Consider the following 287344-nt stretch of genomic DNA (forward strand, 5'->3'; position numbering starts at 1 on the left):
CCTGGCTCGCTGCCAGTGCTAATCCACGACAGCAGCTGCATCACAGTTCATCTGTGTACATACACAGCACAAGACAACTTTCAATTGTTGTTTCACAAGGGGCTTTACACAGAGCTTCCAGTGTGTTCATTTCATACATGGGCCATAAAGTATTAACAGATCAATGCCAGCGCTGGCTCACGAGTGCTTTCCTCCAGTAATATCTGCTGCAGCCACGCAGATGTTATTGATTTAATTTCTCCAGGTGTGGACATATCTCTCCATTGCTGCTATTGAGCACGAAACAGTGAGTACAGTCTCAGACATATTGTGTACATATACTGTATATATGTATGTATGTATATGCTTATGTGCATATTATAAAATGTCAGTCTGAACTGACTTCAGTCTGAGTCTGAAAACAGGGCATCTGTCTGCCTGCTGTCATCACACTATGCAAATCTCAAAGTGAAATTGATTTATCACATCACATCTGTGTACCTGGATGCCATCAGTTTTCATCAACCATCTGGCTGCCTTCAGGTTACACACACACACACACACACACACACACACACACACTCACACACACGCTCTCTTTGTGGGTGCTCTGTTTTTGTCCCAGGCCCACTCAGTCGACATCTGGTCCTCAGCAAGTTCCAAGCCCCTGCACGTCGGATGCTTCCTGTCAGCTCACCAACAATTCAGGTAACATAGATTGTTTTCCAGCCTGGAACATGGGTAGACAGCCTACACTGTCACGGATTTGAGCCATCTCCTTACCTACCTGGCTGAATTTACCTGTGTCTTGTTTACCTGATCCGCCGCATGTCTTCCCATTGTCACCTCACATCCTGATGACTGGTGCTGACATCCCTCTAATAATGTCTGTGCAGAGTCATCATGACATTTATTCAAATAGAGACTGCCATGAGAAAACAAGTACCTCTGTGAAAACAATACACAGAATAAAATAATAACATCAACAATAATAACAAAAAATGCTAATAATAAAAACAATCTTTATTTGTTTGCCGCCTTTCATACAGGAATAGCAGCTCAAATTGCTTTACAACAAAGAAATCACCTGCACCAGGTGAGAGCTTTACATAGAAAAGACAGAATGAACATAAAAACATGCAGAAAAAAATATGTAAACATAAGATGGAGAATAAAATCCACTTGATAATGATAATGAGGATGAAAATAAAAACGAAGACAGTGTGCTCCTCTAAGTAGCAACCTCGTGACTGACCAAGACCCTCTGTGCTGTTTTTGCCTGCCTGTCTGTCTGCCTGTCTCCGGCCTACACCCTGTGGGTCTGCCTCGTCAGTCGCTGGACCTGGATTCCCTCTCTGACCTGCTCGTCTGCTCTCTTGATTGGACCTCTCAGATTTGACTGCTTAACATTACTGGAGAGATCATTGAACTTCTTAACTTTTCGTTCACTCCCGCCTCTGTGTCTGCGTTTCAAAACTTAACAGGGAGTTAGGAATGTAGCTTGGTCCATGAAGGGCAGTTTTCAGCCTTTTTTATTACTATTATCTATTAATGGCCGTACTTTAGCTGTTTCTAAGGTGGAAAATAAAAATCTCATCACCTTGTTGTGACCTGAAGCCTAGATCTGATTCTAGGATAACACCAAGTTAATTTCCCCACATTATTGAACAGCATAGTAGAGCTTAAACAGTAGCCAATAGTTATTTTGCAATAATTATACTACCTGGAATAGTATAGTAACAATGACTTGTTTAAAAAAAACTTCAAGGCCTTCAGCAACAGCAGATTCCACAGCTGCCGAGTGCACTGATAATTTATCCAGTCTTGTTAATTCGTCGTATCCTCGTTTCATTGACACTCGTGTTCCTTCCATTAAAGATGAGGCTTCTTTATGGAGTGCTGTGCAATCTTTGCTCCCTACACTATGATGTTTGATGCCTGTATGACTCAAAAACACATCATGTTGCTGCATAATTCAGCATCATATAAAGTTAAAGGGGCCCTGTGGAATGTTCTAGTGAGCAAACGCACTGTGTGTGTGTCTTTGCGCTGATAAATATGCTAAATGCATGTCCTCAGAAAACATTTTCAAAGATCATTCTTTGATTGTTCTAAATAATGCATTGTTTACATCCACATTTTCCAGCTTGTCTTCCTCTTCACTGCCTTTGTAGGACCATTACTACGCTTCTTTGTGCGTTACCAACACCAAGTGTCCATCAGTGTGTATGAGAAAAGTGTGTATTTGTGCAACACAAACACAAGGGGCCCACTCCTAAAAACAGCTCTCCTGGCCTCTGCATGTCCGATCACTTAAATGGATCAGAGCGTCACTGATGACTTTAGATGCGCCTGTGCTCAAGATGTCTGATGTGAAAAAGGGTTATTACACACAACTCAAGTATTGTACATAAAAAAAACACAATCGTAGCAGCATTACATCGTGATGTACAGAAAAATAAAGAGATACGTAAAAAACAAAAATGTAACACCAAGTACACCGAGAATAAAACGTTTTAATAAAACGGTATGTACAAGTAACATCAAATCAGCATTCAAATGATAAAGAAAGCATAAACAGAGCAAGCATGTATTTTTAAAGAAATAATTTGACATTTTAGGAAAAAGTTTTTTCTTTCTTGCCAAAAATTAGATGAGAAGATCAATCCCATTCTTAGAATTGTCTGATCAATATACAGTTATCAGCAGGAGGTTAGCTTAGCATAAAGAAACAGGTAGAAACAGCTAGCCTGGCAACACCTGGCAGCACCTCTAAAGCTCATCAATGAAAATGTTTGTTCCATCTGCACAAAATCAAGAAATGTTATTTACTTATGAGCTTTAGGCTCCGTTCAGACTGCAGGGACAAACGGCTCAAATCATGAGTGGTACACTATCATTCTTCTACGCTAATGCTCACAAAGGGAAAAAAAACAGCATTTTTCCCAAAATGCTCCTGTAACCCTTCTCATATTAGCCTTGATATGTGCCTCAAAAATGAAATCAGCCTTTCGCTTCATGTTTTGTCAGACTTTCTGTCAGACACATGGGTCTCTCGCTGCCAGTTTCCCATCACCTGCCAGACTTCCTGTGCTGTATCTGTGCTTTACTGCAGGCAAACCGACTGTGACCAGAAAAACAACCGCGCTTGTTGCTTCCTCAGTTTCCTACAGTGCTTACACTGTGAATCGAACACACAAAGACTGATAAGACTGATGTCTCATAAAGCACGTAACATGTTTGATATAGTTAAAACCAATGCTTAGGTTCTGCTGTAATCAATGAATGGTGATATTACTATTGATGGAGTGATGCACTGTGGGTACTGTGCCCACCCTTCCTGTTCAGAGGTAGCAGCCACCCGCAAAAAAACTGACAGGATGTCAGAAGAGGAAGTTCAGTTGCAGTCCAGCTCCAAGAATTGGCCTACAGTGTGTTTACAGTTTGATTAAAGTTTGATGTGTGTGTCTTTATGCTGCATTTCAGGATGTTTCCTATTAACGAACTGAACTAACTAAAACTGTACAGACACATGCAGACATGGCAGTTGTGACGTGGATGTTCTCTCTTCCTGCCTCTCTCAGCTATACAAACCCATCCCACAAGAGCATAAAACGGACCGGCCCTGCCATTAAATCAAGCCGACCTTTGTGCAGTCTGCTCTCTCTTCTTCTCACCCTCTGCTCAGTCGCTCTACATCTGAAGTGGAACAGGTGACCCACCCTGTGGTGAGACGGGGGAACTACACCACCACGCCCAGTGACCGTGGTGCTAAATGTAGGACAAAATACCAGACTACATAACACAAACTGCAGAGCATCAACCCACTGTCACTGCTTACTGCCTGATGCTGTTGCTTCCCTTCCTCCACCATTCCCTTCACCTCTCTCATCCCATTTCCCCTCTCATTCTCTCTATTTTCTGTCCTATTTTTGCTTCTCTCACTCTCGATACATTGACAGACAGACAAATCAATAGATAGATAGATAGATAGATAGATAGATAGATAGATAGTGTCCATGCTACTAAATGTGCACTCGCACACACACACACACTCACATACACATGCACACGCACATGCACACAAACACTCACACACACACACACACATGCACACACACATACACGCGAACCAAAGGGATATTTATAGTGCTCTAGCACCAGTCCGTCTGTTGCTAGGAAACCAGTCAGCTCAGAGTTCTCAGACATGCAGTTTAACTTTGTTTACAAAAACGAGCATGTTCAGTATGGTTTGTCTGACTCACACACACACACACTCACATAGACACTCACACACGCACACACACACACTCACATAGACACTCACACATGCACATACACACACTGTAGTGTCATGGATCTCACAGCATCATTTTGTCCACTCACAATCAGACAGTAACCATAGTGAGAACAAGAGGGGAACAAATGCTGACAGTATTTTTTTTTCCTCTGGTTGCTATGGCAACTGTCCAGGCATCTCACCAGCATCCCCTCAGTAGCAGAGGAAGGTGGCAGCGGGTGACCCAGAGGCTCCTCGTGGTGAATAAAGCTGCCTTGTCGCCCTCTACTGGTCCACAGTGACTGAGGAAGGAGGGTTTTGTTGTCACACACTAGAGAGAGCGCAGACCTCCTCCTCCACTCAGCAACCAGAACATAGCCTATACCTGTTCATCTACTCCAAAACTATTCTGTCGAAATGTGGTTGTTCTGGCTGAAGCCTCGTCATCTCAGCTGTGCATTTATTGCGTACTTCTACAGTGGAAATATTTCTCATACTAACCAAGAAACACATTATTATCATGTACATATGTGCAAATATCAAATGCTGAGACTGAAATAATGTGAACATGGCCGGGTGTGATTACAGACTGTATACAGTCAATGTTAATGCTCATTCTTGTAGAGAATAAAGTTCAAACTCTTTTTCTTAATGTCTCTGCTGGAGTTTATTGCAGACAGCTCACATTTGGATGTGAGTAAGAGAGTAATTAGATGCATGTGTGTGTGCTTGTGTGTGTGTTATAATTGTATTGGTTCTCCCATGAAACCTCTGTCCCAGAGTGCTCCATAACGACTGCTCTCTGCATGAGGTTTGAGCAGCTACACGTGTCGGCTACCTCACAGGATTACTGGTGCCTGTGTTTATGGTTCATGGTGTTTTCGCCTTTGCTTTGGAGAAATGCAAAACAGTTGAATCTACTTAATAATATAAATTCAGTCTAATTTATTTTAATCCAAATCCCAGCTAATCTGTTAATCTCTTCTCATTTCTTCCTGCAGTCAGTTGGTCAGGAGGAATTATTCTATATGTGTCAACGGGGAAATGGATGTCTTAAACCTCTTCAATGAACAAACATTCATAAATTTGTGTTGCAGGTGCAGTGACTGCAGCTGTAACAGTACACACATGATGCAAAGACGTGCAGGACCTGAAGCAGAGTGTCTGTGAGAAGAAAATGTACAGGATGCCCCACGATCTTTGAAAAACCCAGAGGATTCAATGACTATTTACAAAATCATCAAAGATGCCTTCAAAACCTAAAAAAAAAAAAAAAAAAAAAAAAACATAAAGTCTGCTGCACAATAAAAAACATTTTCAATCTGTCTCCCAAATTGTCCCTCTTTCTCTTTATTCAATCAAAGACGGTGGCAGGAAATGACACATCTCACATCGCAGTGACAAATACGATATGAATATATATTAGCGATTATAATGACATTTTATGAGGCTTCTTTCCAGGATTTTATATTTTCATACAAAGTAATGTGTGAATATTTTGTGTTTAAGAGGAGTTAGGCGATTTGCTGACAACCTTGATTGAGAAATACAGTCACAACTTCAGAAACAGGTTAAGAATTTTTTTTTTTTAAGATGGCAGAATATTTTTTCATCCAGGTGTTTTGAGGAGCATTTAAAGATTCATACAAACACTTAGTAACTAGTGTTGTAAAATGACCTTTTGGGTCTTTCAAAGATTGCTGGGTATTTTCTTTTATTATTTTATGCATTTTGTTGTTGTTTTTTCTTGAGAAAACCTGATGCTTAGCTCTGTGACTCTGTGAAACTGTGGCTGGCACAGCACTTTTACTCCTGTAAGTGTAAAACATGTCAAATGCAAATGCCTCTGAGACAGTGTGACTGTCCAGTCTCCAGCATCTCAGAATACATTCAAATTAAAGCTGATGTTTAAACCTTTCAAACTGCTGCATCAGTCCTCATTCAAAGCCAGGTTGTAGCAATACATCCTGTGATGTGAAAACACCTTTTCTGCTTTCCCACACGGACATGTATCACCTATCAGATGCACCGCTTGTACATCTTTCATTTCAGCCTCACTTCACCAGGTTAAAGCCCCCGTGTGCATAACTTTAATGTGACTATAGCATCTTTCAAAGCTCTGATATTTTCTACTTGTGTCTGTAAAAGAGTGAGAAACTCCCTGTGGAAAGTACTGTAGTCTGTTTCTGCTTTAAGCCCCTTTGTCTATAGCCGTGTCAGTGTCTTTTCTGATTCCCCCACTGGAGGGCAGCAAAGTCAGAAATGTTCAAATTCTACACACAGTGGTTTGAAGTTGACACATCTGGTTCAGTGCACAGAGTATATATGTTGGAGATTTGTTTTCTTTTATATCATTAGGCTTGTTAATCACCAAATACAGCACGGTGTCTGTGGGATGTTAGATGGATGAAACTGTAGCACTGGGACTAAGAGATGTTACACTGGGCATGAAAAGCAAACACCACAGCATTACTGGCTTGTTGTCATTTACATCATGGCTACTTGTGGCTCCATGCTTGTGTGGGGTGTGTTTTTTTGCACTCACGTGGAGCAGGAGACCCCCTCGTCTCTTCGGCGGGCAGACGGTCAGACAGACAGACTGGCTGACCGTAACACTGTAACTGATATACTAAAATACTGGACCATGCGCCATTCCAAATTTGTCTTTCAGCCACGGGATCCCACCGTCTGACCAAGAATAAACACACACATCCAGGCGTCTCCCCGTGCTCTATACTATACTCTGTGTGTGTGTGTGTGTGTGTGTGTGTGTGTGTGTGTTGGGTATCACAGTTAGAGATGCAGGGATGTCTGGGTGAGGAAGGAGGTTGATTCTCAGCCGCTGATGTAACCAGACTGGGAGAGTTGGCTCACAGTGAGCCCACGTGCAGCTCTCTTTGTGGAGCCGCCTGGTAATCCCGTCTGTTGCTAATGGTCATTTAATCCAAAACAGAGTTATTAGCTGTGCGTAGCTGCTGTCTGTGGGCCCACTGAACACCACGGACCCCCTGCTGAACCTTGACTGACCCTCAGCACACACTTTATCTGCCAGGAGAGGCTGATGTGTCTGTTTGCTGCTCCATTAACACTGTATCTTCCAAGTGCTGCCAAACTGGTTGGTTGAGAAAAACAGATTGTATGACAGCGAGAATAAGATATTGTATTGACGGTCTTTTTGAAATATCCTTCCCTCATGCATGATGTATTTGCCCCTTTAGCGCTTTGCAATGAGAGCAGAAATCGTGTAGACAAGTCAGATGGCAGTTCCCAGTCTGGGTTTCTCTGTCAGAGTCACAGACGGTCGAGAAACTTGCAAACATTCAATTTCCGCACTACAGTGTGTTTGAGCATTATTGACGAGGAGGAGATAACCGCCAGGTAGCCGCGCACTGAAGGAGAGGCAGATGACAAGTCACTTGGTTCATATTCTTGCTCAAGTTTCTTTTTGTACACACATCAAGGAGCTGAGTGGAGAACGCCATCTTCAGTCTCCTCCTTTGCACACACACACACACACACACACACACACAGCGATCGTCTCGAGTCAGCTGTGTGTCACTGTAGCATCATTAGCTTTTCTGTGTTCCTGTGTTATTGATGCCTTTTAAATATTTATTAGGCCACTTCCAGCAGCAGCAGCAGCAGCATCTTCTAAACCAGCAAACAAAGCCAAGATATTTCTGCATGTGTCCTTGAATAACAATGAGGAGGAACAACAGGGACGAATCTATGAGATGTGTGAAATAGGACAGCTTTCCTTCTTTTTGTCTGCAAAAGGTTTGATTTCATGTCTCAGGGAACTTTTTTAGCCACTTCATGTACACAGGAGGGTTTGTGTCCTGGGTCAGTCGGTACTTAAACTTTGTCCTTGTTTGCTGATGGTTTGGTGATTTTAGATAAATAGATAGATACTTTATTAATCTCCAGAGAGAAATTTACATGTTTTAGTGTTTAAACCTAACTTGAGGGGTTTAATCAATACAGTGTCCCTTTTCCTTTTGATTTTTCACTAAACTCAATGGTATTTGGTCATAAATCCAATTGGACAAATTGAAATTTAGATTTCATGGTGGTGCTGAACCAAATGTCAGGATCCTGAGGGGAACATAAATATCTGTGCAAAATGTTATTGAAATCAATCCAATATTCCAATACAGCCATTCGTACAGCAACATCATTCATGTAGGTCAAAATACGAGAAAGCTAAAAACACGACTTTCCCCAGCTTCTCAGAGAGGCTGGGTTTTTCACCTGATGGCAACAATATGAAGACTGGAGCTCTTTGACAAAGTGGGTTTTCAGTAGAACTAATGGGCTGTAGATAAGGGGCCACTCAGCCTCTCAGCCCCCGTATGCCAGTGTTGGTCTGAAGTCCCCCGACTGGAAAACATGAGCAGAGGAAATCGTGTGAGCTTTCTGTGCGGTAATCCATCATTGACGTCACTTCAGTTCGTTTAGGAGGCTGCAGCGCTTCACAATTTCAGTAAATTCAGATACAAAAATTCACAAATTCAGGTGCACGTGAGTGAGAGCATGTTAAGTTCAAATGTTTCAGACATGACATCAGCTGTGCACATCCATGAAATACAGAGCAGAGACAGACAGACAGCTAGACGGTTAAAAGATGAAAGCAGGAATTAGATGCTGTGAATATAAAGCACAGAAAGTTGTCAGTTTAGCTTCCCAGAGGACGACCTGCTGCTCTACTCTGACCAAGTGAACAATGTCAAATTCTTTATTTCCATCCGTTCCTCCACAGTAAGTCACACTATACTGCAGCCAGGTTAAACTAGAACAGATAAACAATACAGACCATGAAAGCTGAATAAAAGTGAGCAGTCTAACATGCATATCTATATTTACTGTGACATACTACATTAACAGAGAATGTGTAAATGTCCAGAAGTATTTGTTAATCCAAACAAATCCAGATATTTTGAGTTACACACTGATGCAAAAATGATTTTTTAAAAATTCAACATCACCACAGGGCAATACTGCCAGTAGCTACATGTATGGCAAAATGACAGAATATACAAATGCAGATCATATCAAAGTCTAGATTGTCATAGACCCATAAAGTGAATAAATGCAAACAACCTAAAGATTGAATAAAGCCTAATTTTTAATTTAAGTACTAAAACAATAGTCAGTCTGAACTAAATGAAAGCAAACTTCAGCTCAACTAAACCAGGCCAGACTAAAACAAAGATAAACTAACAAACTAAAAATCCAAATTAAAAAAAAGGAACTAAAAAAGTCTGAACTAGCCTGAACCTCACATTCGACTGGACGGTGAGCGCGTGAGCGGAAGCTTGAAAAGACAACGAAGTGAAGTCAGAAGCCGTGTGAAGACGAGACCAGACTGCGTGTCAGAACTATTCGTGGCCTCGGCACCGACACATTATCTGATTAATTAATGAGCCTTTTACTGCATCACCAGCTTCTGTTGTTAATTACTCACGCGCTGTTTGGCCTGCAGCTAACACACAAATGGCCAATTTGAGGCAGTAAAATAGTGAGCTCTGTGTGTGTGTCTGTGTGTGTGTGTGTGTGTGTGTGTGTGTGTGTGTGTGTGTGTGTCATCCTCAGGCTATCTGAATGGGTTTGGTGGAAATCAACTCCGCTGGTGTCATAAAAAGACTGTTTCTTTTCATAAGGAGGATTCGGAGCATATGCTGTAGCCCGAGGCCTCATTTCCAGCCTAAAACCCTTGTTAAGATGAAAAGCAATGATTAAAACATTGAGCCCTTCAGCCGCACAGGCACACTAAAAGTAGGACAACAACATTTTTAGTTTCGTACAAGAAGAATGCCTCTTATTCTCTGTATTCTTACATGGAAATACTGGATTTCAGAATCCCTGTAATCACACACATGCCTTCTCAGTTTATCTCCGTTATAGTGTGAGTGTGTGTGTGTGTGTGTGTGTGTGCGTGTTATTGTAGGTTATTCCGCTCATCATTGCGTCTTGTATGAAACGTTTGTCCATGCATCTCTAACAGGAGGAAGTGACAGGCACCGGTCTCTATTTATTTACAAAGGCCTCGTGGTAGCATGCTGTCATACATCACTTCCTGATTAAACTGTCTGACCTGTTCAAGTGATTGGCTAATGCTCCAAGACCCGCGTGCAAGTCAATTTAAAACTATGTTTTTAACTGTGTTTTGTTGTTTGTGTCTTTGTTCATTAATCGTTAATTCCTTTTGTTTGTATTTATTCTGTCTTAACTGTTCTCTTGACGTTGTTGGAAATGAGGGCACGCCCTCGATGGGTCTTCGACGGTTAAATACAGGTTGAGTGAACGAAGGAAAAATGAAAGCGTAATTATATGTGTTTCATTTCTCTCTTCTATTCATCTCAGGGGATCTCTGAAACAAACATACATTGCACACACACATACTCATGCACACACACACACACACACACACACACAGCCTAACCAACACCAACAAAACAAACAACAAAACGTGTCATGACAGAGAAACACTGCATGAGAATGTACACACACACACACACACACACATACACACACATACAGAATAAATATGACTATTAGACTCCCGAGGGAGTTTCATAATCACCCACACAGATCTTAATTAAACTATGAACAAGAACCTGCAGGGAAGTGTGCGTGTGTGTGCATGTGTGTGTGCGTGTGTGTGTGTAGGTGTGTTGACTACAAAGAAAGGAGCTGTGCTACATTTCACGGGCGTGTTTATATCCGTCTGTTCGTTGCATAATCAAACATTCATTCCTCATTATGTTGCAAGTGCCAATATGTCTCGGCTGTTGTGCTGTAAATTTTAATTGTCTGTCCCCGAGCCTGTGCGTGCGTGTGTGTGTATGTGTGTGTGTGTGTAAAACACTGCTTCAAATGCAATTTCCCTGAAATGTTCAGACAGACAGTCACACCGTCCTAGTACAATGTGTGAATGTAGTTTCCCTTAGATTCGGGTCTACGCTGTTTTTGGATCTCATAGACATTTTTGCTCGTCATAGCAGGAAAAGCACCGATGCTCAGGTCCATTTAGTGTCCTAGTAAGCTATGCCAGTGAGCCAGCACACAAAAAAAACAGTGCCCTGCTCACCTAAATGGAATGTGGCCATTGTTAATGTTATCAGCAACACCTGTTCTTTTCCTGCTATGACAAGTCAAAATGTTTGCTGCGAAAAAGGACCAATGTCTCGCAATGACAGTGGTGGAACAAGCGCTCAGATCCTTTCCTGAGGCCAAAGCAGGAACAACACGCTGTAGATGCTTCGTTCAATAAGTGAACGTCCTGCATAAAACATCTAACTGACTTATCAGCAGGGTTTAAGATGATATGACAAACTTTGACAAATACCAGACAAATATCTGTCTCTTTATCTGCTGAATGCTCCACTGTGTTCACCAGATAGTGGCTCACTGTGCCTGGCTGCTGTCTGCTGCTGAGCAGGTCGTGTACGGTCGGTTTTTAGAGCTGTTTTACTGAAAAAAGCCTCCTACACTGTGTCAATGTGACCAAAACCAAAACACAGATTTCTGGGTTGGACAGCAAAACATTATAAAGCAACGTGAAGCAGAGGGGAGCTGCAGATTCAGGGGATAATTCTCTCCTCTCACATTGTCGTTTGACACTTTGTTATTATAGAAATATCAATTGTGGGCACTTTGAGTAGAAGAAGAGACATATTATCAGCAAAATGATCTCATTGCAACTGACCAATCACATTGTTGTGGCGTCATAACTTTTCCACTCCAAAAAAAAAACTGCAGCGGATCACTGCAAATATATATATATATATATTTTTAATGGGACATGAACCCCGTCTTCCAGTGTGTGACCCATTCATCCGCCATACCCTGCTCCCTCTGTGGGGTTTGTCACATTTTGGTCGGTTGCAACGAAGGCCCTGCAGCAACATGAGTTATGATGTTATTGGAGCGACATGGTGATATCTGATGAACCAAAGCAGCATCATTCTGACAGCTTTTAACCACTGTTCAGGAGTTCAGTCTATGAAGAGCAACCATAAACTGATCCCATGTTTTGTGTGTAAATATGAATCTTACTTTGTTGTAAGTTTTATAGCTGCCAGATAACTGTAGTGGAATAGAAGCTTAAAAATGCAGAAAAGGATAAAGGTTCACATTTATCCCAGCCTGTCTTCAAACAACACCCAAAACCCTATACTGTCTGTGAAGTGATCCCTTCTGAGAGGGATTTTTATTAAGAGACTAAACATCAATTCAGAGGTTTATCTGAAGCTAAGACACTGAGTTCGACAAATCAGGTATCTTTGTATTTCCATTCCTCCACCACACTCAGACTGTCTGAGGAAAAACAAAGGGACATTGTTCCATTTAACTCTTGATTTGAATAACTCACGCTGCTGAAGTCTGAAGACATGCTTTGAAAAATGTGCATCTATCCTTTAAATGGAAACTCCCAAGTTAAGTCCAAGCACCTCAAAGTTGTTCTAAAGTGCATGTACATGTTTCCATCACTGAATAATAATAATGTGAAGGAGGCAGTGACCTTCATTTGTGTAAACCGAGCACATTCCTTCAAATGTCAGTAACCCTATAATTGACTGATGGGAAACTGTTGAGTTTCTGATGGTTAAAAGCAGGAGCTGAGGGAAACTGCTCCAGAGAGCTTTACCGCTCCGAAACTATCATCAGTACGTTTTTTCATTGGCTACCTCTATTTCACACATGTCCTGATAGACTTTATCCACTTACAACAGACAAAACACTGGCTTGCCCGTTTGTAAGCACTTCAAACATGTCTATAGTAACATAACATCTTTGTCTTTGTCACATGTCGCAGGATTTTAGGATTACTGAAGGACTTATCTTATCAGTGAAACACAAACACTGTCTGTGTCTGCCCCCCTCTCCATGCCCCCACTCTCGTTCACTTCTCACATAAGGATCCTATAAAGTTTCTTCGGTCCACACGCATGCGCAGTGGCAGCCCCGAGTAGCGTGTGTAGTAGTATTATTATTGTGAATGGGGGGGCAGGGGGAGGAGGGGGGCGGTATTTTGGGTGTACAGTCACAAGAGCGACTCGACGGAGCCAGGAAGTAGACTGTTGATGCTTTCAAGTGCTGGCAGAATTGTCGTAATTTTGAAACTTGACAGCTGCGCCAGAACTACCCGCCAAAGTGTTACAAAGAAGAAAAGCTTAAAAGCTTTGTAGCTCCATCAACAACTGATGGAAAGATGAATTATACCATACGGCTACTGTGCTACTATACCTGTGTCGATGCATGCTCCTGATTATTGTGCCATTTTTTTCATTTCTATTTGTTTTAAAGACGAGATTAACGCATTTTATAGGCAACTGCAGCAAGTATTTCTTTTATCTATTTGTTTTGCTGAATCATGCTGTAACAGCTGCCACCCTAATGATGATACATAGATAAAAATGTAAATCAGGCTACATTCCAAGCAAATATTTCCTCCTCTGGCACCAGATCACAAAACAGCCCTTGGCCATATGATTCATGACTTTTAATTAAAGCCGCCTCCATGGTCTATACTCACTTAATCCCTCGTGCTTTGTGCATTATTTGTGTCCCAAAGCTCTTGAATGCGCGAGTAATCGGCAGGTTTAGCCGACTTGGGAGGAGCACTTGAAAGTTGCAGGTAGGCTGGAGACGCAGACAGAGAGCGCTCGGTTGTTGCCACTTGCTTGAGATCACACGCTCGTCAAGAGAGAGAGAGAGAGAGAGAGAGAGGTGGAGAGACACTGGGAGGCAGTGAGGGAGAGAGAGAGAGGGAGGGAGAGAGAGCGCCACACGGTCAAATTGAGCTTTATCTACCGCGCTGGGTCACTTAATAAGAGCCATTTGGAGCCAGAGGCGACGCGGAGCGCGCAGGAGCCGCAGATCATCAGAGTGAGAGCGGCAACCAGGATCACAGAGCACATTGCTCCACACAGGCGAGAGAGAGAAAAAAAAAAAGCCCACACAGACACGGAAGAGAAGTGAGTGAAAGAGAGGCAGAGTGAGGCACGGACGGCCAGACGCACGCAGCTCAACTTTTCTAAAGGGCGACCAAGTGAGTCTCGACAGGCCGGAAAGCGCTGGTGAAGATGCCGAGGGTAGTCCCGGACCAGAGGAGCAAGTTTGACAATGAGGAGTTTTTCCGCAAGTTGGGCAGGGAGTGTGAGGTGAGTGTGAGCCGAGCTCCTCCACACTGGGTCCGTTCTTTTAGACGGCGGAAATAAAGGGAGAGAGAGAGGGGAGGCATGTCGGCTCGCCTCGTCTAAGCCTCAGACAGGTCCCTTCAATTCATTCAGTAACTTCAGAGGGAGAGACTCAAACCCCCGCAAAGCCACACAGTGATAGCCTGCACATTTTCTTTTTTAGACTTTTTCTTCTTTTGCTGTTTTTGTTTGTTTTATGCTTAAATGAATCCAACAAGTAGCTTTTACTTTCTACTCTTTTCCTATTTGAACAGATTTTTTTTAAATGTGTGATTAAGAGCAGAAACCAAGAATGATGCATTTTGCCTTAAATCAAAATTCCTGCTGCTTCTCTTCAAATTACAGCCTGCTGAGGCAAACAGGCATCACCATTCACCGTGAAAGGGCCCTGTTTGGACTGTTTTCCATCCCAAGTCAAACAATGACGTGCACTCAGAGCATAACAGTACACATCAGAGTATAGATGTACATGTTGCTCAGAGTTTGTGTTTTCTTTTCGCTGTAGATTAAATACACTGGGTTCAGGGACCGGCCCCACGAGGAGAGACAAGCTCGCTTCCAGAACGCCTGCAGGGACGGACGGTCAGAAGTAGTGAGTGCAAAACCAAACATTCTCTCTCATCCTCTGTCTTCTGCTTGGAAGAGCAAGCAGGAAATGTGTGAACAAACTTTATGCATGTGACATTTATTTTGTTAAATTAATCAACACACCAGCGCGCACACACACACACATCACAATAATCTCAAGGTTGTCTCCACGTTAAGAGACAAATGAACCCTTATTGTGAGAACGCTGAGTTCACTGTGTGCAGCTCTACAATGCAGAAACACTTGTGTGTGTGTGTATGTGTGCGTGTGTGTGCTGATGTTTTGATGTGTCCCTGTACAAGGAAGTAGACGTGCTATCAGACATGCAGACCCACCAGGTTAACTTCACTCACAGACTTCTTCCCTCTGTATTCTGCAGCTGCAGACTTTTGTCTCAGAAGCTCTCATTAACGCACGTTATCACACAGGCGAGTTGAGGTTACGATAAACACGGTCAGGGCTGTAATTTGGGGCCTAAAATTGGTCACCTGAGTAAATATCACCTGTCATGTCTAATTTTGGTATATACAGTAAACATGTAGTGAATGAAGCAGAGAGACAGCGAGAGAGCAGAAAAATAGAAACACATGACGTCAATAGTGAAATACAGGCCTGCTATAAATATGACCGGCGTCTAAGTGTTTATTTTTTAAAGCTAAAAGAGTAATCTATTAGTTAATTAACAGAAAATCTGTAAAAAAAAATGGCAAACATTCCCAGTTTCAGCCTGTCAGATGTGAGGATTTGCTGCTTTCCTCTGTCTGACGTGATGGTGAACTGAGTATCTTTGGGGTTTTGGACGGTTGGAGGCCTGTCGATGTTTCGGCTTGAGTTGTTTTTGTGTTGATCTCAGTCGTTGGTTGTGCTGTTGTGTTGGATTCCACTGAAAGGTGTTTCTCCTCATTTTCATTTCTGGAGGAGCGGCTGATTATTGCAGCTGGAGGCAGTTTGTGGCAGCAGTGTCACGGTGGAAGAGTGACGGTGCCTCCCTCCGTTTCCAAAGTGCGCTTCTCTCCGGCCACGTCTTCAAATGCATCCCATCAGTTGTCCAGTTTTGACATGGCAAAAGCAAAGGGTCTGGACGTGAACACTTACCGAAGCCAAATGAATCACAGTGTAGAATATAATCCACTACATGTCCTGCATTCAAAATCTGATTTATTACCAGCAACATTTACTGAAAGAATAAAAGTAGAAGTACTCAGTGCATGCAGCCAAAATACTCTATGTCAGAAGAGTGTAATTATATATTTTGCTGCTGGATTATTACTATGATTATAAGGTTATAGGTGGCAGTACATTTGTATTCTGTTGGGTGGTTTAATTCACAGTATAACAAAGCATCGTATGTCATATGTTCATCACAGGTTAGGAAATGTTAACCTGCAGGAGATAAATGTCCTTCAGGAACTCAACACGTCTGCGTGTCTTACTTTTGCTGCTTCTGTTTTCTTTGGAAAATACTGGGTGCAGCGCTGCGGCGAGCAGTTTATAACTTAAAAGCAAGTAAGGGCACATTCATATTGTCATTATGCAATTACTCCACGCTTCGCAGTGTCAGGCCTGTTTGAAGCTATCTGTTAAATGGTGTCCTCGACAAAAGGTGAAGCCGAGTGAAAAGCCCTCAGGCTGTTGGCACGAACGCACACAGACACAACTTGTGCCGTCTTAGTCATCCTTGAGGTATTTTTCACAAACATGTTGTCATCATGACGGGGGGGCTCAGGGCGGGGGCATCTAGTTTTACCATCTTTTAGTGGGACGTGATGCGTCCATCTGTCTGTCTGTCCTCACTGTATTTATAAGCCTCTTCTGCTGTGAAAATTGATGGCCAGGGTTTTAACGGTTTGGTGGCGGGTGTGACATCATGCCGCTGATTTATCTATCGGCCAGACGCCGCTAAAGACCCTCTGCTATTTTCATGGTAGGCGTGCACAACTGTCTGACACGGTGAGGCTCGAACGTGCCGTCGAGGACCACTTTTTTTTTTTTTTTACAGCTGAGGCAGATGAACAGAAAACAAAAACAATTTCTGAGGATAATATTCAGTTCATGTGACTTTTTTAAGTTCCTCTCTGATCAATAATGTGTTTTGATTGTTGTCCGTCACAACAAAAAAATCAGTTGGTTGCAGAGCGTTTGCCACGTTCACGTTTTATGTTGTTTGAACTTTATTCTTCTCTGTGCAGATTTTGACGTTCATCTGCTGGAGAGCGAAAATGTCTCCGTACTTACCTTAAATGCAGAGAGTGTGATTTCTGCCACTCTCAATCAAAACAGTAACAAAAGACGTAGTTTGGTGACGTTGTGAAGTAGTGTGGGATCATGGGAGTTGTTGTCTTCCTTGTTGAAGAATCACCACTGGCGATGATGGGACTCAGGCAGAAATCATCTTCACAGATGAGGAAACGTATTAACGTTTTTTCAGCTAGAGGGGTAGTGGGGACACGACGCCTCTGACAGGCGAATAAATGAAACGCACCGTTACCTTGAATTCCAGATTTCTCTCGGTTTGAACGTTGTTGGAAACATTTGGGATAATGTGAGCCCACAACTCAACACAATTTCTAACGGAGATCTAGTTGTTCTTGGACATTTGAATGCAAAAATGTTTCATATTTTACCTTTAAATGTGAGTTTAAGAGATGTACGTAAAGACATTACAACTAGTTTGGAAGCCAGTCACAGTCCAATATGTAACAAAGTGTGATTTTTGCCATGATTTTTCAGTAAAATAGAAGTTTAGTTTAGCTTTAGATTAGTCAGAAAAGGAGGAGATGTAATTTGAAGACCTTTTGGCAGGGTAATTGATCTTTTATTATGGATAAAGCATGCACAGTTTATCATTTTTGTTTTACATGGAGAGGATCTTTAAACATGTATCCCTTTAAAAACTGTTTTCTCTCCAGACTGACTCTAATAAAGTCTCCTAATAATTTCATAAATGTAGTATTCATTTTACAAGAAAATTCAGAACAAATTGTTATTATAAGAAGAAGCTGGTTAAGTAAATAAATAAAAGGCCTGTTAACGAGGGGCAGAAAGAAAAGAAAAGCCCTCAGTTCTATATGCTGTATATGTGCAGGATGAAATTAATGTTTTCCAGCTGCTGGCTGTATTACTGCCAAAATAGTTTCTTCTCACTTTTATTCCTTTTTATATATTCTGCATGTTATACAGAAAATGACATAATGTCCAATATTTAAACAATAATAAAAAACATCATATAACACATGTCAAAAAGCAATGCATGCAAATGTCTAATTTTACCTTGAATTAAACATTTTTAAAGCTGATTCTCTCCATTATCTTTACAATATACATGCCATTTAAAAATGCAGTTAAGCAGCTGTGTATTTCTAGGAATTCTAAAATGTCACACACACACACACACACACACACACTAAAATGTTCAGGATTGATCTGATAAATGGGACAATAATTCAAAGTAAATTATCTTCAGCTCAGCTCATTAGAGATGAGTCGCTTTCTCAACTACTATTGATTTTCATGCTGTGCTGGTCTCTCCTCCACCTCCTCTCCCATCTCCCTCTTCCTCTGTCTCTTACTTCCTTTGCTCTCTTCTTCTTTGTCTTTCTCCGTCTTCATCTGTTCCTCTCTCTTCCATGTCCTGTCTCTCTGTCCGTCTGACTTTATTTACATTCATCACGCTGTCTTTACCACTGCTGTCCCATTTCCCTCCATTTCTCTTCCACCCTTCTCATTCCCTCCATTTGTCTGTTTCTCCCTCTCTTTTTCGTTTTCCTCCTTTGTCTCTCAGTTTCCCTCCATCTCTCTCCTCTCTGCCTCTCCTTCCCTCTTTTTTCTCCCGCAGTAGTAGGCAGCAAATGAGTATCAGATGGTTGTAATCCAATACTTCAAATACAGCAGAAATGATGACTCTGGGTTCTTTGAGCTCTCGTTTCTGTGAGTGTGTGTGTGTATATACGTGTGTGTGTGTGTGTGTGTATGATAGAGCTTTTTTCTCTTTGTGTGTCCATTTACACACTTAGTCATTTTCAGCTTTCTCCTCGCTTTATTTCCCTCTCTTCCTCTCACCGTTGTTCTCTCCTTCTTCTCTTTCAGCCACTTTTTCTTCCTCGTTCTCTTGCTCGCTGATGAGGGACAGACTTGACAGGGTGCATAATTCATATGCTTCCAGCTCAGTCGCAGCCCTAATGCCCTTAGTATTGATCTGTCTCAGCAAACACAGCACATCACACACACATACACAAATGCAGTTACACATAAAAAAACAGACATTCTCTAACTTGATTTTCTGCCTCTCTCTCATTCATTGCTTTCTGACTGCAACAGAAATGCATTCTATTGATTTTCATTTTATTTGTGTTTCTGTATGCATGCGTGCACAAGTGTGTGTGTGTTTGTGTGTGCGTGTGTGTGTGCATGCGTGTGCACGTACAGCCTTTTTGTGATAGGAATGTCTCCCATTAGAGCAAGAAGCCTTTTTACTGAAATCAAAAATGAGGAAAGCTGCTGTGTGTGTGCGTGTGCGTGTGTGTGTGTTTGTGTGTGTGTGTGTGTGTGTGTGTGTGTGTGTGTGTGTGTGTGAGGAGAGCGAGCCAGTAGTTCACTTTGTGCTTTCGTACTGAGAGGAGAGCGGCTAGACTGAGAAGAAACAGAGAGACGGAGAAAGAGAGCAACTCTGATGCCGTCGATCAAACTGAAACTCCTCCAGGCTTTGACCCAAAATAAGACATTTAAACTTATTCACACATTCAGCCGTTAAATATATGCGCAAACCCTCTGGAAGCATTTCTATGAAACTGTGATATCTGCATGTGAAATGTGTTTGAATCTGCTGTGCCGTAAGTCGTATTTTTGATATTAGAGGGCAACTCCAGAATCTATCACAGCTGCAACAATGAGTTGATTTAATCAAAGTGTTTGATTTTTTTTTTAATTAAATAGAAAATAAAGACAAAAAAACAGGAATAAATTCTCTGCTTTCAAGATGTTTTATCTGCTTGTTAACATTTTTCAGTTTTAAAGCTAAAGTTATAAAGCGTCACCATGGGCTCTGATGTGGACATTTTTCACTATTTACTGGAATATAATAAAGAAAATAGGCAGATAAATTGATAATGAGAATAATTGTTAGATGGTGCCCTAAAAAGAAAGCTCAAATTGATGCTCTTTGATGCACTTAACTCAAAAGCATCCTTGTTCAGATCCTCCCTGCCTGGTGAGCACCCATGTCTTCCGAACTCCACGCCTGCAGCCTGTAACACTTTGTGTTGTTTCTTCTGTAAATGTGTCCTCCCTTGGGCTAACTGCGTGATGTCTCTTGAGAGACTTTCTCAGACTTGTCAAAGCTCCTCCAGAACCAAGACATTAATCAGCTCTTTCTACAGGCTGTTTGATATATCTCCCATAATAGTAAACTGACTTTGACTTGTAGAATCAATGGAGTGCAGTTTTACCATTAATAAATTGTGAAGTGAGGGGCTCGTGGGTCGCGCTGAACCCAATAAATCACACCCCCCTGCGCAGCCGCATTCGCTTCACCGTCTGGGCTCTCCAACCGTACGCTAACTGCATTTGAGTCTCGCAGCTCTCGTCAACAGCCACCACCACCACGTGAAACTGTGAGCAGCAGTTTCCTGTTAACAAGCAACTGTACCCTGAAACAGTAAGAGCCCAAATAAACATGTGGCAGGTGGGGACGCTCAAGAGACACATATTTTCCTCAGGCGTCAGTGGAGACCAAATCACTTAATGCTGCTTTAATTCTTTTTCTTGAAGATTGTCTTTAACTTTATCCTCTCTCTCCCCCTCTCTCTCTATGTCTCTCTCTCTCTGCCCCCCCCCCCTCTCTCCAGGCCTTTGTTGCTACAGGTACCAACCTCTCTCTGCAGTTCTTTCCAGCCAACCTGCACGGAGATCAGAGGCAGGTTCCCACCAGGGAGTATGTCGACTTTGAGAGAGAGACAGGAAAGGTAGGACAAGTGCAAGATATCCTCCCACTTGGTCACACACACACACACACACACACACACACACATTTCTCTCTTTTGCCCTTCACCTGTTGTAAAGGTCACATGGTCTGTGTTGTAGCACAGAGGCTGGAAAACACTTATTAAACACAGTAACTTGGCCTGTGGCACCCAGATCTGAACCAAAACAACCGCTGACGAAATCTCTTCTTTCAACATTTGAAAACATCTTTGCCTCTTATCTCATGCTTTCACATGACTGCGCTTGATTCACCCAGCTTTGTTTTCACATACGACAATGTGAAACTGTTACCAACAAAAAAAAAAACACATGCATCTCTGACGGCTGTTTCGCTTTCTGTTCCTCTTTTATTTTATGGAATCAAAATGTCAGTCCAGACACCCGCGCAAGACAGAAAAGTTCATGTGAATTCACGAATGCAAACGCTGACTCTCATCCTCCTGAACATGTGTGTCTGGATATCAGGGTTGCGCGTGTTGACACCTAACATGTACATTTAGGTCGAGCCATCTGCCCTCGACAGAATCGATTGTTTTATGTGTCAGGTTTTTATCCACAGAGACAAATTAAAGGGATCATTTTGTAATCAGCCCCCTGGTCTGGGAAGACGAGCCTTTAAACCAGTGTGTGCTGGGCGTTTACTGCTCTGTGGTGCTTTTCAGACGAAACCCACCGTCTCAAGCCGTCCACCAAACACACACACTCTGAATCTCGGTGATCCTGGTCACAGAGGGGAAATCACTGCTGGGCTTCCTGTCACACAACAGTAGGCTGATGAAAAACATTATTAGCTCAGTCGTGCTTGTGCTTGATCAAGATCAAAGTTAATCAACTTAAAGAGTTCAGAGGATGCTGGTTTGCTGCTGTCGTCAAGGTGATATCCACTGTGCTGCACAATGCAGAGGTGCTGCTGCTGCTGTGTTTATGTGTATGTTAATTGTCTCCCTTGGCGCAAAGCCTGGACTTTGCATGTGTGTGTGTGTGTGTGTGTGTGTGTGTGTGTGTGTGTGTGTGTGTCAGGTCCTCCACGGACACTGGCTAGCTGAAATGAATGCTTGCTGGCGGCTCATTAAAAATGCATTCTGGGGAATCGATGGACCTCCATGCCCCAAGGCTGACGGACTAATCTCACACTGTTAATTATTTAACACAAGTGCCCTGATGGTTGGGAACAGTGTGTGTGTGTGTGTGTGTGTGTGTGTGTGTGTGAGTGTGTGTGCTTGCGTTGATGGGCGTCAGACATTTTGCAGAAGAAGACTTTCTGATGTGGCGTGTGTGTCTGTCAGACAAAGAGAGAAGAAGACGGTATGCATGTGTATGGCAGCAACAGAGGTTTGTGTGGTTGTGTGTGTGTGTGTGTGTGTGTGTGTGTGTGTGTGTGTGTGAAAGACGATACCTTCTCCTTTGTCACCTCAGCGGTGCTCACAGATCTATGAAGTTTTAATGAGGCTAGGAGTCGTCAATGTAAAGCAGGTTCTGCAGGACTGAAGCGACGCGCTCGCACAACACACACACACACACACACACATACTCACACATGTCAGAGGATCCAGATAAACCTGCTGACAGTCGCCTCTTTTCAACCATATTCATCTTTTAAACTGAGAAACAGAAGTCGCAATATACCAGCACAGCGACTCACGATAAGTCACTCCAGATCGCTGAAATGTTCTTTTCATGCAGCTCCAACAGAAGACACAAGTACAAGCTTTCAGTCTTTACTTTTATGTAATATTCATTTATATTCCACTTGTATAAAAAAGGACAGGCGAGCGCAGAATGTGGTTTCCTGACTACAATGTACAGTAAAAAGAGAGATTGTTTTAAAAGAAAGTGGCTTCCAATGCTGAGCCTTTAATTGTGTAGTGAGTGTACATTTTCTGCTGCGTTGCTCTGCCACGATACCGGCTTTCATTTCTCACACACACGCACACACACACACACACACATACAAACACACACACACCCACCCCGCCCTCGGATTCCTGCCGGACCTCCCTGTGGAATACGACTGTCAGGCCGAGGCAGAGATCTTGTGTACGTTGCAACTTTTTCTCTTAATTACTGTCAAACTACACACACACACACACACACACATGTCTGATGCTTGGTGGGGTTATTTCTCTTGCAGTCATTTTTTTATTCATTGCTTCCAAAATGTTCTGTTGAAAAAAATCCTTTTTTGAATTCTTCATTTTATGCCAAACATATTTCTTTATAAAAACACAGAGTGATTGCAGTAACACTGAAGATAAACGTGAATGAAAATAATAATAAAGTTTGCTGCTGTAAGTCAGGGTGGACTGTGGATGAGACGGTAGCTCACGAGCTATGATCCAGACTGAGGGTCCAGGTTACGGTTTTTGCCCCTCTTCCTTCATTTTTATTTCTTTTCCCTACATATTTTCAGCTTCCCGTCTTCTTCCTGTGTTTGTTATTCTTGTGGCATTTTATATGAACATCCACACTGCTCCTCCTTCCCTCCCCTCTCCCTCCCTCTTTCCGTTCCTTATGTTTTTTTGCGTACATCCCCCCGCTACCCCCTTTTAACCTCCCCGCCTTCACTCGCTCCTGTCCTCCCTCCATCCGCTCTCCTCCTCCGTTCCCTCCCTCTCTCCCGCCTTCGGTTCCAAACACACGCGGTGCCAAACCAAAAGGGTAGCACAGCCAGGTTAAACTTGGCGAAATAATAGAGTGTGTGTGTGTGTGTGTGTGCGCGCGTGTGTGTGCGTGCATGAAGGAGTAGAAGTACAGGCTCTCAGTGTTGTTGCAGGCTAATGGGAGCCAGCTGTGGACGAGGTTAATTTTAGCATTAGCAGCTAACCTCCTAGCAAGCATGAACCCAGACATGAATTGTAGCATCAGCAGCTGCTTCATCAGCAGCCTTTAAGGCTCTAAAATGAGCTTTGGAGCTGGATTTGAAAACAGGATGCAACTGTTCCCGCACTGGCTGATGGTGGCGTGTCGCTCCCATGAGCGAGACTCATGCTAACCCTGCGTCTGTGTGGCACCCAGAGCTGGACTCGTCCATGCGGGCTAACCATGATGCGTTTTGCATTAGAAGTCAGGCATGGGTCTGGTGACCAGTCGAGCAGAATGAAGGCCTTTGTTGGACTAAGAGCATTTTGGCTGCCTGCTTCAAAATGAAAGCACGAGAAACAGGAGGAGGAACGTCGGGTTGTTGTGTCGGGTGCTAGTTAACTTCACTGATTTTTTTTTTTTTTTAAATAGACCTTTTAGGCCCACATGCTGTTTTTTTTTTTTCCTTTTTTGCATTTAATTAGCTTGAAGGCTGGAAGAAGCATCTTATTCCAATCAAAAGGAAACGCTCTAGCTCTGCTGTGCATCATTTGAATCCAGCGGGACATATTTCTGGGGCTCTCCACTAGAATTTAAAATACATTTCTATGTGCTTTAACAATGTGTGACTATACAGCACGAGTTTGGAAGGACCCCCCACCTCCAAGTCAGTGGGCTTTAGTCTTTGAGGTTTTACTTTACTGTCATCCTCCTTATTGAAGAGATGCAGAATTAATGAGGTAAAATGTGGCCAGTTTTGAGAAAAACGAAATGCTACATGACATGTGCACTAAATTCACAGGCAGGCAGTTCACTGTCTGCATTGCACAGTAGGTACATTTGCAATTTCCACACTGTAATAGTCTGACAATATTATCACTAGCTGTTCATATTATCATGTATATTGAAGCACATGTGGAGGTAAGCACATAGAAACTGTATCATCTGTTTTGATATTGAACTTTTGCCTGAAATCCTTACCTTTAGCACAGCCCTTTCACCATCACTTAAACACATTTCCCTTTCAAAGACAGCTGTCTGTGACTTTACCTCAGCTCCCTGCCCCTCCTGGTCTCCTCGACATACATGTCCGTCTTGATGTTAAATGTTTTGAATTTGTTTGTTCTGAATGTTTCCATAGTTTTGTTTGTGGTTTCCTTTGTGTGAAGAAACTGCCATGCTTGTGTCCTTTAGGTAAAACAGATACTGGTCTTTCCTTCCTTCCTGTCCTGCGCTCTATCCCTCCAGCTTGCCTAACGATCTCCACTGTGTGTGTGTGTGTGTGTGTGTGTGCGTGTGTGTGTGTGTGTCTGTAAATGTAATGCCTCAGATTTTAACCAGGGGTGCATGCATTAACCTTTTTAAACATATACGTTTGTGTCTTTTTCAGCACAAGTTATTGCTCGTTTTCATAACACTCCCATTCCATTTTACTCAAGTGTCAGCGTGAAGAGGCCTCAACAGGCCGTTTTTTCTGGCCCCAAACTGCTTTTTCGGTCATGAAATCAATTGGAACTTGAGATTTGGTTCGGAAACTGGAAACTGGCTCCAGTACCAACCGTTTGCTGGTGGAAAAATCATATCTGAGGATGTGACTTTAAATGAGGTTGAAACCACAGGAATTACTGTGCAAGTTTCACTGTTGAAGGTTGTTTCTCTATGTGTGTGTGTGTGTGTGTGTGTGTGTGTGTGTATGTGTGTGTGTGTGTGTGTGTGTGTGTGTGTGTGTGTGTGCGCACTACCCCTGCATGCTGATGAGACGGCGGCGCCAGACTGCGTGCTAAGCCTTACACACACACATCTATACACAAAAAAACACACAAACATATAAACAGTAAACAAAACCCAAAGCAGAGAGAAAAGAGTGAAAAGAGGCAGAAAGAGACAGACAGAGATTGGCGGTTGTTGGGGGGGCTAAATGAGAAGCAGATGAGTATCCGTCAGCTACATGATGGAGGAGGGTGGACTGTCAGGGAGGAGCTCAAACACACTCAGAAACACACATGTGTGAGGCTTCATTCATACTCAAACCATTTCCTGCATATTTTTTTACTTTTAGCGCCTAGACTTTTGGTGCAAACATTTATGTTTTTTTGAGAATTAATTGTAATAAATGTGTGGCGTGGCTTGTATTTTTCTTACAAAATGCTGAACATTGGCCCATTAATGCTACAAGAGGTCACTCCCCAACTTTCCTACTTCATCCCACATTATACCATTATTTTTATACTCTAAAGTGGAAATTTCTTAACTTTTAATTAAAAAATATGGCGCATCCATCTGGCCAGCTGAAAAAAGTTCCCTTATAAAACTTAAAAATTCAAAAAATCTTTTTATCCTTATCTGGTCAGTGAAACAGGATTCACAGGAGTTGTACAGTGCGACTGTAGAAGGTGAGCAGGTCCAAGCCAATCAGTGCTCGAGCCGGATCCTTCAATATAATAGGTCCAAGATGTTCTGGGTTATATACGATAGCATGATTATGATGTGGTGGCTCTTCAGATCCTCCCACATCTGTAGCTCCAGTCCAATCTTTGGAAAGCACCAAATTTATTTATTTTTTTTGGCATGATGCATATATAAAACAAAACAAGCAAGGATGAAATAGTTAAAATAATTACATTAGAAATAAACATCTTGCAGTTACTGTGATTTAAATGAGTGTAATGTGTGGGAGAGAAGAAAATGATAAATAAATACAATAGGTAATGATAAGGAAAGAATGAAAATAACAAACTGTATAAGTAGTTTGTAATTGTTATTGTACAATCAATCAAAGGAACTGGATTACTACCAGAACAGCACCAGCTCCTCAACTCTGACAGCCTGGTGGAAAACCCATAAAATCACTGAATCATCACTGACACCATGTCGATGCATGTGACTGCACAACACCCCTGTCTGCTTTCCTTCATGGCAAGAAAGGAGAATCTCCCACCTCCATCACTTCTTCCAAATCAACCAATTCATTCAGTGCGCTAATGCAGACGTTCGGCTCCACTGCCAACAATTCAAATCCATTAACAGAACCGAAAAAAAAAAAACACATCTCAAACTCAAATTCATCTCAGATACCTCTCTAACACTCACATACACACACACACACACAAAATGACTGGGCTCTTTCTCCCAAACCTGATTTGTGGCTACAAATGAATAAAAACATCTTCCGTATGACCACTAACACAAATGTGCAACTTATACAACATGAAACTGTAGATCTCACATCACACATGGCAAAATGTTTAAATTGGGACTGGCTGACACAGACATTTGTTCACAATGCACTCTGGGTAGCACAGACAATTGTTGTCGTGCCACTTATCTCTGCCAAACACTTCACTGCCTCTGGATTGCAGGAACTGAGAAACTCTTCACTATCTTGGCCTGCAGAATCCCATTGTCCCCATTGCTTTGCTTGCTGGGAGACAAGCTGCCCTCCCAGCTAAACAAAGAAAGCCATCACTCATCTCTCTAACCACGGCCAAGACAGTAATCTTTCAAAACTGGAAATCTAAAAAAATCTCATCATATCACTCACTGGATCGACCTGCTGACAGAACACGTCTCAGTTGAGAGAATAAAAACAATACATCAGGCTTTCATGAGAGCTGGAATACTTAAATCATCTGAACTCAAAACAGAACATAAAGAAATGACCACAGGTATCAGTCATGATAAACATCCAGCCTGTCCACCATCCACAGTAAACACTCACTCCATCATTCACACACACACGTCTGCCATTACACCATGATCCCGACACTTTGTAATGTGACACACACATACACACACCCCACAAACACACACATTCAGACCCCCCCAGTTCTTTCTTTCCTCTTCTTTTTTCTTGGTTAGATTGGTAGTGGTATTATTAATTTTTACTTTTTCTTCTGGATATTTGCAGTGATGTTGTTGTTTATTTATTTTTCTTCTTCTTTTAAAGTGCCCCTCTGTCGCATTACTCACTCTTACATTCACATGTTCCTGTGGCCTTTTTCTTTGTATTCCTTTCGTTGATTTATAGAATTGTTATTACTTTTTGCTAACTAAGGGCGATGGGATGTGGGGCCGGTCTGTGTTGGCTAGAGGGGCGGGGCGGCCGGGTGACTCCCTCTGGCAGCGCGGCCGGGTCTCTGGTGGGGACGGGCTGGGATGGGATTGGCGGGGCCTGCCTCCCTCCCTCCCTCTCAGAGGGTCGGGAAAGAAAAAAAACAAAGAAAGAGAAAAAGAAATAAGAAAAGAAGGGAAAGCACCGCGTTCAGCCAGTGTTTCAAGATGTCAGCTATCAACATGACTGTTACTGGATGTCAGTGAAATAGCTCGAGTCTGTCTGTACGTCCTTTTCTGTTTTTTCAATGTAAACAAACAGCGAAATTCACCGATTTCTTCATCCGTACTGCGTTTCTGTCCTCATGATCCTGACGTTTTCTAACTTTTGTCCTCCAGGCATGTTTTCCATTTACTCACACCCTGCATCCCAGAGAAAATGAAAAAGTTCTTGCAAATGACAGTGATCTCTCTCTCACTCTCTCTCTCTCACACACACACACACGCACACACACACACATGCTTCCCTCTAAAATCATTTCTTGTCTGACACCTCTGTTGCCCTTTAATTTAGTCATCAGCTTTAAGCCTCCAGGATTCTCCTGTCACATGCACATCAACATCACAACATTGTGTGTGTGCATGCGTGCGTGTGTATGTGTGTGCGTGCTTGTTTGTGTGTGTGAGAGTGTGTGTGTATGCGTGCGCGTGTTCTGTGTGGTGTCATGTTTCCCTCTGAACGGAAGCTGTGCCACCAGTGCGTGACTTGTCAGTGACATCATCAAAGCCAGACCACTAATTGGTTCCCTCTGCTACTGCTGCTCTGCATCCGACATTGTGTGTGTGTGTGTGTGTTTGTGTGTGTGTGTGTGTGTGCAGTTGTGTTTTACAACTTGTACATCCTGAGTGATTGTTCAGTATATTTTAATGAAGCTTGTTTCATTTAATTCAGTATAAGAGAACTTTCGTCTCCACAGACAGTCAGAGTCTCCCTGTTTAAGACACTTAAATGCACCACAAAACCTCTTTGGTGTACACACACACACACACACACACACACACCAGTACCATCAACGTCTCCTCCCACAGGGTTTCATATTTCCTGCTCCAGGCCTTAGATCAATGACCACACCCACAACCATAATGCACTGCAGCGCACGCAGAGACAGGGTCCTCTGTTTATATGCTCTTTGTGTGTCCCAGTGTTTTATGTTGGCATCATTTCTTTGTGTTGAAGTCCATTCACAGACACGGTAGAGCGAGATAAAGCGTGCGTGCGTGTGTGTGTGAGCTGAAAAACACAAGGTTCAGATAGAAAACCGTAGAGACAGATGTCAGTCTGGTGTGAAATCCTGCATGTGTGTGTCAGCTCTGTTTCTCTGTTCTTAGTCGTCTTTTCCAGTAACTGTGTGCTGAGCTGGACTGAAGTATGCAACACTGCTCACCTGGACTTCTACGGAGTGGACATTTTTCCTGCTCTACTCTACACATACTGCAGATTAAAATCAGGCCAGGGCCGTGACAACCGTGATCTCTCCCTAACCTTAACCGAGTGTTTCAGCCAGGACAAACTTCAGCCTCCCTGTCATTTCTGTGCAGTGCAAGAATGTCACACCTCCTGGATTTGCAAAGCCGTAGTACGTAAACATATTGAATTACCAAAGCTCTGTGTAATACCTGTCCAGCACCAAACAGCACTGGCTGGTGAATGCAGAGGAACATTTAGAAGCTGAGAAGCCAGATATTTCCCTCAGGGTATGGTGAAGACCAAATCCGAGCTAAAAGGTCAGTTTGTTAGGCACATGACTTTGAGTGAATGATAGTGTTGCTTTGTGCTTGCTGGATATAAAATGGGCAGTTGCTAACACTTTAGCCACTGCAACCTTTTAAAATGATAATATGTCAGTGTTTCCAGCTAGAGCTGCTGCACGCAAGCGGTCAGAAAAAAAAAACAAAAAACGATTAATTCTGCTTTAATCAAAATGAACAGAAGAATGATTGTCAGCTTTTTTGTCCATGGAATTGTGTTTAATTTTGCCAATTTAAAGGCTTTGCGCAATGCTCTGCCTCTCCCTCTTTCTCTGTCTCTGTGTTTGTAACTCTATCTGAAGCCTGTGTGTGGATTTGCATGATATTTCCATGTCTATGAAAGCCATAGGGACAAACAGTGGTTTTTGCCCTCCTGTGTGCACACAGAGGACTTTGCATAGCAATGATGCACATTATGTGTCTACAGGCAGTTAGAGACTCAGACAGGGAAGGGTCCAACTCACTCAACTCACAATGGAAATACAAACTGCCAGTGAACCAGAGAGCAAGTACTTTGCAATAGAAACCGTATGACTTGACAAAGGTTTTGAACTTCTGAACGTGAAACAACTGATGAAAAATGAGATATGAGTTATGATGTTTGGTTGCAGCTATTTTGCTTTGAGTTCATTCAGCGAGGACTGAATGAACCCTGAATAAAGACACACAGGCTTTATGATTTCTTACAGAACGACACACAGAATATAAAGCTGTGGATTTTTTGGTCAGCTTGTGATGTTTGCAGGTCAGCACCTCCCTCTCACAGCTGCCTCCGACTCAATTTAGAAGTAAACAGCATAAAGAACAACATATTTGACATCATCCCTGAGGACCTGGCTGTGTCTTGAGTGTGATCTGTGTGTGTGTGTGTGTGTGTGTGTGTGTGTGTGTGTGTGTGTGTGTGTGTGTGTGTTTGTGTGCGTGTGTGCACATGCATTGCATTCTTTATAATTGCAGGGTGAAGTAGAGAGAGTGATCATGCAGTGGAGAGTACCGTGCTATTATACTGTTGCTTTAGCAGGTGGTGTGTGTGTGTGTGTGTGTGTGTGAGAGAGAGAGAGACAATTGGTCAGTAGACGTTGTATTAGGAACAGAAGGCCAGTAACGTGTTTTATCTCCACCTGCTCACACATGCGCGAGCACACACACCCACACACCCACCCACCTACACACCCACACACACACTGATTACAGCTTCAGATCCTCTCTCTCATTGTCTCTTTCCCTCACTCTCTCTCTTTTGTTGCTCACCTGTCTGTGGCTCTCACCGTATCACTTTCTCCACATGTAGCTGGCTCTGTATCTTCTCTCTGTCTTGTTTAGGGTTTTAAAGGTAAAAAGTAAGAAATTGGTCAAACGTGAATGAGACTACACATTTCATGAAAAAAGAGGATTGTGATATAAACAAGTGTCGGAAATGTGACAACATGCATCAGTCTGCCATTAGAGATCGTGTGTATTCTTCCCATCTCTGGCTCTGGGCCTTTGAGATCATTGCAAATCTGAGAGCAGAACTGCTTTATGGCAATTTTGGATTTTTAGATATATTTTATATATATATAGTCAACGTGTTGTTGTACCTCGTGGAGCTGAAACGAGTGAATTAGAGAATTAACTGATTCGCTGGTTTACAGTAAATGATGATCTATTTTGATCATCGAGTAATCGTTAAAGGTCCCCAGTAGACTCTTTAACCATTAATAGCAAAGGCAGTGCAGAAGGCTTTAAGCTTGGAAACAATTCAGTTACAATTACAACAATTAATTCATGTCACCCCTATTTTCCACCACTGGATTTCACGCTTCCTTAAAAAGTTATCTGTGTGCTGCCATTTATGTTTTAATGGTTATTAATTATCTATCAATAATTATCAATCTAATCTACAAACAGAATTTTCTCTTCCACACTTCTCTTCTGCTGTTGAAACAGCCTCAATCTACCTAGTCTCTCTCTCTGTCTGCTCTCACCTCCGTGATCTCTTCTTTTGTTTTATCTTCTCTTTTATTCCGACTACCAGAAATGACAGCGTGACGTCCATGCTGGAGTTTGGTTCAGTAGAGTCATTATGTGTTTGCTGTTGGCTGTGAAAGAGTCGCTGTGTATGTGTCAGTGTGCTGTGCAGAGGGAGCGTGAGTCAGGAATGATTCATGTCATATAAACTGGACTGCCATATTGTCCTGGCAATTATCCTGAAGCCGTTTTTTTCTCTTTCTTCAAAATCCTCAATTTTCTCGTCTGAGACGTGAGAAGGGGATGATGATGAGCGATGGTATTTAAGCCGAAAGAAAGAAAGAAAAAAGAAAGCATGAGTTGTCTGTGACTGGCTGCTGACTCAGATACACACACACACTCACACACACACACACACACACACGTGTCTATTGTATGAATAACACACATACATACAGATTTGCAGACACTCACTACTGCGCTGATCTTTAATATAAATGGCACACACACACACACACACACACACACACACACACAGTGATGTTGACTCTTTTAATGTAACACGCGCAGCCTCCCAGACGCTCTGGTTGTCAATCATGTCACATTCTTCTGGATAATAACATAATTACTGCACTAAATCAGCTGGTGCCTCCAGTTTAGACAGTTCACACACACACACATACACACACACACACACACACACACACAGTGCAGAACAAGTGGAGTAGAAGAGCACAGACTCTATATGTATATTTAAGACAAAAGAAAGACAGAGCTAGTCGAGCTGACAGAGTTAAAAGAGACATGTCTAAATCTTGTGTTGTTTATTTGTGTGTGTGTGGGTGTGTGTGTGTGTGTGTGTGTGCGTGCGTGCGTGCGTGGGTGCGTGTGTGGGTGCTTGCACGCATGTGTGTGGGCAACACTGCCACAACTCACGAGACTGAAAACACAGATGGCCATTGTCTTCACACACCTCGTGGGCACTGGTCAGTGTGTGCGTGCGTGTGTGTGCGTGCGTGCGTGCGTGCGTGCGTGTGTGTGTGCGTGTGTGTGTGTCTGTGCAGCAGTGGGCAGTTGTGCTGACTAGATGGTTGGCACGAGACTGAATGAGAGGCACTATGCCAACACATCCCTCTACATCTGCGTCACGCACTGTCTGCCAACACTCTCTCTCTCTCACACACACACACACACACACACACACACACACATTCACACACACACTGTGTAGGAAGCACTTACAGTAGCTTGCAGAGGTTCAGATCAAAAGGCGGAGATTTGACTGGCCAGCTGAAGGCTGTATCAGCATGTGTTCTTTGCTCAGCGGTGGTGATGGGTTCAAATGGAAGAAAATAAGATCAGGGAGGCAATTTCAAAGAAGAGTGTGCTCACACGTCACAGAGCTCAGCGTGTGAATGACTGTAAAAATGATGCACAGTGATTCACAGGGCTGCAGCTGGTTGCTGTTGTCATATGAAATCTTGTCAGATGTCAACTTTCTTTTCGGAAACATGCAAAACTGTTTTGCATGTGCAACGCCATCCGCAGAGGACTTCACAAAGGACTTGTGAACGGTGGAATTAGTTGCCAATGTTGACCAGTATCGTTAGCAATAAAATCCATAAGTTGGACTTAAGTTTAGAATGTGATGTTTTGCAATATACCCATCACATCTGCGATGGATGTCATCTCATGTGATGCAGAGGACTGTCCACAAAAATGTGATCCGGCCAGAATCACGGGATCAAATGACGCAAGACTCCGCATTGCACGCATGACTGCTCGGACAACTTAAAGGAAGAACATGAGCGTCTTTGTGAAGTGTCACCTTGAGTGTCTGAACTCCACTGGAGGGACGGACACCCTCATCCAGAAGATATTCCTCAGTGGGTGTTTTGATGACAGTGGTGGGGAAAGGTCCAAAATCTTCAGCTTGATTATCAGAAAAATATATGATTCACATCATACTCATCAAAGGATTCACTCATTTATTCAGGGTTTTCCTTTCATTTGTGGCCACGGCAGCACAAAACAGAGCTACAGAATTCTATTATTAAGACATTCAGGCTACAGTCTGAATGTTATTAGGGCAACGTTAATGTTTAGTAACATACAAAAGCAAAATGTGAAGTTGTCACATATGAAGCTGTATTTCATTTAAAGGTTCCCTTTGTTATTTTTGGCCTCTAGTTGCACTACGGAGCCTTTTTTCCATGAGTGGTTCCACATTTTGTTTATTTCTTCAATGTGCACAAACATACCCACACACACACAGGTGACGCAATACTCCTCCCTGCCAATGGTTTCACACTGTTTCACTGATTGACAGGTGTGTCAGCAAAGGCAGGGAAGAAGAAGACTGCAAGAGAGCAAACACTGACACAAACAAGTCTGGATTTAAAGGTGCAATGGGTACAAAATGGCCAGAATTTAAGATTAAAACTTTCACCAGCAGCAAGTTTGTTATGTTTCACAAGCTCTTTTAGCTTTTCTAGTCCAATGAAGAAATAAAATAAACTCACAAAATGTCAAAAAAGGAAATATACAGTTCTGGTTTGGTTGAAATAAGCCCCCTTGCTGGCCTCAGAGGCTGTGTTTGGTTCCGGTTCAGCCATGTTCACTGGGAGGCCTACAGAAAAGAGGCTCGCGAGCAGCAGTTAGTGGTCACTCCTTCAGAAATTGTTTTTGCAAATGTCTCACGGAGAAGGAGACGTATTCATCACATTTGTTAGATCTCGCGGGTGCACTCAGTGCGCACATAAGAATCTGAACTTCACATGGACTCATTTTGTAAAGACGTTTGACTCTGCATCGTAATATTTGATAAGATGACCATATGTTTTGCATGTACCACGTTTATCTGCAAAGTAACTGTTAGCTACAGCTGTCAAATACATGTAGTGGAGGAGTTTATGTTTGTGTCCAGATGTTTTTAGAAAGCCTTCAGAATACAGCAGAATGACTACCATCCACAGAGCAGCATCTGTAGCATCTGTAGCATGTGTAGCATGTGTAGCATGTGTAGCATGTGTAGCATGTGTAGAACGGGCAGGTGAAAGCAAATCAGTACAGCAACACATTATAAGGTGTTCTCTGTTAAACTTCTGCATTTCCACTGCATTATACCCTGCATCTTTTTCCTATTCACAGCCTGCTGCAGTGTGTGAGAGTTCTTCTGTCTTTGTGTGTGTGTGTGTGTGTGTGTGTGTGTGTGTGTGTGTGTGTGTGTGTGTGTTAGTAAATGGATGTGGGGGTTGACATGGTTCTCTCTCAGAGGAAGTCTGTGGTTGGGCCGTTTCTACATATTTTCCCCTCACACAGACACATGCACACACACATACACACACACACACACACACACACACACACACACACACACACACGTTTTCCCTGTCAAGCCAAATGAAGCTTTCTCTTAAAAGCACTGTGCACCCCCACAGATGTGGAAGCCATCTCTCTCTCTTTCACATCACTCTCTAACACACACACACATACACAGTAAAACATTCACTCAAAAATAAACACAAAAACCCACAGTCTCTTGGAGTGCGGGCTTCCCTGCAGCCCCGGTGCAGTGTGGGTAGCTGTGGTAAAAGAGGTCCCTGTGAGAGGCTGTCCAAAAATAGCCTGAGTAAAAATGCAGGAACGTGGAGCTTGCCCACTGTCACACAGAAAAATCCAGTCATCTGTGTGTTTGTGTCTGTGTGGTGTTTTATTCTGTTAATTTCTTCTTAATAATACTTGTTTACTTGGATAAAAACACCACCCGAAAGCTTTGTACTCTGGGAAAAACACACTGTGTGTTTCACTGCCTCTCACTGTCTGTTGTCTCTTCCTCATGGAAATCAGTGTCGTGGGAAAGAGGAACACTAAAAGACAAAAAGAAGAAAAAGAAAAGGGGCAAATGTGAATTCATCTCGTTCTTTATCAAGTTTTTTTGTCACAGTTTTGGCTGAAAGACAAGTTCATACAGCTGTGTTTAAGTAAGACTGTGTGTGTGTGTGTGTGTGTGTGTGTGTGTGTGTGCATATTTTCTCAGCCTGACAGTGATTAGATAAATCATTTATTTCATAGTCCTGAGGAAAGTAAATGAAGTTGAAGCAAAACTACACACCAACATGATAATTCAGTCTTTATTAGGGCAAATTAATCAAAGAGCCTCCCCTCAGAAGGTGTTTCTGCTGTTTCTTCAGCCAGAAAGATGCTAAAAAGCTCTGTCGGATTTAGGGAAACTACGGAGTTGCGCAATAATTCTTTGTGGGTTTGTCATAATGGGTGACCGCCTTCACATACAAGTCGTCATGTGACCCACTGTTCATAAAAAACCAAAGCAAAAAAAATTGATCATAGCTGCTTTCAAATGAATCAGGTTATGTTTGGTGGCAAAAATGACACAAATTCCTCGCGCACCGCTAGTCAGAGAGGGAAATCTAGGACATAACAAGGCAAATATTGGAGTATTTTGGAAGTGTTCAAAGACAGAGCTCCAGAGACTGGTAAATTCCACAACCTAGCCAGTCTCCCTGGATGTTATCAGGAAAAGGTCATCTCGCCCCTTAACAAGATGGTTTTTATTTTGTGTGAGTGTCGGGAAACAGTTGAGTTTAGTCCCCAGTTCAGCAGCTTGGATTTGCCCACAGCAGCTAAAACAGACTGCCAAATCTAAGCAGAGAAATGGCTCTGTTATCCTACACATATACACATAACACATTCCCTCAGCTCCACACACACACACACACACACACGCAGTGTTTACATTGCTGCCCTCCTGGCATAGAGCCATAGCCATGTAATATAACCAGGAGTTAAGAAAGAGACGCAGTCTGACCCTCCTCTGTCTGGCTGACAGTCTGACGCTGTAGACTGGGCTCACTGTGCTTCTCAGTGTGCGTATGATATAGACTACACGCCTGGTCTACTCATTATCACTGCACGTTCTCCCACTATCCTGCTCTCCCCTTCACAGATAAAGACAGACGAAGGAACATGACTTTTATTTTCGATGGATAAATAAGTAAAACAAGAGCTTTGCAGGCTGAGACCATTATCCCAGGATAAAACACCACAAAGTCGTAGTATTTTAGCTGCCAGTGTGTGAAAAAAGCCCCTGAATAAGTCACAGACCCTGGGCAACAGCCAGAAATATTAACACACACACACAGACACACAAAAAAAAGAGAAGAAAATGTTTTTAAGCATATGATATTTACTTTGGATCACTTTGTCTCCACATAGTCCAATACAAATGCTTACTTTTCCACTAAAACAAGACTGACAGCCAGCAACAGCACACACACACACACACACACACCACACACACACACACACACACACACACACACACATACTTAAATGTACACAGATTTGTACAAATGTATGCTAACACACACTCATGTAGGCCCGCTAAGCTCAAGTGATTGCAAACATGCATATGTAAATGCACGTGTGTGTGTGTGTGTGTTTGTGTGTGTGTGTTTGCATGTGTGTGTTTGCATGTGTGTGTGTGTTTGCATGTGTGTGTGTGATTTACAAGTCCAACACTCAATTGTGCTGGAGAGGTTTTGACGTAGTTGGTGGTTTTGCCTCTTTCACAGCAGTAATAGTGGGGGGAGGGACACAGAGCCTTTTATTATTCTCGACAAACAGCTGACGGATTCTGACTTCAAATAGCATTTTCATGTATAACTCAAGGTGAAATTAGCTGCTTCTTCCTCAGGCTAATGTTCAACTGGCCGATATTTGTTCCAGAGTCATGAGAAACAGAGAATCAGCCTTGTCTGGTTGTGGAAAAGCACCAGCTCTCAGTCTGTTTGTCCTCTGTTTTCATTGATCTGGTTTTCCATATGGCCCAACGCCGTAGACTTTCTAAAGAAGAGTAAACCAGAGAGGTTTAAACAGCACCAGCAGAGCAAACACAGCAACACATGCTCAATGAAATACCAAAATACTGAGCTAATGCTAAGGTTCAGATCTGTTGCTGAACTGGAAATACAGATACAGTGCTGCAGTGATGTTGTGCAAATGAAGAAAAAACTGCAGCTGGCATTAATCTCTCTCTCTCTCTCTCTCTCTCTCTCTCTCTCTCTCTCTCTCTCTCTCTCTCTCTCTCTCTTTCTCTCTCTCTCCTCTCCAGGTCCATCTAAAGGCTCCTATGATCTTGAATGGGGTGTGTGTGATCTGGAGAGGCTGGATCGACCTACAGAGGCTGGATGGGATGGGATACCTGGAGTACGATGAGGAGAGGGCGCAGGTAGCGTGCAGCACGTGCATACAGACAGAGGAATGTATATTAATGTGTGTGCGCACAGAAAAACGCTCCACATCCTCCTCTTGTCTCACCTTCCTCATTTTCACCTGAATTCATATCTTTATTTATGCCATGTTTGAAGGGGAACTACATCAAAATCTGCTGACAGGTCTTTGGGGAAAGTCTGATAAATTGCCTTAAGTCATGTCAGAGTCAGCTAAGTCTGAAGACTACAAGTTTGAAAATGAAAAAAACATGGAGGTGTGGAGAAAAAGGGAGCTTATCAGGGCTCTTTAGCCTGCTGCTCATCTCTGCTTGAGGCTAGCAGCTTGAGGCTATATTAGCTGGTGCTACTATAACATGTCGGAATCTCCGACTGGCTCGTCTGCAGTTAAGTTGCATTCTGGGAAATGTTGGCATTGGGTTTTGACAAGGAAGAAGAATGCGTGCATTAAAAATGATATCTCCACGTCTGTCATTGTTTAAGCAGTGCAATGCTAAATTAATTAGGCAAAAGATAGAAAACTGAAGCCACTCTCACTCTCTACCTGTCCGTGTGTGTGTGTGTGTGTGTGTGTGTGTGTGTGTGTGTGTGTGTGTGTGTGTTTGTGTGCGTGCGTGCAGCATGAGGATGCTTTGGCCCAGGCAGCGTTTGAAGAGGCTCGACGCAGAACCAGAGACTTTGAAGACAGAGATCGGTCACACAGAGAGGATCTAGAGGTGAGAGGGACGTGTACTGCTGTTGTTTGTAGAGGACTGATGCTGGTCTGCCCTCAAAAAGACAAGTGGACTGTTACTGTGCAGCTTCAACTGTCACAGGACAAATCTGCTTCCTCTTTAGACCTATCGCAGCCTCGCAAAGCCAGTCTAAATGTCATAAATTCTGATTTTGCTATATTCTGGGAGTCATTTGCTCCCAACAATCCGAGAACTATGAGTTGTATGTGTACACTGTGGTTTACAGATGAACAATATTGGGACTTTCCAGCCATTGTTTCACTTCAAACCTGTTGTACGTCTGACCACAACCATCTTCACTGTTGGGTGTGGTCAGACGCGTGCACCTGTGAGCACACGAAAGAGTGATGATTCAGTGGTCACACCCTGAGTACACTTCTGCATCACTGGAGGACAGCAAAAGCTTTCAGTTGCTATTGAGTTGCTTTGTAAAGTGAACCGCTGTCCATAAGAAGCAAAGCGCGGCTCAGAAACTGCATGATGTTTTTGGGCTTTATTCAGATTTATTCAGGAACAGATTTCAACAAATCATTTCAGAGAACAGATGCCATGGGTTTTGGTTTTGTTAAGTGTGAAAAGGGGAAGCAAAGACAGTAGACACTCAAGCAGGTTGCACATTCGTTTGTGGGCTGGCTTTGCAAGGCGAGACTTACCCAGCTGGAAATTCGAAAGTAAAATTAAGAGTGAACTTGTAGATACTTTTTTAAACAGACATTAATGGTTAATCTTTTAGCAGATTTGTCCTTAATTTGTCCTACATTAATTACATTATAATATTATTATTATTAAAGAGGACTAAATTTCATTGAAGCCACAGAGTCAAATTTCCAGTCGGACTTTCTTTGCTTAGCGCTCGGGGTGGCTTAGGGTTGTGTGATGTGTGGGTGTGTGCTTTAGTTATTCTTTATTTAAAGAGTATTTTTACAGCTTGAGTCTTAGGTTTAGTGCATGATCAGTTAGACGATGAATCTAAAGTGATAATTGATTTGATTTGATATTACTGAACTATTGAATGACTGATTCAGTTTTGTCAGGTGTCCCGAAAGCCTCAGAGGGGAAAGTAGTTTATTCACTTTGTGCTGCAGATCACAGAAAAAAAAGCTCGATCTGATGAACCGAGATCAGCAATTTTGAAATTCCAATTCCAGAAATGTAAATTGTCCTAAGATTTGTTCTGAAATTGCTTTTTGTTATTTGAATTATCATCGTGTACAAAGTTGTGTTGCCTCTTACACGTACACAAATTCACATTCAGCAATTTGTACGCTGTCGGTTCAAATTTTGAAATCGTCCCAAATGTATTTAATTACTTGAGACAAACTCACTTTCCCAGCAAGGCTTTGGGGAGATCAATGGCATCCTTCCTAAGCTGACGCCCTACGAATGAACCCCAAATTGTTTATTTTTTAGGACCCTGTGGTTTCTAAAATCTGGGACTGATGACACACAGACAGACAGCCAGCAGAAAAGAACAGGGTCTGTGTCCTTCATTTCTCACCATCTATCACACTGTCATGCACTAAACCACCCTGTGTGTGTGCACGTGTGTGGTTGTGTGTGTGTGTCCACCTGTTAAATTTATGTATGTGCATTCTTGTGTTTGTCCATTGTTAATTGTGTGTGTCTGTGACCACAGGCAGCTGTCTGTGTGTTTTTGTTGTCACGTCTGTGTGTGTTTGTCAGTGTGTGTGTTCATGAATATGCATGCACTTCTGAAGGAATGTATGACCGTAATATCTGCTCGTGCTTGTTTAAAGCTTGTGTGGCGTGACAGACAGAAACAGCGAGATGGGACCCTTTCATGGCTAGTTTGCACAATGACACACACACACACACGCACATGGAGACCTACCACAGCTTTGCAGCACATGGTCCCGCGGAAAGAAGATGGCAGGAAGAGAACAGAAGGGGGGTGAGAAACACAGATGAGTAGAACAGCAAGACAGGAAAGAAAGAAGAGGAAGAGAGGCATTTATTGAATGTCGCCTTTCATCTGACTGATCTCATGTTTCTTCCCCGAGGCTCTCCGAGAAAAAGAAAACCTTGTGTCTGCTGCTGAATCAATATAAGTACCAGCACTATCCCCTAAAAAACCCATATACACTGTAAAAAAAAAGATTCGGTTTAGCACTGGAATTAAAAACTAAATTCAGATTTGGCATAAAAAAATGTAAACTGTCCCACTAAAGGTTATATGATGGTCCCAAACATCACATCCATTTCTTCACCACAGCAATCCTCATCTTTTTTCATTGGCAGAGACAGTTTTAAAGATGTGTAGTAGGCCGAACAGTTCTGTTAAGGTGTTTACGAGAAGGTCAAGGCCTGGAATAGTTCAGCCCTTTGAGAAATACATGTGAAATTACACTGTAACATCTGTGTGTTTAGTATGAAGCTGTTATGCTTGCTATAAAGAATGGCAACAGGGGGAAACAGCTAGCCTAGCTCTCTTCAAAGTAAAAGAAAAATATGCTCCTCTAAAGCTCAGTAACTGACATGCTGTGTGCTGTATATGTCAAGTGATTAAACCGCACACAAGCAGAAATGTAAAGCTTCACGGCAATGCCGAGACTCCAGGAAGACGAGAGATTTAACGTTTCAGCGAGCGTCAGAGGTGCCCAGTGGCCGGGATGGCCGTTTCCCTCCGCTTCCAGTTTTTATGCTAAGCTAAGCTAACAGCTGCTATCTCTGACATCACACTTCACCAAAAAGAAGACATCAAAAGGATCGGAAGCATGTGACGGAGTTCAGGCTGAGAGGACAGAGGAACAGGCAGAAAAACAGGGATAATGTGTTGTTGTGTGTCTCTCTGCAGACGTAGATTGAAAACAGTATAAAGTTTAACTACTACAACTACTACTACTACAACTGCCATACATTCTAAAATAACTCACTGGATATCTCAGTGATTAAACAACAAATTGCATAGTTTGTTTCACAATTGAATCTTACCCTCTTCAGGCTTTTCATTTGGCTGATAATTCAGAAACTGAGGACCTGGACGGACTGTGTGTTTCAGACCACAGAGTCTGGTATGACTTCACGTATCTCCGTGGGCAGTGCAGTAGTGACCTCTGCAGAGTGTGAGTAGGGAGCAGATGAAGAGTAATGGGGAAGCAGGCTAATGTTGGATATGGGAGACTTTAGATGGTGTTAGCATTTGAAAAAACTGTCTGTTAATTAGGCAAGCCATTGCAAAATTCATTTCACGGCACAACGTCCATATGAACCAAATGTTACAGATAAGCTAGTTAGAGAGCAGTCACAGTGGGATCCCGCTCCGAGCTGTTTCTTTGGGTGTGACTGACGAGCATTGCTGAATAGCTGCACAGATTCAGCCTCTGCATTTCTGTGGTCTGAGCTCCACCTCTCCTTCTGTCTGTCTTTCTGTCTGAAGCTCTCGATCTCGGTATCTCTCTGACTGCACTGCATGTAAGTCAAAGGCGCAGTCAACGTCTTCCTCTGTCGGTCAGAAGTCACCACGTTCTTTTTGTACTGGTTGCATTGTATAAATTTAAATGAAATGAAGTGAAGTTTTTCCACTTATATTTGCAGTCTATATTTGTGAAGCATGCATTGTGACTTCTTGTGTTGCAAGTCAATAATAGAGGCAGAGAAGGCCGAGAAACAGAAGATGTGAAAGAGAAGGAAATGTGAAGGAGTGAAGTAAAGCAAGGCACGGGATGAAGGGGTGGCATGCAGTTCAGTGTAGGCGTGCAGATTTCATGCTTGCACTGTGTCGCTGCTCAAATATTACTCTGCCAACAAACTGAAATATTTCAAAAATGCTATTTGAAAAACATTTCAGTATAATGTACATGCCTGGAGCATATATGAGGCCTTAACTGATACACAGTGAATGATATTGAGACAAAATCTCAAACATAATTGTCTTATTCAAACCCAGAATAAGGAAGGTTTTGCAGGTTATCAGCAGCTTACAGGTGAGACCGTCACATTTAAAGAATGGGGTCTCTCCAGCTTTGAATCTATTCCTCTTATTCGATTGAGAGCGTTTCATTACAGTAAAGCTCAGCTGAAGAACACTGATGTCTTTTTTTCACCGCTGTGCTCGCTGAATATAAAACTGTTTCCCCTTCACTTCCCGAAGCCTTGTCATTTTGGCAGATACAACATTTTTCATCCAAAAGCAGTGACGTTCCAGTCATTCAAGGTCAGAAGTACCTGTCAGGATGATGGATGGAGAAGCAATAGATCGAGGAGAAATGTGCTTTTTAACTCCACACACACACACACACACACACACACGTTTACACACACTTCTCCAAGTGCTCAGCAGAAAGACATTTGGTGGTGAATGATGAGCTGGCACTGAAAGCATTAATATATCATTAGTATTGATCGCCATCAGACCCCCTGCTTTGACTTACACACACCCAACCACAGACACACACTCGCACAAATACACACACATTCAGAGACATATTCAGATACTGTACAAGCACATATGTGTGCAAACTGGCAGATGCAGCAAATCCGCTCTGACTTCGACACCACACACTCATTCTCACACACAGCCACACACACACTTCTCCAGTATTGAGTTGTGGTTAAGCAGCCTATAGTGGCCGAGCAGGCTTCCATCTGTGTGTGGATCAATACAGAAAGTTCTCCTGCCCGTATGATTAGCAAAGAACACTCCCCTCTGCAAAGACAAACGCTGCACGACGAGCGGCCGTGATGCAGCAGCAGCAGCAGCGGTGATGTGAGCAGCTTAGTTTTTACCTCATCCACTCAGAGCGCCCTGTCTTCATGTTTCTACAGGCTGGCTTTTATAGAATTTGTTGTGGATCCTATTTCAGTCTTGTCCACGTCTGTCATCTGGATGTATTTTAAGTCACTCCAACCTAAAAATGGCACGTAGCTGATGTTGTAAGTTGTAAACAGATAACTGAGTGTTTGCTGAAAGGAATAAGTTCAATAAATAGGAAATCTTCTGGTTTTCATTTGGGTCACTGTTGATGTTATTCGCTCCACCTGTGCCTTTCCTGCTTTGACAAGTCAATCAGATTCGTTTAGGAACAATAAAGAAGGAGTGCTCTGAGGGACGTGTCAAGATACAGATGAACTGATAACTGACTGTTTGGCCGGTTGAGGTGAACAGAATCAAGCTATACACACACTGACCTACTAACACCTTTGAAGCCATTATAGCTAACGTATGAGCAAACAGCTCATTTACACATCCGACAGTTATGGAACAACTCAAGCGTTCCTTTGCAGTTGTGTTTCTGGCCACCTGGATGAGTGTAATTGCAATATTCACTCTCCTTGTAGCTCTGTTTTTGGTCTCCACCAACACCTGAGGCAAATATCTGACTCTTCAGCTGCTGGACTACGTTCACCAGCTAGTCCATAAGTTTTCTGTGTGCTGTTTGGTGCTGGGCACTTAGCGTTTGTGCGCACTGGATTTATCAGAGTGAGAGTGAACTGAAACAGTAACATAAAACAGTGAAGGTGGGAAAGCTAGAACGATGAGCAAAACGTGCTACCAAGTCCTGTGGAGGTGAGAGGAACTGCAGGTTTTCATGGTAGCCACAATACTCAGTTATAAAAGGTCACCATCAGACTAATTGTCAGCCCCATCGCACTACATCTTGCATTGGCACTGAACACTGGCTGTGAACCTGCTGCAGAATCATCCAGTATGAACTGAAGTCCTGGGGAGACCGGGCTGACACAAGCACAGACCTCGCTGTACTGAGCAATTAAGAGTCGACTTCACTGTGACTCCGCTGTGATCCGAAGTCCAGTCGTCCAATTGGGCCCCACATGCGTATTTTGATAATGCAGCAGAAAGCTTTCCAGGGGGGACAGACAGAAACTGGAGTCAGTCTGGCTGTGCCGACTCAAAATGGTAGTATGACATACTGTATGTGTGTGTGCGTGTGACTGTGTGTATGTTGCTATTATGGTGAGTCATTGAGATGACACAAACTGCATTCCTGTTGAACTAAGCAACCCCTTTACTATCTCTGTCTGCATTTCTGTCTGCTCTGCTCTCTGCCTCACCTCTTGCCACACTTTGTCACCCCTCTCTCCTTTCTCCCTCTTCCTCCCTGCTCCCAGTTTCCTTCAGCTATCACTTAAGTGTAAACATATAACCACAAGTATTTTCTACAGCAGGAGCAGGCCATGCCACAGACTCACAAACACACACACTTCACCCAGTCATGAAATATATTTAAAAGTCTTGTCATGCTGATGGCTTTTAATGATGACCTAATGATCTACATGGTGTGTACTCGCGCCTGTGTGTGTGTGTGTGTGTGTGTGTGTGTGTGCGCGCGTGTGCCTGCATGTCTGCCAGTATATCTGTCTGTCTGCCTTTCTGTCTGTCTGTCTGCCATTTTGCCTGTCTGTCTGCCAGCTACCTTGACTAAAATACCAACATCAGTAAAGTGTATAAACAGCAGCACTGAGCCCTGTTATGATGCCGTTCTCTGGCTCCCTCTAGTGTCGGTTTATGGAGCTGCAACTTCTTTTTTGTTGGTCCCACATCAGCCTGGAGTTGTAAAATAAATTCATCCTTCGGGAAGCAAACTGAGCACAGTTGTTCTGACATGTGGGTCCAAAGAAGTAACATTTTATTTTAACTCTCCATTTATGAGTAGTTAATAAACAATAAATAAATGGTTCTTAAGTGTTTGTGTGAGCAGATATTATATTAACGGTGCCTATAAAGGACTCATAACTAGAATACAGACTGTAACAGCCTCATAATACAGTATAATATAGTTGTTATCGTATAGAATTCTGTATCTTCACCTTTTAAACATGCTGTGTTTGTGCACTCACAATTAAGACATTCCTCCTTAAGCTGCGATACTGGCTGTTGCTAATCATTACAATATACAATAGATTTATTCAATAACTGTTACGCAAGCTATGGCTGCTTCATGGCAGATGCTTCTTACACTTCACAATTAGTGTGTTTTTATTTCTTTTCATGAATTGTTTATGTACTGCTTCTAAATGTTGAGATGTTAAAAGTTGAGTGTTTTCCCAGTCAGTAAACAAACCAGCCACCTCCCCTCACTGTCACTGATGTTGAGAATGGTGTTCTGTATCATATAAATCTCAAGGGATTCAACTGTTAGAAAATGTTTCTTCATACCTGTTAATAGTTGGAAAATTGTACTTAATTTGTCTCTCTCTCTTCCTCTCTTCTCACCTGTCTAACCCTCGCTCTCACTTCTCCTTCTCCCTTTTCTCCCCCGCCTTTCATCCTTCCATCCCTCTCTCTCCCCAGTCCAGACGACAGCAGGACCCCAGCCCTGGCTCAAACATGGCCAACGCTGACGTGGAACACAAGATGCGCTGAGGAGGATGTGGATGTAGTGGAAGGAGGAAGAGGAGAAACCCAGTGCTAAATGTCCATTCACTTTCAATGCAATCAGCTGAAACTCAATGTCAACTGAAACTGCAATTGTAGAGCAATTGTTCACCAGTATTTCCTGACAGGTTTGATATGATCATTTTTACACGCCAAACATTTTTGAGATGATTAAATGTAGAAAACAATAAACTTCTTGGAAACTGATTGAATTGAAAGTGAAGCAAGCCCTAGAAAAGAAGGATTAAAAAGAATAAGGACACAACAGACCTGGGCAAAAAGTAGTTGAACATATTTAAATACAGAGGAAGGAACATGAGCAGTTGATTGAGCATTTTATTGCAAATGTGACACATCAGAGTTGAAGTGGTTTCTTGAATCAAATGAGTGCTTTAGGTTTATAAAGTAGATATCAAGTCATTCAAAACCTTTTTTTGTCCAGGTCTTAAGGGATTTGATGGATTTGAGTAGTTTGAAATACCAAAAGTATATTTTCTGTCCATGTTGAAAATAGAGGTGTTATTAAGGAGGGAAAGGGGAGGACAGACAGAAGCTAGAAGGAGCAGATAGAGGAGAGCTTTGTTTGGTTCAGGGTCACGGTCAGGACTCATTGGTCAGGACTTCCAGGAGAGCATGCATAAAAAGTGAGGAGATGACATTTTGTGGGGAAAAAAGAGAGAAAAGATTCTGCATTGTTCAGTGTTGTGCAACACTTCGCATTTGTGAACATGCCTTTGTTAACCCCCACTATGCCCAGCTCACTTCCTGAAACCTGCTGTTTTCTTAGACCAAAGTTCACTTTGCTGGAAAGGGAGGGAGGGGGGAGGGAAGGAGGGAGGGAAATAAACAAAAGGGGAAACTGAGTCACATTTAAAATGTGGGCAGATGGGAGCAGATCATTCAGAGAGAACTGTGCCACGTTGTTGGGGTAAGAAGTGTTTGCTGTACTATGATCCCTTTAAAACATCACGATGATGAGGTGCCCTGACTGTAGAATCACAGGTTATGTAGCAACAACCTCGAGGCGGGACAGTTACCAAAGAAACTACTGCAAACTCTGCTATCTTTGGATCTGGAGGTGCGATCGGGGGGATCAATTCAAACATCCTTTGTCTTCTTAGGGGTTTTGCACTATGTGATACAATCAATCTTGTTCCCCACATGGATTTTCTTTATATGCATGAACCCAAACACAGGCCTACCTATGTTTTTTATTGTTCCCTATGCAGCCTATGTACCGTGAGAGCACTCTGTATGCAGCGCTTTGATTGGGAATAACTTGGTGATTCAAGGCTATTTCATTGTGAAGCCAAATTTAGGTTTTTAGCTCTTGACGTGGAACCAAACAGTAGCATGCTCGACAATGCACACAAGTATCATTTTCATTTAAACAGGATATGTTTGCGTCCTAATGAGACTGTTGAGCAGACAAAACACCTCTCTGCAGAGGCTCACATGCCTCTCTGGTGTGACTGTCGGCTGAACATGAACACCAACATTGTGTATGAAGGGAGTGACCCTTCATTCATTGGCCCCTGTCTCTTAGAATCTGTGCACACCTCTGAACTGAAAATTAACTGCGATGCTTTTTCAGAACCACAGGCTCATCATAACATAGCAGCCCTGTCCAGTGAAAGATTTGATTTGTAATTTTTGTGAAAGAAGGATGAAGTGTAGCTGAATGGGCTGAGGAGACTTTCCTACTTTGTAAGATAAATAAACTTGTTTAAAAAGCCGTTGGATTATCAGAAAAAATGCATTGCATTTTCCCTAGCCGAGAAACATTTTGGAGATTCATGGTTTTCAGTGGACAGTACTGACAGGTAACATGCTACTATTCAAATGCATTTCGGCCAAAACATGCCAGCTGCATATGTCACATTTTACATCTGTCACTTCTACTATAGAAACATTCGATTGCAGTCAATATTAATAATTTATCAGCTCAGATCATGGACTGTTCTGTCTATAAGAGCAATTATCAGTCATTTGATCAATCAATCACCCAGCTATTCCTCATCATTTGTGGACTGTATAAGTCAAAACGCAGTCTAAATACTATTCCCTGTCCTGTTACAGCACTAGTGTAATGAATTGTGTTGTTTGTTTTTTTTTGTTATCTTATTGTTTGTGTGAAAGTCATGATGTTTACTTTTTATATTACTTCTCACCTCTGTATTCATTTTTGTTCATCTTTCAGCTTTGTTATGAACTAGTAGTAGCAGCAGTAGGCTATTTTATGTAAAGTTGAGTTGAAAATTACAAAATGTCTCAAGAAATTTGGGAGTTTTGAGGATTTTTGTTGCTTTTGTTTTTTCATTGTTTCATGTGTTCCTTTTATTAATGTTATTTTTATTTTTCTGTTGTTGTTTTTTAATGAAATCCACTTCCTCAGTTAAATGCATGGGATGTGGATTGACTCAAGTCCTGTGCTTGGGCGATATAAATGTTTTTATATTTTGCAACTAGAAGCTCATTTTAATTTACGGTTTTACATATAGTGCACTCAATGGTTTTAATTTTCATTATTATAACCAAGAAAAGCCTTTTGTTTATTCATGCTTCTCTTTTTTTCTCAGTCTGACTTATTGAGAATTTTAATGAGCTTTACAGAGAAAACTGGTGATTTTTTTATCCATTGATGGCCATGTGTTTGTAACATTTTTCAAGAAGTAAAGAAATGTTCTTGCTAAAAATAGTTGAAATTGAAATAAAAAAGTGAATGAATGCTCCAACAACATGATAAATGTGATGACAGGACCCCCGACCTACGTCATTTTAAAAGACCCCAGGAAGCAAAAGAACTTGCTGCTACCGTAGCAAATTTGTTCCCCAGCCTCATAAACAAAAACTCACAAGGCTAAATTATTGGGTTAATGGTACAACAACAAAGAGTGCAGAAGCTGGATGCATGGGAGGAAACATAGTTTTTTTAATCTGCAGCCTTAGTCCATTTTGTCTCGCAGGGATTTAGAAGACAAATATTTCTATTTTTCTCTGATCATTCTGATCATGTCAGCAGGCCGTGTGACTCTGTGCTCAATCAGTTCAAGAATGTGGCAAACACACTTTCTGTCTAAAGGCACCTTCAGTGTGATTTTTGGTGACCGAGTTTGACGTTGCTATGTTGAAAAGAACAGTGGATGAGGCGCAGTAGTGAGGTGGCATTTAAGACTTTGAATGAGGAGGTGTGGTGGGTGGAGGAACAGGGGAAGGCATTAGAACATGTGGGAGTATAATGGGATGTGGCCCATGATGAGTGCTCAGGTCATGTCGGTGAAAGATTTACATGCAGAGTGGCTGTTATGTTTCCATGGAGCTGAGTAATTCTTCACTTGCATCCAGTGTTGAAAACCCAAGCAGGACTGATCAGGAGGTTATTGATTCTGATTGTGTAGATGATGGTGCAGTTAGGCTAAATTGGTGAGACGTAGGTGGACAGTGAGGGACAGTTTGGGATGATGTAGCCTGTAGAGGTAGAGCTCAGGCTTTAGGTTTTTAGAAAGCTGTAAGTCATGAATTTATAGGTTATATCAGTACTTCAGCTAGATAAAGGCCAATCAAGCTGTTCGCAGATAAATCTGAGAAATAACATCACTTGTGGGTGACCATGGGAAATCCGCCGTCTGTAGGAACTGGCGCAACTCTTGCTCAACCATGAAAATCTAATTTATGGATTTAAACATTGTCCTCAGGTTAAGAAACATCAATGAGGGATTGATTGTAAACGACAAACTACATCAAATTTCTCAGTTGTAGTTAGAAACTGACCACAGTGTACAACCCTGTCCCCACTACACCCACCCAGTGTATCATCATAGCATTATTTAGATGGTTACCCATGTAAACAACATAGTTGATACTCCATCCTTCAATTTTCTTAATGCAGGCATTAAGGTAAAAAAAAATGAACCACAATTATTTTCTTTCTTTCTTTCAGTTTTTTTTTACCTGTTTATCTTCTTATTTGTTTAATTTATTTATACTTTGGTTTTACTTAGAGATCCAAAGAAGAACTCTGTGATATCTAGTGGCTTGTACACACTCCCCAAGGTTCTCCTTTCTGTGTGTGGTCTGTCTTTCCCTCTGTTTTAGGGTTGAGTTTGTCCTCTCGGACGATTCTGAAATATGAGATATTCAATTCTAAATGTTGGATGTTTTTCATAATAAACATGTACGAATTCTTGTAATTGTCTCTGTTCTTTACACTTAGCTGTACTTAAAGAGCACAGCTCTGCGAGAGCCACACTTTGCCTGATTTAATGATGTTTGGTGACATCATGGTTTTTCCAGCATAGTTCTGCCCTCCTTCAATTAAATCAGCCAGAAAAGGTAAAAACACCTCTGTGAGAATGCTGGTCCTTAAACAGGCCTTTTTCACAGCAGACATTTTGCTCTGGGGATAGTCTCCAAATTTGCAACTTCAGAAAAGTAATAATAATAATAAAGATGAAACTAAGATGCACAATATGCCATAGAACTACTGTAAAATAGTCAATTTTTATTTCTTATTCCTGTTATGTGGTTGTAGTGACAAAGTAATAGACAGTGCAGTGTATTCAGTGTTGGAATGAAGACTGGTCATTAATTTCACACAGAGAACACTAACATATAGTATATATACAGTAATGCATCTGAAAAAAAAACCTTGCCAAACTCAAAGAAACTCAAAGATATCTGTCAAGGAATCAGTTTATGTTGTTTTTTGCTTGTTTTCCTGCCAAAACATTATTTTACATTTCACATGGAAAACAATTATGCCATATGAGAAAAGGATTCATGAAACATTTGAAACATCTATCCAGATATATATGAATAAATATCTTGGAGGACTGTAAAAAAAAATAAAAAATTACAAATAATTTAGGCTAAATGCATGTATGCCTCGCTTACATAAAATCAAAACTCTTATGATACTCGAGCACGTTTAGAAACTCCAGCAAATTTGGGGAAATCGACTTCTTGTTCGACCGTGTCAGCTGATCATGATGTCATCACGTAGAACACGTGAACGTGCGTCCGACACAGGAAGTTGAATTATCAGCTGATCCTGCTGGCTGTTGTTGATGCCCGAAGTTGCTGTTGTTTGGACACTGTGTTGCTCTTACCTGCTCCTGACATTGAAGACACATTAAACCTTAGAGAGGGGCACGGTGGGCATTTACCGACTGACGAGCTTATGAGTAATAAGGGAAGCGTCTCGCAACGAGGACTTTGAATTTGCGCACTAGCGGCAGAAGAGCTAGCTCCAAAGCTTGAACCTTCGGTGACAGAAGAAAGAAAAACAGCAAAGACAGCCGACGGCTTGGCGTGCTTTCTTTGTTTATGTCGTGCCAGTCTGAACCGCGGTATTAATTTTCTTTGTCTTTAATTGAGATATTTTCTGCGCATACGGTATTTATATTTGTACTTTATTACCATTACGCGGAGGGCAGATAGCTCGTTAGCTAACGTTAGCCCGTAGCGCAAAGAAACAGTCTTGTTGTCAAGCTTTGATGCTTTCGTAACTGCCCGACAGTGACAGATAACTATAGCTAACAGCGGGAGAAAAGTCGGGTTTGTGGAAATAATTTTCGTGCCTCTGTATTTTTTTATTTGCTGTTTGTCACTGGATCAGGTGCTCTGTTGTACTGTGACACAGGACACAACACTGTAGCCGAACAAGTTGATGTTCACTCGCTAAATCGAAGCCTGTAGGAGACGTTTGTGGCCGTTGAACAAGTTTGACTTGTCCTTGCGTTTATTCCTGATTTTAAATCGAGTGATTCAGGGTTGCTTTTTTTAATCCGTATCGATCTTAAAGCACACAAACAAGTAACAGGTTAACTGACAGCTGGCCTTGTACGTTTTAGGTTGGCTAGCAGGTTGCGTAATTTGTTTGTGAGCAAGCTGTCAGCCTGTGCTGGGTAACTTGTTAAACTGTTATTTAAAACTTGTGTATCTTTGTCAGCCTTAGGTGATCAGTGTGTTCAGCCTTAGGCGGCGTGGTGGATGTCATTTTAAATATTTAACACATTTTATCATTCTTCTTTGGTACCGTTTTAATGTCAAGAACATATGACGTGATCAAGTCGTCACTCCTTACTGTAACTCACAGAGTCGCTGTTGGATGCTCACACTCATGAATCTGGTAGCTTTAGAAAAGTAAGTAGATAGAGTAATGAATTAAAGTCGCCATCTGAAACTATTGTGAGACAGTGCTGTGATCAGGGAGAGACAGGCGTGGAGAAAGGGTCCCTCGGAGGGTCCCATTGTGTCTTGAGGTGAGGTGAGCTGCCCCCCACTACTTGCCAATGCTGGATCTGGAGGTGGTGCCTGAGAGATCACTAGGAAATGAGCAATGGGAATTCGCCTTAGGTGAGTTTTACAACAACTTATTGAAGTTATAAACACACAACACAGAGACGGAGAAAGAGAATGAGACTACAAGCCATTTGTTAATGTTTGAAGCCACATTTCCAATTAATTTCCTACCATGTTAGTGTTGTTGTTAACTTTTAATGACTCATGCTCTGGCAGAAATACTGTCGCCTCACTTCATTCGTGTGTGTGTTCTTACATGTATGAATTTTCAGGGATGCCATTGGCCCAGGCCATCTCTATTCTGCAGAAACACTGCCGCATCATCAAAAATGTCCAGGTGCTATACAGTGAACAGGTAAGATGCCAGATGTGCTCTCTCACACACACGCACACACACATCAATGTTAATCAACTTGTTCAAGAATCCCCTTTTGGGCAGCAGTACAAGTATTGCAGGTTTTCTTTATATTCTTTAAAAAGGATTAAAGGATCTTAATCAAAACATTTTGTATATGTCCGGGTGTACTGTATGTAGAACATTTGTATAGGCTGAAAAATCTGTATCTCATTTTTATTTTAATTTTTTTAACTCAAGTCTCAGCCTCAAAAGTCCAGTATCAGCCAGACTATATTTGATTTATTTCCCCAGGCTCAATAGCTGTGACTCAAATCAGCAAGGGAGGTTGTTTTTAACATGAACGACACGGCCTGTTTTGGGTCATGTGTTGAAATATATTTGCCATCGTCATCTTGGTGTGTGCCTTGTTTCCCTTAAGTTCAAAAGCAGTTGATCCCGACTGCCTATCTGCATATCTGTTCATGAGGGCATATCCTCCCACCACTCTGTTAATTAACTAGTTTGTTTATCTCCCCTCCAGACGCCACTCAGCCATGACCTCATACTGAACTTGACTCAGGATGGGATTAAACTGCTGTTTGATGCCACAAATCAGAGACTCAAGGTGAAAATTGTTGATTTTCAGGGGAGGGGTTGAACTGGTGGGCGATGCGAAAAACTGTCAGGGAGTAGAAGAACCAGTGGTGTGTGGGCACAGAGACTCGAGCTCAAAGAGACTTAAAGAGAGAGACTCAAAGAGAGAGATCCGCAGTGTGGTTCCAGTGCTGTCCCCCCAACAGAGGATTTTAAAGAGATTGCCTCTCAGCAAGGTCGGGGTTTGGCTGTGATAGTATATATTAGTTGATAATAGACAGGACTTTTGACAGGGATTGAATTGAATTTGGAATTGCACACCCATATTAATGAGGGGGCTGTTGTATTTCTCCGCAGTCATTTGACAGCAGCAGCTAACCACAGCTGCAAAACTTCCTCTGATTTCTAGATAACTGGCAAAAGGCTTTAGACTCTTGTTAATAACGTTTAACTGATCATTTGTTTTGTAGCCATTGTGCCCTAACTGTGTTCATTTTCTGAGTGACAGGTGATTGAAGTGTATGACCTGAGCAAAGTCAAGTTGAAATACTGGTGAGTAGAAGTATATCATGCCAAAATGAAGTCAAAGGGGTTTACAAACCTATGTTATGTAGCAAGGATGAAAGCCTTCTTAGACTCTCAGCTATTACTGTTATATAGCCCTTATCTACAGGCACGGATCTATGTAATGATCATTGTGTGTTTACACTGTCCATTTTATGTTGCAGCAGACTTTGTTTTCAGCTACAAGTCATAGCCCCTCACAGACAGGCATACAGCTGCTTAGTGAAAGACGTCAGTAATGGAGTCTGCCTGCCTTAATGTGTTTCTTTAACTCTGTGCGTGATTGTCTTTCAGTGAAATCCATTTCTCTTCTCCTGCAATAGCTCCTCCGCTAATGTAGCACAGCCTGTATGAATGTTAATAGACTAACACTGGCTTTGTGTGTGTATGTGTGTGTGTGCGCGCGCATGCTTGCGTGCGTCTGTGTGTTGTGTTTCAGTGGAGTCCATTTCAACTCTCAGGCCATTGCCCCCACAATAGAGCAAATAGACCAGTCATTTGGAGCTACACACCCAGGAGGTACTTTACAAAACGCAAACAAGCTCTCCCAAATGAGCTTTTGCATTTTCAGCTTGTTTTTGTTTTTGTCTTTCAAGAGATCTTACTCCTCTTCCTCCCCCTCTGTGCAGTCTACAATGCTGCAGAGCAGTTGTTCCATCTCAACTTCCGTGGGCTGTCCTTCTCCTTCCAACTGGACTCATGGAACGAAGCTCCAAAGTACGAGGTGAGAATGTTTCCTCCGATTTTCCTGTCAGCCTTTTAAAGAAGGGCTGAGTGGTCGTTTCTTCACACCCCAGGGGAAGCAGGGCAGCCTTGTGATTGAAGTGATTACCCCTCATATGCACACTTTGAGGTCAAGCCCTATATGTACCTCAAGCATGTGCCTGAATCCCTGTCAGCTTGGTGTTGTGTCATAATAATAAATGATGTGAGAATGAATGAAAATCAAATGAATGTTGAGAATGTGATTGTCTTGCGGCTTGTTTGTACTTGGGCACAAAAGATTTTTTTTTTGTCTTGAATGCCTCTGACAGATCTCAAAATGCACCAAGTATGAATTCCAGTCGTGTACTGTTGATATGTCAAAGACTCCTTTCAGTGTTATGTAAGCAGTAAGAATCTGACTGCAGCAGGGAGTTGAGGGACTGCTCGGGCAGCATGAGTTCATAATTACATTCTCCAAGACAACAGATGCCCAGCAGCTTACAATTCTGATTTCTAAAACAATCTGCAAACTGCACGTTTGTACATACTGTCTGTAATATCAGGTGTTAGGCTTTTGCCTTTGTGGCTTTGTGTCTGGATTGAGGTTTGTATAATTAGTCAGAAGCTCTTTTGGAGGCTTTGCTGTCTGTACTGTGCAGCTGTGGATCTTTCGGGTGATGCATGTCTTAAACCAGCTGCTCTGCCGTCTGCTCCATTCTGCAGTTCGCCACTGTGAAAGCACACGTGTAGTGACGGCTTTACTGCTCCCTCTCAGAAGTTTAGTTCACCTCAGCTGCCTTCATATCCCATCGACAAAGTTTTTGCAGCTCGTCACATCTTTCTGGTTAAGCCGTTTGGCTGCTCCAGCATATCTGTGATAAGATTGTAACGGTGTTGACTATTTCTTAAACCTTCCGGTCTGCCCGGAGATGCGTGTTGAGCTGCTTGAATGCTTTTGCTTGATATACTGAAACAACAGTTCATGCTCACTTGTCATCTGTTAGTTGCAGGTACAAACATGGTAGTTTCAGTTTCTAGTTTGAACTGTGATATTTACATTTATTTATCTAGAGCTCCAGACTCACCTGCAGGTTGTTTCCTGTTTGTCTTGAGCGTCAGATGGCAGATGGATGCGTCTGAGATTCTTTGCGTTGTTCAGAATCTGTCCCACGTTTGTTGTGATTTTTATTCCTGTTAATCTACACAATAATGACAAAAAAGACAAACTTCCATTCCATCCTCTTAAATGTTGGTCACTGTAATGTTGCTGTTCTTTGAAGAATGCTGCCCCCTTTCCATTGATGCTTAATGTCTGGAAACTTTCCTCAGGGCAAATAAACCTTGTAAAACTAAGGATAATTTGTGCAAGTTCATTAAAACCTGCAAAGTTTTGCTTTGATTTAATATGAGAAAGACTCCTCTGCAGCCATTTTGCACCTCTGTTGTTCCGTGGTGACGAATGCAAACAATGAGAAACCAAATGAAGTAACCTCTGCTGAGTCACAGTGAATTGTGATTAAATACTGGAACTCTCATGGATAAAAACTTGCTATCTGACAGAGATCCAAGTTGGATTAAAATGTAGTGTCATTAATCAGTGCAAACATTGTGTTTGAGTTTTTCTGCTCTGGAATGTGAGTATTTAGGTCAGTCAGTGTGTTATGAAATGTTGAACTCCACAGTGCTTTATCATACACTATCACATCTTTCGGTGCTTGGTAAACACGTATTTCTGTTAAAGATCAGTTTGTTGTGCAGTGTCTTCTTAATATGTACAGTCTGTCAATGTGCACACACAAACACAGTATATACCCATCCTGTACTACTCCCAGTTGTTTTGCCTTGGCAGCCTAACTTTGCCATGGGTTTGGCCTCCCTGCAGATTCCACATGGGGCCATGGTCAAGAGGATGCACATTTACACTGGCAACAACCTGCAGGAAACAAGGTAACTGCACACACATGCAGATACACAAACTGGACATCACATAGAGTGGACATATCTCCACCAAAGAGTGCTTAAAGTTTATTGTTTTGATGATAGAAAATCTTTCTGGAGGAATATGCATCAACCACAGTGAACCATCTCCAGACGAGCCGAGAATTAATTGAAATATGTGAACATGCTGTTTTACCATGTATCTTACTACAAAATGAACAAATGGGACCAAAAACAGAACTTAGTTGGCAGTAAATAATGCTACAAGAGGCAGTAAACAGGTATTTTTTTTGAAGGTATTCGATCATCATTGATGAATGTGACAGGCCAGGAACAATGTGAATTTCACAGTTTTGATGGTTATTCTTTGATATAGTTGCCGCTTTATTGTTGTTGTGTATAGATTAATGCTTTTAAGATAATTTAGTGGACCGGTAAGCACAGTTTTGATTATATGCTGCCATATGAACCAAAAGAAGCAAAAATGTTTGATATCCTTAGTTCACATATTAATATGACTTTATGGGGTTTCCTCATTTTAACATGTGACAAACTGAGCAAATGTGTGTAGAGCAAAGACAACAACAAAAAGCCATAAGCCCTCATAAACAAGGAACACACACACACACACACACAGACACACACACACTCTTTTTCTCTCTGTCCTCAGAGCTCCGGTGATGCCATTGGCTTGTTTCCTTGGTAACATCTATGCAGAGTGCGTGGATGTCCTGAGAGACCGGGCAGGGCCTCTGGGGCTCAAACTCCGCCTTCTCACCGCAGGTAACATTTGTCTCAGTGTCTGTGTGTGTCATGAGGACTGCAAACTAAGATTTCTGATTAGATTCGAGATGTCCCCAAAGTGTTTTCCTCTACATATCCTCATATCTCCATTTTGATTCGCAGGATGTTTCTCTTGCCTCCAGTCTCTCCTTGTCATTTCTGCCACAGTTTGTGATTCTGCTGGAAAGCTGCAGCTACACCATTCATTTTTATTGGCATTGAACACAATTTTGAATACTTTTTGTGTTTTTTGTTCATTTTTATTGAAACAGTAGCCATGTTGTTCCACTGCAGACAAATCCTAAAGCATTTAACTTTTTAATTGTGTAACATGGACAAACACACATGTAGCTGCAGGTAGCTGGCTGGATCATGTACATGTATCTGCAGGGTGAATATAAAAACTGCTTTGTCCAACAGTCCCCACTCACAGAGACCACCATTTTCACTGCTATTCTCTGACCTGCTGCTCGAGTGTGTGATTTATTTATATATGTTCTACTGTAATGGGTGAGTGCAGGTTGTGGTCCTGGTGTGATGGCTGATGCTAAAGTGAGGTCCCTTGAAAGGAGCATCTACTTTGGAGATTCCTGTCAGGACGTGCTGGGTGCTCTGGGATCGCCACATAAAGTCTTTTACAAGTCTGAGGACAAGGTAGATAAACTGTCTCCCTTTCAAACACTGAAAAGAACATGCCTTAGAACTAATGGTATTATCTTTTTACTAAGTTCTGCTCATCCTTTCCTGATCCACATCCTGTAATCTATCACAATGACAACTCAATTATCCCCCCTGGGGTCCTAATAGTTTCTTTTAATCTAAAGTAATTGAATCTAATACCCACTAACTAATTTCACATTTTGCATGATGGAAAAAATCATTAGTTCTCAGTAGTTGAGTTTCACTTCTTGAATGTGGCACCACAAGAAATCAGCAATGTGCAGTACTATATATTCATACCTAATTATCTGAAAATAGATCATAAATAGGCAATCTAATGATGACACTGTCAGTTTTACAAATGACTAAAGCTTTACTAACATTTTTCATACTGACAGTGGATGAAGTGAATATGTGTAATCTGAAAGTGGTCAAACTCAAAGATCCATTACTACAGCATCAAACACCTCACAGACAAAGTTATAAACCAGCAGTTATTAAGATCTCTCTCTCAGGAGTTAACTGAAGCCCCAGTCTGAACTAAACAGAGAGTGGATATTGGATTTATTCATCAAAAATCATAAATGACAATGTTTCTCTGTATCTGCTGAACATAACAATCAATCAATTGTAGCAAAAATATTAAGCAATATATATCGTCATTTATCCTCTGTGAATCATTATGTGTTCTTTCTTATTGCAGATGAAGATCCACTCTCCATCACCTCACAAGCAGGTTCCTTCTAAATGTAACGACTACTTCTTCAACTACTTCACCCTCGGAGTGGTACGTGAACTGACCCCAGGCTTATTTGTATGTAGAACTTCAGTGATGTGTTTTTCATGTAGCTGTATTCACACAGTTACACGGGGAAGGAAACAGACTCACTCGGTCATGTTTGAAGGACTTCAGAATTACAGCGATTATGTTGGACACCCAGCTTCTTCATGATAATGGACTTTTTGGGGAGAAATGATAGTACGTTATGTAGTATAGTATCTTACTGCTGATGATTGCTATTGGAGGTGACAAGTATGTGCTAGACCCATGTTGATGGATAATACACACTACAGGCTAATGTATATCAGCCAGAATGTGCAGAGAATTGTTGTTTTTTCTGATAATTCCTGTGAATGTAACAGTAAGTGCACTTCACTCTAAATTGTTTTTTTTGATAAGTTGGTGTAAAGTCTGTTCCTAGTCGTCTTGCACAGAAATGTCCTTTCAGATGATGTTTTTTGTTAGCTTGTGTTTTTGGACCGCTATTCAGATCTCGGTAGCCAACTGGCTGTAGTCCTGCCTCTGTCTGCAGTTACTCGCCCCACTGTTTGCAGTAGATAGGGCTGGAGCTGGAGCTGATCTGGTCAGTCATATGGTGCAAAAGCATAAAGGCATCACTCTCATCCTTATTTTTCAGGATATCCTGTTTGACTCTACAAGTCACCTGGTTAAGAAGTTTGTCCTCCATACCAACTACCCCGGACATTACAACTTCAATATGTAAATACCCTGCTGTGTCGTTACTTGTTTCTGTGTGTCTTTCCTTCTTTACGATTCTTTTACCCTCAGTTTCTCTACCTTTCTGTCTCTCTCCATTCTAGTTGACAATACTTATATCCTCTGTGTGTAATTATCTACACTGTTACGACAAAGAAGGGAGACATACACCAAACTTGGCAATAACAAACTGAAAAGAACTGAGAAAATGTTATTATGTTAGCCCTTTTATCTCCTCTTACACTACAGCATCTCTGTCTGTTTCTTTTGATAATGTTTCCTCTGTCATCACAGATATCATCGATGTGACTTTAAGATTCCTCTTGTCATTAAGAAAGGTGAGACGGTTTCCAGTCATGAGTGAGCCCTGCCTGTCTCAGTGTAGATTGTATGATTTTTAATCTGCCCTTCATCTAATGTCTGTTCTTTGCACTGTAGAAGGAGCTGACTCTCAGACGGAGGACTGCATCTTAACCACCTACAGCAAGGTCAGTTGTAGGCAGTATTTATAGGGCCGTTACATTTTGTCAGAGATCAATTCTTTGTTAGAAATTCACAAGGCAGTGCTATGGTAGGGCTGGCACCATCTGACATGGTCTCTGTCAGTGAGTTTTCTAATTTCAAACTCTACCTCTTCATCGGTCATTACAGAGTTGTGACTTTTCAGTTGTTTTTCTCTTCTAAAACCTGCTCTCCACATCACTAGTAAACCTTTAGTTTCATGCCATAAAAGTTGGATGTGACATCTGTTTTCTACTGTGGCTACAGCTGCCTTCTGATGTTTACAACAGAGGAAAAGTTGTATAAGAGTCTTGTGATATCCACTAAAAATATCCCAGAATTTGCCTCAATTTAGCTCCAAGAAAAGTGTGATGGAGATGATCAGTGGGTTTCCTGAAAACAGGATTCAACATTTGATCTTCAGCAAAAGATCTACAGTCTCTGTCTCCTTTACTACACAGTGTATCTGAATGTGTTCTGCCACTGGAAGCTGCACTATCACCTAGAAGCTAATAGGTCATAGTGCAGCTAACAGGCCTTTATCTTCTGCTAACTGTTTGTTTCTCTGTCAGTGGGATCAGATTCAGGAACTGCTGGGTCATCCGATGGAAAAACCCGTAGTGCTCCACAGGTACATAGACATGCTCTTGCATATAGACAGGCCACACTGTTACAATGCTATTTTAAACGTGTCCCACAGAGGTCTAACGTCATTTTAATGTTGTCGGCTGAGAAACATAATATTCAAGATGCAAGGTTTTCATAGCAAATCCTATCCAAGCGAATGTCCTCTCTGATATCAGATGTTTGTGTTTGACAGGTCCTCATCAGCCAATAACACCAACCCCTTCGGCTCTACCTTCTGCTTTGGACTGCAGAGGATGATCTTTGAGGTGAGACTGTGCATCTCTGTAGCTTTGGTTAGCATTCCAGTGTGTTCAAGAATGAGGAGTCTCCCTCTCTCAAAGGAAATGACCACAATCTGAATTTCTATGTGATCAGTTTTACCTGAGGTGATTTTCAGTGACCTTGCAGGAGATAAAAGAGACCACGTGTTTACTCCTTAAATATTACTGAATGCCAGATTATGACAGGAGTAAAATTAAGGATGTGATTGAAACCGACCTGCCTGCTTTGCCTTAGTTTGCTTGAAACAGTATTTTTAAAACAAAAGCCTTGAGAATGAACATTTAGTTTGAAAATTCTCCAGTCCAAACCTTTTGCATGTGATCCAGTCCTGTCTAACACATACTACTACCTGTTTCCCTCCACCTCAGGTGATGCAGAATAACCACATAGCATCAGTGACCCTCTACGGTGCTCCACGGACCGCCAGTCAAGCCCGACCTGAGTCTAGTAGTAGTTCCCACTGAACAAGTAACCAGATCAACGTCCCATTCTGGCCAGTCCTGAATCTAGTACCTCTACTGACTGCACCTCTAACCCAGAGCCAGATTCTTAACCAAGCAGACGTAACCCAGAACAACAACGTCCTTCTTGCCCAGCTCAGACGCTACAGAACAGAAACACAACCAGAACCCAGAATAACCAAATCAGCTTTTCCTGGTGGGTCCAAAGGCTTACTCTTTCAATCAGACACACCCAGTCAGTACAGTCAACCCAGCCCAGACTACCACAGGAACCAGGATCTAATGGCATGGCTGCAGTGCTGGAGCACTGATGCTTTGAAGTGAAACCAATGAAATGATTTCTTGGTTGTGTGGTGCTGCAAACTGACATGGTGAAGAAATCTGTGCTCCAGAAGAGTTCATCCTGCCCAGACTGCAGTTTGGATGGTTCCACCAGTAAGATGTAATGCAGCCTGTACATGACAACAATCTCCATAACATTGTGGTGGTGAGATGATCAGCATTTAAATATCATCTGCAACAAATCTCTGTCAAGTGTTGAACATCAAACATAGAGTTGTGGACTTAATATGGCCGCCAGTGGAAAACGCTGTGGCCAAAGTCTTGAAACAAACTCTGGCTTGTCCCACTGAATACACATCAACCGACCACACTGCCAGCCCAACCAGTACCGCCTGTCTTCCTGCCACAACATCAGGACCAGACGCGACTGGCTCAAGCAAAGCACGGACACATCTGAACCGCAATGAACCAAACCAGCCCAGCCCAACCATGAGCCATCAGAGCCAAACACACTGGAAGCTGGAGAGGACTGTAACCAAAAACAGGAAACACAAGAATCCGGATTTTTGTCGTACAAGAGAAGAACCAAACGTACTCAGTGGTCGGAGAGTCATGAGGCGCCAGAACACACCCCCAACAGCCGGGTGACCAGATACGAAGCCGAACGATCCAAACATCCAACATCAGCTCGCTTCCCCCCCTTCCTGCTCACTCTTCCTCCACCTTTCTTCAGTGGTGCCCACAAACACACACACACACACACACAAGCACACAGCAGCAAACACGCGACAGCTGTTGTTATTCGCAGCTCTGGACGTTGGCGTGTCTGTTTTTCTCAAGCACACACACACACACACACACCAACAAACACTCACATAAATGAGCATCTGCATGTGTTAGGCTGCTGATTTTTGAATCGACATTTCAATAGACTTTAATTCAAGCACACACAGCATTTCAGTCCCTTCACTACTATTCTCACATGTATTTCTAATACATGAAAGCTGGTTAATCTTTTCAGCCTTTTTAAAGCGCGATGCAACGTGGAGACATGCAGGCATGACACAAGGATTTGCATGAACTTGGCAGATGTTTTTCAATGAGGGGAGACTTACTAGAAGCACAAACTGTCAACCTGTTCTGTTTATTTGATCCTGCATGTTGTGACGGGACTTTGCACACACTTTTTTGCCCTGCTTCACTCATTCACGCCATTTTCATCGTGTTTTTTTTTTTTTAAACCGTTTTACATTTGCACTAATACACACCTTTTTACTTGATTGGTTGATTGTGCCCTATCTCAGAGATTGATTTGTGGAGACATTTGGAGAATAGTGCTGTGTGTGTGTATGTGTGTCTGTTTTTATCCATAGGTTTGGACCGAGGAGAGGTCCTGCTATGGTGCATGGTGTATGCAGTCATGTCTCTGTGTTCCACTCTTCTCCCTCTTTCCTCTGGGCTTACTCCAACTCTCCATCTGATTGATGCATTGCAACTCATCCCTCAGCAATGTCTGCATTCACCTCTTTGTTGAATTGCCAAATGCTATAGCCAAAGACGTTTCAGGATTTCATTTGATCCGCTGACTTTACAGCCGTCTTGTTCTAACTCGTCCTACGGAGAGGTGTGTGTGTTTGCCGTCTCCTTTCCGTCACATCTTTTGTTTCTAATCTGCACATCAAAGTCATTGCTGTGGTAAAGCCTCTAAATTCAGCTCCTGGTTTCTCTAACTGCTGACAGTAATTACATAAGATGTGAAAAGCTGACTTATGTGAGCATTTTGAAACCAACCAGCCTGTCTTTCATCTGGATTGGTGGAGACACATTAACAACAGTAACAACTAGTGTCGCCCCTCTTGTGAGTGTCTCTTGTATAGTGGTTATTAGAGAGCTGTAATTTAAAGAATTACTATTGTTCCTCTGTGGATTCAGTACATTTTAACCCCTTAAGGAAGTGGGGAGAGAACATCAGTCATTCCTTCATCATAACGTGTGTTTGCGTCTCCCTCCCAGTGTATGAATTCAGAATCTTTTTAATGATAAGCATTTGAATAAACTGTGTATTAATTTGAATACACATATTCTCATGTATCGTCCCTTGATACAAATGCCATTTGTTTATTATTTTTCACTATTGCTGAATTTATGATTGTTTGTATCAACATGTGCGAAGGCATGAGGGTTGAAGTCAGGGCCCGTATACATGATGAAATGTTGGAAGCACTGACTGGAAAATTTAGACCATTAAACGCCAAACTGGCTGCTTCCAGATGCTTTGCAAAAATGCAGCATTTTTCTAGAATGGGTGAGATGATTCTGCAAAGTTGAGGTATATCAAGCAGTTTGAAGGGACTTGACATTCAGACTGACTTCACTGTGGTGTTCTTATTACTACGTCCGTGTTCTTTAGCAGCCCCAACGGACTGAATTGATTGATTTAATTGCTTGATTGTATCCTTCACTGAAACCAAATGGCAGCACAGTGCGAGTAGTCCAGAAGCATCCTCAACAGTACCTTAAAGCAGTTTGGCATCATATGATCAGAAGAAAGCAAACACTCATTTTAAGTCTAATCAAATTTATGATCATTGTAAATTCTAGTCAAGGGTCAACTTTTTTTTTTATTCACCATTTATAGCCTTTATTCACAGTACCTTGTTTTTTGGCACAGCGTGGATCTGAACTTCAGGATTGTTAAAACCCACTTCCTGTTGTTTCTTACCGGGCACATGAGCAGGAGAAGACCACATTAAAGAGCAGCTACGAAGTACATTTCTGTGCTGCATGAATCCAGTCAGTTAGGCAGTTGTGAGGTTGTTATGTGTCGGGCCCTGACGCCGAGAGTCGATGTTGATGTACAAATGCTGTAAATAGTTGTGCACTCTTATTCTGCTGTCCTCTTATTACATGATCTCTATGGCTCGGCACAGATACAACCGACTCAGGCACTGGCTGAGTAGCTCAATATTTCCTCCTTGATTCTGATTGGACTAAAAAAAAAAGTCAAGAGGAGGCATCTGCTCACAGCTGACTCATTAACAATCACTGGATTTGTTTTTTTTTTTTTTTATTTCTCTCACTTCCATACCACTCAGTATTGAAACTCATGCAATGCTAAGGCTGCAAGTCCACAGAAGTGTTGGGTGTTAGCAGGTCACCCTGCTTCAGCTCTGCTTGAACTGCTACTGCAAGTTGTCCACGTTTGATCCCCAGAAACAGCATCACATACGAAGGAAAGCACCGATCCTTCACATTTGAACTGGAAGAGAGCTCTGGTGGAGATGTTTTTGTAGAGTGGACAGAATCTGATTTGGAGTCTAGCATTGGCATGTTGCTAGATTATACGTCTACTTGTTTACACTAGAAAAAAAATATCTCTTTGGCTGCAGCTTTCTTGTAGTCAGGCTCCCTCCTTAGTGAGGTGATGTGGTTTCTGGAAACAGGAGAGCTGACTGTTTCACAGTCTAGTTTCTTAAACTGGGATTCCAAAAGTGAGAGTAATGGCTTCCAACAAATAAACTCATTTTCTCATTGGTGTTCCCAGGTTTTAAGATGTTTAAGAGCAAAAATCCAGCAAAGTCTGATGAACTTGGAAACAGAAAGTTCCCTGCTCCTGTTCTGGTTTATCCACATCTCGAGCTGAATGAGGAATCAGGTGTAATATAACATGAAAGCTATATTCAAACATTTTCCTCGGCTTGCTTTTGTGCAAGTAAATATGAGAAAATCGAGAAAAAAGAAAACGCAAAACTGTTGAACATTGTGCCTCATCTCCCACCGAGCCTGTCCTTGACTTCTGTCTCTATCTCCTCTGTAAAAAGGAATCTGCTTGTACATACAACTCGAGAATGCATTTGAACTGCATCATTGTACAGTACGTATGTGTGTGTGAGTCACTGAGCATTAGCAACAAGCTAACATGGTCTAACATATCAGTCATTTTAGTTTTCCTGTTACCTGCAGAAAATGGCAGGTTGGGCTGGGTTTCCCGAAACAAAACAATGTTTAATGTGGTGTGTGTGTGTGTGTTACTAAGTACACCAGACGCCCAGAACAATGAGCAAATGACCATTAACATTTATCATAGTTACCGAGGAATGCATGATTTTAGCAGTGTAATTCTGCAAATAAAGACCTAGTTGTCCAGAAGATGGTATCAGATGTTCATAAAGCAGAGGGGAAACCATTCTGTTGTCTCCCTCTCCACTCTGCTGGATTTGAATAAATTGGTCACCACCCGAAAGATCCCAGAACTAGCTTGAGCTTTGCTCCATTGGAAACAGATGGGTCAAAGATGACATGAAAAAACAGAAACTGTAGAGGCGGCAGCAAATGAAGCAAATCAAGATGCTCCTGTGGGAAAACATACAGAAGTGTAAAGTTTGTTTAAGCGCAGCGCAATGCACACACTAGACGCTGACATTAGAAGAGAGAAAGATTCTAGTCTTCAACCCAGTTTTGGTAAACCCAGCCCAGCACCACAGACGGTCAGTGCTGTGATGATGCATTGTTACTGAGAGACAGGCAGAGGAGCTCTAGGGTGCTGGGTAGTTAATCTCACCCAAACTCAGGTGGACATATCACATCCTTGTTTTTCTAAAATTTTTAAGCCAGAAAAATAAGTGAAAACCTAAATCCAGAGGTCTGTGTGACTTTTAGATTCCACCTTTTTTCTTTTAATTTCATTGAATGCAGGAATGAATGATTGTCATAATCAGATTGTTGTAATTTATAACTGACAGCTTCAGTTCAGTGTAATGATAATCTCATATTAACGCTTTGTATTGTCTGTTCTTGGTACCATATGTTCTGTTGCCCATCTCACATATTCTCCTCCAAATATTTTTTGTGGACATTTTAAGCCCATTTCTGGAAATGGGGCCGTTATACTTAATTAAAACTTGTGAAATTCATTGGAATGTGGCATTTTATATTTTGAATACTATAACTTTGTGTATGAAGAAATACGTAGATTCATTCAGCATGTCCACTGAAAAAAAGGCAATAACAATACCATGTAGTGCAAAGAGAAGGATTAAGTTGACTGAAAGCTTTGCTCCAGCAAATTACTGTTTGATGATGATTGCTGAGATGAGCTACTGCTGTGCGAGCTCTAACAACTAGCAACATTTGGACTTTTATGAAATCAAACGCTCACTGTTCATTGACTTCAGAGTTCATTTTCTGTGTGTGCAACCAGGATATGAAAAAACAATAAAAAATGTAGATGTGAAAAAGATTTTGAGGTTTTGTTTGTTTCTCAGTCTACACAACCTTGAAACTAACTCACAATGTGAAGGACCTGATTGTGTTTGTTCCTGCATATTATTATTATTATTTCTACCACAATGGCTGGAATTGCTGTGAGCTAGAATGAACTACAAACACAAAACTCGGCCCAATAACTGGAAATGATGCAAATGTGCTTTCCAAGAAATGTGAGCCCAATCAGCCAGAAAAAAAGTCCTCCATGATGAATTTTCCACCGTTTTGATTTTTTTTTCTTCTAAAAATCAGTAATATGAATAGAACTTGTTGAATTTTGAATGTATTAACACCAAAAACAGGTAAAGAGCACTGCCAGACTAAGACACACATTTCTATTAAAAACAAAACATGGCCACCATCAACCCAAAAACTTAGGAAAACAGCCATAACTCATCAATCATTATAAATCTGGGTACATATACAGAAATGTGTACTCAAAACCCAGTGGACAGCGTACGTGTTCTGGGGGCAAATATTAACCAAAATCTGAGTGGATATGCTCTATCACATTTGCTTATAACAAAAGAAGTGGAGACCTCCCACCAAACAAGTGTGTGACTGGTCTCACTCCTTTAAACAGAATCAGACTAGCTGAAGTGACTTATCACTAACCACTCACCTTACTGAAGTCTGAAACCCGCTCGTTGCTTCTCGCAGCTTTAATTTTGGCCCAGTGAGCTGCTTCATTCTGTCGAGCGCAACATTATCGTATTCTATCGCAACTACTCGTAATGTTCGGACACAAAACTGTCATTGATTTCTCCTTAAATACCTCCTGAACAAACAGGGAAAATACAGCCTCACAGCTTGGAGCTGATTTGTCCACAGCTGTGTGCAATGGGACATTCAGACAGTAATCACATCCATTGAGCCTGTGTACACTAAAGTATATCAAATATTGGTATACTGAGCATACTAAACTACCTGCATCCAGGCTATTAAATAATGTAATGTGCAAGATCGGAACAACTAATTTTGTACTTTTTACATTATAAGTGAGGATTTAAAGTGGACTACCAATATTTATATATTGTTTGAGCATTTCCTGCTCACTTTAAGTGTAATTTAATAATCTTAAAATGATGTTACTAGTGTATGTTTGCAAGTTTTCTTGAGCATTTTCAACACACTTTAAGTGTACTTTAAAACTACGGATGAAGAGGATGTACTGCACATATATGTCATCAGATACTGTATATCATGTATTCAGTGAACATTAATAAAAAAAAAACACGAGTCAGCTAACAACATTTAATAGTCAGTGACACTCTTGGTTGCAATAGCTAGCTAGCTTGCTGAATATCAGTTGGAAAGCGTGTTAGCTCAGTCGCTCAAAAAAGTTGAACTTCATACAAGAGATGAGTGTGGGTTTACTTTACCACCACTGATTGCATCTGTTCCATTGACATGAAGAGATTTTCCTTCACAATCCTCTCTGTTGTAAACGATGGTGCGACTGGACCTTTGCAAGAAAATCTGACATCATGAACAGAAATCACACGGAGCTCATTTATTGGTATATTATTGGCATATTTTACACTGTTATGTCATCGTCATTATGTTGTTTCGGAGACTTTTCCACCCTGTCGAGAATCGGGAGAATATATTTTTTCCATACAATCTCTGTTTCAGATGATCCTGAGACAGCTGGTGGACGCAGCCATGGACATGAACTCCAATGGTGTCTCCAGTTAGAAAATGTCCTGGTTCGGTTCGGTGTACCATGCGTGCACAGAATTGACTTTGGCTGTAGCAGCTTCTCAATAGAGCTGGCCTACGATTCCCTCTATAGAATGATATGTCTTTACCGCTCCTCACTCATTTGTTAATCTTTTAAGAATGATTTTCAAGTTAAACAAAGCTTCACCTAATTTTTTTGTCCTTCTTTTCTCTCTATCTTTCCATCCATCTCCTTCCATTCCTCTGTTGGTGTGTGTGCGCCTGAATACTTCCCACCATCTGGTATACCCACCACTGAGACAGCTGGGAGCACTCTTCTATTCATTGCTGAGAGGACATGAGCGCATTACCACCCTGGACTCAAAGGGCACAGTCAACAGTGCACTGTCTACAGGTAAGATACCTTCACACACACACACACACAGAAAAGAAAGGCTTTTATTCATATTTCTTTACTATTGGATCACTGCAACCGCCCACTCACACCTTTGATCTCCTGATTTCTCTCTTGTTTTTCAGAGGTCAAGTCTTTGCTGTATATGTGTCTGGCCAGAAACCCTACGGCGTGAGCCGCTCTGGAGCAGCTACAGCTCACCCTCAGCCCTCCACCTACCTGAGGCCACGCTCAGGGAGGGTCCACCCGACAGCCCTCATTCCACCGTCGGAACAGTGTCACAAATAATAAAAGTGCATTGAAGATTTATAACAGCATTCATGATGTGCTCTATAGTGCGCCATTTTCTCTGCCGTGTCCATTCTTTGCTCCGGATCCTGTTAACTTTGCTTCTCATCCCGCTGTGATACTCTAGAGCTCACCTGACTTCTGTCTGCTGTGTGCCCTGCTGGATCCCCTCCCTCACAGTAATCACTGGGAGGAACCTGGACAAATAACAACAACAAATAAAATAAAGGCAATCAATTGGAGTTATGATGAACTCCATCAACACTCAAGCTTTTTCCTCCTTTGAACCTCAAGCTGTCCGTGTGGAGGGGATCTCTCTTTGAATTGTCTCTTCCGAGGTTTCTTCCCAATTTCCTGACACAGGATTTTGGGGAGTTTTTTCTTAGTCTTCTTAGAGAGCTTGGGCTGCATCAGGAACCAATGCCGAGGTCAGATTGAAAACTATAACAGTGTGTCTAATAGTGTACTGTTCCAATAAATTGATCTTCCTTTGCCTTTGTGTGTGTGTGTGTGTCTGTGTGTCTGTGTGCATGCAGTGGTCCCAGCTGGTTCCCACTGTGCAGCTGGTTTCCATTTAGACTTCATCTGTTGTTCCTCCAGGGAACAGATAATGCAACCATCCATTTGTGCTTCTATCCAGCATGAGGAAGTGAGGTACACCTCTGCAAGTGATTCACTATGAGAACACATAAAGTCTCTTCTGTCTTTCCACTCACGCAGTCCACACAGCCATTAGTAGCCCTGGCTGTCCACACAGTCCAACGAAAGCCAGAACATTATCAATACTGTGGTCTCAGACATGCGTACATGGGGTTAAACCAGCTAACCGCATTTTGTTATATCTTCTTTCTTGGACCTCACTGGTCTCTGTGTAAACAATCAGAACACATTACATTCTGTAGAAGACACATGCAAACCTAAATCTGCTTCGTTTCCTTAGTGAAAGATCTGAAGCACAATCGGCCCTTGCCAATTCATTTCCCCAAAGATGATCTGCCAGCTTGGATGAAGGCTCATATGACTCAACTGTGCTCTTGAACACATCACAAGCCTTTCAAGTTGGCCACAAATCCTGCTTCATAACCATTTTGTTCTCACTAGAGCTCCCGCTGATGCCACTCGGCCCAGCAGAGAGTCACTAATGTGTGACGAACACCTGCTTCTCACCATAGTCCGTATCTTCTCCCTCCGGTTCTCCCATCCTCCCCTTCCACTTGAAGGGCCAGGACGTGGGGCTGGTCCTATTGTGGCAGCTCAGCTTGGGGTCGTGCAGGAGGTTCCACATGAGCCAGATCTGAGGAACATTGAGGCTGTGAACAACCATGAGCTCCTTGTAAAAACAGGGGTCAAACGTCTGCAGGTGGGGCGCTGCAGAGGGTCTGGGAATTCCAAAGGTCCGAAAGCCCTGGTGGCGTGACGGTTTGACACCGATCAGCTGGAGGCACATTCCCAGAAAGACATCATCGATGGGGAACAACTCCACCTGGAAGCAAAGGAAAAAAAATGTAGATCAAAGAATTCTAAAACAGACATAATATTAAAACTGTCCAACTTTGACGTACCTGTTGACAGGCAGAGCTTAGCCTCCGAGCCGTATGTCCTGACATGACAAACCCCCCTCCTCCAGCGTAATTGGGGTACAAACCCACACCGTAAACAAACTCTGGCACAAAGTACTTGGAACTGCGGCGGCGAATGGGTTTAGCATTGATAATAATATCACCCACAAACAGATCCTCGTCTGCCTTTTGACCTTGCAGCATCTCTAGTATATTCTCCACGTTAACATACACATCAGCGTCACCCTTGAAGATGAACCTGTGTGAGAAAAGGAAACAGGACAAGCATTAATATGAGTCACATGAGGAGGGAAACAGATCAAGTCTTGATTTACTTTTGGAAATACTGACTTGACGTCGGGACAGGTGCTGTTAACCCATTTCAGAAAGTGTGTTTCCTTCAGCGTCAGGTTGAAGAAGGTGTCTTCAAAGTCCCAGAGCAGGATATCCCTAAAGGTTTGACTCTCGTAGGTCAGGAGCTGATCCCACAGAGGCAGAGCAGTGCGATTCCTGGGAACCCCGAGCAGGAAAACAGTACGGATGGACACGCCATTCCGGAAAAGTCCCTCTTTACCCCATGTCCGACGCACCACCTGAAGATAATTAAGTGGGGAGAGAAAGAGATTATTTTGTTGACCAACAAAGTGAGGGAAATAGTAAAACCTGTATCACTTAATTTTTTGCCTTCTTGGGGGCTGTACGTTAGCAAACAATGACATATATACACATTGAGCAGGCATGGATCAGCATTAGCATTCATGTGTTTATGTCCACTGGACAAATTTAAGTCCAATATTCACACTCTTGTCTGCACTTAGGGGAGGCGAAGGCTACGAATGCCTGCGACTGCCCTAGACATGCGCTGTGGACCACAAGGTGAAGTGTCAATAAACAGTGTGTCCTGCTTTTCACATTAGTCCTCTGGTTTTGGTCTCCATCAACCCCTGAGGACAAACTGTGCTTCTGTTGCTGCTAGATGCTCAGCTGTGTTCATAATCTAGTTGCTAACCTCTGCTGCTCAGTACAGGGCAGGTAGGGTACACTGGGTTTATCAGAACTTTATTATAGAAACTATGACAGAGCAGAGAGGGTGAACCAAGACAGGAAAGTTGCAGGACAGACAATAAAAACAAATGAGCTTCGAGACGCTGAATAGCTCGAGTGTTGAAGTCACTCCTTTCTCATTACATGTAGTCACTGCAGCCACTGTTCATATGAACATATTTCTTACCTGACGTTTATCAAAGTCTGCAGCGACAGATTTCACTGCAATGAGCATGTAGGGAGCAGCAGCAGTCCCTTTACTTCCTCCTCCTCCTCCTTCTTCCTCTGCTCCTCCGATGTGACATTTCTCGGGCTGGTCTATAAGCAGCTTGAAGTCTCTGTTGTCCTTTTCTCTCAGATAGCCCTCAAAGTCAAATGGTGGCATTGTGGGCAGGGGCTTGGCAGCGGTCTTAGTCGGCACGACATTTTTCCGTCGCGACTTGGATTTCCCCTTAGATTTGACCTGAGGTTTGGACTTGGGCTGAGGAGATTTGGACTTGGACTGGGGCTTGCAGGGAGGCAGCTGTGGCTCTGAAGGGCTGGATGGGACCGGCTAATCAGGAGAAATGATGTGAGACAGAAGAAATAGGACATTTATTCTAACAAGTAATAATTTCTACACTGCTTCATGTTTATCTCTTCCTGGTTCATTATAAAATGTGTTGGACCTTCTGTGAATCAGTACAGATGGACACTAACACAACCGCAAACACAAACATACGCTGTGTACATACACCGATGCACTCAACATATGCAGTGGGAATATTAATGCAGCACATAGCGTACAGCAGCAGTAGACAGCATGAGAAAATGAGCGCTCTCTGTGAGCACAGGGAGCATCGCGTGCTCACACTGGAGGTGAACTTCTCTAGTCTTACAAACCATGATCTTCTCATCGCAGCTTCAGGTCATTCCAACAGCAGTCCCCCTCTCCAAATCAGGCTAAAGTTACCTTATTAAGCATCAGAACACATTCGATATAGAATCATCCACTATACAAATATAAATGCAATGACAAGATGAAATAAAAATAGCACAAAACCCATCTCAAGTTACAGATTACAGATACAGATCTGTTGTCTTCACTGTGTACCAGCCGTTTTCTAACTTCTAGGCTGCACTGTGGCTGAATTTTTGAAAAATTGTATACTCGGGGGAATATCTTTCTCTTTAGCTCCAACATGCTCTGCTGGCTAGTCGCTAACTGTGCTGGTGATGACTCTCTGGGAGTTTATCACTACAAGCAACACCTTTCACATTACACATAGTCTTTTGATCCACTGTTAATATAAAATACTGTGCAGCTTCCACCCATACCCATCATACATTACTGGAAGTGAAGATTCTTTGATCCTCACACCTGCATGCACACATTCATAACTTGAATCATACCCCTGGAGGCTCCTGGCCTACTTTGGCCCTGCTGGCACCCAGCAGGGTCCTGCTGGAGCTGGTGGAGCCATGGATTTCGAGCTTCCACACAGGTCTGTCCCACCCAGAGGAGAGCACGACCTGGAAACAAGGGTGGGATTTGATGGGACATGGGAAGAGGAGGTGATTGTGAAGTACTAGGAGAGATTGTATTGTCTAGTTAAGACTAATGCTGTGATTGGTTCCAGCCTTACCTGGCGGGCATAGAGCAGCAGGCAGAATAGCACCAGCAGCAGCATCGTGCACATCACATCACCCTTCACATGGAGGATCCTCCTCATGGTCACCATCTTCCTAAGCATCTTCTGAAGACACATGAGTCGGTTACGTATCGAACAGGAATGCATCGGAAAGGGGCCGCTGTAGTTCACGTTCATGTTGTGCTCTCACCTGTTTCCTGCGGGGCGAAAAAGCTGCACTGGGGGAAAGCGGCTTAGAGTGATTTGGTGCTGTACATATCACTCATATTACTGGATGTATGTCCATCATGTCTGCCTCCATCCTCACCTTCTTCTCAGGCTTCTTCTGAGTGGGGCATCCTGGGCAAAACCAACAATCAGGGATCAAAGTGGGACAGCACAACAGGAAGGAAATAACAGAGAAAGTGGAGTCATTAGAGATGAATTTGAAATGCTGTTTAATAAATTTCAATTTACCTTGACGCTGCCTGTTGTAAATAGGAAACTGTTGCTTGTCCCTGCCTCCATTCTTTTGCTTTCCTAAGGAGGGTAGAATGTGCTGCAGGTCTGAGCTCTGATTGGGAAACCCTCTCATCTTGTCTAATGCAATAAAAAATCTCCCTTTGTGGCACGCTGCACTGATAATAAGCTGGAGGGTGGGGGAGATACTCATGGATTTCCGGGAACGTGCACCTTCACATCCCCCACTACTCATTAACACAGCTGTAAAGGTGGTGCAGTCTGTTAAGTTTCTGGGCACCATAATCACCTTCAGCGACCTGAAATGAGAGACACACTCATCTCCCGCCCACCAAGCTCCTGCTCTGGAACATGAACGCCCCTCTATTTGCACCCAGTTCAGCAGAGGGAGCGTCCTCACCTCCTCCATCGCCCTGTCCTACCCCACATCCTCTGCCCACACCAAACACGGACTGGAGCGCATCATGCGAACAGCCAGGCGGCCCACAGGACAGGATCAAATGCCTGTGAGACCCATCACACATCATCTCACTGCCTCTTCACAAAGCTTCCATCCAGCCGCAGGTTGAGCTCCATCAGCACCAGGACCACCAGACATCTTTGCTCCCTCCCTCATCCTTCGACCGCCCACCAGGCATGGCAGCCAATGCGCCCCACGCCCCCACCCTCCCTCATTAACATGAAGCCTAAGACAAAACCAGTACTTCCAAACAAGCATACAAATTCTATACAGTGCATGTAACATATCTTACCACATTGTATTATTGTCGACTGTATATAATCCCTGTACTTAACTTTGTTTAATGAAGGTTTTTGTTCCACTGCGCTCACGTTGCTGTGTACATTGCACATTTGGCGACTGAGGTTCTGATTCTGAAATTTCCCATCGATTCAGCGCTCAGGAGTGGGAGGGTTTTGTGGCTTATGTAAGTGAACATGAGGGTACCAACTATTTCAAAGAACATTGTGTCCCAGCGATCAGCATACATCCCCGAATACTGCTGCCACGGACAATCCCCTGAGCCCTAATCACCGCTATTCGTCTCTGTCAAAGAGCGCACATTCCAGACAAGCGTGACCAACGCCGCCGCAAACTTGTCGCGCAGTTTACGCAGAAAGTAGGCCTGGCAGCTTTTTGTCAGTTTCAGTGTTTTACAGCAGAAAAACAAGCCTGCCTGCTTTCATAACCCTCATACGTATGAAATGTTCCCATTTCTCATGAATGCAACTCATTCAAACTTACCAGGCGAGACGGTGGAGGAGGTCAAACTGGAAACATCTGTGCCGCGGATGTGTGAAAGTGCATCACAGGCTCAACTCCGCACACTTTTTCTCGACTTTTCTAAAGTTTCCAAAGTTTCCAAAGACAGGCATCCACTGAGAGCAGATGGAGACAGTCGTCCAGCTGCTGTATCCAAGAGTGAGTGTCGGTTAGGAAGAGCAGGGGATAAAACATGTCTCACTCTCCTGTGTGTGTGTGTGTGTGTGTGTGCTACCTGGAGCCGAGCCCGTCTTTACGAGCGGCTGCGCTCATGGCTGCTTTCACGTGCTGTAGGAAATATTATAATCTACACGATCAAGGAAAAAAAAACTGCAAGGGTAGAAAATGTACAAATTAATTTTCAATAGCAATAAAATGAATAATGCATTTTCATGTTGGCTGAGCTATTCAGGAATTATCTGACACTGCTCAGTCAGCTTTTGGTTTCACATCTCTGCAAAAAAAAAAAAAGTGTGAAAAATGACAGTAATTGTGCAACAGTGCAAGTATGAGTGTGTCTGTAACATAGATTGTATGAACGGTGAAGTGAGCTTCCAGGTTTAAAAAGTGAAGCCAATTCAGACGTGCCCTAAACCTGCATTCTTTGTACTGGCCAGTCGGGGCGACTCCACTGGCTGCAAAAATAAGTCCAATTATATGTAAATTTATGAGAAAATGACCCTACTTATCACTTAATTTCTTACCTTAGCAAATGTTTCCTAATGAGTTTATGATCTAAATCGTTTGATTCAGGTCTTCTTCAATACAACACGATCTTCATTATGTAAATCATAGTCCCATTTGGAGTAAAATAGATGATAAAGCAGAGTAGGTTTTAGAACAAGTTGCAACCACAGCGCGTCCTCAGGTTGTCAGCCAGATCCAGTCAGGATAGAGTTGTGGCTCAACACTCTTTCCTGATTGGATAGAATTGGAAACATGGTCACTTCTGGCACCAAAAAACCAAGACAGCTATGGTCATAATGCCAAGCTCGAGGCTTCAGAACTGTTGTTCACAAACCAATGGGTGACATCACAGTGGGTTTACACTCAACCTCTACAGGGGAGCAGTCTCTATCATATACCCTGAATGCAGCATAGAATAGCAGAAATTGCATTAAAATAAATAGATGCCATCATTTTGATATAAATTAGCCTATAAAAGTGGCTTATAGTATTCAAAAGGCATTTAACTAATAAACCATTTAACATAAGTCTGTCAATACAAAGCAGGTTACTAGAATATATGAAAATTGATAAGCCATAACTAGTAGTCAAAAGTAGTAGTGAGAAGTGGAGATAACCAGGAGCACATGAATGCAGCATCTTCAGCCTTTAGTCTGACCACGTGACTTAAACTGGAGCGGAGCAACTTCCAGCCAGATGCCAACACAGCAGCTGAGGACGGAACAGGAAGAAAGAGAGAAATAACTTTTAAAAAAGGGAGAGTGTGGAGTTAAGGTTATAATAAGGAGACATGTCTTTTTCCTGTTTGTCTCCATTAAGGGAGGCAGAGATCAAGGCCAATGACAGAATCCTTAGAGGTGGCACAGACTCTGGGTAATGCTCATAGACCGTATGGTTCAATGAGACTTCAGTGATCAATGGTTTCCAACAGAAGAGCTTTAGGTCTTCCACTTCAGCCACAGTGTGGCCAGGAAGAGGAGGCAAAGAGAGAGAAGAGGCAAGAGGAAGATGAAATGAAATTAGAAGGTAAGGCTGGATGTAGTGGTTAACTTTAGTCAGAATTGTTCTTATCTCTATCCCAGCTCACCTCAATCAATATCCACATTCCAGGACCTGAGACTGCCTTACAAATGAAGTCAGCTTGGGGCCAACGCCAACAGCAAAACAGCCGTGTTCACTTGTTCATTATTTCAACTGAACGCTTCCCAATAAAATTCCACTTCCTGTATATTTGTCACATGAAGACGTAAGTTTCAACAAAAATTCCAAGAGGTCAAAATAAATGTGAATGAAGTCACACAATGTTCAACAATATTTCCCAACATTACTTTGAAATATGCTCCCTCAGTGTAGGCCTACTCCAGCAAGTCATCCAACAATAAAATACGTTGGCCACAGGTAAATGGCGCTCAGACTATAAGTAAGTAAACTTAAAAAATAAAGGCTGCATATAAGATGAAAACAAAAGGAAGAAGAGCTGGGGAGGGTACATACTGTAAAGACTTCAAGCTCAAAGTTGTTCTGTGCTTTGTTTTGACACCAGGTGGTGATCAGTTGACAGCGCTGCTCCTTTCATCACCATGTCAAAGATACACAGCTGCAGATTCAGATCAACTTTATCATACCACATGGAGAAATTCTTTTGGTCCAGTGCTCCATACATAAAGATACCATAAACATCCACAGTAAAATAGCCTATGAAATATGACCCTAACATAATCATAATGAAACACAAATTACACTTTACATTACAATGGTTATTTATGAAAAAATACATTCTTTGCTGCAATTTCTTGATTTTTAAAGTGGAACAGTCCCTGAAAATAAGTTCATTTTCTGTTTTCCACTGTTTTTTGTAGCAAGCTGTGCGGTCTCGTTCCTTCCAATTAAATTACCATTTTTTCAAAAATAACTAAAGAAGCATGTTTGAAATGCAAAAAGCCCAATATCGTGGTGTCATCAACATACTTGCAGAATATGTGCGATGGGTACAGGGATTGCCAGGCATTGGTGTAGTGTTTTTGAAGGATGTCTAAATTGCACAGCCTTGTGAAACTGAACCTTACTTGTTGTGAACAGTTGACAAGTAAACTGTTAATTGTTAGTTACATATTGTAGCTCTAGATTCTCTGAGTATAGGCATAGCCCTGCAAGAGTTCTTGCTATTAGTTTTATCAGTGTTTAGCAATCCCCGGTTAGGAATCAAGACAGGCTTGTGTGTTTTGGTGCCATGAGAATTACCTTTCGATTTTCCTCCTGAACACGTGCTAAGGGGCAAGGAATCAGGGGAACTGAGTGAAATGAGTAAAGAGGAGGTCTGGGCCACGGCCAATGACAAAAGGCATCCGCCGTGGTAGAATATGTTCATGCAACATACACTACTAATTCCTGACAACATTTAGACAGTAAGTATCCTGTGAATGATCAGGTTATGGTGACCTGATACCTTGGCAAAAACAGGATACTCAACAGTGGGTGTCCTGTGAATGTTCAAGGAAAGCTTATGTCATGGTAACCTGCCACTTTGGCACCATGTAAGGAATATGAACTAATGGGAACTGTTGTAATGTTGAGATAATACTTTGGTTGTAGAATGATGGGATGTCTGCGGCTGGGCATTCTCCCAAAATGAGTGGGTGTCATTCACGTCTATACAGATACCCTGTGTGGGTGTATGCATGTCTGCAAAAAAATCGCTGAATAAATGACTGTAGACAAGAGAGGACAGGACTTTTGCCAATGAACATCTGTATGCACTGAGCTCATGAAGTAAAGTCCTGCTCTGGCTTGTCGTCAGGGTCATTTCTCTCCACAGCCCAGTGAAGGGTCGTCTCGTGCATTCATGGAGAACCACTGTGCACATTGCACATTCTCTCATGAGGCAAACAAATAACTGAACCTGTCCCACAGCAACTGAACAAGTGTTGGACTCAATTTCCACTTACAGTGGGAGTGACCTCCATGAGACTGCAGAGGGGTTCTGTATGTCAGGATGTGCACTGCTTGATGGAGAGCAGATGTCTGTGTGACCACAGCAAGAAGCTCCGTCAGCTGAACTGAACCCACTCTGCCCTGACAGTTGATGTACACCGCCGCTGTCATGTTGTCCCTCCTTTCTGTTTTAACACTTTGATTACTGTGGACAGCTCCAGATAGTTTATGTGGAGGGATGGGAGATTCTTCCATTTTCCCCCACCACACAAGACTCATACATCCCACCCCAGCTGGAGTTTTCCAGTATGCCAGGTCAGTGAGGAAAGGATTGTCAGTAGCCACCTCTTGTGCCAAACTGGGTCAAGGCGTAGACCAAACCACCTCTGGATTTTCTTCATGTATAGGAGCAGTATGGGGACAACCACATGGCTTGATGGTTGTTTACCCAGCATCACTGACAGCACCATCACCACTCTGTGGGACACAGTGTGTCACAGCAGAGAGCTTAGCTCATCCTGCCTGACAGGGGCTGGCTTTGTTCTCATGCTGGCAAAGATAATATCAAGACCCAGGGAAATTAAAGACATGGTGGGGAGCAGAAAGCTCCCCATTTAATGGTGAAACCAGATGTGTACAAATCTCCCTCCTCCCACGGTGCACCTTTCTCCTGAGAGGGGACGCTTTCACTTCTCCAGGATCAGAAAACGCTGCCTCATCCTGCTAGAGTTCCACGAAGCGAGACCTCAGCAGAGGACGTTTGGCCGGTGGCTCCTGGTCATAAATGTCTCCACCTTATCAGCTGTGGGAAGGCGCAGGTTGTTCCTGATGCCCCTCAGATCTGCTGCCTTCCTGATGATGCCCAGCAAGTTCTGGAAAAGTCCTTTGGCATCCGGCCAGCATATGGCTGGCAGGGTGATGCGGCGAAGGAGAGAGGGGGCCGTACCGGTACTCCCGTGCTGCAGTGGGGAACACTGCAGGGGAGGAGCCCCATTACTGTAATCAAACTCAAAGTCTGACAACAAACACATGGGGGGGGCAGGAAAGAGAGCCCAGGATGGAGGGAGATGAGCCGTTTCACTGTCTCCCTTTCCGGGATGTCGGGAATGTCGCAACCAAAGATTATCTCAGGTCACATGTTATACATTCTAAGGGGCGACAGTCACGCTGATAAATAAATATTGGGGTAAACAATCATTTGCCCACATGACTCCTTGGCTTTGGGGGAACTTGGCTCTAAGATCTTATAATTCTAATAATCCAGTATGAGACAAGCAGGCTAAAATGTTGCTCTTTTTAGAAGAGGACGGGCCTCACTGTTTTTATACACACTAATTCTAGCTTCCATATTCAAATGAAACCAGATGTACACTCAGAATAAACAGTTGAGCAAGCCCACTTGTCTGACAAGCACATCATATTCTTCTGATGCTGCAACAAAGTCAACTAACAGCTACACAAGTTTTAAAACAGAAGTTAATTTAATAATAGTTTATCTGTCACAAACACAAAATTACATTTACAATGTCTGTGTGCAATCTACAAAAGGTAAACAAGTTAAACACACAGCATTGGTCCTCTGTGACATTCATTGATTTAAAACAGTTTTCTTTGGCTACAAACACCACACAAACACACATCAGCTGGGAGCAGCCTGAGTGAGCTGCCACACAGGACATCAGGGCCACCACTGATTTCAATGGCACAACTCTCCATCTGAGAGGAAGCTGCTCTGTCTCACTCCAGCTGTGCTCTCTCTAAACATCAGATTAAACAGCCAGGGTGCCAATCCAACGTAGTCATTTTCTACAAACCCTCACGTCTTTGTGGAAACAGTTTGGATGGCTTTTTTTAAAACATTCCTTTGACTAATATGTGACATCACCTGGAGCACCTCTTTCTCTTTTAACTACTGACGCTATCAGATGTGAGTGTATAGCTGAAGAAAAAGACACATTTTCGTTTTGCATGAGTTTTAGACAGCAGCAATATGTCAAGCCTTTCACATTACTGAATTAAAATGAATTCCTCTAAAACATCATTGTACTACAGTCTCTGTTTGTGTCCAGCTGAACTCTCGCAACAATTTTAACAATTACTCAGCTAACATGTAAAAATCAAGCTCTTTCAAACAGCCATACTTCTCGACTGAGAAGGAGGATAATTGCAACAGTGCACTAAGCTGTGGTCAGCATGTTATTTCTGTACTATAGCAGAATTTCAAGTTTCGAGTACAGTGAAAGTATTATGGAGCTGGTGCCAAATGTTGTTGTCATGCTGTTGCTTATTCCTAAATCACGGAAAAAGATAGATTAAGGCTACAACAGCTTCCTAATTCCACCAGTGTCCTCTACTTTTCAAGTTCATATGTCGGCCTCATCCCAAGCTCATTATTTATCAGCCATCCTTAAAATAGATGACATCCAACATTGCAGTGCTGATCGGTTGTCTTTGTGACCAACCCCCTTTCAGTCTATGTGTCCATTCCTGCATTCTCCCTCCTTCCACCCTCAGGAGGATGCAGTGCCAGCTCTCATGACCCTGAAGAGTGCGTTGATGTTATTGCTCTTGATGGCATCTCGACAGGCAGAGATCACTTGGTTCTTGGGCTTACCCACTGAGGAGGAGGAGGCACAGCAACACAGATTAATTTCAGGAGACAAGACAGGTATGCAAGATGTGACTACACATGAGGGTTGACCCAAATGGCTTTAAGCTTCTGTTCATTGCCATTTGATCCTGAAATTAGTATTAATGCAGCTGTTATTTTCATCTTAAGGATGTCCCAAAGTACTTTATTAATACTGTTGAATACATATTTGCACCACTGTCATAGACAAAATAAATGCAACTGTTTGAACTGCTGAATGTGTCCCGATTGAAATGCAGAAATTTGCTTGTCAATGTTTCCTGTTAATGTTCCGAGACATGTTGATGTTTTGAGGCTAAATGTTTTTAACCAGACGTCATGCCTGCTGCAGTTCAGAGCCAGATCAGGACAAGACATCAAATAAAATAACAACACATGGTCACAAGTGCGTCTTCATTCCTAAAATGCTACATTGTACGTAGCCAAAAAAAAACATTGAAAAAGAGGGTTTCCTGTCAGGTACTGTTGCTTGTGCGTGTTTCCAGCCATAATCTGCACAGCAGTGTTGCAAAAAAATGTTTATTAGATGATTAAATAAGGAGACTGCAATTTGTGAAGTGATTGGACCTAAAAACAGAAGTTTCACATTATATACAAGCATTCTAATAATGCCATGATTTAAAATACATATGTCAAACTGATTCCACAAAGGGCCGTGTGGCTGCAGGTTTTCGTTCCAACCAAGGCAGAGCCCACCAGGCCAACCAATCAACATCAAGGGATCATTAGTTATCAGCTGAAGACTGAGATCAGCTGATTAATTGATTCCAGCCTGGTGTGCTCCTCCTTGGTTGGAAGGAAAACCTGCAGCCACACAGCCCTTCATGGAATCAGTTTGACATGCCTGATTTAAAAAAACAGTCTTCAAGAACAGTGTTTCTCAATCCTGGTCCTGGAGTACCACTGCCCTGCATGCTTTAGATGTTTCCGTGCTTCAACACACCTGATTCAAATGAATGGCTCGTTACTGGGCTCTGCTGAGGCCTCATAACGAGCCATTCATTTGAATCAGGTGTGCTGCAGCAGGGATGCATCTAAAACATGCAGGGCAGTGGTACTCCAGGACCAGGATTGAGAAACAGTGTTCTACACAAACTCTTGACTCCAAGGCTGTCAGCAGACATACAGCCATTAACTTTACATGAACTCATAAAGTGGCTTACCTCGGAGTCTACCAGCCCGTTGTATGGCCTGATTGACAGACTTGAGGCAGGCCAGCAGTGCATTGTGGTTGTTAGAGCGGATTTTATATTCATTGATCAGATCCCTGTTTAAATCGTACAGCTCTCTATAACGCTTCTTCATAGTTGTCCTACAGACGGCAAGAGAGAAAACCAGAGAGAAAATATGGCAAACAGAGGGAGAGAGAGACTAACAGTGAGTTGGTTTGGTCCGGAGGTAAAAAAAAAAAAAAAAATATATATATATATATATATATATATATATGTAATATATATATGTTATAACTGGTATGCAGGTAGACATGCATATGCACATATAGGCCATAACGGATGGACTCGTGTCACCATGTGCACAGACAGGGCTGATGTCACCATCAGTATGCATTTTATGTACTAACAATGCTGACAGTAATACCGCGTGTATTTTACAAAAACTGATGCACTGCACACACCCTCCAGAACTGTGCAAATTCAGATCCAATCACATGATCATGAATTGCTCCGTTGTTAAGATACTGCAGTTTAATTTACAAAAAGGAGAAGCAAAACGTACTGGCATGCTGGAAAAGTTTTGCGAAGCGAATATAATCTCCTTTTTGAAACTGGGGAAGTTTCACAATATCAGATGATCTGCAGGAGCCATGAAATACTGTTGAAAATATCAAGACTACTGCCAGTCATTCTAATGCAACTGACTATGAATGACAACAGTGACATGCAGCGTATCTGTTTTTGATTGTAAAGATGAACTCATTGTGGTCATTGGATAGTTCAGACTGTTTCTAATGCTGATACTGCAGCAACAAGACATTTACTTGAAGCTTAACTGAAGAGTCTGAAATCAAACATGACTTGACAGAGTCATGTCTAAAGACACACACAGAAGACCGTTTTGCACAGCAGACACTTTGAAATATTTTGTCACAGTAGAAAAAGCAGAAGTGGTACCAGTAACATTAATGACGGATTTATTTTTTGATGCCTTTTAAACAAACATGCAGGGAGTTTGAGGTATTGTCCGTCTGTACCCTGTATTTCCCATAAAGGATTATAAATAAGACCAGTTCAATTTGTGGAAACTCACATGTCACCCAAAAGGCGAGCATCCTCTGCTTGCACCAGCATGTTCCTGATGTAGTTGGAGTGGTCGGCCATTGCTGCAGTTAACTTCTGGTGTACAGAGTGGAACTCATCCACCTAGCATACAGATATTTAAGACACAGAATTAAACCACAACACCAACAACATATTTCTGCTGTACTATAGAAAAAGTTCAAGGCTGCAATTCCAGTTGTGGCAATTGTCTGTCACAACTGTCTCCTAACTTTTAGTTCACTTTGTAGGGTTTGTACAGCTTTTTAAGAGTGAAATTGATGCACTTTTCAAGCAAGTTTACAGAATTCCTTTATACCCACAACAATCAATATATATTTATTTTACCAGCTGTTCATATCAACTCTGATTGTATGTTTTGATCATGATTATTTAATGCCAGCTAATTTTGATGAAGAAGACAATATTGTAGTCATAAAGGTTGATGTACATGTACTGATGGACGGTAGGTATGTGTCTTATATCTTGGAATAGAAGTGGAATAAACAGCATGAAATGTTCACGACAGCAGAGGTTTCAATCTGTTTTAGGCCAAACCTCAGTGAGTGTAGTACGTAGCTCCTCAAAATATCCGGGGAAGTCTGCTTCTGCTGACAAGTCCTCTATTGCCAGGAAAGAGGCCAGTGATTGGACCAGATCTCCTGCCAGGTCAATGTCATCGGTTCTCAGAGTGATCTGATTGGCCAAAATATGGATTAATTAACAGACTGGTTGTGGTTGATTTAAAAGAAATTTAGTCATCAGTCTTTTTCTTACTCTTCTGAGGTAAAGCAAAAATGATTATTATTGCAAAAAATGATCTTAACCCTATAAATTTACATTGTACTTTTTGTCAAAAATGGGCTAAAATGTGAGAGTTAAACTGATAATGATAACGATGACAGTGAGTAGATTGTTGACTGTGATTCTTGCTAAATGCTTGCCTGCTAATGAAAAGTTAAATTTGGCTGAAGAAGTGCACTAAAATATTACATCAAACAACCAATAATTCTGAACTAAGGTTATTGCGAAACACAACTGATGCTGATTGTGTTTGCACCTGTCCATTGCTGGCCATGCTGATGGACAACAGTCCACCTCCTCTCAGTGAATTAAAAGTGACGTCAGGACTGTCAACTCCTTCAGGAAGTAAGAAGTTCTGATTCAGCCACATCACCACCTACACACACACACACACACACACACACACAAATGTAAACAATAACATAGATACATCCAGAGAGATGAGATGAGATTTAAATATCAACCAACATATCTCAGCTTGTTATGGTCTTGAACATGCTGTAACACAAAGCAGAATCACTCTTCCTATTGTTCTCTATCTTCCTGAGGGACACTTTGACAGCCTACCCGCTGTGGTCGATCATTGATGCTGAAGGTGACCCTTCCAGAGGGGGGAGCAGTTGAGGAATCAACTGTGATCTCATACATGGAGAAACGAGGCAGCTGACGAGTGATTTCAAACACGTGGAATTGGGTGCTGGAGTGGACAATAAGAAAGTACAGAGAAGGTGGGGAAACAGTGGGACAAATATTATGCAACAGCACACACATTTGCCTTATTAACATAGATCCTACCTAATTTTCCCCCCTACAAAGGCTTTGATGTGCAGATCTACTGGTATATCTTTTGGGGGGACAATGGGGACTCGGACACAGCCTGACAGGTTCTGGGCGCTGGGGTGGACAACATGGCTCTCCCCCTCAAATATCCCCTCTGCGAAGATGAGCACTGCACGAATAATGGTTTCTGGAGAGGACAAAAGAAAGTTTCAGGGAATTATTAGCATTTACTCAGTCCTTGACATGCTTGAAATTCTTAGCTTAAATGCTAAAACACTCTACCATTTGGTGTTGAAATGTTGAGCTCTACATGAGCCTTCTGGGACTCTGTAGCAGGTCTCACTGACAGTGCCGTCTGGAGCTGAGTGTTGGCTGGTATGACACCCATCCCACTGTTTGTCTCTGACACACCCTGAAACAACAGCACAGTTTGTGTGGATGCTAGCATATACAATAATACACAGCCCAACATCAATAAAAAATCTACAAAGTGATTATCTACAAAATTTAGATACCACATATCAAGCCATCACTTTTCACAATATCTTATCAACATCCAAAATGGAAAATGGAAATCATCCATATTCAAGGAAAAAACTCTTCTTGAAAACAGCTGTCTTTGAATATATGATGTATAATAATAATAAATGACTGAATACTATAAACATCTGCACTGCATTTGTGTATAATGTTGAACTGAACAAAAAATTAAACAAAACAAAACATAACAAAATAAGTGAAACGTGAACAATAATGTGAATAAATGCATTTACCTTGGCATTCTCTTCATAGTTGCGTAGCTCCAGCAACAGATTCTGTCTGCGTTGGCTGAGCTCTCTAATGAGGTCCTGTTCAGCACTGGAGTCCATGAGGTTCCCTTTAAGGTCCTTACTGGCTGGCAGGTAACCACGGACTACAAGATACACATTTACAACACAGATGACATCCTTATGTAAGCTTTAAGGGTTAATTCTCCCCTAGCATGTTGGCGTGCTTTGTCTGAATTAAGATCAATTGGGGTCGACAGAAATGTGTTGTTCTGTTTTTGAGGTATCTTGACATGAACTAATGTATTTAGGTGCAAAAGTGCAATTTTTGAGCTGCTGGGGAAACAAGGTGAAAGGTCAGAGCAGCAATAGGTGACAGCACTAGTTTGTTTTTTTTTTGTTTGGCTAGCTTAACCTTATGTGAGCATGCCTGAACACACACAAACTTTACTCTTTCTGACTTATACAATAGCCCAGATTCAATCAATGACAATATGTTTTCTAATATACATATGTATCCAAAAAACATACAGGAAGACACATCCAAACAACATACCCTCCCCATCTATGGAGGTGCAGATAAGTTGTTGCTGTCCATCCAACCTGTAGTCTCCCTCCACGACTCCGGCCACAGAAGAAGAGAAGTTATCTTTGAAAATGACCTCGCCTGTGCGGTCGCTACGAGCATCAATCTGAAATAAAAGGAGAACGCAATCAAAGACTGAAGCCCAGCTGGAGATACAGTAGAAATTAATAAGTTGTTGTGTCCAACAACCTAATGATGAATCACATTTCTGAAGCATGAGAGGTTGCGTGCTGACCTTTCCATTGGACCAGCCGGTGATAAGCTCCACAACCCCATCAGCATTTAGGTCAAAGGCATGGATGCTCATTGCATGATTCTTAGACTGAAAGTAGAGAGAAAAACACATGATTAAAAAGCAACTAGAGACACACTACATTTAGTTTGCATTTACATTTACATTTAGAGTGTTTATTAAAAACAAAAGCCTTTAAAGAGTGGAGTGAGTCAGTTACATTACCATGCTCGTGTGGACTCAAATGGTTAAGAACATGTAACAAGACATTGTGTGTGATGAAATAAAGGAACGACAGAAACAGAACAAACAGAACTAAAGCTTTCACAGGGGAAGCCTAATGGAAAAATATAACACACAAACCCACCAAATGACAGAGTTTTGAACTGTAATCAAAAATGTATATTCATACTGTTTTCTAAGGTTATAATGATGATGGGACTGTGGTACCTTAATCCTCCAGTAGCGGGCAGTGCGGTCATAAACTCCCACCGTGCCATTGGCCAGGGCGTAGCCAAACCTGCTGCCATGCATATGGCACAGTGATGTTACTGTCTGTATGGAGGATGACAGGAGGAAAAGCTGTCATGATGGAGGATAATGGCTGAGCTACCATCCCCGATGAGAACATGTCCTGCCCCATGCTGTTCACTCTATCAGCACTGGGTAGCTCTGTCAGTGATAGGCTGCTCCACTCACAGTGTGTGAAAGAGAGGTAATGCAGGTCCTTCCTTCCTGCTGCTGTCAGACTTTACAATGAACACTGCTCCCAGTAGACCGAACACACAACTGATTTTTCACTCATTTGCAATCAGTACCTACTAAACTGGGTGAGCCCTTTGCTGCAGTAATAAAGGATTATCTTATTCTATTTTATGACAAAAATATTAGTCTGTCCCAGTACAACACAAGAAAGATTAGAGAATCTATAGCATATAGCTAGTAACACTGCAACGATGACTATAACGAATGTAACAGAATTATAATCGTGGGACTGCCCTCTGTACAAAACACAATTTAAAGCTACAACAACAATGTTGTCAGTATTGATGCATCTTCTCTAAAGACACCAAGCTTAAAAAGGGTGAAATAACTTCCATTAATTTACCTCATTTTCAGTCATCTCAGACAAAAGCTCATCCTCTTTGAATACCCTGATGTCAAAGTCCTCCGATCCTACCAAGAGCTGCAAACACAGTACAGAACAGCTGACAGCATTTAATCAACGAATTGGCATTTTACTATGAAGGAATCTTTCATTTAACCCATGTCTATGGTTCAGATATGATTGTAAATATTTTTAAAGTAGAGAGCAATAGAAAACAGGAAAGACAGGAAAAAGACAAGCAACAAAGCTCCTGAGCAGGAATGAAATGCAGATGCAGTGGCCACAGAGCACGTGTCTCAAACTGCCTGCCAGGACTTACCTCATTTTTCCCGTCCCCCGTGAAGTCACAGAGCACCAGAGATCTAACATTATCTCCAGTTACCTAAAAACAAGATATTTCATAAATACATTCACTTAGTTGACTAAGCCATTTAAAGGAATGATGCAGGGGATACAGGGATCCTCACAATGACAAATAAATGCACTAATTTATTTATTCCTAAAAATGAATAGACCAAATCAAATAAACAGGAAAGTGGCTAGAAAATGGATGGATATACAGAACAGGTTATAACAAATGAAAATGTGCCTTTGACAAATAAGTTAAATTTGTTATGATTCAGGACTAATGACTATGTGTAACGTTTTTAATAGACTTAACCCTAACCCTTTGATGACGTGTCTCTGAGCTGTGTGTTGTATTGCTATTGAATGACACAGACTTCTTGAATGCAGAACAGACTGTAATGTATTCTGATATTAAAATGTCTTAGTTCTTACTGTCCAGAAGTGGTCGTTGCCCTCATAGTCAAAGCCTTGTAAGGCGCAGTTCCCTCCAATGATGGCAAGAGGAGTCTTGATATCACCGAGTTTCCCCAACACAATAGCATTGGCCCCATCCGTCACCTACACCCACACACAGAGAGGAAACAGGAAAAAGTGAAACACTGTACATCAACATTCGGCAGCTAGGGTCCTCTGTGTGTAAAGCATTGCTACTTCAACCATTCTTACAATTTTTTTCATTTGAACTTCTATGCAGATGTAGCATAGATTGAGAGAGGTAAGTTGTCTATTTGTTTGCAAAATCACTTAACTGCCGTAATTATTTTGACTGCTAGATAATGATCTCATAGTAACTAATGTTTCCCCCCTCATAATACTATAGGCTTTGCTAAACTTTGAGAGAGAAAAGAAGATAAAAGGAATCATAAGGAATTAAGAAGACTGACAAAAACAATGTGAAAAATGAGTGTAGATTTTGCACATTATTGGCACACTCGCCTAGATTACTAAATGTAGATAAATACATTAATTCAGCTTTTTAATTGGCATCAACCTTACATTTACATGCGTTTTGTGGAAAAAGTAGACTTGAAGTGTGAATAAACACTTCAGGTCATGATTATGCCCATGAGCCTGCAAGTGCAGACAGCTGCATAGATTAAAATGAGAGCATATCTGTTGCATAAGACATGCGAATACAAAACATGGCATGAACCAACAAAAACATTTGTCACTCTTATGGAGTGCAGAGCAAAGTTTTGGTGAGCTGGCATTTGGAGAACACAGATGCAGAGTGTCAGATCCATGGAAAAGAGATACAAACTGGTTTGTAATTAAGGATTTAAGATTAACTTGGCACTTGTGCTGATTAGCAGGGCTCAGCGGATGGACATGCTGCTCCACCTGAAACATCTCTAAATGCACATTAGGTGGCAGATTCTTATTTTTATAACATCTTAGTTCTTAGTAAGTTGCCTTAATATTGGCAAACGGAAAACCAACCATCAATCATCCTTTCAATTGTTGACATATGATCCAAACACCATCAGCACAAGCCCAGTGTGCTCCACTTCAGTGATTGCACTTGATCATGACTGGACAGATGTAGCATCTCCAGCGTTTTTGTGGAATTTCCTCAGCTGAAGTAGCTCTGTTTCTGAACAAACCAAAGATTTTTAGAGCATCCATCAGCTCTTTCCTTTTCTCCAGCAATGGCCACAGTGGCTGAAGGCCAGAGTTTTACAGGAAAGTGCAACACTTATGACATCTTCTGGCTTCCCAAGTTTGAAATTTGGCCAACAAAACTACTTGCATGTTAGTAGCATGGTTGAGGCAGATATGCATATGAGGCTCCCTCATCAATCCTAAAATCTTTTGGGACAGCTACTTGGACCTTATATTTACCATTGTCCCATTCAAAGCTTCAGACCTCAGAGCTAGCAACATAATTCTCATGCTCAAGTTCTGCATTTAAATCAAATTCCTCATCAACAGTAGCCTCAGGTACATCTTCATTTCCAAAGCTGCTGTCATCAAAACCCTTCAGCAGCAAAGGAAATGCTGCTCTACACTATACCTGTCACCCAGGTGCTACACCATCATGTTACTGTGAAAAAAAGGTAATATAAACAAACGTTTTCATCATCCTGCCTGCATTTTTCATAGTAAAAATGGCACAACAGTACCACCATGAGGCCAAAGAGAAAAACACAACATCACTTGTGTTAAGCAATAAAAAAAACTTTTTTACTGCAATATACATTTTTCATTGTTATTATTTTCTCTTAGACTCCATTCCTAATAAAACATACATCTAAATTTATTCCTCTCCATACTCTCCTCAGTTCCACTCACCTCTCTGTAGAATATATCAGCATTGTCATGGACATCATAGGCCAGCAGGTTGGTCTGAGATCCCACCAACAGTGTGTCCCCAGTGGTGTTTGGTCCCAGCATTCCTGCTGTCAGACAAGTGACGGCCTGGTTGATGTTGAGCAGAGAGATGTCAGAGTCCTGGGTGCTCTGGCTCAGTCTGTAGGCCACAGGTCTCTGACCACGAGCATGTGGGTTGTGGATAAAAACCTTTTAAAGAGAAACAGGAGGAGGAGAGTTGAGGAGATGGGGTGAAAACATATACAGTATGAGATATAACAGACATAAAAAATAAGAAAGTTAGTTTGTAATTAGAAGTGAATGAGTTTTGTAATGCCTGTAAGTCCAAATGAAAATGTGGGGAAGTATTGTACAATGGATGCACTCAGAAAGAAAGACTGTGTAAGCAACAGTTGCAAATATGGTCACTCTCTTTTCTTGTTAGGCCACAAAACACATGTATGTGATGAATGGGGTTTGTAGTTAAATACCTGAAAAAATAAAGGAAAAATGTTCATGTACTCAGACAACAACCATGCTATGCTACCTACTTTTTGTTCATTATGAGTTCACCAAAGTCATTTTTGAACAGTGATAATGTTAATTTCCCTCACCTTTCCAGCCTGTGTGGCTGCAGTAAGGCATGGGTGGACTCCATCAAATTTCCCAACAGTCACCATGCGAGGGTTAATCTTGTGGTTCAGCTTAAGAGTGAATATGGGGACCAACATGGTACCTACTGTATATACCTAATTAGACAAGAGACAAGATGTAAAAGGTAATTCATTACTGCAGTTCTTTGCAGATAGTAAAGTCAAGACTGGCAAAGCAAGCACACGAGCAAAGCATGTTGTCATATATTTAACCAAACGACAATGCGTGATTTTGCTACACTAATGTAATTACAGGCTTTACCTCAGACTGTCAGTGGAGAGTCCTGTTGCCTAGCAACAAAGAGTGGCAAGCTAAAGCTTTTCATCTGGCTAATCTCCATGTCGTTTGTTTTACAAGACTGCCAATTATACAGCAAAAATGCATAACACGTTGTTCTTTAACATAGCGTCAGGCGTGCATCAACAAAAAACACGACACTACTAATTCGAAGGAAATAAAATCACCTATATTTGCCTCCATTGCTCTGCGAGCCTAGCATAACTAGCTAACCTTAACTTTAACGTCGCTCGCTTCAACGTTGCAGGAAACAGCTCGAAACGACTGACGACTCTACAGCAATTGAGGTGACTATTTTTTCGAAACCCGCAGCAGGTTGTGCAAACAATCTCACCTGGACCTCTCGTCAGCTGCAAATGTTGGATTTTAGTACATAAAAGCTAGGCAGCTAATCGTTCCTTGACTACAATCACTTCCTGTCTGCTGCTTTCAAAATAAAACATTCTGGATCCTTCCTCCTTTTTCTGCAGAGGAATGGTGGGTGACGGACACTTCCAAGGAATTTATCAGCATAAAACACATAATTACAAAAATAAAACACACACACACTGAACATGAAAAGGCCCATAACGCCTCTTTCTTTCATGTTTTTTATTTTCAGATTTACTGACGTATTAACTAGATTAGCCTGGTACAAGCATTGACACCAGGCCTGTGTGAGAGATCCTAGTGGCAACTCTATTCCAAAATGCTGAGATCAGCAATATATAGTCACAGTTTTAGCATCTTGACTAATCATTTGTTTGTTCCTGTATTGAAGAAAGAAAAGGAATACATGTACGTTTACAGTGTTATTCTGTCATGAATTGTGTTAGTTCAGGGAGGCATTCAGTGAGGCATTAACCTCAGCAATACTGAATAACGTCCTGCAGTAATGACTGCGATTCGTTTTTTCGGTAATTAGCTAGCTAGGTAGTTCTGCAACAGATTAGCTAGAGTTTAACGATAACATTCAATATTTAGCAAACCCTACGTGACAGCTTGTAGTCCCGGTACATCCTGTGCTGTTGTACTAGCAGTGAACCTGGAGGACTGAGGTCAAGTTGGTGTCTGTGAGCCCAGTGGAGAGGCTCGCCGCCAGCACTGTCGCAGGTGCTGACGATGGAGGGAAGCGGCTGTTGTCGTCTTCTAAACAGTGTGATTTACATGCATTAGCTAGCCTTCAGTAAGATAATATACTGTATATATGATGTTGTTCAGCGTGAGGAGGGTGTGTGAGCCCCACACTCTCACTGTGAGAGTCGGGGCTAAGCTACTGTACGTTAGCTGCTAATTAGCTGGCTGCTACTTAAACAATGTCTTGTTTTTAAAGAGTGTCTTATTTTCTATTTATACGTGTGTTAGGCACACAAAAAATGCAAGTTGCAAACGTTAGAACTGATGTTTTGTGTGCCATCACAAGCTTTTCAGTGTGTTATTATAATCAATTAATAACGTTTCATACGCTGTTTCAGGTGATAGCATTGTTGGAGGCAGCAGGTTAAGACGAGGAAGCTGCTGAGGGAACAAGACAGGCAGGAGGGGAAAGAAAGACAAGAGAGTGAGTGCCATGATCACCTTTAATTGTTTTATGAAGATTTCAGATTAATTCACATTAATGTGACAGGAATAAGCTGCTAGAACCTCAGCATCATAAGCATGCTTTCTGGAATAAACTACAGTAAAGGTTCAAATTCGTACTGCTGACTCTTCTCTGCAGGGAGGGATGCAGGTGTTCAACTTAACTGCAGGCTAGCTGTTCACAAACTGTTTCAGGTGATGGTATAATTGGCTCAAAGGAGAGGACTGATTTCAAATATGAAAACTTTGTTCAGGGACGACAGGGAGAAAATAGTCAAGGCCATATTCAAGACCTCCTGAGAAGGAGACAGCTGTTGAACTTGGTAAGAAAGTAAATTTACACACTATTAATTGAACTATCCTCTTGCAGTTACATAGTCAATTACTGATATCAACTGTATTCTATAATAATCTGCATTAAACTGAAGATTCAAATGAGTATTTTGGCAACAGGCTAAGAGGAGGAAGCTGCTGAGGGAAGAAAGACTAGAGGGGAAAGAAAGATGGAATAGGGTGAAGAAAAAAGGCAAAACAAGTGGATCGAGTTCATGAAGACAAACAGGATACACGCCCGTTTCAGATTTAATGTGTCTTGATGGGACACTTGAACATAGTCCTATTGTAAGTATCTTGAGGTATGTGACAGAAATTGATGGATGATAAACAGGCATGGTGTCATTGTGCAGTCCAGATTAGACCAGATCAAATTTGTTCCAAATTTAAATTGATAACTAAAATCAATGTAATCAAGTCTATCAACACCTAATCTAACTGCAGTCAAAACTTATATAATCAAATTAATTAAAGTTACATTAAAGTGATTAAACAGCTTAAATTTAATATGATCAAATCCAGTCTAATTGAATATTATCAAATTAACTGGATCTAACCTGATCTAATTTAATGTCATTTGTTCAAATTTAATACAGCAGAAATGCATTTTATAAGTAAAGCAGCAATTTTAGAGAGATGGAAATAGAGGCAGGTTAGAAATGTATTTTAAAAGTCAAGAAAAATAAGAAGCATGCATCATAATAGTCTACAATCTAATAGAGTTAGAACTAATAGAATCAAATGAAATCAAATGACAATAAATCATATCTAGTCTTATATGGCCTTAACCGTTCCAATTTGATTTTATCTAAGTGTGAGGTTATAACATCCAGAAAGGTAAGAAGAAGACGACTAAGAAACAAGCATGAAAGTAGCCATGTGCATTATCTGGAACAATGTAATAATGAAATAATCTAATTCTATCTAATCAAATTCAACAGGATGTCATTGGATCTCAGTGAATCTACTCTATTCAAATGTAAAAAGACATGAATCTAATGAATCTAACCAAAATCATTATTTAGGACTAGCTAGCAGATCATGAACTCATGAATATTGTATACCATTTCCCACATATTCCGCCAATAGATCCACCGAAATCTTACACAATGGTTCATCATTGTGTACCTGATGAGTTGGGTTGGCAACAAACATGGATCGATTGGTCTTATTAATGAAAGTGTAACTTCAAATCATAGATCTGGTGGCTGACTAACCATCTGAGTTATGATGTTTTTGAGATGAGAGTTGTTTTTTTATGAGTCTGTTCATACTGATACAGACTTGTAAAAATGCAATTAATATTATAAGAAAGTGAACAATGTAAACCATAATAGGCTAATTAGTTCTATATATCTATATATGTGTGTGTATAAATATGTGCGTGTGTATATCATTCACAGCGATCCTGTCCCCAGTTGAACGTGGTTTTAGTGTAGTTGATGTCTCTATTGATGACATTGCTGTCGTGGTTATATTAACTGCTGTTATGATGTCATGCTACATTTGAGTGAGCAGTTTGGAAACACCTGATCTATGGTATAATATGTTGTTGAAATTTGAGTGTGACCTTTGGTGAGGGACGGCTGTACATTTACAGGTGCTGGTTTCTGTAAACAAACTGTAGAATTGCTCCTCAGGTTTCTGTGACCCCCAGAGGTTAAAGTAAAGGTGGGCTCGTCCGGGATTTGAACCCGGGACCTCTCGCACCCAAAGCGAGAATCATACCCCTAGACCAACGAGCCATGTATACAGATGTTCACAGCTGTAGTTACATGCTGTCAAGACCTGTGGTTGAACTTCTGACTGGTGATGTGGCAGCTTGGCAATCCACATCTTATCTGGTCCAACAGTACCCTCTGGTGGTTATAATTATATATTCATCCTACTGTTCATGACCTGCAACACTGAACCCAGAATGCAGCAGCATGAAAGATGGTGCTGGCGACCACAGACTGGTAGGACATCAGCAAATGGAAGAACTGCACAACAGACTAGAGGAGCATTTTGCCCAGGTCTTAGCATCAGGACTAGCTCAGGGATGTTCTGCAACAGCTTCTTCCCCCAAGCTGTCAGACTTCTTAACACCTCGCTGCCCTCCACCACGTAACATAAGCGGCCCATCATCATCTCTGTGCCTCCTATTTGCACTGTGGACATTCACCACTGAGGCACTGATAAGGCATCATTTACTATCAAACCACTGACGTTATTGGCTAGATCTTCACTTCATTGTTCACCTTTTTATACAGGTTTAGATATATGTAAGTATGTCTGTAAACACAGCATTTCCATTCTGTAATATTACTGTATTACTACTTACATCTCTGAAAAAAAACACATATTAAAGTGGCCCAAATATAGCTCAGCATTTGTGAGATTTTTGTCTTCACTTTGAGTACAAAAAGTTGAGTTTGGTTGGGTCACATTTGTTGAACACATAGTTGAAATTGTCTTGTATCTCCTCCATGATAAGTTGTATAGGAAGTGTTACTTGGTTTTGTCAATATGTGACAGGAAACACCTGAGTCTGTGCATTGCTGGGGGTTTTTTTGAAAATGTTGTATATCATTTTGTGGTGATGTACTGTATTTACTGGTGCAGGTTTCTGCATTTCACAGGTTAATGTTAATACAAATAGTGCAAAAATAATGTTACACACAAGTACTGACATATAAGAATGCTCTTTTCAGCATGTGGCTGTAATTATGCAAATTGCAGTGAGTCTCCAGAGAGTGCAGCTATAGCTTTTTAGCATCTCTTGCCCTCACGCAGCAGCATAAAAGAAGGCACTGGTCACCACAAATAGGTAGATCATCTGGTGAACGTTGTTGTTGAATTATGTGGTGATGTACAGTTTATTTACCAGAGAAGGTTTCTGTATTTCACAGGTTACAGTCATGTAAACCACATTTTGAGTCAGAAACAAACTGAAGAACTGCTCCTCAGTTTTCTGTGACCTCCAGAGGTTAAAGGTGGGCTCGTCCGGGATTTGAACCCGGGACCTCTCGCACCCTAAGCGAGAATCATACCCCTAGACCAACGAGCCAATGTAAGCAGTTGTTCACATCTGTAGTTGTAGCTGTGAGAACCTGTGGTTGAACTTCTAGCTGGTGATGTGGCAACTTAGCAATCTTATCCAGTCCACTAGCACCCTCTGGTGGTTGCAATTATATTTTCATTTTACTGACCCTTATGACCTGCAACACTGAACCCTAAAAGCGCTCATACTGATAGCTGTTGGCATACAGCTATCAGCATGAGTTTCAGTATGTGAGCTACCTCACACAGAAGTACATGGTCAATACCCCTCGCCTCACCTTTCCCTTTGGTGGCTGTGAAAAAACATGAAAAACACAGAAGAAACTGTTAAGAGCTAGTGTTTGGTTTGTCCATTCTGTGCTACTGTAAAATCATGGTGGTGCAACATGCCGGGTTCCGTGGGAGAGGACCTATACTCTTTGTAGATATAAAGAGCTCATTCTCAGGTACTGAAAACTCAAACTCCAACTTTTGTTTTCACACGGTTATTACTTACTACCCATTACTAATGAAATCATTATATATATATATATATATATATATATATATATATATATATATATACATACATACATACATACATATATACACACACACATATATATACATACATACATATACACACACACATATATATATATACACATATATATATATACATATACATATATTCCATTTCTCCCATATTCTGTCAATAGATCCACCTAAATCTTGGAATCTTGAACACAATGGACCATCAAGAGTTGGTTGGTTACAGACCTGGATTAGTTGGTCTTATTAATGAAAGTGTAACATCAAATCATAGATCTGGTGGCTGATTAACCATCCACGTTATGATGTTTTTTGGGATGAAAAAAATTCCAATGTTACACCCAGTTCAATTGACTTCTGAGACGGTTGGAAGTACGCCAGTGAGTTTTGGTCGTGACTTCATGACGAGGCATACTGTTATGCTTTTTGTGTAGGCTGGGAGTGTGACTCCCTGTTAATTAGCCACTGGAACATTTTACTGAACATCTTATTTGTTAGACAGTTCATCATAAAGAAATTCAAGTCAAGCAAGGATTCATCTAAAGTCAACCGGCAGCCCGTGGATCACATCCAGCCCATCACATTGAAATCGACTGATTGAAAAAAGCATGTAATTCATAGTTCAGCTTTTTTGCAGAAACAGTTACTTGCATAGAATCACTGAGCTTGTGCATGAGACACAGGAGGCAAAAATGCAATTAATTCTGTTAGAAAGTGAAAAATGTAAACAATAATATTCTAATTATAACTCAATTATATATGTATAAATATATAAATTCTGTACCTCTGGATCTATGGTGCTGCGCAGCCGTTGAAAACGATGGATGTCACAATCTCAAAATGTGATCTGACAAGTTGCATTGCAATCGATCTAAAACCACATATAAAAGTGGTCCAAACATAGCTGGAGATTTCTAAGATTTTTAGTGTTTTTATTATTTTGAAAAAGCTATATTCATTCTATTCTATCATTTGATGAGGGACTACTTTATATTTTTGGGTGCTGGTTTCTATCTCTGAAAAAAACAAAACAAAATATAAAAGAAAAATATAGTTCCTGCTGTTTCATAATCAGAATACAACTATGTTTTTGGGGATGTTGATAAACTATTTGGATTGTAATTGTGATGGTTTCAGTGGAGTAGTGAGTGTGTGTTTGTGCAATACTTACACATTCAGGCGATCTGCAATACTTTGCCACGATTTCTCTCGTTGTTTTATGGCAGTGGCGGTGTTTCCTTTTTTTTTCATTTGGTCTTTGACCTCTTCATTTGCCTCCATAATTATCTCCTGCTCCAACAGGGAGAAGTAAGCTGCAGGAGATGCCACGGTGAATCAGTGAATCTGTGATTGATTGCGGGCCCTATTTGAGGAGCTGTTTGCTGCAACTTATCCAGGATTGGTTTCACCTGGCTTGATGAATCTGTGTCTACTTATCCTGGCTTGGCATTTGTGCAACCAATTAAGCCTGAACTTTGTTGTTGTTTTGGATTGGTTGAGGTTACAGTCATGTAAACCACATTTTGTGTCAGAAACAAACTGAAGAACTGCTCCTCAGTTTTCTGTGACCTCCAGAGGTTAAAGGTGGGCTCGTCCGGGATTTGAACCCGGGACCTCTCGCACCCTAAGCGAGAATCATACCCCTAGACCAACGAGCCGATGCAAGCAGTTGTTCACATCTGTAGTTGGACGCTGTGAGAACCTGTGGTTGAACTTCTAGCTGGTGATGTGGCAACTACATCTTATCCAGTCCAATAGCACCCTCTGGTGGTTGCAATTATATATTCATCTTACTGCTTATGACCTGCAACACTGAACCCTAAAAGCGCTCATACTGTTAGCTGTTGGCATACAGCTATCAGCATGAGTTTCAGTATGTGAGCTACCTCACACAGAAGTACATGGCCAAACCACACAGGACAAAGAATAGTGCAAAAAGATAAGATAGAATAAGATAAACTTTATTAATCCCCAGCTGGGGAAATTCTGTGTTACAGGTAGCGGCAATAGAAATAGCAAGATAAGTATATATGCATAGGTGTAGTATTTAAGGAAGGAAAAAAGGATGTAATATTGCACAGGTTATCGCATGTATGAGGTAGAACAATGTTTTACAGTAGTGCAAAGAAAAACAGTTTGTGTGAACACAGTGCTACATTATACAATGCCTGGATTGAATAATCTGACGGCTGTTGGAATGAAGGACCTGTGGTAGCGCTCCTTCTTACAGAGTGGTTGCAGCAGTTTGTTGCTGAAGGAGTGGCTGAGGGCCACCACAGTGCCATCCATGGGGGGAGAGGGGTTGTCCACGATGTCTCCGTCTACAGGAAGTTTTCCACAGGGCTGGAACTCTCTCCAGATTGAGGCTCATGTCGAAGATGTGCGGAACGACCCCACAGAGCTGATCTGCACAGTCCTTGAGCAGTCTGGGGCTGATGCCATCAGGGCCAGTAGCCTTCCTTGCCTTCATCCTCCTGAGCATCCTCCTCACCTGATCTGCTGGTTGGCAGCAGCGCAAAGAGCTGAGAAACATTCAGCACCTCGGACAGAGGCAGCTCACACTATCTGCCAACACACTCTGAACACTGAATTTTATGTTGTCTTCCAAAAACGGATGGCACAGCACTGACAATTATCTGTCTACTTTGTTTATTCATAACAACTCATTATCTTATTATCTTTTAACCAGCAGACCTTTAGTCTGAATGAAACATCTACAGCTATGCAGCAAAGACAAAGAAAAGAGACAGCTTCAAACAGAAATGCAATTTCCAATCAATGTATTTTTGTTGTTGTTGTTGTTGAATTTATTTTAATAGTGGGAGGAAACCGAAGCACTCGGAGAAAACCCACAAGCACATGTTGAAAAAGGTTATGTGACATAAAACCGCATTTTATGTCAGTTTCTGTGAATTCTTACTATAGTCATGATATGTGTTGTAGTTCACTGCAGCCATCACTGAATGGTCGTTTAGTTCAACCACTATAGTTATAAATAAGGGCTCGTCCGGGATTTGAACCCGGGACCTCTCGCACCCAAAGCGAGAATCATACCCCTAGACCAACGAGCCAATTCATAATATCATTGACTACCCAGGTCCGACAGCACCCTCTGTTGGTCCCAGTTAAGATCGTTTTACTATGCATGTCATGGAACATTGAACCCTAACAACACTGATTCTGGAAACTGTCGGCTGATGAAAACAAGACTAGATTTTGAACTTGAAAATTCTAAACAAAACGCAACTAAACGAAAACAAAACGCCTCAACATGATTGTTTGACCAGATGTGTCTCTCGGTCAGTCAATAGCAAATCTATCGTTACTATTATTATTTATTAAAGTGACGAATGACATGAAGTAGCTCTCAGTTCTTGTGGACAATTATCTAAGAACACAAATAAAATAAAATGTTGTGTGAATAATCCTGAAACTCAATGACTGGTCAATGGTAGAATAAATATTATACAGTCTATTAAAAGTGAAAATGCTACTGTACCCTCAACGTGCTTATTTTAATTTCCCACAATTGTGATGTCACATCATCTGCTATTATTTCGAACACAACTTTATTAGGTTTTTGAAGACGCTGTGGTCAACGGATGATGAGGTGCAATTGTATATTTACCTGTGGTGATTTCTGTGACCTCCAGAGGTTAAAGGAGGGCTCGTCCGGGATTTGAACCCGGGACCTCTCGCACCCTAAGCGAGAATCATACCCCTAGACCAACGAGCCGATATATATCACAAATGATAGCTGTAGTTGCATTCTGTCAAGACCTGTGGTCTTTCAACTGGTGATGTGGCGATTTAGCGATCCATAGCTTATCGAGTCCAGCAGCACCCTCTAGTGGTTGCAAGTATATCTTCATCTTACTGCAACACTGAACCCGCAAAGCACTGATAGCTGTTGGCATACGAATTGATACCATCATAGTAAGCTCTACATGTACATTGGTGGAATAGTGGCTTAAAACTTTTTATTTCAAGGTCAACCCCTCTTTTCAGGAAAACCAGAAACAAGTTATTTTATGAACCTAATGACTCTTATGTAATTCTGGCAGGACCTCCACAGACTGTTATAACTCTGTGTTGAAAACCTGTCCTCTAACCACATTTTGCTTTAAAAAAAATCTCAAATAGCATGTCTCAACTCAATATAGGATAGTGAGTGAAAAGGCTTTTAAGGTACTAACCACAAAGTGACTTTTTCTTTGATTTTTATTTTGTTTAGCTTAAAAATACAGAATTTCGTGACAATTTAATATATAACAAAGAAACATCTATTTCTTTTATTTATACCCCCACATACATACATATATACACATTCCAGTATTGTGTGGACATACAGGGGGGGGCAAATGAAAGCCTATCCCTGGTTAAATCTGTGAAGTGTGTATATTTAGATGACAATCCTGTCACATTCTGTGAGGGACACAATGTCACTTGTTGCTTTGTACAATGTGCGGTACTATACCAACCTAACGAAGCCACGAACCTGATCTAACTACTGGTCAATATGACTCATCTGACAAATCAAACCCCTCTCGTATGTAGTGTTTGACAGTGAGCACAATACACAAAGCAGTCTTCCAAATATGTAGTCTGTAAAAAGCCTCATACCAGTGTGACGAGAGAAACAAAAACCCTAACTGAGAGTGTAATTGAGTCTTGTTACAACAACATGTAGCGGGTCAGCCTCCCTCCTCGAAGCTCCCGTAGGCGCTGGCAGTGTCGCAGCATGTTCAGAATCCCCTGAAATCGTTTGTCCACTTTCACCTGAGCAAATTCACGAATGTCATCCTCCACCACAAAATACTGACCTGAAAGACAGTTCAACACAAGGTGAGACCAGTGCTGCGTCCGTACTGCTCATGCTGTCTGTAACCAATGGTCTTTTCCAGGGAACCAACCCAGTAAAACTTTGAATGTGTCTTTCTTCACCCTCTCACATCATTTTTTGTCCATGTAGCAGACGTGAAGGTGTTCAGGGCTGTGGCCAAGTTACCCAGACATCTCAATAACAGACACCAGTGAGTACAGTGATTACAGATACATGGTTTAAACAGGGAAATGTATCTTGTTGTTGGAATAATAGCCCCCAAAATTCTGTTCCTATATTATTTATATTTAAAAAGGTCTAAGGTACCATTCCTCTAGAATTAAGATTTTATACAGGGTGGAAAAGAAATTGTTTTCACATTAGGCTCACTGTTTTTCTTTCCATGAAAAACCAGATGTTCTAGAGGAAGGAAGTTTAAGGAAGTTTTAAATCCAGCTTTCACCCATTTTCTTGGGTGCCAAGAGAGTTCAATGCACTGCAACTTCAGTAAACAAACAAACAGAAAAAACAGATGCAAGTGATTTGTAGTGACTCTGTATTTGCTTGTGTTTCTTTATACAGTGTCTGTTGTCAAATTGATGAATGTGTTTTATCTATTTGCAGTGTTTTTTTTCCCACGATGGTGGATGCTGTTGAAGATTGTTATAACTGCTAGTCTTTTCTTAGGATGCAGTATATTGAGCTTTTCTTTGAAATCAAATTAACAGATCAATTCACTGCTGTTCTTCAAAGAAAAACTGAAAATGAGGAGCTCTATGTTTACGCTGACAAAATGTCTCATCAGAATTAATTCGGATTAGAACTTTGGTTAGAGCGATAATCACACATCATTTATGTAATGTGTCATCAAATTATCCTACTCAATGAGATGCATAATCCAAATCATCAGTCACAAAGAGTGACAGCTGCTGAGTGAAGGTGTACTGTCAGTACCTTTAGTGTCTTTGGTCTCTTGGTCCTTAAAGCGCTGGTGCAGCCTGCGTGCATGATTGTTGAGAGTTCTCACCGACTGATGGAGGATCTTATACTTTGCCTTCACAGCTGTGTTAATACTCTGCACCGCAGCATTAAGCTGATCATATGAAACACGTCCCTTCATGTACCTGAGTTAAACACAACGGTAAGACTTAGAAAACAACATGAAGCTTAAAAAGACACACACATGTACACAAAGGCAATTACAGTTGAGTATGAGATGTAAAGTGGCCACAGAACAGAAGATGACAAACCTGCCACCCTCAGGACAAACTTTACATTTTGTCCACAGAGATCTGTGCACAAATTAACACTTTTAAAACTCAAAGCAGAAATCTTAATTTCAAACACCCAGGATTACACACAGACGCTGACTTTTTTTGAATGACTGTAATCATACATTGCCCTAGTTTCCATCTTTAGGCAGAGTTGAAAACTTTTTTGTTGACAAACTGGTTATATATATAAACTTTGCAGTGTTCTGAAGCCATACCATTTCACTGAGAGGCCAAAAGACCCTTTACTTCCCCTACCTACCCCACTCCAAGATAATGGTTTGAAGAGTTCATTCGGTAAACAGATAACAGCCATACTAAATGAATGAACCAACAATGATATGCCCAGGAGTGCAAAAAAAATGTGTGGATAATAAATAAAATAAAAGATAATGTGACTGCCTGAGCATTGGCTTGTGTTTTCAGGTTCTTCAGAAGCTTTGTTTTTTTTCTCTGATCCATCCTGAAGACACTATAATTTTCACTAACATCAGCTGAGTGAGGTGCGTAAAGTGGTCTAATTTGTCTTTGTTTATTCTAGGAAACTCATTTGGTGAGTGATGCATTGAGGGGTAATGTATTTATGCTCCAATGTGTAATGATATTTTAGAATTGTCTCAGTTTGTTGAATTCCTGTGGCATGTATTTGAATTTGATTGGCTGCGCATCTTACTGAATTTAGCTCGTATCCACATGTAGCCTCATCAAGGTGTTTTGCCCACTGGACATTTGCACTACAGGGACTGTGTTATAAAAGAACGTCCTAACTTAATCTTAATAATTGTATTTATCTCACTGTAAATCATTTTATTTCCTGATTTAATTCGACTGTGGAAAGTTATAGATAAGTAGTGACATTTCTGTATATCTTTTCATAGTTTTCAGTGTTTTCTACAGTGCCTGAGATGATTGGTGACCAGAAGAAAAAATAAACCATGCAGCATCAGTTTGAGGCTGCGTCTTGCTAATCCAAGCCAAGGGCCGTTACAAATCATTTCAGCTCCACTCAGAATATTCTTTGCCCTGAATTAGTCCAGTGAAGCAGTGCTGACAGCCCGACTAATTACTGCTCCTAAACTCTATAAATAAAATGTTCTTTTGAGTGCAGCTATTATACTGTTGTGGTGAAATTAAAGTCCAAGATCTTACAATAATATCAGAATTGCTAAATTCATGGGACTAATAATGCACTGTGGGCCCTCATTGCACTGTTCATACTCCTCTGGTCACTGGTCCCCTTGTCTTAACTAATAGATGAATATGTAGAGAACTGTTGTTGCACTGTTACAGTATGTCCAAAAACAAAATGAACAATATGAATAATCATATCACATTGGATATGAGAGGGATAATACTTACTGAGGGATGCTCTCAAACTCTGGCAGGGTGATAAACTCCATCTCTCTGACAAAGCTCTTGTTGGTCTTCTTGACATTTTCCTGCTGAGCTGGCTGAACATCCGCCGCGTCTTTCTGGTTCAATGGTTCACTTCCACTGAGAGATGAGAAAACATCAAACAGGAGACATCAGTCATTCAGAACTGGAGGTTGTTTTCTATTGGCGTGGCATGGCATGGTATAAAAAAAGAGGATATATCTGGGGAGGAGCTGTGAAGGCAGCTTCACCTGGATTTAGTTCCTAGTTCATGTTGTTTAAGTGAAGAGACATCGATGCACTTGCTACTTCTATCTTAGACAAACCTTGCATCGATCTGCAAAAACTGTGTCCTGGACAAAGGACTTCTTGAGGCTAAAGCTTGTTTTTCTTGTTTTTTTGCTTGTTTCCTTATTTGAACTGAGGGTCTAATGATAGAACATCATGTATGTAGTTTAGATTGTAAAGTGTTCTCAGGCAAATTACTAAAATTGCTTTCATTGAGTTAACCTATTCCAAAAGCAAAAAATGGTTTTCAGTCTCTCTTTAGTCAGGCTGTCCCGAATGTCAAATTTTTGGACTTCACAGCGCTCTGGAGTTATTAGAAATTGTCAATCACATGGGTCAGGAGCAACCTTACACAGCCATCACTGGAATCTAATTCTACAAATAGTATAACACTAATGATATTACTGGAGCCTGAACTAAACCAAAGCTGTGCAGGAACGCTTGGTTTTAGATGTTGATTCAGAATTCGGATGTCACCATTATGAATGAAGCTTCAAACTATTCAGTACAGCTCTATACTCTAAAATATGATATGATGCCAATTTTTAATTTCAGTCTTTAGTAGAGCTGCAACTTATGATTGTTTACATTATCAATTCATCTGCTAGTAATCTTATCCATTAATAGTCTGAAAAATGCTCAAACTGTAGTACAAGACTTTAAAGAAATTCAGTTTCCTATAATATTAAGACCAGAAAAAGCAGCAAATTCTCACATTAAATTACTTAAACAATCAATCAATTATCAAAGGTTGCCTATTAACTTTCTTTCAGTTGACTAATCCTTGCAGTCTTTAGCACTATGATATTTGTAATTTGATTAAAGCTCTTTATTTCATCAGATTAATAACTAGATACAAGTGATGCAGTTTGTACATATTGGCTGATCTACTTACTAGAAGTACACAAATTTGGAAGTTAGTGTTGGTAAGTCGGCACATTAGTAAATCGTAGGTTTGTATTCTGTTCAAAATGCAAAACGCAAAAAAGCAAATAAAGCATCATATACGTGTCCTCACTTTGTTGGGACTTTCTTCCTGGGCATGTGTGCAGGTATGTTGTCCTTAAGGTGCTGGACATCCTCAAAATCCTTCTGGAATGACCCCTGAAGTTCCTGAAACACAAAAAATATGCTTCATCAGTGAGCATGTTTGACGGCATTTAGAAAGTGTCTTCATTAAGATAAGATAAGATAAAACTTTGTTTATCCCGTCGATATACATACAAATATACATAATATACATAATATATATATGTACATATTACACAAGCAAAATTGAATTTGACTATACAAAAGAAAAATAAAATATGTAGAAATATATATATAAAAATATGTAAAAAGTGTGTATTGCCCCAGTAGCTTTGGAAAAAAAAACAATGTAGGCTGCCTTCCGATTAAAAATTACAATAGTGTTACTACTATTGCACAGAAGAATAAAATATACACAACAGGAAATGCTATGTAATATTGCACAAAATGTAAAAGGAAATATGTAATATTGCACAAAAAGTATGGATATGAGCGTAATTTGCCAAACAACATCAACACAGTCTTATGTTAAGTGGTGCTGGAGTTGAATAATCTGACAGCTGATGGAATGAAGGACCTGTGGTTGCGTTCCTTCTTACACACTGGATGCAACAGTCTGTTACTAAAGGAGCTGCTAAGCCCCACCCCACTGTGTCATGCAGGGAGTGGGAGGGGTTGTCCATGATCGATGTAAGCTTGGCTAACATCCTCCTCTCACCTACATCCTCAGTGGTGTCCAGAGGGCAGTGGAGGACAGAGCCAGTTCTCCTGACCAGTTTATTAAGTCAAATTAATTCAATTACCGAGTTTGTCCACCAGAGAGCACTGACGAGTCGATCTGACACTCTTAAATGTCCCATATCCTGCATATATCAACCAATAACCACATTTAAAAGATACTCATCCAAAGAAAATACATGTTTATAGTAACATGTAACATGTATCTAGTGTGTGTGTGTGTGTACTGTTAGCAGCTGCATGAAGTGTTGATTATACAGTAGCATCAGCTGCACAAACTACAGGCCCTCAGATTACCTTCAGATGCTTTAGCTGCTCTTTCTGTTGGCAAACACATTGTTCAAACTCCTCCAGAAGTCTCTCGAGTGCAAAGAGTTCTTGTCCAAGTTTCTGAATCTTATTTTGAGGCAATTCTAGATACGGAGAGAGAAAAAAAGAACACAGTGACACTTTTTATGACACGCCACGTTAGCTTTCCACAATAATAAAACAGAAGAAAAGCCAATGTCACAATAAAAATCACGATCATACCAACAACTGACAGATCCAGCAAGCGTTGTAAGGATGATATCCTGTCATGAATGTGGTGGCTGACGTCCTCCAACTCACTCATTTTCCTGAAAGAGGGACACATTCAATTAATGAAAAAAAACAGGCTTTTACACATTATAAACGGTTACCTGGTAAATTGCATCAATGAAACTAATAGAGGAGAAGGACTTGAACATTAGTAAATGTATACTTAAGTATCATACTATGCAAAATACACTTTTGCATAGTTTTTCAACAAAAGTATGTCGCTGGAGTATCGAGACTCCCAGAATATGAGAAAAGACCACCCTCTCTCTCTTTTGCTCGCTCCACTCTTCAGAAAATGTGCATTCCACAACGACAGTCAGATTTGCCTCGTATCCGTGATCCAGAGTTTAAATGTTGGGGAGTCTTCCCTCCAATTCCACAGGATTGATCTTCCTGCTAGAAGAGTAGTGCATGCAATACATTTTGAGTGGTTGTTTGGTAGAGGGCTACCTTCAGGTTAAATGCCAATTTTGGATTATTTGAATTATAACTATTAGATTCAATAGGTTTTCCAAATATTTTAGTAAAAACGCTGAAAAAGGAAATCCAGAAACCTGAGAGTTGAGCCAAAATGTGTGAGCTAATGTGGCTGGTGAGTACCAACATCTATTATTTGACACATCCACTGATGAATACAGCTTTCATAGACAAATTAAATCTATGCAGTATTTTGAATTGAAGTGAGGCTGTGTGAGCACAAATTGAAGAGCTGTGCACTCGTGACAGGATGGATGACCACTCATCTACTGTGAAATTTGTTTTCAGATCTTCTTGCCATGTCTCTTTCTTTGTGGTATTTAACACCACAGAGGTTAAATACCTGCAGAGGTTAAATACCTGCAGAGGTTAAATACCTGGGGCCATACTCAGTAAGATTCCTAGTGCAAAGAGTTGCTCTTGGTGATGAAAATCTAAAAAAGAATAGAATGATGACATTTTCTAAGAATTTGCCCCTTACAGTTAAGACTAGATGCTGGCAAAGATAAAAGTTATTCACAAAGCATCTAAGCCCTGAAGAGAGCTCCTAATGTGGAAAAACTGCTAGGAGGAGGGAGGAGGACTTTTAAGAGGCTTAAGAGTTTGTTAAGCAGAGCAGAAAATGGTGGAAAGAGAAAAAGGAAGGAGAAATATTCTCCAAATGCCATAGGTGGTGTGGTCGATCTTATTCAAGATTGACTCACAACTCCCACCCAACACAATAACACAATAATGTCAGAAATGAAAGGGATCATAACACTAAGATATTTGGCAGCAGGAAAGAAGCAGTGCAGCAGTGATGACTTGGGTCTGTCGCAACCTTCTTCAGCAGTGATCACACAAACAATTACAGCACTTTCACAGCCTCATATTGTGAAAGTTCATCTCCTTTCCACTGGATGTCCGCACCTTGCAGGCTCACAGAAAGGCATTCATGGACATAGTGGACTTCCCCACTGTGGCTGGTGTTATTGATGGGAGAGATGTTTATGGTAGAGTTATGTTAATTAACACAGCAACTTATAGAAGACGGCCAACAATCACAGAAACTCATGAAAGCTGAGCCATTTTCCCCCCGTTAATAGGCCTATCAAATAGATCCCGTATTCAAATTACCAGCATGGTAACAAACACAAGCAAATAAATACAACAACTATCAGTCTGTAAACAGGTCGTTGCACAAGTCTTTACAGTATGGCTTACAGTTTATTCAACAGAGATGTTCATCCCTTTTCTTGCTCACAGTTGCTCTGAGAATTTTCCTAAATCACTCCTAAGCTACAACCAAAGCTTGCTAAAAAATTTTAGGTTTAGGTTAGGAGCTCTCCGAGAGTGAACACGGCCCCTTTAAAAGCAACTTCAATCAAGTTGTATTTAAATACTCTTATAAGTACATTAACATGCAGAACTTTTGTAGTTGTACTCTAATGTATTCATTAAAGTGTATTACTTTTTAATGCCAAAAATACTTACTTAATACACTTTTACAGAGCTTTCTTTATAAACTCTGGACATGATAAATAACTCTCTGTCTATTTTACTAAGTATAATGTAAATAAATACACCAATGTATTGTGACAGACTGTTAACTACACTGTTTGAATAAACTTTGAGGTGAATTTTAATCGAGTAGTGTGTATTTGTAGTTTTCTGGAAGAAGAGTGGTCAGGTTCAGAGGATGCGTTCAGCTGCCCTCTGCCCAGAGCAGGACGAGTATGCTTCACAGAACACATAACCACCCTGCTTTTCATATACATTTCTAAAGCTTTTTTGACTAGTCTGACAGAAAAAACATTCAACGTAAATAAATGTATGCTGCGCACCTTAGGTAGTAATTAATGTTGATTCATTTTGATTATACTTTGTTTAAACAAGACTGTACTACAAACACAATTGTCAAAAGGAGGTTCATATCTAAATATAAGTGTAAAACAAGTACATGGTAACAAAGTACTCAAAAGTAGACTGTACACTTTGACAGAGAAGTTCATATGGAGATGAAATCAAAACAGGAATGAAATCTTCGAGGTTGCTACTTTCACGCTGTTAGCAGCTAAAAACAGGCACATACAGTGTACAGTGAAGCGCCTTCCACCGCCATGCTGAATGTGTGTGTGTAACGGAGCTTTTAACAGACGGATTGAAGAAAATAACTTACTCTGACTGATGTGCTCCGTTGACCACCGGTGCTCTTCCTCAGTGCTGCGTTCGCGGTTCAATCTGAATTTGAACCGTCACGCAAGATGCAAAGGCCAGCGCACGCGCCGTCTCACTCATCACGTCATAGATTTCTTCTTCTTCCGCTACATTGGCGGCTTGGCAAACAGCTTTCGGATGCATAACCGCCACCCACTGATCTGGAGTGGACCAATGACTATACCCTCCCTGTAATGCGTCGACTAAACACACAGATATACAAACAAAACAACAAACACAGTCGAAATTATTTCATTAATAAAAGGAAACAAAATGAATAAATAGTACTTCAAAAATTCTATCAGTTATTCTTGTTGATAATAAATATTACAAGTTACCTGAAGAAGTTTTAGCATATTACTAATATTTTTCTCCCCAGTCTTTCTTTGAAACCATCTCTCACTGAATCATACTCCTGGCAATACAATAAAACCTGGTCCACTGTTTCCTCCTCCCCACAATATTAAAACTTTGTATACACACAAATACATTATTTCAAACTGTATGACCTCTCCTTAGTCTTGTTATATCCCTCTCCACTTTCCTGTTTCATCCTTCCGACCCTGCACTCTCAACTGATGGCTATTCCTGGAAAGATATCAGATGACTGCCTCTGCTGTTCTACCTGTTTTAGTACCATCTGTATAAATCTATTAGTAACTGGAGTAATTCCTTCTGATGTATGCATTAAAGACCTCACAATTTCCCTCACATTCATTTCTTATCAGTTCAATAAGGCTAAGATCTATCTCTGGCTGAGGCAATAATCAAGGCAGAACAACAGGCGGAGTGTAACTCCGGTAAACCCATTTCACTTGCCTTCTTTTTAACGACCCAACCACAGCTCTTTGTTGGCCTTTTTCCATGTTCCCGGCATGGCTCATTAGCACTTATTGTTGGATGGTTATTATGTCCTTGTAAATTAGCCCAATATATCATCATAATTTGCTTTCTTCTCAACTCCAGTGGCATTTCCTCTATGTCTACCTGCAACGCTGGCACAGACCCAGAACTGATTTTATTGAACCTGTAGCTTTCAAAGCAGACCTGTCAGCTCCTCACTCATTTAAAACCTTTTTACTCTTAATTCTGTCCACATGTAGATTCCAGGTGAGCCTAACATCAGCCCACACTCCAAAAAAATTGAATGAGTTTATCCTTTTCAACTCCTTGCCATATAAATACAGTTGTACTTCTGCTCTGCTGCCACTCTTTTAACTGTTCAACAACATATTGAACATTCCTACCTCTTTTCCACAGGCCCCCATCATCTGTACACAAATATCTCCCTATAGCTCCCCCAGCATTATAACAGACAACAGAAAGCATTATTGAAAACAACAAAGGACTTATAACACTTTCTTGATCCACCAAACAGCTTGCTGAAAGTTCTCCCTACTCTCACCTCTATAGAGCGTCCCTACAAACATTCACCCACCCATTTGAAGATTTTACCTAATATTTCTAATCTTTACATTTGAATTAATAATCCCTCTTTCCACAACCAATCAGAAGCTTTATATATATATATTCCATATCAGAAAATAATGCTACTGCCACCTCCTTATTCACTTGTGCCTTCTTCACCACTGATTCTGATTCTGCCTTTCTGTGATTATGCATTTATGATGTCAGTGCATTTAGTCTGTAGTGAGACTGATTGGTGGGAATGTTTCCTAGTTTTTCTGATGGCTACTTGAACAGCTTGTTTTCAATTTTCCCTCCTGCCACCCATATTACATAAATGTAATATGACCTCTAAAGCTACATCAGACAGATGGTCCAACGAGGTATAGCAGATTTGATCTTTTCCTGGAGCAGTTAGTCCTGGCTTACAGATAGACCGGTAATTGCATGATGCCTTTGTGCCTCCATACCTCACTGCATTCATCATTCCAGCGTGGAACAAACTTTCCTTATAATTGTCTAAGTAGTCAAATATAGCATCTCTCACATTTCCATTAAATATTTATATACCCTTTTATCTGTCTATACTTTTTAAACCTCCTTCATTTATCTCACTGAATTTATCCCACTGAGCCTTTCCACATACTCACCTTTCTCCTACGTCTTCTATGACCACTGTGCTTCCTCTGCCTACTTGCTGTAAAATGGGGTAATGATTTTAATGATTCATTACCCTCCACACATAACTTGCAAGGATTGTGATGCTAAAGCCAAGTCTAAACTTGAATCACAGACTTAAACCTTGTGAAACGCCCATCATTTAAACATACAAGTCCCGAAGCGTTCATCAAATCCTCCACTGGCAAACTGTTCCTATCAGTCCTGTCCCCTCCTCAAAGAGCACAGGGGGTCACAGTGTTATTTTTACCAACAATAATGAACATAAAATATAAACATACAGGCACGACAGTCAGGGCTTTGTGAAGTCATTCAAAAGCAGTGACACTGCCAACTGTAAGCAGTTCACTGTGTTTAACAGTCTTCAAGGCTATTGGCTAATGTACTTTAAAACATTCCCACAGGTGTGAAATGACTCTTTGCTGGGTTGGCACCAGCCTTCCACCTTTGGGTCAGAGACGAAAATACAATCTGCGTGCGGGATGATGGAGGTGAAGGTGGTGCAGGTCCTCCATCATGGTGACCAGCTTGATGCAAAACAAATCATTTCCTGTGAGGAAGTGCAGTTAAAATGTGGACCACAGCTCACATGTTTAGATGTCTCCCAGCCAGAAGCTATTTACATAATCCTGGATTTAGAGGGAGGTCAGTCAGTGTCCTGCAACACTAATTCAGTGTTTTTTTTTAACCAACTAATGTAAAAATCAAATGAAAAGCTTCTGTAAAATTTTATAACAGGGACACGATGAAGATGTACTAGCTAAGTTAGATGGGAGCAAGATTTAGGATGACTTGAGCGGAGCAGACACGTACACCAACACACAACTACAGCATGCAGTTTGTCAAATTGATACCCATCATAAAACACAGAAGTGCCATTTTATAAGGCCGATTCAACAAGCTCTGTACAATTCATCAGTGAGATAGATGTTTTGAAGAGAAAACAGTGAAAATCATTCATATGATTATATATGATCATATTTTTTTGTTTAAGCCAATGTTAAAAAAAATCTGGGTAAAAATATGATAGTCTTGTATATAATATGACAGAGGCTGCAGGGAGTATTAGAGAGCTTCTTGTTGTGGATTACTTGGTAGCATGGCAACGGAAATTCAGTTTGAGAATGACATGCTATATTTACTGAAAATGTAATGGATTCCTGCTTTGAAACTTAATGATGTTTACAGAAATCCTTTCCATGTGCCCACGACTGGAAAGAGAGAACAGGGAAAATTCAAACTGTGAAACAAATGATCAGTTAAGAGGGAACAAGATGGAGGGAAATGGTTTCATTATGAAAAACAAACAATGAGATTATTATGTCAAGTGCATTGGACTCCCTCCTACTTTTGTTATTTCTCTTAATAATAATCTTTCTTTCTAATATTTGTGTTTCCATATAATGTCTTCACTTGAGCTCACTAATGCTGCTTTTCAATCTATTGGGTTTAGATAAAAGACATCATTGATCTTTAAAAAGAAGACTGATTTTGTCCCTATGCGTAACGTATTCAGTTTCTCCTGAGGGCATACATGTATCTCATTACAGGTCCACTCATGTAGTCTGCGGGAACAGTTCTGCCCATGACACATCTCTTGAACGGCAAAAATCAATAGTAATCCTACATGATGGCGTGTTTCAGCACATGAGGAAGAGGTGAGATCATGGAACTCTTCTTCCAGTCATTGTTCCCTTGCTGGACTTCCCCTCCTCAGCGAGGCAGCCACATGAGCCGGACCACACGGCACTGTCAGCTCAGCCCGGAGGCTTTACAGCTGTGCTACATTCCTGAGAGCTCAAAACAGCAGGTCTGAACTCTCCTGTTTTCCACCACAAACCCTCCACAGAAAAACATGCTAATGAAAGTACATCAAAGTCTGCTGCTCCTGACGCGTAAACAGGAAATGCAGACTTCACATAAAAATCCCTGTGTAGAAAAGCTGCCGCCTCATTCAGTGGAGCTGGGAGGTGTTTCTTAGGCGGGGCAGGGATGGTTACTGTGGTGATTATGAACAGGGAGTGTCTAATCTGAATTCTGAACCTTCTATTGTTCACCTCAATAATAGAAGAGCGCAGAGGCCTTCAGTTCTTACCATGAACCACAGTGTGCTGTTCAACAAGAGTCAGCTGATAAAAACTGGACTTTGTACAATAAGTTATTGAACTGAACTGTGACACAGATTAACTGGCCATACTGGCCTCTAGCATGGTTTCTTTGTATGGACTTTTTTAAAGCCTCTTCCCCGCACGTTACTTCACAGAGTAGTCTGCCGTTGAATCCTTTAACTCTCTCTGATTCAAGTGTTCATCGCTGCCTTAAGTACTTTCTCATTCCTCTTCAGTCTCTTCCTGTAAAGAGCTGTGCAAACATACTTTCTCTTTCACCACTGCTGGTATCTTGCACGAGGTCACTCACTTGGTTTCATTTCCTCAGGTATACAGATATCTGCCACCGACATTTTGCCACCAGTCCAAATAAAGGAGGTCTGTGGAGCTCAGAGGTACAAAAATTACATACAAAAACTCCACAGCAACATATGAAAAAATGTTGTCTGTACTCTGAAAAATCCACAGAACACACTGTAAACACTGAATTCACTTTGTACCAAACCGACCGTCGACAATGTGTTCTGTTTATTTTGTAAAGTAACAGAGACATGTTGTCTGGAAAGACATTTCATCATTCAGCTTTTGCACTTTACTTAAGGAGAAGTAGCAATACTACGCTGCAAAAACAGTGTTAGATACAGAAGCCTTGCATTCAAAAATGTTTTGGCAGCAAAATTTACAATTCAAATGGAATATGTCAGAGTCAGACTTATATATTATTCTATTGGATAATACTGATGCATTAACAAGTTAACAGCATTCCAAAGTCGTACAACCCTGATTCCAAAAGACTTGGGACGCTGTGTAAAACATAAAGAAAACATAATGTGATCACTTGCTAATCCTGTCTGAAATATATTCAGTTGAAAACAGTACAAAGACAATATATTTGTCCTCATCATCCTCATTGATTTTTGTAAATATCTGCTTATTCTGAATTTGATGGAGCAACTGGTTTCAAACAAGTTGGGACAGGAGCAACGAAAGACTGGGAAAGATGTGGAACGCTCCAAAAACACCTGTTTGGATCATTCCACAGGTAAACAGGTTGATTGGTAACAGGTGATAGTATCATGATTGGGTGTGAAAGGAGCATCCTGGAAAGACTCAGTCGTTCACAAGCGAGGATGGAACGAGGTTCATCACTTTGTGAACACGAGTGTAAAAAGGAGATTACTACATGGGCTCAGGAACACTTTGTAAAACTGTTGTTCAGCAACAGTTTGTTTGCAAATGATTGCTTTTATTTACGGTACACCAGTGCCTGGTACTTTCTATACTTATTAATTCTCTATCTGCAAAGTAAATCTAACTATCCAAATGTTGTGGAGTTTAAAGTACAACATTTTCCTCTTAAATGTAGTGAAGAATGAAGCATGAAATTAAAATACCTCAGAACTGTTCCTTATACAGTACCTGAGTAAATGTACTTAGTTATTTTCCGCCATGGTAACAGAAGATGTAAAGATGAATATTTCAAAAGGTCAAAAGTGGAAAATGAGGTTATTTTTGTGTGTATGTGTTTCTTTCCTTCGTCCAGTCAGTGTAGCCTGGAACTGGAACTGTGATATTTAAATATGTTAAATATGAGATTAAATCTAGTAAGGTAGCTTTAATCTAAAAACATCAGAAATTTGATAAGACAAAATGTTCCACATGGGAATTTCAATGCATAATGTGAAGCTGTTCTTCAAATATGCAAAACACCGAACAACCGTCACTTCTACCATCTGTGTGCAAAAGTGAAACCACACTGTCACTAAGTGCAAGCAACCGCATGCTGGTGTCCTGGTAAAATGCAGTCTGGTCAGTTATGCCACAACACACAGCCGGCTGGCTCCAGCTACACTGACCTGTTAGACATGTTTCTTGGCACACATACTCTTGACAAACTGAAGCCTGCTTTAACAATGGTTTTATTGACTTCTTCTTCATCTCTCCTCTCAAATATTCAAGTACATGGATTCGCAGATCCAGGGAACACAATCAGTAGCAAATACTTTCAAAACATCATCATGTTCCTGTTTGATTAACCGACGATTCCACTTAACCCTCAAAATTCTCCCCAGGCTAAGACACATGGACCTCTTGTAAACATGATGCAAATCAATCTTTGCTTTTTGATTACAAAAAGTAATCTGGTACAAAAATATCTTTTTAATAGGTATTTCTCTTCTTAGGAATATTTACATGAAGTACCTCACAGTATAATCTGATTTTAAAAAGTACATACTGTAAAATAAACACAAAAAGGTCTCAGCAGGGTAAAAGGCCTTTGGTTTTCATGAAAAATACGAAAACAATGACAAAACACAAAAGTCCATTCACTGTCCCGTGCACCACAAAGGTGATTACTGGATTTGTAATTGTTGGAGGTCTTGTAGCCAAGATTGTGGGACACAAAAATTCCACAGGTCTGAAAGGGTTCATTCTTCAAAAAGTTCAGAAAAAAAAATGCAGCTACAATCAGGCGTCACTCCTGGTGATGGCAGACCCACACAACCTCCGCTGGGCAAAGTACCCCAGAACGATGAGCAGCATCTCCGAGGTGCTGCTGAGGGCCACGATGAAGGGCGCCTGGGACGCAAAGTCGGCCTCTGCCCGGCGGAAGGACAGCTGCATGACAGCGAGTGCAAGAAGACTGTTCTGGACGCCTACCTCAATGCTGACCGTCTTCCTCTGCGGTGGGGCCAGGCCCACCAGCTTGGCCAGGATGGCTCCAACCATCAGCCCCAGCAAAGGCACCGTCACCCCAACTGCCACAATCTGTGGCCTGACGTTAGCCAGGATGAATGCACCCATTTGGTAGGCCATGAAGATGCCACCCACGATGAGCACAAAGCTGAACGGTCTTATGAGTGCCAGCAGGACGCGTGTGAGGGCGGGCAGGCGCAGCTTGACCAGCATGCCCAGCGAGATGGGGATGGCAATGAACAGGAGGGTGCCAAGGATCTTCACAAATGGCACGTGCAGGGCAGCATGCACACCCAGCAGCCGACCATACAGGGCTGATGATAAAGGCATGGCTGCTGTTGCCACCACGGTGGAGACCAAGGTCATGGAGATAGCCAGGGTGACGTCTCCGCCGAGCAGCAGGCTGTACAGGTAGCCGCCCCCACCACCTGGGGCAGAGCAGGTGATGACCAGGCCCAGGGAGAGCGGTTTGGGCAGCGAGGCCAGCTGGGATACACAGTAGGCATACAATGGCATCACCAGGAACTGACCCAGAACCCCTAAGAGCAGTGGCACGGGGCTCCTCAGCAGACCCCGCAGCACCTCCACCTCCACCTTGCACCCGAAGGCACACTTGTTGACGAAGATGAGGGGCAGCAAGGCAAACAGCACAGGGTTCTCAGAAAAATGGGACAGGCCACCCGACTGGACGAGCCGGGCGGCCGGGTCATCACTACCTGGCGCCACTCTGATGGAGTAATCCGTTCTCTCCTCGATCAGAACCGGAACCGAATCCTGGTCCAGGTCCAGCAGCTGGATCTGCAGCTGAGCCCTGCCTGGGAACCCGGAGCGGATGCTGATAATGTAGCTCTTGGCTGGTCCTGCGTGGCCGCTGTCCGTTACATTAAGGATGGAGAGGACGTCCGGGTCCAGGGAGCGGACTCTCACCGTCTGCTTCCAGCTCTGGCGGCCCTTCCTGCTGGCGGCGCTCCGGTACTGGCTGGAAATTACAATCACGCCGTTGGTGTTTTCAGGAAACTCAAATTCCTGCGATGAGCCGTCTCCGATTCTGATATACCTGCTGCTGCTGTCGGCCGTCAGGTTGGTGTCGTTGCTGCTGTCGACTGTCAGGTTTCCGGTGGCCCACGCCCGGTGCGCTCCGTGGGTAATAAGGAAGAGACAACAGAATGTGAATAGCGTCCTCATCTTATTGACATACGAGGGGCGGAGGGGCGCCGCAGAGACACGCTTCTCCCCCTCCAGCGGCCTCTCCAGACGGTTACACGGCCGCCCTGTTCCACCAGGACGGTAAACTTCTCATTCTAGTCTCCCGTTGAACACGACAGCGTCGGCAGCCGGCTCCACATCTCGTCTGGTTCTCATTTTCTCGCTGGCTTTATACCGGAACCTAAACATCACCCCGCCCTGTCCTGTCTGGCCCGGCTCTACAGCAGCGGCCCCCGGCACACAGGAAACACTCACTCACACAGGTCTCTCACGGCTTCTCTTTTGTCTACTCGGTGCTAAGATGTCCGTCTCGGGAAACCAGAGCCTCACCTCGCCTTCCGTTATTATTCTCTCCCCGGCTGATGAAAGCGGAGAGCATCGTAGCTCGCCTCCCGTTTGCTTGCTGCTCAAGGCTGCCTCTGTAAAGCTAGCGTTAACCCGTCAAAGCTAAACTTCCGGTCATGAAATGCCAAAGTAAAACCATTTTATTCGATTGGGGAGCATCGGCTGTATTGAGGGCTGTATTAGCAGCCATAATGCTAAAGCACATGTTGTTCATATATGTGTATAATAATCCCTCGACTTCCAACACTGGGATCATGAATGTTCTCTTACTTGATTGTTTCGCAAAACTGTTATGTACACTTGTTTACTTACTTATAGCAAATCCCATGCGTTTATTTTAAAAGAAAAATCCCACCACTTCCTGTCTTTCTCTAGGTAACTGCGACTACCTTGACGTAAATCTTCATTAATCCAATCGGAGCGGCCCAAAGCGTCCCTCCGCCGATAAACAGGGGCGGTCACATGGGAGAGGGAACGCCGTGATTTCTGTACACTGGGCGGGGGGGCGGCCAGCCAAGGCTATCATACACAGACACAGGGTGACATGCATTTTACTTCTTGTCCAAAGTTGAACACGACAGCGTCATAGTAAAATGGCGAAATTGCAAGTGAAGACACTATAATTATAAAGTGATAACTGAGCAAACAGTTATCACTTTAACGCTTGTTAAAGTCATCCACACCAGCAGGGTGTTTGGTGTTCATGGTGATAGCCTACTGCTTCCAGCTCATGTCTCACTTTCTCACTGTCCTGCTTGTCCTTCTTTTGTAAATGTGGACGTTATATTGCTCCCCGCTATTCCCCACTGTCACTGTTCCTGACCTTTGATCCCTGTAGTACCTCGTGACACTGATCCATTATACTCATGGGGGCAAATCAACACAGTCACACTCCCTGAGCAGTTTCTTGTTTCAAACCCGCTGCCAAGTAGGCTATTGCTTATTTGTCATACACAAACAGCAGATACAACTGGGAAACCTGACACCACGCCTATCTCAGGACTGTGGCATTAAAGGGGAACTCCATTCTGTCAACCTCGTGAGCATCCCTTTTTATAGTAACTGGCTCCTCCTGGGAGTCACTCACATATGTAAAAGCCATATTCTATTCATAACCTCCACTTTTCTTCCCCAGAGGGTCAACAAGGTCACTGGGTTGGTATTTTCCAGTGTGAACACCACTCAGGCGTATCCTGGATATTAAATGCCACAGCTCACCGTGTTAAAGTCAGCCCTGTGACTGCTTGTTCATCATCTATTGTGTTTTCATGAGTTGTGCGTCCTCTTTCTGTCACCATGGCTAAGTCAAGGCTTCCAGAAAAAGAAAAGGCAGGGGAGTCTACAGTGGAAACACTCAGTGCATGCCAAGACAACCTGCTGGGGTGATCGCTCAGGCCTCCTCTTTGACATTTCATGGAGTGACAGCCAGTTGTTATGGGGCTGCTAGGCACGCACATTTCCTCCCCGAGCTGTCTTATTATTTACCCATGGTATGATAATTTACCTCATGACTTATTTCACAAGGAGGAGAGAAAGAGAGCAGGAGAGAGGTACAGAGAGAGTGACAAGCATTGCAAAACAGCCAAATACATTCCAGCACCACCCATCTCAACACTTTCCCAAGTAATGTCTTCGGTGAGAAATTACGGGAACATTTGCCAGTCGTGCTGCAGCTTTGACTGTTTACCCAGAGAACACAGCAGCCTGTATTTGCCTTTGTGTGTGAACACACTGTATCTGTGTGAATATTCATGAACCGTCAGAGAGAAGCGGTTGTGACTGGCCTTGTGGCGTGTTGCAAATGAGATCATAAGCAGCCATGATGACTAATCCAAAAGCATTGTCCTGAAATGCCAATTTAGCACCAGTCCACACAAGGTTATCCTCTGCTAGATGGCCTGGCAACAGTGTATTATAAACAGGGCTGTAGCCAGGATTTTATGAATACTGAGAGCAGTCCAAAGTCTCCCAGTGAAACTCCACTTGTCAAAAGGTGTGTTCAGAATGAGCAAAAGTAATATTAGAGGTGGTGCAGGTACATTAAAAGCCAATGCAAAGACATGAGTGGGTGTGAATATGCACGCATTTGCTCTGAGGAGCACAAATTGAGGCAAAGAGTCTTGACAAATGAAAGTGTTTCGACGTGAGCAAAAAAAATGATGCTTATCCTGAGCCCTCTGAAGTACACCCCATGAACAATAATGAGAGAGCCTGCAGGAAAATAACAGAAAGAGTTTGTGGTGAGTTATCACCGACCCCTCCCTCCTCTGACACAATCGGCCAGAGACACTCACGTCCGGCAGGAGGCTGCGGCCCATTAGGACCAAAACCACAAGATCAATGCTTTCCTCTACTGGAGCTGGCTTTATTGGCAAGACCAGGAAACCCCACAGACACAGACAGTTACCCCGCCACATAGACACTAAACATTAAAGTGAAGTCCTCACTCAAAGCATTACAGTAACACACATCTTTGAGATCACCATCTTGCACATTGAAAACATTCTTTATACTTTATACTGTTAACTTTTGCACATTCCTGCACAAAACTGTACAGCACTTTCTTTTCAACAGTTACATTGCAAATTTCCTGTATGTGAAAACCTACTTGGCAATAAATCTGAATCTGTTCTAAGGTCAGCCAGTTGTAAATGTTGCTCGCTACAGCTAACGTCTGTTGAGGCAGCTGAGTGGCTGGTTTGGGTGAATAAATAGGGACATAAAAGGTCAACGTTGCTTTAGTTTTACCACAACCTGAGACATTTTTGAATGGTCTTTTAAAAAGCCTGTGAAAAAAACAAACCAGTAATTTAACTGTTCGGTGATACTTTCTGTATGTCTTGCAACAGGAAAACCCTTCTTCACTACAGCTTTCTGATCTACAGAAGACACGGAGGTACAGCACAGAAGTAGATGATGATGAAGTAGTGCAGAAAAACACATTTTTAGATGAAATCGATTTCATGTAGTGATGTTTGTGTCCTCACTAATGCTGCATTTGCAGCAGTTCACACCTCTGTCTTCATCCACTGTTGCTTCAAATTTGATCTGACACGTCGTACAGCATCGTCTGTCTGCACTCCATACACAAACCACTGCAAGACTGCGTCAGAGGGTAAGAGTTTATTTGCACAAGATTAATATACAAAACAAAAGTGTCGCAAAGTCTGCTGATCTTTGAGTATAAATAGACCCTCCCTGTGTTAAAATGGACAACAAACTGAAAACACTGTCAGAGGGTGAAGCTGCTCTGTCATTGGTGGTGTGGCTTTAGCCTGCTCGCCCTCTTGCTGACGTTTACATTGAACGCACAAAGAAGGAAGCATTAAAACCATTCAAAGCACTTAACAGGGTACTCAATACAGAGCAATGAACTCAAAAAAACAACAGAAAAAAACATCACCTGCTCTTGATGCGAACCACCTTCCAGCACATCTCCCACATTTACCTGAAATATCAACGTTTCAAGCAAATGTGTGGTTTTCAAGGCAAATTAGGAGCAGCAAGTAACTCCTGTCAAATGAAAAAAAAAAAAGATCCAGCATGTACATCCCTGCTCTGATGTCTTATCCTGAAACCGTTTGGGATGACTGAGACAGGTGCGGAGGATTATTTTATTTTGAGACAGAGAAGCTTCCAAAAATATCTGAGTGAGGTTTCAGCGTTGCTGGATGGGGGGCAGGGAGGATTTTCCAAACCTTGAATCAAACACCCAAAACCAAAAAAGAGATCAGGCAACCAGAGCTCACACTCATCACAGCCAGTGTTGAAGTGAAGCTGGCTAAGACCGACACAAGAACATCTCAGGCTTGTCTGGCAGGAAGGGGAATGGAAAATTCCTTGTTCTGACCAATGTCTGCTGAGTTTGGATTTACTGCTGTTACTACTAGACTACCATCTTTCAGGCACTGGTTGGGGAAGCACCTATGCAAGCACCTGCATCCCGAATAAGGCGTTCAAAGCAAAAAGTCTGAATAAAGAAGAATAAAAGTTAAATACAACACAAAATTAACTAATTTGGACACTGTGAAACAAAAGGTGAGATTGTCCTTTGTTGTATAAAGTGTTATAATCATGTCATAAAGCAAACAATCTTGGAACCCCCCGGCAATCGCCTGACGACACAGGCATAGTTTACAGTCCGATTAGTAACTTGACTTTCAAATTTGACAACAAGTCAGCTTTTTTGGGTAACTCTATAAACAGATATTTGCATATAAATGCAAATTAAAAAAAAAAGCTAATATAAAGCAAAAATCTCCATCAGACAGTAGTCGATGGGTTCCAAGATTGCATTTCAGCCAATGCTTTCCACCTCCTTTACTCTCCACGTTTACCTCCATGCAACCAAAGCCTGCTCAAACGGGATTGGTCAATACTACTGGGACTACAAATGGAAACCGGAACGCTTCCAACACCAAACTCTTGTCCCGTCCTATAGATTCTGAATCCAGAGATCTGTTTATAGAGATTATGAAGCGGGTGTTACTTGGATGAATCTGGTGAAGGAAGGACCCTCTTAGTGTTACGACATGTTGCTTGCTATGGGTAAAAAATCCTATTTCTTTCCCATTAAATGTATGTCTCCTTCCTCCCGGCAGAATTGTCCATTTCAGCCATTTTGAACTGACAGAGCCCAAAAAACATAAAAACATGTAGATGCATCTTTAACCCACCCTGCACTGTATGAGAGCCAGGGACGCCCAACTCCCTTATAAGCACTGCAACTGCTCATTAAAACCTTTAAATTTTCATCAATTTACATTATATAGTTTGTAAAACGGATTTACTTATATGTACAGAGCCTACATCCAAAAGCGTGTGATTTGAGAACCAGGGAGTGTTGCCACAGGAGGAGGAGCTGGTGGTGGTGGTGCAGACAGAGGGATAAAAAAAGGAGGGGGAAACAAGAAGAGCGACAGGTAAACTGAGATCCAATGGGGAATAAGAGGAAAAGATAGAAACGGGAATAGATGGATCGAAATGGGAAGGTGAACCAGGGAGAGATCCATGCCTTCTCAGGTGGTATTTCTAGCCAGTGGTGTGTGTGTGTGTGTGTTTGCGTGTATTTATAGATCAGGGGGATCAAAATCAATAGGCTCATTAAGTCCTCCCGGTACGAACAGTTCACTAGATACACAGCTCCTGTCGCTGTCATTAAGCTCATCTGCTTCCACACAGCCGTAAGCTCCGTCGCCTCTCCTGGAGGAGGCCTCAGTTCCGCAGAGCAGCCAACCTGGAACATGTGAGAAATGTGGGACAGTTTAATTGTTGGGAGCTTTTGTAAAATGCGATACAAGCCCTCAAGGTGCAGAGTGCTGAATTACATTTCCCAGCTGTCGGTGTTGACACCATTTGTAGAGGGGGAAAAACACTCCCCCCAGTTCTCATCAAAATGAATGAAAATCTACCTCTGCTGGAAATGACACAATTTACATCCAGATCTAAATGATGGCTCTAGTTGGTGGACAATATATACAGTATGTATGTACACACTGTATATGATTATACAGTATATACTGTAAGACAGCATAAATGCATCAACTGTCACAGATTTTGCCATACTGCAATCAATACCTCTCGTTGTCTGAGGACATTATGGGCAAGGCTGGAAATCCATCAGCAGAGTGGTGCCCTAGCTGTTTACCCTGGAGGGCCAAAACTCAACTGAATGGTGGGCCATGGAAAAAGCAAACCCAAGTACCCTTAATTGACTGACTTCCTGCACACAGTGTTACTCTGCCTGCTGTGCTCACATTATGAAAAATAATAGCTAATTAGGGATCCTTCAAATTTTAAGAGCATTTTTACCTCTCAAAAATAAAACAGAACAAACAGCGAATCATATTTATGCCAATATAATCTTATCGCTGATATAGTAGCATCCGTGCAAAAGTTGGACAATAAGAAACATGAAACTGAAGTGCAGATATTTTGGGCATCAAAATATCTTTGCAGTAATTTAGAAACTGAATCTCCATCACATAGTTTGTCCATCAGAAAGCAAGAATTATTTTTCAACTTTGAAATACCACGTTTAGTACATGTCCTGGTCCCATTTCTTTAGAAAACAAATGAAAGGGAACCATCATCAAGAATATTTTGTTTATCTTACGTGTTGTATCAGATTTCATGTTAGTAATTTACAAGAAACATGACAGTGCTAAAATGAGCGATACACCAAAGGATAAAAAAAAAAAAAAAAAGCAACGTGAGGTTTTGCAGTGCACCCTGGGTAGCTAAGTATGTGGACACAGCTATGCTTCAATACTGGGAAGTAGTTCAAAAAAAGGGGAAGCTCTGTATCTACGCATCTACATTGTTCTATGCGTAGATGTGAAAATTTTGACGTTTGCTCCCTTGGCCCTGTGGTAATATTAAAAAAAAAGATACTGTGGCAGAGAGCCATGGATGCTGGACTGTCAACAGCCAACTGCCGACAGAATAGTGTGAAAGATGCTGTGATAATCATTCTACACACAGGGGCTCAAAATAAATCTATAGCAAGCTTTTCTTGACTAACTTACATCAATGTTAAGCTTCAAGCTGTCAGCCCACTTCAACACGAAGCAAGAACAGACTCTTTGAACCTAGCAACATGTTTACCTGCCAGAAATCTGTCAAAAATGAGACATCAACAACACCTCTATGCTTTAACACCTGCTTAATAAGCAGCTCACAGGTTGGGATGTGGAAGGTGGTCTCTGTGCTGTGTCCCAGTTATGTTTTGTAGAAATAACCTGCGATTAGAAAAACCGCCACAATGGCACTGCAGATAACAAAGCACTTCACTGAAATCAACATCAGTCCAATTATTTTAAGCAGCTCTTCCTGCATGGAAGATATAGCCAGAAATAGAGCAGCAAATGTTTCTTCAATTCATCTGTTGACGAGTTTTTGATAAATCACTTGACATATGATCACAATTTCCCCAGAGCCCACAGGGACATCCTCTTATTATTGTTACCAACCAACTGTACCAAACCAAAACACGTTCAATTTACAGCAATATCAAACACAGGAAAAGCAGCAACTCGCCTCATCTGAGAGGCAAGAACCACTGACTTAAATGACAATCAATAATCAAAATAGTTCTTGATCAAAGTTCTGTGGGCCAACTAATCCATTAATATATAGTGTTGGTGCCAGCCAAACACATATACTTATGATCAAATTTGCCTGATCAATTGTAAAATATTAGGGCTGTCTTAGCCAACTAATTGTCACATTAATTTACCTGATAAAAACCTTGGTCACAATTACAACCAACTAAGAGACAGGCCTAGCAACTGCTGTATATCCAATATTTTTTAATCTAAAGAAGAAGTTGTACTTGGCAGCTTTGAGTCTTATCTTTTCTGCATATGTAACTGTAACCCAACCGCAGTTCATTGACTATTCTGATAAGCAGTACCTTCCTTCTGTCTTTGAGCTTCTCTACTTGAGCACAACATAGTATTTCTTCCTTGTTACTTCTGACTTTGCAACCACAGCCGTTAGTCGTAACTGGATTGTGCAACCTATTTTAGCGACCCCATGCTCTGTTCTAACTGCCGAATTACCTGATCATGTGCTGCTTGTCAGCCTGGTACCAGTGAATGAAACAGTTGTATCAGCTGAAGACTGGGAAGACTCAGTGTCTTGCTCAAGGAAGCACAATCCAGACATACAGATTCTAACCTGTAATCCAGTAGTTACAGGATGGCACATAAACCGTGAGTCCACCAAGCAGTCAGGTTCTGTTCGGTTCAGTTCGTTATACACTAGAACGGTTATGTTACATTTCCATTGTCAAAGGTTGTGGGTGGTGTAGAACCACTCTGTTCAGTCCCATTTTTAGTATACCCCTCTGTTGAGGTACCTAGCACACTGATGGGTACTTAAAGGTGGTGCTAGAAACACTGGAGTCCCTTGATTGGTCAGAGAGAATCGGAGCATCCACAGTCATCTCGTCGCCTGAGTGATGATGTAGGATTTCACAACCTTCCTATTTTTTTTTTCAGTAGTCCTTTATCTAAATGCTTGCAACATTTCTTCAAACAAAGCTTGTCTTCTTGTTGTGATAAACCACCACATACCAAGAAGAAAGAACACAAACATTTAATGTCCTCCATTGTGTTCTTGTTATTTTAAGAGTAGCGAGAGGGACCTAAGTTCAGATGCAAACTAATGTAACAGCATGATTCTTGATTTTACACAACAGACCGAAGTTATTAAGTATGATGAACTAGTCATGGGTCACATCTCTCACCTGTCCCCACACAGGGCCTCACTCCCTCTTCCTCTATTTGCAGTTCTCATGCATTAGCGCTCTTGACTGTGTGGCTGCTGTGGCTGCTTTCACATACAGTAGGTTGGAGTTTAAGTTTCCTGTCTACTGTAGTGTAAAACATTTCCAAATTAGTGTAAAATGTTGTTAGCAACTATTAAATATAAATTAATGCAAAAACTATGAAACTGAACAGCATTTAGTATGACATCATTACATAGACCTACTTTGTCTCAGCATCCCTCTGACTCGACAGTGAGAGACAGACACCAATGACAACCAAGAGAATGTAGGTAATATTAGTCCAAAACTGTCTCTAGTCAAGAATACTTACTATGTGACAGAGGTTTTGGTATGCTAATGTTGAGCTAGTGGTGAGCTAGCAAATGATTTAATGATACTGCCTACGAGGAAGCCACCAGCAAATTCCATGACAATCATTATGACGTGAGCTTCAAAATAAATTAGTGCTTTCGGCATTTATTTTCTTAGCGACGTTGTCTTTGAGAGGTCTGAACGAGACAGCAGGAGAAAGGGGAGCCAGGTGATCAGAGAGGGGAGATCTGCCCTTCAGCGTCGGAGGGAACTACTGCAACTCTGTCCATGGTGCTAAACAAATAATACCAGAATCTCCAACTTGAAGGGAAAAAAATGCTGCTTGAAATCAAAGTCTCACAGCTTCAGCAAGGTATGCTGTAGTTGGAGATGTAGTTAATGGAGCTGTTAATATGCTGTGTGCTTCTAATAGATTGAAGTTTCCATAACTGAGGCATGTTTTAACAAATATCTACTGAGACTGCAGTGCTGTTTCCCTATTGTCATGATTTTAAAAGACTAGTTTGCTAGAGCTCACCTGCTAAATGTTACTGTGGTTTTAATCAAATAATTATTTGTTGCTTTATCAGAATAATTTTTTGAATGAACATTATGCTATTGGTATATATGTTAATGTTATGTCTTGTGAGAAAGTACAAATATTTTCTAGTCTTAATAAAGTTTATGTAACTGACGCCAAGAAACGTCTGTGAAGGGGGTTTGCCGCTAAACACAGAACAGATCTGGGTTCAGCTGGTACATGTAGGCATAGGTTAGGTACAGGTTTCAAGGGTACTATGCCAAAAGTGTTCAGTGGAAACGTGGCTGTATTATCTTGTACCAAGTGCAACCACTGGTACTTACCGTCGAGACAGTTGGTCCTCCTTGTCCTGGCTCCGTGAGCTCTCTGCGCCCACTGATGTGGCTCCTGCAGGCAGCTGGTTTAGCTGGTCCATCACCTCCAGGCCGCTCTCCTCTGCTATTTGGTGGATCAGGTCATCCACCTGCTCCTGAGGCGTGGTCAGCGTCATTGCCGAGCTCATGGAGTCCTCCATCACCTGGTGTAGAAAAGAGAGGGATGGATAGGACAGACGAGTTCAGACAAAGTCAGGACAAAGATTGCAGATCTGGGTTTGATTTTTCATAATAAAAATTAAATTCAGATTTGTCACGCTCTTATCAGTTCAACTACTGAACATCTAACCATGTCGGGTTTTCTGGAGCACACTAAACACTTGACCAACACACTGTATGAAAATAGATACTATACAAGAAGAAATGCACACAGTCTGCAGGCACTCACTGAGGTGTGGACATCGAGGTTCTGGACTTGGCTTTCAAACTTATCCATGACTGCAGAGACCTTCTGGAGATCCATGGAGTTCAGAGCTTTGTCCAGGGCCTTGGTCACCTGGCCCATGTTTTTGGTCACCTGACAGAAAAAAATAGTTTATAATGTATTTGTCTCATTCTGGACAGACAAAAAATCTCATGTTCTCATCAAAGTACAGGGAATGCTGTGATGTGGCAATATGAAAATAGCTGCTTTGTATATTTTCAACATACAGTAAAACTGTATCTAATCTAAGGCAGCATGTATAAGTGAGCTGACTGAACACAGTAACTTACTGTCTTCATGGTGACAGCAGTCTGGACTTTAGAGGCCACTGCATCGATTCGAGACGCCATGCGCAGCCAATTAAGACCTTCATTTTTTTTCCGGATAGCATTCTCTGCATAAACTCTGGCACATTCCACATTTTTCTGTTGCAAAGCCTGATGATGAAATAAAGACACTGTTAACACTCCAAATCTGCATCTGCATTTCACCTTCAGTATACCTCATTTACAATAAACATAGTATACATGTACACGTGTAAACGCGTTAAGACTGACACACAGAAAAATCATTGTATAATCTTTAGTGTTTGTACATCGGTCATAAGTTGAGACACATTGATTTGTGCTCCTGTGTTCTACTCCTCTGCAAAGGTGAGCAAAAACTGGAAGTGAACACTATGTATTGTAGCAGAACAACATGAAAAACAATACTGACCCATGTATCAGTTTGTTTTAAAACACAAAACAATAAAAAATACCCCACAAAAAATAAAGACATGAAATAGTGAAAAGGAGGCAACTCTTTGTATTTATGAAGCTGTTACCGGTAAGTGTTTAGAATTTGGTTCATACATCCAAGTGCATAAATGTACAACAAATAGATAAATCCATCACCAAAAACATAGACAGTCTTAATAATTATTTACAAACCCACATACACCTAATAAATACCAAAACAATTTCTTACATAAATAAGTACTTTTAAACAATATAACCAAACTCCCCTCTACCCACGTCCCACTTGCTGTTACCCTCCCAGAACTGATAAAAGATGTGCGAGCACCAGGGAATTCTTTTACCGAAACACCTGGGAGATGAAGTACAGGCAGAGATTTCAATTTACCGTTACAACTAGCTTAAGTGTGACTCTCACATTATACTCCTCAATTATCAAATATTCCACCGCTATTGAGTCATACAACAGTTCACTGGTGAACGACGAGATGGAAGCCCCATGTCCCCATTGTGCACATGTGACACAAGCCAACTGCAACATCTTAACAATCAATCGATAATATGTTCATTAAAATATCACATGTTTATTCCTTGTGTACTCTTACGTATATGTCAATCTGTACAGCACATTAAACATATTCACTGGTTAACCGTACTATTGACTGGAGACGGGAGATCTGGTAACGGCAACCTGCTGTTACACTGTCCAGGGTTTGTGCTGCCTGATGAGATCAAGCCAGTAATCTTCTAAATCCCTTTTGAAATAATATTGTTGGTAAACTTGGTTTGTTCTGGTTTGTTTTAAATAATGTCTAAAGTTGTTACTGCTTATTTTTCTTGATTTCTTTTCCAGTAGTTTCATTGACTGGATAGCATAGTGTAGCTCACATGCACTTCTTAATAATGATAATCCTTTCAACAGCATTAAAACAAACAGCAGCAGCAAAAGCAGCACTTCAAATGCTGTTAGACAGGATATGAGAAGTGAGGACTATCATGACTCAACAGGGAAATATCTTTGACCAGTGAGATAATACAGCAACATTCTAACCTCATTGTTCTATGAGAGAAGCCATTTGGATGTTTCTTCTGTTATCTCCAAACCAACCAAGCATTTAAAACAGTAACAGAGGTGCCCAATGACCTTATAGCATAAATGTTTATCTCTAAAAACAATTAGCCATCAATTACAAAGTGACACATCAATTTCACAAGACAGCCAAGGCACTCCTTGTTCAATGCTAAGGCTGCATTGCCCCCTGCTGACTGATATGTGCCACTGTCAGTTTAATTTAACCAGGAGAAAGTGCATAAATAATATATTGATCACAGCAGAAATGTTCAAAACATGGAGGACCCAAACTGACAAAAGGCAGTAAAAGTTTATCAGACAACTTGAAAAAATAAACCACTGTTAAATATTTAAAATGTAGTATAAATATGTTTATATTTTTATAGTGTGTTTTCTCTTACATCATATAAGTTGCAAAATAAGTTCTACCTTTATTTATATTACTTGTCTGCTTACTGTTTACCTGCTTATTTTATATTTACCTCCTTAGTTTTGTTATATGTCCAAGGTAGGTATGTACTGTATGTGTATATTAAATCACACATGTCTACAGAATGTCAAGAATAAAGTTTTCATTCATTTGATCATCTTATGGGACATAAAGGAAAAAATAAAAAGCTTCAAGTTTGATATTTAACAAAAGTATTAGACATGGATGGAAAAAAACAAGACATTCCATCACCCCTTTACTCCCATTTGTCAGTTTTGGGGCTGTATGTACAGTGTACAGCAGCTACACCCAAACATTATCGTCACTCTGCACAGGCCAACTGCAAAGATCAAAACACATTTCAGTACTGTTAAAGAAAAAAGACGAAAGAAATAAGATCGCAGGGAGATGCTCAGTTTGCTGATGATATCAGTCTGGATGCTTTACATTTTTTCACTTGTGCCAAGTGACAAATGTCCCTCGAGACGGAATAGAACATTTTAGGAGATTTTGACCATGATATAAGGTATACATCCTAAAAATTCAGTCACCACAATGCCCCAGTGGCTTGGCCTTAAACTTGGGCCGGTTTGCTCACCTTCTTGACCTTGGCCTGCTCCTTTTCAGACTCCTTCTCTGCTTTCTTGGCCAGTCTCTCAAGCTGCTTGGAAGTGAACTGTTAACCAAAGAGAAAGATGTACAGAAAATTAATTCATTATCCACTTTTACAAGTTATATCAAGGTGATACGGATTAACCCTTTTAACAGGTACATACCTTTAGCTGGAAGAGAGTGTCTGTGGAGAGACAGTGAGAGACAGAGTCAGGAGTATGGAGTGAATCGTCAACTGTCACAATAGATTGCCTGTTACATAGCAATGTACTAACTCTACATTATAAATACAGTGTCTGGTGACATTATATATCATAAAACAAGATTGCTGGTAAACTGAGGAGAAATCTTCTGGTCTCTTGAAGGTAAATGTTTTTCCAGTGAGAAAGTACAGGTTTCATATCAAAAATAGAGTGGAAACTAAGACACAGGTCACACACATTCTGATTCTATTCAGCAGTAGCTGTAAAAACCTTATAACATAACCTAACATAAGTAATCAACTTTGGCATGTCTCTGTCTAGCCCTGACACATGCTGCTCCATCTTTGAAATTCTGCCTTTACAATATTGCATTTCTTGTCAAATGTGTATGAATGGAACTACTGTCCCCTAGGGGACGTTTATGATTATGTTGGAGTCTCTGGCTAGTGCTTTGTCCAGACAAAAAAAAAAAAAAGACAAAAACACACATATGTGTTAGGGTTAGGGTTAATCAAAAAGCTGGAACAAATACACGGGCTGAGACTGTAGAAATGTATGTACCATAAAATCATAGAACGGAAAATGCTGTTAAATACAAACCAATACGTCAATAAAATACAAAACCGGTAATGGGAAAACGTTAATTAGTTATTCAGCGCTAATGTTTTACTTTACTTTTAGCTCGCTCATTAAAATGTCCCTAAACACATAATCAAGACAAACATACTTTATTTGTCACTCAAATGCTATTAGCTACTGTTTCTTTCAGTTGTTAGTCTTCATGTTTTGTACAAGTGCAAACTGACGGAAGTGTCTAACTAATTGACTTTTGACTGGAGTGTAACATTCCTAACGTAACAGTCATTTAGTAAGAAAAAATTCAGTGGCAGGCAGCGTTAAGACAACATGTTCATTCAAACCAAATGCCAAAATGCCAACAGTCGGTCTGGCGAGGGTTAAATATGATACACGAATGAACTGAAAATCAAAACAGGTCTGACACCTCACCAAGCTATCCACCCACCCAAGCTAGCAAGCTAACGTTAGCTACCTCTTATTAGACTGGTGAAATAGCTAAAACCAGAGGCAAGTGAACCGTTAAGCAGTTAAAAGACGACATACCATCCATTTCAAGACGAATGAGATTCCAGGAGATCACAGGAAAAAATAATTTTCAGCTTCCCTTGAAGCTAGTCCAGTTTGTTTTGATGTAACCGTGTATCTGACGCCGCACTTCCTAGTCCAGGGGTAGTCACGTGATCAGAACCCCCCAAATGACGTTATTTGGGTGGTTGGCAAACATCGAAATGGCGCATTACCGCCATCAACTGGTAAGGAGTGTGAATAACCAAAACTACCATACCATCAAGCAGATTAGTGCAAAAATCGATAACGTTCATCTCCTGAACTCGATAAAAATATAATTTGCTTTCTTTGAGGCCCTTCTCTCAGCTTCATATACTTGACAATAAATTTACATGTTTACATGTCCGTTTGTTATTTTATTAAAATGTCTGGTCTGCCTGTCAGGCTGCCTGGCTGCATTTCAAACTGGCTACTGGTGAGCTTGAAACTGATAAACAACTGCTCTCAATTTTCTTGTCTCTTCAATTACTTGTTAAGCTTGCAAGATTTTGAAGTTGATAAACGATCCTTTCCTTTTTTCTTCTTTATTCCCAAAACAGTGAATGAAAATCCGATTTTACTCACTTAACTATTTGAAGCATCTGTGTAGACACATCTGTGGCTGATTCTGAGTGTGATCTGTATTTTGTGAGATGTGCTTGTTGTGGATCCATATGCCACAAACCCATAATCTAATGCTGATGTAATTACTCCGATATAAACAGTCCTCAGAGCAATTCTTCATACACACCATTCACTTCCCTCCAGACATCTCATTACGTTTAATGCTCTCTTGTCAATAACTCTGGAATCACAACCCAAAAATGTTTAGGATTTTCTCTCTCTCCAGTTCTTGATTATTATATGATTTCATTTTTAAAAGACTACTAACTGTTTTTTCTTGTGTTTGTTTTGTCCACTGAAAATTTAAAACCCAAGCGTTACAGTTTCTTGAAAAGCTCTTCCCAAATTCTTAGTTGAATGAATTTTCCAATTATGAAGTCCTTGATCCACTTAAACAGATCACCTTTAACCCGTAATTCACTGATCTTAACTAATAATACCTGCTTTCACAATGGACCATCTGTTACATCGCAATATACTAACATCATGTCATGGCCCTTCTCTTTACAAAAATTGATAGCTACAACACTTTCACTATGTATTTGTGCCAAGCTTCTTCTTAGTGGTCACTTTTTGTCTTCTACTGCAATGACCACACTGTCAAATACTCCTTTTAGTCGTAACTGACAAAATAGATAAATAAATAACACTAGAAATCATCCTAACATATAGAGGGGACATTCCTATAACATTACCAGCCAATTGTAAATAGTTTTAATCAAGTTTGAAAGTTGCCAATATATATATAAATTTGATGCCGTAATATACATTAATTGTGTTAATATAATAAATACCCTAAGGCTCGTTTTAATAAATGTTGAGGTAGGCTAGAAGTTGTACACACTGAGCCGCTGTCCTCAGACAGAGGCGGGGAGACGATCGTTCAGCATCGTATTTTCTTTTGAAAGTGTTGTCCAGGTTACAGCAGCTGTGTCCTGGTCGGGATAACCGTTGGCTGCACCCTAAACGCTACACAGATCGTCAGAACTGGACCAGGACGTGGACCCTGTCAACTAACGTGTCTTTTTGCTTTTTGACAATCACAAACATGTCTTTGGTCGGTAAGTGGTTTAGTGAAGGAGAGGAGGCCTGCTATCAGGAGATGGAGAAACTTCCAGACAGGGTGGAATTGCTGATGAGCAAGAAAGAATTTATGGAGAAAAAAATTGAGCAGGAACTTCTGGTTGTCAAGAAAAACAGCAGAATAAACAGACCAGGTGAGATATTTTAAAAGGAAGTTGACATATGTTGTGTGTAATTTTCTTAATAAGCATACAAGTGGCCAGGTGAGGTAATGTCAGTGTTAGCTGGCTAACGTTATGAAGCCATTCTATCAAGCTAGTATGTCAGCTAATCAAGCTAACTGCTAATTGACCAGTGCGACCAAAAGCGTTTTAGGCTAATCCAAAGTTATTAGCTGTAGCTAGTTAGTTAGCTAGAAGTAAATTAACATGATGGTTATTGCATTTATGCTTGCCATTCACACATATTAATACATAGTATAAATACAAGAGTTCCTCACATTACCATAATAATTCATGGAAATTATGGTTTAAAACGTTTTTTTAAGGGAGATAAAACAAAAAAATTCAGGAACATTATGGTTGTAGACCTTTTCTCCTTTAAAAACTTTGGCCCTTTGGTAAACCAAGCACAGGAATGAAATTCTCTCTCAGATATGAATAAATGTCAGAATATGGTCAATTTTCTGAAAAAATCATTTGAGAAACTTTTTGTGGATAGTCACAACTTTGACTTAGTCTTAGTCTGCTTTACTATTGTTGTTTGAATGTGATTAACAGTTTTATTATAAATATGGGAGGGCTACCACTGATGATTATTTTCATTGTTGATTAATCTGTCAATTGCTTTCTCGATTAATCGATTAGTTGTTTGGTCTATAACATGTCAAAGAATGGTGAAATATCTCCATCAGTGTTTCCCAAAGCCCAAGATGACGGCCTCAAATGTCTCGTTTCCTCCACAATCCAGAGATATTCAGTTTACTGTCATAGAGAAGTGCAGAAACCAGAAAATATAACGTTTAAGATGCTGTAATAGAGACTTTTTTTTCTTAAAGAATAACTCATAGATTAATCGACAACTGATCAAATACAGAGTAGAGTATTGTTTGTTTTTCAATGGTCTTATTTTGTGGGCATTTATTTCTTACATTTTGGTAATCAGTGTTGGTTGAATAGTTTGGGAACACTGTAATTTCCACAATGGCTCATTAGAATGTCTTACAGGGAAGTGAGCCATCATTCATGTTATTAATTACAGTTTTCCTGTTGTAAAGAGAATAAATGTCCACTGTGAAAAGGGTCTAGTCAAAAGTCAGTGCCTGTACTAGTGATTAACTCTGATTATAAGCATCAACAAGTACAGATACCATGAAGATAACGTGGCTCAACACTTGCCTTTGTGACCACTGTGACCTTGCTGTTTCGTTTCAAAATCCCCATGATTCTGTTGTTAAGCACTTACCATCTCATACACTGTATCTGACCGTCCTCTCCTCCCAGTGGCTGTGCAGGCGCTGAGAAGAAAGAAGTGGTACGAGAAACATCTCAAGTACATTGACCGTGCTGTTGAGGCCCTGAGGTCCGCTCATGAACACATGTAAGGGCAAACATATTAGTGCAGGAGCTCATTTGAGTGCATGACATGTATGAATATCTTAGAGAAATGAAACAGAATAAAAAGGGAAGTCACACAGAATGTCAGAAAATATTACAGATTCTAGATAAGATTTTGGATACAGGTTCTAAAATGTATAAAACATGTGGATGTTATCTATTTACATATGATACCATGAGTTTGGATCCAGTTCACAGCAAATGGTATAACATCATCTTTTTGTGTACATATTGCAGTAAAAAAAAGTTTAAAGAAAAGTTTAACTGAGACAGGAACTCTCTGCTGGCTGTTTCAGAGATGTTGTGAACAAGTTGAGTGACCTGATCAAGGACATTGCAGAGGAGCAGGAAGGGACTCAAGACACGCCAGACAGCCTCCACACATCTGTGTGCTTTGGAGTGGAATATGATGAGGTACAATTATTTCAGGGATTTTATTTTAGTGCAAGTGCAGACAGTTTATTTGCACTGAATAGTTTTTTTGTCTCATTTTGATCAATAATATTTGCTATATCCTGAAATATATATGTGTTTCCCTCAGGATGAGCTGTTGGCAGAGCTGGAGAGGCTGGAGAAGAATCTGGTTGAGAGTCTCTTTGAGTCGGACAAAGTGGAGGAGAGACTCTCTTGTCCCAAATTGTCACCCACTGCATCACCCTCCCACCCTGGTAAGAGCCGTTTGGTACAAAAGCACAGTCGGTTAGTTAAGTTGGTAAAGCAGAGGACTTGTCACACCATGGATCCAGTTGCAGCAGTTGCTAAGTACATGTTTGGTAGCACTGATGCTACAGTAGTCAGCTTCACATGTTAGCAGCTTTAAAAGGAACTGGAAAACTGATGATAACAGCTAGAAATACCATGATATAACACAAGGTGCAGTTGGCTGCCAAAGTGCTCACAGTTTTTTGTTTCTTTTCTCCCCAAAGCCAAGACGGAGGAAGACGAGATTGAGGATGAGTTAGAGTATCTGCGGCGCTGGGTGAACGAACTCTCATAAACACACCATCAGCGAAAACACACTGCATTACAAAGAAAAGAGGAGAGTGCAGGATGGAATAATAAATAGGTGGAAATAATATGTTATAGTTCATGAGTTTTTTTTTTGTTGTCTTGTCTGGAAAAGGCATTTTCCATCAAAATGTGCAACAGTGCAAAAGTACAAAAATGGTAATTACCACAGTCCTTTTCCTGTTTATGAACCCATCTACAGGAGAGCAATACGATTCAACAAAAGAGACAGTTTGTGTGGTAAAGGACAGTCCTTCTGATCCATCGTGAGCGTCCATTGTCACTTTCCCGAGAACATGTCCTTGTATATTCCACAAAATATGAAAGGTTAAGCACTTTTACACACAATAAACTCTCTCTTCAACCCACTTGCTTACAGCCTGCGTAGTTGCGGTTTATGCATCAACATATTATCAATTAACAAGACAACTATAAACAGTAAAGTGAAGGGACTTGCTTATTGTTATTTCCATCATAGATGTTTAATTAACATAAGTAAAAAACAAAAAACAAATTACACCTTCAGAGGGATCATATGAAGTCTGTTCGAGTCGAGGTTATGAATTTAATCCATTTTTCCCAGATTAAAACTTAACCTTCTGAATTTTCAGACAATAGGTCAGTTTTTCCATTTTATACATTTCCAGAATTATCCCATGCCAGTCCTCGATTGTGGGTTATGTTGGATCTAACCACTTCCTGGTAATGGATTTTTTACTTGCAGCCAGGCGAGCCTGAAGCAGCCTTATGTCCCTCCATATTTTCAAGCACACAACATGACCCAAATATAAATTTTCAAAAATATCGGGTATTTGACACTTGAACACTGTATTTAATGTATTGTGAATGCCACTCCAGTACTGGTTCAATTTGGGGCAGCCCCAAAATACGTGGAAATGGTTTGCCTTTGGGGAGCCACATTGTCTCCAACAGGTTATATTTGTGTCTTGTATTTTCCTTGACATGGGGTCTTCAAATATCTAATAACATTTTTCCAACAGTGTTCTCTCCAGTCTCACCAGTGGAGTTGGTTGAAGACCATTTAAAAGTGCATATCTCCCGCCAATCCTCCTCAGAAAGTCTAACTCCTGCCTCTCTTTCCCATTTTTCTTTAATATGAGGTGTGTTTTCATTAGTGGCGTGAAAAAGTGAGTTGTATAGTAGAGAGATACCTTTGAGTTAAACTGTAGGCTAATTTCAGAACATTATAGAATGTTAATTCTGCTGCTGATAGGTCTATGATTTTGCATTTCTGGTTAAAATAGTCACGAATTTGGAGGAATCTGAAAAAGTCATTTTGTTGTAGGTCGTGTTTGGCCAACAAACACTGGAAACTTTGTATTGAGCCTTTGTGTGTGAAGAGGTCGTAAGGCCCTTCTCGACCCATGATTCTAATCTTTTATCCCCCCTGTTGGGAGGCATTTCTGTATCATTGGCACACCATCTAAAAAGCTTTAACATCCCTTGGATTCCACATGCCTTAACCACCTTCTGCCATATTTCCAATGTTTGATTAATCCAGGGATTATTAATGTTTTCTAATTTGGCTACCAGGCCTCTGTCAGCGATTGTGGTTTGAAGGGGGAACCTAGGGGAAAATCCAGACTCTAGCTCTTTCCACTTGGCCTTGTATTCCCCATTACACCAGTACAACAAAGGAATTAGCTGCGAGGCATAATAGTAGTTTCTTAGGCAGGGAAGGGCAAACCCACCTCTCTCCTTTCCTAGCTGTAAGGTCCAATCGCTTGCTGGGGGAGCATAAACATTTATTTATGTCATGGGTGGAACTGAGGCGGGCCGATTTGAGGAACTGCAGTTTTTGGCACTTCTTGTTGGCTTAATTTTTCAGCTCCAGAGGCTGCCACTTGGTGTATACAACAGTGAAACACTGGCCGTTGCCCCCAGTGACTACATCGTCATCAGACGATATCTGATTGGTTCAGAGAATATCTGATCTGAGATTGCAAATGACATGTAGCAAGGGTGTATGTTTGCATTTCCATGTATTATTCATCCGGAATATGTATGAAATTATTAAACCTCACCAAATAAGAATATCAAAATGAATTATATTAGCATACACTGTTAAATTTGATCTTTTTGGAACATCTTTAATTTTGAATGCCCTGGCATGTTGAACATTTTGGTTTTTAGTTCAGAAGTAGTCGTGTGGCTACCCCTGAACCACCATCTGCTAGCAACATATACCATCATTTGTTTTGTCATGATAAAAAAAGAGTTTCTACTTGTTCTCCCTGTTTGCCCTTTAAATCCAGCATGTCTTACTACTGCTATGAGCAGCTGCACTGGATTAGTGTCACCCACACAGACGTGTGACGGAAACAGGGAGGGAGCGGCAGAGACGGGGAGAGGATGATTGGCAGTAGCCGCAGACATAGCACACGCTCTTCAATGCAGACTCTAAATGTGCTGTGGCATAGAGCGACCAAAATGTGAGCCCCATGTTTGCAGACATGTAAGGACTTTACAACAGCTGACTGAAGCCTAATGGGGTCTGGAGCAAGCCAGAAGGAAGATTCAGGTAGGGATGAAACACATGACCTCAAATGACCTCAGTAGAAAACTGGTTAGAAAAAAAATGAAACCTAGCAGTGAGTGACCATCAAGTAATCAGTTAGCCTGTGATTTCTGCAGATTGGATTTAAGGATCAGTGCTTTCGGAGTAGGTTGAATTTGACCCAGATTCTTCACAATATTCTGTTTGTGTTTGTCCAAACAAGTGTGGGGGCGCCCCACGGTATGTAGATGGAAATATTTATGTGTATACCGACAGACTGTGATACCTTTTTAGCTATAAGCCATTGAGTAAATACTTTATTTATTTGACATTTAATGTGCATCATCAGCACAGATGTGGATGTGTCCTCTGAGTTGAAGGTGCAGCTGACCACTTGTCTTTATTAGTGTAGCATTAATGCTGATCAACATCAGTATAACCCCGACCAACAAAGCAGCCTAACAACAATCGCCACACTAAGCCCTCTTTATGATGATGGTAGTTTGTACAGTTTATGCTACGCCTGAGCTCCCTCAACTACCAAGATACAACCATGTCCATCAGTGTCAAAATGTCTGGTGCCTTTTTATCAAAGCAGTTGAAAATATGAAGAATTGTTGAGAATAATAATCATTGTTCCTCCATGCAGTACTAATATGAGGTAGACCCAAGCCCTAACACTCTTAAGAAATTAGCACAATCCAATTTAAAAGGTGCTGTTGCTCTTCATACCAAACAGAAACACTGACCACACACGTAAGCAGACGCACACGCACACACACACACTCTTGGAAATCCTACAGCCAGCAGGTTTACCTTGCCTGACCTGCAGGTGATAGTCCAGAGTTTACTTTTATGTGTGTGAGGACTAAATTTAGGAGACAGGAATCAAAATAGCAGCTGGAAGATGGGACATAGGTAAGAGAGCACCTTTCATATGGTTTATTGGGTTCATCGTGACCTTTTACCTGAAATCGGCCCTAAAGCAAAGCTGCTGTAGCGGGTTATTGGTTGCACAAAGCTACAGTATGTGCACAAAGAAAACTTCTGTATATCAGACTGATATTTGGTATCAGTCAGTATGTTTCCTTTGCCTCTGATATTTCAGAGACATGTCCTCCCTCTCTGTTACAGAGAGCGCCCCTCCGGCACAGTCCAAATCTGAGTCAGATTCAGCTAACTGCTCCTCAGGTCCACCAGCCATCCTCATCACAGCTCCATCACGGGAGGACATCTATGCCTCAGCATCCAACATGACTATAGCTGATGCCATCAAAGAGCGGAGGCCTTCTTCCACGCCCATTGTAGTGGGGAGGAAACTACTGAAAAAACAATAACTCCACATGTCCTGTCACAGAAGGTAAACTGGGACTCAGACTTCGGTGAGATCAGAGAGAGCAGCAAAACCTTTGAACTATAAACAGTGCTGCAAGTATTCAAATCCTTTATTGCAGTAAGAGTATTGATATTTTTAATCGATATCTTTAAAAGTACAGAGGAATTAGTAACAAATTTTACTTTAGTATAAAAAGGTAAAAGTCCTCATTAGGTGAAATATCTCTCTTCAGAATGTCATACATATATTATTGAATTATTTTAATGATCGTGAGCAGCTTTCTAATACTATATGTACTACTGTGTAATACAATGCATCATGATTTATCGGTACCTCAAAGGGGAACTTCACTGATCTTACACACAAACATCAGTTTAGTTGTAATGGCTGCAGCTACAGCTGTACATAGTTACACTTGTCCTGTCTGAGAAAATAATCCTGATGATGGTGGAGAGATGTGGACAGCCAGCAGACAAGTTTGACCATTCTTAAAAAAAAAAAAAAGTAGTATCTTGTGAGAACTTTAAGGAAATGCAATACTAAATTGCTGGAGCACTACTATTGCATCCATGGGGCTGCTTGCTCACTCCAAAACAACCACAATTACAGCTATATAGTCCATGCTAGCCGTCATGTCTAGTGTGACTGCATCAAGTGGGAAGACGTAAATGTTTAAGAACTGTCTGTTTTTTTTTTCAATCACAGTCATCCAAGCAGGAATCAAAATGGACTTCTCAAATACCAGCCTGTCAAAGATGCGCCGTGTCTCCATACTGTGTCCCCGCCTGTTAAAACTCCGGGAAAGCACTTGGTTGGCCTCTTCGCGGACCGGAAGAGAACTGAACGGCGCTGGATCGTGGTGTGAAGCTGCTGCTTGCTGAGATAAAGCCATATCGGACGATACTTGTGTCTTCTGAGGCTTGAAAGGACCTCAAATGAAACAATGGACGCCGTGGCAGAGGACGAACCGGACCCTATAAAGCTCAAGTCCGTCAAGAACAATAAAACATTCACAGTGCCTCAGAATGATAGGGTAAGACAGCTAGCACCGTGTGGGGAGAAAGTGTCGTTCAGGACTGGGGTAGTTTAATGATACTCATCTTATCAGCGACGGTACATCAGCCATAGAACACAAATAAACACATTACCCAAATCTAGATGACTTATACAGAAATTCGGCATATATTTGACAAAGGCAACGCAAAATATACTAGAATAATGTCACCGTGTAGCTGTCCTTCATTCAATATAGTCACAACCCTCATAGAGAACTGTACCATACAAGATACAGTTTCATCGGCACGCGTACACTTTAAATCTCTCAATGATGGTAAAGAGCCTGTTGCTGTTAACTGATAAACAATATGTAATTATTAAAATAGCGGATTTTTGAATGGAATTTGGTATTCTCTCAATCTAGAAGAGTTCGTCTTCAAGTAATAAGCTACCTCAGCTCATAAGTGCAATGAGAAGTAATTAGTTAGTGAGGCGCCTTTGCTTTGTGTCTTACTTAAGCCTCGTGCTAAAGTGAAGGTCTGTCAGCTGTCCACGTCATCCGGTGACTCCTGGGCGAATCCTCACTGTGTCCTCCCTCCCTTCAGCAAACCTCTTTTAGGTCTTGGTAAACTACTTTGGAATAGTAATCACAATCCTGTAACACTGGCCGTCCCAGATTGTCTAATGTGCACTGGCCCCAAGTTTTTTTTTTTGTTTTTTTTTTTCCATTTAGGTAATGGCAAATTCCCCACAGAGCCAATTCTAATTAACGGCTCAAGGCAACTTGGTTGATAATCACCATTAGATCCATTTGATTTGTTGTTGTTCACCATTCATTTCCACTTCATCAAGTATTCACTTACATTGTTCTGAATACATAATATGTCACATGGAGTTATCCAGAGAAACAGTGAAACTTTCTGTCCATTAACTACTTTTATTGTTGTAGTCTTATCCTGTAGGTATTATTGTAATCAAAATACACTGACTACATAAAGTCTACTGCTGGGGACGAGTCTGATGCATGAAGTTCACTGAAGTAGAGAAAACCTCTCTGCCATCCATCTCTTTATCTTTTCAGTTTGGGAGCTGCAGAAGCGTCAGAGAGTTTGAGAAACTCAACCGCATTGGAGAAGGAACTTACGGCATTGTGTGTAAGTCATTAGTGTTGCAGTATATATATGGGTTTTCCACCAGGAAAAATGCTATAATGATGATGATAAACTGTGTCTTCTTCTAAATATAGACCGAGCCCGAGACACCAAGTCAGAAGAGATTGTAGCACTGAAGAAGGTCCGGATGGACAAAGAGAAAGATGGTAAGAGCGCTGCTCTGACACTGAGACGTGTGTGTGTTTTGACTGCACTGCATTCGTATGTGCTGTATGTGTGTTTGTCTATGTGCATGTGTAACTTGCATAGAATTACCAGTTTGGGGAAAGTGGAGAGCATCGTTATTCTGAGATGTTGCTAGAACAATCCGCCAATCAAGATTTTGATATCTCCTGTACACGTGTAGACATTTTGGCCTGATGGTGGCCCTAGAGGAGTTGAGCTAGTAGCTATGGAGATATATGTTGCTCTGGTACACAGTGTTGGACATACCAGCTAACCTATATTGTCATCCCTCCATTCCACCTTTAGTATTTTAAAAATATTGGCCATGAACAAATAAATTGTATCCAGAGTTAATTACAGGAATTGCCCCGTGGTGTCCAAAACCCCAGACCAGGCTCACTGCTGGTTTTCTTATTGTTTCAGTGGTAAAAGTTGCTGAACCTGCTGCGCTCTGCTCTCTCTCTGTCAGGGATCCCCATCAGCAGCCTCAGAGAGATCACCCTGCTGCTGAGGCTGAGGCATCCCAACATAGTGGAGCTGAAAGAAGTGGTCGTTGGCAGCCAGCTGGAGAGGTAGTACACACACACACACACACACACACACACACACACACACACACACACACAAGGTTGCTAATTGAAAGCCTGTTTTTCTGTAATTTGTGTTTTTTTTGTTTGTTATTTTGTTTCTGCTCAGTCTGTTTCTGGTAATGAGTTACTGCGAGCAGGACTTGTCCAGTCTGCTGGAAAACATGCAGACACCGTTCTCTGAGGCGCAGGTAGGACACAGTCAAGTTCTTAAATCTGACATTTAAGTCAGATTCGCTCATTAAACATTCACTCATTTTGTTTTTGTTTGAATTTCTAACAAAATTGAATCTACTTCTTCTGTCTTGGTTGTTTGTACTAGTACAGGCATGTCAAACTCATTCCATAAAGGGCCGTGTGGCTGCAGGTTTTTGTTCCAACCAAGGAGGAGCACACCGGGCCAACCAATCAACATCAAGGGATCACTTAGTTATCAGCTGAAGACTGAGATCAGCTGATTAATTGATTCCAGCCTGGTGTGCTCCTCCTTGGTTGGAACAAAAACTTGCAGCCACATGGCCCTGTATGGAATCAGTTTGACATGCCTGTACTAGTAATGCTATATTTTTTTCATTGTCTTTTTCAGGCCACCACTGCACACACTCCCAATTAATACCATTTATCACAAGTGCCATGGACAACAGATTTTATCATTGACCAATGACAGAAAATGTAGTGCTGTAGAACAGTAAAAAAAAAAATTGAAAAATTGTCACCAATGGTTTTCAGCCTTGGTTTTGGACCTGTGTCCCTTGATGAGTCTGAGAGGACACCAGATTAATTTAAAAAATCTAGATTTTTGTTATTATTATTATATATTTTTTTTACCTTTTCTCTAATTTGTGCTTTCTTCTTGTGACATACTTCACATTTTCTGGTCTCTAAAAAAACATCAGATGAATCAGTCTAAGCAGGAAAACAAACTGTGTGGTTGACTCTTCACATGTCCACACACATCCCACAATGTGTGCCCCTTGAAATCCCCTCAGCAACCCCCGGCCCCCGGTTGTAACTACACATCCTCTTGACAAGACGTCACTGATTTCAACTGTTCAATTACTGGGTCCGTTTGTCTTGCCTGCTCTGTAACATTTTCTTCTATCCTTTTTTAGGTAAAGTGTATAATTCTTCAGCTGTTAAGGGGCCTGGAGTATCTCCACCACAACTTCATTATACACAGGTCAGTCCAGACATAACCTGGAAACCCAACAACTAACACTTTCAGTTTTTTTCTCTGCTCAGTATACTGTGTTGAAATATGCGCCGACACTCACTTTGTGTTTACATTTGTATCTCAAAGCATTTGTGCACCTTGTTCATATAATGTCAGCGTGTTTGCCAGCTAACTACAGTATCTGTCTACTGTCTTGTTGACTTATCTAGTCTGTAGACTACAAGCAGAAGCTAGCTTTAGTTGCTAGTTGCTGCATGTTAGCATGGGCTGGTTTGCTAATGTCTGGCTAGTCTTCTACCGGTTGGTTCAGATTAACTAAATTGACATGGAAGTATATTTCATTGCATATTTTTGTTTATAGTGACCTAATACAAAATGAGTTTTTCTTGAATACAGCAGGTTCAAGTCTGTTCTATTGAGATTGTTAAATGTTATTCTGGGAAACACAGAAAAAAGTATTGCTGCGTAGAACTTAACAAGTTACGTATGGTGTTAGGTATAGGTTTAGTTCCTTTAACAGGTAAACTAAATGTCACACACATCACTTTACGACCCATGGTATTTATTGACACTAGCTGTGTCTCCAGCATTGTACATCTTTGTTTTACATGCAGTCTGCTTTGTAGTACTCTTCTCTTCCTCCCCTTCGTCCTGCTCTGCGTCATTAAGCCATGCAGTTGGATTAACTAAGTGGACTTACCTGGTTTTCAAAGCTACAGTTGCATCTAATGCTGAAATGGAAAGGTAATTAATGGAGCTTGAGAGATATAAAGAGATATAATGTAGGTCCCTTCTTACTCAGTTGGAAAAAGGCTAATGGAAATTGACCAGCAGCTGAACAGCTAATGATGCAGGAATCTGTGTGTTTAGTTGAGGAAAGCTGATGTCGTTCTTTTTTACAGTAGGGAACAATATACTTGAAGTGTAGAATATTTGCAATTGAGAGATTGAGAGAGAAAATAGAGTGGAAATGAAGTAAATCAGCAGCTTTTGTGTGGTGGGGTCATTTAAGGCAACATGAGCATGACTGTCAAAAATCACCAATAAATTCAGCTCTGTCTCAGTTCTGCCAAGACGAGATGAGCTCATTCCAGCAGAAAGAATGAAAGCCAGAACTGAGAGGATTGAAAGCGGTTTTGAATTCACCTCTACAAGACAAAGGGGGAGGCGGGGGGCGGGGGTGAAGGTACTGTGTTGTCTCACAGCCTCATTATCCTCTCCAATCTTGTTACCAGGGACCTGAAGGTGTCCAATCTGCTGATGACAGACAAAGGCTGCGTTAAGATCGGTGAGTCCTCACTGTTACCATAACCACCTGTGCAGCTCTCAGTGTAATGACATTATGCTGTATGCTGTACTGACATACACCCCAGACTCTGCCAGCACTGGCCTGTGACCTGACTGTCTGTCACGATGACGGCCTTACAGTTCTTATGGTCCAGCCTGATATGGATCAATGACTGTGAACTTCTATCTGCCTGTCTTTTAATGGAAAATAGGTTTGTTTTATGCCAGTTCAAGTTTATTTATACAGCATCTGATCTGATGTGAGCTAAACTTTACAACATATAGAGTACTGCCTCCTCATAGACCAAGGGTCAATCACAGGCTATTTCAGTTTTTATAAAATCCTTCAAGGGCCATCCAAAATGATTGAACACATGTATCACACTAAGCCCTGGGATGGCGGGAGCTGCTTCTCTTTGGTGAGGCGTCTGATGTCGCAAACTTCGGTGCAGGTCTCCTCAGAATGAGAAAACCCTCAGGATGTACGTACAGGTGATAGAACTTGAGCAGAGGGAGGCTGTTGTACCTGCTGTAGCTTTGAGCTTGTTGTTGCTTTGCAGCTCAATGATTTCATGTTGTAGGTTGTCAGGCACATCAGCTGGTTCCACATTAAACAGCAAATATGTTCAGTTCCTTGTATTTACTTTTCATGTTCTGAATTCTCTCACCAAACACCTGAAGGAGTTTTCACTCTCAGCAGCATATTCAGACGTCGACGAAAATACAGCGTTTCCTCTTTCTAGTTGCCACAGCTTTGAGTTCACTTCCAATGATTTCAAAAGCAGAGAGCTTAGAAGCTGCTGGAGCTGGAGGTTCAGCTCTGAGAGGTTCTTGGTAATGTCCACCATGAAGGACAAAGCACACAGACACTTGCTATCACTGAGTTTCCACATCAGATTTTCCTTTGAGCAGCTCCACAGCAGCAACAAGGCTCTCCTTCACAAATTCTCCTTCTGAATGAGGTTTCAGCTTCTTAGCTATTAGCTCGCTCACTGCAAAACCTACCTGTATATCACTGTCTCTGTCAGAATGTGTCTGTGAAAGCTGCTTGTTGGGCATCCAAACTCGAGCAAAGAGCTTTCGTCATGGCAACTGTCAAGAATACTAGAACATAACTGCGTGCTGTGTGCATGTTGCATTCAGGGACCACTTGGAAGGATGTGATAGTCTACAATTAACAATGCACACTACAAAAAATGTTGTCTAGAGAACTTTTCTGCATGTCTGATGTGACTACCTGGCCTAATGGTAACCTTGGTGCAACACACACACACTCACACTTTCAATCATTCACTCACTCAGTCAGCCAACCTCACCTGCAGCCCATCACACACACAGCTGCCACAGCAGAGAGATCCACACACATGCACAGAGGAGATTGAAGCACGTACTGTATTTTGGAACTTCATTTCATTCGTTCATTTCATTTGGTAATGAAGGAATGTGTCATCCAGTGTGAAAGTGTGGCTCATTGACCTTGTGGTTTTTGGACAACAGTGGAGCTCGACAGCACAGAGGAATAACTCCGTCTCCTCGTTGCTGCTCCAGCAGCTCCTCTTAAACCTGTGTTTTGGACGGAGAACCATCATGGCTGAAGGGCTTAGGCTGGCAAAACCAACCATCTTCTTTAAATCATCCTTTCAAGTGTATTTCTGTTCACTCTTACTAATAGCATCCTTTATAATGTTACTTTTTACACTTCTGTGTATTTTACCTTCTTTTTTCATTTGTCATATTTTGTAATGCTTTCTAGTTTCATACATTTAAATCATCATTTTCCATATATTTAAGACTTTGTCAAATGTCTCAAAAAGAACATGTCAGTGCCGACAAGATTTTTTTGTTGGACAAAATAATCTTTGGATCAAAGTCCATTTACTGGCTTTTTTGGGGGCTTTCAACCACACCTCATGATCTTGATCAGCAGGTGCCAAAAGAACCTTAAATCACAGTCCTCTCAGCTTTGTGGAGCTTTTAACAGCATCTAACTGACTTTATCAGATGAGTAGACTCTCTTAACTGAGGAAACTGCATCTGATGATGAAGACCAGGAGAAGTGGTTGAAAAAAAACAAATTTTGATGGTCATTGTTCACTTTTTTCAGACATATTATTATAAAACTAATTGATGAATTAAAAAAATAATCAATGGATCTGCTTTGTGTTTCTGCTGTTTTTAAAGCTGATTTTGGGTTGGCCAGGATGTACGGCATCCCCCAGCAGCCCATGACGCCCAGAGTGGTGACACTGTGGTGAGTGTGTGCTGGGCTCTCAGCCATGTTTAGTGTAAATGCCCCTTTAGCCTAATTGTGTTTATGTGTATGTGAGGGGTGAGTGTGTAACACCGCAGATAACGCCGGTGTTACTTACGTTGTGCTTGTGCAGCCTCAGTGGAAACTCGTCTTTTTAATCTCTCTCAGTAATCCTCCTCTAATTAGCTCCATTACTTCAAGCTGGCCAAGTCTCTGTCACGATATGCCCCCCCTCCTCTCATTTGTCTGCAGGTACAGAGCTCCAGAGCTCCTCCTAGGGACCAAGTCTCAGACTACAGCCCTGGACATGTGGTGAGACTCAACCATCTGGCATTATCAGAACATACACAGGCTACACATATAAAATGATATAATGGCATGAGTTGTTGATAATGCTGAACTTGCTATGATGTTTCCCGTGCAGGGCTGTAGGCTGCATCCTGGCTGAGCTGCTGGCTCACAAACCTCTGCTGCCTGGAACCTCTGAGATCCAGCAGGTGGACCTGATAGTTCAGCTGCTGGGAACACCCAATGAAAACATCTGGCCGGTGAGACTTTGGCTCTTCACGTGTGTCCAGCATAAACTAAACTCTGTGTGTGTGTGATGTCTGAATTTGTGTGTGTGTCCCAGGGTTTCTCTCAGCTGCCCCTCATCAGTCAGTACAGTCTGAGGAAGCAGCCGTACAACAACCTGAAGAATAAATTCACCTGGCTGTCTGATGCTGGACACAGACTGCTCAACCTGCTCTTCATGTACAACCCACAGCGCAGGTACACACACACACACACACACACACACATTTACATTTACAGCTGAGTCCCATTTATCTGCCTCAGTCTCAAGGTCCTGGTATTGACTGTCATGACTTACTGGGACATTTGAATAGAACAGAGCTGTTGTTAATGTCGTTAACACCTGTGCTTTTCCTATTATGACAAGTCACAATGTCTGCTGGGAAAAAAGTTAATGTATCAGCAAAAATAAACTTTATTGTCCCCAAGAGGAACTTACTTTGCACAGCACTGTACACGTCAGACAGCACACAGTAACAGTGACAGACAGTGACAGCCAGCAGCACACGCTCAGGCCAGTTCAGCAGGGCCTACTATTTTAGGCAGCAGCGTCTGCGAGGATTAGGCTTTCCCTAAAGCACGCCCTTCTGCAAATCAGCGCTCTGTACCTGCGCCCAGAGGGCAAGAGGGTAAGGTGGTGACTGAGTTGGGTGTGTGACGTCCTGTGCTATTGAGGTTGCAGTATGTGCAGTGGCCTTAGTGTTAAGCCCTGTGAGACTGGGTGTGGGGAGGCCAAATATCCTGGCAGCGTTGTTATGTCTGTGAGTTTGGCCTCATTAGTGGCGGATAACAGCAGCAGAGCGTGCACCATTCCAGTGTTTTATATATATGATAAGATTATTGACAGCGATACCTTTATGTGTGAACAGCACATTTGCTGGAGTTAACAACTTTAGAAAAAATGGAGCAATTTAATCATCATACTTCTCAATCTTGATCCATCACACCTTGTTACTGAAATGAAAAAGCTATTTCTAAAGGATCTCCAGTTCCTTTCCTCTTGTCGCTTAGTCCAGTGGTGTTGCCATGGTTACTGCAAGGTTGGAATCAAGACTGTCAGCCTCATCCTCCTGACTGACAGTAGTTTACACAAACCAATCATATTCTCAGGTTGGCATGACTAGATCATGTGTGTGTTTCTGGGTGTGATCAAGATGATTACTCTGCTAAATCTGCACATGGCACGAATCACACTGAATATACACAGACACAACACTGACATACCATTGACATAATGTACATTATATTATCAGTTTTAAACTATTGGGAATGATCAACCAATAAGCATGTCTTAGTTTGAGAGAGATCAGTCCTGCTTCACCTCTGCACACACACGTTGTCTCTCTGTTGTTTCGGCCGACAGTAGGTGCTGAGTCATCCTTTCAGTGACGTCAAACCGCTCCCTGAAGAACTCAGGGTCAAGTCATCAAACCCACCACTTATTCACTGTACTATTAAGGGACAGTGCATTATTCCCATGGGGTCCGTATCTGTAGGTTTTGACAGTATTGTTGGATTTATCAGGAATCTGTAACACAAGGTTGATTTATAACTGCTGGCCTACAGGTGATAGCAGTTCTCAGTCAGATATGTTCAGTTCTTAAGAGCGATCCCTGGCTGATTCTCGTCTGTTTTCCTGATCCAGAGCTACTGCCAAAGATTGTTTGGAGAGTTCCTACTTCAAAGAGAAACCTCTACGTGAGTGAAACAGTTCTGGATATGTATCAGCTGTAGCCCCTGCCCTCTGATGTACAGTAAGTCATTCATCTCGTCTGTCTGCTCCTCTGTGCAGCCTGTGAACCAGAGCTGATGCCAACCTTCCCCCACCATCGCAACAAGCGGGCCGCTCCTCCGGCAGAGAGCCACTCGAAACGGAGCAAAGTGTGATGAAGGAGCCAGTGGTGATGAGCTATCTGACTGAAAAGACGGCCCTGTGGCGGTGACGCTCTCAGGAATGTGCGGTCACAGGGTGGACGTTGGTTTCTGTTCACATTGCATGCATGGAACGTGGATCTGGAATTTTCAGCAAATCTACACCAGTTAGTTTCAACTCAGCTGAAGGCAACAAACACATTGCTGGAAGTCTTACATGGAGCTCTGCGCTGTTCAGTATAATGTTAGACAGGCTGTAACTGCACATTCATCAGTGTAGATCCAGTGATTTGCAGCTCCATAGAAATCTCTTCCGTTTCTGGAGTATGTCTTAATATTCCTACTGCTGCCAAGGTCTGCACTCTAAGGTGGAGTTTATGTGGACAATGTTGACTTGACAAATATACTGAGGCATTGTGTCCTTTGTTTTGAACATTTGTCACATTTTACATGTGCTGTTCTGTCTTTGCTCTTCTGTGATCAGCAACATCAAAATCGAAAAACTGTGAAGAGGCACGACAAGAAGGATCTGAACTCAGTTACACTGAGCCTGTGAACAGACCTCTTAGGAGTTTTTAAACCATACTGGCAAAAATAGGTTTGAGTGCTACAATCTGCCTGTACGATTCAAACAGATTGTGTTAAAATAAATGGATCGGCAGCCTTGTTAAGCTCTCAGGTTTGATCCTCACAACCGTCAGTATGTGTCGATGAGCAGCCGCGTGTCCTGCCAAAGTGTCCTTGAAGTAAAATGCGGAACCCGTCAATCTGCTCACTTATTGTTAACATAGTTGTTGAGGTTATAGTTCGGTATTTGGGAAAAAAATGCTTATTTGCTTTTCTGGAGAGTTCGATGAGAGGCTTGATATCACTCATGTAAATATGTAGCTGGATTCAGTCTGTATGATAAGCTAAGCTAACGGGCTGCTGGCTGTAGCATCATATTTACTGTGCAGACATAAGAGTGGTATCAATTTTTTTTCATCTAACTTTGGGCAAAAAGGTGACTAAGCATATTTCCCAAAGTGTCAGACAATTCCTTCTAGAGCCTCAGCTTGAATGTACAAAACGTACTGTAAATGAACCGTGGCCTCAGTAAAAATCACTGAGAAGTGGTAAACTGGTAGACTTGTTTGACACCTAGTCAATAAAATGTGACAGATATTTATCTAGCCCACCGGTTCCCAACCTGGGGGTCGCCAAAACTTTGCGGGGGGGGGGTTGCAAGGCTTTCCTGATTTTAAGTGGTGTCGGAAAACCTGTTTTAAAAATGTAGAGTAGACCTGTATCAGTATTTCAATCATTTCTTTTTAGGATTTTTTTTTTTTTTTGCATTTCTGCTTTACTTAAGACTAGAACAGCGGCTCAGAGTCAGCATGAAGAATCTGTCAAAAAAGAAGCCTATTAAGTGTGTGTGATTGCTAAAATTTAAGATACATATAATAATACATAAAAAAATACAAGTTCCTGAAAATCTCAGGAAAATTCATGCCATATTCACAGAAATAATCTGCTCAAAATGAATCCAAATCACTCGTTTTACACAAACCTGCAGCCATTCCGATCCTGTTTGGGTTAATTGTTAGCAGTTGTTCTGTACTCTTGTTGTCATGTATTAATTATAAGATGAAATATTCATAAAACATGTCACTTGGTCAGGGGTCATCAGTTTATGCACAAGCTGAAAAGGAAAAAAGGTTTGGAACCACTGATCTAGTGGGATAGATACTGAAAATGTCACTGTAGAGCCTCCAGCTATTGAGCATAATAAACATGTCAAACCAACAACTGGGCCTTTTCTTCATTTGAAATGTAAGTTTTTATTAATGCAGGATAAATTAGTAGTAATGGTTACATGGCCAGTGGCAGGTTAAGTTCCCTTACAGGGACACTAATATCTGACCTCCCACTGAGCCAGTATGTACCTCCACAAACACACAGCACTGAGCTATCACAAGAAGTCCCATCACTGTTAGCCAGACAAGCCTGTGGTCCTGATGCAAATAGTGAGCTAGAGGTCAGAGAGGTGGTATGGAACAAACATCCAACAGCAGTTTGGTTCACTTAAAACTGGCTGTGCGATCCCGCTTTCCTCGTCGTCTGTTAGCTGACAACAGGACAAACACTATTTGAGCTTGACGAGAGGCAGCCATGAAGGGACGTTGGAGAAACAATATGGTAGTGTTTGGCTCAGGGTAGGGTAGTGTGATTCTCAAAGAAAAACAAAACCGACACAGGACTTCCACTGGAGCTCCATCATGAAACATCAACAAAAGAAATACTTCAAGTGTAAACAAACTATCTCTATTATAGTCAGTCAGGTGTGATCAAACATGTTGTATAAAGTGTTCTGTAACATTACTGAACAATGTATGCCAGGGCAAACAAACCACAATCAAAATACTCAGATTCAAAGAGACGTGCTTGATTGATTCTCTGTAACAGGAACAGGAAGGACAGCTACGGAAAGACAAAGTTCAGTCAAATAAAATTCAAACAGGAGGACATCACAGTGCCGCTCGCTCTCAGACAAGTGCTTTCTGAGAAATGCAGTGCAGAAACTCATTTGACCGGATTTTAAATTCAATTTTCATTGGGAACAGCAGAAGAGACAACAGCCTCAGCTAGGTCTATTTAGCATCTGCTCTGCAGCTTTCAGTTCAATTACATGGTCTTCTTCAGCAAGAGTTTGCCCAAATTCTCATTTTTTTCAGAACATTTCACAGACTCCTCATCTGCACTGTTTTATAAGCTGTGGTGATGAACATCATGTGATATAATCGAAAGCTCCAGAACTTCTGCTAAATGGACCAACTGCTATTTTCGAGGGTCAAGTATGACCTTTCAGCCTCAGCTCTCCAGCCAAGACGGATGAGCAGTCCTTACAGTAGAAAATGTACACTTGAACATGTATCCTCCTCCTGCTGAGGAAGACCGTGTAATATAACTGAAAGCTCCAGAACAGCTAAGAAATGAACCTTGTGGTGAGGCTTTTTTCTCAAGAACAACTAAAGGATTAACACTTGAGTTTTTAAAAAATCTTTTTCAAGCTTTTGGATGGAGGAAACGTGGTGTTTGGCTCTCGATCAAGCACATCTCTTGCATTGTAAATATTGAACATGATAGCTTCACTCAAACTGCTGCTTGCACTGAGGTACAGGCCTGATGTCGACACACAACGAGCTGTAGAGGGCCACGGAGGCAGCAAAGATCCATTAATTTAACTCTTCGACAAATAACAAAATAACAGGGCTCTCAACATACAGACAAATACATTAAGACACACAAGCTTAATAAAAACACTTAGATGCATTTACACACTCGCATGCCTGTCAGGAGAACTGTCTTCTTCTTTTGTCTCTTCTTCATACGTCACTGTCCTTCATTGCGATCCAAAGCAAAGTGCACCATGGCAACAAAATGTACAGTCTTTCAGTCAGATAGAATCAGCTCAGAGAGGGACAGACTTTATGCATTTAGACTCAAATGCAGCTTTCCTCACACCAATGCAGGTTAGATGAGAAGTTCTTGTAGTGAATATGCTGTAGCGGCTGCTTTATAACGGAACACTGTCAGAAATGGGGGAAAGACGTGGGCTCTATTGTCCAACTACCAAATCACACCAAAAATTTCTATTGTAGCATTTGGTCAACTTCCTGCAAGGATTCAAAAACACTGGCCTGGATGATACTACAAGGAAGTAATAGAAGATTTCTTTCTCCGTTCGCGCAGACCAGTCGCTTCTTTTGGAATCCATGAGAGGCAGTGAACCAAGCGCTCAGCTGAGAGATGAAAGCCTACAGGATGGTACAGCGGTTGAGGGGTGGGGTGAGTGTTGCTGGGAGCAGTTTGACCCTTCTGGTGAACTGAGGAGAGGTGGGGCAGGGCAGGGTGGTGCTCTGTCCCTCAGCCCTCCATCCCAAAGTCCTCTGTGAACTTCTTGACCTTCAGCAAATCTTCAGTGTTGACTGTGGGACGGGTGGTGGACAGAGAGCGCAGCATGTCCGACTGCAAAGGAAGCAGAGATGCACACTAGTCAATTTGTTGTCGGTTGTTTTTTAATATTCAAGTTCTCCTTGATCCAGTTTCCCACCTTTCACAGTTTGAATTCTGTTACTGTGGATCATGTTTTATATTAACATGATCCATTAAATCTGAGAAACAGTTAGGGAGCTTTCTGACTGACGGGGGCACAGTGGAACACACGGGTCACAGGGACCGTGAGAGACCTGGCTCCAAGAAGGCTTCCCAGACCTGCTGGTTCAGGTACAAGGCTTCTCAAATGTCCACATGGATAGGAAGAGGTGGTTTAGTGTTTTATGAACGACTCTTGCTGCAGGAATTATACAATAAGTTCCAGTAACATGTCCATTAATAGCACACCGAAAAGATTCTGGACAAATGCGTTGACGATACTAAAGATGCATACACTGCTAAGATCGAACTACCCCCTCCTTTCAAATTTGGACCCTCACACCATCCAGCTTTTCCACCTTCAGGTCCACCCTTACAAATCTGTCGGTGTGTGGCAGGACAGGAATAAATAGGAGCAAACTAGTCCCTTCTTGTCCACAGAGTGGGAAGTTTTCCAACAAGACTGAAATACTGACAGTATTGTGAAGGTGATCACTGGGTCGTTTAGTTTTTGTGTCGACACTGTAGTGCCAAAAAAAGATTAGGATATACCCAAACAACAAAGACTACATCATGCCAAAAAAAATGAGCCGATGAAAAGGATGTGAGAGCAGGTGAAAGAGAACTAAAGGGGAAACTAAGGGAAGCGTAGGAGCAACACAGTTTGCTGCTGCGACACGGTGAAAGCAATAACCAACCTGAACTCTGACAAGAGGGAAAAACATTCACTGAATCAACTGGAAAAAGCAAATTAACTCAGCAGTTTCTATGAACAGTTTCTGTATTGATGCATGTAGAAACCTGTCTATTACAGTGACATGTGATCCAACAGGACTGAATACTGATTGATCTCAGTGGTGTGGCCAAACCTTTTAAAAAGCTGCACGCTAAGAGGGCCAGTAGCTCAGACAGGATTTCAGCTCCTCTTCTTAAAACATTCGCTGATAAAGATGAAATCAATTGAGTTAATTTAAACACAAGATACTTGTGCTCAAAAAGAGGATTCATTCTCAGTGAAGAACCTTGGAGCTCTAATCTGCCTCTATACCTGCCAAAGAGCAGTGATTCCTAACACGTCTCTGGGGGTCATCAGGTGGAAACCTCCCTTCAACAGTGTTTTGCCTACTTAGTCCCACTACACCTCCAGGAGGCTAGGCGGTGAGCTCCGGCGTCCCAGAGTCACCCTCCCTAGTTATACAGGGAAGCCACTGAATCTATTATTTGTTATGGCGTGACAACACGGTTTGGTAACCTGTCCCAAACCACAACTCCAAAACCTGATCAGAAGGGCCTGGAAGGATAATTGGCATGCTGCTCCAATCCTCTCTCCAGGAGGTATGTGAGGTGACAGCGAGGAAGCAAAAATCACCTGTGACCCAAACCACATCCTTCACAAGGAGTACGACTAAAGGCTTCTGGCAGAAGGTACAGGTTACCAAACTGTAAGATGAACAGGTGTTCAACTTCAACTGTCAATCAAACTACTGAGGACTTACCTTGGTGTACAAATCTCTCCTATGGGAGACAATAAAGACTAATCTAATGTAATCTAATAAAATCTAATCATGAATATCATGAAGGAAAAGAACATGGAAAATAATCTGTCCATGTTTTAGAGCTTCTACTAACAAAGATGTATTGCTTACTACTGACTAAAGAGGCATATTAATATATTTTGTTCCCTGGACTTTCTTGTCTAGCGGTTACTATGGAGACAGAAGAAGAATGGAGGTCTGGAATGAAGAGCTGATCATTTTGTTTGGGCCATGAATATAAGTGTATCTCACCATGCAGACTATGGGCTCCAGTAGCTTATCACTAGGCACATCCATCCAGGTCATCTCTATGGCTGCAGGGTCACCGGGGGAACAAGGGGTCAAGAGGTCGTCCACCATCACCTGGTTGTTGCTTCGGGATGGACCACGAACCTGCAGGAGCAAGAACAAGAAACAAAGCTGAATAGAAATGGGACCGTTTTTAACCAGAACAGGGATTCGACTGATGTTGCCGTTTGAAGGTTGAAGTTTTTTCTTCCTTTGGTTTCCATTGATGTCACCTTTTTGAAGTGCGTGGCAGACTGAACCTTCCTGACAGGCTGCATGAGCGCGTCCCGGACGATGATGCTGATGTCGGCGCCGGAGTAGCCGTCTGTTTTGCGGGCGAGCTGCCGCAGGTCGGCCTCACTCAGGCTGTGTGGCGTGTTGCCCAGATGGAGACGAAACATCTGAGCCCGAGCCGGCTCCTCCGGCAGAGGGATGTAGATACGCTTCTCAAATCTGACACACAACAGGGGACAAATCCCGTTCACTGCACATTCACCAGCTGTTCAAAACAGAGGTAACATAAACGGTGCCCTAGGAAGCTTCAACAAGCAGGAGCTTGTGAAAGCTGCCTGAGGCTCAATTTTAGACTGAATTTTACACTCCGAGAAAGGGAAGAATATAAAAATGCAGCTTGTGTTAAGTGAAGCAGCAAGACTGATGAAAACACAGTTTTCACATGCTGTGAATGGGGAGGTTTTTGCAGACCATTGTTGGTATGTTACTTCAGTAGTGCAGGTCCAATTGTTTTACTGGAGCTACAGAATTAATCCCACTTGTCTTATTTTGTCCACTTTGCATTTCATCTGCCTCCATCAATACTTACTGTACTTTTACAATTACTTTTTGATATGCATTAGTACCTGCAGACACCTGCACTTTGCATTAATACTGAAATACACTTTGTGTAATTAACTTTTGTTAAATTACTTTTTTCTGCCCAACTACTTGCCAATGGCTTATGGTCTTTTATTGAATTTCAGAGAAAATAATGTGCCGCGATCACAATAACTTTTGATTTAAAGTAGAGACTAGGAACACGCTTCAGTTGCTCTGCATCATAATGGATTTTCATGGTGTACAGCTACAGTGAAATGTCTCCTCTGACTGACCAGTATGAATTTGCCTCTCCTTGGTAAATAAACAAAACAAAATTGTGATTTGAATGACACCACTAAAAATCCCTTTAAAGGAAACTCAGGCTGAAATAAACACAATTAACCATGCAGTATTAAAGTGATCTCTGACCTTCTACGGATGGCAGCGTCTAGCACCCAGGGGATGTTGGTAGCTCCGAGTACCAAGATACCATCGTTGTTGTTTCCCACACCTGCAAAACCACAGAGCTTCAGTCAATTATATACGAGCAGTCCAGCTTCCCTCTGTGTCCGCGCAGGTTTATGTAGTCGCATATTCAGAATGACTCTGTAGTCCTTTGTTGTCACTTATACTGTGTATACAGTTTGGTACTGCATAGTCTTCACTGTGCATTATCACTGTTATCGTTTGGCTCACCCTGCATCTGGACCAGGAACTCTGTCTTGATGCGGCGGGCGGCCTCGCTCTCGTTCTCGTTCCTGGAGCCGCATAGCGAGTCCACCTCATCAATGAAGATGATTGAGGGTTTGTGCTGGCGAGCCAAGTCAAATAAGTTCTTCACCAGCCTGGTAGTAACAGGGGGAGATGGACAGAATAAGAAAATAAGACTGAGACACAAAGACCGGAGTAAGAAGAGGCCCTAACAAAGACAGAGTGTTCCACCAGTCCGGATTGGAAAAGGATTTAATGTGGGTTCTAAGCATCTTATAATCCATCATTACACTGTGTTTGAGCAGTTTTCAAAAAAAGGACATGCCCTCTACCTTCTGGTATGTATTTTAGCTTTTTTTGTTAGATTTACTAATGTTACTTTTGATTAAAATATGGAAAATCTGTTGAAAATGAGAAATGTTTTCATCTAATAACAAAGCAGAAATACAGCAAAAGTCAAGTTTCCATAACTGCTCATAACTAAGTCAGTGTTTCTGTAACAATACTGTAATATACTCGTGTATATGTAATATAATCAAAGAGTCAGTGTCACTCTAGTTAGGCTGAAAACACCTAAAAAGAGAGTGCAGCTTCAGACTACAGCCACCGGAGGAACACACGTACTTCTCACTCTCTCCTAGCCACTTGGACATGAGGTCTGAGGAGGAGACAGAGAAGAAGGTGGAGTTATTGGCCTCAGTGGCCACGGCCTTAGCCAGGTACGACTTGCCCGTCCCCGGAGGACCAAACAGCAGGATGCCTCTCCACGGGGTCCGCTTGCCTGAGAACAAAGAGACCAGAAGTAATGGTGGTCATATGATGTCATACTAGGGTGCAAATGAAAAGGACACATTTGAACATCTTGTTTATCAGTCCAACATAAAAAATAAGTCAAACAGGAATGAAAGTTAATGTGAAAACATTTACTGCTACACCAACTTACAGTCAAACAAGGATGGAAAGCTTTTAATAAAAGAGTAGCAGTACAACATCCATTATAGAGGTAATGTTAAAAGGCTATTTCAAATCATCAAAGTGACTTCTCATCTAATGCGCAGGACATTAAACTAAGGCTGCAGCTAATTTAATAATTACTTAATCTATCATACTTTTCTGATTGCTCTCTAAAATCAGAGAAAACAGAAAAGAACATATAATAACATTTGTCAAATATTCCCAATGATCAAGCTGACATCTTTACATGGCTGTGTCTGACCCACAGTGCAAAATCCACAGAGATTCAATTTACAATGACATGAAACACAGTATCAAAGTACAGACACAAAGAAAAGTAGCATTTGAGAATCTGGAACCAGAGAATGTTTGTTGTCTTAGCTCAATAAATGATTTATTGAATACCAAATTGTTACAAATAATTTTCTGTTGACCAATCAACTAAAAATGTTTCAGCTGCATATTTACCCCCACTTATCACGTTACCGTATCATTGACAATGTACATTTTTGGCTTCAAATACACCTATACGTGCTTACCTCTGCCATATCCTTCTAACATTTTGATTTCAGCGGATGATAATTAGTCGATGTAAACAGAATCACAGAGACAGAAGATGCCACAGTACCTGTAAAGAGGTGAGGGAATTTGATGGGCAGGATGACAGCTTCCTTCAGGGCTTCCTTAGCTCCCTCCAGGCCAGCCACATCGTTCCACCTGACATTAGGCTTCTCCATTACAATAGCGCCTGGCCAGGCAGAGCACGATTAAGATTGACAACACCACCCTTGAAATGCAGTCAATGGTAACTGTACATCTGTAGCAAAAAGACCTCATTACTGCACTGAACCCATCACTACTACTACTAAAAAAACAAAAAAGCTACGTTTGATCAAAGTGTAACCCTCATTACAATCCTTTTAGGTGAAGATCTTCACCTTTAAAAGCAGTGTGGTGTTATTCAATTATACAAAATAATCTAATATCACATAAACAGCTTATCAACTGGCTTATTACACTCATGGATATTTACTTACCCATAAGTTGCTCCTGCAGTTTTTTCTTCTCTGGATTTTCACCCTCGCTGTCACTATCACTCCTACACAAACACACAGAGACAGACTCAATACAGTAACGCCCACAGACATGAACGTGTTTTCTGAGAGAGCAGAAGATAGACAGCATACTTGTCATTGCTCTGTGCCTCCTTGACAGGCTTTTTGCCCTGTTTGTCTTTATTTTTCAGATAGTCCTTAAGTTTCTCCGCTCGGTCCAGGTACTGCATACACTTTGCTCGTATACTCTCCTTTGCCTTGTCGCTGTGGGCCTCATCTGAAGGAAAGAAGTTCCACATGACAACGTGAGTAAAACCCACCAATGTTGGTACCAACAGAAGGTTGTAAGACCAGACCATCTACCTGCCATGCTGTAGTACTTACATTTGATGGCATGTAGGAAATATTCCACAGCATGCTGGTACAGGCGCAAGGCCTCCTCATAATTCTTTGCCTTATCTTCCTCTGTGGCTTTGGTCACAAGATCAATCGCTTTCTGCAACACAGGCGGAGAAATACAGTCAGAGGACATGTATAGATGTTAGACGAATTGTGGGTGGAAACACAGAAACCGAGGCAGGGATCGTACACAGGTTAGTCATCCTTACATTAGTCTGCACATGTCAACACTGGACCAAAACAAAGCACAGTTATACAGCCAGTTAACATGCCGTGCAATATATTCTACAACAAAATATTCCGGTATTTCTTAAGTCAAATACCAGACTAAAATGTTCCATGACGCAAATCTTTGTCTATTAAATGCTAACCGTGTGCGAGCAGGAGCCACAGCCCAGCTAACGGTGAGATAACGGCAGCTACAACGTTCAACATTGTCCCGGAGGTGAAACGCTAACTACTTAACAATCCACAAATTCACGACCCACACCAGAATTCGTTAATATTGTGGTTTTATGTTATGTAGTTATCCAGTGCAATAACGTCAGATTTCTTTGGTAACACATTTATTTTTACGATAACGCAATGGATCACTGTTCGCAGGTTCTATAAACTAAACTGGCTTGCTAACACCGTTAGCAGGGTTTAGCGTCAGCTGTTCTGCTAGCAAGTTACCGTTAGCTTGCATTCGAGCTGCTGTATGGGCTAGCAAAGTTGTGTCCAGTTGTAGCAGGGTAACGTGAGCTAATAGTAGCCTACCTGTAATGTTGACGTTGTCATTTCATCTCACTCTTCTGCTCTCCACCCAGACTTCTATCCTCTGACCCTACCCAAAGGTGGATATGTGAAGAAATGAACCTGTTAAGAGCCCTATGTTGCGAGGGGACAGATTGCTCTTGACATGACAAAACAGAGGCTAATTCGTTAGCTAGCAAATATGACAGCTCTGCCTCGACCCAACAAAACCACAGCAACACTGCGTATACCAACAAGCTAGCTGATACACCGATTAACTTCCGGTTAATGTTTTCAAAATATAACAGTAAATGACAAACATATACCTTAAAAGTGACAAAACACAAATGTTTACCAAACCACTCAAGAATATGTTAAGGCTATAATCTTCACTAAATGAAATTTACATGTATTTGTATTGATATTTTCCTGTCGTAACGCTAAACCTAAAAACTTGACGAATGGTGACAGTGCAGCGTCTTGACAGAAGCTCCCAGGGACTGCTGCTGCCGCCACCTAGCGGTCGAGTTCGTGCTATAGCAGTCGTACGGCAATGTATGACCATACTAAGACAGGAAATTTACACCCATGCACCCCTGTGCTGGGAATAGCAATCAATATGTAAGATGAAACGAAGTACATGTTGTCAATATTACGAAACGTAAAAGCTCCATCTAAATCTTTACAATAAACCACAAATCAACTCCTGTAATTTGTAACAGTTTTATTGGTAGGTATTTACATTTGAGCTTATTACATTGCTATCATACATTGTATACTGTATCTTGGAGGGAAGTCTAAAATACTTTGCATATAACAGGTTATTGCAGCACTTTATCCCTTTCTGACTTTTCAGTTCGATGATTGTGTCGGACGCAAGCTGCCACAGATATTACCTTTGGTTCAGAAAACCCCTTCTTTGAAGCACTGCTTTGCATAGACAGGACAGCCACAATTTCAGAGCATAACAAGAAAGGAGATTAAAAATAATCATCTGGAAGAGGAAAAGAAAGAGTACATTCACAGATTTAAAGGGGTTTTGATTGGTTAGTGCATCAAGCTCAAAGAGGGACGGCCTGTAGCTTGTTGAAGGATGGCCAACTTTAGACAATCACATCTGTGCAGCGGGTTCAAGAAACATGATTACCATCAAATGTGGTGAAAAAGAAGAAAGATTGAGTGCAACACTTCACTATCGCTTCAAATGTTGCAGGAGAAAGAGTTTATGTCTGGCAATGTATAACGCAAACCTCCCACATACACGTTTTAAATCTGCTTCTCCTCTAACACAGCCACTCATCAACTACACCTTGAAAAAGAGCTCTATAGCTGTAGAAACTATATGATTACACATTTTCACTTTAATAAAAAAGCCAAACATGGTTGTTCAAACCATCACAAGGACATCAGAGACCAAAATAAAATAGAGGTCACACAGGCCGGTGATTGTGTTCCTTATCCGAGGACAGAAGGGTTATCTTGTTTTGCCATGTTGAACAGTCAGTGGGCACAATGCTTCATTATTTGAGGCCCAAAAGAACACAGAGGCTCCAGTGAAGGATCACTTTAGCAACATGTACCATGGAACAAATGAAGGTTATGAAAATGCGTAATTTACAGTCATCTGAACTCATTAATGAGCGGAGTCTCAACACAGGCACTGGACTGAACAGATGAACTGAAGAGAAGACTGTAATTGGTTTCGTTTACTTCAGCTCACCTCAATTTAAGCCCAAAAACAGACCTAATTCAGGCCATCTGCACCTAAAGCTGAGTGTGAAACCGATTAACAAATGGCTGCTTTGATGGTATGTAAGATCTGTAATGGGATTTTAGTTCCAGTAAAGTTTCTCAGGAGCACGAATAATCATTCTTAAGCTTGATTTCAGCACCATTTACTAACCTTTACCCAGAACTTTCAACTGCATCTCAATGTCTGCCTCAGAGGATGGAGTTTGCTCAGTTCTCATCATTTGACCTCACTCAGATTACATCTTTAAAACAGCAAGGACTGAATGGGCACTGGAAACATCAACTGACAACATCATCAAACTGCTCTAAAAGTGACAGTGAAAGTTAAAAGTAAATATCATTCAATTTTATTCCTACTTGCAAACTTCACAGCCAACTTAAGAGACCAGAGGTTTCTTAAGAGTGGATCCTAGATGGCTGCAGTTCAGAAGAAGAGCTGAGAAAACACCCATTGACACACATTTACATCACTGGTCAATGAGAAATAATGTCAGCAACATGTAATATTCAGAAAAGGGTACTTTTAGTCTACTATCTGCATTTGATTTGAACATGTTTTTTTTCTCAGGGGGTAAAGTGAGATTTAGCAGAATTGTCCTCATCATCTTTCTCCGGTCTACCTCATCCACCAGCAGCAGAAATTCTTTCCTGCTCAAGTTTGTTTTTCTTTTATTTCCATTTCAGACAATTTCACTTTGATGTATTGTCGTATTCTTGAGGCTGTACAGAAGGCGGAAACAATTTTCCTTGAAAAGGACAAATAATCTAAATTCCTGTTATTTCATCCTTTTTTTCTATTATAAAAACATTAAAAAAATTGTAAATCTCATGTGTTAATTATGTCACACAAATATATTTTCATTGCTCACATTCAGCAAAGAACTTTTTTTTATTGTAATTACAAAATTTTTAATTTTATTTTCTTTTTTTTAAATACAGACCAAAACCAGTCACAGCATTGACTGGGAAAGGGTCAAAGGTCATCGACCAGCAGTCAGTGGATGGAGGAAGACCAAGGGCACCAGCAGAAACCATCTTATTATACTTAACTTATTATAATGCGAGTTCCATACTTAGGTCACATGATGAGCTGAGTCATCTCCACAACAACTGAGCAAAGACCTTGAGATGGGGCTGAGAGCTCTAAAAGAAAGCTAATAAGTGGACCTTGGGTTAAGATTATTTTCTCAAACTTTTATCGGCTTTTTGGGACTAAAATTGAAGAAAAAAATCTATAATATGGTAAAACAAAATACTGCAGGGGCTCATATGAGGTACGATGTCTTTGACCGGTACAGTTCGGATTATTAAAATTCACCGGTACCTCTGACATTTGATGGCCCACCTTGAAACAAGCCTGTGAAACAATGCTCAGCCAGAGAAACGCTACTGTAGGAATGGTAACAAGAGACAAGTAATCTCAAGCAAATTGGTATGTGATGATAGCGACACTGAGACAGACGAGGTGGTAGTGTAGGTCAGTAAGGGGAGGTAACACACGGTCATGTCATATCATCATCTGACACACAGTTCAACGTCAGAAAGTCATGCTATCATGAGATAAACACTTACAAAAACAAACGACAGAGCAACAAAGTAGCACGGTTTACACTATAGGGTAATACTATTGCTTGCGCATGTCGAAAGCTTAAAATTCTCTTATTGTGTGAAATAAAAAAAGGAAAAATTACAAAGAGTGTCTTCGTCTACATGTGAAAAGGCACAGTCGGCAATCCTGATTGCAACAGTAGTTTGGGATAACGTGCTAAAAGGTGAGTCTGTCAGACAGCAGGCACACTATCAAGCCAACAGAAGCGCAGACACACACACACATTCCCACAATCTCTGATCAATGAACTGCATTCTGACTCGAGATCAGCATCTTTCACCCACGTGTCAACACAGAGACAAACAAATACATTAAAAAAGAATCCATTGGAAGGCTGTCATGGAATGATAGGCATAGAGTAAAAACAGGGAGCGTTTACTAATCTGTGCTTGGCTGAGTATTAATTGTCTAAAAAAATCCTTCCTTTCCTTAATATATTTCAGCAACACGTTGCTTGAAGTGCACTGGTCTGGTCACGGAGTCTCACGTGCGCATCACAGCATCTTAGCTTGTTTTTTTTACATCATACCAGACAATCATAATGAAATCTCATCCGTTATCACATGGAATGTCATGAGATTGTTCATAGCTATTTTTTTGTTTTGTAACAGTCTAACACTTCAAGACTTCAAGCAAAGTGCCACTTCCCTTTACATTTGCAATACAAATGATTGCAAAAGGTTGAGGAGAATTTGGAAGAGAAGGCACGTTTTTGAGACAATCAACAATACAACTCCTTGGTTAAATCTCTCCTGCAGCGCCACCTCAGGCCTAACTTCAGCTGTGAATGGAGAAATTAAAAAAAAAAATAAAACAAAAAACAAAACCCCTCTAAAAATAATAGATCAACCGCCAGCATCAGCATTTGTAGATCGTCTTCCCCCTCCTCGCTGTGCCTGGGCCCCGTCCTCTCATCCACGCTGCTCTGGTTGGTTGTTTCACGTCAGCAGGCCCATACGAGTGAGCTTGGCGGACAGGAAGGAGTGGAGGACGAACACCACCGGCTTTGGACCCGAGTGGAGGTCGAATACCTGGAGGATGGAAGGAGGGATGAAGTGAAGTAGGAATAATAATGATCTGTTCCGAGATATTTGTCATCCTTGCATTTTGCTGAAATGCAGATGGTAAAATTTCTGTTGTTACCTCCATCAACTTATAGTAACTGAACACTAAATCCACTTTTTAAAATGAGCAAATTATCCGTACTGTAAGATCAGTCGTTCTGATTCCAGTCTGTAGTGATTCGACATTATCCAGACAGAATTGAGTAAGTCTGTTGCCTTTTCACGCCACACCCTCGAAATACAAGACATCACATCACTTCAACGTGGGCAAAGCCCGCTACAGAGTGACAACAAAGCAGACGTCAGCTCTGGGTGGTGTGAAGCTGCGTCACTCTTCCTCTCTGGCCATCACCCACAGGCTGTGAATTTGAATGCTTTCAATCAAATAATCTTTTTTTTATTACATGCACCCTTCTTCCTAGTCAGAACCTGCTGTCTACGTTATCCACAATGCGAATCCTTCTGTTCAGTCAGACAGTGTGGATGTGTGTGTGTGTTCAGAGGTCTGGCAAGCTCACCTCTTTCTAACGCCACATATGCATATTCCTTTGATTTTCAAACTTTCAGACCCAACAAGTGACATCACCTGAGGATGTTTTATCAAATCTCACAAAAAAGTCTTTATACAACATTTTTCACACATGCAGTTGCACTCCCAGTTGAGCACAACAGACTTTGATGTGTAAAATCAGTGAAGGTCTCCTTAAATATTTGAAAATGGTGACTTTGGTGCCCCCTAGTGGCATGATAAAAAGAGGCCCTCAAAAAAAATCCCCCACTAAAATGACTAAACTTAATCTATGCCATCAGAATAATTTAAATGATGCTACGTCCTACACTCTAACGTAGCCGACTAACTATTATTTTCATTAGTAAGCAATCTGCTGATTATTTGGTCTATCAAGCAAAACATGATTTTGTCTAAGAAAAATAAAAAACTGTCAGAAAAGGGCTCATCACAGTTTCTTGGAGCTTAAAGGGTTGGGGTCCTGAAACTCACAGATAATCAATCTACATTGAAATAAAGAAAAGAAATCCTCATATCTTAAAAGGCTGTAACTAGAGAACAATCAGAAAATGACTGAAATTATTTAATTATTCTAAAAATTAGCTGCTGATTAATTTTTTGCTGATTGACTAAGTGATTAATGGACTAAATGTTTCAACTCCTATTTAATGCAAAGGTGTCAATTCACCATACGTGTTTCACTTATGGCTAAGTTACTACATCTAATACGGTTTGCTAGCAAATCTCCATATTTTTAAGGTCAAGGCGATGACGCTGTGTCAGTGGAATAAGTCATTAGTTGCACGTCACCAAAGACCCGACTGCTCAGCTGATGTCAGCGTTCTGTTTTAACAAAAGGTTTCCAAGTCAATTTGCGGTTCTTTAGCGTTCGTGGTTCCTTTTAGGTAAAAGCTGCAGCTGCAAGCTCTTGAGATTCAGCTGAGATTAAGAAATCGTGTTTACCTTAAAAGTGAGATAAGCTGTTGCATAGTCACTCTGACATAACTTCTCAGTTACACCTACAGCAAAACAATGTGTTGTATCATGTAAGCCACTCATAAAGCTAACATACCAAACATTTTTCCGCATTGTGATGATTTGCTGCTAGTTGCTTAGCAAGTAATGAGATGGCATCACAGTGTTGTGACGAAACAATGAATCAAAGAATTACTGATTGATAAATCCCTGAGGAAAAGTTACAGTGACTTGGTGTCATACACCATTTCTCTGGCAGGAGCCTTAACTTACCATTTCTCCCTCCGGACCCCCAAAGTCAAGGTAAAGGTTGCGTATTCCGTCGTCAGCGGACATTTTGAGCTTCTCGTAGGGGTATCTGAACAGCACGGCGCCCCCGGCTGGATCTGCCGGCTCCCTCGTCACAGTGAAGCCCTTCTCATAGTGCAGCATCAGGCGAACATCCTGTCTGTTCAAGGTGCAACCTGACATGGGGTGAGGGAGAAAAGAGCTCAAGAATAGCAGGTGTATGGGTAAGGAGGCGTGAGAAATGTCCCAGTGGGTGAGCAACACATCAGGAAAACTGGAATAAACTTGGAGTGATGTCATGTGTTGACAGCAGCCTAAAGTTTTTCCTCTTCACGTCTGATATGACTGGACGTTGTTAACTTCCAGCAGCGGCACTAAATAATCTCTCCTGAATAATAAGTCAGAAAAGATTCATCTGCAGCGCCTGAATGAAACTGGATGGGATGTTCCTCTCTGCTGCAGCCGAAGACAAGAGTGTGTGTCTTCCATAAAAAAAACCCTGCCTTCTGCAGCTTTAACTGTGAGGTCATTTCATCCAAAAGCATTTCCATGTGCATTACAGTAACTTGACAGGTTTGAATGTTCAAGCACAACTGTGTGTTTATGTAGCAGCAGGACAGCAGAGAAAAAGAAGGGGGGGAAAAAAATGCTGAGGCTTTCCAGTGCTGTTCCGGCAGCCAACCATTGTTCTGCACAGAGTGAGCACATTCCCCTCTGCTGGCTCCCACTTCTGCTTTTCCTACACAGAGCTGCTCTTTCTGAACTGCTGCACACCGCTAGCGAGCCAGTTGCTGTCAGGAGCTTCCTGTCACAGTCGAAGTATTTTTAGGTATACAGGCCCGCATACGCAGAAATATTCCGTCTGCGCTGGAAAAAAAAACTTGTGCAAACTTCATATGATGTTTAGTTGGCAAACAAATGTTTTATTTAGAAAACTAATCTCCACTTAACATTCACTTGCTAGTAGAAGAGTTAATGCACAAAGGTGAACCCACATCCTCTGTTTAAAGGTCTGCTGACTCACTCGACCACACTGCTACTAACCTGTGTGTGCTGACGCAAACCGCACACACGGTGTACAAAACAAGCACACACACATTCATGCAAACATGTGCACAAGAGCCAAACATGCCCGAAGTTCTCAATCAGCTCTGTGGTTTTTCTGAGGTTGTAGAGTGTGGTGTTGTGTTAACACTACATGATGGTAATTCGGCATCTGGAGACGTCTCCTGTTCCTCAGTGAAAGTCCACTGGGATCCAGATGGGTTTCAGCATGTTACTGGGTTACTGGGCTGTTGGTTGATTGGTTGCTTGAAGTTCTGCTTAGATGTCATCAGTGGTGGAAGAAGGATTAAGCCTCTTTACTTTAAATGTGCAATAATAGTTTTTTTTTAGCCACTTGGGGGCAGCGGAAACAAACTGTAAACATAACACTGGCATCACTTTTTAAGTTGACAGCCCAAACCAGCAAACATTTGCCAATTTGCACATTTAGGAAATACAAAGTAACATTAGCATTCAGTCGGAGTCGTGTTTGTGTCCAATATCCACTCAGTTTTTATCTTGGCTTTGGTCTCCACCAACTCCTGAGGGAAATATCTGGCTCTTTAGCTGCTAAACGTTCACCAGCTAGTTTGTCTGTCTGCTGTTTGGTGCTGGGCAGGTAGTGTACAGTGGGTTTAACAGAGTATTTCTGCTGAAAACAGCTGCCTGGAAACAATGCTGATGAGAGCTGTGAGAGTGAACCATAACAGTGCAGCTGCAGGCCAGGAAGCCAAAACAACAAGCTGAAAGATGCTAAAAAGCTCAGTAGAGCTGTGGAGATGCGCAGAGTTAGTGTTGCACACACTCCCACACTCACCAATGGACACTTCTTTGATGAGCTCAGCGGCAGCGTGTGCCCCCTGCACGAGGGCTCGCGTCCATGAAGACAGATCCCAGTGGGTCTCCACTCGGAAGACGTGGGACTCGATGCCCCGCCCCGTGCCAGTCCGAGTGGCAAACACCAGGTCTGCACCCTGGGCGGGAGAACCCCGGGCGTTGCCAGAATGAACCAGTCTGGAGGGAGAGACGCATGAAAACACAGACACATTAAACACTCTCAAAGTCAGCTTGTAAAGATATTTGACAAGACTCCTAATTGTAAATGCTTCCTCTTAAACTGCTCACAACGTAGGCTGTTCCAGTTAGTGTACTTTCCTCAACATATACAACATATGTGCTGTTCTTTTGTGTTATTTCCACAGGTCGGGCTTCTCAGGTGAAGTTTCCCGAAAAGAAAAATCACATAACTCACATCTGCATTGTGAAACTCCTCTCTCCTCCTCCTACACTGAACAGGTCCCCACTATCTGTGCCACAGTTTTCACTTTCATTTTTAATGTGAGCAACTGCAAACTTCCAGGTACTTACCGTAAATTACAGTTTGTTAAACATACGTTGACAGTAGATTGAAAGTGTTGAACTGACAGCCGGCCGAAACAGCTCCTTTTAACAGTCAGCTGTTGAATATTTACTGACACTACATCAACAGTGTACTTGCTAAAAAGTTGCATCCAAATTAATTAATTAAAGTAAATATAAACATCTTTACAATGAAGCAAGAAACGACAAAGCCATTTAACAATGTTCTGAGCTGTTCTGAAAGAAGGTAAAGTCTGTAAAGGAGTAATGTGTGATCTGTTCGTCCCATAGCTTGTGTGTTTCCTGATGGGCTGAACCTGGGAAGATCTGAGCCTTCTGGCAGCGTGAGTTTCTCTATGTGCTGTTTTTACCTTGTGGCTAGCAGTGGGTGTGTGAGCAGAGGTATGGACCAGGACTCTCTGCTCCACGGCACTGACTCAAACAGCAGGATGTCCTTCTCCGTCAGTGCCATGACCACTGGCTTGTACTGCTGCCGTCCACCTTCTAGCTGGACCTAAAGAGGAAGGTCAAGAGGAGACGTCAGGACTAAAAGGTTAAATTGAAACAATAGAAAATCGCTGAATTATGTTTTTTTTAGTCACGTTTCATGTCTAATTTACACACTTTTTACTTAACAACTCAACTCTACCATTGGGTTTACTACAAATCGACTACAGATGCATGACAAATCCAAGGATAAACCACCATAAAGTGTGTTAGTGGTGTTTGAATTGTGTGTTCTTCTTCAATGGTTCTTGGCATTGCTTCCAAAAGTCTCTGGAACTCTACTGGAGGGATGGAGCAACATTCTTCCAGAAGATATTCCCTCATTTACTGTTTTGATGATGGTGCTGGTGGAGAGTGTTGTCTAACACGTCACTCCAAAATCTCCCATAGGTGTTCAGTTTGGTTGAGATCTGTGGCTGTGAATGCCGTAGTGTAAGATTCACATCATTTTCACTCTCATCAAACCATTCAGTGACCCGCTGTGCCCTATGGATGGGGGCACTGTCATCCAAGAACTCTCCAACGTGTATTCATCTTTGTAAAGGGGGGTTTCTGGACTGCAGTCCTACTATAATATCCCTCTCTGTGTCATTGTTGATCGACTCTTCCTGCTGACATTGTCACCGGAGAAAGTGTTGCTCTTCTGATTTCCCTCTCATATCACACTAATGCACGAGCATCACGGTCATCAAATGTGTGCTGTCGACTGTTCCTACTGAAACACTAGACAGCTGAGCAGTCTATTTGAGTGAAGCTCCCGCCATCTGTGCCCCAACAATGAATCCTCTTTAAAAGTCTCTAAGATATTTTCCTCTTGCCATCCTGATACAAAGTCAGAATCAGTGGGGCCTGCTCAGCATGTTTATACAAGCCACACAGCGTGATCGGATGTTAACTGCTTAATTGAACCATGCAGTTCACCTGTGTGGAAGCACGTGGATTTGATGCGTGTTCTCCACACTTTTATTCAGGGTTTTTCTTGAAGTTGTCAGCATCTGTATTTAAAAGCAGCAATGGAGTATAACCCAAACCACTTGTTAGAGCCTTTCCCTAATACTCTAAGAAGGATGTACTTTTATTAGATGAGTCTGTGAGCAGATGCGTTCTCCAGTTCCATAGCTAACTGATGACTTCTACTTTGTACCTAATTATTCAGTTCATGTGTAAAATATTATGACATTACTACGAAAAAGTATGTGGCATTATAGTGATGTAGTTTGGCAGCGTACAGCTGCAGATGAGTTGAGTAGCTCATCCTGACAGTCTGACCTGAATTTTGTTAACACTGAGGTAAAAATAGAGCGGTGTGTGTGTTTGTCTGAGTCATTGCTGAATGACTGGAGTGTCGGTGGAGTTACAGTGAAGAGCGGTGACGTGACATTAAACTGGGACGTTTGCTTGTGAGTGCAACTGTGAGTAGGTAGGCTGTACAGGAAATGGCGCAATGCCACGGAAACTTTCATCTGTGTTTCTGGTTCGAGCCCCGTCAAGACAAACAGAGGCAAACATCCACATATTCAACATGACCCTGAATGAACATTTCATCGGCGTGAAACAACATTATTCAGAGTCAGAGTCTCAACGCTGGTTCACTTTTCACTAGAAATGTTTAAATTTTGGACTAAAGCTAATTCCAAAAAACACACTCTTCCTGTGTGCTGCTGCGGTTATTACTTTAGAGCAGAGATGCCACTGTCTGTTTGACGTCTGGTTGAGTGCAGTGACGTAGGAGTAATGAAACAACAAACTAAGCTGAAAAACCACTGATGCCATTTCCTACTGAGAGAAACATGCATTTCAACTGCATATTTATCTAACCTGAAGTCAAGCAGTCAATGCAATGTCAGAATAAAACAGAGCAGTCAATAAAATGCAAACAGTGGGAAATGTGCACAGAAGATGGTATGCTGATGGGTCCAGTAGTGTGCGAGATTAGCTGCAGGCAGATACACACACGGGGAGGGCTGTACCGATAGTTTGAAGATTCAAAGCTTCATTCATAACTTCAGCCATATCTGCTGCCTTACTTCACAGCCCCACTCGGCTTGAGCAGCTCCAGTCTGCGCATGCATTCTGTGGCACAATAGCCTTCAGTGTTGTTAGGCTTGTGATGTGTAACCAATCAGATAGCTCTTTGGGTGGGACATTAAGCGATAGCTCAGAGTGGTGACTACAGACAGAGAAAGGCGGCTGTGTCAGAGCTCTAAATATTTACTGAAAAAAGGACTGACTCATTTAATCAGATGAATTACTTCAGTGAAATTGAGTTTTTTTTTGGGGGGGTGATGACATAAAATATGATGACAGACATTCGAAGCTCCCTTTAAAAACTTATATATAGAAACTGTAAATGTAAAAAAATGACACTCAGTACAGCGCTCCACTCTGACTCGAACACACACACAACCAAACCCACGGTCGCCTCTAGATTGAATGTTTGGCTCATTTCTCATTGCTGGTAAAAAAAAAATTTGCCGCCTCACGGTTTTATGCCACTGCCAACCAGTCAAATCACCAGGGACTTGACCTTTGGCCTCAGACCACCAAAACTGAATCAACGAATACAAGTGAATGCTTGTGCCAAATTTGAAGGAATTCCCTGCAGGCATTCCTGAGACATCACATTCAGATATGACAACGGTACGAACAGACAACCCAAAAACAGAATGCCTCTGGCTGCAGCTGTTGCCGACACAGAGGCATAAAAATAGCTAACGGAGATAGAAGATTTGATAAGAGATTTGTTAGCCCTGGAGTTTAGCAAATCTGGGTATTACCAACCTGTAATCAGATCCAAAATGAAACCATTTACTGGAGACCCACACTAGTTTTCGATAACATTCCCATAGTACCAATGAATAGCTTTAAATCTAACAAGATTTGGTACAACAGGCAGCTCTGCAGCTGTTGGAAACATGGTTCTTTTCTTTTGACAGACGTGCTTTAGCAGCTTGCCCTGCTTCCACTGTGCTAAGCCAGGGCATGCATGTGCAAGATCTACTGTACTGGACAGTCAGAGATTACATTTACACAGATATATGCTCAAATCTTCTTGCTTTTTTGTTTTTGTTCTTTTAACAAAGAGTCTTACAGTCTATTTATGTAGTTATTCGCTCTAATATTACTCATGTGTTTGAGTGTTTTAAGATTCTACATTTGTTATTCTTGTCTTCATCCTGTTCTGTGATGCTGCATAGAATCTAATATTCAAAGATTGGCAAAATCAATTAGCAACAGGTTTCCCCTGTAGAAGACAGCACGCAGCTGTTACACTAAACAAAGCTGAAAATACCTGCTCGGCCAACCAGCCGATGTGTTTGAGATGGGGGTGTGTGGAAGCCGAGGACGAGGCCCCCAGGTAAGCGTTGATGTGAGCCAGCGTCTGTGGCAGCAGGGCAGCAACGTTAGTGTGGATGGCAGTGAACCAGGAGTTGGCGGAGGGGCCGTCTTTACAGCGCAGCACCACCGTGTGCTGGCCGTCCGGGGAATGGAGCTCCAACAATCTGAATGAAACAAAGGAACTATATCAGCAAATTAACCTATGGCAGATTCATCTCATTCATATTCATTTATATAGCTTATATATTCATTTATATATAGATTTCCCTGTTTGAACTGCAACTATTGATGTACTGACAGCTATCACTGGATGACTTTTGTTCATGAGAAATGAAGAAAACATCTAAACAAGACGATTACTTGACAAGATGCTGTGTTAAAATGCGAATCCTGTTTCTACGACTCAATGGACATCAGATACACTGCTATCACTGGAAAGAGTAACTTGCCTGATTCCAGTATGTGCATGACTTCACTGTGTTCTGATTAGACTGACTTATGACACTTAGGACATGGACAATTTTTGATGATAATTGCATCAAATGCTTTAAATGCCATTTGTCATCAACCAGTACTGGCAGTCAGTACTTTCATATGAGTTTCTAATAACCTGAGACAACCCATAAAGCTCCAAAGTCAAATAGTCTGTGTTCAAGCTGCAGATGTTGGACAACAATGACAGCGTAGAGGAACATAAGTTAAAACTAACCAAGGATATAACAGACAGACGCACAATATAATAGCTTGACATATTGCTACTGCACAATTGCTTGGCAATCTAATATGACCCACCTGTTGCAGCAAAGGTGATTCAATTCAAAATGAAAGACCTTCATCATAATGTGCTTACATTATTTGTCACTCATGTATCTCCCTGGCTGTGAGATGCACATCTATTTAATAGCCACAAACACAAAGAGCATTTTTGTCATGGTCATTATCTCTTACAGAACAAACATTCCAATCTAATGAACAGAAGTTCACCACAGGGAAAAAAAAAAACACTCAGCAGTAAAAGACACACCCAACCACACCTAAACTCCCACATGCTTTGCTACTTCTCTTCTACACAAACACTGAGAGGCATCATATCATACCTGTTCTCCAGATCTGGCATGGTGAGGTTCCTGCTGATGAAGCACATCTTCAGGCTGATGACCTTTCTGTCTTTGGAGGAGGAGCTGCTGTGTTTGGGCGACCCAGAGTCCTCGCTGCCGCTGTAGCTGGGCGACTGAGGGTGGATACCATCCCACGGCAGGTCGGCCACCAGGGATGGCTTCTTAAAAAGTGGAGAGACCTCTCGAATGTACTTCACTGTGGAGGAAAACAGGAGAGGAGACATATCAACCAATGTACGTCCGATACTAGGACAATACAAGGTGGTACGACTGAGTGGCACTCAGGTTGGCTGATACTGTATTGCAGTGTCCATGGTTTGAGTGCTGTTTCAGAGGCTTTTTATTTTCCCCTGCTAACTCTGGTGGTGAGCAGGTAACGTACAGTGGCTTTACCTGGACAGTACTCAAGCCTAGCAGCCCATCAGTTTGCCCTTTTCAGATTTTACTGATTCGATTGGTGGATTAATCAATGGAAAGAAAACTAATTAACAATAATTTTGCACATCGATGATTTATCAAGGAAAAATGCCAAACATAATCTGGTTCCAGTTTATCACATGCAGAGATCTGTTGGTTTTCCTTGTTTTACATCATTGTAAATTGAATATCTTTGTGGTTTAGACTGTTGTTTGAACAAAACAATCAATCTGAATTTCCCGGTCTGGCACAGCGGTCGGGAAATTGCAATGGGCATTTTTCATGTTTTATAGACCACATTTATAGACCATTTTATAGAGCAAATGATTGATTGCTAATGAAAATAATTGTTAGTTGCAGACCTAAACTGAAACCAGCCAAATGCTAAACCCCATAAATCTTCATTTGAAATTTTGCCAAGCTGCAAAAGAATGAATGTGACAATGCGACAGGTTTCTGATGCCACCACTCCTTAAACTGTAGCACTGAGTGCTACATAATCTGTTCCTTGCTTGCTAGCACATAGAAACAGCAAGGGCCAAAAAACATTCCCTTTAAGAGTTCCCGCATACCAACAATCCTCCTCTTAACTAACCAAAGTAAGTCAAATATTTAGCACAGATCCTCCTTCTTATCATAATAGAATAAACAGCTTGCTGCAGTTTAGAGTAAAGCAAACTGTAGTCCGAGCAAAAGCAAGACAGATGTTGAATATCTACAGATCTCGAGCAAATAGCGTGTTGATAGTTTGACCATCTGTGGGATTCCACCCAATAACACCCAGTCACTCAGGATATATGGTGCGGCCAGCCATAAACCAGGCCATAAGGAAACACTCTGCGATGTTTCCTGAGAGAAGTCAGTATTTAATCTGCTTTTTAAAAACACTTTGGGGTCCAGTTGGGGTTAGTCTGTTGAAACATTGTTGGAGAAAGCTGTGGTTTGATTCTCTCAACAATCAGCTTGTAAATGCACGTGGGATGGAAAATAGATCTTGTCTTGTGTTTGTCCAAAGTTTAAAAGTTTGTCCTAAAGTTTAATCACGCCTTATTATTCATACGGCATGTCTCCAAATGGAGGGGACACTGATCATATTCTGGCCAAGAACTTGGAAGACTAACAGTTCTTCCAGCATGTCTTAAAAGGACATTGTGATCCCCTGTGAGAAATTAATAGGAAAACAAAAGTTGACTTGGCCGCACAGCTGTGAGCTTGGCAGGTTGGCTGTTTGTAAAAGAATGGCTTTTGCTCTGATGTGATAGATTCACTTTCCAAATTTGGTCCTGCGGCCTTGTACCCCTCCCGCCCCCACTGGCACACAGTCACGTGCCTTCACTTGTTCTTGAACTCTTTTATCCTCCCTTTTACATACTCATTTTATCCTCTCACTGTTTCCTCCAATGCATGCTCTCTTATTCTATTTGTGTGCAAAATATGTGTGAATGTGAGAAATGAAATGAGCATCTGGGTGAGTATGTGTGTGTGTGCAGGACTACTGGGTCGGTCTGCTCTGTATGAAACCTGAGACAAGACTCTTAAGAGGTGAGGTCATTCTTGAATGCAGACTGAGATATTTGTTTTGTGAAAGTGTGAGTGTGTGTGTGTGTGTGCATGAGAGCTAGAGCTATATAAGATGAAGTCTACAGGATTGTGCCTGTGTAGGACTCTAAAATGAGCTCAGCAAGAGACACAGTACAGAGTGCATGACTGAGCCATAGATGCAGTGAGGGCTGCAAGAGTCCCTGCATGCTTTTGTGTACATATACTATGTACAGTATGACTCAGAGTGAAGGGCGGGGCTGGTAGCAATGCTGAGGCAACAAGCCAAGAAATGGAGCCTCACTTTACCGGCCCTCCTAACCACAGCACCCATACCAACAAGGTCTGGGATCATTTCTGCCAACGTAAGTGGTTTGGAGTAAGTGAGTGTGAGAGCATTCCTGAATGCCCATGTTTATGTCTGGGGGTCATATGGAAGAGGATGTCTCTCCTGCAAGGCCCGACTTTCAGCCTAATAATCAGATTTAGTGGAGAGATGTTCAGCTGAGATATTTTCCATCCGCAGACCCAGGCATCTTTGTGGTTGTGCATGTTTATATCTTCAAATACTGGATGAACAGCTCGCTGAGCATTGCTGTACTGTGGTTATCAGCGTTCATGGGGTCCTTTCAGTAATGACTGTTTTAGAGGGTGAAATTTTCCAGGGAAAAGATTCTTGTTGAGACTGAGTTTAACACATTGGGCATAAATCCAACTGGAGATGTTAGGAAGGCATTCAGGCATGCCTTAACCTGAGTTTAAAAGATGAGAAAGATATTCAGGGTCATCAACATTGTAGGAAAAGTCTTAGAATGTGATAATTCAGCAGGAATCTAGTGTACGCAGAAAAAGTAAAGGACCCAGAGTGGAGCCCTGAGGGACCCCATGGCAGTAAAAAACACTCCCAAAAAAGCCTCATAAGTGCAAATAAGACAAAGGTGGTTAGTGCTATATATGAAATCGAATGTAGTGTTGTGGCTCTAAAATTGTTCTTAAAACAAAAACGTTTACATGTGTTAGTTCTTGCCTTTACATTTCTAACATTTTTAACTAGTTAATCAAGAACAGACTATTTATGTATAAAAATATCCAAAATTCACACTTTGCTTTGAAAATTATGTCATTTTTAGAGATACCCATAGACACACATACATGATTTATCACCCACACTCTGTGCTTTCTATTTAATGTCAATCCCATTAGATCTTTGGCTACCTGAACTTCAGCGAAACTGATTTGAGAAAAATACAGTAGGACCATGCCATATGTGCATATGTGTTAATGTGTCACAGAACAAGCCTGTTAATCACCAGGACAGAAAAAGAGGAAATGGTAACGATTCATTTCCCAGCATAGGCAGAGAGTTTCACAACGACGTTTGTTCTCTGTAAAGGTGAAAGTGCAAGCACTGATTTATCAGCAGGTTATCTTCATTATGAGTAAGCGCTGACAAACTTCACAAATGTGATGGGCCTGCGCACGTATTTTAGTTTTAAGAATTCCTAAGTAAGAATCTTGTCACTGGATCTGACATGACACCCAGCCGAGGATGCCCCTCCAGTGTCAACAATAGTAACAGAGCTGGTAGTAACACTGTGGCACCATATTGGAGGCGCGGCTAGTCGTATTCTTTGGGTAAACCAAAATTTTCCAGGAAAGTAGCAGGAGTGATGTTGAAAACCTATAGACTGTTACTTTATAATGCGTATAGCCCTGTAAAAATCTAAAACCTATTTCACTGGCATCTAGCATCTAGTGAGGACTGTGCATTGTATTGTTGTTCGTCTGACGTCGAACAGGTCGTCAAACAGGTCACTAAACTGCTTTTCTTGTGTTCAACTGGTTGATGACAATCAGACAAGTTGACAAAGCTGTGGCAAGTAGATATTTAGTGCTCTGCACCTGAAGAAGCCATAACCAAATGGCCAAGAAGCGAGAAAACTCCAAGATAAAACCTCTACACACATCTGATACTTAAAAAGGATCTTTAGCAAAGACTGAGAGGAATGGATGACACGGGAGTGAAGAAGTAACTTGAGAACATGTTAAATATTATGACTAATCCCATCCATTTCTCTGGTTATGATTTATTTTGTACGTTGTATGAGGTTTTTATCATATCTTTCAGAGTCAGTTGTCAGAAACTTCACAGCTTCTTGAATCTTGGCCGTGTGCTGCAGCAAAGCTTATGAATGCTCTGTTGTGTAATTTACTGGCAGTGTGGACCACTGTACATCTGCTTCTATTCATTTTCTTTTTCTTTTTTGCTGCGTCTAAATGACAGGCCTGGGAGCAGATGCATTCTTTGATGTAGCTAAAGAAATGAAGTCCATCATTCTGGGTTGCAGCCTTTTAACAGATGAGATGCTACAACCCACAACAACCACCTTCATCCATTGTGCTGTTTCTACCTGCTACACTGTTACCTCGTTACTACAACTACTACTTGTCAACAGTGGGGCTGCAATATGGTGACTAACATGACATCTTGAAGTCAGCAGGGATTTATATATGAACCACTTTATATCTGAAGATACATAACAATAGGGTTGGGTATCTTAAATTTAGTGATACTGGTGCTACTGTGATAGCTGAGGTTTGGAACTGCACCAAAAAACGGCTGAACAATTTAATTAAAATATGTCATTGCAAATTTTAACTAAAGCTAACTAATAACTAAACCTTAGTTGAAGCATTTGATACTAACAGCCTTTAGCTGTGTGGCATAATTGGTGTTTTTTGAATATGCATAACAACGACATTTAAAAAAAAAAAAAAAAAAAAGGAAAATTGTGAATTGATACCGAGCTTGTAAAAAATTGAGATCTTGTTTTTTGGCCGTATCGCCCAACCCTTCACCTCAGTTATGGGAATATGTGAAATACCAGCAGATCTTCTTTGGATGTTTAGAGCAGCATTAAGGCTTTTCATTGAATTCCATGTTGCAGATTTCCCGTTTATCCTGCCAGAACTAATAACCCTTCACAGCCTGTCTCTTTCAGATAAAATGCTTCTTTCATCATTACAGACAGATTTAGTGCTTTCTGCTTGCACGCCGTGTCTGTCTGTCTATCTTGCCTTTGGTGGTGCTAAATGAACTCATTAGTTCTGTCAGGCTTGTCACTCAGCTCCACTTCTGCTAATTAGGTCTGCACACAGAGGACCACCAGCTCATTGCGTGTGTGTGTGTATGCATGCGCTCACATATTTTTTGCCTGTGTGTATGCATCTACATTAATGTGCGAGGAAGAGTCCCCAGAGATGCCAACCAACATCCCCATGAGGCCAGCTCATCTGCCTCCCTTCATTCCTCGCCGGGCAGAGTTAAAAAAAAAGATAACATGTCGAAGAGGAGTGCAAAAGGCAGAAGAGTCTGACTCAACACATATTTGATTTGATTGTGGCGTTAGTTGTGGCGCAAAGATACCCATAAAACTGCCCGCCTTCAGACCGCCTTCCTCTCTTGTTTCTCACCACACACACACACACACACACACCCACCCACCCACACACACACACACACACAAGTAATCATCTTATGGAATGGCCAAAATAACGAAATAATAGCTTACAGAGCAGAGAGTCAGGCAGTCAGACCCCAGCCTCTGTATTTTCCCCCAAAAACTGCCCAGAAATTCCCCTGTGGTTTGGCCCGCTACTCTCTTCTCACTCGCTTTTCTTTCTCGTTCCTCTCTTACTCTCCTCCCTCCTTCCTTCTCTCTGTGTCCTCCTTCTCACTCTATCTACAGTCCTCTGCCTCTCACCTCTCTCTTGCTGTCCCCCTCTCCCTCATCTCTCTCTTTCCTCTGTTCCCACACCTCTCATAAAGTCTTACCTCTCTACCTCTGTCTTCTCCCCTCTTAATCTAATCCGCTCCCTCTTTCTTTCTCCCTCTCTTCCGACCCCCTCCTTCAAAGCCTGTTTCTGTCAGAAACCTAATGTGAACAATGTGTTAGAAGGCAGCCCCAGTAGAGAGAGAAAGTGTGTGGGGCTGTGTGTGTGTGTGTGTGTGTGTGGTAGGGGGGAGGGGGGTGTTAGATGTCCTCATGGGGTCCCTCCTCTTGCACACATGTGTAGATACATTCACAATAGCATTTCTATGGCACATCACTGTCATATAGTGCAGTTTTTACACTGTTATTTACTGGCTAACATTGGCATGTTGTGTTATAATGTACAGCAGTGTTTATTCACTGTTCACTTCTCCAGTTTAAACAGCTTAATACTCACATTTACTTAATAGTGGGTAATATTGCTGGTAAGTCAATTAATCAATCAGTCATCTACTCTGCAAATATTTTGCTAATTAATTCATGGTTGGCATTAACCATGGCTCTGTTCTTCTCAAGTGACTCAGTAAGTCATGACTGTGAGCACAAACGATACTAGGATCCTGAAGGGGCCCGATCAGAAGTGCTGTCAGGTCAAATAGCTTTGGAAACCTGCTCCCCACCCACTGCAGTATGAATGCCTTCTAGGCGAGATCCCCCTATTTAAATAAATGGGGATAAAACGTGCCTTTTTTATCTTCTTCTTATTCTGAAGGTAAATATTGTACTTTATACCGCACTTCATTTATTTGCTAACTTTATTCACTAGTCACTTTACCACACACACTGCATCATACACAATGTTACAGGAGACTACGATTTGGTCAATAACTGTAGAGATTTAGTTTTATCATTTCTACTGTGGTAGCTATCTAATATCTCTGGTCGCATTAGGCTGTTACAGGCGATGTTGCATGTCAGTGAGCAGGACTGCTTTACGGTAATATTGGATTTACAGGATTTTTACATCAATGTGATGAATTCACTTGATTTGTCGGGTATCTAACACACTGGATTAGCCAAAAACAGACATTCCATTAGGTTATTTTAGTTATAAATGTTTTTTTCCAATTCATTTTTCACAAAAATGTACTATATCAGACATACTGGTGACCTAGCGGTTAAGATGTGCATCATATCATCTCAATGTACGCGACTTGGTTGAGGCATGCCATACCTCTCCCTCCCTCCTCATATTTCCTGTCTGTATCTCAACCATCAACAATAAAAAATAAAGGTGAAAAACTACTATATTACAATATTTTGTATAGCACCACTGCAATATAAAGTGATAGAGATTCATTTAATTTTTATTTATTGTCCACATTGCCCTCAACTACAGGACACCATTAAATGCAGTCAGCAGTTTTTAATGCAGAACTATTCAGCAATTAAACAAATGATATCTAAACCTGACTTTGCAGATTCTAATGAAAGCCTTCTGTGTTGAGAAAAATCCTCAATATTAACTGAGAATCAGGACAACAACCTTGATTTGGACCTCTCAAAATGTTCACTGGTGACTATTTCAAGGCAGACATGACATGATGACCTGGCATACCTGGTGCAAACATGAGTGCCTACATACAAAAGGCTGCATGGCAGTACAATCACACACCCTTATGAACAGACTGTCTCTCACACAGAGATCGTGACATAAAAGTATTCCCTTGATTCCTCGAACACGGTCACACCTGCCCCCTCCTCTGTGTGTCCTCTAACCTGGATCAGAGAAAAAACTGAATCATGCAGTTGGGAAATCAGGCTGTTGAAGTGTAAACACATGAGCGTGTTTATCTGCAACACCACACTGTAACATTTACGAAATTACATAAGTCAGTTTTCTTAAGGTCAGTGTATTCTGTGTATGGCCTGAAAGGTTATTTGAATATGTGTGCCAACTTTCTACACAGGATAAAGCAGATTATGGACAAAAATAATCACACTCATCATTCTGCACTGTAGTGACTGTTAAAGATTACAAATGTCTACCCAACATGTTGGCAGTGAGGGCACAGATTGATGCTGGTTTATCCACAGTAGGTCCCAGCAGGGAGGATAAACTGGATGCTTTCTGTTGGGGTTCAAATTAGGACTGCAGCTAAGTTATTTTCATTATTGATTAGTCTGTTGATTATTTGATTTATTAATGTACAATTTCATCTCATCACTAGTGAAAACATGTTTATACTATTATATTATAAAAAACACTGTTAAATTACACCTGAAACATTGTCACCCAGCTCCACTTCCGCTGATTAGGTCTGCACACACATTTGTCATTGTGTCTGGCATGATCATTGGTTCTCCACTTATTTTAGTTAACGTATATGCACCCAATTGGGATGAGTGAAAATCCATATCTAAACTCTTCGCCTTTATTCCAAATTTAGATTCCCATATGTTGGTTCTGGGAGGGGGCTTTAATTTCATTTAATGTCACCAATACTGAAAAGACCCTCTAAACGAAGACACATCTCACCAAATAGTCTTTCTTACTTCATTCCTCTTTCAATATATATACCATTCATCCATGGCACTTTCTCCACCCATGGGACAGACAGTATTCTATTTTCTTAAACGCTCATCACACATATTCACTGACTCTGATTATTTTTTCTGGATGAGAAGCTTCTTGGCAATCTGAAGGACTGCTCCCATGAGAACATCGTCCTCTCCGATCATTCTCTGGTCATGCTCGAGCTGTCATCTCCTCAGAAACACCAATTATCAGTGGCAGCTAAATCCTCTTCTTCTCTCTAATTCTAATTTGTGTCTTTAATGTCCAGAGAAATCGCTAAATTCTTAGAGATAAATATGACACCAGATGTTTCTACTGCATGGGTACAATATAATATAATATAATATTGTACTACGTCTTTCTCAGCCCATCATAAAAAATCACAAGGTCAAAGCTTAAACAAACTGCTTCAGGCCACGGCTCCCTTGATGAAAGTTATGCAAACAATCCCTCGCAAGATCTTTATAAGCAGCATCTATTTTTGCAAACTTAGTCTGATGAACTCTCTACCGAATAAGCACAGAAATCACTCATGCGGGCTTAATTCACAATACACGAACAGGGCGACAGGAGTATTAAGCTCCTTGCCCAAAAGATTCATAAGATAGAGGCATCGCAACATGGCTTGACGGGCTTGAGCAGGGCAGCGGCGAGGATCAGGAAGTGGGCAGCTGAGAGGCATGATATCGGCGGGAGCCACACCTCCTTCTGTAGAGCTTCCCAGAGGGTGGCTCCAGGGCAAGATCAGGGAAGAACCGGCCAGCTCTGAGTTAGCCGACTACTAAACTGGCTGGGGGCTAGCAGTCTGGAGAGGATCTGGCTCTAGAGTAAGGTCTAGCAGGAAAGAGAACAAGTGGTTGGCTTACAAAGAACTGGACAACAGGAAGCCTCAACATCATCAGGAGCCTCAAGTTCCTTTGGGGGAGTCTTGATAGCTAGCCGAATCCCCAATAATGGAGACTTCTGCGAATCGACAGAGACGGAATCAGGCAGGAAACTAACCGACAAAGGGACATGAACTGTCTGGAGGTAAGCAGGCTGAATGCCAGCAGCCCAATGTGCAGACCGGCAGCTAGCTGGCTGAAAGCTAGCAGATTGGAGGCTAGATGACTCAGAAATTGGGACATGCACGTGGCAAGCTTTATGCTAAACCAAGCATAGGAATCTATGGAGGAATCCAGAATGGACAGCATGGTCTTTTTAAGATTATCATTCCCAGCCACACCTGGAGTCTCATAAAACCAGCGCTCAGAGTTGATTGTTCTTCCAAAAAGGTTACAGCCCTCAACTTATCTTTAATACCCATAGTGTTGTAAATACATTATTTATCCATAGAGGAGCTTGCCACCTCCAGATCCTCCGGTGGGAAGTTGATGTTCACTGGGTCCATGTCTGGTCAGGCCGTAAAACCCCTTGGGAAACAAGGGGTTGGACCCAAAAGCAGGACACCGAGCAGGCAGGTTGAGGTGACAAAAACTGAAGGAGCAGACTGAGACCAATCCAAGAGCGGAGGAACAAGCAAATGTGGTGCGAGGAACACTGGCAGGAGTATAGATGAGGGACACGAGCAACAAACGCAGGACTGGAGAACAGATGCAGACGAGCTGACACATGAAAGAGGAAAAACACGGCGACTAAATAATCAGGAGGCTAATTAACTATTTGGTGACACAAAGACAGGAAGTAAAACAAAACACGACCCATGTAGAAAGTGAACTTTATCGTGAAACAGGAAATAACTGAATCATAACCACAAAACCATAAGAGTACGGCTTGTGAAATTGCTTTTGTCTGACTCACACTGACTCCATTCGCAATGCTTATCGGGATGCACAGATTTTATTGGCTGAGAAGGATCACATGAGATGATTGACAAGGCATGTAACTGGCGTGTGAGTTTCCTGGGACAACAGAGCTGGTGCTGGAAAAGCTTGAAAAGCTGAGGCGATAAAAAAGAGAAACGCCTTGTCGAATTTCAATAATTCTCAGGTTTTCAAAAATAGTGAATCTGGAGAGGCATACAGTCATAAAGGTGCACAAGCCTGATGTGAGCTGAGCTGCAGACGGATACGCACAGGGACACATATGACCAAAAACACATGGTCCTCTCCAGGTTTCTCAGGATTATCTGACACACCAATCTGGACATATTCTAGTGACAAACCCTTAATAGACACCTCTCATTTCCTCTCGGTTGCCTCCCATTAAAATAGTGCAACGAAGCAATGGGGGCTGGTAGGGCGGCAAAATCTGTAAAATTTGTATAAACATACATTTTATAGATTATACTGATGCTGAATTGAAAGGATGGTCAACATATGATGCCTCTTATCTTGTGTTTCTTCTGTAATGTGTTCCTGCAGGCTTTTCTGTGTTTTTTAGCTCTGTTTTGATAAGTAGCATTAACAATTATCCACCCAAAGCAGCTAATATTTCTGTGTATAACAGGACTTCCTCTTTCTGTGGATGCTGTGTGTCTGCAGTGTATCTGGTGAACAGACTAGCAGTCTCGCCTTGAGAAGTTTCTCGTCAGTGCTTTTAATCTTAAGTGTGTAAAAAGTGTTTTTAGTCATTTTTAAATCAGAATTAAAATGCAACAATAACCATTAATATAATAAATCAGGGCAGTATTTTGTGGAAAAGTCAGACATTCAGGTCACAATTTCAATAAATTTGTTGATTTGTCTATGTTATTACTACTTATTGCTATTGCACCATTGGTTTTGGCCACGATGCACCAATAAATTTGCATTTATCAAAGGCCAAAGTGGCCTTGCCCTAAAAATGACTTAATCCCAGGCCTGCCAACACAAATGAGGCTGAAGGAATTTTATTAATGCTTCTCAAAGCAATGAAAAATGCCATCTGAAGTCAATAGAATATTTTATTTACAGACACAATGATCTGGTTTGTCAGGATAATTCTCTGAGCTCAGAGTTTTCACTGAAACTACTTTTAACTGAAGAAGAACAAGTGGAACATTTGAAAACTCTTCCATAATTTGAAACCTTGACATAAAAATACCACTAGGTCCCCAAAGAATAGTACTGTACGTCTTAATGTAAATGGGTTGAACTGAACCTTTAAGTAAGATATGTTTAAATTACATTTCCTTCATTTGACAAAACTATTTTGTTTCCATCTTCAGACAGCAATAAAAAGGCTAACATTAGCTGACTCCAAGGAGCAACAAAATCTTGCCCATCATGAATCTTTCTTTTCTTCATTCAAATGTCTCTGGTACTACTAATTGTTTTGGCATCAGACCAGCTAATGCAAACACATGTAATTCAAATTTCAGTTTCAGTCCTCTTCCAGAAGTGCTTTTAAAAATTCTCTTGACATCTGGATACCAGAGACACAGCTGAAGATGGATATCAAAGGCAGGGAAGTTCACGTTGAGACAGAGCTGACAAACTGGCATGGCCTATTTCAGGCTGTGCAAACTCGTGCTCTGTGGCAGCTCTCGCCCCGTGAGGACAGCAAACGCCACAGTGAATGGACGGTTCGCTAGTTTTGGCCTCGGAACAAAAGAAAAGAACTGTTCCTCGTCAGGGCTGTCCCCGTTTCATCAATAGCCTCTGTGTCTGGTATGTGCTGTTTTTATCCCTCCAATTACTCACACAAAGGGCTCATCCTGCGTCCCTTCCACCGACCAGCAGGCTAACCCAGTAAGACACAAGGGGCTGCTGCAGCTTCGACTAATCATTTAGACATATGGGATATTATGTCTATCAGTCAGCTGGCGAAGCGAGGGGGATTAACCAGTGGCGTGCCATGTCTGGGATGCATATGTCATGTGTTAATTGGGAAATAACAGTCATTCATTCATTCCTATGGCCTAGAGAGTAAAACCACCCACATAAAGCAACAACCTTAACTCTGACGAGGGGTATCAAGCTGACAATGAATGTCTATAATGACGTTCATCTGTGGCCAAAAGAAAAAGGATGAAATGTATCATAACAAGTGATTATCTTTGATTAAGAAAAATGAAAGTGAGAGATTACATTTCTTCCCAATTTGTCAAATGTCTGAGCAATTTGCTAGTATCGGCATCAGTATCTAAAAAACAAAACAGACGCTGCAGTTGAATCAAGAAAATGGCACATTCGAGAAAACTTCTGAAAAAAGTTCATATTAAAAACAGGTTGGCAGATTTTTTTCCACTTCATTTGAGGAAATTAGATTTTAACTTGGTCTCAGTAATAGAATAAAGGAATACATTTCCTCAGACTAAAACAGCACTGCACCACTGCAGTCGTTTCATCTATCATTAAGACAAAAATATTGACAACGCAGCTTTAAAATCGCTCTGATTCTCGAAATAAGAGGAGGTCTAGTTTTCCCCTTCCAGATGTTTCAGATATGTGTGACAACCATGCAACCCACTTTTCTTGCACGTGTTAGTACATACTGGATATCTTGAAACAAGTTTAATAATCCACTGCAGATGGTGCTTGAGAAGATTATCTATCTTGGATAAAAACAGGCTGACTCATCCCAAATAAGATAATGACTTTCTTGAATGGACTTTAATCGGAGTTTAGAAAACGAGACATGATTGAGACTGTTGATTTGCACTGTAAAACAGACACTGATCTCAGGCCACAGGCAGAGCTAGGATATAAGAACCAGAGTTAAACTAATAGCCTATTTGGGCAATTTGCTGTTAAATACTTTGGTGTCAACCCCTAAAAAACAAGACACCATCGTCTACTGCCTCCATCACCCTCTCAGATGTGTTTCTCTTCTCGCTCTTCCCTCATCCAGCAATACAAGTCAGTGAAAGTGTGTTGAAAGCGTGGAGTGGCAAGAATCATCCAAGCTGGAGCCGCGAGTGTTGACCTTTGCCCTAAATACACACATGCAAGCGGAGGTCAGGAATGTGGGCCACCTAAGCTAATTGTGAGAATATCTGCGGGTTATATGTACTGTTTACACGGCACAGCGGTCTGGAAACTCAAGCCCTGTTCTGTCGGACTGACGTCTCTTTCTCAGACTGGTGGGAGAGGAAGAGGGGGACTGGGAGGAAGAGCCTGTCCACAAACAGCGCAGCTCACTGCCTGTCAAACTGACAAACAGTGACAGGCAGCTGACACATTCTTCCACACAGAGGCCCATGTCTGGACTGAGGCTGTGGCAGGAGGCAGCACATCCTCGCGTCCATGCCTGAGGGCTGCTGAAAGGGTTTTCATATACCGATGGAAGCTGCAATGAGCCAAATTCCACCAGCGGTTTTGAAATTATACTTACTGTATTTCCCTGTTTGACGAAAGCACTTCTACTGTGTTACGCTCTGTGCGGCATTTGCATGTGTCATTTGCCTATCCAGAGATCTCCATCAAGCAGCTGAAAAAACAGTAACAGGCCGTAACAAAACAATACTTTGGATCATATCTGAGAAGGGAAAAACTGACGTTGATGTAATTTTTCCAGCGCCTCTGGTTGTATTTATCAGCACAGAGGATGGCCTAAAGTATCTACAACATTTTACCTTGGTCTATTTCGGGAGGTACCAAACGGGCCTCATTTCGACTTGAGTGGAAAAGTGTCGCACATTGATTAGTTACTACAATTCGTGCTCGTCAGTATTCATCCGGTGTTCATTCCAAACCATTAAACACTGCATTTAGTCGTTCCTGGCCTGAAGTTTCCGAACCCCGGGGGCTCTGAGGCCTCTCTCCCTCCAATTCACTCTTTTTCCACTTTTCCAAAGATTGAACCGTTTTACATCGGCGCAGTTTAGGATCTGAAGTTGTCTCCATGGAGCTCTGTTCACTCGCGTAATGAGCCGACACGCATCTCCTAATGAATGCTTTTCTCTACATAGAGCAAGCTACCTACATCTACAGTGTGTATGCTTGATTATGGTAGTATTATAGTTCTTCTAGCTCTTGTTTAGTACACTTTTTGATATGTGGATGGTTTTGTGGAATTTGTCTTCACACCTAAACTTCAGCAGACCTTGTATGACCATCTGTGGAGCTGCTAATGTGAAGACTTTGCACGTGTGATGCACTGATGAGCATTCTTGTATTCAAAAACCCTTCACAATAATCTACCTCCAAATCAATGAATCATTAAGACATTTTTGGTCAGTACAGAGGGCAGAAAAACATTAAAACACACACAGCCACCACACTGTTTGCATTGTATAACGTTATGGCTAACACTTTAGCATGTATTTGCTTAATTTCACACGCTGCAGACACAGAGCAACACTCATTTGAAGATCTGGCTCTTTAGCTGCTAGATGTTTGACTTTCCTCGCCTGCTAGCCGCTAACTTTGCCTGTCCGAGTCAAGAGCTGGACAGGTATGGGCAGCACACTTCTGACTGGTGAGACATTTTCATCTCCAAACAGCTGCCTACAGGGACTGACGAGAGCTCCCAGACTGAAGCACACGGTTGACAACACAGTTACTGATCAGCGCAGTTTTAAACAGAATCAAGGTTCAGAGTTAAGTGGTTTACTTTAAAAAAGGCCTGCGTTTTTATTCTGTGCTATTTTTTCAGTTGTATTAAGCAACAAAAGAAGAAAAACAAGAAAAAAGATTTTAAAAAGTGCTGATTTTAGATTCCGCCCCAAATCAGCAAGCATGACAACGGTATTAGATTGCAGATTGTGGTTCTGAAATCTGATACCTGCCAAAACAAATACAACTTTGACACACTGGTACATAAGTCTCACATGTGCATTTCATCCTCTGAATGCAGTGAGTGCACATTTTATGACCATATGGACCTAACTGTTATCTTTGCAGATGGATAAAATAAACAACACACTGCATGCACAGTCTTACATGGTGCTTTTTTCCCCACATCCCCTAAACTGGTCAGTATATCTCACTGCTGCTGTACTAACACTCACTTCTGCTTTACACTTTCTCATGAGATACACAGTAATCGGTTGTGTTGTATTTTGTGTCGGTGCAACACGCTGATTTCCCCACAGGTCACCTCCATGTTTTCCTCGTCATCTCTCTCCTGGACAGTATCAGTGTAGTCACACTAGCACAAATCTCGTCTGCTTTTGCTTACAGTGACCTCTTATCTTTAGCAAACCAAAGCTATTCAAATACACAGAGTACAATGTATCTAACTCTGACCGTGACCACAACTGCGGTTACTTTCCTGTTTACACTAATCAAAGGCTTTCTGTTCTGTTGGTATTATTTAAGCCCCGCTCCTCCTCCTCCTGGTCGTAGATCAACTCTGACTATGAGCCTGTTTGTTAATGCCAGTGTCTCTGCTGTCCTGTGTAACATGTTATAGAAATGATTGGTTGTGTGGTGAAAGTTGAAGAACATGTGATATAAAAAGTCCACAAAGCTTTAGTGATGGCAGTGTGCATCCTAACTGCACTTATGTAAAAGGGGCCAAAGGTGAGGTGCTGGTGAGTGATTGATCTTGTTAGTACAACAGGACTCAACTTCAGTGTAGACCCACAATGATGTGTTCATGTGCATAAAAAGCAGCAAACCCCTCTAACACCCGCGCCTTTAACTGGAAATGTGAAAAAGCAGCAGTGCACAGAAGTGTGCAGCCAGACCACAGGAGTCTTAATCTCGGCCTCTACAAGTCCCCGCTCTCGCGTTGGCCAACTTACCCTCCAGCGTCACTTCTTTGCCTGCCTTCTTAAGCGCCTGGACCGCCAGGTCGTGTGTTGCCTCCCGGAGGTCGTTCCCGTTCACCGACAGGATCGCGTCGCCCACCCGGAGAGCCCGGCTCTGGTCGGCGGCGAGCCCCGGGAAAATCTTGGAGATGAGGATGGGCATCCGGTTCTCGCGCCCCCCCTTGATACTGATCCCCAGCCCGCCAGACTCCTGTTTGACAACTCGGACTTTGCGCACCGCCTCCGAGGAGCCGTCCAGACTGACGGGCAAGTCGCCTTGCCTCGACCCGATGCTGGACCCGGGACTGCCGTAGCTGGAGCCTGGGCTTCCAAAGTCTGAGTTTGTGCCGTTATTTGGGTACTTCCCGGGGCTGTTTATACCGTAGTTGCCGTCGTATTGACCCCGGCTGGCACCCACGCGCCCAGGGCTGCCGCTACGCCCCCGACCCCCGTGGTTCTGGGTCTGGAGTTGGTCTTGACCCGAGGACGGAGCGCGGCCAGGGTTCCCCGGACTCGTTCCCGGGTCGTTTCCGTTCGACATGCCATTTCGCAGGCCCGCCGAAGAGTTGTTGTAGTCCCAGTGATTGCCCCCCGGTCCGGTTAACTCCGCTTCGGCCGTCAAAGTCAGCGTTTCTCGGGTGAGTTCGGCGGCCACTCGGATCCAGCGGTCGCGGAGCAGAAGGTCCAGTTGACCGTTTTTGTCCGCTCTGGTCCAAACTGCCATTCCTGGATGGTTAGCCTGCTCCGAGGCGGGCCGCTTTCACACTAAACTCATTATCAACTTTTTCCTCTTTTTCAGAGTGCGCACAAGCAGCGACTAGGCTACACTGGCCCGCATCGACACACCCACTCACACAGCGACGGCAGGCAGAGGGAGAGAAAAAACAGAAGGACTCCCAGAAAAAAGAGGGAGAGGAAACAGAAAAGAACAACTGGCTGTGACGGGCCAGCCTAAGAGGGCTTGTTGTCGAGTTCAGGCTCTAAAGCTGTCCGACTTCCACTGCAAAGTCCACGAGCAAAAACAGCAAAACACGAGAATATCCGCCCAGGCCCTTCAAAATAAAATAAAGGAGCACGAGTTATGTTTCAGGGCAAATTTTGGAGAATTAAAAAAAAACAAAACAAAATGAAAATAACTGCAAACATCGTGTTCCCCAGAAACGAAAGAAAGGGTGATGCAGACACCAATGGAACATTGTAAAAGCATTTTATGTCATTACTTGCAGTAGCTGTCAGAGTGGTTGGCTGGTTGGCCAAAAGAGGAAGGTTTTCTTTGGGAACGTCCCTAAAAGTAAAACTCCCCCTTGTTTTTTTTCAAGATAACAAGAAATCAAAAGGTTCTCCCCCCCGGTGCCCCCATGTTTGAAATAAATAAGCAAAAAAAAAATTCAAAATAAACAACAAAATTACCCACTTGAATGCACTGTGGAAGATAAAGTACCCTCTTACCCAGTGTACAAGAAAACAAGTGCCCTCCAGAATGCCCCTCCATCAGAGGAAACATGAAGTGCCAAATAGACCCTACATGCTAGAAAATGAGTTTGCTTCTACGAGCCTCTAAATAACTGAATAGTGAACAGTTCCCTGTGTGTTTTTATTACAGAGGCGTAGCAGTTCAGCAGTAATCTTAACCAGTGATGGAACGATTTCACCATCGATGCGTCCTGACTTCCTGCGTGCAGGAGTCATTTTTATTTTCTTGGCCTCTGCAGCTGATATGAATATAACAAAACAGAAGATTAACAAAACAAAATTTTAAAGCTAAACACATTCTATATTATAATATCAGGTTATACGGATCAATTATGCAAATATACTGTATATATGAAAATATTTTCAAATACAATGAGTCCACTTATGTGCACCTCTGACAACCTAAATTAAGTAATGATGAGAACGTCGAGAACTGAACGTCGGAACACGGAGGAATAAATAAATTAACACATACTGATGCGTTCCTCACAGCTAGGTTTAAGTTTAAGTACACATAAAAGCATTAAAAGGCTAATGAATGCAAAAAAGTTTGCACATTTTACGCTTTTATTTTGAAAGTATAACTGCTTGTTTCATTCTGTCAAATTCCCTCTATCTCCATGCAGCTTGTCTGTCTGAGGAGTGAACTCAGAGTGGATGACAGACAGAGACAGCCAATAGACATGTTGACCTGTAGACCAGAGGCGGGGCGTCCCTGCACGCATTATAGATCCACTGACTGGAGACAAAGCCCTCTTAAGTTCACTCACTGTGTTGGCTCTAATGGACACTGCTGCCCACTATAACCTGTGGGTTTTCTTTCATATTCTGGAGGAATAATGCAGTTTCCTGCAGCAAAAAGTCAATAGAACTGCTCTGTTGGTGAGTTTAACTCTCATGATCAGTCAAGATGGAAATGTTGGCAGTTCGTTATGTTTATTGTCCTTGAAGCCAGTAATAGCTCTGTTTACAAGCATGGCGCTTTGGCATTGTTAGTGTTATAGAGCCACGTCAAGTCTATACGATGCATTAGCATTTGGTATTTGCTGTGTTGCCTCTAATCTGAAGCAAGTTAAAGCAGTTTTCTTTTCATTCATAAACTGTCAGACCAGTTCATTCTGCCACAGAGCAACAAACCAAGGATCACAGGTCAATTAAAAAAACAAAACAAAACAAAACAAAACACTTCCTCAAGAGAAGCTAATGATGAGTGTGTTATTGGCCTTTTAATACAAGAGCGAAATTTCCAAAGACTTCTTCCCTCAGGCCATGTGTGGTGTCACTCCCTGTGATCACAAAATAATAAAGACCACAGTCTTTGGGAAAGTTCATGAAATATTAATGATGTGATCTCAAAATAGTTGTTTTTTGCTTGTGATCACAATAAAACAAAATATTTACCCATCTGTACCCTTCACAGGACAGATGAGAACTGCAGGGACAGGTGGGCAGACAGTCTAACAATTTTCTCAAAGTGCGCTTGCATTTAATGCAGTTTCTCTCTCTGGATTTTGATCACCAGCAAAACAACACATCCTCCACAGATTAGCTAAAGTACAGAGATATAACACAATTCATGTGCCTGCATTGTTCACCTCCAGCAGAGCTGTAGCAGTTTATCAAGTGGTCAGTTCCCCTCCATTCATCTCCTATGACAAGAGCTCCGCTGCTGGTACCTGCGTTTTGGAACAGCTTCTACATATGAAGAGATGAAATGCTGCATGAGACATTGTGGGTGGACAAAATATTTGTAGCATAACAAATACTGAATTAAAAATCTATTCAATTTAACAGCACCACAAGCTACAGCCTCCAAAATGATCACACAGTTGAATCAGCATCTCTCTAGATGACATGAGGCAGGGTTTCCTGTTGTTTTACTCTTATATTACACTGCATTCGTTTTAGCCAGGCGATCCTAATGAAGTGATAACTGATTATATTTAGCAGAACGGTAATTGTTTCCCTGTTACGGGACAAAAGTACAAAGAGAACCCTATCTTGTGTAAACAAACTTTATGAGTTGCGTAATGGAAAACCTAACTTGTTTGTTCACTTGACAGTTTAATGAGCCCGGATGTGAGAAATAAAATAAAATGTACTCATAGTTATAAATAGTCATCCCATTAGCCTGACAGACATCTCAAACCATGTCTTCTCATTCAGTGATTTAAACAGGTCTGGTTGCGCTCAGAAAACCAGTTGACCAATCAGAGCTTTGTCGGAGAGGTTAAGGATGGGGATGTCTCCGTCATTCTCCACCTCTCTACTGCCACCTATCCAATTAAGGCATACAATTACTAAAAAACAAATCAAAAACTGCTCTTAAACTGTAAAATTTCATCGATTGTCCTGCAAAGCGTTAAATTACCTGTTTGTGGCAAGCGGTACCACAGCAGGATGCACGACTAACTGGTTGCCCCCTTCCCAAAAATCATTGGGTCATGAATCTACAATGCTAGCAACCGAAATTCAGATTCAGGTTGGTAGCCTCTGTTTGAAGAACACAGCAGTGCATCATAATGTATGAAAATATATATATATAAGGTTGGATCTGAAGGATTCCGGGGTCGGTCTTACATTAAATTGTTGGGGGCAGGGGCTCCACTGTGCATGGATTTTCTAAGCACACCCCTGATATACGTGACATTCAATTCTAAGTTCTCCACTGAAAAGCAGAGAAGAAAACAGATGGATGGAAGAATCTGCAGTGAATGGCCTTACATGCACAAACTTATATGCTGTATTTAGTGGGTAACTTCATCCTGCCGAAGTAGTTCTTCCCTGTTTGAAAATGGTTTTCTTCTATTCAACCTTTCAGAGTAGATTTGCATATTATACGTATACAAATGGCATCTTTGTTCGAGGAAAGAAAGAAAAAAAACCCTGCAATACACAAAATTATGTTTCCATGTATTTATGAAGTGCAGCTCAGTGACCACTGAAGTTGTTGTATGGAGCAGCTTAGCACAGCATGCAGAAGTGAACAGTAAAACTCACACAGGCAGCACTGGTCGTGTTTGTCATTAGATTTTATTGCAGTTGAGGTTTACTTAGTGTTTACAAAACCAGAGCAGATTGCAAGCATCCATGGGGAGTGAGAGAGGCGGGAGTTTCATCTGCTCGCTTCACATCAGCATCATCATGCTGCGTCAGTTGAAGGTGCAGTCTGCAGCTTCACCCGTTACATTCACAGTGTCGCCGCTATCTATCCTTCTCCAGCTGAATCTGGGACTTCACAAGCTGTAAATGCAAAAGAGGCCTCGTTATGCAGCAGCCACTTGTTACAAATCCCTTTTTGGATGATTAAAAATAAATGACACTACGCTGTGTACGAGCTTATAATTTTACAATTCTGTTTCTGTGTCTCTAAGTTACATTCATGACAAAAACAAGGCAACCACAAAGAGCTAAAATGCTGGGGTTACATGTTGACTCTATGCTGCATAGCTTTTATCCTCCTCGGACAACCACCATCCAACCCCACCTCCACCTTCTCTCTCTCACACCGTACACTCCCCCGACCACCAGTACTTTCCTCTCCTTCCATATGCTTGCCTCCCAGCAGCTGTGAGCACCAGGGAGTGAAGTCATGGCGCTGTAGATAAGGCAGACACAGACAGGGCAGCGTCTCATTGAAGCCTTTTAAAGTGACTAGGGGGGGTTCTGTGCTTGTGTGTATTTGTGTGTGTGTGTGTGTGTGTCAGCACATCTGCTGGGTGAGATGGTGAGATATGGAAGATAATGGAGTTGGGAACTGCATGGCGTTTGAGGTGGTGGTGGTTTAGAGTCGCTAGATTCTCACTAAAAAGGGCTCGACACAGCTCCAGAAAATGTTTATATGATAGCATAGCCGTTAAATAACGCATGTAATACTCCAACCCAGCAATACTGAAATAAGGATCCTCACTGGATTATGTATTCTCATTTATTATTTATATTCAGTCAAACCAATCACATGGCTCTTTCACTTACTACTGATGTGCATGTAAACACTACAACCCTTAAAGAACCCTACTTATTCTGTGCAGGTGTGTGTGCGCACAGTGCCGTGCAGGAGAACAACTCATAAAGGAGTGTGTGTGTGGGCAGAAAGAGGAAGTGTCAGTCAGTCTTCTCATTGGTTCACATTGTTGATGGTCTTGTTGTGGAGCTGCGGTGAAGGACACGGCAGTGACCCATGAAGCCGCTGCTGTTGCTGATGGGACTGCGGAGGGAGCTGGGGGTGACACTGAGACTGTGGGCGAGGTGGAGGGTGACACTGAGGGTCTGGCTGAGGACAAGTCTCGAGGTGGGATTGACGTTGCAGCTGTGGTCTCCGAGCAGCAGCAGCAGCAGCAGCAGCAGCAGCAGCAGCGTTGGCCTCCCTCTTGGGAGTGTTGTTGAGGATGTCCAGGCTCCGGCGGCTGGAGGAAATGACATCGGCGATGAATTTGGTGCATTCGGCGCAGACGTCGCGCAGCGTGCAGCCGTGAGCATACAGGTGGGGGAACTCCTCCTCCACTGAGCGGCGGGATAAGCTGCGCAGCGACCTGCAGAAGGACAGGGAGGATTGGAAAGGTCTATTTTATAAGAATGCACAGGTGTAGCGCAGGGGAAACCTGCCAACTGATGCAACAGAGTATTACTGTTAATTCTGACTCTGATATCAATGTGTGGAACAGATCTCACTTAGTAGCTTTTGATGAAGTCTGATTAATTAAAGTTTAACAGCCAACTCATAACTGCATTTAAAAAAATCAGTGAATTCCAATGGAACTGCTGCTCACTGGATCAAAGCACAAGACAATCTTTCACCTTGAAGTTTTCACCCTGAAGACTGAGATGTGAAGTTGCTCTATTGACCGAAAGCGAGCGGTGCGGACAGCTCTGACCTTTGAGGGAACTGAAAGCCAGACAGCCCAAAACAGAGGGAGCTGTTCCACTGTTACACCATCCACGTTTGTTCAGCGCTCCTCTGTTGGAGTAGAAACTGCTCCACAAAAAGAGTTCCCAGACTCTCATGAGACAAGAGTCAAAGGTACTGTACATCTCGGTCCAGTTCGCAACCAAAGATAGCTAGCTCGCTTGACTCGCTGTCGTGACCACAGACTCTTTATAAAGATGATACAGTCTGTGGTTGTGACTGACGAGCACTAGCATATGCCCTGGCTTGCTAGCCCGTTAGCACTTAGCTCACCAGTCATGTAAGTTGGTGAGTAAACCTGAAAGTGTTCTCTCCATCACCAAGCTTCTAGAAGCACATATTCTGCGAGGATTCAGGGATGAACTCTGCCGTGCAACTTCCTGGTGTGACTAGGCCTTAATAAAAAGATGCTTGAGTTAGGTTATGGAAAAAGTTTGAAGTCCAACACGGAACTAAAACTCTGGATATCTTGGTTTCTGCTGCTTTGATTTTGGCCTTTTTATATTTTAAATCTGTCTCTTCAGTCGCCAACTTCATGATACGATATGAATGTACAAATATTATATTGTTGTAGTACATTTATATTTTTTGAAAACAAATATGTATATTATTAATATATTTAATATAAAATCAACATATTCTTATAGCTGAAAAAATGCTCTTAGTAAAGTGTAAATAAATACAGCTCTGATTCCAATAAAGTTGGGACGCTTTGTAAAACATAATCAAAAGCAGAATGCAATCATTTGCAAATTAACTATGCCACTATGTAATTTCTTCCTTATGTCTTATTTTTCTGTTCTCTTGTTCACTTAGTTAATTGCGCCACTTATGTTTTAACGCCTTTGTTGTGGCAGCATATTGAAATAGAACACAAACTGATTAAAAGTATAATACAGTATGCTGTCTCTCAGAGTAAAGCAGCAATGTATCTGGAAGACTGAAGATACATTTCACCGTGTTTGCCTTTCATCACTAATGAAAAGATAATCTTTTCTGATTAAAATAACACTAACATTTGCTGTTATAAAACCTACTATTTCTGTCCTGGCTGCACGCTCTGGTAGTGATGAGAGGTGTTAGACAGCAGATCAGCACCACACCATGCCTGTACTCTCTCTCTCTCTCTCTCTCTCTCTCTCTCCAACTCCCTGTCCAGCTCTCTCGCTCCATCCCTCTTTCCATCCATCTCGCACTCTCACTTCCACGTCTGTCTTCACACAGGCGCAATGAGTGAGGATATAATGACAGCTGGGTAATTATTACATAATGGCTGCTTAGAGGCCTCGGAAGACGCGCCGCTCTGATTATATAACAAAGGGATGGGGAGGGGAGGGGTAGACACTGGTGATTGGATTGAATAGGCAATCTGCAATTGGTTGAGGTAAGCACAGAGGTTGGATTTGCTTAGGCTGGAGAAGGTTAGCAATCAGCGGTGTGAGGGCGGGGAAGACTTAAATAGATTTAACCTGTGTTCTTAAGCCAAGGTTTGCATTCACCTTGGACTGAACAAGCACTGTAACCGGCTGAGAGGACTGTGGAGAAACTGGGCCTGTGTGTCTACGTCAAAAGCTTCTGACATCCAAATGTCAAGTCAACTTTACCTTGAGTGAACTTTGGAAATGACGCAAAAAGGCAAATTGGTTGCGTTGCTGTCAGATGGGTAGAAGTTAATCCTCAGCAAGTAACTAAATAGTCACATATAGAAGAACAAGAATATAAGGATGGAAGCATACTAGAGGACCCTGGAGGCTGCAATGTTTATTACACCTTAATACGTTAAAATATCAACACAGCTTACAGATGATTTGGATTTTTAGCCATAGTGGTTCTACCTGTCAGTCTGTTGAGCCACCACTTCATCCAAATTGAAATATCTCAGCAGCTACTGGACGGACTGCCATGATGAATAGTACAGATATTCATGCCACCCTCAGGATAAACTGTAATAAACTTCAGTGATCACCTGACTTTTCATCGAGTGACATCATCAAATTGGAATTATAACTTGTCCTCTAATTTGGTGCAAATATCTCCGAGACATTCCCATCAGGTTCGGTATTTACTTTGTGCTAAGCAAATGTTAGCATGCTAAACTAAGCTTATAAACAAGGTAAACGTTACGTCTGCCAAACGTCAGCATCCTAGCACTGTCATCGGAGAACATGCAGGAATCCTGTCATTAGACAGAGCGGTGCTTCGAGCTAAACGCTTGGTGCAGCCTCACAGAGCTGCTGGCCTGCCTGTGGACAAAGTCTTGTCAGTAGTGAGACTAAAAATATCAGCTCTGTCACTAGATGAGATGTGATGCCTAAGAAGTTGAAATTTGAAAACGGGTGACACCATTCTGGACCAAAATGAAAAAGGTGTATCCTCTGAGGAGCATGAATGTGATGAATAAACATCACAATCAGATCCTTAGATTGTCATATTTATTAAAACAAAGCCATTTCTACTTGTGACCCAGTTATATATATGCCACAGGATGGTGCCAGTTCAAACAAAAATTGATTGTTTTTGATTCATTTAAAACATTTTAGGAGCCTTGAGATGTAAAATTAAGGAGGAATTCCCAAGCAAAAAGGACTAAAACAAAGTTTCTGAACAAAAATCTTATATTTGGGGTACTTGCCAATACCAAGTACTGATGCAAGTACTGAATAATAAGCATCACGGTTCTAACTTTCTCAGCACACACACAGGCACACACACACGCACACTTAACCTCGGGTCGAGTGCAGTGGCAGTGCAGCAGAGTGAGCTTTTTCCGTGTCAGTGAAGCTTCTCCTGACAGCTGTAGCTAAGCTTCCCTTCACGGTTTTTTGAAGCCGTGATCCTCGTCTGTTTATTTGGTCAAAAGTCTCTGAAGCACAGTCACAGCAGGAATCACATCTGATGCCAAAGCATCAGAGCAGCTCACTTCTCAGGTTAACTCCTCAAGAGGAGCCAGATCATAGTCTTTTCCAGAAGTGTTCACTGGCGAGCGGGGAAATTGTCGGGACATTCAGACCCAAATCCTCTCTGAGCCGCTTCAGCTCAATGAGAGGCTGTTTGGTAATATGGTTTCTATGATGTGGTGACGGCTGGGAATCTCATACCTCGACTCCAGTACACCGAGAAGACGCAAAAATCCTGTAATATTTGAAACTGACAACGGCTGGTCACCAAGAGCAATGTGCTGGGTGAGAGCTTCTGTCATTTTCACCGGCTGTGGGTTGGCTCTGGACATTTTCTCCCACTTCTCCAGCATTTGCTGCAACGTTGGCTGTTTCCCTTTCCTGCTGCTAGCATTAGCAAACTCCTTGAACTCTGTGTCTGTGTTGAGTTGGTTCTTCTCTTGACAATTTAGCAGAGCACCGTTTGCAGTCTGCTCTACTATTGTCATCATCATTTATCCTAAAATATCACCAAACTCCTCCTCCTCACCTACCTGCTCAACTGAAGTGAGGTTAAAGCTGCGCTGTCGTTAAGGGCGCGGCAGTATTGGAGTAGTTTTATCATTTAAAGTACAAGTACACACACACAGTTTTGAACCCAAAACCCGATCCTGGTATCAGTATCGGGACATCCTTACTCATTACCTTTTATTAAGTGTCATACAAACTTTTTGGCTGAGCCAAATTATGTACAAATCTCTCATTTTAAGTCAGCTTCTCTCTGATAGACAATGCAGACTCACTTATAGATTTGGCTTTTGTGTCCGTGGCTCTTTGGAGTGCTGTGGAAGCCGACAGTGTACACAGGAATATGGGCCATCTTCTTTGAGGGGATCTTCATCTGCAGCGTAGGCAGAGGAAAACAAGAGGAACACAATGAGACAGAGCAAATGGAAAGACAACAGCACTGTGAGGGGACGCAGCAGACTTAAGGGCAAAATGCTTTCATAGACAATAGATTCAAATACACAGACACGAAGGACTCCACACTCACACACCAAACAATCATGACCATTAGCTGTCACACAAATCACACAGTCACAAATGAACATATAAACTAGGCAAACTCGAAGATTTCAAAAAGATAAACCACACTAATACACGATACAGAGAGTCACAGCACCCCGACAAAGCACCACACACATCACTGAAAAAACACACAGAATCCAAACAGCCTGAATGTCAAACCTAGAGAGCACAGAGCCACACATCCAACACGGCCTGGACTGAGGCAACAAATGAAAACCAACAAAAAAACAACAGAAGAAATGACGTCAACAGAAATACCAGCCACTTCACTATGTAAATGTTAGCAAGTGGTACAACAACATATCATTTAAATCAATTCTTGGTATTGTCTTACAACGCAGTATGCAGCCAAATGAGCACAGAATCAGACTTCTAAAAATAAACAAAAGCGTATGATGCAGTGACTTCACTGAACACAGACTAGCAGGTTGTGACGTTACCTTTGCGCTGCAGGAGTTGCAGACAGATCTGTAAGACAAACAGATAAACACAGCTATATTCTTCATAAAATAACCATAATATATATGTGTGGGTTGACTGGGCTGTTGATAAATACCTCACTTACCACTATCTATAACTAGCTTGTCTCCAGTATTAATACTGTTAAAATATGTCACTGTATCTTAAGGTGGCAAATGAAAAGACAAAACTTCATTCACAAGATTCAGTTTTCTAACATTGCATATGTATCTGAAAGTTAATGAATGTCTTTGAACAGCAAAGCAGGGTCCCATTTCCCAAAAGGCTAAGATGATTGTAAAATCCATTTTACAAGCCCTCTAAAGCATAAGAGTTGCTTCCCAAAACATTTAAACTGAAGACACGAGCACCTGTAGGAGGCTCAGGGCATCTCTAGGAGCTCCATGAACCAAAAACTATGTTTTATTTTTAGGATTATACATTTTACCATGAACACTGATCTTTGTTAAGTGACATTTAATGTAAAATGAGAAGCAGTGTTTAAATGAGAAAACAAAACTACAGATGAATTCAATTCATTTAAATTTGACTACTTTCCGGACAGCAAATACATCACTCACTCTTTTCAAACCGTATGTAGACCTTCACGGTGTGAAATCAAATTTAGAGAAAACATATTAATGAGCAGTTAACTGAATGAATAAAATAGAAGTGAGGGTGGGCTGGGGCTTTGGCCAGATTCATGACCTCACTATTCCCTAGAAGCTTGGCTGTGGTCCTGGAACAAACCTCAAGCAGCGTTTCAAGATAAATGTGCCATGTGGATTAAACATTGCAGAAATACCAACGAGGTGAGATGAAACTTTTCTGTGATACCTTTTACACAGTAGGCAGGTAGACGGCCATGAGAAGAGAGGGAATTTCACTCTGCAGCAGCAGCAAACCTGAGAGCAGCACACACACGGTTACTGAGTCATTTACTGTAAACACAGGATAAACAGCCATGAGGGGAGTTCCACTCCACGCTGCTACCTTTCCTTTCTTCAGGTTATTGTAGAGCTCTTTGCTCTGAAGAAACTTCTCCATCTCTGCTTTGACCAGCACTCGGCGCACATTGATGACCTCATCCACCGTTAAGGCGAGACTCTCCACAGGGTGGCTGAACTCCTCCTGAACAGCAGAGGAGGAGAGGAGTCCATCATCTTTTACATAAAGTCTCGTAGCTGTTATTTTGACATCTATTAAAAGCAAAGCATTGCATGGTGGGACAAAAAGTAGTCTGTATGTTATGAGCACTTCTTTATTTGTTCCAATTGAAGTGGAGTTGCCTGTTTTTAATGTACACATGTGTATTGTAACGCAATCCAGCACCAAAGCCCTGCTATAAGTCCTGCCTCTGTGAAGCTTATCATGTTACATTCTTAATGATACCATGTCAGAGTTGTTGGTTTTTGTAAACTGCAGTTCTTTAGGGGATGGGTGAAAAAGGTGAGTGTTATTGTGGATGACTTAGGAGTCCTTGACTTAGAACTGAAAATCATTACATTATTATCATTATTAAAGCTGCACTAATCAATATTTTTATATAAACAATCGATCAAATGACTCAGCATCAGCTCCGATGAGCATTTTAGCATCTTTCTACTCATTGTTTTACTTTTATGGCGTCCAATTTTGCAGTTTTGGTTGAATCTCACTGCTCTCATTAGCGTCTCCAGCTGAAGCAGGTAGCTGTTTCCAGCAAAAATGCTTTCTGCTCAGCACCAAACAGCAGATAAAATAAGCTACTAGCTAGTGAACCTTCTGCATCTAAGCAGCCACGCATGAAAGTGCTAAATTTAAACGTCTGTGCGTCCACAATAACTGGGGAAAGTTCATCTGCTGATGAAGATCGTGTAACATGATGGAAAGCACAGACTAATTACTAAGTGGACATAAAAGTTGATAAGTTCAGCTTGTTCTTTTCGACTTCTAACTTGTTTCAAGGATTTTCTATACAGTAATTTCCAGAGAATATTTGTAACGGGTTGGAATAATCTGGCTCAATAATCTACATTTTTTCACTTGTTTTCAGAAATGAATCTTTCAGGACTCAACAACAGATCAAGATGACTTGATAGGATGAATTTTTCTGCAGTGCATTTCCATCACCAGCGGGACCACTGAGGCTTCACATGAAGCACAGCACCAACTTTGATGCGGACTGTGAATCTAACTCACCATCCACTGGTGCTCGTCTCCGGCCCTGGAGCCTGACGTCGTTTCTGATCCCTCTGTGGTCTCGTCCACTGAACTCAGAGACAGGCGGGCTGGAGAGGGCAGCACCCAGCCGTGAACTGGGAAGGAAGCTGAGGTGGGGGAATCGATGAAAAGTGAAGAGGCAGAGAGGTAACGATGAGAGTTTATCAGGGGAACTAAATGCGACCAAACCGAATGAGGACAGCATCAGAGAGTGAATGAGAGAAGGCCAAAAATCCCAGCCGAACAACTCCATGAATTACACATCAGTCTCTTTCATTCAGCTCCGTCTCAGATCTCATCTTTCAGAGTGCTTGTTGATCGACTCTAACACTGTCATGTATTATTCATCTGATTTCAGCCCATGCTGCTACATCTGTAACTTAGATCACAGTGAGAGGTCTGCTCAGCGGCTGGTCTAAAAGAGGAGCTCAGTTAACCAGTGGTGGGAGGGGGTTCAAAACAGACCACACACTGGGCGCTCCTTCGATCCTGCAAATGGAAGGTGTCAATTTGGCTCTAATGGAAAGCAAACAGGCTCGAGAGGAAGGCTGGAACAGGCCGGTAAACATCATCAGTACATATAATTTGGATCAGCTGCCGATGACAGCCGGGGCTTACAGACTTACACCCTCACATTCACACGGCTGAGGCTGGAGAGTCCCCTGTTGGCAAAGTCCTGTACTACATAATAAATCTCCATCCAGCTATAATTCGGCCTTGTCTAAGGCTTGTGGCATGCAGCTGCGTGGATCGGCTTGCAGCCATCTAGAGACTGAGAATGGATTGAAGTCAGGATTGTTTTTCAAATAATTACCTCTGGATGAGGACGGCCGGGCTGCTAATGCATGAATCATGGCAACTGAACGGATAACATCCTCCCCGTGGCTCATGTGCAGCACACAATTCAGAGCCATTAGCTTCTACCCTCCTTCACTCAGACTTTATCAGCACATCTTTATATTTGATTAGAATCCATCACAAAACTCCCAACAGCTTTATGGCAGATGTCAACTCCCTGTCAGCACGGGCTGTAAGGACTTTACCACCGTGGCCGAACACATTATTCAGCTCTTATTTATTTCAGTCAGGTAACAGTAATTCAATGAGGTTAGTGCTTGAGTTAGAAGTGAGGACAGGTTAGAAGCAGTGGGGACATAATGTCTCCACAAGAAGTAAATGATAACATTAAAGCATTTTATCTTCAAGAGGTTTGGGAAGCTTGTTAGTTAGTTAGCTTGTGCTAGTTAATACAGTACTGCTTTCGTTTCATGCCTCAAGGCAGAGGAGCCGGAAACTTTAAAAAGGGTGTTTCTAGCAGCTGCTGCATCGATGATCTAAGTGCACTCAGTTTAACTGTTTGTGAGGGTTGGGTTTGATGTCACTTTATGGCCAAGTTTGACATAAAAACATCCAAATCTCTAGTTCACTCGCCCAAAAATGAGGATAAAAATACAGACCGTACTGCTGTATGACTGGCACTGTGTCTCCCTCTCTTGGAGAAGAACTAAAACTGCAGCAAGTGTGAATCATCAGCCACAGAGGGCCAAGAGTCTGCAGGTTTTCATTCCAAACAAACATGACAGCAGCTGATCTCGGTAATTATCTTTCTTTCAGCCAAACACGAGAATCCGACAAATGGCAATGAGCTGCAGCAGTGTTTGCTGCAGACTGCTGAATGTCAATGAAGCCTGGCTGACAGTAACTGTAAAAGAGAGGGCACGGCTGTATTAACATGATTATTTGGCAGCAGACATTCTGACTGGTCATAGAAAGAACAGCACAGGTCTTTCTGATAACCTTAATGTTGGCTCTATTCTGTTCAAGTGTCCCAGTGAACCATGACAGCGTCGCAGTGAGCCTGCATGATTTCAATGGCATTTGGTAGAAAGTTAGGCCATGAGCAAACTGGATCACCTGATGTTTTTTTTTATGTTATCATGTGTTCATTCATAATGGACTTTATGTTTCTACTCATAACTCTGGAAGTAAATTGATTTGTCTTGGACTCATTGGGCCAGCAATTCCTATCCTGCCCTCCCCCTTTGTATGCTGAAAAACCGTCATGACCCTCCTCAGTGTATGAAGTGATTCTTCGATAAGAGTGGGGAAAACCAGTCATCTATCAACTATCAAAGGAGCCAAGTAGGAAGTTCATTCAAATAACATTATCCAGAACCTGAACTGCATTTTCTTTTTTCATTTCTTCTTCGCAGATTTCTGGTGTGCGAATCAAACTTTTCCCAGATTGGCAGAGGATTTTCACACAAAAGACACTCTGCTACACTGACAGTGAACCCGAGCCTCACAGTGAGCCTATTCATATCTGGGATTTGATGTGACTGACATGTTTTCTTGATGAGCATCACCAGTTGTTCTTTTCTTCCCTGCCAAACATTTGTCCATCTTGCATTCCTGAGTCAGCTCAGAATCTTTGAATCTATAACTAAAGCCGCCTTTATCTAATAAGCACCTGGAAACAGGTATCCATGCTTGTATCACATCTCTGCTTGATTACTATAATTCTCTGTATATGGGGTTGACCCATTTCACCCTCTACCGACTTCAAATGGTCCAAAATGCAGCCGCTAGACTTTCAACTGGAACAAAGGACAGGCAACACATCCCTCGTGTTCGGGATCATCTGCACTGGTTACCAGAAAAAATACAGAATTGATCTGGAAATCTAACTATTTGTTTTTAAAGCATAAAAATAGATCAGCTCCTTAATACATTAACAACCTGTTAATTCCATCCTCCTCCCCCAGGTCACTTAGGTCATGATCGCAACAGCTCCTCTCAGTTCATCACTCATTCCTTCAAACGAAGGCGACCAAGCTTTTCCTGCTGCTGCTCCATGTTCTGAAATAGTCTCATGTCCTCTCTTCTACCGTCCTTCTTTTTTATCAGATGATGGTTTATTTCTCCTATTCCATCTGCCTTGACTGTGAAGCTTTTTGGCTCAACTCCTTTAATTTTGCTATATAAAATTATATTTGCTATATATATCAACTGAGTCCCCTGCCCCCTGCAATGACTCTGTGATCTTATGAGTTATTGCCAAATGTCTGTAATCAAGGCCTATTTAATAAAAATCTGCTAGATTTCATAGTGAATTTCACTGTGAAACACTTCCTAATTAAATATAGATGACGTGCACAAAGCTAGTCCAGGTAGTCTTAGAAAAATTTAACAGCAAGTAGCCCCGAGGTGCCGCCATGGCCAGAACTCTGTGATAATTAGGGTGATTCACTCAGTGATCATTAGTGGCCTGGACATGATACATCTCAAGGCGTTTATCCTGATATGAGAATACTGACTACATTTTCTACAGTTTATCATAAGCCTATATAATTCCAACTTGGAAGCTTTTATATATTCTTCATAAATCAGCATGATGGTCTATGGAAATCCAGACTATCATCTTCTGAAATACACTCTAATAATTTGGAGCCTCTGTAGAGGCATGCACTGTTGGTTTTGTAAAAGGTTTCCACTATTGCAGAGTCAAAAACCACCATCTCATGAAAGTGTGAAGCAATCAGACTCCATTATCAACTTTCCTTCTTTCTTATTTAAACTGCAGAAGCTCTCAAAATTCTGTGATATTTATGAAATGTTAGCTTTAATCTAAAATGAGTGCCCTGAGGGTAATAAGTGTATCGCTCTATAAAGAGAAGTTGCCACTAAAAAACTGAAGAACTATTACCAAGGATAATCAGTCTACGTTTACATACTGACCTCTGTAATTAGGAGGCGGCCTGGCGCCGGTCAGTGTCCTGGATCGCGGTCTCTCACCCCTCAGCCTGACCGTCCCGTCCAGCTGGGCCGACTCAGAGAGCGAAGGAAGCATTTCACCACGGAGCAAGGCCAGGTCGTGCTCTGAGAAGGAGCGATCTCTTTTCAGAGGTGTGGGGGAGCTCTCTTCCCTCCTCAGCTCCCCACCGTCTGGGGACTCCTCCTCCTGCAGTGGGGCGAGACGAGGAAAGGGAAGTGAGGGGGAAGAGGTAAGGAAGGGTTTGTAAAATAAAGAAAAGGCGAAGGGAAGTACTGAAGGCAACACAGGATAAGATTGTGCACATGGAGAAGTTCTATCAAGCTATGCTGTGACCTGTTCAATCATGATATCAAGCATAGATCACATCAGTTCAAGACACAGCAGCAGGGAGCTCAGACTGTGACAACAATGTGAATGGAGTTTTTTTTTTGCATCATAAGGACTGGAAATTGATGTGCATGATACACAGTGACATTAAATAACTTTCAAGTATCAAACAGTAGACCAGTAGGTCTTGAATCCTATCACTACAGTATGATGATTCGATATTATGACGTCCCAGCGACCTCCTGATGTTTTGGTTTTCGTTTAGACTTCCTTTTGTTTTTACAACACCCATGCAGCACATTTTCACTCATCCACTTTCTGCACTACTGACTTGACATATTACTCCCATCTGCTTGCAGCTTTTTTTATTATTTTGCTGCAAATAAATTACTTTGTTATGTAGTTTACCCATGTGTCTCCTATTTTTGTCCCGGTGTAAGAGCTGGGCTGTGACAATGTGAAGTCAGCAGCTGTTATTTTGTTTCGGCAGAACATTAGAAATATGCCTGTGAGTATGAGCACAATTCACTTTATGTTAAACATGGGACATAAAATGGATCATTCTTTAAGATATTATCGCTGTAACAATGCTAATTTCCATCAGCGCGATAATGGTAATTCCCATTAAGTGTTAGCATCTGCCTACTACTGAATGATGGTAGAAATTCAGTATTATAGGAATATCACAGGTATCTTCCATGACTACGCTTTGCTAACGTGTGATCATGAAGAAACTGACAGAAGGGTGCGACTGAGAGAAAAAGGCCCAGTTATAAAGCTGTCTGGTTATTCAGCACCAAGGACAGCGCCATGGATTCATCAAAACACAGCAGAGTCAGGCTACTCATATTTCAAGGCCGTGGTCGGGGCCAGAGATTCTAACTTGCACAAACCTCAGTCAGCTAAAGGATTAATAAGTCTGGCAGACTAAACTAACATATTCAAATAACAAGCCCTCTGCTCCTGCACTCCCTCTGCTGCTACAGGTTGGAGAGGGGGGCTGGCAGGTGAAGAAGGGGGATGCTTCATAGAGCTTCAGAGACCACAGACATAGAGGTGGCTGTGAGAGACTTCCATAAAATATCTGCTGAAAGACAATAAGAAAGTAGAAGACAAGAAGGAGAGGGAAGATAGTCTGGACCCATGCCACCCTTTCCACCCTAAATTTGGTTTACATACGGTGCATCAAGATGAGGAAAGGAATCCAAATGTGAAACTGAGGTGAAAAAGAAAACAGAAGGTAGTACTGCAACAGCAAACACGTCTTTCCCCCAAGATGAAGCAGAAGTTAGTTTTGCCCTGCAGCTAGCGCCCTCTTTGAGCCACTGAGGATATTTTTTAAATGCTAAAGTGTAAGGGGGAAACACATTGTCAAAATTTGACGGCTGGCATAACACAACAAGAAAGGGGAGAAAAAGACACGATTTCCCAAGTTGTTGGGTCTTTGTGCAGAAGAGAGGAGGATTCATCCCAGTCATTGTTTCACTTTCCACTCTGTGCTATCCTGCAAATGCACAGAGGCATCTTAACCCACTTAAGCTGGGAAACGAAGAATGTGTTGCTGTGAAAAACAGCAGTCAGCCCTGAGAGACGGCAAAAATGATTCCAATGAATCCTTTCACCGCCCTTCCAATGTCTCAGTGTTGGAGCTCCTGCCTAGCCTCACCTCAAATATGTTCATCTCCTCCATCTCGGCCAGAGTCGGAGCCTTGAGCAGGATGCGAGGGCGGGATGACGGTCGGGGCCCAGGCTCTGACACGGACAAGTCGATGCACGAAGTAGATTTGACATTACAAGGACAGGTCTGAGCCAGGCAGGGCAGGGAGCCAAATGCTGAGGAAAGAGAAACCAAAAACACAGTCAGGGAGCAAATAAGTCAGAAGCACTGAGATCAGAGCCAGACCAGGCAGGACCAGCAATCAGCCTCTGCCCTGGCTTCGACATCCCATCCTGAATTTCATCATATCGCAAATAACATTATCCTAAAATGAGCTTGCATACAACCGTGTTCTTCCATTACAGGGGTAGCGGTGAAGTCCATCTCTTCACCTGCACGGAAAATAGGATGGTCGAATTTGTGCAGCCTGCACAAACACAATTATGCACCATGATGAAAAATGCTAAAATGCAAAAACAAAATAGCGACTCAGACTCAGTACCTTGTACTGCAACTGGGACAGGAAGAGCAGCTCCCTTATGTGTCATATTATGACATGTTGTTGGAAAAAAACAACAACAAAAAAAGCGTGTTGAAGCTGTCTTAATTTCTGCCTTCAATAAATTCATACATTAATTTTTACAGGATCATTTAATGGTACATAAACTGTAAATCCAGCTCTTTAATCATTTTGGTAGATGACACAATAGGAAAAAGTCTTCAGACAATTTTATCTATTTTAGTATAAGCCAAACGTTGCCAGGGACCTTAGTCACCTGGTTCAAGGGAAATGTGGTTTCAGTTTTGGGAGAATGATGACATCACAATCTAACTATCAATTTCCATTAATCTGATTTTTCTCAATTTTTCACAAATTAACAGTAGCAGCTTTAAACAAATCAACTTGCTTTCTCCCTGCAAAGGGTTAGGGTTATCAAAGGCCCACACACTGAATGACCTTGATCTGTAAATAGCTGGTCAATATATATGAAATGCAATTCCCCCTCCACATGCACTGCAGCTCTGAATGGAAAAATGCTCTTGTTACACACAACAGCTTACAAAGCTAGCATGCAATACACAATTGTAGGGAGTAACTCCCAGGCAACAGTGCAGAGTGTATAGACTACAGCGTCAGCCCTGGAGTCATTATTTAGCAGTGACTGGTCCATTCACCTGCAGTAGAACATTTACTTTCTTAAGCACATAACAGGAGTCAAACTTTAAGTGGGCCATTCAGAGACAAATACACAAAGAATGATGTCAAGAGCAGCCGCCAGACTTTATTTTTTATTTCACTTAACATCACCATAATGCTTTTCCCCAGACATCATCCAACTGTTTGTCTGGTGGAAACTGCTTTTCATTCTGCAAAGCACCACAGGTCAACTGGAAAAATTACCTTTTCTCCTGAACAAATAAAATGTTTGTGTTTAACAAAAGATTTATGATGTTTTTCATGGAATACTTAAACTGTAATTTGACCTGGTGGTGAGAGACTTCAGTTAATGTGGTGGGTAAACAGTGGTGAGTGATTGTTCCCTTACGTCTGGAGCTGGGCGGGGACACAGGTTTGAGCTTTCTTTCCTGCTTGATCTCAGCCAGGACCAGGTCATGAAGAGACTGCTGCTGTGGGGGAGGAGGGGGGAGGCTGCGCTCTGAAACCTAATGAGGACAAATAATTAGAACACATCCACACATCTGAGGAATCTAAAAGAGCTGATGAAATATGCACATATATGTACATATTTTACCAACCGTTCCAAAACCTCTGTCTTTCTTGACTGGGTGTAAAAGCTTTTGAAACAGCGCTTAGGCCATCACTGGACAATAACACTCTCCAATGAAACTCTGAATAACATGTAGCATGACAGTTCTGTACTGCGCTGTAGTAATATTGACAGTAAAAACTCCAGTAATACAGTTTTACGATAACTGACTACTACGTAATAAAGCAGGCCTGATAAACTGGTGTAACAATGATAAAAAAAAAGACTTGTGACGTATATACACAGGTATATCAAATCACACTAAGTATTCTAAGTTAGAAAATTCATTTAAAACAAATCTCTGGGTATGTACTGTATTAATCATATATGTGTAATGTGCATTAAAGTATCAGAAGCTTATATAAGTACGTATCAAGGTAAACAGTTTTAGTATCAGTTATCAGCTAGAGGCTGGTTTTAATGTATTGCATCCAGAAAATGCTCAGTGATGTATACAGGTCTATTATAATGGAAATAAGTATCAGGGAGAAGCTAAAGTTAGCAATTTATTAGTCTAAACTAGTTGTCCAGAGATGTAAGCTAGTTTAGTGCAATAATGTATTCAACACAAGCTTGCACTGACTTGCACTGTTCAGCTTTTATCAGTGAAATGCTTATTATAGTATCAAGTACAAGACATTATTGGGGGCTCATAGTTGCATTTATAGTTGGTTGCTTTTCTAGTAAGCTGTTAACTAATTTTGTTCGGTAGCCAGCCAGCAATGCCAAAAAACTATGGTTCAGGCTAATATGACAGTTAATGCTAGAGTCAGGGCGTGGGACAAAGACAAAAGCACTTAATTGTCACATTAAGCTCATTAAGATAGATTTACAGACAAACCTGCTTTATAAGATCAATCAGTATCTTTATTGCATGCAGCATTCTTTACCTCTCCTGTATGATACAGTGGTGTGCAGGGTGTACTGGAAATGGAGAGAACACTTGCATACTTGCATGTACTCTTCTTCACACCGCTGTAGTGAATCTCTATTATGAGACAAAACCCACTCACTGGTTTAAGTGGAGGTCTTGATCTGATGAAATCCAGTATCAGTTCATGGGCATTCCTCTTCACTCTGGTAGGAATGTCACCACCCACCTGGGTAAGACAAGAAACACAACACCAGCTGTAGCACTGTGTCTGTAAATCACACAGTAAAATGCAGTCACTTTTGCCTCTTGAAATGTTTCAGAGAGAAACAAGTACATCATGAGTATACTATAGTCTGAATGTGAATCTATTGACACATTCTGCAGCAACATTAGCACACATTTGGGTCCACCTACAAAAATCGAAGTATAATATTTACTCTCCTTCGAGCTTGGTTTTGGTCTCCACCAACTCTTGAAAAAAAATCTGTTCCATTAGCTGCTAAATGCTAACTCTGCCTGCCATTTGGTGCAGAGCATGTGGAGTACATCGGGTTCAGAGCTTTCCTGAAAACAGCTACCTGCTGCTGCTGGACACATGGCTGATCAGAGCTGTGAGGCTGAACCAAAACAGTTCAGCTGCAGGCCGTAAAAACCAAAACAAAGAGCTGAAAGAAGCTGAAACGCTCCATGGAGCTGACGGGAACTGCAGAGTTGGGTGATGATTTTCTGTGCAACTGCCGCCAGAACAACAGAAGGCTGAGAGGAGCCTTCATTAATATTTGTGTTCTGAGGCAGAATTATGTAACTGCCCGTGGAGAAGGCCTCAAGGTGACTGCCACATGCATGCCTGCTTGCCTGCTACATAACCTTATCTTCCTGAGACAAATCCTGTACAGCACATGGTGCAGTGGGCTGCCTGAATAAGAGGTAGAGGGTGACTTACAGACTCCTGTCTGCACTCAAAGTCCTCATGCCCCATTTAAACAAAGACAAGTGCTGATGAAAACATTTGTTGCAGGGTGAAGATTTCAGAGAAGCAGTAGTTAACATCCCTACTGACATTTCAACCGCTTTCAGCATTTATAAGTCAACTAACACTGCAGTGATTTACAGTGAGCACACTTTCATATCCCTTTTGCTTAAGCTACAAATGAAATTCAAACTGGTATAATTCTTCATAGTTCAGATGACATTTCAACTTCTTTAATCGTGTACTCTTCAACTGACAGTTTAACTGCTTGCATTCCTCACTAAACAATTCAACTGCTTTCATGGCATAGACACTGCCATTCTAAAAGCTTTCAAATCCTCGTTGTCACGTCAATTCTAATGCTTGGCTTGATGTCTAAAACTCAGTCTTGTCTCTCACCATGACTTTGCGTAGCTGGAACTTGCGAGCTCGTATGTCCTGCATCAGCATCTCAAAAGGCGTGAGGCTGAACTCGGTGGGCAGCGGGTTGAACGGCTGCTCCTGCACCTTCTTCAGCTTCACTCCCTGCCTGAGCTCCTTCATCAGCTGCACCCACAGACGTGCCTGGGATGGACACAACAGCGAAACGCACATCCGCACGCATCAACACAACAACACTGCCTTCTTCAGTCAAACACACTGTTGCATTGTCCTCCCTGTCACACTGTGCCCTCGTTCGTTTTGTCTCACCCAGTCTCGGTGTTTCAGGGCGTCCAGCTCAGCTGTAGACCGGTCTTCCGAAGCTTCCTCTGTTGTGATCTTCTTCAGCATCTGTGCAACAAAAAGCAAGAGACACATTTCACTTTTTAATTTTTTTTTAACAATAGCAGGCTTAAACAGTGGCAACAGTTCAAACACCGGGTTTTCTGCCACAAAAAAAAAACTTCTGCAAAATCTGAAGGGGTTATATTCAGGATTGTCTGCAGTATTGTCATGTTGAAATGTGATGATTTCAAATTATTCTGATAGCAAAAGTTTTACGTCTTGAGCCTGTGCCCCGGACAATGATAATACCAGTTCGAGGCACCAAAAAAGTCTATTTCTAATGCACACAGCCTGAATCACTAAACTGAAGACTATCTGGAGGTAAAAGAAATAAACTGAAAGAGAGCTGTGGAATGTCACAAAGAATCCATGTGGAATACCATGTGCACATAGAACTACTGCAAGTACATAGGGTCAAACCTGAAGCAGGAAGTCGGTCTGTGAACTGTGATGGATGTTTACAGTCGGAGTAATTTTACTGTTTGCCTTTGTTTTCTCTTCAATGTACAAACCTGATTCCAAAAAAAGTTACAATGCTCTGCAAAACCTAAATAAAACAAAATGTGATAATTTGCTAATCCTGTTTGACTCCATTGACAACATATTACTGTGTGACCTCATCAGCTTCATTGATTTTTGTAAATGTTCATTCTGAATTTGATGCAGCAACACGTTCCAAACAAGGCCACATTTCAAGGTAAAACAACATATTTGCTCACTCTCCTTTCTCTTTTCAGCTGCTTATCAATCAGGATGGGGTGAAATGGTAACAATTTGTGAGAGTCCCTGTGTTTACATGATTTACCACCTGAAACACAGCAGTACAGCATTATCCTTTTGTGTGGGCAAAACAATACATATTACTGATGACAGTTTCATACTACCTCTGATCAAGTCAGGGAAGAAGATGAAGATCGCTAGCTAACAAACATGGATGTAAACGCTGCGCAATTTAAAGTAGGTAGTCAAATAATCCCTTTTAGAAATGTTTTATGAGGAAGGGAATGCATTCAACACATGTGTTAGGCCTGAGAAACACTGAATGCAAACAAAATAAATCTCAGGTTACCTTTAACTCGGAGAATTATTACAGATTATTATTACAGATGGAAGTGCATTCCTGTTTGAAGACATGGGCAGGACTCACTGGAGTTGCTGAAGTGGAAAACAGGAAATCTTTTTGTCTCCAGTCAGGATTTTTATCATTTTGCATGTTACCCTTCAAGAATACCATTCAGCAACAAAACATCTCATTTCACCATTAGGCTGATGATACACAATTATACCTCTCATTTAAACCACATGAACAATGCAGCCATGCTGCATTCCTGTTTATCGAAAATAAATGACTAGATGTCAGCTTACATCCTAAAATTTAATAGCAACAAAACAGACATTTTGATCTTTGGTCCAGAACATCACAGAAACAGACACAATCCTCCCTTGGTGCACTCACTGCCAATATTAAGTCTGTGGCAAAGAAACTTGCGGATACCTTGGCACTGATCCTCTGAGCAGCACATCAGAAGTATGTCCAAGCTTGTATTTATCATCTCCAAGATAAGACACATGCTCAATTTTACTGACATAGAAAAAGTCATTGCGCATGCTTTTATATCACGCCTGCACAGCTGTAACTCTCATTTTACTTGTTTAAACTCCCACCCTGTCTCAGGCTGCAAGAATAACAGATCAAAACCTTAACATTGTTCCACCAAACAGACTGACAAGCATTTCAGATTCAGAGGGCACACACAGAGAGATGCAGGCCACTGCAGGCAGAAGCATTGAAAGTCCACTGAAAAGTAGGTCATCCATATATTTTCCTGTATTTATTCCCTCAATGTTCTTCGCCACTATTCTACAAAAGTAAACAGGTGTTCTTTTTTAAGGGTTACTTTAACATCGACATGACAACCAAACGTACCTCCTTCGCATCTCTGATCTTGATGAGGAAGGTCTGCAGCTCCAGAGTCTCTACAAACAGAGCCCTGCAGACAGCCTGGTAGTGCTCTGGAGCCAGGCATGGGTTGGCCAGCCGAGACGCACACAGCGACATCACCTGGCGGAATGTGCACACCGGCTTTATCACTCCCTCCTGCTCCTCCTCTTCCTCCTCCTCTTCCTGGCCACTGTACCCCTCATCTGTTGTACCGTTCCCGGCGGTGCTGTCGCCCTCTCCGCCCTGGTCCCCCCCTACCATGAGTTCGATGAGGTGCTCCAGCTGCGGGGTAAGCTCCCGCTCCTCGCTGTCGTCCAGCCCCCAGTCCAGAGCGCGGTAGATGGCCACACCCAGCGACTGGACCAGCTGGAGGGATGGATGAGGAGTCAAAAGTAAACAGGTTGTCCTTTACCAATATAATTTCCCATACTAACGTTTTCACAATCCAGCCAAACACGCTTTTAAATTTGAATTAACATGGAATTCACAGTATTTATACTACGAGGAGGAAGTTGATGGCAAATATGTCTTTGCAAAGGTGAAACATATGACTGCTGTCAGGGACGGCACGGGTCATGACAACTGCATTCCAAAGCACTGCTCCATGTTAGAAAATAGCGACATAAACTACAAAATATAGTTTATGTCACCTGGAAAACCCTTTTGTGGCAAATAAAAGGTCTTGTAATAGCTGATAACTTAGCTAAATTCAACGGTGAAATGCATTTTTACCATCACCATTTAAACTGTGAAGCTATTTCTCTCCTCTTTTTTCCTCACCTGACGCTCTGTGGCAGGTGGAAGAGGAGGCTCATCAGTGGCATCTGAAGAGACGAAGGAGGAGAAACACAAGCAATTACGACCTGAGAGAGAGAACTTAAAAGGACAATTCTGGGTGATTGCGTACTTTTTATTGCATTATTAAGTTTATCATCATAGTTTTTACATCTGCTATTTGTGCCAAAACTGGGGCTTAAAGCTGGGGTTGGTAATGCTGGAGAAGCCAACAAGAGTAAGTCAGATTGTGTAAGTATCCACCTGAAAACTCCCATCATGACTGTGCACTGCCTGACTGCTGCCCATGAGAGAGTGCTGGGGAGAGGCGTGGTGATGAGAAGACCGTTTCTTATTTCTTTGTCAAAGCATTTGATTTAGTGATTGCTGTCAGTACGTAAAGATAATTTCACCAAATTACGGTTGCAACCAGTGACTATTTTGATAAGCGATTAATCTGTCGATCATTACTTCAATTAATTATTAATCAGATAAAAAGAAAAAGGCTTAATGTTATTGTTTCCAGCATTTCAAAAAACAACATTTATTCCTTGTACTATTGTAAAATGCTCAAAATGCTCAACTTAGTAAGAAAAGTACAGACAAGACCACCACAATACAAAATAAACAAGCTAAATAAACAGACAATGGGGATTCAGTCTTGCATTGACAATAAAAGTCTGGTGATGTGATATCATTGCATCACATTGTCAGAAGGTGTGTGTGAAGCTACGTCTCCCCAGCGGTGTAGTCAGTAAGTCTCGTTCTCTGAGGGTTCTGTGAATATGAACCCTGCTCAGGGCGGCGCTGAGAGCTGAAGGGGGACAAAATGCAGACGCACACAAACTGAGCAAGGCTGTAGAACACAGTCCTTCTCACTCTCTCGTTCTCTGCTTTTCACTGTTACTCACCTCAAACCTTCAGGTTTCATTCACAATTTAAAACTGCCTTCCTCAAACAATAAATACATTGGATTAGCTATTGCAACCACATTTGCAGAACAAGTGTAGATACAACCTGTAGAACATTTCTTTGGTGCCATTTAGCCAATAGGTGGCGATGTAGCAGCATCAACAGTTGAACGAGCCAGAATGTTCCTGTTCGTCATATTATTCCCTGAAAATGGGAGAAGGCACTTGACAAAACACTTCCTCTACGGCTCTCAGTGTAGGTCACCTGAAAGATCGTAAAGGTCCTGGGTTCGATTCCCAGGGTGATCCAGTCCTTGCCTACTCTTCAAGCTCTCTTCTTCTCTATAACCGCACAATGTCCCCCCCCCCACACCCCTTGTTAATCTTCTCTTTATCTAACCAGTGTTTTCTGTTTCTCATTCTAATGATTAATTATTCATCACCAAGTCTTTCTTTAAAAATTCTTGGTGTACATGGTTTTTCATTTTGATTAAATGTGGGGCTGAAGCTATTGAATGCTCTTAACTACTCTATTTTTGAGATTATGTTTAGGAATATAAGTTGGTTTTATCTAATATTTTCTCTTGCTTTTTGCAGCAGAAGTTGATTTTCTCAACGTAGAAATGCAGAATAAAGGTGCAAGTCTTATCAAATGGTTTTAACATGTGACTTTTCTATCATTTTCATTTTTACTATTAAGGGATATTGTCTTAATTCCACTCTGCGTCCAAGATTTGGACAGTTACTGTGAACTGTTGATTTTGGGGTTAGTGTCCTGTTTTTCTTCTTTCAATGGCGAGCCTCGCATTTCTCTGCAGTTAAAATTAAAATTTCGAGAACCACTTCTTTTCTTTTTTTTTTGTCAGTTTCATATGAATGTGAGCATCTGGGAAAACGACTAAGAGCCGGCACTCTCTGCAGTAATTTAAGAAAAGTATTACTTAAAAATCTTGCCTGGGGCAGCTTGAAACAAAAATCAGAAATGAGGAAAAGAGGAAAACAACATGTGTGTCGCTCACAGCCATGCTGTGAACTTTATAGCAATAATAAAAAACTGAGCCTGTTTTCAGTCTTCTACTCATTAAATCAAATGTGATACTCCATCTGTCCCACAGTCAAAACTTGGTCATGCATCATTGCGTCGCAGCCAGGTTTAGCATGCTTATGTGAGTGTGTGTGTGAGAGAGCGAGCGAGTAAAAAAAGCTCTTTCTCCCAGCTCTGATGTCAGTAACGACACCCGAGAGGCCTGAAACCCCTCAATCAGCAGCTCTCACTGCAGAGAAACACGAGAATGGACGGACGAGAGGAGCAGGAGACGGAGACAAAGAGAGAGAACCCCTGGAAACGCCAGGGAAGAGAGAGAGGATGAAAGGAGTGAGAAAGCGTGAGAGAGATGAGAGAGATCAGCAGAAAACAGAAGACAAATAGGGAGCGTAGGTGTGGACGTAGTGATGGGGTTGGGTCAGCCTACCACAGCATCCTCCCCTGTCAACAACAAAGTGCTGAGGGCAGGATATGGACCTCAGACAGACGGAGCGTCACTCAGTTCCCCGTGTGAACACAGACGCTGCTTCAATCTGCAACAAAAGGCAGCAACTGACACTGAGGAGAGCGGGGAAACTTTTTATTATGATGCCCTGCCCACAGGATTGAGGTTACACGAAGCCCTGCAAACCTGTCAGACAGGTTCAAATAATGCACGGCCAGGGTCGCATAGTGTAACCGGTGATACCTCCACCAGTTTCCCACAGTTACAGGTCAGTAAACACAAAAGAGGAGAGGAATTTGCAATGAAAACGCTCCCAAGAGCTCACAAGCTTAGATTTTGGGGGAAAAAACAACAACCCAGTTAGCCATCCGGAGAGGGAAAGGATGTTCAGGCCGCTGAGATGTTGGAGTTTTTCTCCATTAAACTTCAGTGTGTTTCTAGCTAAAACATAAACCACTTTCATATCAGGGCTGTTTTTTTGTCCAAATCCTCCTCAACAACTTTAACGGTTTGGGTTTGCTGGACAATGAGTGCACAGCCATGTGAGCAGCTCTGTGAGGCTGTCTCACTCATTCTAAATAAAACCAAACTGTACGGGATTAAACTGAGGTTCTACGTTTGTCTCTTTATCCTTAACTGTTGTGGTGAACTAAAAATAGAAAAATAATGGTGGTTGTCATGCTACTGTGCTCATTACTGATTATCAGCATGGCTAATTATCACTAGCAGTAAGTGAAAATAAGACTATTAGTCATGCTTGTGACTTTGCAAAGCTAAATGCTAATGTCAGCACGGCAACAATGTCAACATGATAAAGTTTAGCAAGAGTAATGTTTACCATGGAAACCATTTTAATTCAGCCTGTCTGTCAGAGTGCTAACTTTTCCTAACCGCAAATACATGTAGTCTGTGTCCAAATAACCCCTTATTTGCCATATAGTGAACTATATCTGCTTTCTGCCATTTCATCTGACTGTCTGAATTCTGAGTGTGGAAATTATGCACTATAGTGCCTCTCAAAAATTCTCACAGTGGAACAAAAACTTTTACCAACACTTCCACGATGCCCTCCTAGCAGCCTCAGTTGTACTTTGTGGCTGTGTAATTTTCTGAAAGCTCCAAAATTCATGAGTTGAGACATGTTTGCTGATGTTTTCAGAAATGGCAGAGTCCATGGAAGTTAATTTTTTGAGGTATAGTAAGTTAATATATTATTATTTTAGTCATAGAGCGCTTTTTTCCATTATTTTATATTACCTATGAGGAAACTGCTGATTTTCCCGACAGCCTCATCTTTTCATTATGTCTTTGAGTTTCCTGCATTACGTTACCCACTCACTGGCTTGCTACATTGTTAGCCTCTGTGTATGGACAATAACGTCCATGTTGCCGTTGCCTAGCAGCGGTGTTCTCACAAATTAACCACTTGAACTGTAAGAGTACACAACTTTCCATGTCGGAACCACAAGCTCATGAGTTTCATTTGAAGGCAGTACATGGAGCAAGTGTCATGGCAGTCCATCCAATAGTAGTAGGGCTGTTTCAGTCTGGACCAAAGAGGTGGACCAACCCACTGACCAACCATCCCGTGGGCACTTCCTCTATATGGCTAACACCAGGGACGATCTGTCAGCTATCCAGCCCGTTGTCTGTCTTTCTGAATGCTATGCTGTGACAGCCCCCTCCCTCTTCACACCATAACCCACTGTGTTCCTTCTCATTAGCTTTAAGTCAGACCAAGTTTGTCCTGGCTAAAGATGGAAAACATTTCATTCTCCCAAGACGGACTTTGCCATCTGTTGCCATGGTAATAGTGTCTGAGAGACCAAATTCAAAGAAACCACAGAGTGACAGAGGGAAAAAACACTGGTCTGGGAAGAGCAGAGCTAGTAATAAATGAATGAGAGAGACAGACAGAGCGAAAAGAAATAGGACAAATTAAAAAAAAATCCTTTATCTCTAAGTCCACATCAGGTATAGTAGGGTGTAGCACTTGCACCTTTACCTACATGTCAAGTCAAAGTTGACCTTTGCACATTTTACAAATCACTGTGAGAGCATTTATTGCAGCAGAGCAATAATGAAGAGGAAACGAAATCACTAAAATGACATAATATTTGGAGGTGCGTTCAGATCTAGAGCTATATGTCATATAAACTCCCTTCGGTGTGATAGACATTTGGCAACTCTTGAGGTGCACAGTGATGCTGTCATGGGAAAACTTGACTAATCAAATTTCATGCGTCTTGTGTTTCAACAATGCCCAGTCAGCGAGATAAAAACATTCATGTTGGAAAAAGCAGTTGACACTCGGTTGATGCAAGCTTTTTACCTGACAGGGGCGATATGTATCTGGACTTTGACTTCCTGCTGGCCTTAAGTGCACTCCATGAATCACTGTCCAGCCTTCAAACAGAACTGTGAGTTATGGTGCGCGGCATGCGCTGTGGCAGCGTCTCCTGAGGTGGGGGCAGGAAGCTGGCCGACGCTGCTCCTTGTCTAGCTCACGCGATGAATTTGCACGAGAGCTGCATTAGCAAACACTTTGTCTCTGGGGGTAAACACATGATTACAGGTTTTAATTTAAAAAGAAACAGAAAGCGCAGAAATGGCTCCGAAAAGCTATTTTAAAGCTAATGATTGATGTAGCTAACTCCCCTGATATAGCTATTCTAAAGCTAACACTCGACAAAGCCAACACACCTAAAGCTTGATCCACCGGACAGCAGATTTAGCTAATGCTAATCAGCTAAAATGAGGTCAAAGAGATACTGTGGTAAAACATGACTTTATGGACTTTTTAGAATATTTAATGCCATTAGTCACAAACAGTCTAAAGTGAATACTGCTTTTTCTTCACAACGGAAACTTGAGCGATATCTGATCAAATATTTATTGGTTACATTTCCATTTTCTCAATGCACGGCAGCACACCCAACGTCCACTTATTGACCTTCATTTGTCTTCTTTATTGTAGAGGCCTTGTCTGCACTTGCCTTGCCAAGTTGTTTGAAAGAGCGTTATACAATAAAACGAGGAACGACTTCTGCTTTTTAAAATGCTGGAAATAATAAAATGTAGCTTTTTTGCTTTTATCCAGTTAAAAGTAATCTAGTAAACCTCCATAGATAAAGCGATTATCCAGCTCTAATCTAATTGTTTAATTTCAATCCTTACACTACTCGTTTAAAAAACATCACTGAAAAACGTATTCACATTAATGCAACAGGTTACTAGTAATTACTACTAATAATGTACCATGTGCTACCACAGCTTGCTGCACTGCCCCTGACCCATCATGCTGCTTTAAAAACACAATTATAGATAAGATTATGAAAAAGTACTGAAAATACTGTATATTATTCTGCATTTGCTTTACTGTCTTGAAATAATTAGACAGCATTGCTTTAATGAGCAAACTTCATCAATTCATTTTTGCTGCACTAGATATATATACACACACACACACACACACACACACACACAAACATTGTATATTTAATTCACACATGTTAACTACTACTGTGTATTATTTTATCTTATCTTCACTCTAATTGTTTTGCATATGGCAATAAAGAACTTGAAACATTGTGAATGGCTCACTATTAACTAACAAAGTATGCCAGATGGCAGTCGGCTCCTGAACACATCTGTAGTGGGAGAATAACATTCGTGACATTACAAGAGCTTACTGCCAGACCATGATTCAGTGTGATTACAGTGCGGCTGTTTCAGGTCAGATTTGTGCTCTCTCTGTCGGGGGAACGGGCCAGATAGTCATCGCAACAGCTGATGTCAGTGACGTCAGTACACTGCACGCACGCTCGTATTTACTAACAGCGTCGGTCGGTCATATTTCATACCAACGCAGAAAAATATTACAGTAGGTTTTATTTCTTTTTATGCTGTAAATACTGTGTACAAGTATATGATACATTTACATTTCTGGGTTGAAGGAGCATGTAAACCCTCCAACACTCACCTAGGTTGTCACTTTAAGGCAGTTTAGAGATGACACTCTGTAGCTCGCTGGTTTCAAGTGATTAACAGAAATCAAATATATCACCTGCAGGTGACTTATTGCACATTTTTACCTACCTGTGATTGAATCAAAGGTCAAGCAAATCAACTAGTTAGATGCTGTGAGTTTGAAAGGAAAGTTTCTCTTGTTTAAAGCATTCTAAACTGAATATTTCTTGTTCCTTGTCTTTGTTCTTTCATATTTCCTGTTCATGTCTTTAAGTGTAGAAATTTGTAGGGGAAATATATTTAATATTTAGCTCGTCATTAGTTTAATATTTGGGGAAACGAATGAGCTCAGACAGTGCTCTTGGCATTCTGAACATTCTTAAGAACATTATTAAGCCCAGCAGCCTTAATATGAAATGCACCTCCCCTTCTTGTTTTAAGAAGTGGCTCAATGTAAAAATTTCACTGACTGCATGGTGCCTTCGGCTCCCTGATGAGTGTGTCTGATTATTGGGACTGAACACATGACACACTTGGACCTTCCCAGAGTGGGAAGGGGACAATTTTATCCCCTACAGTCATGACATTAATGTGTTTTTACCATTTTCTTTTCTTACTTTTTTTGGTTATTCTGGTAGAAATGTATTTCATTTTTTAACATTTTCATTATCTTTTTTAGAAAATAAAGAAATGAATGTTAGCCAGGAAAAATATGAGCAGCTGTACAGCAGCACTGGTCACAGAGGCAACGAGGTGACTCCAAAAGAAGTTCCCAACATTTTCTATATATCGTCAGATCTACTTTTAAGAGGTAAAATTGTGTTTTTTGAAAATACTGCACAGACACTTGAAGGTATAGTCATTAAATCTATGTATCAGGCTGATGTACTTTTACTTTTGTAAAATTAGGCCCAGTGGTTTTGGTTACCCTAATTTGCATCTGTGAGTAGTACAATTGCAATGAATGCAGTCGGCAAAAATAAATCAATAAAAACACTTCTTAATAGTGAAGCTGGGGCCTCAAATTAACCAGCTGCAATTAACAATTTAGACAGCTGCAATCAACCAACTCCATATTGCAGCTGTCTAAAACTGGCATGATATTTTGGGATAAATTCAACTTCTTAAAGAATGCAAATGGTCCTCGAGCTCACTAGCTGCATTAATTATGTAGACAGCCTCAGGATAATAGACTCACCTCATGCTGGTTAAGGGATTATCACCACGTTTTATATATGGAGCGTGTTTACTTACGGATCAGCAGAGCGTAAACCAACATTGGCTGCAGGGATAATCAGCTCTGTTAAAGAGAGGCTAAACATCTCCTCAGTGAGGGCTGAGAACTAATCATCACTGTTAGATGACAAAAGTGGTTCAGCAGGATCTTAAGTATAGTTCCCCTGTGGTCCATGAGGGGGATTCACAGGGTCCCCAGCAAAATGATGGACACCTTAAAGTCCCTATGGTCCGACTGAGTAGAACACAATGGGAATTATTATTATGTAGACAGTAGTACATGACGGAGTATCAAAATCAACTGTTCTCTTATAGGATACAGGTCCCTCTGAGCCACTTTAAGTCCAACTTTAACAAAGACTTAACAAAGAAGTTTTTCAATTACTCAATAACAATGGATAAGATAAATGCCATCCTGTTGCCAAGCAACATGCACCAAGAAGAGGAGGCAACCTGTAAACTTTTTCTGTTAGATTCCTTAACAGGTGCTACACAGCTGTCACTAGGCGAAACAGCACAGAGGCGCATGTTCATTGGGTTGTGTCGACTTGTTTCATAGTCAAGGAGGGCCGAGACCATCCTTCTATACTGAGATGTGATAACTTACATTCCTGCTTTTCTCGACATTTCTCACTAGTGTTTTTAATATTTATAAGGCCCTCTCTGGCCTCTTGGTGCAACGAAGCCTACATGCTGGTTTTATGTTGCTTTAGGGAAAAGGTAAAGCAAAAGCGGTACATAATACAAGACATTAACTAGCTTTTTTTTCTTACTTAACAGTAACAAAAAAAAAATTCTTCTGGTTGGTACTGAAGCATCACTATCCAAAACTGACAGATTCTTCCTCGATTTTGACAGCTCCACACTGTCCCCCTCCCCTCAGGTTAAGAGTCTGGGTGTCATCCTCGATAGCTCACTATCTTTCCACTCTCACATCAATAACATTACCCGGTCTGCCTATTTTCATTTACGCAACATCAACTGTCTCTGTCCCTCTCTCACCCCTCACACCACTGCTATCCTGGTCCACAGCCTCGTCACTTCCCGTCTTGATTATTGTAATTCACTCCTTTTCGGTGTCCCTCACAAGTCCCTCCATAAACTTCAACTGGTTCAAAACTCTGCAGCCCGCATCATCACCAAGACCCACACACATTCTGTACAATAGGCTCCCAGCAGCACTTAAATGAAACAGAATTTTTCTGGCAATAATGGCTGTAATTGCTCAAGACTGTGGCAATAAGAGGTGGAAAAAGTTGAGATTTCATTGAAGCAAGTGCTATGTGGTTTGTTGGATTTATTGTAAAGTGGCTCTGAAAGCTCTAAAAGCAGGTAGCCTATATAAGTTGATCAGAGGCTTGGAAACAGTCCAAATAAAATCTTTTTTTAAATTCAGTTTGGCCTAAAGTTATCTCTGTGCTGATCAGACTTCCGGAACAGGTTTCTGGGGCCCGGCCCGCATTGAGAACATAAATACTTCACATCCAGTAGGATATTATGCAGGTGCAGACTACACTCAGCGGGGGAAACAACGAGAAAACTGCGTCAAATGCTCTGGGGCTCCATCCACCCTTTGAAGTCTCCAAAACAATCTTTGCAAGAGGGGATGTGAGGGTGAAGCTGTGCTCTATGAATAATTAATCACTGATACCGGCATAACACAAGTCATCCTTGTTGGCATCGCGAGTGCGACAAAAATGGTGACTTAGCTGTCCGAATCAACAGTGTATATTTGTATAAGAGAAGCTCATGATTACAAGAAATTATCCATTAATCTAGCTGAAGGTCGCTCAGGCAGGAAAATTATGTTGTTTACAACGGGACAGGATGGCACCGGTGTGTCCGTTTCTCTCCGATGAGCAGGATGCTCCTGCGCACCAAACTCCGTATGAAATTCTAATAATTTCATGAGGCGTTACTTATAGTTCAAGGTTTTCCTCGTCTTATTGGCTCGGTATCTTTTATGAAACACTGGTAGACACAGTTGAGTTACGAACTGATATGGTCAGCCAAGCAGGATGTAGTTTTACTACATTTCTTTACTATGTTCACTTGCCGCCTACCGCGGAGTAGTTTACTGGAAGAGGACCGCGGGAATGAGGTGGAGCGGTGGAAAAAGTCTAAATTTTACTAGCAGACTGCTGATTCGTGGACATAACGTTGGGCCGAAGTGAAACGTTGATCCTAATATTCAAAACACGGCGTTTTGTCAAACTGTAAGCGCTAACTTACTTTGTATAGCACGGACACACTGTTAGAATTGACTTTTTCATGCTCGAGTTCTGTGTCAGCCATTCCAAACGAGCGGCAGGGCAGGAGGAAGTTGCGGGCATAAACGGACAGTTATCCTACCGTTGTGTTGGGGCTCCTGCTGCAATGACACGGTTCCGTCCCTGTGCAGGAGGATGGAGGACGGATCCTTCACACGGCTGACTCTCCCAGCCGGCGGGCGGGGCACCCTCAGACCGCTGCAGCACTGGTAGCACACCGCCCATGCCTGCTCCTCGTTGATGGGCTGCTCGTAAGACTTCAGCACCTCCTCCAAAGACAGTTCCCGGGGCTCGGCCAGGTCCCGCGCCTCGACGCGGTCCGTGTGGGCGGTTACTCGCGGGTCCCCGTCCTCGGCGGTTCTGTTGGTGGATCTGGCCATGGCTGTGATACCGTGGAGCCCATCCTTCACTCGCCAGGCACCGAGGCCATTTATGCTGTCCGCTGAGTCCTGTTCGGTTCAGACTCCTGTCCTCCTCTTGACGTCTACCGCTCTTCAACTAGCGCAGCTGCACCTCGTTACCACAACACCGTCAAGCGCCATAACTGAAAAAAGCACTTCCGGTCCAAGTTTTTAAAAGTAAAACCACTTTTAATCTACAAGTAGCTTTTTTTAAACAAAGTTAGTAGCATATCAAAGTCAAATACAAATATATAGTTAAAGAAATTGCTGTTTTTTAATCATTATGCACCTAAAATCAAATGACTGTCTTATTTCACATGTAAATCAGACTGTGAAAGTTTTCCCTCTTCAAACAGTAGCCTAACTATTGTGATGCTCTTGAGCAAGGCACTGAACTTCCAATTACTCGAGCCCAACACCAGAAGACTGCTTAGGTCTGATGTTGTTTCACCTCTTAAATGTATGTAACAGAGAATTTATCATATTCTACCCTGAACTGAAGTATCACTCGTATATTTACTGGAACTTATGGACCTATTTTAGTGTGCTCCTCAGCATATTTCCACAATTTCTTCATTATATTTCAAACACATCCGAAAAAAAAAATATTACTGAGTAGCCATAATATTAATTTTCACTATCCTTAAATGATTTACAAATGCCAAAAATTAGGTGCATGTAACGACATAATTCGTGCTTTTATTTTGAAAGTAAAGCCAGTACGCTTTCGATCATGGCCAGGCCAATTCTAGCTGACTTGACTTAGCTCATTGGCATATCAGCAAGTGAGAGAGACGATTGGATCACCGGGAAAACGTCAATCAACAGCCTGCGAGGCAGAAATCATCCTCCTGGCTGTCGCATTACCCACCTGCCGGTCGCCGAGAGGAGACGAGGAGAATAGAAGTTCCGGAAATCCGGAGACTATGAATCAGTCCTATGTGATCACATGTTATATGATCACTGTGATGATATACGATCCATCGCATGGGAAGATGAGTGTGTGACTGTGTCCCATTTGTCTCCTCTCTTCTCTGAGCTGTTTTCCCCAGTGTCAATTGCAAAGAATAAAATAAAACTTCCGAGAACATTTCAATATAAAGTCGTTATTCCTGAACCACCACAGGGCTTCAATAATTAGATGCGAACTAGATGCGTTTGAATAGTAGAAAAAACAAAACAAAACAAAACAAACAAAAAACCCCCGAAACACCTGATATAATTTGCCACCATGCATACAACGTACTTAACAACTCACCAGCACTGGTAATGGACAAGGTCATTATACCACGCTGTAGACATTTTAGGTAACCGTATGGAAAATAATGATGAAATTAAGGCACAAGGTCAGTGGTTTGGCACGTTTTAGCTTGCTGACTTCATATGATATTCATTTTACATTCCTGCTGATCAAGTTTTCCATACAGTATGTTTTTTTAGATTGATTTGCTACCTTTATGGCAGCCTTTGGTTTCCCTCAAGTGCATTGTTGGTGAATTTGATAATGTTAAAATGACTAAGATTTCAAGCTGCCAGTGAAGATTTTACTGAAAGAAAACAGATTTTCACTTGGATCGTGAATGCAATGCTGTTCAGCAGTGACCTGCCCAGTCCTGGATGTTAGAGTGGTCATGAACGCACCACCAATGAAAGCTTCTGAAGTCATCCCTTCAAATAAATTGCGTCCAAACTGTGATGGATCACTTCTCGAGCAAGTTTTAAGCCTCTGCAAACCGATCTTCACTGTATTCCGAAATGAACTGCAACCAGCTTCTGGAAGCTAATGGTACAGAAAACACAGTGCTTTGTGAAGTGGTTGGCAGTGATATGAAGAATGTGATTTGCATTGTTGTGTTAGGGGTGTCAGTTCAGCAAGGGAGCGTGGGGTAAACTGAGCCACCCTTTGTTTATAGTGGTGACAAGAACAATTTAATTACCTCTGCTGGGTGTCTCAGTGATACTAAGAAACACTGTTCCATTTAGAACATATGAAGCATTTCTTTACAGGTGTCTCAGATAATCACAGTTTACTGTGATGGTTGCCATTTGCTGGTCTCTGCCCAGCATCGTTGAAGTGCGAGTGCAGTTCTTCGGAGGATTAACTAGTGAGAGACAAGAACTTTTCTTCCATTGCTATCTTAACCATGAGTCACAGATGTTCTCCCCTGCATCAACAGCTTTATTGTCTGTACATGCACTAAATTTGCATATACAATTTCCAGTGAAAACATGCATATACACAAAGTGTTAGAGAATGCAAATAGCTACAATTGCCCATAGCAAAAATATGTCTTGACACAATGAATTATGGATTGGCATGTTTTTACATGATAGTATTTGGAATTAACACTATGATCAACTTAACTTTGTCCGGACAAGTTGTATGTTTCAAACTACCATCAGCTATGTGCAGCTGCCAAAATCCCATGGAAATGCAGGAATCAGAGGGTGTTTCACCTCATGTAAGAGTCTTGTTCTCATTATATTTCTAAAAAATATTCTATATTCCTGCCTGTATTACTTTTTCTGGCAACATTTTTACAGCTGGAAACTAACTACAACTCTGTCACACTTCTGTTCACTTTCAAAGCTCTTTCAGTTTTATGTATTATTTTGATGAATGGAGAGGTCTGCTTCACCTCCAGTGGACCTGCCACTGTCAGCGTCCACAGTGGAAGTGACACGAATCCTGCTGACAGTGAATGTGAGTGAAGCATCTGAGCGTGATAGTAACACCGCTGATAGACACATGTGTCAGTCAGCTAGTTGATGTTCTGCCTGACTGCTACAGGAGACTGTCCTCACCTGCTTCAGGACAGCCACCATCATCCCTGTACCTAAAAAGTCTGACCTGTACCTCCCGCTCTGTGGCACTGACCCCCATTCTGATGAAGTGCTTTGAAAAAATGGTTCTCCAGCACATCAAAGAAAACATCCCATCCCGCCTGGACCCTTAGTTTGTATTCAGAACCGACAGACCCACAGAGGAGGCAGTCTCCACTGGCCCCCATTTAGTTTTCACACACCATGAAAATAGCAGCACCTACGTCAGAATGATGTTTGTTGATTTCAGATCAGCATTCAACACAATCTCCTCTATGGAACTGAGTTTCAAACTTAGTGCTCTGTGCTTAAGCACCACACTGTAGACTGGACTTCCTTCCAAACTGATGCCAGACAGGTCTGATTGGTGGTCACACCTCCTCCACTCGAGTGTTGAGCACCGGAGCCCCCCAGGGCTGTGTGCTCATCCCCATCCTGCTCACGCTGTGCACTACAATCCCAGACATGGAGACAACGCTGATGGGAAGTTTGTGGGCAGCCAGGGTGGTGCACAGAGAACAACCTACTGCTCAACGTGCAAGTAAAATAATGAGTATTTTAAAGCATGAAAAAGCAATCATGAAGCAGAATCACATCCATCAGTTATTGTATTGCATTTATCGATTACTATTACTGATGCATTAACATGTGAGCAGCATTTTAATGCTGCAGTCGGTTGAGGTGGAGATCATTTGGAAAGGCTTTATATTCTGTTGGGTAGTTTGCATCATATTTTATAACATAAGCATAGTTTGTGAATCTAAGATCACTGCATTCTGTGCTTGAGTAACTGAGTAAAGTAGCTACTGATTCTAGTTTTGAAAAGTAATGGAGCAGAAGTATAGAGTACCAGCACATACTGAAATACTGAATTAAAATGAATACACATCAAAAGTGTTCTTTAGTACAGTGCTTGAGTCATATTTCACAGCTGCTTATGCGTGTGTTTTACGCTCATATCATGTGTATTTATCTATTTTTATTTTTCATATGAAACTTTTTCTTTACAGAGTCCTTTGCCAATGAATATTGGTTTGATAGCTCTCTCTATTTTGAATGGATATGCAACAAATAATTATTAAAGATGCTTTTATTTCATATAATTTACCAGACTCAGCCAACAGATGGCGCCCAAACATAAGTGATGTACTGCTGAGAAACTCCTGACATCTTCTCACAAACACAGAAAAAGCCTGCACACTCAGATCCCATTTACTATGAAAAAATAGAAAAAGACCCAACTCCCCATCCCAAAAAACAAAAAAACAAGAAACTTAAGGTCTTTTTGGAAGCGGGAGGCTTAAAAAAAGAGTGTGAATTCATGCAGGTGTCACAGGTGTGACACAAAAGTCTTGAAACTCCAACCTGGTAGACCAACAGTTTCTGCTTTGGGCAACTTAAAACATTTTGTGAAGCTCCTTGTCAGTTCCCTTTCACTCCTGTACAGGATTCACTGGACACGAATAATATCTTAAAGACAGTGGATGATCTAAGCTGTGATACACACCTAGTCAGTGGACATACAGAATTAATTAACGACTGACGATCACCAGGGCGGCTTAGATGCTTTCACCTAGTTGCTGGATGAATGGTGATCTGGGACTATACCAAGTACTCACTGTTTAAAGGAACTGACTGAGACTGTTCTTTCTGATGTGTCCTCTTCATGCCTGCAATGCAAAGGGACCACCATGGGCAGCAAAATATCTCCAACTTCAGTTCCCCATATGAAGCCTGTTTTGAAAATGCTTCTGTCTTCTCTGAAAAGCCCCTCCATAACCACACTGAACATTGTGTGGATGACATTTTCATGATCTATGTTGGTCCTGTTGGTTATTCATTGCCATTTTATAACTCATCTCAATGGCTGGCATGAACACTTAAAATTTAACATTAATCTTGATGCTCAAGACAGTCTTGTTAAACGTGACGGCAGGACACTGGTGACAGACAAGAGGCTGACTAATATTCTTTCTTACATGGGCAATCGTTCCATCCACTCCACCTGAGAAAAAGCCTCCCCACTGGCCAGTTTGGCCATATCAGGAGAATCTGTCCTGTCATTATTAAACTTCTGTGGGATGGAGTGAGTGCGCAGGCGCTACCTTTGTTCATTTACGCTGTTTTCTAATAGCCTACTTGACACCTACATGACAGAATACAAACATCCAAAGGTTACAAGTAAACATTTATTGCAGTCATTTGTACCATAAAACTTCCATAAAATGCTGCTTCATAAACATGTTTAGATAAATGCAAGAACAAACTGCTAGCTCTGGCAGATAAGTCCTCAGCTCAAAGAGTAGAGTGATTTGATTAGGTCTGCACTGCATTACCATGCAACAGTAATGTAACTTTGAGAAGAATCAAAGCATGCATGATGTTATCTGATGATGAAATTAATGGGAAACGAATATTGCCTCTGAGGCAACACCTTTAAGGTAGAGAAATCCACTCCAAAGTTCATTCCACAAGTACAAGATTTGTGTTAAGTGGGATAACACATGCAAAAACACCAGTGTACCGCTTAAAAGGAGTAAAATTAATCAATTATTTAATTAAAATACAAAATACAAAGTCCACTATACTGTAAATATGTACAGTTTATACAAAAAGACTATAAAAAATATATTGCCAATGGAAAATACTTGAAAAATTGCACACGGCAGGGTATGGATAAATGAAATACAGTGTTTTGCACTATTGCACAGTAGACAAATATCTATGTATCACAATAGAAAAAATATATGTGCATAGGTTTAGTAAGTAAAAAAAATGCAATATTGCACAAGATATTGCATTGATGTGATAGCAGGGTGTTAAACTCTAATCACACATTAAGCAATGCTGGAGTTGAACACACACGGCTGTTGAAGTATGAAGGACCTGTGGTAGCGTTCCTTCTTACAGAGTGGATGCAGCAGTCTGTTGCTGAAGGAGCTGCTTTAGTCAGTCTGCTCCAGCTCCTTCCAGCTCCCCCCTCAGCAGTGATAGATGGATTGTGTTGAAAGCACTGGAGAAGTCACAAAACATGACCCTCACTGTGCTCCCAGTGCTCTCCAGGTGGGAAAAAGAGCGATGTAGCAGGTCGATATGCAAACTGTGTCCAGCTCGCTGCTCAACAGGTGACGAAGATGTTTAAGTATAATCCTCTCCAGGGTCTTCATCAGGTGGGAAGTCAAGGCTACTGGCCTGAAGTGGTTGGGCTCCCTGGGATGCACAGTCTTTAGCATTGGAACCACACAGGAAGATTTCCACGGGGCAGGAACTCTCTCCAGATTGAGGCTCAGGTTGAAGATGTGCTGAACGACCCCACAGAGCTGATCTGAATCAAATCTGATTCAGCTCATTTGGCCATTCCTGATGTCCAGATTCTGGGCCCCTGCCGCTGTCACTGCTGTGGCCTGCGATGTCTTTTTTTGGGCCCCTCCAGACCTCTCTGGCATTGTTCCCCTGAAGGCGCTCCTCCAGCTTCCTCCTGTAGCTGTCCTTTCCTCTCCTTACCTCCTTCTTCAGCTCCCTCTGGCCCCTCCTCAGCTCAGTTTTGTCAGGGCAGTCAGTGCAGGGGACACCCAGGGTTTGTTGTTTGGGAAACACTGCACCTTCCTGGCCGACACAGTGTTGTCCACACAGAAGTTTATGTAGTCCATGAAGCATGGTTGTCCTCCCCATGTGGACTGCACAACACTTCCCAGTCAGTGGTGTCAAAGCAGTCCCAGTCATCTGTTGGTGTGGAGTTTAACAGACCGGGTGGAGGTGACTGCAGATTTGGAATAGCAACTCATGTTTTAGTTTTTATTGCTGATGATATCACACAAAAGGGAGAGGGCTAAGGAGCAGAAGGGAAAACACCTTCTATGATTTATAGCTAACAAGACCAATAACACTGTTGTTTAACGATGTTGGAGGAGTGCAGCGCTCTGTTCAACTCTCTTTTTAACACTTTAGAGCTGAGCAGATATGGATAAATGTGCAGGCCAGGCAGGCCAGCATACAGTATAACACACACGCATACTGTATGTGTTTTGAAAATGTTTGTGTTCTCTGAAAATGACATTTTCATTATCTATGATGGTCCTGTTGGCAGCGTGTGTATACATATACACACACTGCCACATACAACCACGAACACACACACACTCTCAGAACATAGTGTACTCAGCAAACACTCTGTTCCATATGCTCTGCGAGTCTGAGCGCAGCGACAGACGACTCACTGAGCTAGTTCAAGAGCAGGTGCAGAAATGCTTTCATTACAATGTTTCTGGTAAAGCAAAACAACATCCAAGACCTCACAATGTCGAATGGCAATGATACACACTATTACATGCACTATTTTGTGATGAGCAAATATTTTGGAGCTGTACGTATTAAGATGAGATAAAAAAAAGATAAGATAAGATAAAACTTTATTTATCCTCAGCTGGGAAATTTGGGCATTACAGCAGCATGTGATACCAGTGGGAAGAAAAATAGCAGCAGAGGTAGAGAACATTCAAAAAAAAAAAAAAATACATGTACATATTATACAAATATATACATATTGACATTATTTATGTGGGATCTTCCTTTAAATGCTCAACCCTCATCCCTTGAGAACTCATTATACATGTTGCTTGTGGTGAAGTCCTGTTTTCTTCATGCTAGCTGCTCTGTGGCTCCCGCCGTGAGAGGACCTGTTTTGAATTTACTGCACCACTATTCCAGATGCATCATGTGCACCAGTGTGTAAAGCCGAAGCAGCCCTGTGTCCCAGTGCAATGCTACACACTACCTCTATCTGGCATTTGAATGCATAGGAAGTTCACGAAAAGCTTTAAGAGTGCGTGCCAAAATACAGCCGCAAGCAGTGATTCCGGGTTCCGGGAAGATTTATGGTCAACAAATAGTTCTAATAACCCAACAGCCTCAAGCAGCAATGAAGCAGGTCACAAAGCTGAGCTACGCTTCACTTCAGCTATTTTAATTACGGTTAAAGGTGTGACACCAATCACATACTTGTGTCACCATTACAACGTCTGTTGTGGGAAACACCCTCTGTGGGTTAGGCTCAAAATGCTTTGGGAAGCCGATTTCAACGTTTTTGCTTTCGGCTGTTAGCTACATCACCACTGTCAAGCTAATTGGTGTCATGTTGAGTAAGACAACACAGAATATTACAGAAGTGGCAATTCTGGATTCAAGCCCTTTTCAACAGAAGGAAGCAGCTCAATGAGCCCTAACAAAGGCGAGCAAAGTCACTTCAGCTACTTTAATTTTGTTTAAAGACGCAGTGAGACCAATCACACACTTGTTTCATCACCACGAAGACTGCATTTGTCCCCCAATCATTGGACTGGAATGAATCTGGGAGGGAACATTCAGGAGACAGCACAGGATATCTTAAGTCAGTTTCTTCAGGATTGCTCAGATCTTGAGTTATGAGCAAAATATGTGATAGAGCACGCCCACTTGCGCCAATCAATATGGACCTTCAGATTTTGAGCAATACTTGCCCTCAGAGCATATACGCGTAAATTGTCCACTGGGTTTTGAGGTACACATGTTTGGGATTTGTGGCACCCCCTATTGGTTTAATAGTAACAATAATAATAATAATAATAATAATAATAATAATAATAATAACAATTATAATTATAATTATAATTATAATTATAATTATAAATGTTCATACAGGAATTGCAGCTCCAAATGCTTTACAAGAAAGAAATCACCTGCATCAAGTGAGTGCTTTACATAAAAAAGACAAAATGAACATAAAAACAAATAAAAAACGAACCCACTTGATAATGATAATAAGGATGAACATAAAAATAAAGACAGATTACATAGAATGCATAAAATCATGTAAAATAGGTCAGGTTGGGTATGTGGGTGAGGTAGTAGTAGATTTTTTTTCACATATGCACATCGCTGTATCAGGATTACTTTGCAGTTTGTCGCACCTTTCTAACCAATCAAACTTCGCAACACTGAGTTCATCACCCTGCAGACTTTTTCCATGTGTTGGCGGTTGTATAACTGGTTGTGTAACCGGTGTTACTCTCATGCGTCTCTTGTCATCCAATGTGTTTTCACCCTCCACGGCCTCCAGTTTAGGGTTTCTGAGAAAGGTTCCTTCACTAAAACATAATATTTCCTCTGCAACATCAGGCAGCCGAAGGCATGATTCAAGAGCAGAACCACCATTAGCATGTCACCTTCCTGTTCCTTCCTGAGCCGTGTTCACCAGATGTCCTCATAGTCATCATCCATTGTTTCATCCCCATCGCCATCCTCCTCATCGGGAAGAGTCCTCGTCCTCGTACTGTGGGTGGATCTGTGTCAGTTTATGCAGTGCCTGCACAAGTTTCGACCAGGAGGCAGTCTGGAGCAGCTGATGGCCTCTTAAACACAAATGTCTCTTCAGCTTCGCTGTCAGGACTTGAGACTCACAGTGTCAGTCAAAGCTTTGATTGTGTCCTGCACCTCAGACAGGACACACACCGCATGCTCCAAGTTGTTGGCTACAGCAAGGGCTGGCTGCTCCCTGTTTAATGGCAGGTGTAGGAGAGCCATTCTTTCCTCCTCTTATCAGGCACCTTGCACTGCTGTTCATTTCTAGAGTCATCTCAACAAACACAGAACTTCCCTGTCGGGCACTTAAACCACATTTGGATTTATGAATAATTTGATTTTATCGGCTTGAGAACAATGCCTTATGACAGCCAGTGCACACATAATTGGGTGCAGCCTTTATTTGTTATTGCACCCAACTTAAGATCTCTTATCAGAGAGATCATTGACACAGCGAAAGCATATTTCTGGTTAACAGTGTTCACACGTTGAAACTCCACAGAGGCAGTGTGAGAGGACGCTTTAGCTAAGATGTTATCACAACAATCGGTGGCATCCATGTTTCCCCTCGTTGTATCAGCCAACAGAATATTTGACAGAGCAGCAAGGTCAATGTCTGGATGGCTGGCTGCAGGATTCACAAACACATGTTGGAGAAGGCTGATCTCCCACATTTACAGTGTCTGCATGAGAAGGTCCTGCTACACAGGAAGCTTCACTTATTATGGTCTGAAATAATGGCTGAACTCCAAATGCAGAACATAGACAATGGAGGATTTGAGTGGGCAGGTAAGCAAAGTAAGCCAGCAGGTTCTTCAGGTTGTGGACTGGAGCTGGCAGATGCAGCAGATTCACCACAGGAGGAGATGATCATGAGACACAAGAAGACACACAAACACACACATACACATTCAAGGACAGACACAAGGGGAGACTGACATGACACAGAGGGATAGAGGAACACTGGGAAACCCAGACCAACCTCTTATTTGTATTTAGACAACCCAGATACAAACGCTGTAGTACTGATTGTGTTGCAAGGTTTGCTGTGCAGGCATTCAACTTGAATACAACAGAACAAACTTTAAACAGGGTTATTCAGAATAAGTTAGAAATCACACTGTCAAAATGGACCAGGAGAAGGATGAAGTCTCTCTCTTCATATAAAGTGCTGCAGTACTGAGAATGTACAGTTCAGTTTCTGCAGGTTTCTAATTGATCTAGTTTGTAATTATAAACAAAAGATTACATTCATTGTGTAAGAGGAAAACATCTTGTTACATCTGTGGAAAATATATTCAATGTAAACCCTGACTGGTGAATTAAAAGTGTAAAGAGTTACTTCAGTTGCTACCTGTTTCAAAATGACTCCATTTAAAATTACTTAATACCAATGTCTTTTATCACATGCAGAACCATATACAAATGAGATATTTTCCACTAGTACTCCAATACTCAACCAGTGGTCCAGTGTCAGCTATGAACGGTTTTTACCGCTTGTTGATTACACTCAGAGCCAAGAACACCGGGTCTGCAGGCAGTGAACAGCCGCTTCAAATAAATCCAGCTCCTCCTTACAGATGTCTGTTTTTATGTCTGCATGTGTGTGCTGATGTACGACTACTTTCAAAAACAAGTGCCTTTCAACACCTAAAAATAATGAAAGTGAAAGATTTCTGAAGTACTTCAAGGAAAATAATATAACAGGAATAAATAAAGCAGACAGCCAAATATTCTGGTATGGATAATTAGAAAGGGCTGTAAATGCGCAATACAATAGGTTCAGGTGTACAATGACTCATAGATTACTGTACTAATTCACAGGTTCAGGTACGCAGCTGCTCAGTGGAATGACTGAATAAACATTAGCAGGGGGAGTGATGAAACCAAGACAAGAGGGTTATAAAAACACAACCACAAGAATATATAACTCAATCAATCAAAGGAAAATACAGGGGTTGGCTGGGGCTGCAGCATCGATGGGTCAAAGTTCATTTTTGTGAGAATTTCATTCATAACCCAAAATCTGTCCAAACTCCTTTTGCAAATCTGCCTGGACCTGATCGGGCCACTGTCTGCGTTTCAATGGCGAAAGTGAGCAACCCTGCTGACTTCTATGTTCCATAAGGGAAAATAATCAAAAAAATCATTGTTTGTGGGGATGCAAGCAATGCATATGAAAGCATAACGCATGAAATGAATTTGTCAGGACAGATTTCACACATCTCCGTACATTAAAATCATTATGGTGTAGGTCACATTTTAATAATGATTCTGTTGCCTTGTTTGAACTCAGGATGTGAAATTCTGCCTTTTCACGGAGTAATTCTGTGGAAAGATCTGTGTCAGGTGAGTCTACATACTGAGTTAAAACTTGGATACCAAACCACTCAGATAACAGGACACATGACAAAGGAAGGACCGGAGAAAAGGAAGAGAAGTGCCTGGCACCAGGATTGAAAAAGCACCGAGCATCTGAGACTGCACATTGCTCCATAAACAGGCGAACGACTTTGATGATTTACATGGAGCAGAGGGTAACAGAGCCCGTTGGGCTCGCAGGGTTTTCAGGACTCAAATGCGGTAACAGAATCACCAAGGAAAAGTTCAACGCAGGTATTTATAAACACAAAACTCAGATTACAAGGATCTGGCAAAAACAAGACTGTAGTTCACAAAAGGCGTTCGGTATTCAAAGTAACAACAAAAAGACTTGATTGACAAAAGGCAAGAAACTAAAGGCCCAAGGTTTTCAAAAATGTACAAAAACTAGAAACTTGGTATAACAAAGCACTCAACAAGGTTTTTTCACAAAGCTAGACTTGGCCTGGACGCTATCTGGCACAGGACAAGGGGAGACGCGGACTACATATATACACGAGGTAACAATGAACAGGTGGAAACAATCAGGATGGGGCCGACAATCAGGCAGGCGGGAAACACATCAGGAAGTCAGGGTCTGAAACGAGAGGAGAGTTAGGGTTTCACAATAAAACAGGAATTGTATGACAAGACCAGGCACCGGTGAACAAAACAGATAAACAGATTTGCCGAGACATGACGGAGGGCTTGTTAAAACAATCAAGTGAAGGACCAGGGCAGCGGTTAAAGTCGCCTCCAAGAATGAGAGTCAGGGAGCGAGAAAAGAACGTTTCTGAAAAAGTCCTCACTTTCCAAATGTGGACCAGATTTACCAACGCCAGATTGTTGGCCCATTGATACTGAAGTAACAGACCTGAGTACATCTTCCTCTACTGATTTACAGTGTGCATGCATTCATTCTGATGTTATCTTATGTTAGGGCAGCCACATAAACATGCGCAACAAGTGAATATCAATGACTGGCAGCAACGGCTCAGTTTAAACCAAGAGTTTGGTCTGTTTTGCAAAATAAACAAGGCAACTGACTGCATTCAACAAAATATTTGATTATGTAACACATCTGGGTAGAGGGCAGATGTGCTTTTCCTTGAGTTGAGAGTCTTCAAAGAAACTAATAATAAACTAATAATGGGCATCAAGTGAACCATGTAGTAATTACAAGTTCCTATAAACCAAAATAAAATGCTGGACTGCATAGTTTAAATGTGCAGATTTATGCTCTAAAATGTAAATACAACTTTTTGTTAGTGTCTCCTGTGTTTTTGTGCTCTGCTGCTTGCTCCAGCCTGTTTGCCTCCATCCCCTGTTTGTCTGTGTCGATGAAAAAGGATTGGAGCTCCACCTGTTTGGCCTCCTCGCCCTCAAGCCTCGTCATTACTCTGGATATTGATGAACATGACATTGATTCTGCCTGTCATTAAAGACTGTTAGCTTTCGCCCTGTCTCCTGTGCCCTCTGCCTAAGTGGGGCATTCTGGGTCCAGTACTTTGCTAAACACAACAGTTACATTCTTGATATCAGCTGATAATTAAAATGATCATGACATCTCATATACTGATGCTGTGTTTATCATCTGATGACATAGCCTGTGACATTTTTTTAACCACTGGCTATGATAATAATAACAATAATAATACACTAATAGTACTCATACATACTCACACAATTATCACTTACACAAAGAGACACATATCATAAATAAATATGATGCTTGTGTTGCAAAAATGCAGATAAATGTAGTATTTTGTTTATGAAGCACATTTGCACCTTAATTTCACATATTGTGTTCATAAAAGTGCGGCCATGCAACTGAAGGTCCTCAGCCAATACAGTGACGTCAGCTAGTTGAGCTGTTTGTAGTTGGTTGTTTATAGCGAGAGTACTCTGTGAGGTCACCAGAGCCAAAGGGCTTCCAAGCTTGCAAAAATCCTGTCGTAACCATAAAAGGATCGGTTATTGTGCACATATCACATACGAAACATCATAGTCGATGATAGTTTTTTCATTTGCCCATATTTTTTTCCCCAGTATTTGTTCAGTAATAAGGATAAAAGAATTTGTTGTCTTACCCCCCCCCCCCAAAAAAAAAAAAAAAAACAGATAGATTGTGATTGTAAAATGGGAAGTTGCTCAATCAATTTTGTATTTCCAAGAATGTGTGTGAGATACGTGATGTGTGGGGAGAATGTATGTCAGTGCTTTTCAGTACACTTGATTTACTGGGAAATGTTGAATTTATTACACATGGGTAGCTGAAACCTATGTTCTTGTTTTGTTTTTGCCTTTTTTTCCTTTGCAAGTGCAAAGAGCAACTGCAACCGTGCTGTCACCTCTCCGTTCTCTCCCCTTGGTGTTTTTTCTCTTCTCTTCCTCATTCCCTTTATATTTACTTTACCTTTATTAGCAAATTAAGATGAAATGGCTGAAGGAGTACAGGACTATTCTGATGAATATTGGAAACTACTGGTGTGCTAATAAGCATGGCCATTGTTTACACTAGGGGGTGGAGCAGGGTAAAATGAGGCATGTCCAGTGCAGACAAGTTCTCAAGGGTACGTGTAAGGTGTTGTATATGTTACGTTGGGTTTCGCTCTATGTCCTGGATCTCTTCTGGGGGTTGCCCTGACTTCGAAGCAGCTATATATCCTAAACAATTAAGATTAAAAGGTGAAATGCTACCAAGTAAGATTAAGAAGAAAGTCCAGCTCCTAAATGTACTGTATCTGTACCTGGAATAAAAATGGACTATTAGACTATTAGACTATTAGAATTTCTTTCAACAAATGAATTACTGGGTATATGGCGGGCAGTATGCCCTAAACCTACAGACTGCAAATATCATTCATATACTAAAAAAGCATAGCTGAACAGACTACTTTTACAGGGCTAGGAAATGTAATATTAACACAAATTCACAATATAATCATATCAGATCACGCTGCAGTCACATGTGTTATGACAGCTTCAGGAAATAAATGTTGTATTTGTTTAATATCAATAGACCTCCAATAGATAGTATATGGGAAGCATTTAAGGTGTATATAAGAGGGATGATGATATCATTTTCAGTTAAAAAGAAGCCAGAACTAGAGTGACAGAGTGGACAAATCAGCCAAATACTGAAATGTATAGAAATCTGATGTAATAACATAAAATCAGGTTCAAGTTCCAATCTCTAAGAAAGGACATAACAATATTAGAAAGTAAAAGCACAACTGACAGCTTTCTTCCAAAAACAGGTGGCAGGCATGGATCAGTTACCAAAAGAATTTTATTCAATACTCTGGACACAGATTAGCTCATTACTTTTAAATATCATTAATAATACATGGAGGCACCATGTTGTCCCACAAACACTGTAACAAGCAATTATCAATGTGATACCAAAACCAGGACGGAGGGTAATACTCCATCTGAGTGTCGACCATGAAATCACGACCAAAGTCCCAAACAATCCAACAGCCAAGGTACTCCCAGGTATAATTCACTACAATCAAACCTTCTTTATACAAAACAGAACCCTTAAAACAAATATTAGAACCTGTTTTTCATTAAAACAATATCCCAAGACTCAAAAAGTAGACTTGACACTGATGGTGGTCCGTGCAGAGGAAGCTTTAGACGCCCTGGAATTAGAAATGTTTGAATTACTCAAGAAAAAACTACCATGATAAAGATAATTTATAAGTCACCAACAGCACAGTTTCATATTAACGGATCTTAATCTGCAACATTTAGATTAAACAGAGGCACGATACAAGGCTGCCTGTTACCTCCCTCCTTACTCGTGCTGGCAATCGAACCTTTGGCTCAGGGAATTAGACAGGCCGAGGAAGTGAGAGGCAGAAATATAGATTAAGAAAAATATAAATTGGAGTTATTTGCTGGTGATTTGATGTTATTGTGTATTTAACTAATACTAGAACATATCCTTTAAAGGCAAGAGTTCATAGATGATTTCTGCAAAATATCATGTTATAAGATAAACATTAAAGAAAAATGAGCTGATTAAGGATCTTGTGACGTTCCAGAAGACTTTTTCCAATTTCAATTTTCAAGTGAAAAAATGAAAAGAAACCTAGGTTGCAATATGAGTTCTGAAAAAAAACAATTATACAAAGATAATGCTCTGTCTCTAAAGAGCAAACTGGAAAGCGGCATTAACAAATGGTCCGCCCTGTCCACTAATGAAACAGAAAGGACAAATCTGTTTTAAATGATGTGTTTACCTCATCGTCAAAAGGCAAGAACAGAAGTCTTCAATTTCCTAATTCAGAACAGCTTCAGCCTCACAGCTGTTTTTAATAGATTGTATAATTAATAACTCGTCTGAAGAACCCTGCACAACCTATTTACATCTATGTTTACAAAACACAATATCTCACTTTGTTATAAATAGCACATTAAAATCCTGGAACACGTTTGAAAAAATATTAGGAGTGCAATTTAGTATCTCTACAAACACACAGACTGGAATAATCCATCAATAAAACTCCAAAATGTGGAGATGAAAAGGGCACTTGGAGAACAAGAAGAATTAAACATTCATTAGATATAATTATACCTAACAGGCTTCCAACATTTACTGAACGTCAGAACAAATTCACATCAACGAATCAAGAATTTGTTTAAATATTTCCAACTAAAAAAATGGATTAGTGAAAACTTCCATTTACACTATGATTCGGTGTCAGGACCCTTTGAGGATGATCTGTTTAAAGAAGGAGAACAATGTGGGCAGAATAAACAGCATGGTGAGAGAAATGCTTGTCTCTCACTAACAGCACTGCCACAAATGAAAATCTATACTTAATACAAATTGATGACTACAATATTCAAACCACACTGGAGATAAAATTCACATATTTTATCTAGATTCGCTGTTCAGTGTGTCAAATGTGGCTCCATCAAGCATTCCTTCTGGTTTTGTAGAAAAGTGAGTGAAGTGTGGAATGAAATCCAAGAATAGATATCAATTATTTGTAAATCAAAAAGCCAGCATCCTCAGCTGAGCTGTGCTGAAATAAATAAGATGTTTACTGTTTGCTTCACAGATTATGTTTCCCTTAGGAAGTTCATTTGAGAACAATGAAAATACACAAAGGCCCCAACTTTATAAACAGATTTGGAGAGAACTGGTGAGAAATGATTTGCCTGAAGATAAAAATAAAGCATTTTTAGGGGTGGGGAAATTTATGAGGCCCTATAAGACTTAGAAAATAACTTGTGGCATTGGCTGGGAAGGGGAGGGGGGGGTCCGATGGAGAACACTGGACAAAGAATCAATGTGAAATGTGTGTGTGTTATGTTTACAGAAGGTAGGGGCTTGGGCTGAGAGGTATATGTGTTCTGTACCATGAATGAACATATTAATATTTCCTGTTATCAGCCTAATATCCTTGGATCGTAAATAGTATCTTATACAACCTCCATTCCAAAAAGTTGGGATGCTGTAAAACCTGAATAAAAGCAGACTGCAAGTATTTGCATGCAAACTGCTCACAACAACAGGTTTACAAAGTGTACCTGTGCCCATGTCAAACATTGAATATATTGTCTTTGTACCGTTATCAGTTGAGTCAATATCAATATGTCAAGTGGGATTAGCTAATGATCACTTTCTGTATTATTTGTGTTTTACGCAGCGTTTCAACGTTTTTGGAAGCGGGATTGTCCCTCAAGGTATTTCTATATTTGTTTGTTGGTGAGATGTTGTAAGTTAACATTAAGGTGGAAGGCAGGACATTAAATAAAGATAATTATTTTCTTAAAAATAACGACTTAAAACAGCCAATACAGCCTATACAGAATACAGACTTCAGTCCCATGTAGTCTCTTGGTATGAATGTCTTTGTCTTTCACGTTTTAACCATCACTTGGATGCTCTGTTTTAGCTTGTAGCCAGCTAAACTGATATGGTTCCTGTGGCACTAGTAGATCTATATCAAGTCTCTTCTGTTCTTTGTCACTGTTAACAGTCCTGTACCCAAGCAAAGACATGGCCCCTTTACACACTTCCTGGATGCGTTTGACCTTGTTGTAGGGCAGCACGCTGCGCCAGGCCTGAGAGACGTCGGCAGCGTTTCGTGAAGTAATTTTGAAGGCTTCTTTCTTGGTGCCTTTGCCTTTTCCGTGGGTCACCCTGTAGATCCATTCCCCCAACTGACTGGTCATCTTCAGACCTACAAAATTATACATGTCTTTTATCTCCTCAAGTGGGTTGCGCGCCACGTCCTCATAGCGGACCATTTTGTAGCGGCCTTTAAGAAACGGTGGGGGCTTCAGGACGGCCCTCTCATTGATGCGCACATGGCTACGGCAGATCTCCTGTATGACTTTATACTGCACCTCGGCTGCTGGCGTGTTTCTCTGCTCCAAGACGATGGCGTCGTCATTCACGAAGGCTCTGGCTGACTGTTCTCGAGACCGCACCACAGCCCGAGGGTCTCGGACCAGGTGGATGATGCGGAGATCTAGGCTTGGGTCTTGTAAGAGCGGGTAAAGGGATTCCAGCTCAAAAAATCGCACTTCTTTTAACACCACATGACTGTAAGTGGAACAGGCCTCCTCCACCACCCGCAGACCTAAGGCATCACATGTCTGGGAGCACAGAGTCTGGTTGCTGAACTCGTTGCGCGGTGTGAGAGGACAGACCGGTGGTGAGCACAGTGCTCGACTGTGACTCCACATAAACAAGGAGGACACATTGTGGCGCTCTGACAGGTAGGCCTCCATCGCAGAGAAGTCACATTGGAATATGCTCCGTAGTAGATCCCTCACAGCCATTCGGAGGACCCGCGCACCAGGTTTCTGTAGTCTGGTCCACACATGCCAAGCGGGCTCCATAAGGTAGAAGACAGACGGATGCTGACTGAACACCTGACCCAGGAAGGACGAGCCCGATCGCCACGATGACAGCAGCAGAACGTGAACTTTGCCATTGGAGGGGGCAGGTTCGCAGGGGCTGAGCTGGACGTACCAGCCACAGAACAGCACCACCGCTGCCCCCTGCAGGATCACCAGGAAAATCATAGTGCTGAGGTTCACTCTGCAGCGGGGCATGATGGCGGGAGGTCGCTGTCAGTCTGTGGTGCTTGATGTGGATCTTTCTCTTTATCGCCCTCTGTGGGGCCACGTGTTGCCTCCGCCGCAAGAAGACAGGGCTGAGGGTGAATGAGAGAGTTGGACTGAAGGAGAGAGAGAGAGACAGAGATATGTTGAACAGGAAATGTGTGTTTCCACAATGCACAAATCAGATCTTGGCAACTGTTAAAATTGGTATAATACACTAGATAATGTAAAATTAGGCCATTTTCATCCTAAAAAGAAGTCAAAGTACCTTCATAAAACTGGCTGTTGAGACAAAAGTAATGTCTTTTGACAGTTTTTGTAGTTTTAGTTTTAGTAAGTTAGTTTCAGTAAGTAAAGTTTCTTTAGGTTGTACCTATCGAAGCAAGCTTCACAAATTGCATGACGAGTTGATAAAAACAGAGCTAAAGGCCAACGAACTAAGACAGCAGACACAACATCAATGAGAGATCAGTCTGTAGAAGAATTTTTCTCTCACTTCACTCTCTTCAGTCCATGCTGCTGACCGTTCCTAAGTCTATTTGGCTCCACTTTTTCAATAATTTTGGAGATGAAAGGCAGTGGCTCATGAAGAGGGATGGTTTGCTTTAAGAAGTGTTTGAACTGTAGCCTGCCTGAAGTCAGATGGGACGAAGCCAGTGGAGTCTAAAGAATTAAATGGGGCCACACATGTTGGGCCATAGGTTTGGCCCAACATGTGTGGCCATACAGTGCACGGCATTTCTTCAGTGAGTGGCCAGAACCTGCTGTCAGAGCAAAAGCAAGTCATCCCACCCTACACTGAGGAGGTCTATCGGCTTTAGTCCATATGAAAATTCCACCTCAGTGAATGTCAGTGAGGGCTTGATTTGCAGGAAGCACTGGTGAGATATGAGGAGGGTGGAAAACACAGGACAAAGGTAACGGTAACTAAGCATCCAACAAGAGCACTCTCCTTGTCATCTGATCTGGGCTGAAAGACAGACAATGCTACCATTTGGAAGCTGTTATGTCGCGATCCTGACTATTGTTGGATGATATACTGCTGGTGCGGAGCTGTGGGTGGGCCCGATCAGAAGGCTTCCTTTGAGGCTGGATCATCCAGTAAGTAGCAGTCAGTGAATACTGTTTAAATTATGTGACTACCTGGCCAATAAAAATAAAAATTAATTGTGTCTCTTGCCTTGTGTTTACCACATGATGACGATGGGTCCGATTTTTTTTACGTGGCAGTGCATTTCTCAAATACAAGCAGCCCCTGCTTTTAATGTAGGCTGAGGTAGAAATCATGGTGAAACAAAGCAATCTGCTTCAGTGTGTCACAAACAGATGTCGTGAGGAGCATGAAGAAGAGAACACTTGTTTTAATGGCATCGGTCGCGACATACACACTTAACTCAAGAGAATTGACTGAGTATTTAAACTACAATGAAATAATTTCTTTCAATCTTATTTTCAATCTTATTTTTATTGGGTAGTTTTGGGTGGGTGCTGATATTGCTGTGTAAATGTTCAAGTTGTTCAAGTGCCATTTTTTTACATTGCTGAGCACGTTGGTGCTGGTGTGCCTCTGTCCACACACTTGATTAATGATCAGCTGTGTGTCAGCCACCGTGCCAAGCTATGCGATGCTGTTAATGTTCGTCTTGGTGCCTGTAACAATACTCTTTTTTATGTATGAGGCTTATATGATTTAACTGTGGTACATTCAGGCAAGCATAGCTATTTTTGATTGTGGTACAGCATGTGTTTCAGGACCTATTAAGCTCATGCAATGCTTGCCAACCCTTTAGATTTTCATGGCCCTCTTCTTCCTGTTCTCCTGGAATTTCAACTTCTGAGTCACATTAAGCCCCTCCTCCTCACAGAATGCACGCTTATCCAGTAACACATAAAGAGCTTTACATTATAAATTCATGGGATTGTTATTAAGATCAGCTCTGTGATTATAAAAAGACCAGAGGAGCAGAACCAGAACACGCTTCTGGTGTGAACAGCCAGGCTACTGCCCGTGTGAAAACTGACTTATCGCGGCGTTTGTGACTCCTGTGTGTCCCTGGCGTTAGGTGCTGTGTCCTAGTCTTATAATGGCAGGGGACACCCAGCTATATATTTGCAAAATTCGGGTCAACAAAAACGATCGAGGTCATGTCTATATATCGTACAATAAGTCAATAATGTAATTATCGTGACAGGCCTATTTGGAAGTCAACATATCTGCAGAGTAGTTTCAGATTTATTTTCATTTTTTGCTATTTTCTAAAATACCTTCACTAACTACGCCTCCTCGGAGGACTCTAAATGAGTTCATTAACAAAACAGTTTATAGGGGGAAAAGACGAAAGAGCCACAGTGTTGTGGACTGTCCTTTGTTTCCAGTGGGAGACCAAGACAACTGCTGCCTGTGGGGATCCATGCAAGTGTACCATAATCTGTCGTGCTCACTGAACAAGCCCTGACACGATCTCCTCACCTTCAGACCCTAAGGATACAAAGATAAACACCTGACATCATGGCAGCTCCTTCTTCCTCTCTCTTCCTTCCTATCATTCAGCCTCAGCTCTCATCTATAGCTGGTATTATTCACACCATAAACGCTCTTCATGCTATCCAGTTTAAAGTTACATATTTACATTCCCTGCTTTTGATATATAGATACTTTGTATTTTGTCATGTGTCTCATTGGCAAATTTGACTATTTAGTGAATCATTCTGGAAGGATTTTCTAATATCCTTGAGTGGCCTAACAGAGTGGTCTATTTAGTGTAGTTACAGAAGTTTAACTTTACAGCATCTCACATCATGGCAAGACTTGGTTTACAACAAAGTCATAATCAGGTCATGAAAAACAAAAATACACCTTGAGTTATGGCTGACAATTGTTTTTTCCTTTGCCAATATTAAGCCATTTTTAACAAACTTGCAATTAAAAGTAATATTTGATAAAAAATCATCTCTAGAGATGATTTACGTAACATATTTATTGGTGCGTCACTACTACCAGAAGCACACACAATGATGACGCCCATCTTGACTAACCCTACCCTGAGTTACTAATTGACTGATGTTGCTGCATTAACAAAAGAACTTGTAGAAACAGTCCAGCCAGTCATTCTGGCTGAGTCTCTGGGCCACAGCAGGACAGTTCCAGTCCTCGTGAGTTGCCGCATACTGCAATTCCTGTAAGTGGGTGTGGCTGTGGTTCACGGGGACTGGATCCAGGTAATGAGCAGTTTCAAACAACTTTCTATTTCCTTGAAATCAAGACCACACTGGATTGCTGAACGGTGTGACAACCCAGGATTAATGTTGCATGAAACAGCACTGCAGCGCTGTTGAATAAGCTCCAAAAAATCCAACAGGAGATGGCTCACCATCCTAACTAATTCTGTTAAATTAGCCATATTTACAGACAATATCAAGCCACTTTTTTCCATTGCACCTCCATTATCAAGCAGCATGAATTATCACAGAATCTGTTTATGCAAACATGAGCATGACTGGAGTCACTGAAATGAAACCTGCCAACAGTGGCATGGAAATGTGTCTTTAGTTGACTTATTTGAAGAATTTGCAAAATTGCAATTGCGTCCCCAGTTAATCGTGAGTTAATCATTAACAGGGCACAGACCTGGTGCAGGCAAATAGGCTCTTCTCCCTCAGTGCAGAGACGAAAATCTGATTCCCAGCAGTTGTGGCTGGCTGATCAAACACAACTGTCAGAGGGAGGCAGGTGAGGTGTCATGGTCTGGATGCTCACCTGGGATCATAATCATAAGTTTGTAATCATGTATCATAAACTTTACTGTTAGCCCTAGGACTGGACCTCACCATACTTCCATAGGTGGTTGTTAAAGTTTTAGTGTCACAGCACAGTTAGATGAGCTTTGTCTGATGTTGACATATTTAACATACAGAGTGGATTCACACTTTACCTCCATGACCCTGACACTCAGCACGGGACACCTCGAGGGTGCTTCAAGAAAAAAAAGTCTCAGGCAAATGTAAAGTTTTGATTTTTATCAGTGAAAGGAGCCCAGTTTTCACTCCCATCTCAAGGCCAGTGTTCCTGCAGTGTTTGCCGGCGGCAACCTCACAAAACCCCCTGAACGGGCGTTCCGGAGCTCGCTGTGTCTACATGGGGGGTTAGCCACGAAACGAAAGTGTTAAATAAACTTTTCGAGTTAGTTCCAAGTAAAGATAACTACCTGAGTGCGTTTAGTCACCAAATAAGCCGCTAGTTTTAGTACATTTTAGGGGGGGAAAGGACGAAATTACTGATGCGTTGTCCCAAAGAAGTGAGTCCGCAGGCTTCTGCCCACCGGACCCCCGAAAACTAGCAACACAAAAACCGGTCCTGGCCGAGGAGGAGGTAGTTTACTTCTTTTATTTTACCAGCATTTAGCGGATATATCTTACCTTTGGCTTCGTTTTCAACCGTGGTGCCAGTCGACAGAGCCGGTGCGCAGTGCTCCGTCCCGACGCCCCGCGGTCCTCTCCTCTCCTCCTCCCCGTCCTCGGCCAGCGGCTGCTCGGCTACCTCCGCCGCCCGCTTGTGTACAAAGCGGTGTTTTGAGACGTGGCCAGAGGCTCTGCTGAGCTGACTGGCAGCGGGCTGGGCGGGGGCTGGTGGTCCGAGATACAGGAGGGTGGCGGGTGGGTGGGTGTACTGGAGCGGGCGGGACCTGAGCCAGCTCATTCAGTGTCCCAGCAGCGGGAGGACAGGAGCACCACGCTGCGAGGTAACCTCTGAGGGACCGCGGTACATCTGCTGAGCCACGGCGAAGTTCATAAAGCCTCAGCAGATCTGGATCACTGCACATTTACCCTCCCCTTCCCAACTCACAGCACTGTCATAAATCACTGTCAGCCCCAACAGTAAGGTTAGGCTGCATTAACCAACAATACAGCAATACAATGATACTGCATGATGCAGGTCTCAGGCCCAGGTACTATTAATATCGTCCCGCTTTACTGGCATATTATGCAAATCTGCTCAGCATATTTGCATGCATGGTTTCTCTCAAACAAATAAAGCAACGTTCTGATATCTGCAAAAAGCTGTAAACATTATAATGTTCAAAGACTTAATGCACATTAAAAAATTGCCTAAATTTGTCCCATTATGTACATGACTTAAAGCCTCAAAATGCTGTGGATGACTGTTACGGTGTAGATGGATGGGAAACTGAAGTTTGATCTGTGTTAGTCACTCAGTTTAACAGCTGGTTAACAGTAACTGCACATTCCACAGGTGAACAGGTTCACTGGGAACAGGTGATTGTATCAAGACCAGGTCTGAAAGAGGAGCACTCAGAAGGCTTTGTCATATCCCGATCTCATTCTTTGATCACGTTTCCAGTGCTTCATTTATTCATTCAGGGCTTCTTGTTTTAGTTTGTTACTTAGCTCTGGTCTCATTACAGATTTTACACACAAAGTTAAATTGTTTCAAAGTGTCTTGGACTTGTCTGATGTGGAAACTCTGCAAGTCTGTGTGCGTTGTCCTTCATGGTGGACATTACCAAGAAGCTCTCAGAGCTGAACCTCCAGCAGCTCCTCAGCTCGCTGCTTTCAAATGTGAAGTCATTGGAAGTGAATTAAAAGCAGTGGCAACTGGAAAGAGGAAACGCTGCATTTTCCTACAGCAAGAACAAGAAAAGTCGCGGCAAGAAAAGCCACCATGACATCTGAATGTGCTGCTGAGTGTAAAACCTCCTTCAGGAACTTGGCAAAAGGTTTCAGGACATGAAAAATAAACACAAGAAGCTGAACATATTTGTTTGTGGATCTGGCTGATGAACCTACATACAACTAAATATTCAAGCTGCAAACAAGCAATGAGCCCAAAGCCAGGAGCAGCCTCCCTCCCTCTGCTTGTGCTCCAGTGTCAGCGCTAGAACAAATATCCAGGGTGGGACAATGTTTAATGCACGTTGGCACCAAATTACAGGCAAGTGGTAATGTAGTCGTTCATAGTTTAAGCGAAACCATTAAGTGATCTGCACCCCAGAAGAATATTTTAAGAAAGACTTCACAAAAATATCGCATCCTCGTCACTTTCCTAATATTCTGATTATAACGCAAGTGCAAATCAATTAGGTGTAAATGCAAAGACACGCACGTTTTGCATTGACTGAAGAATGAATACCGTGCACCGTCTAGTACAGGCATGTCCAAACTATTCCATGAAGGGCCGTGTGGCTGCAGGTTTTTGTTGCAAAAGGTCACCTAGTTATTAGCTTAGATTAAGTGAGTCCAGCCTGGTGTGCTCCTACTTTGGTTGGATGCTGAAAACCTGCAGCCACACAGCCCTTTATGGAATAGTTTGGACATGCCTGATCTAGTATGACGTCATTATATAGACTGGCCTCTCACACAGAAGGTAACACATAATGAGGTCACAGCGAATTAACAGCAAACGAAGCATCAGAATAATCTGGTTGTGCCCTGTGCCTCCAAAAAGCTTTACAGTGGATTTCATTTACCACAGTCATAGGTAGACTCACATAGGTAGACTGACATGCTTTTATTCAACCGAGGGGGCACCAGAGGAGGATAGATTTTGGGGGAGGGGATACTGTTTCTTTTCGTGTTTTTATTGTGGAGTGAAACTGAAAGGAATTGGCTCTGTTTCTGACTGGTTTTGAGTTGTGTGTAACAACTTGAGTGACGTCAACCTCTACAGAGTCAGTTTTCTTCATAATTATATGTCTTTATAATTCTAATTATTTATAATATATTTCCCAAATTTCCCTGTCTGGGTATAAATAAAGTTTTTATCTTATCTTTATCTTATAAGTCAGAGCTTCAGCCATTATTTGGCAAGCTTGGTTTAAGTATTAGCAATCATGTTCCTCTGACTTTATGAGGACGGTCACTCAGCAGGTGCAGTCACACTACAAGAACCAGCTACCGCTAGTGGTTTTGTAGATTCCAGTTATGAAAATGGGAATGAGCGTTGACGTTACCACCAAGCTAGGCACCCTGTAGCAGAGGCAAGCGCAGCCATCACAGTGCTGGCTGTCCCATCATCTCCCCTGCCCTCTCGTCCCCTGCTGCTGGATCCCTGCCCGCGATCATTCAGCCTGCTAGCTTCCAGTCTGCACCGCGGCCTGCTAGCATTCAGCCTACGATTGTGGCTTACTGCCCACCTTACCTGTGCCTGCATTTCCTGAACCCCAGGAGCTTTCTATGGATCAACTGAGAATTTCTGATTCTTGCCTGTTGCATTGGTTTGACTGTTTAAATCAGAAGGCAGCGTGGTTGTCCACTGATCAGAAGGTCAGTGGTTCAGTTGGAAGATCCTGAACCTGATAGCTGTGCCGTCAGTGTATGAGTATGTGTGTGAAGTTGGTATCGCACCTGATGAGCAGGTGTATGAATGTGTATGTGTGTGAGAATGGGCGTTCCATGATAATCTTAGCAAATATGATCTGCTGTTATACATTAACCATATGATGTTATCAAATATGATGCTATGTTATAGATTGGCCATATGATTTTCAAATATGTGCTGTTATGATGATCTTATCAAATATGATGTGCAGTTCTGGATGAAATCACCCAACTTCACATAAAATACAAGTAGTTGAAATTATCTTCACTTCCACCAACAACACTTTGCTTTACACTTTACCAAAGAATGACATTTAACTTTGTCATGTTGATTTTGCAAACATTCAGGCCAGCTATTACCATAGCACTCTCATTCCCCATTTGCACAATAATTTAAAATAAAAAGTCATATCACACACACAAAATTTTTTCGTATTTTCTCTACATGTGACCCAACACAGGATAGAGGTATAAGAGACGTAAGGACTCTGCCAAGTGAGAAAAGCAAGAAACATTCAGCATTCAGTTCACAAGCAGGTTTATTATTTCAAAGGTTGGGACAGTGTTGTGGATTACCTGGATGAAAAAGAAAAAAAAGAAAAAAAGTAGGACCTTTAGACTTCCTTTGGTTCAGGTTCAAAACATTTTTACACATCCCAGCATGCAAATATCAACCAATACAAGACTTTAAACAAACCTAATAAAAGTCCAGCTACTATACCATTAGGTGCAAAGGTCTAACAGTGATGGGAAGTTGGCAGGTCCAACATCAGTAGGGTGACCTAGCAATAAGCCCAAAATGGCCAACCAAACACACAGGCCAAAGAGCACTGGAGAATCAGCTCAGGCAAAGAAGCATCTGCCCTTAAATCTGAAAAAGGAAACATGGCAAAAGTCAATTATGTCAACTGGCAATGACACCTTGGAGAGTGTAACCCTCCTACACCACCATACCAGTTTGGGTTACCTTGCTCAATAGAGGCCCTGCTTACAATCAGGACCAATAAAGATCACTGGCTCTCTACTGCAGCTCAAACAGGGGACAAGAGTCTTTTCCTGAAGGATTAGATTGAATATATCAGCAACAATATTATGATGAGAGAAGTAAACCAAGACCAGATGGGGCTGGAGAGCAGCGTACATCCAGGTGGATCACTGGGACACAACCACACAACAATATATGCTAGAAAATAAGTCAGACTCCTAATAATGTAATTATAATTCAACACAACAAATCTTCCTGCACAACTCTCCCTAACCTGTACAACAAAGGTAGTTCCACCACACATTCACCAAGCCTCAGACAAAGAGAGGCACTAATGACCCACACCTGTCTTTATAAAGACAGCAGCTCTGTCTAACCCCACCTACAAGGAGTGGTGCTCTCAACCTAGTTGCTGGACCTCACACCAGATTAATACTGAACACATCAAAACTATGAAACAGCACTGTTTTTCCTTCTCTGTGCGGTCCAACTTATCCCAAACCATCTCAGCTGGGTTTAGGTAAGGTGATTGTTGAGATCAGGTCATCAGATGCAGCACTCCATCACTCCTTCTTGGTCAAGCTCTCACATAATCAGTTTTGGGTCAAAAATCTCTGTCTCTGGACTCATCAGACCAAAGCACAGATTTCAACTGGTCTAATGTCCACTCTTTGTGTGTCTTGGTAGTTCTCTTCTTGTTGTTGGTCTCCCTCAGCAGTGCTTTCTTTGCAGCAATTTGACCATGAAGACCAGATTCACGCAGTTTCTTTTGAATTGATGAGGTGAGGTGTGTCTGCTACTTTCTGTAGGCTTTAATCTGAGGTGCCATATATATATATATATGTATATATATATATTTGAGTTGCTGCCATGTGATTGGCTGACTAGAAATTTGTGTTAACGAGCAGACAGGAGTATATATATATATATGTGTGTGTGTGTGTGTGTGTGTGTGTGTGTGTGTGTTGATTAGACTACTATGTCTGATTTGTAAATAGCAGGACTGAATTAGACTCTTAGTGTGCCAACTGAAGTTGAAGTACTGATCCAAAACAATTCATTCTAGCTGAGTGTTTCATGTTAGTTATTAGTGGTCCAAGGTGGGGGCTGACAGTTTTAAAAATATGATCATGACCAATAACAAGGGCTTCAGTCCTTCTTAGTATTTGTTTGCAATACATAAACTACATACAACAGACTACTGTCTAATACTTCTCAGCAAAAATGTAAAGACAACAATAAGATGGCAGCATGTCAGAACCTGCCATGTAACTAAAGTGTCCCAGCTTTAGAACCATCCACCACAGGTGACCCAGGTTATACGAGGATGATCGAGCTATCAAAGTTCATTCAGTCATCATTTTATAGCACAGGGCTGCACAATGAACTTCCCCTTCATGCTACACATGTAGAACGTATACGCAAATATTTATATTACAGTACAAGACAATAAAAATCAATGATTAAAATAGTTTTATTACTTAACGATTCAATGACAGGGTGCACACTGACTGATCATGCAACACTTTTTGCACCCACATCATCTCACTGCTGTCTTTTTAAATATGATCTCTGCCATAGTTCTTTCACGCTGCCCTTATAGTTTGTCTCCCTAACTGTGTGTCATTTAGAAACATTTAAACTGACTGTGGTAAAAGGGGTGGCAAAATGGTGGAAAAAAAGTGAAAAGTGTTCATAGGCAGATGGAGTTTGTTCAGTTGCAGACTGACATACATACTGTCATGTGAAAAATTTGGGCAACTCATACATAATAAGTTATTCATTAACAAAAAGTTCACATATCAATGTCTAATCTTGTTTTTGTTAATCTCTGGAAAAGAAAGTGCATGTCTAGCAATAGCATATTTAAGGCTGTCGGTGATAAGTGGTCTTGCCACAGGCCTATATGCAGTTGTAAGAATTGAGTAGAATGGACATGAGTTTGGTGGGCTTTGGTGATTGAACTGGAAGGGAGCGAGATTGATTCACAAGATTCGTCCAAAGAAAAAGTAAGACAACACTGAAAAAGAAAAAGGATGCACCTGGTTCCTGTATGAGCCAGCCTCATATCCTGTTGTTCTGGTGTCTGCAGCCAAAGCCAGATCTTTTTGGTCACCAGTAAATTCCTGCTGAATGAAGACAGAGGAGTGGAGGGCCGAAGGGCACTGATGTGGAATCAGTTTAAATGAGTTGCAGTAAGGTGTAAGAAAGAATACAGTGCTCTGTCTTCAAAACAATAGTCATTGTGAGTGACTCCAACAAACTAGTTTAAAGGCTGTTTCTTACTTTGGAACTGTCAATGTGTCAAAGTTTCACTTATTCTGTGAAAAATCTCAGCATCTACCAGATGGATTGACATAATGCTTTACACACACATTTACGGTTCCCAGAGGATGAAGCCTAGTCACTTTTGGGATCTTGACTTGACTTTCTCTTTGTGCCACCATGAGGTCAGTGTGTATATAATTGATTGAGATGTCCCAACAACTATTGGATGGATTGAAATTAAATATGGCATTTTATTAGGTACACCTGTCCAACACAAATTTCTCAGCCAATGACATGGCAGCAACTCAAAGCATTTAGGCATGGTTAAGACGAGGAGAATTTGAGTTACTGTTGCCTTTCTCTCAGCTCAAACCAGTCAGTCCTCTTACCTTATCTTATTTTAAACACCCAATAGTACAACTACTATCTGTCGCTGCACACAGGCTGTATCCACCCACACAAGGGATGCTTCAAAATGGCTAAAATGCAAGGCAAGATCAGAATTTTAGGTGTTGTAGCTGAGCAAACAGGGTGTGACTCTTACTAAACTGTCAGGCCCAACCAGAGCTGGCGGACTGAGTGGTTTAAATGAGCTAATGCATTGGTGCTAGTCCAAAACCACACACACACACACACACACACACACACACACACACACACAGAAAGGGAGAGACGACAAACTAATCGTGGACATGCACATATGCTAGCAAACGTCTCTTGGGGCAATGAGTCAGAGGGAAAATGAAAACCATGAGTCTTGCCTCTAAAGTGCTGCAGATTATAAACCTATAAAGCACAGCCCAATTCTTCTTCAGCCATCATTAAATCAATATAAAGCAGATTACAGAAGAAGCACTTGTGATCAATAAGGTGCTTTCATGTGGCTTCATAACCTCAGTCCTACAGAACAGTCAAGCATCACAATATCTCAGTCAATGATTATTCAGTTTCTAAGGACAGGTGTAGTCTGACAGTATGTGATAAGGACTATAGTGGGAACTTTATCAGTCACATATAACTCCAAAAGTGCAACTTGCGTTAATGTGCAGGAAACTGATGTAGAAACTAGAATCTCAAATATACATCCATGTACACTACAGTAACATCTGGAGTTGTTTTTGTAACATAAGGGAGGGTCATGGGGGAGAGCAGCCACAAAGCTAGGTTAAGTTTGACATGAACAGTTTGGATCCCAATGCTAGTTTTGAAGAGATTATACATGTATGGTCATATGCATATGACGGACCATAGCCCTGCAGCTATGAGCCTGCTGGGTGTCCATTAGACTTGGGACAGCCAGGGAAAATGCTTCTTTCGCATTGATGCATCAGCCTTAACAAACTATTCATATAATATACTGTATAATAATATATAGTCACAGTGTCCCTTTAGACTTAATGATTATGATTATTGACTGAGAACAGAAGAATTTTATTGACAGTAAGTTTCAAGTCCTCCCACCTTTCTCCAAATGAAGCTTTTCAGTCTAATGATTAAAAGATTAAAGTAATGAAAATGAAAGCATGGCAGTTAAAGAAGATACAAAATGTTAAAATGGACAGATTGTTTATTATCAATCACCTAAAGCTGTACAATACAGAAATGAATGCATCAACAAAGAATTTCTTTAATTACTGTCACAAATTGTCAGAAATATACAAACAGTAAAAAATAGAAAGCCTATTTATATTTTCTCTAAATTTTCACTGCTTTAAACTGACGTATAAGACTTTTCCCTCATGGAGCTCCGGTAGACGATGGCCTGTGTAGAAAAATGTCCAGGAAGGGGTTCGAATATAAATTAATTTCTGCGTCTCTCAGAAGGTTTGTATAAAAATACAGGCAAATTATTAAAGGAATAAAGCAAGTTCTTGGGAGTTTAACTGGTCAACATGATGTTAGGTAATGAGGTCAAACTAGAAAGACAAATCTTCAAGAGATAAAGGTCCATTTTGAAAATGAAACACCACAGTCAGTACAGATGCATGTAATATTGTCTGTGAAAAACAAAGCCTGGTGGTTCTCGTATACCTGGAGGTCAAAGCAGTACCACTGCATCATGAGAGGTGAGGTTTTCCCACTGGTATGGGTACTGTGGTTAGAACCTGGTTCTGGAAAACAAATCTCTGTATGCGCTCAAAGACCCAGAGGAAGATGAGGAGGACACTGACGTACTGAATCCAGGCAAATTTGATGGTTTCCCAGAAGCCAGGACGATAGGTGGATGGAGACGGTTAAGGCAGAAAGGTCAGTTTTCATTGGGAAATTGTGCACTCGACCTGGACAGTTTTTAAACATGTCTGTACACAAGGACATACAGACGCTACCCTGACAGCATAATCTGTGCCATACAATAAATCGTGGTGCAGAGACGGAAAAGTTTTAGTTAGGTCTGCCCATTTCCTGAATTACACAAATACTGCGGTAAATGTTTTGTGCAAAACTAAAGCATCCCATCTTACTGTTTACTTGTTTGTCTACAATCCCAAATCCAAAAAAGTTGGGCCACTGTGTAAAACATAAATAAAACAAAATGTGATAACTTTTTTGACATATTCGCAGTTGAAAACAGCACAAAGAAAATATATTTAATGTTTGACTTCATCAACTTCATTGCTTGAATTTGATGCAGCAACATGTTTCAAACACGTTGGGACAGGAGCAACAAAAGACTGGGAAAGTTGTGGAACGCTCCATAAACACCTGTTTGGATCATTCCACAGGTAAACAGGTTGATTGGTAACAGGTGATAGTATCATGACTGGGTATGAAAGGAGCATCCTGGAAAGACTCAGTCGTGTTTGCATCTGCAATTTTTTAACGGAAGCGAGCACACTTATATTTTCTTCAAAAACATGAAGCCTTTTCTAGTTGAAACTGCTGTCACTGCTGAGACTAACCCACACTTGTTTCATACCTCAAGATCAACAGAAAGACAAGAAGAACGTACTGTATGGTTACCTGCAAAAATTATAGATAAATATATAAAGAATATAGAAAAAATGATAGAATGGGCAACACTTTGCTTTTACTCTTGTTATTTTCACTTAGATTTAGAATTCAGAAGCAGTACATAAAACAGTTATTAAATGGTTTATAAGACACCATAATGTTGTTGTAAGCAGATATAAGTGTTTATCAATGTATCTGTCAACAACTGTAACTGGAGGCTGGTGTTTTAACAGAAAATGAATGACAATATAGTAAAACAGCTCTGATGATATATGTCTTCATGACAAATTATGATTGATGACAATTGCTGTACAGTAATACATGCTACAAAATGTTTCTATAACTTATACAACTAGATTGTAGTGTATTATAAACCATTTTTAATGTTTAGATATTAATAAACTGGGGGCGGTTAAAGTGTTACCATAAAAGGCGTACTCTATTTCACTGCGCTCAGTGCAAATGACAATAAAGGAATTCTATTCTATATAAAAAGTATATCTCCAAAATTAGCTTTGAGTGTGCTGTGCATGTAAACACACACACACACACACACACACACACACACACACACACACACACACACACACAAACACGCGCGCACACACACACCTTCCTGCTTTTATTAAAGGATATCTAATGATCTCCAGAGGGTAACGGATCTCAGCATTAAGCTGAAAGGGAGAACCAGCAGCTCGTCCCACAGTCCAGACGGGCACGGGACAGGACAGTACTGTGGTCACTATAGAAGAAAAAAGAACAGGTTAAAAGGAGAGAGAGAAAAGTGACAGTTGACAAGTTTTACAATATGCACATTTTACAAAATGCTCGTATGTACTATGGGCATAATAAGCTGTGGGTTTAAATCCTGCTCAGTGGTGTTGGTTTAGCTTGAGCTGATTCTGGTTTTAGGCACACAGTATGGTCAGTGGTAATAAAAGCAAGCAAACAAAATGAAAACCTTTGTCAACTTACAGTTTCTATCCTGGTAGCTCCCAATTATTTTATCAAGGTCATATGCACTTGCAAAGGGACTGGAGCCATCAATCACTGACACCTTGGTATTATTAGAGAAAAAAGACAAAACAATGCAGACAATAGCTTAACAAATGAAAATGTTCTGTTTGTATAGGATCTACTTCAGCATGTGGTAGCACTACAGTATAGGCCAAAAGTTTGGACACACCTTCTCATTCAATGCATTTTCTTTATTTTCATGACTATTTACATGATGAGAAGGCCAAGACTGTGCAAAGCAGTAATCAGAGCAAAGGCTGGCTATTTTGAAGAAACTAGAATATAAAACATGTTCTCAGTTATTTCACCTTTTTTTAAAGTACATCACTCCACATGTGTTCATTCATAGTTTTGATGCCTTCAGTGAGAATCTACAATGTAAATAGTCATGAAAATAAAGAAAATGCATTGAATGAGAAGGTGTGCCCAAACTTTGGCCTGTACTGTACATACAGGTAGTATATTGCAATGAGATATGTGCACAGTGCACATTACTATGAGGACTAGTAAAAATGTTAAAGGGTGCAGGTGCATGCTAGGTTTTAAATGGATGATATTTAATTTGAGTTCATGTTCTGTTTGGTAACAGGTTCTGCTATACATTCATTTTATGCTATAGTGCAGGGACTTTTCAAGTCTGACACTGGCAGGTGAAAACGAGACAGCTGCTCCTATGTATGCCTAAAACTAAATGAAAAGTAACCTCAGAAAAACAAAACTATGTGGAAATGTACTACACATTTTGTCAGGACTTTAATTATTATTACACGACATTGTTTTATAATTAAACGATAATGTGAAAGTTGGACAACAAATGAACTGATTACTGTTTTAATGCAAAGACTTATTCAATGACCTGCAGGCATCTGTACAGTCACACACTAGCTCCTGTTAGTAAAACAGTATCCCAAAACATCTCTTGTTCAGAAACTGCTTTGGCTGCTTGACCTGTTGCACTCCTGTTAATTAGAAGCATCTACTGTACCACCGAATATGTGACATTGGAAGGTAAATGACGACACTTGTTCCAAGACTATATTTGCACTATTCACTGTAGTCCCTCCTCTCCTCTCCTCTCCTCTCCTCCATGTCCCTCCCTTTTCATTTCATCTATCCTATCAATGTTTGAGTTTCTGTCTCACCAACCCAGCTTCACCTTCCTGCAGAATGCTCTGCTCTAGCCTTGAACCATGTGACCTGTGCAGTTTCAGGGTGTATCAAAATAGCGAGAGAGAGAGAGAGACAGTGACAGAGAGAAAGAGAGAGAAAGAGAGAGACAGAGAGACAAAGAAAAAGAGTTTGGTGTCCTCTCACATTGTAAATGTTGTACAGTCCTCTGTGAGGCAGAGGTGTCCTCTGTTGCAGCCTCAGGTCTCCGCTGATGAACAGTTTGGCCCCAGGGACAGAGGAAGAATGCTGCACATAGGCCAGGCTCTGCATCACCACTGTGGACATTCGCTGGGAAAACACAAAAACAGAAAGAAAAACACTCAGAGGGAACATTCAATATTAACACTAGTCCTAAAATCATTTTCAGACAACATTTACAATGAATGAACATTTACAAATAATATTACTTGCTTTTAGATTAAAAAACTAAATGATAAAAAAAATAGCAGCTTGGCTCAAACGCCCACGGGTCAAACCTTGGTGCATATGATGTACACAAAGGTTGCATAAAATGCAGAATTAAGCAACTGAGGGACTGTGTATTTGACATGTGACACATCTACAGTACATCTCATGTACATACTGTGAGTGGATAAGCACATTAGGCACTGTGGTGGAATACATACAAAGAGCTGGTAGCTGAAGGTGAGCAGCAGCTGGACACTGTACACTTGTTCCTCAGGTTTTAGAGGTAGCTGCAGCTGAAAACTCAAGAGGTCCAGCTTCCCGTCCTGGTTCTGGTCCTCTTCTCTCACCTGTAGAGTGTGTTCACGTGGAAAGACCAGAGGTTTGCTAGTTTGACCATGTTAATACAGCAACACACAGCTATAATGTAAATACAAGCAAAACCCATGGAGGCACGAGCAACAAGCCTGAAGTGACACTGGTGTACTTTGAGGGAACTGGGGAGAATCTCTTACAGAGACAGCGGGGATCCGGAGGTTGGCTCCAAGCATGTTGTTCAGGTGGGGGAAGGTGCTCCAGGCGACATAGTCTCCCTGAGTACTGGTTGCTGCCACCAGCAGAGTCTCGTACTGGAACCTCACAACCGCCTGTTCCTCATAGGTGCTTCTTTTAATCCAGAAACCTACAATGACATGGCTTTAAACAGCGAGCAAGCAATTCTACTCATTTAATAAAAGCGTTTCAATTGAGCGTATTTACACTGAATTTGGTAACTTGTATGTGTAACTTAAAGTTTCTCACATCACAGCAATAGCAACAGAAACAGCGAAAATAGTCGTTTAGTGTTAGGCATGACCTCATAGTAGTGTACCTTGGCTCCTGTAAGCAACCAGCAGAGGTGGGATGTAAGTAAGGCACAAAACAACAGCGAGGAACAGAGTGGCTTTAGTGCAAACACTGGTTTTGTACCGAATCAAAGCCGGATGAGAATAGACTTCATAGAAAGCCATAGGTAACGATATAAACTAAGTTGCGTTGGTAACCGCCACTATTGTTTCTCATCAAGTCAGCCTACTAGCTAGTGAACGTTCAAGCTAGCAAAGATGCTAACGCCCGGAGGATTAACGTGAATAAACGCTGACATACAACAAAATGTTGAACGAACACAGATTAACGCTCGTTCGGTAATGTCCTCTAACAGCTTCCAAAATAAAAACGTCTTTGACAGCGTATTTTTAGCCCAGCGTGGCGTGTTGACATGCTCTGTCCATTAGCCCCCTAGCTAGTGTAGAACCATGCACCGCGCCATGTTGGAGCTCATCCTCGCGTCTCGCGGTTACCATGGCTGCCAGTGATCGCGTTCACGCTCCATTCAAGCAACAGCGGTACAGTGGGAGGGACGGGAAAACCTCCCGCTATCACGACTTGCAGGTGTCAAAGCACGGTTACCTCCACTACTAAATTACACAGAGCCATATTTCATTATTTTCCTCGTCCTATTACTCTCATTCGTCATTCATTCATCCGTTTATAATTTAGTGAAAGCTAGACGAGATGAGCGTGTGTCCCATTTCAGTCGCTTTTAATTGTCGTACCCACACGATCAGCAACCATCCACATCGACAAGGATGTAGTAGTTTAGTATTTGAAAGTGCAGTTAGAATAATCACACTTCAATCACACTGTCACTCTGAAACTCCCACAGCACTGAATGACAGAACTGACTGGTGGCCCAGCCTTCCTGATATTTATTTCTTAAATTTGAACTTTTCTCATGAAAATTAAGAGTAACAGCACTGTTCCATGTGCAACATTAGAAATGGAAATAGAAATGTTGTATATATACATACACACACACACACACACACACACACCAGACAGCTGCCAGTATACCAGTATAATACTATTACCACAACTTCCCAAGAGAGGCACACAGGATCACATTCCACCAGACAGTGGAAGTAGCAGAGCAGCTGCTGTCTATCCTTGTTATATTATTAGGATAATTCTAGATAATAAGAGCAGCATGTTCCGTCCCCACGTGTCCAGGCAACTTTGTCCAGACTCTTCTGATAGCATCTCCCTGCACCCCACTCACGCAAGAGGTTTGGAGCATTAGCATATATTATATATGTAAAGACAATAATAAATAAAATGAAACGAAAAATGAAATAGGATTCTGCAGTTAGTGGCTAATAACAGCCTGCAAGTTGTGGGCATGGAATTGCCTGTCTGAAGTTCAGAGTGACAACACTGTACCAGGTTTTACTGGTACATACAGTTGGCTGTCATAGCATAAAAATACCAATGATGTGATGTAAACGGGTTGGGTAGTAGAGGAAGAAGCATTCCCAACAGCAAAAGAAATTGCAGTGCAGTGGTTATGGCAGGGTTGGAACCAATATAGAGCAGTGTTGGACCCTCATCTCCAGATGATTAGGCATGAGGTCCACTGTTTCAAATGCAGGTCCACTAACACACGAGTCGATTTGTCTTCATGTACAACAATCTATACTATTTAGAGTCAAACTAAACAAAAGCTGAAAAAATTTAAGTCTCCTCAACAAAATTCAGTTTCATGGTAATACCCTTCATGTGCTATATAATGGGTGTTGGATTCTTTCCGAGAGCACGTGAAGGCATCACCATTTCCGCCACCCCTCTGTCAGACAGTGACGTCACCCCTCAGCTAGACGGTGGAAGCTTCGGGCAGAGACATTGTTGACGTTTTGTTTTGATCGCTTTTGTCTGGATTTTTGGACGTTTCTCCGACGTTATCCGCTGATTTAGAAGCCCGCATTTCGACTCGACCATCACGCCTCAGTGCGGGGATCCAGCAAAGATGAAATGGATGTTTAAAGAGGACCATTCCCTCGGTAAAAGGGGTTTGGGTTGTTATGAAACAAGAGACGTTCTTGTCATGTCATGCACCCTCCTTTCTGGTTTGCGTTCTCCGCGTCGATTTTGCCATATCATCCCACATAGGTGCAGAAATGCATGCTTGGCTCAGCAGCCCACACATGACTGATGTGAATCGATCCATGATGGATAACGATGCATGACTTGCAGCACATGCAAATGACCGCTGTCAAAATCGGGTTCACCTTTGCTGTTGATGCATCATGTCAGTCGCCTGATTTCTCCTTGAAACGTGTCTTTCTTTTGCATGGAGACATTTCATCGCCAAATTCCATTCAAGCACCTGACAGTTGAATGTTGCCCTGCTCGTGTGAAATTCCCTTTAACCCTTGGTAGAAAAGTGTTCCAAAGTGTAGTAGTTAATTCAGCAGTAGTAGTCCACCAAGAAGCACTTTCTACCCAATAATACGTCAACTTTTTGCATTGCTTCACACTGCTCCATACTATCCTTCAGGGTATAGTTTGCTGACAATAATAAAAAGCAGGACATTTGATTGAAATGAATATATGTTTGTATATAGAGAATGGTGTTACATGGATGCCGAACTGAAGTTTACTTTTGTTCCAGAGCTTCTAATGTGTTCCACTAACATGAACATTTTAAGGTTTCAGTGGGGAATATTCATTCGCAAGAATTTTGAATTGAGTTTGGTGTAAAGTTCTCTCAGTCCTCAGCTGGAGTAGGCTGATTTGCAGCCCCATAAGTGACATATTTGTGGCTTAGCTGCTCTACCCCTTTCAGCTTCCATGCTCATATTCTCGTCAGATAACCTCGAGTCACCTTTGTAAAGGAGCACTGCTGCCAGTTTTGTAGAGATGTTTCCAAAAGTAGGCCTCTTATCTGGGCTAATGACGACGTGTTGAACCTAAATGGATCCACCACATCTTATCACCCACCACCTCACCCTCCTCTCTCTGGCCTCTGTTCAGCATCTGCCTGTTATGAGCTTTATTTTACGATCACGACTAGGATGAAGGAAGATAATCACACTTGTGGTGTGTAGTTGCATCCTGTAGAAAGCGTCCACTCCTTTCTCTGTTCAGGCCACCGTCAGCCTTTATGCTGTGCTTGATCTTGCATACGGATCACTATATCAGACTAGGCTTGCAGTATTTGGCAGTTAGGCTCCCAAGAGGCCTCACTCATCCCTTTAATCTCTGACTTCCTGTTTGTTTCCTGTCTCTCCCTCAGAGCACCGATGTGTGGAGTCAGCCAAAATACGCAACAAATATCCTGACAGAGTACCGGTGAGTGAGGGGGGGGTGTTTTTGGCAGTGAGTGGGGGTGAAGGGTGCAGATAGAGTGAGTGACAGAAAGCCAGTGGATAAGGAGTGACTGACTGGGTGAGTGAATGGCACTCATGGGTGGGAAAGACGAGAACAAGTGAGTGGTAATGACAGTTTTGATAGACAGATTAGTTTTGGGACAAAGGTCAGAGAACCAGGGTCACCGTTTTCCATGACTGTTCATTTCCAAGTCTGAGTGCTCCATGATTTCCAAAATCCCCTGTCTGCTTTGTTAGTCACCTAAAAACCATCAATGCAGCAAAGTGACATGTTTGTAAGTTAACATGTTGTTCCCTGACTTTTAACCACACCGTGTTAGCGAAGCCTACAAGAATGCTTGGCTTACTGGGCCCAAGTTTTTGACTTTTACTGATATATTGGGTCAGTGATTGTTACGGCCTCCACATTAAACAAATCAACCAAGGCTGGCTAGGACCAGGAGGCAGCAACATATAAGAAAGGACGCCACAACAGGTAGATGCCAACAGACCCACAAGCTTTATTTCAACCAAGTCCCAAACAAACCAAAAGTGAAACAAAAGGAGCTGCAGACCCCGGCCAAAAGAAACAAAAGAAGGGAGGCGTCGGGCCAACCCTACAGCAGATCGTCGCTCCCGACGTCTCCCTCTAACCTAATAAAGACAAAAACTTTAATAAAAGATGAATAACGTGGCTACCAGTGGACTCCAGCCCAAACTAACAAAACAAACTAACATAACAAAAACCCCAGCCCCTAAACGGGCATGGGAATGAATGTGATTGGGGAAAAGAAAAAACGAAACGGAGGAAAGAAAAAACCTCCTCTCTGCCTGCCAGGTGTCGTCGGCTGTGTGCCATGTGTTGTGCTGATGCCCCCCACCCCCCTCTCCACTCGCTTCCCCTCTTATTCCCTCCTCCTCTCCACCTGAGTGATGATCCACCTCAGGTGTGCAACAGGTAGAGAGAGGAGGAAACAGAGCTGACAGAGAGAGGGAGAGGGAGAGAGAGCGAGCAGCCAGCTGCTGCGCGTAACAGTGATCAAGTGCTAAAAAAAATACAGAAATGAAGAATTAATAATCTTCAGAAATAGAACAGGGTCCTTGCACTGCTTGGTACTTGGGCCCTAAATATAAATACAGAATTTATGGAGCCACTGTAGTTTCAAAGGGCTCAAAATGTGAAAGCTAATCACTCAGTGAGAGTTTCGACTGCTGAATGCTTTCACATTTTACTTCACTATAACTCAAGTATGTATTATCTATATATTGCTGTGTGTATGTTAATGAGCGAATAATGGATTTGATATTCCACTGCATGCACAAGGTGGATTTGCAGCACAGTAGGCCTCAACCAAAATAATAAGAGCTTGTTAGCTAGAATTAGCATGAATGTTATCACCGGTAAGGAAAATTTGGGTCATGTTCAGACAAAGTGGAAGCCTCATATCTGCCCATTTCACGTAAGCAGCTTGCCACCTAAAGATATTTCTGGATTGTGGGTTTGTTCATGCTGTCAGAGATACAGTTCTGAGGAGAAACATCAACCAAATTTCATTTTGGGGGTATAAAAATAATGATGAGCAACGATGTAAATAAACTTCAGAACTAACATGTCAAATATCAGCAGTTTTGGTATCATGTCCAAAATAATGGCCTTCAAAAGCTCCCAGGCCCTTGGTACCGTTGATGTGTGACTGATGTTACACTACAGATAGACTTTAATTAGTCTCACACTGGGTAAACAAAAGAACGCCCACGCTCCGCACATCTCTGAAAAAGCCTGGGAGGTAACCTCTGCCACGCTGGCAGGAAGGGAATACAGCAGCGCTGGCGATGGATCAGAGTGCATAGAGAATGGACAACATAAGGTGTTAAACCCTCAGAAATGCACACCTCCTGCCTTTTGTGCAGATGATAATGCCTGTTGAACTCAATCCCTTTAAGTGCTTCTTCCATTCTGCACCTGTTAAATGGGAAGAGTGCTGGGTGGAACAGGAGAGCCAGTGAACATAAATCAGCAAAGTGGACCTGCCCCGTGGCTCAGATGACTGTGAGTCCTGTAAATGGGGTTGCTCATTATGATGGTCCCACATAGAGTTAACACCCTGCTGTTTACCTCGCTTAATGCAGCATTGTAGCATCTTTCAGCTAAATGTTTTGACTCAGTCCCAGAGGTCTCGTCAAATCTGTGTTTCTGGCACAGCGGGCATCTGTTTTCAGCAAAAACTCTCTTACAAACCCATTGTACAGTACCTGCCCAGCACCACAGAGCAGACAGACAAAGTTAGCACTAGCTGGCAAACATAATGGAGCATTTAGCAGCGAATATTTCCCTCAGGGCTTGTTGGAAAGGAAAACAGACCTTAAAGGAGAGTGAATGCACTTCCGTTTGTGAGGTGGCTTCAAAGAGGACGCCAGATGAATGATAAAGTTCCTCTTTTGTATATGTAAATAGGCATATTTGCAAGCACCTTACACATATCATCTTTTGAAGACCACAGTATGTCAGATGTGTGCCATTTCAGCTTGTTGTTTTGCCAACACAGAGCCAAAACATGGATTAATACAGCTTTAAGGTGTCCTGACGTGCACATAAACCAGGTACCTGCAGTGGCCCTTATAGGACATGTAAGGCTAAGTTTGTCAGGCCCCGACTAACACTTACAGGTGACATATCCCACTGGAATCTAATTCATAAAAATGTGGATATTAGAATGTACTGAGATTTGCAGCCCATGCCATACCATGCAGTGCTAAAGGCCAGTTTTCTGTTGATGTGTGTGCTCCAGGTGATAGTGGAGAAGGTTTCTGGCTCTCAGATAGTGGACATTGATAAGAGGAAGTACCTGGTGCCCTCTGACATCACAGTGGCCCAGTTCATGTGGATCATCAGGAAACGCATCCAGCTGCCTTCAGAGAAAGCCATCTTCCTCTTCGTCGACAAAACTGTCCCCCAGTCCAGGTGAGAGCAACGCTGCGCTCTGCTGCAGTAGAACAGTGAGATCTTAAAGGTAAAACTCTTTCCTGTTTCGTATCGCCACTCTGTGTCAGCAGATTTCTCCCCTTCAGAGCCCAGGTGGTACAGTGTGAGATACAGTGTCGAGGCCACTAGAGGCTGTGGAGCTTTTTGCTGATGTTCCTCTTTCTTTATGGTTCTTCTGGTCGGCTCTCAGAATCAATGGGGAAATGATTTATTAATGAAACAGGGCAGCAAATTTTTTTTCTGCATAATGAGCCTTGATTATTAACAGCTATTAATTATGGATTGGATAAACTCTTCTTCTCTGTTGCATTCAGCTTTTAAATGCAGAAAATCTAGTCGAATGACTGATCAAACTTTGCAGAAATTGAGCCTGCCTCTGTAAATGCATGTTTAAGCTGAACTGATATTAAAATTCACTTTTGAGTCAATATAGTTTTGACTTTGACTTGTGTGCTTAAAAAAACGAAGCCTCTAAAATGATCATTCGGTTGAATCAGCACCTCTTTAAAACAGTTTTAACCAAAACACGGCATCATAAATTCATTAAGGAGGATTCCTTGCAGGACTGTTGTGTTAGACTGCATTAGTTTTAGCTAATGATAAACTGCCAAATGTTTTTATATGTTGGCTGAAAGGCAACACAGCACAGAGCAAAGAAATGCCAAGAAACAGGATCAATAGTACATAATTTGTCCACCAGACAGAACTGACAAGTTGATTTTTCTGTAGAATGTCTGGCTAATGAAGTCTCTTGGTCAAAAAACAAACAAACAAACAAATCCTGTCCAATGGCTTTTGGTCTGGTTATAAAACATAGACTGTATAAAACATGGACAGTCCCTGTAGCTGTCACTCAAAGCATCCATGCCCATAATTATGGACTATAACTTTAAGACTACCCCCTTACATTTGTCATGAATAGAGAAATTAGCTATAGATACCAAAACTGAACTGTGTATTTCTGCTGCAAAGTTGGTCATTTTAATGTGGAGGTCTATGGGAATGGACTCACTTTTTCGAGGAACTGCAGTTTTTGCCACTTTGCCATGTTGGCTTCATTTTCAGCCTCAGAGGTTGCTGCTTGCTAGAAAGTACATTTTATTGATTTTACAACTCATGTACTGCGAGGCCCTGGCCTTCTCAAAGCGATATGCATTGAAAGATAATGTCTGACTTTTCCTGCGTGCTCTGCTTTTATCTGTCCGTCTGTGTCACTGAAAAGGAGAAACATTTGACCTCTGAGTTTAGGAGTGATCAAGCTCCCTGTGAGGATGAAGCCACACCTGCACTCTCAGCTTACACTGATCTGATTTTTATGTTCATGGTACTCTCATAGCTATTGACATGCTGTCGTGGTGCAAATACATCCAGTTCATCTGAGGAATCTGACCTGCTTCCCAGAGCTTCACATTGTATTGATAATGCTTTGCTTGTGGAAACTGGCTTATACCTCCTCTTAGCGTCCTTGCCATGACTTAAGCAGCACATCTCAACCTATTCAAGCTAGTGCATCTATGTTTCTGCTTCTTTCTAGAATCTAGTATGGACCCTAGTGCATTTTTGCTGCAATAGCCATCCAGTGTATTTGCATTATTAATTAGCTCTTTAAATAGTGGTTTTCATTGGTAATGGTGGAGTCTGCTGTTCTCGCTCTGGATTCAGATAGCCTGCATAAGCATGGGGGGTCCAGAGGAAACAATGCATATACGTAATCCAGCACAGTCTCATTGATTGATATATCTCCATTTATCACAATTTTTAAAAAACACTTTCAACACTAAATGGTTTACTAGCACACACAGCATGTATATGATGATTTTAAAATGAACTCTCATTAAAAGAGTATGCAGAGGCAATTTCAAGATCTGAAGATCATGCAAATAGCAATGAGAATTTTTTTTGTATCGATTATGCAAAGTAAGGATGACTTGAAAATGTCATTTTATTTACTGAATATGCTTTATTAATTACAGTTTAGATTTAATCTACAGTCAGACACCGCAGTAAATTCTACTTGATCGTTTTTATTCACGACACCAAACCTTTCACAAAAAGGTGAAAAAAGATTTTGACAGGACCAAAGATGTGCATGGATGTTTACTTTGGGACATTAATTCAAGCTGGGTTTATTCTGCCATAAAACGAAGAACGACTTTCCAGGATGCTCCTTTCATACCCAATCATGATACTATCACCTGTTACCAATCAACCTGTTTACCTGTGGAATGATCCAAACAGGTGTTTTTGGAGCGTTCCACATCTTTCCCAGTCTGTTGTTGCTCCTGTCCCAACTTGTTTGAAACATGTTGCTGCATCAAATTCAGACTAAGCATAATATCTGCCATGTTGGTTTATTGGATGGGCTCAAATCCTTAAACATGCTGGACAATGTCTAGAGAGACTTTGGAATTAAAAGCACATGAATGAATTCTTTATTGCATGCCTGTGTTGTTCTTCAGTAGCGACGTCACTACAAACATTTTTGTGTCTTTATGTTTGTGCTTTTGCTGTTGTGTGTGTTTTGTCTGTAGGGACGGCTGCGGGTTTTAGCATAGAAAATGGATTTCAAAATCCTCTCCATCAGCACAAAATAACCACTGTTGGAGCCTTCCATCCTCACAAAACCATATTGGAGATGTAAATATAATCGATTGTACTCGACTGTGTGTGTGATCTAATCAGAGTCTGGTTTCTGCTGTGTGTTGCAGTCTGACTATGGGCCAACTGTACGACAAGGAGAAGGATGAGGACGGCTTTCTGTACGTGGCCTACAGCGGAGAAAACACCTTCGGTTACGAGGCCTTTTATACAACACGGGGTTAATGCTTCACTGAATTCCAGTGTCTCTCTCTCACTCTCACACACACACACACACACACACACACACAGAGCAGGGCCTGACATATAGTGGTGTACAATCTTTCAGACATTGGTCTTTACATGTGTTACACTAAGTAATGCACCTACACACTTGGTACAGTCATTTATGGTCAATTTTTGATACTAGAAAACACATTTTGGGTGAAAATTAACTACACCAAAATGCTACGGTGAACAAATTACTTTGGCAGGCTCAGACGATCATTAGTTTTCAAGAAACGCTTGACTTTAATGGTTGGTCTTTTTACTGTTTAAAAGTCAGTTGTAGAGAGAATTATCTTTAACACTGCCGTAAAATTTGAACAAAAATCACCACACATTAGAGGCACGTGAGATGTCATTATTTTTCCACGTATTGACATCTGTGTTCGAGTAATAATAATAAAAAAACTCCTTTACAGTCTGGTACACACACACCAATCATCACACATTACCCAGTCATGCTATTTTATTTTCTTTCAGTCCAGATCTGTTGTCACAGTTATCTGTATTCTGCTGAAGTGAGAAAGAAACCATATAATCATGTGACTAGAATCATTAACAACATTATGGATGTATCATCATATAAAAACTTCAGTAACTTAAATTCCACAGGTACACTCAGCGCTATGATAGGCTATGAGAACGACTGGAAGCGTATGAAAGAATGCAGCTCATGCTATGGAGACGGTGAATGATGGCGCTCAGGGCCGGGGACTAGCACCACCCCCTGGGATGTTACTGAGTGCTTCCCAGCCTGGCTGGTATGTTTTTGCACATTAAGTTGGCTGAATAGATGTGAGCGCCACCCAGGATTCAGACTCATGATGCCAACAGTAAGCCATACAAAAACAGAACAAGAAATACAACACTTGACTTGAAGTTTATCGGTCGTGTATTGTACTATTTTTATGTTGTCATCTGAAAATTCAAACCACCGAAAAGGAAAACACACTCCTTTTCCTTTTCTGACATTAGGAATCTGTAACATTCTGTCCAAGAGATACTGAGTGATGAAGTGTTGCACCTAACCCATTCTCCCTCAGCCTGTGTTGTGCACCCTCTTATCAGTCAGTGGTTTCCTACACTCCCCAGAATGCCTTTAGACAACCTCAAACATTATGACTCATCAAACAACGAATGGTATGAAAAATGGCTGCATTCCATTTAGGTGTTTTGTTCTAAGTTTCTGGAACTAGTGTCATTTATTCAGACACACCTAAATGGAGTCAAGCCATTGTTCGTTTTTTCTGCTAGTCAGAATGTCTGCAGTGAAAAAGGTTTATTGAAAGTCAGACTCAGTCAGTTGTATTTCTACTGATGATGATAAAATATTGCAGTGCATAATATCATGGTCTCCAGTTATAACACTGTGATGCCTTAGTTCTGCCATTGTTGGTTGGTGCATGATTAATGGGAAAATCAACCCAAACTTAAATGACTTTTTATTAGTTTAGCAATGGATCACGTGTCATGTGAAAAGGGTCACTTGAAGTGATCAACCCAGAGAGCCTGTTTCAGTTCATTGTTTTGGTTTGCCGGTCCACAGTCCTCATATCAACCTACTATCCCGGTGTCACAGGCAGCTGTTTTCAATGTAAGGGTCTGAAAAACCTACAGCACACTACCTGTCTAGCAACAAACAGCAGCAGGACAAAGTTAGTGATTAGCTGGTGACATTAGTGGTGTATTTTGCGGTCAAGGAGACAAACTTTTTTGTTAGTAGTACATAAAGTCATCAGAACACCAATGCCACTCCAAATAAATTTTTGCGTTACTCTGGGTGTGTGAATAAACAGGCGTTGCAGCCAAGTCATGTCGTCCTTTTTAAAAAGGCATTCTGGAAAATCTGGAAATCCCATCCTGCAGCAAAGGTAGATAAAGCGGATCAGACAGTAATTCAGTATGTTCCTGGAATGACTGTGTCATGAGATACACAGTATTTGACCCTCTCCCTGCCCATTATATCTTGGTTAGAATTAGAATTTTAGTGATTAAACTACATGACTGTCAGTGGAGATGCTGGTTAATAAAATCAGTGAAAATGTATTTTAAGTGTTCAGATTGCTTGCGAATGATTAAATACGCATTTAATGTGCTTACAATGAACCCTCTATAAGGACCACAGTAAGAATATATCAATGCAATTCAGGTCTCATAAACTCAAGTGAAGAGTCGCTCACATCTTTGGCTGCACAGGTTTCCGAGTTCTAAAGTCAAAGCCACTTGTTAGCTTTCCTCTCTTCACTCAGATCACTCTGAAGCTGACATTTTGGCTGCAGCTGTAGTCTTTGGTGCTGAATCAGAGTAAGACTTCTGGTGTGTTTCCGCCCTTTACTTGACTCATTCAGACATTCATATTCGTGCACCACAAAGCTAATTCAGGCTTTTAAACATGGTATGTAGATGTGTAATATATTGATGGAATGCTATGATATTCAGTATTGTGTTATTTCATCAGTGTTGTATGATTGTTAAATATATCTTGAAGACATAAATGAATTTTAGATATTTGAAAAGGGTAAGGTAGCTGGAAGACCTGACCAATAAAAATGAATGTAAAATGAATCAGAAGGTTGTTTTGTCTTTTTTAAAGGGAATATAGTCACAAGTTAAAGCTGGACCCCAATACTGGCGACAAACTAGCAGGTAACACAAAACACTCACAAGTCTTTATCTGAAACTAGCGGAGATGATCTGAGGGTAGCTGCCCAGAGTTGTCCAGTGGTGAGGAGGATAAAGAAATACAAATGTAATCTTGACCAGGATGGAGGTCAAGATTCTTTACTTTATAGCTCAAATAAATTAGAGCTCAGTAAACTTTAGGACAGGAGAAGAACAGCAGAGCAGGAGTGAAGTGCTATGCTGATGACATCACACTGCTGCCGCCAGAACAAGAGGGAACTCTTGGCGCTTGACTTTCTTGTCTTTTGGCCCCTAACCCTCTAATGCCTGACCCTTTTGGACCGCTGGCCAGTAATTAATTGTAGATGGAGCCATCATTACCTACCAACATCTGAAGGTGAGTTAAAACAGAGGACATGATATGGGATCTGAGCCTCTCTCCACACGTCAGTGCTGAAAGGAGGACTGTCTACCCACATAACATGCTGTAGTAGAGGGGACACTCATGCCCTGGATAGAGCAGGGGCAGTCCTAATTTTCCCAAGTGTTCCTCAGGCCCACAGCTGTTGGCCTATCACTGGAAGATTGTGCTGTCTAGCTGTGACAGTGCATCTCTGTGCCATGGTAGCTGCAGAGGTTTCACCACCGGCAGCTGCATCATGTTTGGGAACCAAGACGTGCTCATGCGTTTGCGCTCCACCACAGTAACTGCTCGCTTAGAAAGGAGAGCTCTGGGCCACTGCTGGTGAGACAAGGCGTTCCCATGTAGGAATGTCTCGTGCATTCATTGAGAACCTTAACTTTATCATTATCTAGTGATGTGAGCGGGTCCACCTTTGCTTTCACAAACCTGTCCCACAACATCTGAATGAGCATTTTACTCAGTTTCCACTCACTGTGAGACGCCACCCTGATGGCTGACGTATGCCACCATTGTCATGTTGTCTGTCCTAACTACGACGTGTCTATTTGTCAGCAAAAAACAGCTCTTTACAATTTGTGGTGAGACCCGGTGTTTAAAGATGTCCTGGGAGGATGCCTAAAGTCAGGTGAACAAAACCCGATTTTACGTATTTCCATACACTAGAGGAAAAAGTGCGTAGCCAGAGAATAGCTGAATGGTGGCTGATTGTACTGATATTGTACTCCTTCGTAGGAGGAGGAATTTTTGGTGAATGGGAATGACACAGATGTAGACATATACATCTATCAAGCCCATGGATGTGGACTTATTGCCAGGATGCATGCATTCCAATCAGTTTTTAGAAAATCAGTTTTCAGTTTTGCCACGCTGAGCACTGCTCTGTACGTGGGTGCGTGCATGTTTGTGGAGCGTCTGTCATAATTTGCAGCCAGGTCATAGCCTTCTCCGCCGATATACGATTGTTTGTTCATCGCTGGGGGAAGGCTGTCTCAAAATGGCCGGCATGACAGCAGCAGTGTTCAAATCCAAAGGCCACAGTGGGGGAGTTTTGGCCGGCAGCTCCTCATCTTAAACGTCCCAGCCTAAGCAAGCAAGTGCAGGTTGTGCTGTCGCATTGTGTTGCCCTTCAAATCTGGCTTCTTCCTGATGATGCCCAGCAAGTCCCGGTAAGGTCTGGTGGCCACCATGTGGCCGGCAGACTGACTCTGGGAAGAAGAGAGCCTCTGTGATGTCACAGTTGAAGATTAGAGGTGTAGTTTCAGTTAAAGTTCCGGTGTTCTGCTGTTAGTATAAATGCTACATTATTAATCTGTGCAAAAGAAGCTGATACATCCTCACACTTTAGTCCCTGGTATGAGTCGAACTCCACAAATATAATGCATCTCTACAGCATCACTTCATTAGACCTGCCCTGACTGGCAAACACCCACACTTTGTAACTACAGTCTCTGTTATAAATTTGTAGTCTCCAAACCCAAGCCGATGTCTTTATCAGGGTCATTCTCTGAGACTTTCCTGTAGACCCTCAGAGGACATTATAATATTTTTAGCATTCTAGCAGCATGGCTGTAATGATGCCAATGCTGGTCTGTCAGCCCATCGGCTTGTTGCTCAGCTCACCACTTTGGTACAGGCTAACATCTCAACAAGTATTTGATGGGTTGCTATGAGACTTTGTACAGAGATTCATGTTCACCAGAGGATGAATTGTAACTTTAGAGCTGATCCACTGACTTTTCATCTATCGCCATCATCAGGTCAAAATTGGAATTTGATGACAGCTGTGCTTTGTTCAGTACAAATTAGTTAATGTTGGCATGTCGACATACTAAACTAAGTTGGAAGCAATGGTGAACATTATGCCTTCTAGGCATCATCACTGAGGTGCTATAAGGCTATAGACTCTATAGTCTTTTTTAGACTTTGAAAAGCCCCCTCTTGAGCCACAGAAGACATACAGCTGTTTTGACATGCTGAGAAGAACATGGTGAACACACCGATCTTGATGTGTGAATCTTTGGAGGACTTTAATCCACCCGAAGTCGGTTTGTTGTCATTTCCTTATATAGGGCGAAAACCATTCAAAGTAATCGATATTTTTACTGAGCATCACCAGGTATTTTTCAGTAAATGTATGCCTACAGTACAAAGAACACTTCAGCACTACAGCAGAGGAGTGAGAATAACGAGGCTTCCTGGTCATAACCTAGAACATGCTGTTCAGCATTAGCCGGGCCGAGTTGGGCCGTCACTTCTTAGTGACGGAATCTGCTGAGCTAAAGTAATAACACAACGGCTCCTCAGTCCCTGCATTGATTCGGTGTGTGGACTGTGTGAAGGGCCTAACTGTTGTCAGAAATATGCAGGTTCAACTTATTCTTTGTCTTTATGAGTGAGTTAAGTGTCCCAGAGGACTGGATTCTCATCTCAAATGCACTGAAAACACCCTGTTCAGGTTTGCAGGTCATCACATGCTGAATACAGACATCATGTACAGTCATTATCGTGGTCAGTATGACTTCCGCCCACCTGAGCAGAACGGTAAAGGGAGGAAAGAACAACTTGACAGCATTCAAATTAGGACTGGGACTCTCATACAGAGCCTATTTTCCTGCATGCGGTGTTTTCAGAGCGTGCACTCCAGGCAGCTGCAGTCCCAACATGTTGCACACACTGTCAAAATAAAACCATCATTTGAGGACACTGAAGAGCGGTCATCAACCCTTTTCGAACAGCAGGACAGAGCAGGGTGTCCTGCTGTTGCAAGCAGCAACATCCTGGGCTATGGAAAGTCGAATATAGCCAAACAAGATTTATCCAGATTGACCAGCTGACCCAACAGGCATAATGGAACGAAGACTGGAAATGAGTCCAATTTGACCTTTTATTGATAGTGTGACATGATGAACTATGTATTTCTTATTCACCAGTATGTACGTTACTGACATCTTTTGTTTGAAATGGGAGTTTCTCTAAGAAACACAATACTTGCAGAGCAGCAGTTATTCTGACCTGTGACCTCCTTGTTCTTGCTTCAACAAAGCCACTTTTTCATCCTGACAGGGACATTTCAGCTGCAGAGAGCAGGCTTTCAGCGGAAGAGCAGGAGATCTCTGTCACTGCGTGGCCACAGAGGGAAGGCCTGGCTGTGTAGCTGCTGCCAGGCCTGCTGGTACGACTGGGATGCCTGCTTGTAGTCCCAGTAGGTCTGCAGCTCTGTTCTCCTGAATAGACACACATTAAAAAAGCATTTAGGGGAGGAACCCGGTTATTATGTTTACACAATCATTTAAGCAAATCTCCCTGCTGTAATTAATGAACTAACGTGTACATAACAGGATTAATACACTTCAAAATGATCAATAGAGCATTAAAGACTAAGCCTGAAAGTGACGTCCCCTACGTGTATTTGTTTTGGATGATCCTTCTATTGTAAAAGATCAAATTCCATCAATGCTCTCTGAATGGACACAAGTGGCCATTATACTAGACAGGAGAGGGCTTGTGCAACAATGGAAGTCAGTTTTTCATGCCATTGCTTATCCGCATAGGAAAAGATCTTTTTCCAGGTCAGCTTACAGCTCAGTCTATAGTCTGGACTGTTTTTGGAGACTTATGTCTTCAGCAGGAAAAAGTGGGCTTTGAGTGCCACAGAAGCATTGAGAGATGGAATAACACACTGTTGGTTTTGGTCTTTTCATGGGATTTGCTGACAATACAACATAAAATAAAATGAAATAATGCCAGACTATAAATAGCACATGCCACATGTTTGTCACAAACACTGAACGGCAATTTGTGGAAACTAAGTTTATTCAGTTACAGGTGTTTTTTTTCTGAGTTTATTTTTGCTCATTAACTTGATGTACAGTGTTTTAACCTGGGAAGAAAAATCTAATAAATCCTTGCAGAAATGTACCAAAACCATCAACCCCTGTGTTTTTTCTACCATGACAAGTCAAAATGTTTGCTGTAAAAAAGGCCAACTCTTAAAAGATTTTGCCAACCCACAGTCAGGTGACTTGAGTCGCTGCATTAAGAATAAATCTTACGCAGATGAAGTGGACGGTTGGGATCTCAAGTGATTGACCGTATTAAACAATTCTCATCATCAGATCCAGACTCTAGAAATGCAGACAAATGGACACTCCCTGATACCGCAGTTGTCCGTCCTCATCAGACACTATTGTTGTTGTAAATAATGTTTTCATTGTATGCTGAGGCTGGTTGCATGAGTGTGTGTGTGTGTGTGTGTGTGTGTTCTGTTGATCCATATGTGAGCCAGCCGGACTGGGCTGGGATCAGGTTATGTGGTAAATTGCTGATAGACAGAGGGAGCACTGTTCTCCCTTTGGAGAGGATTCTCAGACATCAGCGCACGCACACACACACGCACACACGCACACGCACACGCACACACACACACACACACACACACACACACAAAGGATGATTGTGTAATCTCAGCAAACTATGTGACTAAGAAAGAAATATCTGGGATACTGCGTGTTCAATTTGAAAAAACAAACATAAAACATAAATCTTGAGTGGACATGTTGAAATAAAAGCATGTATCCAGATAGCACTGAGACTTGAGGGAAGCCTCCGAGCCATTCATTCGCTAAAACATTAGACCCTTGCAGCATGAACCTCTAAAGCTGTCGCACTTTGTCCCCATGATGCTGTTACTTGCGATGACTGTGATGCATACACACTTGCTTATGCTGTTGGTAGCTTGCCTCAGTGTCGATCGACATGCTTCAGCGGCCGATGAGAAGAGAGTTACCCAAAAAGACAAACTGATGAAAGCCAGACCGTCGTTTGGAGGTCTTCATTACTGTTTTGGGTTGTTCAGATTTTATTTGAGACTGTCTAAAACCGCAGAGATTATCAAAGAGCCCATTGTTTGTTACCTGAGAGAGTCTGGAAGTGCTGAGGGGTCAGTGGCTGATACCAGAGACAGGAAGGAATGGAAAAGCTCCACTTTACACAGAAGAGACCTGAAGACACACAGACAGAAATATTGCAAAAAAAAAAAACCAAACAATTGGTCTATATGAGTGGTCCATAGTGATGACATGCAGTAAACAGTGAATTCCCTTTTGTATTACAGCCCCAATTCCAAAAAAGCTGGGACACTGTAAAACATAATTAAAAAAACAAATGCAATCCTTAGCAAACAAACTGTTTCAATTGTGTGTCTCTGGAGTCAGCGTCGTATACTAATCTATGATGAGAGTGTGTCGGCTGTACCTGGCTTTGGCTGTGCCGAGGACCTTCTTGGTGACTCCATGTTTGTAGCCGTTGGCAGTGACATCTAGTGGCTGCTCAGTCACATTACACCAGCTGATGGCTGAAATACATGTATGATGATTGTATTCACAAAAGAGACTCAACAAAACAAAAAAATTAGCGAGCTCCTCAAAATCACAATAGAACCATTTTTTCTTTTGTTCACATGAACGTGTTCAGAGCTGGATCAGAAAACCAAAACTTACTGGGCCAGTTGATAACCAGCTTTTCCACACTGGTTATCCAGAATCACCAAAGTCAGGCTCAGTGAAGCCAGGTAATGCAAAGGCAGCCAGAATTAGTTAAACTTGCTTTGTGGTACAGGCCCCCGGTCAAGAGGGCAGCATTAAAACAGTGCTATAACAATAACTACAATACAACCGAAAGCAAACACAGAGACAAAATTGCCACTTCCCAAATCCTTCAATGAACTTAAATGCACCAACAGTAATCAGCTCTGGCAATTTCAAGATGAAATTTTTTTTAGTTTTGAGTCCTTCCCCACAATGTTGCAGAAGAAAGGAGGAGCACATCTAAAAGCTTTATTACCCAATGCAAAGCGACATCTGTAGAACAGGGTGAGAGTGTGGCCGTGCTGGCTTCTCCACTTTCCACATGAGCTCAATGGGAAAGATTCCTCATTTCTCACAACTCACAACTTGCAAGTGTTCACATAGTCAGACAGCTGTATGACATCGGAGATAAGATACAAGGGCTAAAAATACTGTGCATTGACAATATAACACTATATCATCACATTAAGCTTTAATTGGCTTGAGCAGCAGACGTTGGTGCTATTCAGGTGCTTCCACATTATTTATCAAATATACCTTTCAGAAAACTCTGAGATTCCCAATCATAAGCACAGGGTAGAGGATGAAGACGTGAATGCTGTTTACAAGACAGAAATCTGTAATTACCGTTACTCCCATATGACATGAATGTGGCATTAGCGCTCCTTTCTGGTCACTCAGACCGATGTGCATGTCTGTGTGTGTGTTAGGTGATCCTACCTGCCCCGCAGGGGGACACACGTCCCTGTCCAGCCTTTTGCCGGAGCTCGGTCTGGCCCTGGCTGAAGGGAAACTCCAGGCTGGACTGGAGCAACACGGGTGGACACACAGAGAAACCAGCAGGGAGGTCTGATACATCGGAGCACCTGTGCAATACAGGAGGACTACATTCAAGAAAGTCTGCTTAATCCCTGCAGGAAAAATACCTACAAAGTACACCAAGACTGTTAAAAGCAACAAAAATACAAAAATACAGTTCAATTGTTTTATTTAAAGCTGCACTAAGTGTTCCTTTTATATGCATAATGTGTCAAATGACTGTGAAATGTGAAAGCTGCTCATAACACACATAACTATGGATATTTTTTAGCTCAGTGCTGAAAAAGCTTAATCTCATTATAGCCTGAAAAGAGAGAGTTTGGATGCCCAACAAGCAGCTTTCACAGACACATTCTGACAGAGACAGTGTTATACATGCAGGTTTCTGAGCTGAAACCTCATTCAGAAGGAGTATTTGTGAAGGAGAGCCTTGTTGCTGCTGTGGAGCTGCTCACAGCAGACAAAGTATGTTCCAAAGTGTCTGTTTGTCTGGAATAATTCATTGAGATAAAGGAAAATCTGATGTGGAAACTCAGTGATAGCAAGTGTCTGTGTGCTTTGTCCTTCATGGTGGACATTACCAAGAACCTCTCAGAGCTGAACCTCAAGCTCCAGCAGCTCCTCAGCTCTCTGCTTTTAAATGCAAAATCATTGGAAGTGAAATCAAAGCTGTGGCGACTAGAAAGAGGAAACACTGTATTTTCCTGCTCTGCATGAACAAAAAGCTGCTGTGACGTCTGAATATGCTGCTGAGAGTGAAAACACCTTCAGGCGTTTAGTAAGAGAATTCAGAACATGAAAAGTAAACACAAGGAACTGAACATATTTGCTGTTTAAGATTTTGAGCTGCAAGCAACAACCTGCTACTGAGAGCAGCTCTTTTCAAAACTGAACTGACTAAGACTCAGTTCCCTTCAAGACTGACCCAAACCAACAAAAACCAACTGCAAGTAGCATCATCATCATCATCACTATCATCAACATCAGACGCCTCACCAAGGAGAAGCAGTTCTAGCCATCACATGACACTAAAAAATACTGCCAACACATTTACCATAACAACCTTACAATGTCAAAATGCTGTGTTTACAGCTTGTTCCACTGCCCCGAAGTGGTCAAAAGAATTAATGCAGTTGATGAAATGGAGTATCGAGAAAATATTCTTTCATGGGGCTCAGAACCTGTAGCCAAACCCCCAGTGGTTAAAAAACATGACTACTGTTTTTACCTCTAGGATTACAGATAAAACTACTGGCTCGATTTTCATGAAGCTTGGTGAAGGTGTAGTCTGGGACAAGGAGGAAAGCTAAAATGATGACATTTCAGCTAGAACAGCCATATTTTTACTAATTATTTCTAATAGTTTTGTGATATATCCAGACATGTGTGGCTGTGGTTGCAGATCACAGAAGAGTGGACTATTGGCCTTGGCAGAAGTCTGCGCTCTCTGAGTGTCCTTCGAGTTTATACTTCAGATGTAATTCATGAAACTAACAAGATGAGCTAGAAATGGCTCTTCTCTCAGCTTTCTGACAACTTTCACCAATATCTCATCAAGAGTTAAACTGCAACAACGACTAACAGTTTGTCTTTGTCAGAAAATAAAGAAAAGTGCCAACTCAAGTGCTTGATTTATCTGACCAATGGAGAGAAATTGAAAGATATTTAATTTGCAATGACATTTATTAATTGGCTTCTAGTTTCAGTGTTACTCCTCACCTTGTGACCAAAGCTCTGTGCATGACTTCTTGGCTGCATGGACACTTCCCCACCACCACAGTGTTGAAGTAGAGCGCCCCCTGTAGGTAGTGGGACAGCAGTGCGCCCTGGAAGCCCAGCACCGCCCAGCGGGCCAGCTTGTCACTGCAGGAGAGGGACAGAGTCGGCTCTCCTCTCCCAGGCTTCACCCGGAGCACCCCTGTGCTGTGGTACCCCACCCCAGGCTGCAGAGGGTCGGCTGGGCCACCCGGGACACACTTGGCCCCCGTTCTGTGAATGTCTGTGACCTGTGGACGCAGTCCAGCACCGTCAGAGGGGTCTCTACGTTTTATCTCCACCTGTGGTGCATCTTCTGAGACAGTTTCCACAAATGTTTTTGTAGAGCGATTCTGTGCTGGATCGTCTCTTTTAGATGAATTTGAAAGGAAGGATTGTTTTGGGTCTCCTCTGTCCTCTAGCTTTGTCCCGGCTGTCTCATGTTCCTCCAGACGGGGCAGTTTAGTATTTTTCCTTTCACTTGGTTCCTCAGCTTTCCTTTTCAGGTCTCCTCTTCCATCAGTCCATCCATGGCCCTTTACAGATGTGACAGGAGGGCAGGGCTGAGCCTGGCTGTCAGTCATGGGAATAATGGAGGCGTCTCCACCTGACAATACACAAGAATCAGAATCAGACTGATCTGGGCTTCCTGGACAAAACGCTGGCATGGGGACAGAGTTTACAACAGCTTGGCTGATACTGATATTGTTGAATTAAGATTTTCTGACAAGGAAAAAAGCAATTACACATTACATGGGATGTCCAACAACTAAGGAATCATGTAAAAATCATGCACTACTGCACACACAATATATGACTTCAATACATCAAAAGCATACTGGACTCACAGGGAGTGTGACTGGTAAAGAAGAGGAAGGAGACTCCCGGCTGAAGCTTCCATTTCCCACACTGATCAGCCTGACAAAACACAGCGCTGTGCCCACCGCTCACAGCCCTGTGCAGCTCCTGGATCAGGTACCTACAGTTTACAAAGACACACACACTGCTAGCTGTTTATACTCACACTGTTTGCTCAGGTGTCAGCATGGAGCACGATAGCCAACAAGCTACTGAGGACTCGCAAAACTGAATAAATACACACCTGATACATCCCCTTCTAGCAATGACTTCTGCGTGGCTGTCATTAAGTACGTCACCTGAATGGATGAGAGGATCAAGAAAAACAATGGTTGGTTTTCAGATATGAAGTCAAGCATTATTTTAATGAATGATTTTTACACTGGCTGCAAAAACTAGCTTCCATCTACGGCGAGATATTTTGTCCAATATGACACATAAATGCACCATTTCTGTCAGCGTTTTAATCATCCTCACACTGCAAAGAATGGAACATAAAAATACTTTGTGCATGAGTGAGCTGCCAAAATTAACTCTGTATCGAAGACAGAGACACGAGTATACAGCAAGTAAAGAAGACCAGAAACACAAATTTCAGTAATAAGATCTAGACCACACACCTTTGGGACTCATAGCTGTCTGTCCAATACACTTGGTCCCAGTTCCCAGAGAAACAACCTCCTTTTCAACTGTGAAAGAAAAAAAACCCACATTTCATTAGAATGGCATCTGTCACACATTTTGTCTTTAGGCTATCATTTCATTTTTATATGATTTTCATATAATCTTTTCATGTTTTTTTGTGTTCTGATTAGTTTTGGAGTGTCTCGGTGCTGCTATGAATAGAATCAGAACCGGCCAAGTATGTGGACACAGACAAGGAATTTGACTCTGGTTTTTTCATGTTTGCTCCCATCGTACCGACACAGGAATAGACACACAGCCGCTGGAAGAACAAGCACAACAGAGGCTGCACAGAAGAAGATGAAGAATACACAGGGATGGGGAAAAAAGAGATATGTGTATGTATATGTGTGTGTGTGTATACTGTATATACATATGCGTGTGTGTGTGTATAAAATCACCAATAATCAGCCACATTAACACAAGCCTGTATATAAGTACAGACAGTATACATAATGAATGAATATACATGTAGTGGACGGTTACACAGCTTACATGTGTGTACAGAGTATAAACAGTAAGCAGGATTTCTACAGTGCATGATGGTCTGTCCATGATAAACACAGGGCTTTTCACTGAGAGTTAGAGGATGTTTTGTGTTGGAGGTGACTGACACTGACGGCTGATGTGAGTACTGATCAGAGCGATGGCCTGCGGGAAGAAACTGATCTCTGCGAGTCAGAACCGACATTGTTGTTACTTCAGGTACATTCACTGAAGTTAGCCTAAGTGGAGCCTATTGTTACCTTTCCTACATGGCTCAGTATACATTAGCGTTAGCTTAAGGTGAACGTTACCGTATGGTGGACGAACAATGATATTAAAATGACTGAAACTGAAAGACCGTCCATTCATTCCGCTGTCCAACCTGTGTCAGAGTTAGCACACCGGGTGACTCTGAGCACCGCGGCCAGCAGGGTCCACTCTCTGCCCGGCTCTGGCTTCCCTCTCCGGGGAAGTTGGTTGAACCGCTCGTAGCACAGCCTGGCGATTTCATCCGCGTTCACCATGTTACAGCGGGCAGGGACGTATGGTTGGAGGCGGACGGCCGGCCAAATGTGGTTTAATATGACGGGAAATACAGTTCAAATAGTCACAGTGTTACATGAACTACACGCGGATGAGACTCTCTGCTTCGAGACATCTCGAGAAAACAAACGAAGATACTTCCGGGCCGAGTCAAGGAGCGCTGTACTTTCACAATAAAGGTCCTTCATCCACGGAGAAGTGACCGTAAACTGGTATTAATGCGGTACTCGTGATTCATGTATTACTTATTAAAGCCTGGGGTTAGTAGTATTCGTTGTAGTAGGAATTATATTAGTATACGTGAAGGAAGAAGTAGAATAAAGTAGATGATCACCTACGCGTTAAGTTGTCGTCTGCCACTTCATTAAAACACACAAACAAGCGCAAAACAACATTTAAGAAGACAGAAAGAAAGACAAAGAAGGTTAAAACTGCATTTAAAAAAACAATACCACAGCATATATATACATTATACATTATACTGTATACTTAATACTGTATCTATGTGTCATACAAATAGCAGTTCTGCATGTAGAATTTCACTTAGATGAAAGTACAGAAATGTTAAATATAATGGTGAAATGTAAAATTACTCATTAGGCTGTAAAGTGATACCCTCAATGTAATATTTATATTTAATATTTATGTTTTTGTATTATCATTGTTTTGCTAATATATTCTAATTTCATTATAGGATCAAACTTTCTGACACATAACTATGTGGATTTTATGTCGCCATGTAGACCCAATTTTAACTACTCTTGGTTAGTTTAATCCATAACAGTGGATCACATTTTACAAGTTTATCATGTTTTTTAAAATCCTAATCCTTAATACCTCTGACTGTCTAATAAATGGCGTGAGGTGGTGAATAAAAAGTGAGATATCTTCACCCGAAATATTATGAATTATGAAGCAGAAAAAGATGGAAACACTGGACTACAGTACGAGTCTGCTGAAAATGTTTAGTATTACAGTTGAATAAATGTACTTATATTCCACACAGAATGTGTAAAATATGTGGTGATGGTAGTTTGTTATTACTTGAAGTTGTAGAAGTAGAACAGCTTCTATTACTCTTACTATCAGTTTCTATACTTTTAATGACTTTTAATTAACTTTCTGAGATTCTCCCACAGACATGCTGAACATGTTCGTTTGGACTCTCTTCTACCCTGTGCAGCCTTTAATGAATACAGATCCCTTTTGTTTATGTAGTAACTGTCCTATCAGAAGCAGAATTCATTATGCATGTATGAGGTTTTTCATGTAGAGTCTTTTTGTGCATATTAGGCCTACCAGCATCTATTATCTGTATAAAGAGCACAGGTTGAGTTAAATTATATTATGGAAGTATTGAAGTGATGTTACAGTCAAACATTGTTTTAAACTAGTGCTGAACCATCAGCTGAATCAACTCAGAAATCACTTTTACACAATCAAATCCTGCAGATCAAACACTGACTGACACACAACGATTGTGCTGGTCAAATCTGTGGCAGCATTTAGCAAACAGTGCTGCTGTAATGTGCATCAGAGGAACACTGGGCCTCTTTGTGCTCTGTGGATACACTTACATCTCTTACGCAAACATGGAAAGTGATTTTGCTCCAGACTCATCATTTCTTCTATGGTCAAACTAAGCCGACTCTGGCCAGAGTTGCAGATCCCAGAGCAGTCCTCATCTGTCTTAAGGAGGACTTTACTCTCTGTACTCCACTGACTTCAGGATCCCACTGTGCCCTGCTTATACTCTGCATGGCTGTAGAGGAGACTGTTACAGAGCTGGTGACCGCAGTGAGGGAGAGCATCACCTGGTCCTCGACCAGAGGCACAGTATCTTAGCCGTTCCTTGGACAGAGACCTCAGATGATGTTTCTGGAATCTACTGGAGCCACTCTCCAATCCAGTATGGATTTGGGAGTCACAGCTCAGTTCATTGTTGCTGTCTTACCTGAAATAGAATCTTTCAGATTAATCTTGGGACCGACTGCATGGTGTCGACTCCCAGATTGAGAATCACTGCGGTACATAATC

The 287344-nt window shown here is 41.7% G+C and overlaps 16 protein-coding genes and 5 non-coding genes across 31 annotated transcripts; 5 read left to right on the forward strand and 16 right to left on the reverse strand.

Annotated features, from left to right (window-relative positions):
- The first annotated feature begins 14004 nt into the window (after nucleotides 1-14004).
- cbfb (core-binding factor subunit beta) lies at nucleotides 14005-46787 on the forward strand. 4 transcript variants are annotated; one of them, XM_041939573.1, is made up of 7 exons: nucleotides 14006-14424; nucleotides 14966-15052; nucleotides 20892-21008; nucleotides 37769-37885; nucleotides 38507-38602; nucleotides 40031-40096; nucleotides 45894-46787. In XM_041939573.1, the coding sequence occupies exons 1-6, from the start codon at nucleotides 14347-14349 to the stop codon at nucleotides 40058-40060; spliced, it is 525 nt and encodes a 174-aa protein (XP_041795507.1). In that variant the 5' UTR covers nucleotides 14006-14346; the 3' UTR covers nucleotides 40061-40096; nucleotides 45894-46787. The 4 variants fall into 4 exon arrangements, with proteins under 4 accessions (XP_041795506.1, XP_041795507.1, XP_041795508.1 ...); XM_041939574.1 differs by having other exon boundaries at nucleotides 45899-46787; XM_041939572.1 differs by lacking the exon at nucleotides 40031-40096 and having other exon boundaries at nucleotides 14005-14424; nucleotides 45899-46787.
- Nucleotides 46788-51051: 4264 nt separating this feature from the next.
- On the forward strand, nucleotides 51052-66738 carry phaf1 (phagosome assembly factor 1). The gene is made up of 16 exons (XM_041939288.1): nucleotides 51052-52334; nucleotides 52553-52635; nucleotides 53159-53242; nucleotides 53720-53763; nucleotides 54215-54294; nucleotides 54405-54499; nucleotides 56363-56427; nucleotides 57089-57201; nucleotides 57722-57855; nucleotides 58565-58648; nucleotides 59280-59362; nucleotides 59654-59697; nucleotides 59798-59847; nucleotides 60433-60491; nucleotides 60681-60753; nucleotides 61138-66738. Exons 1-16 carry the CDS (start codon nucleotides 52271-52273, stop codon nucleotides 61231-61233), a joined length of 1251 nt encoding a protein of 416 aa, XP_041795222.1. The 5' UTR covers nucleotides 51052-52270; the 3' UTR covers nucleotides 61234-66738.
- Nucleotides 66739-68060: 1322 nt separating this feature from the next.
- b3gnt9 (UDP-GlcNAc:betaGal beta-1,3-N-acetylglucosaminyltransferase 9) lies at nucleotides 68061-75292 on the reverse strand. 3 transcript variants are annotated; one of them, XM_041938996.1, is made up of 9 exons: nucleotides 75079-75292; nucleotides 73567-73715; nucleotides 73371-73481; nucleotides 73138-73257; nucleotides 71933-72298; nucleotides 71053-71294; nucleotides 70705-70960; nucleotides 70310-70625; nucleotides 68061-69339 (listed from the first exon to the last, which is right to left on the reverse strand). In XM_041938996.1, exons 3-9 carry the CDS (start codon nucleotides 73476-73478, stop codon nucleotides 69326-69328), a joined length of 1422 nt encoding a protein of 473 aa, XP_041794930.1. In that variant the 5' UTR covers nucleotides 73479-73481; nucleotides 73567-73715; nucleotides 75079-75292; the 3' UTR covers nucleotides 68061-69325. The 3 variants fall into 3 exon arrangements, with proteins under 3 accessions (XP_041794930.1, XP_041794928.1, XP_041794929.1); XM_041938994.1 differs by having other exon boundaries at nucleotides 68061-70625; XM_041938995.1 differs by lacking the exon at nucleotides 75079-75292 and adding an exon at nucleotides 73833-73915 and having other exon boundaries at nucleotides 68061-70625.
- A 4979-nt stretch (nucleotides 75293-80271) lies between these two features.
- Nucleotides 80272-91933, reverse strand: bbs2 (Bardet-Biedl syndrome 2). Of its 2 annotated transcripts, none has more exons than XM_041939341.1 (18): nucleotides 91858-91933; nucleotides 91187-91321; nucleotides 90555-90782; nucleotides 88695-88820; nucleotides 88234-88296; nucleotides 87915-87992; nucleotides 87257-87361; nucleotides 86810-86896; nucleotides 86545-86680; nucleotides 85995-86134; nucleotides 85504-85633; nucleotides 85237-85408; nucleotides 85009-85138; nucleotides 84698-84817; nucleotides 84196-84333; nucleotides 83630-83742; nucleotides 82528-82676; nucleotides 80272-81331 (listed from the first exon to the last, which is right to left on the reverse strand). In XM_041939341.1, exons 2-18 carry the CDS (start codon nucleotides 91301-91303, stop codon nucleotides 81225-81227), a joined length of 2139 nt encoding a protein of 712 aa, XP_041795275.1. In that variant the 5' UTR covers nucleotides 91304-91321; nucleotides 91858-91933; the 3' UTR covers nucleotides 80272-81224. The 2 variants fall into 2 exon arrangements, with proteins under 2 accessions (XP_041795275.1, XP_041795276.1); XM_041939342.1 differs by lacking the exon at nucleotides 91858-91933 and adding an exon at nucleotides 91488-91543.
- A 3156-nt stretch (nucleotides 91934-95089) lies between these two features.
- trnap-ugg lies at nucleotides 95090-95161 on the reverse strand. Its single transcript has one exon. It is a non-coding gene; the product is annotated as a tRNA-Pro (tRNA).
- A 1232-nt stretch (nucleotides 95162-96393) lies between these two features.
- Nucleotides 96394-96465, reverse strand: trnap-agg. Its single transcript has one exon. It is a non-coding gene; the product is annotated as a tRNA-Pro (tRNA).
- A 2110-nt stretch (nucleotides 96466-98575) lies between these two features.
- trnap-agg lies at nucleotides 98576-98647 on the reverse strand. The gene has a single exon. It is a non-coding gene; the product is annotated as a tRNA-Pro (tRNA).
- Nucleotides 98648-99988: 1341 nt separating this feature from the next.
- trnap-ugg lies at nucleotides 99989-100060 on the reverse strand. Its single transcript has one exon. It is a non-coding gene; the product is annotated as a tRNA-Pro (tRNA).
- Nucleotides 100061-100653: 593 nt separating this feature from the next.
- Nucleotides 100654-100725, reverse strand: trnap-agg. The gene has a single exon. It is a non-coding gene; the product is annotated as a tRNA-Pro (tRNA).
- A 499-nt stretch (nucleotides 100726-101224) lies between these two features.
- On the reverse strand, nucleotides 101225-109788 carry ska1 (spindle and kinetochore associated complex subunit 1). Its single transcript, XM_041939662.1, has 7 exons — nucleotides 109726-109788; nucleotides 107043-107128; nucleotides 106809-106924; nucleotides 105763-105857; nucleotides 104442-104576; nucleotides 102766-102935; nucleotides 101225-101812 (listed from the first exon to the last, which is right to left on the reverse strand). Exons 2-7 carry the CDS (start codon nucleotides 107122-107124, stop codon nucleotides 101664-101666), a joined length of 747 nt encoding a protein of 248 aa, XP_041795596.1. The 5' UTR covers nucleotides 107125-107128; nucleotides 109726-109788; the 3' UTR covers nucleotides 101225-101663.
- Nucleotides 109789-115835: 6047 nt separating this feature from the next.
- On the reverse strand, nucleotides 115836-118269 carry slc10a3 (solute carrier family 10 member 3). The gene has a single exon (XM_041939128.1). It carries the CDS (start codon nucleotides 117836-117838, stop codon nucleotides 116426-116428), a length of 1413 nt encoding a protein of 470 aa, XP_041795062.1. The 5' UTR covers nucleotides 117839-118269; the 3' UTR covers nucleotides 115836-116425.
- A 3043-nt stretch (nucleotides 118270-121312) lies between these two features.
- chmp1a (charged multivesicular body protein 1A) lies at nucleotides 121313-132422 on the reverse strand. Its single transcript, XM_041939523.1, has 7 exons — nucleotides 132304-132422; nucleotides 131143-131162; nucleotides 130965-131042; nucleotides 128418-128564; nucleotides 128092-128220; nucleotides 127653-127846; nucleotides 121313-123440 (listed from the first exon to the last, which is right to left on the reverse strand). Exons 1-7 carry the CDS (start codon nucleotides 132308-132310, stop codon nucleotides 123419-123421), a joined length of 597 nt encoding a protein of 198 aa, XP_041795457.1. The 5' UTR covers nucleotides 132311-132422; the 3' UTR covers nucleotides 121313-123418.
- Nucleotides 132423-133978: 1556 nt separating this feature from the next.
- LOC121607666 (charged multivesicular body protein 4b-like) lies at nucleotides 133979-136566 on the forward strand. Its single transcript, XM_041938588.1, has 5 exons — nucleotides 133979-134147; nucleotides 135456-135552; nucleotides 135866-135983; nucleotides 136111-136237; nucleotides 136496-136566. The coding sequence occupies exons 1-5, from the start codon at nucleotides 133979-133981 to the stop codon at nucleotides 136564-136566; spliced, it is 582 nt and encodes a 193-aa protein (XP_041794522.1).
- A 4665-nt stretch (nucleotides 136567-141231) lies between these two features.
- Nucleotides 141232-152284, forward strand: cdk10 (cyclin-dependent kinase 10). The gene is made up of 13 exons (XM_041938716.1): nucleotides 141232-141464; nucleotides 142509-142581; nucleotides 142674-142745; nucleotides 143234-143336; nucleotides 143461-143542; nucleotides 144464-144531; nucleotides 145761-145813; nucleotides 147994-148063; nucleotides 148316-148375; nucleotides 148488-148611; nucleotides 148695-148834; nucleotides 150282-150334; nucleotides 150429-152284. The coding sequence occupies exons 1-13, from the start codon at nucleotides 141375-141377 to the stop codon at nucleotides 150521-150523; spliced, it is 1083 nt and encodes a 360-aa protein (XP_041794650.1). The 5' UTR covers nucleotides 141232-141374; the 3' UTR covers nucleotides 150524-152284.
- A 512-nt stretch (nucleotides 152285-152796) lies between these two features.
- vps4a (vacuolar protein sorting 4 homolog A) lies at nucleotides 152797-161559 on the reverse strand. 2 transcript variants are annotated; one of them, XM_041938789.1, is made up of 12 exons: nucleotides 161462-161559; nucleotides 161160-161226; nucleotides 160386-160497; nucleotides 160134-160278; nucleotides 159984-160045; nucleotides 159575-159694; nucleotides 158617-158773; nucleotides 157978-158126; nucleotides 157711-157792; nucleotides 156699-156918; nucleotides 156430-156570; nucleotides 152797-154516 (listed from the first exon to the last, which is right to left on the reverse strand). In XM_041938789.1, exons 2-12 carry the CDS (start codon nucleotides 161178-161180, stop codon nucleotides 154415-154417), a joined length of 1311 nt encoding a protein of 436 aa, XP_041794723.1. In that variant the 5' UTR covers nucleotides 161181-161226; nucleotides 161462-161559; the 3' UTR covers nucleotides 152797-154414. The 2 variants fall into 2 exon arrangements, with proteins under 2 accessions (XP_041794723.1, XP_041794722.1); XM_041938788.1 differs by lacking the exons at nucleotides 161160-161226; nucleotides 161462-161559 and having other exon boundaries at nucleotides 160386-160533.
- A 293-nt stretch (nucleotides 161560-161852) lies between these two features.
- Nucleotides 161853-191587, reverse strand: sntb2 (syntrophin, beta 2). Its single transcript, XM_041939730.1, has 7 exons — nucleotides 190618-191587; nucleotides 174678-174894; nucleotides 173534-173744; nucleotides 170106-170248; nucleotides 169193-169389; nucleotides 167317-167507; nucleotides 161853-165527 (listed from the first exon to the last, which is right to left on the reverse strand). Exons 1-7 carry the CDS (start codon nucleotides 191345-191347, stop codon nucleotides 165435-165437), a joined length of 1782 nt encoding a protein of 593 aa, XP_041795664.1. The 5' UTR covers nucleotides 191348-191587; the 3' UTR covers nucleotides 161853-165434.
- A 3630-nt stretch (nucleotides 191588-195217) lies between these two features.
- On the reverse strand, nucleotides 195218-226798 carry spire2 (spire-type actin nucleation factor 2). The gene is made up of 15 exons (XM_041939335.1): nucleotides 226440-226798; nucleotides 216488-216531; nucleotides 215693-216073; nucleotides 213691-213771; nucleotides 213400-213564; nucleotides 212170-212256; nucleotides 210935-211052; nucleotides 209397-209563; nucleotides 207367-207589; nucleotides 203608-203735; nucleotides 202420-202557; nucleotides 202264-202331; nucleotides 201408-201435; nucleotides 200682-200779; nucleotides 195218-196628 (listed from the first exon to the last, which is right to left on the reverse strand). The coding sequence occupies exons 1-15, from the start codon at nucleotides 226735-226737 to the stop codon at nucleotides 196214-196216; spliced, it is 2439 nt and encodes an 812-aa protein (XP_041795269.1). The 5' UTR covers nucleotides 226738-226798; the 3' UTR covers nucleotides 195218-196213.
- A 14790-nt stretch (nucleotides 226799-241588) lies between these two features.
- Nucleotides 241589-249910, reverse strand: chst6 (carbohydrate sulfotransferase 6). 2 transcript variants are annotated; one of them, XM_041939282.1, is made up of 3 exons: nucleotides 249787-249872; nucleotides 248999-249127; nucleotides 241589-245486 (listed from the first exon to the last, which is right to left on the reverse strand). In XM_041939282.1, exon 3 carries the CDS (start codon nucleotides 245359-245361, stop codon nucleotides 244165-244167), a length of 1197 nt encoding a protein of 398 aa, XP_041795216.1. In that variant the 5' UTR covers nucleotides 245362-245486; nucleotides 248999-249127; nucleotides 249787-249872; the 3' UTR covers nucleotides 241589-244164. The 2 variants fall into 2 exon arrangements, with proteins under 2 accessions (XP_041795216.1, XP_041795215.1); XM_041939281.1 differs by lacking the exon at nucleotides 248999-249127 and having other exon boundaries at nucleotides 249787-249910.
- Nucleotides 249911-257542: 7632 nt separating this feature from the next.
- On the reverse strand, nucleotides 257543-262794 carry tmem231 (transmembrane protein 231). The gene is made up of 7 exons (XM_041939628.1): nucleotides 262374-262794; nucleotides 262018-262184; nucleotides 261724-261852; nucleotides 261242-261385; nucleotides 259886-259967; nucleotides 259547-259652; nucleotides 257543-258178 (listed from the first exon to the last, which is right to left on the reverse strand). The coding sequence occupies exons 1-7, from the start codon at nucleotides 262510-262512 to the stop codon at nucleotides 258016-258018; spliced, it is 930 nt and encodes a 309-aa protein (XP_041795562.1). The 5' UTR covers nucleotides 262513-262794; the 3' UTR covers nucleotides 257543-258015.
- A 1391-nt stretch (nucleotides 262795-264185) lies between these two features.
- On the forward strand, nucleotides 264186-274090 carry gabarapl2 (GABA(A) receptor-associated protein like 2). 2 transcript variants are annotated; one of them, XM_041939470.1, is made up of 4 exons: nucleotides 264186-264378; nucleotides 265614-265669; nucleotides 268476-268648; nucleotides 271378-274090. In XM_041939470.1, the coding sequence occupies exons 1-4, from the start codon at nucleotides 264345-264347 to the stop codon at nucleotides 271490-271492; spliced, it is 378 nt and encodes a 125-aa protein (XP_041795404.1). In that variant the 5' UTR covers nucleotides 264186-264344; the 3' UTR covers nucleotides 271493-274090. The 2 variants fall into 2 exon arrangements, with proteins under 2 accessions (XP_041795404.1, XP_041795405.1); XM_041939471.1 differs by lacking the exon at nucleotides 271378-274090 and adding an exon at nucleotides 268741-268859.
- Nucleotides 274091-277464: 3374 nt separating this feature from the next.
- On the reverse strand, nucleotides 277465-285412 carry adat1 (adenosine deaminase tRNA specific 1). Of its 2 annotated transcripts, none has more exons than XM_041939575.1 (9): nucleotides 285147-285412; nucleotides 284215-284283; nucleotides 283839-283893; nucleotides 283585-283715; nucleotides 282701-283343; nucleotides 280883-281028; nucleotides 279831-279930; nucleotides 279491-279577; nucleotides 277465-277801 (listed from the first exon to the last, which is right to left on the reverse strand). In XM_041939575.1, the coding sequence occupies exons 1-9, from the start codon at nucleotides 285286-285288 to the stop codon at nucleotides 277669-277671; spliced, it is 1506 nt and encodes a 501-aa protein (XP_041795509.1). In that variant the 5' UTR covers nucleotides 285289-285412; the 3' UTR covers nucleotides 277465-277668. The 2 variants fall into 2 exon arrangements, with proteins under 2 accessions (XP_041795509.1, XP_041795510.1); XM_041939576.1 differs by having other exon boundaries at nucleotides 285167-285403.
- Nucleotides 285413-287344: the final 1932 nt, after the last annotated feature.

The sequence above is a fragment of the Chelmon rostratus genome, chromosome 6, assembly GCF_017976325.1.
Source record: "Chelmon rostratus isolate fCheRos1 chromosome 6, fCheRos1.pri, whole genome shotgun sequence".
Lineage (NCBI taxonomy): Eukaryota > Metazoa > Chordata > Actinopteri > Chaetodontiformes > Chaetodontidae > Chelmon > Chelmon rostratus.

Bases quoted from the DNA above. Each gene is read 5' to 3' on its own strand.
- cbfb (XM_041939570.1), top strand. From the start codon at position 14,347: ATGCCGAGGGTAGTCCCGGACCAGAGGAGCAAGTTTGACAATGAGGAG. The intron at 14,425-14,965 runs GTGAGTGTGAGC...TTTTCGCTGTAG, and splicing joins AGTTGGGCAGGGAGTGTGAG to ATTAAATACACTGGGTTCAG. The intron at 15,053-20,891 runs GTGAGTGCAAAA...CCCTCTCTCCAG, and splicing joins GGGACGGACGGTCAGAAGTA to GCCTTTGTTGCTACAGGTAC.
- phaf1 (XM_041939288.1), top strand. From the start codon at position 52,271: ATGCTGGATCTGGAGGTGGTGCCTGAGAGATCACTAGGAAATGAGCAA. The intron at 54,295-54,404 runs GTACTTTACAAA...CCCTCTGTGCAG, and splicing joins TGGAGCTACACACCCAGGAG to TCTACAATGCTGCAGAGCAG. The intron at 59,363-59,653 runs GTAAATACCCTG...CTGTCATCACAG, and splicing joins GGACATTACAACTTCAATAT to ATATCATCGATGTGACTTTA.
- b3gnt9 (XM_041938994.1), bottom strand. From the start codon at position 73,478: ATGCTTAGGAAGATGGTGACCATGAGGAGGATCCTCCATGTGAAGGGT. The intron at 71,295-71,932 runs GTAAGAAATATG...AATTATCTTCAG, and splicing joins CAGACTTTGATAAACGTCAG to GTGGTGCGTCGGACATGGGG. The intron at 70,626-70,704 runs GTACGTCAAAGT...CTTTGCTTCCAG, and splicing joins TAAGCTCTGCCTGTCAACAG to GTGGAGTTGTTCCCCATCGA.
- bbs2 (XM_041939341.1), bottom strand. From the start codon at position 91,303: ATGTTGGTCCCCATATTCACTCTTAAGCTGAACCACAAGATTAACCCT. The intron at 87,993-88,233 runs GTAAGTCCTGGC...CTGTGTTTGCAG, and splicing joins CGGGGGACGGGAAAAATGAG to CTCTTGGTAGGATCGGAGGA. The intron at 84,818-85,008 runs GTAGGCTGTCAA...GTGTGTGTGTAG, and splicing joins TCAATGATCGACCACAGCGG to GTGGTGATGTGGCTGAATCA.
- ska1 (XM_041939662.1), bottom strand. From the start codon at position 107,124: ATGAGTGAGTTGGAGGACGTCAGCCACCACATTCATGACAGGATATCA. The intron at 105,858-106,808 runs GTAATCTGAGGG...TTTGTGTTTCAG, and splicing joins AGCAGCTAAAGCATCTGAAG to GAACTTCAGGGGTCATTCCA. The intron at 104,577-105,762 runs GTGAGGACACGT...CTCATCTCTCAG, and splicing joins AGGAAGAAAGTCCCAACAAA to TGGAAGTGAACCATTGAACC.
- slc10a3 (XM_041939128.1), bottom strand. From the start codon at position 117,838: ATGAGGACGCTATTCACATTCTGTTGTCTCTTCCTTATTACCCACGGA.
- chmp1a (XM_041939523.1), bottom strand. The intron at 131,043-131,142 runs GTATGTACCTGT...TTTGGTTAACAG, and splicing joins ACACTCTCTTCCAGCTAAAG to TTCACTTCCAAGCAGCTTGA. The intron at 127,847-128,091 runs GTGAGTGCCTGC...TTTCTACACCAG, and splicing joins ACCTCGATGTCCACACCTCA to GTGATGGAGGACTCCATGAG.
- LOC121607666 (XM_041938588.1), top strand. From the start codon at position 133,979: ATGTCTTTGGTCGGTAAGTGGTTTAGTGAAGGAGAGGAGGCCTGCTAT. The intron at 135,984-136,110 runs GTACAATTATTT...TGTTTCCCTCAG, and splicing joins TTGGAGTGGAATATGATGAG to GATGAGCTGTTGGCAGAGCT. The intron at 136,238-136,495 runs GTAAGAGCCGTT...TTCTCCCCAAAG, and splicing joins TGCATCACCCTCCCACCCTG to CCAAGACGGAGGAAGACGAG.
- cdk10 (XM_041938716.1), top strand. From the start codon at position 141,375: ATGGACGCCGTGGCAGAGGACGAACCGGACCCTATAAAGCTCAAGTCC. The intron at 144,532-145,760 runs GTCAGTCCAGAC...TCTTGTTACCAG, and splicing joins CACAACTTCATTATACACAG to GGACCTGAAGGTGTCCAATC. The intron at 148,835-150,281 runs GTACACACACAC...TTCCTGATCCAG, and splicing joins ATGTACAACCCACAGCGCAG to AGCTACTGCCAAAGATTGTT.
- vps4a (XM_041938788.1), bottom strand. From the start codon at position 160,533: ATGTCCTCTGACTGTATTTCTCCGCCTGTGTTGCAGAAAGCGATTGAT. The intron at 159,695-159,983 runs GTAAGTAAATAT...CTGCCTGGCCAG, and splicing joins ACTGCAGGAGCAACTTATGG to GCGCTATTGTAATGGAGAAG. The intron at 158,774-159,574 runs GTACTGTGGCAT...CTTTGTTCTCAG, and splicing joins ATTCCCTCACCTCTTTACAG to GCAAGCGGACCCCGTGGAGA.
- sntb2 (XM_041939730.1), bottom strand. From the start codon at position 191,347: ATGGCAGTTTGGACCAGAGCGGACAAAAACGGTCAACTGGACCTTCTG. The intron at 174,895-190,617 runs GTAAGTTGGCCA...TTTCCTCCACAG, and splicing joins CAAAGAAGTGACGCTGGAGG to TGAAGTACATTCGAGAGGTC. The intron at 169,390-170,105 runs GTAAAAACAGCA...CTCTCCCTCCAG, and splicing joins CACCCACTGCTAGCCACAAG to ACTGGTTCATTCTGGCAACG.
- spire2 (XM_041939335.1), bottom strand. From the start codon at position 226,737: ATGGCCAGATCCACCAACAGAACCGCCGAGGACGGGGACCCGCGAGTA. The intron at 216,074-216,487 runs GTGAGGAAAAAA...CCATCCCTCCAG, and splicing joins CACCTGCCACAGAGCGTCAG to CTGGTCCAGTCGCTGGGTGT. The intron at 212,257-213,399 runs GTGAGAGACAAG...TGTCTTACCCAG, and splicing joins TCCAGCTACGCAAAGTCATG to GTGGGTGGTGACATTCCTAC.
- chst6 (XM_041939281.1), bottom strand. From the start codon at position 245,361: ATGCCCCGCTGCAGAGTGAACCTCAGCACTATGATTTTCCTGGTGATC.
- tmem231 (XM_041939628.1), bottom strand. From the start codon at position 262,512: ATGGCTTTCTATGAAGTCTATTCTCATCCGGCTTTGATTCGGTACAAA. The intron at 259,968-261,241 runs GTGAGAGGACAC...AATAATACCAAG, and splicing joins GACTGTACAACATTTACAAT to GTGTCAGTGATTGATGGCTC. The intron at 258,179-259,546 runs ATATCCTTTAAT...GTCTCCATCCAC, and splicing joins TACCCTCTGGAGATCATTAG to CTATCGTCCTGGCTTCTGGG.
- gabarapl2 (XM_041939470.1), top strand. From the start codon at position 264,345: ATGAAATGGATGTTTAAAGAGGACCATTCCCTCG. The intron at 264,379-265,613 runs GTAAAAGGGGTT...TCTCTCCCTCAG, and splicing joins TAAAGAGGACCATTCCCTCG to AGCACCGATGTGTGGAGTCA. The intron at 265,670-268,475 runs GTGAGTGAGGGG...TGTGTGCTCCAG, and splicing joins AATATCCTGACAGAGTACCG to GTGATAGTGGAGAAGGTTTC.
- adat1 (XM_041939575.1), bottom strand. From the start codon at position 285,288: ATGGTGAACGCGGATGAAATCGCCAGGCTGTGCTACGAGCGGTTCAAC. The intron at 283,344-283,584 runs GTGAGTCCAGTA...GTGTATTGTCAG, and splicing joins CTTTACCAGTCACACTCCCT to GTGGAGACGCCTCCATTATT. The intron at 279,578-279,830 runs GTACAGCCGACA...GTGTGTCTTCAG, and splicing joins CTCGGCACAGCCAAAGCCAG to GTCTCTTCTGTGTAAAGTGG.